At 38.9% G+C, this 288358-nt stretch overlaps 5 protein-coding genes and 1 pseudogene across 16 annotated transcripts; 3 read left to right on the forward strand and 3 right to left on the reverse strand.

Annotated features, from left to right (window-relative positions):
- Positions 1 to 270: 270 nt before the first annotated feature.
- EFHB (EF-hand domain family member B) lies at positions 271 to 38158 on the reverse strand. Of its 2 annotated transcripts, none has more exons than XM_087711846.1 (13): positions 38040 to 38158; positions 37347 to 37409; positions 35765 to 35908; positions 28722 to 28902; positions 27116 to 27226; positions 23861 to 23990; positions 18839 to 18922; positions 9632 to 9699; positions 8468 to 8622; positions 5740 to 5947; positions 4157 to 4360; positions 2322 to 2503; positions 271 to 916 (listed from the first exon to the last, which is right to left on the reverse strand). In XM_087711846.1, exons 1-13 carry the CDS (start codon positions 38130 to 38132, stop codon positions 758 to 760), a joined length of 1782 nt encoding a protein of 593 aa, XP_087567972.1. In that variant the 5' UTR covers positions 38133 to 38158; the 3' UTR covers positions 271 to 757. The 2 variants fall into 2 exon arrangements, with proteins under 2 accessions (XP_087567972.1, XP_087567971.1); XM_087711845.1 differs by having other exon boundaries at positions 272 to 916; positions 4142 to 4360.
- Positions 38159 to 43219: 5061 nt separating this feature from the next.
- Positions 43220 to 71468, forward strand: RAB5A (RAB5A, member RAS oncogene family). 2 transcript variants are annotated; one of them, XM_014051865.2, is made up of 6 exons: positions 43223 to 43408; positions 51382 to 51634; positions 63593 to 63744; positions 65042 to 65164; positions 67768 to 67861; positions 70002 to 71468. In XM_014051865.2, the coding sequence occupies exons 2-6, from the start codon at positions 51472 to 51474 to the stop codon at positions 70118 to 70120; spliced, it is 651 nt and encodes a 216-aa protein (XP_013907340.1). In that variant the 5' UTR covers positions 43223 to 43408; positions 51382 to 51471; the 3' UTR covers positions 70121 to 71468. The 2 variants fall into 2 exon arrangements, with proteins under 2 accessions (XP_087568969.1, XP_013907340.1); XM_087712843.1 differs by lacking the exon at positions 65042 to 65164 and having other exon boundaries at positions 43220 to 43408.
- Positions 71469 to 71512: 44 nt separating this feature from the next.
- Positions 71513 to 77105, reverse strand: PP2D1 (protein phosphatase 2C like domain containing 1). The gene is made up of 2 exons (XM_014051701.2): positions 75683 to 77105; positions 71513 to 72420 (listed from the first exon to the last, which is right to left on the reverse strand). Exons 1-2 carry the CDS (start codon positions 77103 to 77105, stop codon positions 71513 to 71515), a joined length of 2331 nt encoding a protein of 776 aa, XP_013907176.2.
- Positions 77106 to 105222: 28117 nt separating this feature from the next.
- On the forward strand, positions 105223 to 192948 carry KAT2B (lysine acetyltransferase 2B). Of its 4 annotated transcripts, none has more exons than XM_087712847.1 (18): positions 105223 to 105375; positions 138744 to 138870; positions 142415 to 142560; positions 142725 to 142814; positions 144583 to 144764; positions 148203 to 148394; positions 156955 to 157061; positions 169601 to 169726; positions 170834 to 170970; positions 172978 to 173189; positions 174999 to 175125; positions 177298 to 177408; positions 178114 to 178257; positions 188384 to 188498; positions 189093 to 189129; positions 189324 to 189387; positions 189463 to 189547; positions 190153 to 192948. In XM_087712847.1, exons 1-18 carry the CDS (start codon positions 105238 to 105240, stop codon positions 190344 to 190346), a joined length of 2334 nt encoding a protein of 777 aa, XP_087568973.1. In that variant the 5' UTR covers positions 105223 to 105237; the 3' UTR covers positions 190347 to 192948. The 4 variants fall into 4 exon arrangements, with proteins under 4 accessions (XP_087568973.1, XP_087568970.1, XP_087568971.1 ...); XM_087712844.1 differs by lacking the exon at positions 105223 to 105375 and adding an exon at positions 105539 to 105947; XM_087712845.1 differs by lacking the exon at positions 105223 to 105375 and adding an exon at positions 105539 to 105947 and having other exon boundaries at positions 172981 to 173189.
- Positions 120012 to 122436, forward strand: LOC148045827 (uncharacterized; annotated as a pseudogene).
- A 665-nt stretch (positions 192949 to 193613) lies between the features above and the next one.
- SGO1 (shugoshin 1) lies at positions 193614 to 225281 on the reverse strand. 7 transcript variants are annotated; one of them, XM_087712850.1, is made up of 13 exons: positions 225017 to 225281; positions 210333 to 210395; positions 209855 to 209906; positions 204297 to 204376; positions 203149 to 203211; positions 202543 to 202686; positions 202263 to 202459; positions 201993 to 202094; positions 201163 to 201230; positions 200066 to 200220; positions 194836 to 195681; positions 194229 to 194403; positions 193614 to 194070 (listed from the first exon to the last, which is right to left on the reverse strand). In XM_087712850.1, exons 6-13 carry the CDS (start codon positions 202676 to 202678, stop codon positions 193932 to 193934), a joined length of 1818 nt encoding a protein of 605 aa, XP_087568976.1. In that variant the 5' UTR covers positions 202679 to 202686; positions 203149 to 203211; positions 204297 to 204376; positions 209855 to 209906; positions 210333 to 210395; positions 225017 to 225281; the 3' UTR covers positions 193614 to 193931. The 7 variants fall into 7 exon arrangements, with proteins under 7 accessions (XP_087568976.1, XP_087568977.1, XP_013927500.2 ...); XM_087712851.1 differs by lacking the exon at positions 210333 to 210395; XM_014072025.2 differs by lacking the exon at positions 204297 to 204376.
- Between the last annotated feature and the right edge of the window lie 63077 nt (positions 225282 to 288358).

Below are 288358 nucleotides of genomic sequence, written 5' to 3' on the forward strand. Positions count from 1 at the left end.
TTAGGTTAAGGGTTAGCGTTAGGTTTTTCATTAGGTTAAGGGTTACGTTTAGGGTTAGGGTTAGGTTAAGGGTTAGGTTTAGAGTTAGGTTTAGGGTTAGGTTTGGGGGGGTTAGGGTAAGGTTTTCACTTTATTTTTACATTTTTCGATCTTTTCCATCGCGCTGTGATGATGTCACATACGCGCTTTCGTCGACCGCGATTTTGTCGTCCGCGGTTTTGTGGTGGAACCCACACACACACATAGACACACACACAGAAGATAGAAATTTCATGCAAGAAGAATTCATGACTAGCCTAGTAAATTGTACAGTAGGTTCACATCACTTAATAACAAAGAAACAACTATGACCAATGTCATTTGATTTTGTGTATAGGCCTATCAATGAATATATGCAGACATCATTCATAAAAGCAGCATATTTGTTGAGTAAGATAGAACATTTATAATAGTTCTGAAATTAACAGTTTTTGCCTAATGATTATTCTGACAAATTTTCTACCATATTCTAGTATATATATTTTTAAACAATGGGTATCTGATATTGTTTTGGGTCCCATAATACATAGTACACATTTCTTTTTTCTGGCTGTTTAATACTTTTTAAAAATAAAATGAAATTCAATTTAATATTTTTTGATAAATAAATGTCTTTATATGCATAGACTGTCTCAAAACCATGTCATAACAGGAAAATTCACTGCAGTAAGAAAATATTCAAACCATAAATATCACATAATTCAAAAGAAAGTCTTTATCAGCTGGTCAAGTGAAATGCCTGCATCTCATCTAGTACATTTCTGATGGATTCTACACAAACTTTTCCTCTATGATCTTTCAGGCAGGCCTGCCTCCATACTTCATCAAAGCTTTCATCTGAAAGTTTCACACCAATGTTGCGCAAAATGTCTGAAATCTGTGAAATAATATATAATATTCTTAGTCTTTGGAATTTTCATATGCACATGCATATACAAAATTATCCATGTATGTCTCTCTGGTCAGAGACTATGTGGATCTCAACTCCCTGAATTCTCTAGCCAGCCATGCCAACTATGTTTTCCCATGAGCTGGAGAATTTTGGGAGTTGAAGTCCACACATCTTAAATGTACCAAGATTGAAAACTATTGGTCTACAGCAGGGGTGAAATTCAAATTTTTTTACTACCTGTTCTGTGGGTGTGGCTTGGTGGGCATGGCAAAGGAAGGATACTGCAAAATCTCCATTCCCACCCCACACTAGCAGAAGGATATTGCAAAATCTCCATTCTCATCACATTCTGGGGCCAGATGAGGTGGTATTTGCCGGTTCTCCAAACTATTCAAGATTTCCACTACCAGTTCTCCAGAAACTGTCAGAACCTGCTGAATTTCACCCCTGGTCTACAGGGCTAAAAACCCAAGGAAGAAAATCTAGGATAAGAAGAAGTAAAGCCTGGCCCTATTCATCTTTCTTTTTTAGTTCTTCAATTGTCTTGTGGAGATTTTCTGTCATCCAGGTCATAGTTATCTCAAAGGTGTTTTTTTAAAGGCAACTGAACTGGTTTTTTTCCTTGAGGAAGAAGAACAAAATATCTCACTTCTTATCCAAGAAGCTTCATCAGTTGCGATGGGGGAATTGTGGGGGAGGGAATGGAGTAATAGGTACTGACAGTTGAGACTGGATGGTGGGGAATGGAAGGATAGGTTTTGACTGGATAGTGAGGGGAGGGGAAAATGGAAGGATTGTATTTCTTTGCAGTCATCTGGTCATTAGCACTCTCCCTAAGAGCTGTTTAGGCCACTTGTGGGTTTATCTTTGCTCTCAGGGTCCTCTGAATCTGAGTACAATGGGTTATGGAATCTTCCTGGAATTGCTGAAAGGGCTGCATTGTAGACTGTAGAGGGTTGCTCAATGTTAATATAAATGACCTCTTTTACCCCTCTTTTAAAGTCCACATTTTTGATCCCGCTCCATCCAATCTCAGCCCTCAGTACCTATCCTTTCATCCACCCCTGCCATCACAACTGGTGAAGCTTCTTGGATGAGAAGTGAAACATTCAGTTCTTCTTCAAAGAAAAAAAAACCAGTCCAGTTTCCTTTTGAAAAAGCACCTTTCAGATAGTTCTTTTTCCATTTGCATTGTGTTTAATACATGAAATCTGCAATTGAGGATAACTTGTTTTTAGTGTGAACTCTTTTGTGTTAAAATCGTTGTACTCAAGACTGGTACTACACAAGACAATGATCATAGATTTTTAACAGAGATGTCTCCTACTTTCTATGATTTTCCAGCAGCTGATAAGACAAATTATGTTGTATCTTTAACATATATATCTACCTCTTCCTTTGATCTTATCCTGAAGAAGTCTTTCTCATACACTCCTTTTTTATTATGGATAGAGGGGTATAACAGTGCATACATAGTTGCTTGATCCCCATAATTAGTGGTGTCGCTGATACGACGAAAACGAGGAGCCGGAATATCTGAACGAATGGTTGGAATACCATATAAGGGGTAAACTGTGTGAAAACATATTTTAAAAAGAGAGGGGAAAAGCATTATGGTACAGATAGGAATAACAAAACTAGATTCACCAAACAAGCATATCCTTTTTAAAGCTCCTTTTCCAAATCAGGTGGGTTTTTTTTAAACCCGTTGAAGATAATAGCTTGTTTTTATTTCTGTATGCTTTAAAAAAAATTGTTATATGATGTCTATCTACAATTAGAAATAGGAATATCAGTGGCAGTCAGTGGTTTCAAAATGTAAGCACAACCACTATAAACATAAAAAGAGGTGATGTGTCAGTCACTGGGTCAAGCCCACAATTTTATAATACTGATATCTCTAATTAGAGGCATAACTAAACAAGTAGCAGTGAAAAAACAAAGTTTTCAAAATACACTGATCTTGGTAGGAGGGAACAACATCTTGAAACTAGAAACTGGAAACTAACTACTGTCTACTTAGAGTCCTCCAATATGGTCAAGGTGCCTCTGAAAAAAGGAATATCAGTGACCTTCCTATTTTTGTTTTTCATTAAAAATATTTTCTCACTGTGAGAAAAGTAATTTATACCAGTTCAAAAGGCTGATCTAGGTCAGCAGTGATGTGGATGATTAGGAAGGTTTTAGATCTGAAATCTCTCCCATCATTCCTACTGCTTTATCCCTGCCATTCCAGATGTCAGACACAGATAGACTCAGAGGGTTATGGAGGGGGAGGATAGATGACTAGTGGAACAAATATTATGGTCTTTGGATCTCCTTCTCCAAAGAGAGGAGGTCAAAAGATCCTGTGCTCTGAACATAGGACTACAGTCTTAATGTCCCTCTGAAATCAGAACTTTCATTGTTCTTAAATTTTGCCTGAATCATGGACTGTGTTTGCAACCTACTCCAACTTGTACTCATGCTATTAGTCTGTCTTTTTCCAGAAAATATGCATTTCAAATGTTTGACCTAACTCTACAGTACTATTTAATTTTTGTATATTTTACTCAAATACTTTAAGGATAAACACATGCAATACCTGTTTACAAACAGTTTCTTACTGAGTTTCTTACTGAGGATGTGTTTCAGGAATACCCCAATCTCAGTCTACAATGGGCTAATGGAGATGACTATAGGACCAAAACTTCATTATGAATGATGTGATGAAGAAATAAGTGTGATGAAGGGCCTCCAGCATTCCCAGTAACAAACCATGATGCTTCAATAAACAGATTAACAATTGCTCTTTTAAAAATCTTTAGGGATGAGACATATAAATCTCCCTTAAGTTATGTTAGACTTCTGAGGGTCAGGATCAATTAAATACTGCTATTTGAAAGGCAGACAATTAGAAAATCCCAGACTAGAAAATGGAAAACTAACAAAATGTCTTAGAAGATAATGAAAAACCATCTATATGTTATTGTCAAGAAAGCAAGACAAAATTATTCATGTAATCAGGAGGAATCAAACCTGGTTTGAGGAAGTATGTCCCTTTAAAAAAATGATATAACTACCACACAGTTTCTATATTCTCTTTCAAAACAACTAAAGAAAACAAGCCAGCAACAACAGATCTTTAGGAGACTGATTAATGAATATGTTAGTGATAGCTTTAAACATTTATAACCTGGTTGTAAAATAATATATAAATGCTTTACATACATGATGTGGGAATACCACCTACAATGGCATTATATTGAGAAGAGGTTGTGCGATAATCAGAAAATACACGATCAGTTGGTCTTGACAGTGTTCTAGCTGTTTTTTCTAAACTTCCTGGTTCCATTTGTACAATATCATCCTGCTTTAGCAGAGCATTTTCATTAGCTTTAATTTCTGAATCATATGCTGGAATAAGATCAAAAGGAGCTGTTTTTTTCCCTGTGAACAATGAATGAAAAGAAAAAGTTTAAAGGTTACTTTTATGGAGTGACATAAAACTATAAAATAGCACAAAAATAGTAACTTTAGGAAGCTCTAAAATAAGATCTAAAGCATGGGTGTCAAACTCGATTGTGTCATGTGACATCACATAATGTATCATGATAGTTTTTGCCTTTGTGGAGGTGGGGTGGGTGTGGCCTGCATGTGATGCATCCAGCCACCAGGCCGCCAGTTTGACACCCCTGATCTAAGGCCATAAACAAGATACTTTTTTAAAAAGAAAAAATAGTGGTGTTATGAACACTTAAAAATAAGGGTCCACTTTCAACCATGTCAAAAGAAAAATATTCACATATATGGATACAAAAATAGCATTGTTATTGATTTATTTAAATAATTTCAGAAATTTATAAGGCTGCTCAACTCTATAATGACTTGGGGAGGGGATGTATAATAAATTTGATATCCAACAATAAAAGAACAATTCATCCAAACACAGAAGAAAAGCAACCACTAAAAGTCAATCAAATCCATATTAACCCAGCACTTGGGGAAAGAATCAGATTTTCAGAACAATTTTAAACATGGCCAAGATGGAGGTCAAACCTATCTACTTGTCAGTTCCTGAGGTGGTAGTGGAATACCCTCTAACTGCCAGGGAGGTAGTGGTGGCCTCTGAACGCTAGAGTATCAGTGAATCCCTCCTTCTAGATGAAGGGAAAAGTAGAACCAGCCAAGGCTTCTTCTTGAATGATGACAAAGTAGCTGAATGGAACTCCACTGTTGTCTTCCCTCTCCCTATTTCAAGAAAAAACATACACTCTACTCTGATATGGTCTACTTTAATAGAAATAAAAAATTAAGGAGAAAAAGAGTGCTGATTTTATTATAAGTGCCCTCCACAGCTCTCAGAGTCATTGTGGAAAATTAAACTATCAGCAATAGTTCTTATCAGCAACAATCTATTTTTCATCTATTGCCGAAGGACATTAATCACCTGAATTTAATGGAAGAGCAGGAGAAAGAATGAAAGGGGTTTAAAAAGCCTTCTCCAGCTTTTTCTCCAGAGTTTTTCAGCTATCCAGCTTGAATTCTGAGCATTCTTCACCCCAAGGGATGTTCAAAGTTCCTATAGACAGGGGGTGCCAAACTTGGGCCCAGTCATTTCACATCACTGTCTAAAACCAAAAGTAATAAATCCTTTGCAAGATCCGCATAAAAGACTCAAATTTAATCCAAAAGAAAAAAATGGTTATTCTTGATTACTACAAATTCTAAATCTTCAGTTTACTTTATTAAATACTCAAGAAACCTAAGTTCACTGTATTGGTATCAGATTTAATGATATAAATTGTCATTTAATGCTGGTCACATACCTTTTGTTATTATTTTTTCTTCAAACTCTTGAATAGCCATTTTGTCTTTCCAGTTAAGAAAATTTACAAACTCCAAATAGTTTATAAAACCATCTTTATCCAAATCACAGTAATTAAATAAAGAATCCAAAAGTTCATCATCCAAGTCCAAGTTAAGCTGAAAGCATGCCTTTTTCAAATCCTCTCTGCTTATTTTTCGATCACCATCCTGATTAAAGATGATAATATGATTTTTAAAAACAAATTCCTTTGTGCTAATTTCCCCATAGATTTGCTAAGTAATACAAGAAATTATAGTAGAGACTGAATATAAATTAAAACACAGGGTGCAAACATAAATTAAATTGAATTAAAGAGCCAACTGAAATAATATTTTAGATGAACAAATGTCAACCAATGTACTTTATCAATTCAATATGAAGGAATACAACAGATGACATAATGACTTCTTTCAAACTGAGGTATAAAATTAGAGTTTAATATGTTTAAAACTATTTGAAAAATTAGTGCTTACAAATAACTTTGTAAGCTGAATTCTCTCAACATTAAAAAAAATGTTGAAAGACTAACTGAAGCTGAGCTTAAATCCTGACTAATTGATGTAATTAATTCCATGTAATTTGCTTGGTAATACTAAGTAAATATTTTGTCACTACTTTCTTCTGGGAATAATTTTTTCGTTTTTTTTCCTTACCTAGCCTATAACCCCCGACCGCATAAAAAAAAGACTGCTTAAAATTGTTTTCATTATGAGTTATTAAGAATATTATATGAATATACATTCACACATTTTAAAAACTGCAAGCCTTTTTAAACACATGCAATATGTTTGATTATTATTATTATTAAATAATAATAATAATAATAATAATAATAATAATAATAATAATAATAATAATAATAATAAAATGATTTAAAGCATTTTAATTAAAAAATAACCTTTTTAACACAAAATTGCAACATTTATGGTATGTAATAAGTAATGTATGTAATGTCCTGCCTTTTTTTTTAAAACAGTCTCCATCAAAAGTACATATTTTTTTATTGTCATCCCTATTTTCGTTGTTTTCTTTTTCAGGATCAACTGATTCAGCTCAATTCTGCCACCAGCTGGGGCATTTTTGAATTACTCACAGAATAAGCTTCAGTTGCTTCATAACAAGAGAACTATCTGTACACTGTTTTCTATTGTAGCATAAAAAAACCAGGCTGCCGGTCCAACTGTGTGTACATCACCTCGAGATCAGCATCTAAACCACTAGTATTCAATGATGCTTCTATAACTTGTTTTTTATTCTTTTAACACACAAATTCACACAAACCAGATTGGTGTCATTTACATTCTAGATACATAGGTAGGTAGGTAGGTAGGTAGGTAGGTAGGTAGGTAGGTAGGTAGGCAGGCAGGCAGGCAGGCAGGCAGGCAGGCAGGCAGGCAGGCAGGCAGGCAGGCACACAAAGTTAAAGATCCATACATACTCTAATATTATCCACCATTAAAAATTATAACAATCGAAATAAACAAGAAAGATAACACTTGAATGTTTTTTCTTCTGGATATACAAATATACAGTATATCCAGAAAAAAGCTTCCAAAGCATCCTAACTCAAGGCTTGGTGGGAAAGCCAGGGTTCCAGAGACTCTCTAAACAAGGCCAAAGGGAAGCCATACAGGTCTCTTGAATGCTTTTCTATAAGGCAAGCGCTGCACAAAAAAGGTCCAATTTCTGGATCCGATTAGAAACTGTTTAATTGTCAAAAACAGTGCATACCCACTCTGACTGATCATACAGTATGAAAAGAAACTAACAGAGACAGGTATTTCTTCACACACTTACAAATCTTAGACAAGGTCACTGAACAAATCAATGCCTGAGATGAAATAAGAAGAGATCCATCTGCTCATGGTTGAAAAAAAATCTGTGACTCCAGCCATCATTCTGAAACATGAGTGATGCTAGGTACCATAGTTCAACAACATTTGAGTAACAACAGATTTGTATGTTGTATAGCACCAATTTGTATATCATTTTTTCTATAGTTTTCTCCAATTAATTCACAGAAAGTTAAAGTACAATAATGATAAATAATTTAAAACAGGGCAGAATGTAAGCACAGGATAGGCCAATGTAATTAACATTAGCATTATCCACAATATTTGTTGGATTACCTCTCTCTGAGGGTATCTGCTCATACCAGGTTGGGTAAAGAAGGCATGATCCTTTCCCTTAAATACTGCTATCCAATGTGGCAGTATTTGTGCCTTTTTCACAGAAGCCCTGTGGAAGCTCTTGGATCCAAAAGACCCCTATTATTTTACCCTTCCTTAAAAGGCTGATTCCCTGAATTGCTTGGATAGTTTGGAACCTTAGATAATACAAACCATTTCATTTGATTATTCTTATTAAGAAATGTAACATTGAGATCGGGTATACAACAGAAATGAACATTATAACCAAACAATAGACATTTTAAACCTGAAATCCTCATAAATCAGGATGAAATCCTCTTCGCTGGGATATGTGTAAGACACCAAGATTCATTAATCTGCATGATAACCTACTGCATGTCCTAGTTATCTATAGAGTGAAGATGCAGTAAATTTCATCTTAGTGGAAGGGACTAGACAACTGAGTAATAAATAGAAACATTTTACTTTTGGCTGCAGGATTTAGAATACTTCATACATCATTAAAAAAACTTATTAGGCTAATAAAAAGTCAGTTACCTTATCATAATGGCGAAATGCATGCAATAAAGTATCAAAGTTGTGGTAATTTGCCTTTTTCAAATTTTGTCGAAGTGCAGTAAAAACAGCACGTTCTCTGTCTTTACTCTTAAGATATTCACTTGGAAGTCGATTATGAAGAAGGTCCCCAACACCTAAATAAGAGATATATTCCATCAAACTTTTCTTGACCATATATAACTGCTCTGTGATACTTCCACAATGCTGTTCTCAAAGTGAATTGCACCATAATACAAATATATCCAGATTGGCTTTACTGGTAGACAATAGCTATGATGCAGTTTTCATATCTCTATTTTAAATCTCTTGTCTATATTTTAAATTACACCCATCCATCAATAAATGTACAAGGAACATAAAAAAGAGTACACTAATAACAACAAAGTAGATCAGTTAAATGTAATAAAAAGTTATAGAAATGACAGGAAGCAAGAAAAGTAAGGGTAATAGAAAGAAAAAGAAAATACTATCCAGGTATTGAGATTCAAATAATATATTTGAAATGCTTAGTAAATATAAGCTGAGAAAATAAGGTCATCTTATACCTTATTTATACTTATACCATCGTATAAATAGAGCATTACCACAAAAATATTTTTTGTTGTTGATTACTTCCTATTTATCTCAGAAGGAACATATGCCAATCACACATGAAAAGGGCCCCTGAGAATAATCGTAACATATAAGCAAATACATATGGAGGCAGATATATCTCCAGTTACCTATGTCACAAATAATTCATTTTATGGGAAAACATCAGTTTTTGGAACTCTGCTAAGGAGCAACTGAACCACAAATTAAGAAGCACAATATATTCCATTGCCTTCCAATTTTTAGACTAGCAGATAAGGGATGAAACAAAATATTTAGAGGTTATGAAAGTGAGCCTTGAATTATCTCCTTTAACATTAACTTTAACTCCTTTAACAACCACTTCAGCTCCTTCCATTAATTCTAACCTAGCATGGCCCATGCCAAAAGACTATTAAAATAAAGCCCTGGAAGACATAAAGTTGCCCATTTTAGAATAGGTGAACCAACTTATCACAGAGAAGAAGAGAGCATTAATTTTCAAATAATAAAATAAAGTTAATGTAATATTTGAAAGGTGTAAAACATAAGAGAAGCTATTTTTATGCTTGCCATATTCTTCAGGCTGAATAAGTATTCCGAATGTGTGGTCTGGAGGAACATTAAGCGTATCTGCTATGCTGAAAATGAAAAGAATTGTTTTCAGTTACGTGTAATCTTTGTTTTAAAAATACATATTTATTTGTCAAAGAAAATTATTTAATGAAATAAGGCTAAAGAGATTATAGTGAAGCCACCATGCTTTGGGTTTCCTTGCCTACTCTGTATCATCATCCACAAATCAATGAAACACAATAGAATTGAGAGATTTTGTTCTACAATGTACAGGTGAAACTCGAAAAAGTAGAATATTGTGCAAAAGTTCATTTATTTCAGTAATGTAAATTAAAAGGTGAAACTAATATGTGAGATAAGACTCATTACATGCAAAGCAAGATAGTTCACACCGTGATTTGTCATAATTGTGATGATTAGGGCGCACAGCTCGTGAAAACCCCAAATCCACCATCTCAGAAAATTAGAATATTACATGCAATCAATAGAACAAGGATTGTACATAGAACAATATTGGACCTCTGAAAAGTATAAGCATGCATATGTACTCAGTACTTGGTTTGGGCCTCTTTTGCAGCAATTACTGCCTCAATGCAATGAAGCACAGTGGTCCAAAGACCTGTTGTTCAGTGGTCCAAAGTCCTCTTTTCTGATGAGAGCAAGTTTTGCCAAAAGCACCAAAACCTGGGTTCAATGACCGTGGGATTACTGTTCTTGATTGGCCTCTTCATTCTTCCTCCATTCTCTGGATCCTTGGTTTCCAAACGAAATGCAAAAGTTGCTCTCATCAGAAAAGAGGACTTTGGACCACTGAGCAACAGGATTTGGACTTTGGACCACTGTGCTTCATTAAGACCAGGGCCAACGCCGCTGTCTACCAGGAGATTTTGGAGCACTTCATGCTTCCTTTCGCAGACGAGCTTTATGGGGATGCTGACTTCATTTTCCAGTTGCCCACACTGCCAAAAGCACCAAAACCTGGTTCAATGACTGTGGGATTACTATGCTTGATTGGCCAGCAAACTCGCCTGACCTGAATCCCATAGAGAATCTATGGAGCATTGCCAAGAGAAAGATGAGAGACATGAGACTGAACAATGCAGAAGAGCTGAAGGCCACTATTGAAGCATCCTGGTCTTCCATAACACCTCAGCAGTTCCACAGGCTGATAGTTCCCATGCCACGCCACATTGAGGCAGTAATTGCTGCAAAAGGGGCCCAAACCAAGTACTGAGTACATATGCATGCTTATATTTTTCAGAGGTCTGATAATGTTCTATGTACAATCCTTGTTTTATTGATTGCATGTAATATTCTAATATTCTGAGATGGTGGGTTTGGGGTTTTCATGAGCTGTATGCCATAATCATCACAGTTATGACAAATCACGGCTTGAACTATCTTGCTTTGCATGTAATGAGTCTTATCATATATTAGTTTCACCTTTTAAGTTACATTACTGAAATAAATGAACTTTTGCACAATATTCTAATTTTTTGAGTTTTACCTGTACTTCTTATCACTCAGAAAACTGAGATAGAGAATAACATATAGGATCTATCTTTCATGACTCTTTGTGCCCTTGATTTATTAATTGAAAGCTATTAATTATTCTGTCCATTGTTTTCTTTATATCTTGCTTTTTTTTCTCCAAGAAATAATCCTGACAGATGGGAACTGAAAGGATTTCAGGATATAATCCAACAGGCATATCCATATAATTGGCTATGCCTGTTGGAGCAGCTATCCTGAAAAAACAAAACAGAACATCCTTCCCCCAAGATCTCACATGGTGATGATTTTGTAACATACTCACAATGTACTCTCAAATTTTCAACTGGTCCAAGTTTGCAATCCCTGGGCAATACTGAGAAAAAATAAATCTAACCAAATTTAGTCTACTTTTCTTTCTTTTGTTTTTATTGACTACCTTTACTTTGTTTCTACCACTTATTCTTTCAGCATTTTGCATAAAATTGTTTACCCTAACAGAAAATAGCACTATGTGTGTGTGTGTGAATGTGTGTGTGTATGTACACACACACCGTTATGTATATGTACATGTGTTGTGGTGCAGCAGGAGCCGTTGGAGCTGCCACCAGACTCCGACAGCGAGGGGCCCTATATAGTCGGCTCTGGAGGACCCTGGACAGGGTTTTGATGCCGAGCAGGGCGCAGAGAGGCTGGTTGGCCACCAGGGGGTGCCTGAGCCTTGGAGCAGTTGGGAGGAGACAAGGGAATGTGATCCTGACATCATGCATTGGAGTAGTGGGCAGGAGACAAGGGAGTTGGTTTTGGATGCCCGGCAATGGAGGGCTAATAGGCATAAAGAACAGTTGCGTAGTTACAGGAAATAATTGAACTCATCTGGTGGTAATTAGGCTCCTCTCAAGACTATAAAAGGAATGACTTTCCATACACTCGTTGCAGGAGTCAACGTATTTACTAGAGCTGGAGAACTCTCGTGGCTAGCTTGGCAGGCTGGATTGCTGCCAAGGTTAGTCTGTGCTGGATTGCTGCCAAAGTCTGGTCTGTGCTGGTAAAGATTTCCCCTCCAGTCATGTCCCAATCTAGAGTGCAGTGCTCATCTTTCTTTCTTGACTGAGAGGGCCAGCATTGTCTAAAGACATTTTCAATGGTCATGTGGTCCGCATGGCTATATGCCAAAGATGCTGTCAGGCCTGCATTTATATTCATTTTAGAATTTTGGCCTACCACACTTTGTCTTATTTCATTATGCTGTTTCTTTAGTATAGTTGATGGGAGGGGGGAATAGACAGGAGTGAGATTGTTGGAATGTATTGTTTTTCATTCTTTACTAGAAGCCAAGGTCATCCTTTGTCTCTGCACCAGTACACCTGACCGGAAGAAACTGGGTGTGGATGCTAGCATGGAAGAAGAAGATTGGGCCACGTGATGGATTGTGGGTGTGGGGACAAGATCGTGAACTTTTAACTGGATGGAATTCTGATGTCATTTCCAGTGTTGGGATTAACACAGATGTGCCTAAGATGTCTGTCTTATTAAATTGGAACAAAAAGGATAGCTTTGGCTTGGACTCTGATTTAATTCTGCATGATACTTGGAATGCTGACATTATCCCAATATTCTCTTCAAAATAAATCACCAGCACCCTTCCCTCACAGGGGGGGGGGCGGTGAGGGCTGCTGTTTTTCCAACTGCTGAGGCACCCGGTCAGCATAAAATATCAGCGAACAATTAGGAGAAAGCCTTTTGACATAAGAAGCTGAGATGAGATGTTACTCTTCAAATCTTCAAAGGTGAAGCAGTTTCGCTTTTAAAATTTATTGCCGCTGGCAAGAAGCCCAGCCTATGGGGGATGGAAAGTAAAGGAATGAAGGAGATGAATGGAGATCCTGGACTATTTTGGACAACTAAACGTGAGTGCATGCTCCCCCTCCTTCCCCTCAGCCAAGGCTCGGAAAAAACCCTGGAGTGGAGATTTTGACTCCTTCCAAATGAGGATATTTGAAATGAGCCAATGCCCTGCAACTGTGTTGAAGACAGAATCCCAAGCAAGATGGGATTTTCAATCCAGCCAGCAAAAAGGGATTTGGCAAGCATCCTTCACTTGCCAGCCACCAGAAATTAGGCTGCAGCTAGTGGATGAAGCACCACTAAATTGGACTTTCTTCCCAGAGTATGGATGGTTAAGATTCCAGTGGGCACCTCCTGGACCATCAACATGGGAAAGTCCCCCAAGCCAGCAGAGGGGCCCTTGGGCCAGAAATCCTCCAAGCCAGCAGAGTGGCCCTTGGCACATAAACCCCCCTAACTAGCCATCATTGGGTGAACTGCAACCTGTGAATCAGGCACTCTCGGGATGGGTCTTAATCCCAGGTCATGGATGGAAGGGATTCCAATTGGTACCTGCTCTTCCTCAGCAGATGGCACCATGGCAGACAACTGGGCAGTGGCCAACCGAGGGATTGACCTTCCCACTGGTTCCAGTCTCCCTTGCAATGCCTCAAAAGGTTCTTACCCAACCTTCATACAGAGAAAGGTTCTCAACAATGGAAGAAGGGATTACCAAGGGCCAAGCTACAGAATGGATGGTGGAAAAATGTGATGAGGTGGTGCCTAAGTTTAGAGATGTAACTAGGTCCCTTTCCTCGTGGGGGCCAACAAAACGCCACCTTTGCTGTCAATTTGGCCACAAAGAGTCAGAGTGCTTGGCTCCAGCCCCATTGCCGCAAATGTGTGCAACAACCGCAACGGTGGAAAAGAGAAGGCCCCAGATGCCACCACAAAAGAGTCATCTGGCCCAACAACCTCTGGAAGAGGATCCCCAACTTAAGGTGACGAAGAGTCCTACCAAGGGGGAGGCCTCGGAGGAGGAAAAGGGTCAACAACCTCTGGAAGAGGATCCCCAACTTAAAGTGATGAAGAGTCCTACAAAGAGGGAGGCCTCGGAGGAGGAAAAGGGTCAACAACCTCTGGAAAAGGCTCCCCAACTTGAGGTGACAAAGAGTCCTACCAAAGGGGAGGCCTCAGAGGAGGAAAATGCTGAAGATGACCCAATGGTGAATGCACATATCCGCCCCTTCTCCTTCCAAGTCAACCTCCAAGTGCCTAAGATGGGGTTGGAGGGGGAGGTTGAAGCAGTTGTGAGCACCAGTTGTGCTCGATGCTTAATCAGCACGTTGATTGTCAAGCAATTAGGCATAAACACAAGATCTCTAGCCTGTCCCATTTGGGGTGAGCAGGTAGATGGAACGCTAATTGGAGGGGCCCAAACCATGCTAGTAACTGACCTGGTGAAGTTACAAGTGGGCTGCCACTGCGAGCTTCTCAGATTCATTGTGGCTCCGGAGATGCCGGAGAAAATAATCTTGGGCCTGCATGGCTTGACAAGTGAAAGCCTACAATAAAGTGGGAAGATGGTGGCAGGAAATTGATGATTGTGGGTGAGCCAATACCACCAATGGAGGAAAAGGGCCAGCCGGGGATGATTGTATCCAGGAGCCCAGAACCTGCAACAGATATAAAAACCCCAGCTGTCCAACAAGTACCCAAAAACTTGTTGGGGGATGTTTTGTTGAGAAAACCGTAGCATGACAGTAATGGAAGCCAGGATAAGCTGATGACAGCTATGAAATTGGTGCTCCCAACAGACCAGTCTGGACTGCTACAACGAGTGGCCAGCCCTAACAGACCATGGGAAGAGGTCGCAATGGACTTCATCATGCAACTCCCAGACAGCAGTGGAAACAGAGTAACCTGGACAATTATGGACTTGGTTTCCAAGCAGGTGCACTTCATTGCTTGCTCAGAGTTGCCGTCCACAAAGAAACTAGCAAAAATGTTTGTGAAACACATTTATCGCCTGCACGGATTACCCAAGAGGATCATTTCAGACCGCGGAGTCTAGTTCACAGCCAAGTTCTGGAGCCAGGTCCTGAGATCCATTGGGCCCACACAAGAACTGAGCTCAGAGGTTCATCCCAGCATGAACTGCGTAGCAGAGAGAGCCAATGTGGTAGTGGAACAATACATCCGGTGTTTTTTGGACTATCAGCAAGACAACTGGTCAGACTTGCTACCTTTCGCCAAAGTGGTGTACACCAATGCGTCTCACAGCAGCACTGGATTTACTCCTTTCCAGATTACCAGTGGCATGGAATTTGTCCCCATGCCTGAGCCGCCTAGAGAACCTCCCTCCTCCATGTCTTTGAATGAATGGATGGACATGCTAAAGAAAGATTGGGAGAATACAAAGAAGGCTCTAGCAGATGCGGCAGAAGCCTACCAGAAGCAATCTGAGAAACATCGCTCGCTCCAGTACCCCTTTCATGTGGGGGACAAAGTTTTTGTGTCTACCAAATACTTAAGATTAGGAATGCCTAGCAAGGAATTTGATCCAAAATTTCTAGGTCCATTCCCAATAGTTAAGATAGTTAACCCATTTACAGTTCAACTCAGTCTACCCCAAAGTCTAGGGAAAATTGGCCCCAAATGTCATTGTAGCTTGTTGAAACCAGTAAATGGGTCTAGCATAAAAGCATCCACCCAAGCTTTCTCTCGTCCTATAGAGATAGAAGGGGAAACACCATTTATAGTGATAGAAGGGGAAACCCAATCTGAGGGGGAAAAGATTGTAAACTCTAGGTTGAATAGGGGTTGCTTGCAGTATTTAGTGCGATGGAAGGGTTACTTCTTGTCTGAAGCCACTTGGGTGAAAAGTGGGGAAAGTGGAGAAGTTAGTAGAACAATTCCACGACACGTTTAGGTGGTTAATTTTTTTTATGTTAACTTTTATGTTGTTCTCTTTTCAGGAAATGTTTTTCTTCTGAGGAGAGGCCGCCTGTCAGGCCTGCATTTATATTCATTTTAGAATTTTGGCCTGCCACACTTTGTCTTATTTCATTATGCTGTTTCTTTAGTATGGTTGATGGGAGGGGGAATAGACAGGAGTGAGATTGTGGAATGTATTGTTTTTCATTCTTTACTAGAAGCCAAGGTCATCCTTCGTCTCCGCACCAGTACACCTGAACAGAAGAAACTGGGTGTGGATGCTAGCATGGAAGAAGAAGATTGGACCACGTGATGGGTGTGGGGACAAGATCATGAACTTTTAACTGGGTGGAATTCTGATGTCATTTCCAGTATTGGGATTAACACAGATGTGCCTAAGATGTCTGCTTATTAAATTGGAACAAAAAGTATAGTTTTGCCTTGGACTCTAATTTAATTCTGCATGATACTTGGGACACTGACAGACGCATAGAGTACTGTAACCTTTCTACCAATGTGGTACCTATTAATGCATTCACATTTGCATGCTTTTGAACTGCTAGGTGGGCTGAAGCTGGGGTAGGAACTTTGTATGATGCTCAGGTCTTGAAACCAGACTGTCAGCTTTCCAACTGACAAGCTCAGCTTCTTTAACCACTGTGCCACTGTGCTCCAACGGCTCTTGCTGGACCACAACACATATGTATGTGTGTGTGTACATTATGTATATACAACATATATATGAAATGAAATCTTCTTTCATAAAATAAAAGAGTGATAAAGTTCCCAATAAAGTGCATTCTACAATGTGAAAGACAGAAAGAAGGCTTTATCCCATATACCATATTTTTCGGACTCTAAGACGAACCTTTTTCACGCAAAAAAGAGGCTGAAAATCTGGATGTGCCTTATACACTGAATACAGCATTTTTTTGCCTCCTAAATCCCCGCCACCTTCACCAAAATGGCCATGCATACCGTTATGAAGGGTATTTCAAAGAGCTCCTGGGGGCTGGGGAGGGCAGAAATGAAAAAAAAAAACAGGCCATTTTTTCTCCCCCATCCCAGTCCCCAGCAGCACTCTATAGGCCTCCATAAGGCTATGCATGGATTTTTTTTTAGCCTGTTTTCTTTTCATGAAAAACGGGCCATTTTTGGGAGGTTTGCAGAGTGCAAAAACTCCCCCCCCCCTTTGGAAAGCTCTTTAACTGATTGATGAGAATTACATTGATCAAGTGCTGTGCCAGCAGAAACAAAGTCTTAGGTGCTGCAGATTGTCTGTGATTTCCTTCTCCAGCGTATAGATAAATACACCTGGAAACATCTATCTACCTACCTACTCTTTCTCCCTACCTACCTTCTGTATTTCTCTCTCTCTCCCCTTCTACCTACCTACCAATTCTTTCTCTCTCCCTACCTATCTATTGTATTTCCTCTCTCTCTCTATTTCTCTCTATCCCTCTACCTACCAACCTACCTACTGTCTCCCTCCCTATCTATCTATAGTATTTCTCTCCCTCTCTATTTCTCTCTCTCTATCCCTCTACCTTCATATCTACCTACCTATCTACACTTTCTCTCCCTCTCCCTACCTACCTACTGTATTTCTCTATCTCTCTCTATTTCTCTATCTAACTACCTACATTTTTTTTTTAAATTGCCTCTTCAAAACCTTAGTGCATCTTATACTCTGGTGCATCTTATACTCCGAAAAATACAGTACCTCTGAATTTAATTGGGCATATGTTGTTAACCTGTGGGGTCTCTCATCTTGTTAATTATATCCAAACAGTTTGAATAATTACTATCACCTCAAGTCCCCATGTGCATCGAATCCAGTTTGGGATCTTTATTTCATCCTCACAAGCAGATCCCATATGTTAATTAAAGTGGTTCTAAAAGTTTTAGAGATTATGTTCAATCAATTACTGCTCAGCCAAAATTAGTTAACAACTGAGCTATGAGAATAACAATAAAAATAGCCCTTGGACTTATATAATGCTTTACAGTGCTTTATAGCCCTCTATAAGTGGTTTACAAAGTCAGCATACTGCCTCCAACAATCAGAAGGATGGAAGGCTGAATGAACCTTGAGCGGGTCAGCGGCAGTCAGCAGAATTACCTGCAATACTGCATTCTAACACTGTGCCACCAGAACTCTGTATGAATGTAGAATGTCAGACAATCAGTGCTTTCTCTGCTTTATTCTTGCTAGTTGTTGAGTATTATGCAAGACACTCATAAAAGGATTATAATGAACCATGAAACAAATTGTAAACACGGTGCTATGCTGGCAAGTTCTGTGTAATAAATATCTTGGAAAATCCTTATTGTGCAGCAAACCAACAATGCTGGTATTGTTTTCTATTGAATTAGGCTGAATAAAATGCAGCTGAGCTGTTAGAAACATAGCAAGCTTCTTTACTAACACTCTCCATATGTACTCCACATGCTGCTCATGAAGCAAAAGGTGTTCACTAAGGTACTGTTCTGCAAGCCTGTGGAATGAATATTCAGGTATAGCATGCCAAAATTTGAGATATTTTCCTGAATTAAATCAAATGGTATGTCTAAGAGAAAACAAATTGCCTACAAAAGAATGCAGCTGTAGATGAGGTATAGGTTATTGCCTAACTGCTTCAGGCAGTAAGAACTGTGAATTTTTAATGCTCTGCAGCACATTATTGATATTGACATCATGGAACCAGGGCAAGCATGCATAACAGAGCAACAGGAAAAAAGTAAGGTCCCTATCTGAAAAAAATATCTCAGAATAAGAACCAAGATGAGATAAAGCAATATGGTGCGCTACATGATTATGAATGCTAGCAATCAGAGTTTGCCAAGATATATCTAGTCCCAAATAGTTATTGAACCAATATGTGAATAAGTTCTTATAAATAATCAATTTTAGAAGATCTTAATGTAGAATTCTCTTAGTTGACTTACGGATCATGAACTTTTCCAACCTGAGGCTGAAACTTTTCCTTGAAATCATCACTTATTTTAGACACAATTTTTGCTGATTTTTTCCTGTGGTAATTAAAAAGAAAGAAGAAAAGAAAGAAATAGAAGAAAAATGCCTAATCACCAAAGAACAAGTATTTTTTATGAATCCTATGGGGGGAAAAGAATACATTTTGACATCCCTCTTCAAATCACATTATCAACAAGTTTTGTAATGCTATAAACAGATGACAAGTACTATTCAAATTTTGAGTTAATTTTCAATATCCTGCAATATCAAATGCTATACCACAGTTAAATATAATTGATTTAAAGCCATTTTAGTAACATTGCAATTAGGGAAGAGGGTTAGACAAAGTCAGCAAACAAACTGAATCAAGTCAAGAGAATAAATTATTGGCTTTGAACTGCAATCTCTATCTTGATGTATATGTTTCATTTTGTTGTGTTAAACTCCTTCTGCTAGATTAACTATTTATTTACCAGAACATATAAGAAAAGAACATAAAAATGAATAATTTGGTAACAAAAAAGGAGACAGGGTTAATAGCAATAGCAATAGCACTTAGACTTATATATCGCTTTACAGTGCTTTACAGCACTGTAAAATAGAATCTTGATAGTCAAAGCATTTTAAATCACTGGGTCTCCAACATAATTAATCAGAATCTCCTGAACAAAAACTGCCAAGCCAGATACAAGTGACTGAGGGGTACCAATCCAAGTCATACAAAAATAATATTATTTCTGAATGCATACATTTTTATCTCAACATATAACAACATATAAAAAGGCTGAAAATTAAAGACAGCAAGAAAAAATACCTAACTATTTCTCTAAAGCAGATGCACAACTTAAGATTCCAAAGTAGCACCCAATCCTAAAATGTGTTTGGAATGATCCCACATTTCAAACTATACTTTTAATATAATAAAAATAAAAAAATAATTAGGAGAACCAGTTGGCGGTCGCGGCGGGAACAGTTGGAAATAGTGAAGCTCTGCCGAGCTCCATGAAGACCAGCCAGTATCTGCTTGCCAGGAGACCCTACGAGGTCAAAGCCACCCTGGAGGGGTGTTGAAGGAAGAAGAGGTGCTTCAACAACCATGAGGAAACCACAAATTTCTCATTAGGTTGTAGAAAAGTGATAATTGTTTAAGATACACAAAGGAGTGAAAGTAAATAACACCTAGAAGGCCACTTGACCTATTCTATTTCAATAGGCGACTTGGATGTTTGGAAATATCTTGTGAGCTTTTTGAAGATCTTTAAGACAAATTGAATTGCAAATAACTAAAATCCTATTGAAATTGTTTACTGGAAGGTGGATTTGAAAGACTTCGTGGAATTTAGTGGGCCAGTTTGGATTTATGAATTCCTAATGCTACTTGATAGAACATTCTATGAGACAAAAGAAGGTGATAGAAGGGAAAAAAGAAAAATAAGATTTTAAAATTTAGACAATTGGGAAGGTGTAAACCAGAAAATTGTAAATTATCAATTTATAGCTTTTAAGGAATAAAAATTTAGGACTTGTTTGGAATAATTCTATAATTCCATTCCATTCCATTCCATTCCATAATTCTGGGATTGACTAAATTTTATTACCATATTTTTTGGAGTATATGACGCACCTTTTTTCCTCAAAAAAGAGGCTGAAAATCTGGATGTGTCTTATACACTGAATACAGGATTTTTTTGCCTCCTGAAGCTCCACCTCCTTCACCAAAATGGTAGCATATCCTTATGGAGGCTTTCAGAAAGCTCCTGGGGGCTGGGGAGGACAGAAATGAGCAAAAAAGTGGCTGTTTCCCCCCCCCCCAGCCTCCGGCAGCACTCTATAAGCCTCCATAAGGCTATCCATGCAATTTTTTTTGACAAAAACAGCCAATTTTTATGAAAAATTGGCCATTTTTTGCTCATTTGGGGGGGGCACCCCTCAGGAGCTCTCTGCAAGCCGTCCCTCCAAGACTGTTCATGCCTTTTCTTGGAAAAAAAGGGGTCTGTTTTCATGAAAAACAGGCCAGTTTGGGAGGTTTGCAGAGTGCAAAAACTCCCCCCCCCTTTTTGGAAAGCTCTTTAACTGACTGATGAGAATTACATTGATCAAGTGCTGTGCCAGCAGAAACAAAGTCTTAGGTTTGCAGATTGTCCTTCTCCAGCACATGGATAAATACACCTGGAAGCAGCATCTACCTAACTACCTACTCTCTCTCTCCCTACCTATTTCTCTCTCTCTCTCTCTCTCCATCTATCTACCTACCTACTCTCTCTCTCCCTACCTACTATATTTCTCTCTCTCTATCCCTCTATCTATCTACCTACTCTCTCTCTCCCTATCTACTGTATTTCTCTCTCTCTCTCTATTTCTCCCTCTATCCATCCATCTACCTACCTACCTACCTACCTACCTACTACCTATCTACACACACTTTTTCTCTCCCTACCTGCTGCATTTCTCTCTCTCTATCCCTTTATCTACCTACCTACCTAACTACTCTCTCTCTCTCTCCCTATCTACCTACTGTATTTCTCTCTCTTTCTCTCCCTCTCTATCCCTCTATCTACCTACCTATATTTTTTTATTTGCCTCTTCAAAACCTTCATGCATCTTATACTTCGGTGCGTCTTATACTCTGAAAAATATGGTAATTGACTTCTTTGGAGTTTTTAGAGATTGGGATACTGGAATATTAAAGGTATATTGAGTATTTTTTAATATATTAAACAAAATGTACAAAATGTTGGATACAAAATGACTCAAAAAGATACAATAAAGTTCTATGAAGAAATGTTAGTGATGCTTAAGACTATTTATGAAAATGTCACAAAGAATCATAAGGAGATGGTGGGATTATTCAAAGATAAAGATGTCAGTGTAGAAGATCCTCAAGAAATGGTGGGAAAAGATGAACGTAATATTCAGAAGACAGATGAGAAATTTGAAGGTATGGTGGAGGAGACAAATCAAAATGAGTTACAAGAAGACAAAAACACTGAAGAGAAAGTAACAATAAGTACTAAGAATCAAACAGAAAATTCCTTAAGAGTTTACAATAAAATAGAGAGAAAATAAGAAGATTTTCCAAAAATAATGAAAGGGTTATGGCTAGGTATCCAAATGATGCAACAGAAGGAGCCAAGGGGTAAGGCAGAGGGACAATTCAATTTGTGCAAAAATATTAGAAAAAAATAAGATCCCGAGAGAAATATTTAAAAAATCAGCAAAAGGCAATAAATGATGACATTCTAAAAAGGCTAAGAGATGATGGAAAGAGATAAAATATCCTGTAATGTGGTGATTGTATTAAAAACTAATAGAAAAAGTAGAAAGTATAAATTGGGAAAATAGTAGCACACCAGTGACGTGCAGTCAGGGGAGGCAGGGCTCACCACTGTCATGATTAAAAGAAAAACAAAATTAAAAGGAAAAAGGCAGAGGTAGTTGCTGCCAGAGTCACAGTGGATGACTCTGGTTAGTGCTTAACTGCAGGGGGAGGCAAGAGAACAATGTGCCTCCTTTACTCTAGCTTTATGATTACTTGAGCAGAGTTAAGCAAAGGTTAAAAGGCGAAAAATTCCTTATGCAAAGGAGCACGTGGTTCTCTCACCTCCTCCTGCAGAGGGCACTTTGTTTACAGGCTTTTTTTAAACAGTTAAGCAGCGTCATCCATGTGGTGACTCTAGCAGCAACTATCCTAGCCTGGCTAGAGCAACTCTTGCCTTTTTCTTTTTACATTTTCATCGTGGTGGACAAGAGGAGACTTGAAATCCTCTGACACAGCTGGAAAAGGTATGTGGGTCAGAGGGAGGGGGCAGGGGGGAGGAATTCAAAATTATTTGGAAGTAATTGTAATTTGTTTTATTATAAGTAATTTGTGTGTGGTGTGTGTGTGTGTGTGTGTGTGTGTGTTTTACCCGCCTCTGCTGGCGCGTGGGCTGATACTTTTTTATTTTTTAAAGCCATGCCACCGCGCCATAAAACATGCCAGCTGTATGGCCGGGGTGGTGGGATGCACTTTAAAGTGCCAACGTGCCTTCCAGCCATAAAGCAGGTCCCGCTGTATGGCCGGGGCGACGGCATGCACTTTAAAGTGCCACACACCGGGCTGGGCGAGTCCCGGAAGATGGGCAGGAGATGGCGCAGGTATCCTGAGCCTCTTCTGTCACCGTCCCTGAGGAGCCACCGCCGCTGCCTCACTCCTCCTCGTCTTCACCACATGTCACTGTAGCACACATATGGATATATAATAGAATTTATTATAACCACAAATATATTAAGGCTAGGAGATGGAAGATTATGATTAGGTATATTTAAATGTACTATAATTATTAACAGAGTGTAAAAATATATTGAAATTTATACCTTTTAAGGACCATAATTCAGGGGATTTAGATATATAATCCCAGGACTGATCAAACCTTATTAATAATTGGTTTATTGGTATTTATAGAAAAGTGAGATATTGGGATTATGGTAGAACATTGAGTAATATCTAAAATATTAAATATTAGTGGTTCATCGGGGGTCAAAAATACATTGAATGAAGAAAAGTTATTGATGTTTAAATATATTTATGGAGAAAGTGATAAAGAATTGTAAAGAGAGAATGGTATTGTTTAAAGGCAAAGATATGAGTGCAGAAGAACCACAACAAATGGGAGAAAAAATAAGTACAAATTGGGAAAATAATATTATATATATTGATACATCAAATAATCTATTATAATTACAATCAGCATATTAAAGTTAGAAGTTGGAAGACAAAGATTATGTATATTTAATTGCATTATTATAGTTAGCACTGTGTAAATATATATATCGACCGAGTCCATACACTGTCCACAAAATATGTTGGTTATTAAAGGAAAATTACAAATAAAATATACAAAAAAATTAAAATTCTTGGGAATTAATTCAGGCTTATGATTAATAATATTTGGACCCCTGACACTATAAATTAATTGATAATACAAAAGTTATGAATTCAAAGCATAACTTACATCTGCAGATCATGTAACCAATGTAAAGTTCTACCAATATTCCGGCCATCATTAAAATGTGGAGTTTCTTTACCATAAAGATTAAATCTGTTGAATGTGGATGGATTATATTTTCTATTCACTGCCTCTCCTGGAGAAAATGGGACATGATCATTTATTGTCAAGGCTTTCGAGCGGCTAGATTAATAAACCCTGTCTCTGTTTAGCATTCTCAAGCAACTTAAGGTTAGATGCATTTGGCTCCTTCAGTGCATTTTGGCATATTACCCTTTAAATATTAGTCCTTAAATCTAACTTGGGGCTTTCCCTTCCCATCTTCTTAAGTTAACAACCATGTAGCCATTCATTCTCCAACTTTGAAAGATTCTGCCATCTATTGCTTTTTTACAAATTAGGGTTTTTTTGATATGAGATTTCAATTTCACCAGCTTCAATTGTTTTTGCACAAAAGTGCTTTACTCTATTAACAAAAATAATTGAAATATTTTGGCCCAAACTAGTTCCAGATTATTCTAAGGATGTTTTGGGGTCTTTCAAAAATGCTATGGGAAGATGGCATTCCATCCCCTCTTCAAGTAGCATTATAGGAACAAATCAAAAGAAGAACATGCTTTCATTTTTCTGTTGTTTGCAAAACAAGAACATTTTACATACAGCTAGAGAGGACAATGTTTTCTGAGCCATGTTACCAAATTACAACCCAATGAAACATAAATTAGAATAAAGTATCTGTTGAAAGCTAATCTTTAGAGTGTATTAATCAAACAACAGCAGCAAAGAAAAATGAGTTATAAGCTTAAATAAAATAATCAGGTTTTATAGACTAAATTGGGGGAGGGGTGAAGGGTATCTAAGAAAATGATTTGACCTCAAAAAACTTTGAAAGAAGTCAACTGAGATTTGTTTTATATTTTATATATATATATATATATATATATATATATATATATATATATATATATATATATATATATATATATATATATATATATATATATATATACACACACACACACACACACACACACACACATACACACATACATACATACATATACATATATAGTTTTTATATATATATTGTTTTATATTATTTATATATATATAATATAAAACAAATCTCAGTTGACTTCTTTCAAAGTTTTTTGAGGCCAAATCATTCTCTTAGATACCCTTCACCACTCCCCCAATTTAGTCTATAAAATAAATATATATATAATATAAAAACAAACCTTAACACTATTCTTATTTAGTTTTTCACTGAACATAGAAGTCTAGGCACGTTAAACTCCTTTCTGCATCCTGGAAGATTTCACAATTCAACTTGAGGGACTTAACCATTTTTTCTTTCCTTCCCCACAACCAGCTCTGCTCTCCAAAGGAATTCAGAATAGTAAGTTTTTTACAACACCTCTTTTATTCCTCAAGATTGGGGAAGTTACTCCTTATATTTAAAGAGATTAAGTGCAGATTAAAGAGGTTAAGCATGGATGTATTGTAGTTCTCGACTTATGCCACAATTGAGATCAGAATTTTAGTAACTAAGTGATGCAGTCATAAAGAGATGCCATGTGACAGCATTGTGACTGCTTAGCAGTCACAATTCTGGCATTCCAGCTCCTATTGTTAATGAAAAATTGCAGGTCATTAAGCAGAAGGAATCCCAAGTAAGGAATGCTGGATGCCTCAAGTAAGCCTCCGGAGACCTGGGGCAGGCAGTTTATTAGTTGTGGGGGGGTGGGGTACTGCAGTGCTACCCATCTGACCCAGAAGTGCAGAGTGGCTGCAATTCCACCTTCCCTTCCCAATCTATGGCTTTTAGCTGTACTGCACAGCGATACTTGGCAGCAGTGTTGGGGTTGGGGCTGAAGTACAAGCCTGGGATCTTACAAAATAATACAGAATAATAGAATTGGAGAAGTTCTTGGAGGTCTTCTAGCCCAACCCCTGCTAAAGCAAGAGGCCTTTTTACCCTTATAAAAGTGGCTGTCCAATGTCTTCTTAAAAGCCTCCAGTAAGGATGCACCCACAATTTCTGAAGGCAAGTCATTCCACTGGTTAATTGTTCTCACTATTAGGATGTTTCCCCTTAATTCCAGGTTGCTTCTCTTCTTTGTGGCAGCCTCCCAAATATTGGAACACTGCTATCATGTTACCCCTAGTCCTTCTTTTCTCTGGATTAGTCATACTCAATTCCTGCAACCATTCTTCATGTTTTAGTTTCAAGGACAGTAATCATCTTACTTGCTTTTCTCTGCACTCTTTCCAAGTCTCAACATATATGTATAGCGAGGTGATCAAAAGTGGATGTAATGTGTCATCTGTCTAAGGTTTTATAAAGCCGTACTAATACTTCACATGATCTTGCCTCTATTCCTCTGTTTATGCAACCAAGGATTCATTGGTTTTTCTGCCTGCTGCCATAGTTTCTGACTTTGAGCCAAGTTTTCACCTAATCTGTACTGGTACATTTGGTTTTCCTTGCCTAAATGTAAAACTTTACTTTTCTCTACATCTTTAGTAGTTTCATCCAGCTACCATTGCCCCCAGATATCTATTTCACTTCCAGCAACACCACTGTCATTGAGAAATGCCATCTCAAACTCTATGTTACTGGTTTTTGCCACCTCAACTGTTTTCCAAGTGGCACATTCCATTCCTTCTTCAAGCCAAAGGATCATTCTCATGATCCTTTGGAAACCTTCTGTCTTTCCTAGTTTCACAAGAATGGGCTCATGAATTAGGGAAGGAATGGTGTACATGATTAGGAAAATGAGGTCATAAAAAGCACCACCAGAATGGGACTCCTGCTGTTCTACAAATAGCATGTCTGTTCTCACAAGGCCCAAGAAGTACCCCTGCAGTCATAAATGTGGGTGAGTTGCCAAACATGATCATATGACTATAGGAGCACTGCAGCAGCCATAACTTCAGGCAAAGATGGTAAGTCCACTTTTTTCAGCACTCATCATAATTTTAAATGGTTGCTAAACAAATGGTCATAAGTTTAGGGTTACGCATAATTGATTTTCCTATAAAGAAGTGTCAGAGCTATGCATTCCTGTGACCATTTTGTTTCCATTTATCAAATATATTAGTATCAGTGTAACAAAATCTTCAAAAGACATTGCAAGACAAATGTTAAATTTATTCCTTATTATAAAGTGGAAAATAAACATATCTTTGCTAAATAAAATGATGCTCATATTTACAATTAGAGCTTTTTCTTGATACTTATTTGTCCTTTTTACTCACCAACATAATAATCATTGTGTGTTGTAACATATAAGTCATGTCCCTCCTGTGCTTCCTTTTGGACTTCATCAAATGTCTTTTGGGGATTTACAATGTCTGCAGCAGAAATCTCTGAAAAATCAATCAATACATGTAATGAAATAATCTAATATAAATCAATATTTATAATTTCAATATCCTTAGAGACTGTTCACTTATTTGGTTCCAGAGTTTTTATTTGTATATCTATAGGAAAACATACTGTGTGTATCCATGCATGAATGAAATATACTTATCATTGAATAACAGCAATATATGTCTATATGAATTGGTTTTTATACATTAAAACATTTTCTAATACATTTTAGTAAAATTCAGAGGAGAGAGGGGGAAGAGAGCAAAGGAGGGAGGGAGAGGGGGAAATGTTAACCAACACAGATATCAACAATTGTTATGGCAAGAACACTTTCTAGAATTTTTCTTGACTTATACTCTCAAATTTGTTCATATTAATATTTGGTTTGTTTCTTTATACATAATTAGTATGTATAAAATATAATTATTTCCTCTATTGGTTTATTTTCATTATATTTTGAAAATAGTTGATAAAAATTGTCTGAAATAAGTGCTCTTGTTTTTTAGTAGGTCAAATAAAACCAACCACCATGCATAAAACGTGCATAAAATTCAACATTTCCTATCTAGCAGACCTCTGACAGAGGTATTTAAATATTTACACTTTCATCAGGAAGAATATGGTTATTCTTTCCCAAGTCCATCAGAAAAAAAGAGATAAGGATACTGAAAACTTCTTTACCTGTATAGAACAGGTCCAATAGGAACTGACCATAATAACTGTGAAGTTTTGATTCAAATACATCTGAAAGGGTTAGGCTGAAAATTATCCTGGCTTTTAATAGAACCTTACTGGGATTTAGTTGGAAGAATCATCACCAAAAGACCATTCAGAGGAAATTTCTTGGGCACTGGAGAGATCATAATATACAAGAGGAAGGTCAATAAATATCTCTCTATATGATTTTCTCCTAATTTGGTGGATGTAGCAGGATCAGAGCAACTTGAAACACATGAAAGGCTGAGTACCATGTAGTAGTCAGCTCTGAAAATGGGTTTGCTAAATATACTAAATATAAGGCTTTCTTGGGCTTGGTTTAACAAGGTGGGTATACCTATCTATTGTAATTTATAAATCAATGTTTACAGGTTGATATTGTGCATGAACTATATAACTAAGATTTGTTCAACAAATCAGGGTTAGTAAACTATGGGATAGCATGATAGATCTATCCAACTTAATTGTAAGTACACCTGCAAATTAGATGGTTACTTTTTATGTTTGGAGTTTATCTCATATTATTGTTTTTATATGAACTAATCTGCTTTAGGCATGAAAGCTGGCTGGGTAACTTTGGGTCAAGTCACTCTTTCTCAGTCAGTTCATAAGGTTATTGCTGTGGGGAAAATTGGAAGAGAAAGAATATATATGCTTATTATCTTGAGTTATTTAGTAAAAAATAACAAAGGTGAGATAAAACAAATAAATTATTCAATTCCATGTTAAATTACAGCATGAAATGACACTATATATTCTTACTAATTTTCCTACCTTTTTTTACTTTTGTTCCAAATCGAGTATTATTCACATCAAATCCTTTAGGCAATCGTAGGGACTGATCATGAGATTTCCCAAGAGGAGCCTGACAGCTACTTAAGTAGACAGATTCTTTCTTTTCTTTAATTTTTTGTTGGAAACATGTTTTAGGAGGTGGATTTATTAATGGTGATGCCTGAAAAAGTTTTATGCCATATAAAATATATTAGTGCTGAATTACCTATTATGCTATCACATCAATTTTATTAACACTATGGCACAGTATCAGCTACTAATTTGATTTAGAACAGAAAAAAAGTGTGAGTGATTTTTTTTAAGATACTGTTATCTTTTGAAATCTTGAAATTTCTTGCACATGTTCATCATTTCCTATGTTTGTTATACATTATTCAAAGCATTCATATTTAAATATAATGAAATATGAAACAACCAAAATTTCATAGACACACTGGTTACCATTAAAATACATCTATTACAAATCATGTAATATCATTAAAGCTATAACTAATCCTTTGTTTTTCAAAAATTATTATAAATGGTGGGTAACTCTAACATACTCTGTTTTATAAAGAGCTACTATAAGTCCCTGGTTGATTGAAAGATTATCTCTGGTGACAAGGAATATATAGTATAGGTATTTATGTTATGGATATTGCAATTTTATAGATATATTTTTTTGAAAAAAAAATCCTATTATTTATGTGTTCCAAGCAGAGACATTGGGCACCAGGTGAATGATACATATGCAGATAATAAAGTTTTACTTTAAGACTATCCTTCATTAAAATGATTCATATAAACTGGAACAAGGACAGAAAAAGTTAGTAAGAATGATCAGGGGATAGGAAACTAAGTTGAGTTACCTGGGTATTTTAGATTTTTAAAAAGACAGTTAGAAAAAGGGAAAAATAATATAAATACAGGTGAAACTAAAAAAAAAAAGAATATCATGCAAAAGTTCATTTATTCCAATAATGCAACTTAAAAGGTGAAACTAATATATGAGATAGACTCATTAATTACATGCAAAGCAAGATAGTTCAAGCCGTGATTTGTCATAATTGTGATGATTATGGCTTACAGCTCATGAAAACCTCAAATCCACAATCTCAGAAAATTAGAATACTGTGAAAAGGTGCAATATTCTAGGCTCAAAGTGCCCCACTCTAATCAGCTAATTTTGGATTGTGCAGAGATGGACAAATTAACACTAAAATTAAAAGACAAAGAAGAGTCAGAATATTATGAAATTTGGAACAATTGGTAGAAATAAAATCAATTAAGCCGAAGAGAGAGAGAGAGAGAGAGAAGGAGGGAAGGAGGGAGGGAGGGAGGGAGAGAGAGAGAGAGAACTGTATAAAGGTTTATAAACATAGAAGCGAAATAATATTTACATGTATAGGTATGATAACATAATAATGTTGATATAATGAGTGTAAAGTGTTATGGAAGGAAAAAATAATAAAAAATATACGAGATAGACTCATTACATGCAAAGCAAGATAGTTCAAGCCGTGATTTGTCATAATTGTGATGATTATGGCTTACAGCTCATGAAAACCCCAAATCCACAATCTCAGAAAATTAGAACATGACATGCAATCAATAAAACAAGGATTGTACATAGAACAATATCAGACCTCTGAAAAGTATAAGCATGCATATATAATCAGTACTTGGTTTGGTCCCCTTTTGCAGCAATTACTGTCTCAATGCAACATGGCATGGAAGCTATCAGCCTGTGGCACTGCTGAGGTGTTATGGAAGTCCAGGATGCTTCAATAGCGGCCTTCAGCTCTTCTACATTGTTCGGTCTCACGTCTCTCATCTTTCTCTTGGCAATGCCGCATAGATTCTCTATGGGGTTCAGGTCAAGCGACTTTGGTGGCCAATCAAGCACAGTAATCCCACAGTCAATGAACCAGTTTTGGTGCTTTTGGCAGTGTGGGCAGGTGCCAAGTCCTGCTGAAAAATGAAGTCAGCATTCCCATAAAGCTCGTCTGTGGAAGGAAGCATGAAATGCTACAAAATCTCCTGGTAGACAGCTGCGTTGACCCTGGTCTTAATGAAGCACAGTGGACCAACACCAGTAGATGACATGGCTCTCCAAATCAACACAGACTGTGGAAACTTCACACTGGACTTCAAGCATCTTGCAATGTGTGCCTCTTCATTCTTCCTCCATACTCTGGGTCCTTGGTTTCCAAATGAGATGCAAAAGTGCTCTCACCAGAAAAGAGGACTTTGGACCACTGAGCAACAAACCAGGTCTGTTTTTCTTTAGCCCAGGTAAGATGCTTCTGACGTTGTTTGTTGTTCAGGAGCACCTTGACAAGAGGAATATGACATTTGAAGCCCATGTCCAAGATCCGTCATTGTGTAGCGGCTCATGATGCATTGATTCCAGCCTCAGTCCACTCCTTGTGAAAGTCCCCAACACTTTTGAATGGACTTTTCCTGACAATCCTCTCCAGGCTGCAGTCATTCTTGTTGCTTGTGCACCTTTTTCTTCCACACTTTCCCCTTCCACATAACTTTCTATTAATGTGATTTGATACAGCCCTTTAGGAACATCCAACTTCTTTTGAAATTAACTTTTGAGGTGTTCCCTCCTTATGGAGGGTGTCAGTGATGTTTTCTGCACAACTGTCAGGTCGGCAGTCTTTCCCATGATTGTGATTCCCACTGAACCAAACTGAGAGACCATTTAAAGGCTCAGGAACCCTTTGCAACTGTTATGGCTTAATTAGCTGATTAGAGTGGGACACTTTGAACCTAGGATATTGCACCTTTTCACAATATTCTAATTTTCTGAAATGGTGGATTTGGGGTTTTCATGAGCTGTAAGCCATAACCATCACAATTATAACAAATCACGGCTTGAACTATCTTGCTTTGCATGTAATGAGTCTATCTCATATATTCGTTTCACCTTTTAAGTTGCATTACTGAAATAAATGAACTTTTGAACAATATTCTAATTTTTCGAGTTTCAGCTGTACCTGAAGGAGTGTCAAAACAAAATCACAACCTCCTTTGCCATCCCAGGTAATAATGATTTAAGTTACGGAATATAAATCCTCCATCTAGCTGGAGATAGAATGGGTTGACCAGAATGGGTTGACCTCGTCTGCTCGCTGATTGGACTGAGTCTGCCAAAGCTGTTGTTTAGACATGCCCTTGTTGCTACTTCTTTCCAGCTTTTTCTCCTCAGTTTCTCAGCTGGACAGATGTGTAAGTCCTTCTCTGGTCACCTTTATAGAAAATTTGGATTTTAGCATCAAAAATATTTTCTCTTGTGAGTAGTGCTAGTTGAACTTCCTCTCCTAGGTAGAGTCACTGGTTTTAGGGATCCTCCTCAGGGGCAAGGCTTCGGTTCGAGCCCTGAGGGAATTCTATGAAATACACCTGACAGTTAGAATTGCAGCTGGTTGCAGAGCCTCATGCTCTGCTAATGCAAGCATTCTTAATTATATAAGGAGTTGTCAGGTCATCTTTGCAGAGGCTCTGCCGCCATTCAGACCCCAAACCAATTGCTCTTAATGTTCAGGGGTCTTTTACTTCATCCTGTCTTGGTCAGACAAATGGAGTGGTGCCTTTAGAGCCTTGGTTAATAGTGACTGTCAGCGGTGACCTTTTAAAGAGTTTTACGCTCTTTATGGCCAATTAAATAATTTCCTTGACAGAGAGGGAAAGCGCCCCCAAAGGCTGCTATTCCTGGTCAGCATGGGAAATTGGAATTCCCATATTGCTCAGACTGCCAAAATCAAGATAAAACTTGAGTCGCAAGATTTAAATTGGGAGGTGCCGCGTGAGTGCTGACAGTACCGTGGCACGTGCGGCAGCCAATTTGTGTGATTTAGCACTCTTTACTGTAATCTGTGGCAGCATGGAGCCTGAGGGCAACAGTGCTGCAGTAAAAGCAGTTTCAATCGTGCAAAGGATAGTAGAACTGGAGTGGCAGCCTGAGGCACAGGGGTCAGTCCCAGCAGCATCGTCAATGGCTGAGAAGTCAAAAGCCTCCAGTTACTCAAAAAAAGTGCAGTTCCAAGGCCAGAAAGAATGCTAAGGCTCTAAGAATATCTAAGGCTGCACAAAAAGACGAATGTGGAAGACAGAAGGCTCTGGAAAAAGATATGCAATAAGGCTAATAGCAGATAGCCTCTCCTGTCAGATTTAGGAGGTTAAGCTAGGCCAACCCAACTGATAGGCTGCAGTTGTCACCAGAGGGTACTAGAGAACAGGAAAAATTCAAATGTTCTATTCAGCCTTGCAACAGCTCAGATGTCTGGGGTTCTGCAGATATTTTAGCAGTTTTTGCAGCATTTTGAGCCAATCCGGGGGAGGGGGAGTAGTCAGAGCCATTCCAAAGACCACTTTCATCCCCACAGCTGCTGGGCTCCGCCCAGAATTGGGGTCTCCAGCTCCTGTACCAGACAATATGCAGGCAATCATAGATGAAGCAATAAAGCAATAAATTCCTGCAGCCTTTCAGCAATATGTGAGACCTTCTGGAGGATTGGCTTACTCATTAGATCCACCCCAAAATAACAGCTCCCAATTTCAGGGTGTATTTCCAGACCCGGTATCCCAGATGCCAGAGGAAGATGAGGGGCCGAAAGAAAGCCAATTATCTGAGGATGAGGATATGGGGCCAGATAAGCCAGTGTTTACTGGACTTTTCCAACAGGGCTTATTAAGTCCCTGTTATTTAAGGTGCGTAATGTGGCCCAACTGTGTTCCACAGCTATGCAACTTGAATCCAGCAACCCTGATCCAACAGTGTCACTGTTTGCAGAACCCATTACACAGTCTGAGGTTATTCCATCCCTCAATTTTTCATCGATGTGGTTCAGCAAAAGTGGGCTTCTCTGAGGACTGCCACCAATCCATCGGCCATGGATAAAAGATTTTACAACGTGGCCCCAGACTTCTCCAAGATTCTACATGTCCCAGAGGTTGATGCGCAAGTGACAATGCTCCACATATTGACTACCATGCCAGGGGATCTGCAAGATTGCCTCAAGCCTGAGGACAAGTGTGCAGAGCAGACACTGCAGCAAGCTCACCAAGCAGCGGTGTGGGCGGTTCGAGCATCCATGATCACTTCATTTTTCAACAGAGCATCTTTGCTGTGGCTTCACCAGATGCAACAGAGGATCCCAGCATCAGATGTCAGGTCACACCAGGTCTTGAACAAACTTGTGGCTTCCATCCAATTTTCGGCAGATACTATGCTCAACACCACAAAGTTTGCAGCCAGATCTATCGACTCCACAGTAGCAACCCGCCTCTGCTCTGGCTTCAGCAATGGCAGGCCGACAGTCACCACAAGTGGTGCTTGGCTGCGGCCCATTTCAAAGGGGAACAATTCTATGGTGAAGTTCTGGACCTGTTCCTCATTGAGTCCAAGGACAAGAGGAAGATATTGCCTTCTGTCTACCGGAGAGGCACCTTTCATCCATACCCATATGTCATCCGGCCTTCCTTTTGGGGGCCAATTCCACCGCCAGCAACAGCCTGGCCACAGGGAGACTTTTTTCCGAGGCATCACCAGTATCAGGACAGGTTACCGAGGTAGACAGTCGAAGTGGCCCTTTCAGGGTGCAGGAAGTTGGCTTTTTCATTGCTCCAAATAGAGGCATGACTCAACCTCCCATTGGCAGTCAATTGGCCCTATTCGCTGACCGCTGGGAGGAGACTACCTCGGACACCTGGGTTAGAGAGACTGTGAGGTCAGGTCTAACTTGGATTTTCTCTCCACACCCCCGAGGTTCTTCATCACTGCCCCATATCAAAGAATCCTTCTAAGAAGACCCTTATGACTTCGGCAATTCAGCATCTGCTGGACATTGAGGTCATACAATTTAATGTATGGCCTCCAGAAGGGCAATGGGGCAGGGATTTTACTTGATTCTGTTTGTCATTCCGAAGGCCTCTGGGGGTTGCAGGGCGATTCTTGATTTTAAAAGACTGAACTGCCATCTTGTATACCGCTGGTCAAGATGCACTCCTTTCATTCCATTTTAGCAGGCCGGCATGGTGATTTCCTCGCCTCCATTGACCTCACCAAGGCATACTTGCACATTCCCATTCACCCCCAGCATTGGCAGTTCCTCCAGTTAGCAATAGCATAGTTCCACTATGTGGGTGTCAAAGGGCATGTCTAAACAACAACTTTGGCAGACTCAGTCCAATCAGCGAGCAGACGAAGTCAACCTATTCTGAATGCTATCTCCACCCTATGAGATGTGGTGTATCAGGTAAGACCAACGCCCCTCTAAATGAATGTTAGGGTAAACTTTCTGACAGTAAAAATAGTGAACCCAAGTGGTAAAAAAGATCACGGGCTTTGTTTACTAAATGTATTTGAGTGAAATATTCAAAGAGAGATTCAACCTAGAAATAGGGAGAAATTTTCAGACAGTGAGAACAATCAACCAATGGAACAGGTTGCGTTCAGAAATTGTGGGAGTTTCATTACTGGAGGCTTTCAAGAGCCTGGATTGCCATCTGTCAGAAATGGTGTAGGGTCTCCTCCTTGGGGGTGGTTTGGACTAGATGATCTACAAGTTCCCTTCCAACTCTATTAATCTTTTTATCTGAAATATTGGCAGCTACTTTCTGGGACCACTTTTATTTGTATTAATAAAAAGAATAAATTTTACAAGTGAAGGTCTAAGTGGTCCCTTCCAATTCTACGATTTAACCAATTTAGGGTTCTACCTAGCTTATTGCTCTTCTTTCTGTCAACCTTATTTTTCTTGATGTTCACTTTGTTGTTTAATAGAGAAATCATTTCAATAATGAAGGTATGACAAGACTATTCCTGACTTTGATTTATCAGACTTATATTGCAGGGATTTGACTGATATAAGTTATAGAAATACCAGCCATAATTTTACACAGGAAATCATATTTCAACATGTCCACCAAGTGTTCCTTATTCAGAACTAATCAAGATTCTGTTTCACATCAATAAAATCAAGTATTGTTTCTTTGCTTAGAAAAAAAAGAAAAGATACATGCATTCTTACATTCTCTGGAAGGACGGTTGTTATTCCATGAGTCAAATATGATGCAATATCAGGATCATTTGCTCGGCCATAAAATACTCTTTCTTTACCTGTAGGAGGATTGCTGGTGTTTCGAAACTTTTGTACAACAGGTGGCGTAATTGGCTATAAGACAACATGAAAGCCATTTTAAAGTTTATATTCTTGTAAATATCTTGCCTTAAAAATTAGATGTGTCTTACAGTAATGGGTTGCCAATTTTTTTACTACCAGTTCAGGCATGCTTGCGCTTGCTCGTGACCAGATGGGTGGGAGAAGCTTCTCATCACTGCTACTACCGGTTTGCCTGATTAGGGCCAAACCAGGAGTAACCCACCTAACTGCATTAGTTCATTAATATAGGTGGTCCTCAACATACGACTACAATTAAACATAGAATTAATTTTATTAAGTGAAAAATTTGTTAAGTGAAATTTGTCCTATTTTACAACTTTTCTTGCCACATTTCCTAAGTGAATCACTGCAGTTATTAAGTGAATCTGGTTTCCCCATTGACTTTGCTTGTCTGAACATTGCAAAAGATGATTACATGATCTCAGGATACTGCAACCATCATAAATATGAACCAGTTGTCAAGCATTTGAATATAAATCACATGACCATGGGGATGGTACAATGGTCATAAGTGTAAAAAATGGTCATGTCACTTTTTTTCAGTGCCGTCGTAGCTTCAGACAGTCACTAAATGAACTGCATGTTCATTTCATGAGGACTACCTGTATATACTCAAAATAACACCTTTATTAGAATTAGATAAAATATCACTAATTTGTCAAGTTTTACAATGTAGTTCATCAAAAGGTATAATTATTGGAAAGGAGAGTAAAGAGAAATAGATATGACATTACAGTCCTTTAATAGTTATCCCCAAACTGGTATTCTCCAGAAATGTAGGCCACAACTCATAATTATCAGCCAGTATAATTACAACAAAAATATTTCAAGCAGAAGTAATGTCTGTAATATCATTAATATTCTCACTGATTGTTATCTTCACAGGATCTCTACTGCTAACAATGTGAAAACAGAAATATATTTTAAATACCCATAAAATGTCTTACATATCTTGATTGTTCTGAAGGAATATCTTCCTAATCTTTCATTACAGTATTAAACAACATGGCACAGTATTTTTTAAAAAAGTGAAACTGTTCTCTAATTGTTTTCCCAAAGGGTAATGTACATGAACAATTGGTAATGATCATTGACAAAACAGCTTAAATGTGTGGAATGGCTATTCTGGACCTAAGTGTTCCATCAGAACTTCATTTTTTTAAATGAACTACATTTTTTACATTTATATATGTCTTTAAAAAAACCTTTAGGATTCCTTGGTATGATTGAAGACTTACTTCTAAAAAACATGAGGAGAGTCCAGATCAAAATTAATTTGGCTTAATTTAATTTGTCTTGAACTATAATTAAATATAGTTAATGGGACAAAACATTATGTTTAATAATTGCACGCATGCACACACACACAAATACACATGCAAGGTGGTTAAATGGAAAGATAATAAGATTGAAGAATTAAGATACTCACTTTGGGTAGGATTTCAGTAAGACAAGAGGCAGCTGTTTCTCCAATTGGTATCAACTTTCCAGCCTACAAAAAGCAACAAGTGAAACTACACAGGCAAAAGACATAGGAAAGAAAATGATTGTACTCCAGTTCCAGAGCTCAGTATGATTAGACAGCATTTATTTTACTTTCACTAGGTCCTGGTAAGATTTGGAGGGTCCCATCCCAGTAAACCATCTAACACTCGTCCAGATTTTTGTTATTTTACAATTACAAAGTGTCTAGATTGTGGTCTGGCAGTAACTCTCCCCAATTCCATTTTGCTCTGGCTTAAGAATGTTCTTAGGATGTTTGCAAATGACAACGACCTTGGGAAAGGTGGCCAAAACAGTGTTTGTCAATATCTGAAAGTCTTACAAGTTGCCGAGTTTGACAAACGCTGGTCTAAAAGGCAGGAGATGGGGCGTCCTTTGGGGCCAGGGGTCTCCAACCTTGGCAAATTTAAGTCTGACGGACTTCAACTCCCAGAATTCTCCAGCCAGCTAAACTAAGCTAAGCTGGCTGGGGAATTCTGGGAGTTGAAGTCCTCCAGGCTTAAAGTTGCCAAGGTTGGAGACCCCCTGCTTTGGGCAACGAAGAGTTGGGACAACTACTAATCCAAAAGCAGAAAGACCGAGATGGCGTCAGTGACGAACACAAGATATAAATACTTACTGTGGGGAGCTCAGGAAACCGGTCGATATATTTCCCCTGGTACACTTGCCCAACGGTCCCACGCAGCCTCTTAACCGGTAGCCCGCCCACCATCCTGACCAGCTGGGCAATGGCGGAAAGAGGATGTTTCCTCGGGTAACCTAGCGACGGGAAAGTTTTTCGCTCCGCTCTCTCTGCTCCCCCCATCCCAAGAGTAAGTACTTAATGCACAATTTTTTTCTCTGAACGATTTGCAAGGTGCGCGCCTATTTGAGTCATGGATGTACTATATGTACTATAAGGCATGTAATTGTACCACTTTCCCTGCAAATATTCTGGGGCTACCACCTTTGAGATTTGCTGCTATCTATTGATTGTCGGGATTCTTACAGTCCAAATAATGCTGGGAGTATTTAAGGTGGATTGCTGTCAACTTTACTTCGAACATAATTCACTGATATGCAGATAACACTAAGAATCTGAGCGTCATCTCGTCTCCAATTTTCCAGAGTCAAATGCCTGAAGAAAAACTTAAGTTTATAAATCCTTTCTAAAGATCAACAGGCTATCCAAAGACCAAGTTAGAGTGCATTTTTTTGAACTTTGTTCTTCTACTACCAAAATTTCCTTAGGGGGGGCAGGCTGTAAATGTTATGAAATGAAAAAATAAAAATATTCGCTTTTTTAAAAAGCATCAGTCTGCAGAAATCATTTGAATTGTTTTGTTATTTTTATTTGCATGCCTATTCTGCAAATAGGTAAAGGTAGTCTAAATACATGCTTTCAACCACTGATTGTTTGGGTAATTGTATTTTTAAAAAAAGGCAGTTCAGAGAATAGGAAGCAAACTCAGGTCTATATTCTAAACTTAGATTTTATTCTCGCCACCAGATGGCCTCATATTATGTAGCTTTGCCATTGAACAACTAAACAAAGGGGTTAGAAAATGTAGAAATGTTGCCCACTTTGATAAAGGCTAGATTAGAAAACTAGCCAAACCAGTTTACTATCACCTGTAAAGATGTGTCAGAAAATATGAAATTTAAGACATAATTAAATGTACCACAATATAATAAATATGCCCAATTCCCATACAAAATTTACTGTTCTTACTGCTTTCTCCACAAACAATAAAAATACAAATCATTCAGCAAAATAAGATTGTTAGTTTATTGCTATAAAGATTCATTATCATTATTCAATACTATGAATAACTTACCTTTACAAAATTAACTTTATTTCATTGAAGGAAGCAACATAATTAGTACATTTTGCTTTACGTAAGATTAAAAGACCTGTATCAAGTAAACATTGTGCATTAACAGAAAAAAATGTTACCACAAAATTATTCTAATTTTATATTATATTTTAATTCCTGGATTCTTATAGCAAACTAACAAGCCATTTTATAGCCTAATGCAATGCGTGTACCAAATTAATCTAACTCTTGCAACTTTTTTCCAGTTTGATTGTGCCCATTGTCCTTTTTTAAAAAGCGGTTACTGATTTTAATCTGATAATGTAAAACAATATCCTCTAGGCATGTTCCTTGATCGTGATTAAATCAGATGATGAGTCTTAAGAATTTACTCACATACTCTCCATATCCCATTGCTGAGATGGCAGCTTAAAATTTCTTGGGGACATGTTTTTAGAAAAGAGACTGTATCTTGGTGCCTGCCTGCTATTGAAGTAGGTACAGCCAAATTAGAGAATTATATAATAATTCAACTAAATAATACCATAATCTGTCAGGAAGTTATGTTTTCCATTTGAAAATGGAATAAACCTATTATGTGAACAAAGATCTGCAGAGCTGTATTGCTTGCTGCTTTCTTCTATCTTAGTGCAGGGTTCTATACCTTAGTGATCATTTCTGTTCTGGCTGCTGGAAAAAGCAGGTTGTTTCCTGATCCTATGTTCTTTTGGATAGGACAATAATGACCTCAAAACAATTCTTTGGTAAAGTCTTTGCCAACAGGCAACAGCATGACCTCACAAGCAATAAAGTCTCCAAATAGCTACCCTGATCCACAAAACTTAATGTCATCACCAGAACACAGAACACCCAAGGCTGTGCTACTATGCTAAACCAAGAGATGAGAGACATCAAAGGGCAGCACGGTAATGAGACCAAAAATTCCAACAGGGATCCTTTCAGTTTTTGAGGTTGACACTTGAAGGAAACATATAGTGAGGAATCAACCGTTATTTGCTAAACTCGTCTATTCTGTTCATGTCATCTATTGAAGAAATCCTGCCCTAACTTAATTCACCCAAAAAGAAGATATAATAATAAGAATTTTGTGGGGACACCAGTTTTCCAGCCAAGTTTTCTTCTTTTAATCTTGAGTATGTAAACAATAATTAGAGCTATGTGAATCAACCATTAATACCTTATAGGTATCTAGATAGGCAGTCAGTTCTGCTTTTCAACTAAACAATACCATAATTCAGTTTCTGTAATATTCTGGAGATAGAAACAGATTGATACCAAAGAGAAAGGGGAAGTATTAAGGGAAGCTGGCTTACTTTCATTTTAAAAAAGTAAAGATAATGGCAGTCCTGTTGCAAATTAATTGTAGAAGCAGTGTCTAATGTGAATTATGAACCCCATGTAACTTTTAAGACTATAAAATGGGCTATGAAAGTAAAGACTTTAGAGATTTCACTACCTCTTTGTCCTCATCTATTGATAGTCCATCGTTCTGCAATTGAAATCAGATAGATTAAATATTGTAAAACCCCTAAACTGTCTGTTAATGTTACTGGGACTGTTTTGAGAACTGAATTCCATAAGACAGAAGATAAGCAAATTGGATGTCAGAACAAGTCGTGAATATTATTGAAAAGAGAAAATAAAGTCAAATAATATGGCATCTTAACAGAATTTTGGAAAACTATTAGAAGAGACAAGAAACAATATTACAACATCTATGAAGACATCAGTCAGAAATTCATATTAAAGTGCATTGATGAGACAGGTAGGAGAGAGATCATTTAGAGGAGGGTTATCTTTGTAGTCACTAAGAGCCAACACTGACTTAATGGCATACAATCAAACAATTATGACATCAGTGTTTCTGATGTTAAACAGAGCGAGTTGCCAGTCTATTATTATCACAGAAGTACAATACTTGCCACTGTATTACTGTTAATTATTTACAGGAAGTACTTAACGGCATGATGTTGACTTTGCCTCTTCAGTTTTATGTAATAGTTACATTGATTTTAAATAAATTCCATAAAACGTGGATAATATATTGTGTGCAAACTGCAAAATGAAGCATAAATATGGTTCTGAATATCTGAAATATTTATAAATATATTTTGTGATACATAGATTCTCTTCTTCCTGATAATGTTGCCTTTAAAGATAAAGATTTTAAAATAAAGTATATTAAGAGTATATTAAAATATATAGAAGAGGAGGGGTATTGAATCACAAATAATCTTTAATGGCTATTTAAACTTCCTTTAAATATAGTATAGATACTTTCAAGTATATGGTCAAAGGGATATATTAGTTTAGGAAAGAAAGCAAGAATATTCTGACTTGTGCATAAGTAATTATGCAATCCATTATGTTTTGGTATTACCAGTATAAGCAGACTTCAGGCTTATGTAAATTCTATTTTATTTATATAAGAACCTATTTTATTGTTTGTTTGTTTGTTTGTTTATGAATATTTTTGAACAACCAGTGGAACAGCTTGCCTTTAGAAGTTGTGGGTGCCCCAACACTGGAGGCTTTTAGGAAGAGACTGGACAACCATTTGTCTGAAATTGTATAGGGTCTCCTGCTCAAGCAGGGTGAGACTAATTCACAGATGTCAAACTCGATTGCGTCTCGTGACATATCACAATGTTTTGTGCCTTTGCAGAGCCAGGGTGGGCATGGCCTGCAGTTGACGCATTCCACCCATGGGCTGCCAGTTTGACATTCCTGGACTAAATGATCTCCAAGGTCTCTTCCAAGGTCTCTCTGTTAATCTGTTTTTCTATATTTATAGTGTTGGTTCTTGAGTTTTCCCAGAGTCTAGTAAAAAAAGGCAGAAGCAATGATTTGCCATCTTCTGGTGTGAGAAATCCTTGCTAACATACTGAGAATTAGTTGGTTGGAACTGAGTCTATCTACTCCTGGCCAATCCTAGCAACTATCTTGGTATAATATAAAATATAGAATCTCCATGAGTACTAACTAGTATAACGCATTATGCAAATCTCTAGGGGCTTTGTATTCATTCATAAATGTTTCACGTTTTAAATCAGTTGCATCATTCCTCTGTGCTATAACAATGTTATTTTGTCTCAATTGATAGCAAATGAGTAGCAACTCCCTCCTTCCTCCCTCCCCCTCCCCTTCCTTTCTTTCATTTTCTCCTACCCCCTTTTATTTTTGATAATTCTGAGGGAACTAGTCCAAAATAACCATTATCAATTCCATTCTCTTTCAAAATCTGCAAAAAGGATACACTTAATTGAGGTAGTCTGAGTTTGTATTAAGCGGTCACAATGATTGATCACCATTTTATATGAACCCTTTAAGAAGCCCTATATGAACATCATTCAATTTCCAGATTAGACTGGTCATGACCCTAATAGCATTCCATAAGGCCAACATGATTGTTACACTAGGCGTGAAGAAGCAGAGCCCACTTAGTGGATCTGTTGAATGTGGATTTTTAAACCCTGGCTGTGGCTTTTGTTAATTTCATTTGTATTGGTTGATGTGTATTTTATTTTGACTGAATTCTTTTTTGTACTGTATGTTTAGATTGTTGTAAATTCTCCAGAGAGGTTATTATTTATTAAACTTCTATGTTGCTCAACTCATCATGACTCTGGGCGGCTCATAACAAATCAATTACAATAATTTCACACAGTTGAGATGGGTGGCCATACAAATCAAATAATGAATATGACACTAGCTCTGAAATATCAATGTTGTCGCATGGAATAGGGCTCGTTGTGGAAATCCCGCGCTAGCTCAGCTGGCCACATCTGACGAGGAGAGACGTAACCTATACGAGTCTTCTGGCCTCCCACAATTCCCAGCGCGATCCGCCTGCTTTCATAGAAAACGCCCCTCTACGGTCTCCATCTGTAACGACGACCCGACGGGCACGTGATTGTGCAAGACGGAAATGATATGAGGCCGGGGTGCGGTGACGTGGCAAGAGGAGGCGGCGCGGCTAGGGGAAGTTACGTGTTCGTGTTTTGGTCCGGGAGTGGAAGGAGGGGGAAAAGACGGAAGTTGGAGGCCGAGTTTACCCTATCGTGAGGCACGGAAGAGCCCCGTTTCCTCGCCCTCTGGTGCTGTGAGCCACAGGAACCGGGCGTTGGGCGGCATCTTTTCTTTTCTCAGGGATCTGTTCCATCACAGCCAGGTAACGATACATCAAAGCCGGACCTAATGGGGGAGGAGGCCGTGGCTCGAACAAAACGGATAGGCGCCTGCGATGCACTCGCTCCCCCTCTTTTTTTGGGAGGAGAGGATTTGAGCTTCGTCCACGATGCCTCAGATCGGTGTGGAAGTGGAAGGAGATGCGGAGAAGACGGAGAACTGAGCCGTTCCTCCTTTCACCCTCAAAATGGCGACCCCAATTCTCCCACTTCCTCTTATTCCTGGGGCAGGGCTGCCGGAGAAAGGCGATGTCGTGGGGGGCAGAAGGAATTTTGGAATGCAGGGTGGGCATCTTTCGAAGAGGGAATGAAATACGGAACTGAATGTAATTGAAAAGCACCTTCTATTGTGGGTTTGATATGTCATAGGCTGTATTAGTTAACTCATGCCTGTGTCTCATTATTCCGAAATGCTTCAGAATATCTCGATGGATTAATAATATATAAAGATGAACAGTTATTTTGATAAGGCATAAGGCTTTTGGACACTTTGCAATTTAAAGTGTCAATCATCCGTTTTATTAGAATTGTAGCCTCAGGTTGTATGAAATTAGTTGCAAAAAAATGCTGCACATCAAAAATTCAGGTTTTATTTTTTGTGACATATCAGTATCTTAAAATACTTAAAATGTAGTTCAATATTTAAATTCTGCTTTAAAAATTTGTCTCATTAGATATTGTTTCAGATCAATTTTACTTCAATTTCCTAAGAATCTGATATTTTACCATAGATGTTTTATAATCTAAATAGTTTATTAATATGTAATTCTTTCCCAAGGTACAACAAAGGCAAAAAAGCAACATATTCTTGCTTCTGTCACTTCCTGCTTCTATTTCTGGATCCCAAACTAAATAATATGAAAAGACAGGAGACAGGTCTCATTTTTTTCTTTCTATGAACATGGACAAAGTGGCAGAAATATTGTTCATGCTTATTTTGTTCCAATGAAATTGGTCCTAAGTAACTCTTGGGGTGAGAGGGGTGGAGGAGAGGATAGTAAAACTATAAGCATAGTATATTTTGAGACTGGTACTTACTAACAATGGAGTTTAAAAACCTTTTGTATGCCTTTAATAATGGTATAAATGTGCTTCTTTAACTTTTAAAGAACGGTGAATATATTTAGTATCTAGATTAAAAAGCTTGTAACCTTATATCTGTCTGATATTTATTTTCAAGTGAAATTTACATATGCAAACACAATTCCATATAATCTTGATATAGGTATAGTTACCATTAGAATTCAACCTATGTGTAGAATAGCTTTCTTTTCTTCAATAAGTGTGATCTCATGGGATCATTGAATAATTGCTTTAAAAAGATGAGAAAGCATCAGCATCTTTTTTCAGGTGAAGAAGTTCTGTGTTTTCATAATTCAAAAAGATATAATACTCTGTAATTACACTGAAAAAAAGAAAAATCATTTTGTCTTCTGGTATAGTTAATTTATATTAGAATAATATATTATTATTTCATAATACTTGTGATTTAAACCTTAATATTCTTCCTAAGAAATCTATGTAAAAAAGAAGTTAAAACATCCAATTTTAGTTATTTTCTATTTCTCTTGTTTTTAACATTTATAAAGAAGAAATCAAACACTTTTAAACAGTAAGATCATCAGAGGCCTTAATTCCAATTGAGAAACATAAATAGCTATATATAAACATAAATCTAAGAATTATCTTTTTATGGTCTATTCTCAGGGCTGAGATAGTAATTTAAGAGATCCTTAACTTTTCACTCTAATTTTAATAGCTTTTATGTAGTGTATCTATATTAACACAGCAGGAATAAACAATCTATTATGTTCAGATATTTATGGATCATGGTTTCTCATTATAGAAAAATCCTGAGATTCCGAAAGCAAAGTAAATTGCAAAAGATCATTATTGTAAGTGGGAAAGCAAACAGAATCATGTTACATCCATACTTGCAGTGTGGTATCAGTTTCATTTTAACTAGGATACAGAGGGTGATGTTCAGCTGAGTAAGAACTGATTAATATGTAACAGGATATGAAGTAGTTGATCCAATGAAGTACTGAGTAAATTGTCTGACTACTAAGCAGTTAAACTGGATTTGCAATACATGTTTACTTAGGAATAAATTCCATAGTATTCCATGACCTTATCTTTGAAGGGTGCTTTGTTTGAGGCTTAGTGCCAAACAATGGTCTGATGTGATCATGATATCATATCTATGTTCCTAAACCAGATATATTTTCAATCTTAGTACCAAGGGGACAACTATTTCCCCCCCCCCAATACATGGTTTTCAATGTATGAATCTGTAGAATTACTCTTTAAAAACTTGTCATTATTAAAATTCCCATATAATATGTGATTAGAATTAGAAAATAATAGAGTTGGAAGACACTTTAGAAGACTTCTGATCCAATTCCCTGTTTAAGCAGGAGATCCTATACCATTCCAGATAAATGGCTGTTCAACATAATCTTAAAAACTTCCTGGATGGAGCATCCAGAACTTCCACTGATTAATTGTGTTCACTGTCAGGAAATTTGTCCTTAATTCTTGGTTCTCTCTTTGATTTGTATTCATCTATTGTTATTTTTTCTGCCGTCCAATGCTTTGAAGAATAGGTTGACCCCCTTCTCTCTGTGACAATCATTCAAATAGTAAAAGACTACTATCATGTCACACCTAGTCCTTCTCTTATGTGTGTTGTGATCAGAACTGGATGCAGTATTCCATATGCAATTTTACCAAAGCAATAGATAGTGGTTCAAATACTTCATGTGATCTTGGTACTATTCCTTTGTTGAAGCAGCCTAGGATTGCATTGCCTTTTTTGGTTAGCTGCTGTATACTGCTGGCTTATACTTAAATGATTGTTCACTAGGATTCCTAGATCCCTCTCAGAGTTGAGCCAAGTACCACCAATTCTATACTCTGTTCATTTAGTTTTTCTTGCCTGTGTAAAAATCTTAATGTTCTCATTACTAAATTGCATTCTGTTGGATGGGGCCCAGTATCCTTCTGGATCTTGAGCTTGTCTTCTAAACTGTTTGCTCTTCCCTACAGCTTGGTGTCTTCTGCAAATTTGATGAATTTCCCATTTATCCCTTCATCTAAATCATTTATGAAGATATTGGAGTACTGGGCCTAAGACAGAACCTTGGGGTACCCTACTGCATGCTTCCCTCCATGTCAGTTCCATTGAGGACTACATATTGAATGTCTTTGTGCTTAGCCAGTTATGTGTCCATTTGGTAGTATAGTTGTCTATTCCATTTTTCTATTTTACAAAGAAATAGATTATGGTCTACTTTGTCAAATGTGTTACTAAATTCCAGTATACTAACTTCACAGCATTTTGCTGATCCATTAATTTAGTCACTTTATCAAATAATGCAATAAAGTTTGTTTGGCATGATTACTTTTGACAAACTCTTATTGGCTTTTAGTATTAGTTTTGTTTATTTTTAGGTGTTTACAGATCTGTTGTTTGATTATCTTTTCCAAGATCTTTTCAGTTATTGTCAACTTGATTGGTCTGTAGTAAGTCTGTAATTATTTATTTTTTTCTCATTAATACTACCTTTTGGTAGAGAGGAAGCCAGCATATCCAGATTATAGTCATCTTGCTTACTTGCTATTATGGAATGGAATGAGGACTGGAAAAATGATAGGGAGCAAATTATATTTTGTTAAAACAAAATGAAAACTAGATTAATTTAGAAAGTTACATTAGAAAATGCAGGATTGACTTTCAATTTATAGCATCTTTAATTGATTTTCATAGCTGCCAAAAGGCTATGAAGAGTCAGTCTGGTATATAAGTAGTCCTCGACTTACAATTCCTTTAATGGCTACTCAAAGTTACAAAAGCACTGGAAAAGTGGCTTATGACCATTTTTCATACTATGTCCATTTCAGCATCCCATGGTCATGTGATTTATATTCAGATGCTTGACACTGGTTCATATCTATGACTATTACAGTGTCTTGGGGTCATATATTATTTTTTGGGACAGGACAGACAAAGCCAATGGGCAGGTCAGATTCACTTAACAACAGTGTTACTAAGTTAACAACTGCAGCCATTCACTTAACAAATGTGGCAAGAAAAGTCATAAAATGGGGCAAAATTCACTTAACACACTTCTTACTTAGCATCATAAATTCTGGGCTCAATTATGGTTTTCAAGAGCCAGTTAAGGACTACCTGTAGTAGTTAAAGTGTTAGACTAGAACTAGGCAGAAGAAGTTTTGAGTCCACCCTCAACTAAGGAACTCATGAGGTGACTTTCTTTTGCTATGCTATAAGCCAATTGATATCATAGTTTTTATAGGAATAAAACAGAGGGATCTGACATAAACTGCCTGAAATATCTGGGGGGAAATTTAGATATAAATAACAAATTATGATCATGGGAATTTGAGATAAAAGAAAACTCTTTCCTAAAAATAGAATATAATTTAAAATAAGTACCATAAATAATGTAAAATTGTTGAAATTATTAATTATTGTATTTAGAAATATAGTCATTCTGTTATTATTCCTCTATAATAAATTTGGCTTTCAGCTACAAAATGAATATAATGTCTATTGTAATTAAATAGATAATTAAGTCTTGTAGTATGCTTATATGTAAGCCTAAATAAAAATGTTATATACTGAAGAAATGAACTGTATTGGATCTTACATAACTTCATTGGCATCCAGATACTCTATGCTAAGCTTCCGCAACTTGTAGCAGCTTGCACATTGATACCTTAAAAATAATTATGGGCCACAAAGGAACAGTTGTCAAGCCAAAGAGCTGGTGGTAGTATGGAACTGATAAGGTTGGTGAGGCTTGAAGGTCTTTGGCAAAGTGTTTTTTTGGGTATTAATGTCTGCTAAAACTAGATTGCAACATTTGATAGCGGTAGATTTGTTAAATTTTTTAAAAAATATCAAGGAGTTGACAGGCCATATGCTATGTGTGCCTGCTCTAGACAAAATATTAGCACCCACACCCTGGGACCATATCGCAGAAGTTCAGTAGCTATCTAATTAACTTTTGCCAGTTAGCTAGCCTTTCATCTATCCATAAGAGTGGAATAGGAAGAGCAAGCTTCTCAGAAAAAAACCTATTTGATTTCAGCTTTATCTATTATATTCATTTATAAATGTACAATTTTAATTATTAGTGCATGTTTTGATTGACTGGTTGAAACAATGCAATAATAGATTATGCAGAATCTTATACTATACATACTTAACCCAGCTGTAAAGGAGAAATTTGCTTCTGTAGTCCTTTTTACATGCTTCCATATAACCTATATCTGCTCCCAAAAGTCTCCAGATTTGAAGCTGCAGTGGAAAAAGTAGAAAAAACTATTCTGCCATCAGTCATATCACAATAATTCTTCAGCAACAAACAACTCTGGGAGAATATTCCAATTTAGTAATGTTATAGTCAATTTACCAATAGCATGAATTTGTGACAATAATATGGATCGAAACAGAATTGAGGCAGCACTGTTGAATCACAATGTTGCTGTTTAGGAAGTTCAGTTGAACTGCACATTTGGGCGTGAAAAGAAAAAGGTTGGCCCAAAATAGTTTCCCAGTTTATTTTTGTTTCTGTATTCTAAAGATTACAGAATCTTAGTACTTGAGGTTTTGCTATAACTTGGTTCTTTTTCTGAGAATTGGTAAGTTCCAGTTCTTCTTGTGGTATTGTGTTGAAGTAATGTAATTGTACAAATTATTTAGATGGCTATATTTTATAAATTAAGGATTCAAATGAGCATTGAAGAAAGTGAATGTGAAAACCATCCTTGTCCTTTGAATTACATACTGGGTAGTGAGAGTCAGAATAAAGCCTAAATTTTATCTTGGGTTACATTTAATTGAAATGATGTGTGAAATATGATTATTCTCCATTAATATATTTATTAATTTTCCCATTCTGAATACATTAAAATTGTTATTTGTAACAATGTTCAGTGTTCAAGTGTGATGCTTACAACAATTTCACTGTGTCAACTATAAATAATGATTAAAATGGGGGGAAAATAAAGGTATTGAGTAATATGAAGGAAAACTAGAGATAGTCATTCACAAAAGGAGAATGTGAGGAGCAGGATTTGTCTTTATAATTCTATTATCTACTTCATATTCGTCTCAGTTACAAAGTAATGAGGAAAAATGAGTCTTATTTAGGCATTGAATTAATTAGACATAGGAGCACTTCAGTTCTGGATTGAAGAGGTGAATCAGTTCTCCTTTCAGATGAAATAAAGCTAGTCCTTGTTTAGCTACTGCAATCTTTTCCAGTAAATGGTGCTTAGAGAACATGTGACAGAAAGACAGAGAGAGGGAGAGATTGTAAAGATTTCTAGTTGCTGTTAACTCATCCATAAGTTTCAGCTAATGCAGAATGCCGCAGTGTGGACAGGCCTTGGGGCCCCTCGATGGCTCATGTTAGACTGCTGTTCCCCAAATTGCACTGGCTTCCGTTTTGTTTCATGTCCAATGCAAGGTGTTGATTTTCATCTTTAAATGCATGACATGGATCCAGCCTATCTGAGAAACCAATTCACCTTGATGGAGTTAGCTTGCCCGCCTCCCCATACTGGTAGAAAGGGTATGCTGTGGACCCCGTCAGCCAAGGAATTTTGACTGGCAAGATCTAGAAGAAAAATCTTTTCTACCGTGGTTCCTGCCCTCTGGACCATGCCTTTTCCCATCCTTTTAGCCTTCTGGAAGGCCTTAAGACATGGCTAGGCAAACTAGCCTGGAGCCCTAATGGGAATGTGGCAATTTGAAACCGGCTAACCTCCTTCCTCTACACACTTTACTCTCTTCCTTCCTGGTTAATTTTTTTAATTGACTTCTAATTTATTATCCCTACTTAGTGTTTTAAATGTTATTTGAATGCTTGTAAGCCACCCATGTGCCTCTGGTAAGATGGGCAAGTCACAAGATAGGTAAGTAGGTAGGTAGGTAGGTAGGTACGTAAGTACGCACATACATACATACATACATACATACATACATACATACATACATACATACCTCTTTGGTAGCAATGCTCAAGCTGCTTTCACTCCAGTATGTTTTTTGTGCAGAAATTTGGTTTTAAGTGCATGCATTGGTCAGATAATGATATTTCACTACTGTTTATAACTCTCATGTTTGTAAACAATTGCTAATTAAGGCAGTTGCTAAATGTGGATTGGCTATATATTATTGGAGTCTGTTTTCACCACTGCATTGTTGAGACATCTGAATCACTAGAGCTAAAGTCATATTTCTGCACTATTATTTTCAATTCTAGACCTAATCCTGTCTTGGACTAGCAGATTTAAAATGGAGGTGGTCCTGGTAATGACAAAATTTAGCAGGTTAAATTATTATAGCCAACTAATATTTCCCTCTTGTTTAAAAATGTTCATGAATACATACTTTACTAATCTTAACAATAAAGTGTTGTGAAATGAGGGACTCAATGTATTTCTTCCATATAATGATAGAAAATATTAGTCATAAAAATTGATATAATTTCTGAAACAGGGATACTATCCAAATATTTATTTGGTTCTTTGAGTTCTACCATTGCTTGTTACTAACTTTATTCACATTTTCTAAAACTTTCAGAATAAACAGATGGTGGTTAGCATAGCATTACCATTCAGAGATAAATTATTTTGCATTGTCAATTATAGTACTTCTAGGTCTCTAATATTAATTCTTGGAGATATTCTTGGAAATACAGTTCAGTCATATTTCCCTAAACCTCTCTGTGTGTGGCGGGGGTAGATGGATGGGTGGATTATATATATTGTATTTGATTTCCTGTAATTCCTTCCTGGTTAACCTGCTATCAAATATATATAGTGTTTTGAAAACCAAGACACCCTGTAGAGATTACTATAAATTTTAATATGACTCTGCCTGTGATCTTTTCTAAAATGTGAATGCTGTTTTATATTACAGGCTGCCTTGAGGTGAAGGCACATTGAGGTTCGCATCTTGGAATCTTTTTTTTTAAGAATCTGAAACAAGGGACTCCTTTCTAGTTTGGACATGGCCAACCGAGGAGCAACTAGACCCAATGGGCCCAATGCTGGGAATAAAATATGTCAGTTCAAGTTAGTTCTTCTTGGTGAATCTGCAGTTGGCAAATCAAGTTTGGTGCTTCGCTTTGTTAAAGGCCAATTTCATGAATTCCAAGAAAGTACAATTGGAGGTGAGAAATGTTACAATTTCAAATTTAATCATTTATGCTTATAAATTGGTAATTCATGTCAGAGTAAATAATTACATTATGCTTAATTGTGTCTCTGTCAAAAGCTATTATATTACTTGTATAATTTTAAAATTGTTTTGGTCTCTTTTATTCACTGAATTTTTAAAGTATCTGCTTAAAAATCCATGTGGCAATTTTTTAAGAAAATTCTTAAGCTACCGTTAACTATAGATAATGATATAATCTGCTATATCTTACAGTTAAGTAATTGTTATGTACTGTAATGGCGGGTGGAAATGACCTTGAGAAACTAGAGAAAAAGATGTTGCTAGGGAATGATCAGTAAGAGGACCATAACTCACAGCTCAGCAGCCCTCCACCTTTCTTGCTCCATGGATCAACAGCAGTGATGGGGGAAGAGGATGATTTTGCCTATGCAATCTACCTTATGCATATGTGCAAGCTTTGGGTGCTCGCCCGCCACTTGAATGGCCTGGCTCCCAACAGGCTCCTGCTCTCTCACCATCATTTTATTCTCATTAAAACTTAAGGAGGCTTCTCCCTTAGCCTCATGCTTTGTCTACTATGCATCTGTGGGCTGTGTTCCTTTTTATCTGTATTTTCTAGGCAGCATCTCTACTTGATATGTTAAGGTCATTCCCATATACCATTACAGGAACTTACAACTAAAACTGAGTCCAAAATTTCCTTTGCTAAGCAATGAGTTGTGCCTCATTTTATGACCTTTTTGCTACCATTGTTAAGCAAATCATTGCAATTAAGTGAATCATGTGGTCAATAAGCGAATCTAGATTCCCCATAGATTTTGCTTATCAGAAGCTGGTTAAGAATGTTTAAAAATGGTGATCATATGATGCAGGATAGTGCAATTGTGATAAATATATGCCAGTTCCCGATTGCCCAAATTGCTGCAATGGTTGTAAGTGTGAAAAATGTCATAAATTACTTTGAAATTACTTTAAATGAATGGTTATAAGTTGAGGATTACCTGTATGTTTATTGACCATTTGTTCAGTTGAACATTTGTTTGAAATTGCATTTGCATTCGTATTAATGCTTCCATACTCGTAGCATATCAGGCAGCAAGGGATCTCCAACATTTTTTATTTTTGGTGAGTATTTTTGCATCTTCCTATGTGATGTTTATAATCTTTTAAGTCTTCCATGAACATTCTTTGCCATGTATTTTGAGGATATCCTGTTGGATGTTTGGCATCGGGAGGGGGTGTCTATCTCATTGCCATCTTGGGAATTCAATTGTTCTCAATATGGAGAATATAAACTGCAAGTTGGAATCTTCTGCATACAACAATAATGTGTAATTTGTAGTAATATGGTCAAAATAATAAATCTAGGATTTTATGAAGGCATCTTTGTTGGAAGACATCAGGTCTGTTGTTAATACTGATGCTTTCCAGGTCTTACTGGCATTAATGGTTTGTTGGGATCACTATAGAGATGAGCATACAGAATTTAAGTTTCAATGATATAGACAATGACCAGATTTTTTTTTTAATTCTTTGCAATACGCGGTTGCTTTTCCAATGTGATTCTTGTTATCCATCTCTGTATCTTCAGTCGGAGCAATTACTACTTTTTTACTTCCTCAAGTTGCTGTAATCTAAGTGTGATTCCCCATATCTATTGTGTGTGGGGATTTAGATACATGTTCTTAGATTTCTCAGCACTTATCTTTGGTTGCTTCTTCATCTGAGACAGTTGTTACTTATTGTAGTTTTGTCTCAACTTTCTCAAAACAATATAATCTCCAAAATCCAGATTGCCAACTTACAAAGTTATAACAGCGAAATAAATAAATAAATAAATAAATAAATTTATGACCTTTGCAGTGTTCCTCAATCACATGGTCACAAATATAGCCCATAAGCATTGTCCTGTTTGACCTGTGTTTTTTTTTCCTCATGCATCATAATACCAGTGATGTTTATGTAGAAGATTAATATGTGTTCAGGGTATTACTACTACCACTCTGTAATGATTGCAGGTACAGGTCCTGAAACAGTATCTTGGTAAACTATTGATCTCAAAGAAAAATATTTCTATAACCATAAGTTAAGGCACAGTTTAAGTGCCTAAAACATGCTAGCTGTGTTATTAGCAGCTTAGTGCTTTTGATTCTAATTAGCAATGAGTATCTGTATGATCTTTGCACTAACCTTAAACAATATATTGATGTAAATTCATTATTTCATGGTTGAGAGTTACTATTTAGTTCATCATATATCATTTCATAATTCTCAAATTCAAGAGAACTATCTTTAGTTCAATTTAATCTTCCCCCACAGCCAACATGAAAGGAAAATCCCATATGAAACTTGACTCTGCCCCTGTGAGCTTTCTTCTTTATTGTCAGTTTTGGAGGGACATTTGCCACTAGTTGATTACCCTTCTTTTATTTAAATTTCTGGGATCATTGATAATTTTCATTTTTCGTTAAACAATCAAGGTAAACTTATTTCTATAAAATAGTAAAATTTTATTATATTATATGTAAACTTAACTCACAAGTAGTTGTCAATAATTCATTTTGTTCAGGGTACTTTGCTGTTGTTCATTTGATTGAATGTATTTTTATTGCTCAATGACCAAAATAAAGTTTTTATTTTTTGTCTAATCTAGCATTCCCCAACCTTTCCGGGTTGATAGCCCAGCATGGGGGGTGGGGGGATGATTTTGTGTGAAGGGCAGGTGTGCATGCATGTGCATGCACACAACTTCATTTGTGTGAGCATCAGGCTGCAGCTTGCCATTCATATGGCCCGGTTGCGAGTAAGCCACATGACCCATGGGTTAGCGATCTCTAGTCTAGTCTATTAGTATAGTGCACCAACATCTGTCATTGTTGGGAAGAACCAATAACTTTCTTTGGCCATGATGATGGATGAGCACTTATGAAGAGAGTAGGGCAAACCCTATGTTGCTTCTCCATTACCGTATATACTCGAGTATAAGCCGACCCGAATATAAGCCGAGGCACCTAATTTTACCCCAAAAAGCTGGAAAAGTTATTGACTCGAGTATAAGCCTAGGGTGGGAAATGCAGCAGCTACCGGTAAATTTCAAAAATAAAAATAGATACCAATAATGTTTTTGAATAAATAAATATTTATTTATAAATAAATAACTAGCTCTGTAAGTGGAAAAGAGGGTCAATAAAAACAATATGGTATCAACAATAACTTTAAATGTACAAAAACCTTAGCTCATTCAGCAACCAAGCTAAAACATAAGAGTTAAAATCCTTCAAAACTGGATTCCTCCTCATCATCTGTATGTCCAAACAGAGCTTCAGCATTAGCTAGTGTGAGGTTATCAGCATAGACATTGTCATCATCACTGAGTTCGCAGTCATCACCATCAGAGCTGTCGTTCTCATACACACTCCTGTGCACACACTCCCTCTTTCTTTCTCTCTTCCCTCCTCTGGATTCAATGGGATTTTTAGAAAATCCACACTCCTGTGCACACACTTCCTCTTTCTTTCTTTCTTTCTTTCTTTCTTCCCTCCTCTGGATTCAATGGGGTTTAGGAAATCTCCCACCCTCATACACTCCTTCTTTCTTTCTCTCTTCCCTCCTCTGGATTCAATGGGATTTTTAGAAAATCCCCACTCCTGTGCACACACTCCTTCTTTCTTTCTCTCTTCCCTCCTCTGGATTCAATGGGATTTTTAGAAAATCCCCACTCCTGTGCACACACTTCTTCTTTCTTTCTTTCTTTCTTCCCTCCTCTGGATTCAATGGGATTTTTAGAAAATCCACACTCCTGTGCACACACTCCCGCTTTCTTTCTTTCTTTCTTTCTTTCTTTCTTTCTTTCTTTCTTTCTTTCTTTCTTTCTTTCTTTCTTTCTTTCTTTCTTTCTTTCTTTCTTCCTCCTCTGGATTCAATGGGATTTTTAGAAAATCCCCACTCCTGTGCACACACTTCTTCTTTCTTTCTTTCTTCCCTCCTCTGGATTCAATGGGATTTTTAGAAAATCCACACTCCTGTGCACACACTTCTTCTTTCTTTCTTTCTTCCCTCCTCTGGATTCAATGGGATTTTTAGAAAATCCACACTCCTGTGCACACACTCCCTCTTTCTTTCTCTCTTCTTTATAGCTAAATTTGATACGATTAAAAATTAAATAGGATTAAAATCTGTGGTTTATAATTTACCAGTTGTGTCCACCCCACTCCTTTCACCAGCGTTAGCCCGCTGCACCAAGGGGGGCACGTAAGAGGAAGGGGAAAATACAAGAGTGCATCTAAGTGGGCAAGTTCACAGCATGCGCGCCCGCACGTCTGAGACAGGGCATAAAAAGGGGAAAAAATGCTGATTGGACCCAGCTCTGTTTGGGGCGCAGGCGTGGCGCGGCAGCAGTTTTTCAGGCTGCTCCCAGATGGGAAGGGAGGGGGATTGTAAACCCCTTCTACACCCTGGCTCCTCCTCTTCCAGAGTTCAGACTCTCTTTCTTTCTTTCTTTTTTTCTTTGAAAGAGAAGCCCAAATTAGCCAAAGGGGGGAAAGCGAGCGAGCAAGGGACCCCAGGAAACTAGACTCGCTTGGCTGGACTACGTACGCTCCTTGGCTTAGTTGCTTTCCGCGCGCCTGTTAATATATTCACGGAAACAAACCGCGGCAGTTTTCCCCAAGGGTAATGCCGAAGAGCAGAGCCCGGAGAGAAACCAAGGAAGTCACGGAGGGCATTTGCCACTTTCTCTAGAAGGTGATACGAGCTTCCCTTTCGAATGGGAAGGGACGGGGGTTGGCTGGGCTCTTCCCAGCAGGAAAGGGGGTTGTTTGAAACATTGGGACCGGGGGAGGGGTTGGTTTTGTTTTGTTTTGAAAGGAAATCTCAACCTGTTACAATCGTCCTTCCCAAATGAGCCGAGGAGGACAGCGGCGAAAAGTTTTCTCCAACATTTAGGGGAAAGTCGCGAGCAGCATTGCCCTCACAACTGAGGGGAATAACGCCTTTCCACTGGGGATCGTGGCCACCTTTCAGAAACTGAGCGCAGTTTTGCGCCCGGTATTCTTGGAAGAGGTCCCGTTGGAGCCAGAGGGGTTTTTATACGAAGAAAGGAACTGCAAACAGTAAACGTGACGGCCCCAAGGAAAGGAGAGGCTGAGCCACGGGAACGAAAAGAAAAAGGGAGGGGGAAAAAACCCGCCCTCTTCCCCTTCCAGGTTTTCTTAAAAAGCAGGCAGCGCTCCTTGGCCGCAGGGCTTCACAGGGACCTTTCCCCCTCCCACTGCTTCACTCGCTCGCTCGCTTTCCCCCCTTTGGCTAATTTGGGCTTCTCTTTCAAAGAAAGAAAGAAAGAGAGCCTGAACTCTGGAAGAAAAGGAGCCAGGGTGTGGAAGGGGTTTATAATCCCCCTCCCTTCCCATCTGGGAGCAGCCTGAAAAAACTGCTGGGAGGTATGCGGTTCCTAGGTCAGCGACGCGTGGGATCAAACTAGGAAGAAACTGGAGGTGGGGGGAAGCAGTTCGAGAGACTATGGAGAATATGGACTTCAGAGGCGGACCAAAAAGAGGTCCCGACAAAGATCCGAGGCTGAATTCGGCAGTGTTTATGGATCAGGGTCAGCCCCACCAGCTGGCGACAGGAGAGCAGAGAGGAACGGATGGAGCAGAAGCAGCCCCAGGGCTCCGCTGCCGCTCCCCGCATTTTCTGGACGGGGATCCCTTGGAGAGGGGATTCCTTCCTGCGAGACCCCGTCCAGAAAATGCAGCGGAGCCCCGGGGCTGCTTCTGCTGCGTCCGCTGGACTGTGGGGCTTGGAAGGGGGCGGGAAGAGCGGCGGGGCTGGCGGTGGCCGGCGGTGGCAGGCTGGTTCGCCTCCGCCTCCTCCAACAGGCAACAGCACTGCCGGATCCAGTTGTAGACTCGAGTATAAGCCGAGGCGGCTTTTTTCAGCCCAAAAAGTGGGCTGAAAAACTCGGCTTATACTTGAGTATATACGGTATATAACAATAATTATCAACACTGCTAATCAATAATACTGAAAACTTTTACACACAGGCACACACACACAATAATTGATATGTTTGGGTCTTTAAACATTCTTCCTTCCATCCAAAACACTTTTTTATGGATTGAGCACATGTTTAGAATTCTAAACATGAGTTTGATCCTCAGCCTTTCTTCCTTCCTTCCAAGGTCAGTAAAATGAGGACCCAGTTTGTTGGGACAATACGCTTACTCTGTAAACTGCTTAGAGAGGACTGTAAAGCGCTAGAAAGCAGTATATAAATCTAAGTGCTATTGCTATTAATGAGCAACAGTATCATGTGATCAAAATACTAGTATTTAGTACAAAGAACTATGATTATGGAGAGAAAGCAAATTTGGGATTGCTATCAGGGACAGTGGTGACATTGAACATTTAGCTTTCTTTCATGAACTGAAATGTTTTGACTAAATCAGTTTTAATAGTATTGTAGATGGTTACAAGACATTCTGCAATAGTACAATAGAAACATACAGTCTGTTATCTTGGACATTGCCAGACATGTACCATTATAGTTGCCCTGTGAGATTTCAGGCAATAATCTTTGTATGTGATAACCAATAAAATTAGGATTATCAGATGTGAATTGCAAAAAATTGGGCAATGAACATATAGACTGCATCACCGAAGATGGCAGCAAAGAGATATAGAAATTTCTTTGCTGTCATCTTCGGTGATGAAGTCTATATGTGGTTGCCCTAAAACATATTGAGGTCAGTTTTGTCTCAGAAGCCTATGCACAATATAATATGGATGTTATTTATTTCAAATTTTGTGATATTTCCAGTAATGTCTATTGCATTAGATTCTTGTGATATAAGTTGAAATAAAAATACATCATATAATGTTAGGTTTGCATAATCTGCTAGATCATTATGTCGCTTTCTTTGGATTTCTTGTAATAAACACAAAAGTGAAAGTAAAATAATAGAAAAAGAAAATAAAGAAAGTAAATCAAACATGACTAGTAAAAACATTGAGCATTGGGGAGCAGAAGAGGGGAGGTAGACTCTGCTGTCAATCTACAGCCACCTCCAGAGTTGAGTTTCTCCATTGGGTCCCCAGGCAGATTTGCAGAGCCAGGTCTTTGGACTCTTATGAAAGGATAGGAGGTAGGGGGCAGATCTTACCCTAGAGGGCAGGGTATTTCAAAGGATGGGTGCTGCAGCAGAGAAAGCTCTTCTGATCTGCAATAGGCCCCTCTGCTGGCCTGTGCAGGACAGGATAGTTGTAGTGGCACAATAGATTTCAATAGATAGCCTCGACCTATGCCTTTAAGAGCTTTATAAATCATAATCAACATCTTAAATTGCACTCGGAAGCATATAGATTGTCAATGTAGTTTGTGGAGCAGAGGTGTGATATGAGCCCAAATACTGCTCTCACTGCCATACTTTGCACTAATTGAAGCTTTCAAATGGATTTCAAGCCCATATCGAATGCATTTCAATAGTCCACATGAGAATTGATTCGGGCTACTCAAACTGAGTACAGGCAGTCACAATCTAGGAAAAATGGCAATTGGTACACAAACTGGAGCTATGCAAAATTCTCATAGTCATGCCTGTTTTGTGCTCTTCGAGCAGGAGATGTGAATCCAGGAGAACTCTCAAGTTGCAAACAGGATCTGAACAGGGAAGTGCAACCCCGTCTAGAACCCAACATGACAACCTCAGATCCCAAAGACACAGTCTTGCCAGGGTTCATTTGAAATCTATGGTCTCACATCTGGGATCACACACCCTCCAGGCATTGCAAGAGAGCAGAGCCAGCATCACTCAATGTATAGAGATGTAGAGTTGAGTGTCATTGGCATATTGATGATATCTCAACTCAGCGACTTCATGTAGATGTTAAATAAGAGGGTATGTTGTAAGTGAGCAGGCAGGGGTTGGATCTCACTTCCTGTCAAAAGCAATTGTAACAAACCTCAGAGAAAGGAACTGAACCTATTTAAAGCTGTGCCATCCAGCACCCAACTTGTGAAGCTGACCAAAAGAATACCAAGATTGATGGTATCAAAGGCCATTGAAAGGTCAAGAAGGGTGAGAATGGTTGCACTATTCTCATTTCACTCTCACTAGATACCATCCATAAGTTTCTGTCCCATAGCTAGGCTTGAATCCAGGCCTTGAAAGAGATCCAGGAAATCCTTTTCATACAAGACCCTCTGATGCTGCCAAACAATTGCGTTTTCTACCATTTTCAGGAAGGTGGGAAACTGGACAGAAATTGTCCAGGCAGATGAGACCAAGTGATAGTTTCTTAAGGAGAGGATTACCAGAGCCTGCATTAAAAGTTCTTAGACCCTCTCGCAGTGAGGAATTTATTACTGCATGAACTCACTTGCTGCTTACGGTGAGTCACCAGCCTGGAGGGACAAGGATCTATGGATAGATAGTTTAATTAACAACACAGAGGACGTTGTTAACGTCCCTAGAAGCAACAGGGTCAAACTGATTCCAAATTACTAGGTAAGATTACTCCCTAGACATCTCATGAGGATCTGTACCACATAAGGGTTTCAACCGGGAACAAAGCTGAGTGATTTTTCAGGAAATTCTGCTTGGCCTTGGAAATGATTATTCAAACCTCCTCCCCCACAACCCCTAGGCCTAGGAGGGATATGGCAATTGGAACTGGGCCAAAGAGCAATATTGCAGATGAAATGAGTAGAGAAGTATTTTTTCATTTATGGAAAATGCAATTTTTCATTGTAGCGCAGAGTTAGCAATAGCACTTAAACTTATATATCACTCTACAGTGCTTTACAGGAGAAGTCCCCAACCTTTTTGTTATTAGGAACCAGTTTCATGGAAGACAATTTTTCCACTGACCACGGGGTGTGGTGGGGATTGTGCAACCTAGATTCTGTGCATGCGCAGTTTCACTCATCTACCTCTCACCTCCAGCTGTGCGGCCCAGTACTAGTCCATACCCTAGAGGTTGGGGACCCTTACTTTACAGCACTCTAAATTGTTTACAATATCAGTATATTGCCCTCAACAATCTGTGCCCTTATTTTACTGACTCAAAAGGATGGAAAGCTGAGTCAACTTTGAGCCCATCAGGATTGAACACCTGCCGATAGGCAGAGTTAGCGTCCAATACTGCATTCTAATCTCTGTGCCACAACAACTCTTTTTAGACCTTAACAGAAAACGTATCCTAATCTCCAGTGGCATTCTAGATGTCTCTTGGTTTCAGAATCTTTAATTCCTTTGTGAACCATGGAAACAATGGGAGTGAAGGGTCAAGAGAGACCACATAGTTAGGGTTAGCAAATCCTCCAGGATATCCCCCAGTTCCTTCTGGGTCCATCTTTCTCGGGGGGCAGATCATTTGGGTAGGTCTGGTCTCTGCAGAGCTTGGTGGTGTAAGAGAGTCTCAAGGATATTTTTAGATTTCCCCACACAGATCACATTGGCATTGCTTCTATAAGAATATTAGATCTGGTGTGTGACCAGTGTTCTGAGTTGGATCTATGACATGGCTGCCATGGATATTATTAATAGCCACTTCTCAGACTGAGTGCAAGGAAGTCAGATTGAAGACACTCGGAATCAGAAGTTTGGGGAACCCTACTGCTGATCCAGAGACCAGATATTCAACCTAACTTCCAGTGACTATGTCAAAGAAAATATGTCACAGAGCACTGGGCGTAAGGAAATAGTGTTACATATAAACTAAACCAACTATGCTCCACATTTCTTTTTTGTCCCTGTGTACTTCATACTCTTTTCCCCCCCATCTTTCAATTGTAAATTATAGTTTGTTGCACAGTCAACTGGATATTCAGACTGGATTTGGCATTTTGTCTACCTATCGAGTCATTTCGGGATAGACAGATGTAGACATTTGATGGTGTTACAGATATCATTGTAGGATGTAAGCTGTTCTGAGTAAAGTTAACTTTTGCAATTAACTAATAGTGTATATGTCAGTGCCAATGATGTTCTTAGTGGTGCTCTAGTTGTTTTGGAGTTGAATCCATTATTACTTGATCTGATCATTTTAATGTTTACTGACATTCAATGTTTGTAAGCCCAGATGGACAGCACACAAATCTAATAAAATAAAATAAAAAATAAAGAAAATTTATAAACCATTGGATCTATTGTATTTTTTGTACTATAAGACGCTCCGGATTGTAAGATGCACCTAGCTTTTGGGGAGGAAAAAAAGAAAAAAAAATCTGCCTGCCTCCCAGCAATTTGCCTCCTTGTAGCAAACAACAAACAGCCTGGTCAGCTTCAGCAAATCCCGGTTTGGCATGAGCAGCTGATTGGTGGTTGGATCTGCCTCCTGGAATACCACCTATCAGCTGTTCCAGGCTGTGAGGATTGCTACCGCCCATCGCCGCTACCGCCTATTGCTGCCTCAGCGCACCCCATTTTTGGCCTCTGTGTGCCCCATTTTTGGCCTGTTGCAGGTGATGGGGATAGGTGGCAATAGCAGTGCCCAGTGCCTGGAACAGGCTGAAAATGGGGTGCGCAGAAGCTGAAAATGGGGCATGCGGAGGCAGAGATGGGTGGTGGCAATCCCCAGAGCCTGGAATAGCTGATAGGCGATATTCTGGGAGGCAGATCCAAACACCAATCAACTGCTCTTGCTAAATCAGGCTGTGCTGAAGCTGACGAGACAAATTGCTGGGAGGCAGAGGCCTGCGGGTGGGGGCCTGTGGGTAGGTGGGGCTTTGGCAACATTCACAATATAAAATGCACAGGCATCTCCATCCATTTGGGGAGGGGGAGCATGTCTTTCTTTTTACACCGAAAAATACTATAACTTGTTCCTTTATAGAAAATTGAAGTCTGCCTGACACTATCGTTTATAATACAGATCAGTCTTAAACCTTGTTCCCATGTGTTTTACACTTTTATTCCTTTCTTTGCAATATGCTGCAGAACAATCTATTACTTCTACATTGCTTTAGATCTACTTGTTCTTCCCAGAATACCGCACATATACGTGTGTGTGTATTTTTCTCTGCACTGAAATAATCTTTAAGAAAGAGATAACTGCAATAATAATTAAGAAACTGGAAAAACGAAGTTGGAATTGATCATTTATTTTAGAAACTTGAGGAATGGCAAGTTTCATAGGAACTTCATAAGTGTTTCATAGGAAGTAAGGAAATAATATAGAACAAAGATCAGCTTTCCTTTTGAATAAAGCTGAATGTTTTTTAAAAACATTTTAATTAAGTTATAGAGTATTATAAAATACAAAAGTAAATAGAAGAGCAATGAGGGGGAGTGGGAAGTGAAGTGAGAAAAGATTGGGGGGGGGAGGAAAAGAAGCAGTGACTTCCAACTCTGTTACATTAAAATAAGGCATTAACATCAAATCACAGCTTTTTGCTTTTCCATAATAGTATGAACAAGTCATTTTTATAAAGATCTATCAGTCTAATCTGTAAAACCTAAAAGTCAGAGTTTCATTCTTTTTTCACATCAAACATGAAGTTCAAAAGCAAGTTTTTTTAAAAAAACAAAATCAAGTTCAATACCTTGTAATTATGTGGACAAATTATTAAATTCCTCAGTCTACTAATTTTCAAATACATGAAGTGGAAAAGGAGATCTTATCATCATTAATCACAAAACTCTATAGTTTGGATTTAGATAAGTGTCATCAGCACAAGATCTACTTTGCTATATGAGAGATTGTCTTCCTATATTTAAATATTTTTATTGAAATTTAACACTTGCAAAGTTATGAATTGAATTTAGATTTTACCTTGTAGTATATACACTAGTATTAGAAGTCAACTCTAACATGCAGCCTTGTATCTATAAACCTATTAAAATAAAGCATTACAACATGGATTTTTTTCTGGAGTGTGGCAGAAAAGAATGTTCTAAGCCAATGGGACATGCAGAGAACCCAATTTCTGTTCCTTTCTCTTTTTCTTTAGCTGCTTTTTTAACGCAAACGGTATGTCTTGATGACACAACAGTAAAATTTGAAATTTGGGATACAGCTGGTCAAGAACGGTACCACAGTTTGGCACCAATGTATTACAGAGGAGCACAGGCAGCTATAGTTGTATACGATATTACCAATGAGGTAGGTAAAGTTAATGTGATAGTTGAAATCTTTGTTATCAATAAAAACATTGATTAGTATTAATTTATACAATATGAATTAGTATTTCCATCATAACAAATATTTTTGTTTTACATTTAACATGATGGCATTATTCAGTAACATAGTTTATTTACATTCAAAAATTTAGAATGACAGCATTTTCCCCTCTTCTGCTGTTTCCTAAGTATTAGGGTGTTTAACTTTTAGAATAGATTTCAGGAATCATCATCTGCTATATATTGCTTCTAAAATTGCTGTTGTTTTTCAGTCTTCAAAGCATTTTGCAGTATATATTCCCAAATTGTCTTGTCCCTTTGCAGAATATTGCAAAGGTCTGTTCTATATCATAGAATATCAAATTATACTATTGTGCTTTTGATCACCCAAACTTTTCACTGAGTGAAAAACACTGCTATCCATTATGAAGCTACAGCACAAAAACACATTTTGGATTGTTTTCTTCAAGTTTAATTATGGTAGTTTCATATTTTATACAGTTATCATTTCTGCATCTTATATGGGTTGTTGCCTTGTTTATTTTTATTTTTATAATATTAAGATACAATATGAAAGACACTTGGGTAACTCAGTTTTTCTCAATTCACCTCTCAAGATTGTTGTTGTGGGGAAAATAGGAGGAAGAAACTTGTGTATGTTTGCTACCTTGAGTTATTTGTAAAGATAATAAAGGTGGAATACAAATTAATACATAAAATAAATATATAGTAATGTTTATTACTATAAAATTAATTTTTATTTATGTATTTATTTTAAAAGTTAAAATAATGAGTGAACATCTACATTATGTCATGTTTTTTTCCATTCTTTGTTTTATGATATTAAAAGAATTTTGTAATATATCTACATTTATTATAGAATAATTTTGATAGATTGAGATTGTAATCTTTCATCAAAAGTATAATGAATAAGATAAGATATATGTGCAAGATATAGTACAGTAAAGTAATAAAAATTATTAAAGGAAAAAGAAATGTAGGAATGGAAGACTAATAAGCTACATAGATACTGGCTATTTGCAAAACATTTTCCTTTGCCTATTTCACGTTAATGACATGGCGATTTTATAGATTAATTTATAATCTTTAAAAAATCTTCATTGAAGCAGTTTATAGTTATAGGAGTTTGTAAAATTAGGAGTTTATGCAACAAAAGAGAAAACATAATTAAATTAATTATTGGCTATCAAGCCATATCCTTTTATTAGCATCTTGTAAAATGGAAAAAGAAATGAGTTTTTTCTTTAAATACTTGACAGGAATCTTTTGCAAGAGCAAAAAACTGGGTAAAAGAACTCCAGAGGCAAGCAAGTCCCAACATTGTAATAGCTTTAGCAGGAAATAAGGCTGATCTAGCTAACAAAAGGGCTGTAGATTTTCAGGTAAGTTTTAGTTCTAATATTTTTATCTCAAATTGTAGCTATGCTGAAATAATGTATAGAAATGTAAAACACTATAGTGATATGATAGGATACTGCTAGTAAGATATTTATTTAGTGATTCATACTATGAATATTTCAAATCATCACTCATCTTCTGAAACATCGAAATCTACTTATCAATGTTAAAAATAATATCTGGAATGACAATGGATGGGAAGCAAATGATAGTAATTACAGTTGTACCTCGGTATTTGAGTGCTTCAAAACTTGTAAATTTGGTAATTAACACATTTTGATGAAAAATGTTGTCTCGGTACTAGTAGTTTCTTTGATATTCGGCGCTCTGCAAAAGAAAGAGAGAGAGATAGTTACAGAGGACAGACCGGAAATCGGCCATACTTAGAAGGTTGCTACAAAAGAAAGAGGGGGATGACAACAGGGTGGACAGGAAGTTAGCCATGCTGGGAAGGTCACTGGATTGGAAAAAAAGAGACAAAGTTTTTCCTGGCCAAAACAAAGGGTCAAATGGAAAGTCATCTTGTTTGTTTGGCACTTGTTTTTAGTCTTGTCATGCCTCTCAGAACCAATTAACATCGAGTACCAAGTATTGCTGTATTTATACTAAGAGAATATTACAGAAATAACTATCAGTTCTCCCTTCTCCTTATTAAGCAACATAATCATATTTATTATAATAACTGTAATTGTTCAGAGCTGCCAGATGAAATTGAAGAGGGTAACTCATACTATTAGTAAAGAATCTTTACTATCGGTAGTAAAGAATTTTACTCTGCTAGTTGTTGCCAACTATAGGGGATAGTGCTTATCTCTGTTTCAAGGGCCATTGAGTCAGTGCTGTCCAAAAACATTTCCATGTCATATAGCCAGCATGATGTCACAGGGTGCTGTTACCTTCCCACCAAGTAGTATCTTGGGGTGGTGCAATGATTCAGTGGTTAAGAAGCTGGGCTTGTTGACTGGAAAACCGACAGCCTGATTTCAAGACCCAAGCGTCACACGATGGGGTAAGCGCCTGTTCTTGCTCTAACTCCTGCCAACCTAGCAATTCGAAAGCATGCAAATGCAAGAGGATAAATACTATCACTACATAATTCTAAAATAAAATAAAATTAAAAATAGAGTCTTAGATACTGTCTGATATTCAGAAGTCCATGTAAACACTGTGTGCGTTTACCTAACATGTGTTAGTTAATATGTTTGAATAAATAAAATATATTTGGACTATGGATACCCCAATTTAAATTGTCACACATTCTTGGGATTCATTGAATAGTTTTGACCAATCTTTAAACTATTTAAGAGATTTATAGCAAGATGAAATTCAAATATATATATAGGTGTGTGTGTATGTGTGTGTATGTATGTGTGTACACACACACACACACACACACACACACACACACTTTAACAGACAGGCAGATTTTGAATGGTGCTAATTATGGATAAAAGTAGGACTTCTCAGGAATTTTGAGGGCCATGAATAATGCAATTCTTTGTGTATAAACATCTTTGGGAAAACCCCGAGCTGTAAAAGATGGTATTTGAATTGGGGAAAAAATTAGAAGTATGTGTTTGTCAAAGTTTTAGTAAAGCCCACCTATTCAAATCTAGTATTAATATTTCACTACCTTTAAAATAAGGATGAGTAACTTACTTCCAAGATAATTATGAACGATAAGTTGACACATATAAGTGCTAATATGGGCATATCACAAATTTATAATATTGTACATATTTTCTTGGTTTTCAGCTGTCACAAGAGGTTCAACTGTATTAATTTTTGTAGAGATCATAGCTATTTGATATTTACTGTATTGTAAGATAATTTTCTATTTATTTGGAGCTGTTATTTGTTGCCTTTCTGAATCTTATTTGGAATTTCATAAATCAGAAACATGACTGGCTGCAGAAAATTCTATGAAATAAGGTAGTTATGGAAGATACGTTAAATTTAGCATCATTGCAAGAATATTTTAACAAGCACCAACCCAAATAGTATGTAAAGTGCATTGAAGATTTAAAGATAAGTTATCAGTGTAAATACAAAGATAAACAAGAGTTTGAGTTGAATTTGATTCTTAGTAACATGTCAATAATTCAGAAATTGTTTATTATTCTCCTCTTCAAGATTTTTTTTATCTTTTGAGTTTACCATAAAAATTATCTGTAAATAAATTCTACATAGCAGGGCTATAATTATGTGTATAACTTCTAACAATTTCCCTTGTTAGCCCTTTTGTTTTTGAATGTATAGTATCACAATTAGAATTAATTTTCTTTATCCTTTAATCACCAAACTTTCAGATTTTAGCTTTGAAATACTGAACATTTATAGATCCTGAGAAGAAATAATTCAGAAGTTTCATACTTCATTTCTACTTTATCCAGTTGCATTTTTGTTCATTTGTGTAGATGTCACTGAAAATCTTTAAAATTATTAGTTTTTGCTGGAAGCATTGATCTGACTAAACTAGTCAAGTCAAAATTTGATCTTCAAAACACTATTCTAACTGCAGATAATACATATTTTGTATAATACAGAATTATAGCAAGAAAAATAAATGGGCATTTTAAATTTACAGGAAGCACAGTCTTACGCAGATGACAACAGTTTATTGTTCATGGAGACCTCCGCTAAAACATCAGTGAATGTAAATGAAATATTCATGGCAATTGGTAAGTGAACTCTTACTTAAAGTTACAGTTTAAAAATATTTTTGTAACACTTTAAGAAAGAGCAGTCATCAAAATTATCAGACTACAGTGGCAAATGGACAGCCTGGCCTCTGATTACTGCTTGATAGTAATAATTTGACTTTTTTAAATCACAAAATGCACAGCAATTTTATAGCATTTGCAGGTATTTTCAAATTGATAAAGTCAAAAGTATTAATGGAAGGCAGAATATTTAAATTAAAAGTAGATTAGCAAAGATAATGCTCACTTTGAACATGTAACTTGATTTATTCTTAATGAAGTTCTTTTGTTTCTAGGTTAAAAAAATACAATATTTTCCGATAATGCTATGGCAGGCATTTTATAGCCCATAAATCATAATTGATTGAGGAAAATTTGGTTTTATCAGAAGGAGTCCATATTTAATAAATCTATTAAATTAAAAGTGATCTGAAAGCTGCTAAACATCTCGAATGGAATCCAGGCTTATTTGCGTGACCCAACAAATGCGCGAACGACAAAAGCGCGGCGCTAAAACCGCGATGTCAAAAGCGCGCCGACAAAAGCGTGCCGACAGAAGCGCGATTTAAGTTAAGGTTTAGGGTTAGCGTTACAGCGTGCTGTTGTTGGCGCGCTTCAGCGCTCATTCGTCGGCGCACTTTTGTCAGCGCGCTTTTGTCACCGCGGTTTAGTCAGGCGCGCTTTTGTCGTTCGCACATTTGTGGGTGAACCGCTTATTTGTACATTGAACGTGGCCTAAACTAAATCTTTAATTTGAAATATCTTATTCATTAGGCATAGTGAGATGAACCAGTTCAAGTAATACTAAACTCATCCAAATTTCTATTTAATTTCAATATCTGAGAATATGTGTTAGATCAGTTTTTACTGTTTGTGTGAAATTCAGCTTATTCCAATGTTTATTTTGTTCAGTTGATTGAAGGTATACCATATTATATTGACATTTTCCTTTATTCTTTTAAGTAAGTAAAGTCCTGTTAGAAGGCATTTATATTTCCAATATGTTTGCAAAGTAACTTTGCAAACCTGTAAAAAAAGTGCTTCAGGTAGTTGTACAACTGTACATACAACTGTTCAGTGATTCTTCAAAGTTAAAGTGGCACTGAAAAAAGTGAGTTATTTTTCACACTTACAACTAGAGCAACATCCCCAACGACATGTGATCAAAATTCAGACACTTGGCACCCGACTCATATTTATGATTATGTTCTGGGGCCATGTGAATGCCTTTTGCAACTTTCTGACAAGCAAAGTCAGTGGAGAAGCCAAATTCACTGAACCATATTACTAACTTAACAACTGCAGTGATTCACTTAACAACAATGGCAAGAAACATTGTAAAATGGGGCAAAACTCCCTTAACTTTCTCAATAACAGACATTTTGTGGCTCAATTATGATATTAAGTTGAGGACTATCTATACTTAAAATTTGTCCTAAGTATTCAGTACTGAGCTGTTTACATTTTGCTTGTGTGTTTCAAAATGAATATAATCCTATATTATTAAGGTTAGAAAAGAAAATTAGAACTAAAAGTAGCCCTGGACATTAAATTTTTATTAAGCAGAAATATTAAATTGAATGAGATATAAACTAAGCAAAATTTATTATTTTATTCCCATGAAACTGTTAATTTATTGTCGAATTTTGCTGCATTTCTATTTTCAGGGATCTCAGCAATTTATGTAGAAAAAAATGATAAAACTTGTGATAAGCCATGGGTTTTTTCAACATATTTTTAAAAATAAGTCACGGTGAACCATAATGGGCAAATTTAAGCTATATACAGACAAGCCATATTGAAGTAGGCCCATAATTTTTGGGATCTTTTGAAGAAGAAATTCATGTGTGCTGCCAAAAAATACATATGGTGTGAAATATAGAGTATAGTTATTGGAACTAGCTGCTGGTAGAGCCAAGTTTAAAACAAGCATATTCCAAAACACTGTGTAAAATCAGGTGAACGTCATCAATTTATGTGGAAGGTTATTCAGAATAAAAAACATTGACCATGCTGTATAGTGCTATTAGCTATAAATATACACGGCTAATACTTATTTTTTAAAATATATATATATCTATATCTATATATATATACTAATTTTGCTACATTTTTATAGCTAAAAAGTTGCCGAAGAATGAACCACAGAATACTGGAGCTAATTCTGGTAGAGGAAGAGGAGGAGTAGATCTTACTGAACCAACACAACCAACTAAGAGTCAATGTTGTAGCAACTAAACTTTCAGCTGCTTTAAACTGTCTTGAATATTCTTCCACTTCCTAACTTGTTAATACCAATGGAATTTGAAGTATTTAACCTGGCCCAATACAGCTTCCAAAACTGAAGAGACTTATGAAATAGTTGTTTCTAATACAGAATGATTTTGTGCTAATTTTTAATAACATGCATGTATCACTGGCTGTTATGTTTCAACAATGGGATGGGATGGGGAAAGAAGCTGCTCTAGTTAAGAGGTTTTTGAGGTTTTTAACTGAATTACATGTCATTAGGAATAGAGATTGAACTGTTCCATGGATCGGCAGCTAACCAGTTAGTTCCTCAAGTGTTGGATATTGGTTACTGTTAAAGTGTAATGAATAGAATTTGGATTCTCCATTTGTGATTTTGAAAAGAAAAAAAAGGTTAATATACCTTCTGAACTTCCTGTAAGCTTATTAACAGTATTTATGCAAAATGTTTATGTGGGTAATTACCATTAAATATACATTCCACAGTTTCATAATTTAAGTGAAATATGTGAAACATTAATAATTTTATTGAACCTGTGCTTGCAGAACAATTGGTTTTCTTTAATTATTATACTATATATAAATTTGCAAACCCCAGTTTATTTTTTTTTTAAAAAAATCAAGCTTCACACATTTTTCCTGCTTTTAAAATGTCACAACCAATGAATTCAACTTCTGATGCAACGCATTTCCTAACAAACTATTGAGACATATCTTATAAAAACTAGTTAGCTGATTTTAATTTTAATCAGTGTTGACCATTAATACAATTACCTTTTCCCTAAGAATGTAACTGGTCAGAGCACTAACAATTATGTACATTCAACTTGATTTTAAATTGGGATGTCAGTGTACTGTAAATAGGGTACTGCATTGTAGTCTACATTTGTTTAATACTCTGTACTATTTAAGAGTTGCTTAAAAGTATACAATATGTACAGTTACTTTAAAGAGCTAACATTTCGTTTTCCCCAGATTGCAAGTGGGATTAAGTTCTTCCTTCATGGATAGAACAATAATAAAAGATGCTCCTGTACCTGTAACATAAATACTACTGTCTGTCTGTAATGAATTCTGCAACATTGTTTCCCAAAGTCCATTATATTTTGATTTGTCCAGTATATTGCACTAATTTTTTAGTTATTTTCATTATATGAAATTACCAAGTGTCAGAAAAGATGATTTAATCTATTTAAATGTTGAACTGCTAGCAAAAACTTACATGTGCAGATGTAAATTTGCAATAATTTGGGCTTAGCAATGAAAATGACAGTTCACCAGTGTTTAGTTTTATATTGAGGTGCTCAGGTTTGAATAAAGTGGTATAAAAAGGAAATCATGGTAATCATTATTTTTAAACAAGTGTTTATTTCGTATGCATTATGACAGTGTTTTTGACTCTGTTTTTCCCATTAACACATCAGTGGGTACATTATCACATCCATTTAAGAGAGCTAGCAGTACAGAAACATTATTTCTAGAACCTGCTTTGAGAGCAGCTTTTACTAAGTGCTTAGTAATATATTTTGCTGCAAGATTGTAAAATGTTCCAGAATTTGTTTCTGAATCTTCAGATATCTGTAAAAATTCATGATTTTCAGATATCAGATCTTCTAAATTTTTGTTACTTTCTTTTTTGGTTACTTCTGGTGGAGTATTTTCTTTTGAAGATGTAGGAACATTAACTGGTGTTGCTAAAGAATTTTCTGAGAGTTGCTTTGTAGAAATAGTACGGCTTTTTGACTGGATTACTTCTTTTTCTTCTGTGTTATTGTTAATTGGAACCTTTACCTGAAAATGTGATTCAATTTCCTCTTCGTTGCCTAAATCTGATTCATTAAAAAAATCACGATTCAGATACCATGAATAGACTTGATCTTCCAAAGATAACTTTGAAGCATTGGGAATATAACGTTTCATCAATTGGGCATGTTGATATTTTGCCAAGTAAGCAGAAAACAAAGTTATTGTCAATAGCACAACTTCACTTTTATCCAAAACTTCCCAAAGTCCATTAGTTGCTATAATAAGAAATTGACATGAGTTATCAACAGAGAAAGAGATTGTATTTGGTACAGGAATAACTGTTTTCTTTATCTTTGGGTTCCCATGATGGCCAAGACCACGAGTATTTTTTATTAGTCCTTCTATTAGTCCTTTAGGCTCATTACTGCTGATAGATCCACCATTCTGAAGAATGCGTCTCCTTTCCTCTCTGCAGTACGTGGAGTGTTCTTTAGTAAGCCAATAGCTCTTTCCATTTTTGCATAAAACTGCATGAACATTACCTAAAAAAATGTTTTAAAAATTATTGTATAATTTTGAAGACAATATATACAAGAGATTTTAGGTTCAAGTATTGATTGTGCTGTATCAGCACAATGCTTTTCTATATCTTGTAATAAGGCCTGATTTTCAACATAGCAGTATGGATGTGTAACAATCTGAATACAGTACTATAACACTAACCTTATGTGTATTTGTGTTCATAGTACCTTCTCATAGTTCCTAGCAAAATTCTGATTTTTAAAAAACAGTTATGGTGTTTTCTAAAAGTTTATACTACATATTATGAAAATGTTGCTGCTTAGGTGAGGAAATGTGGTTTCCCAATAGGATTAAACAAAAATAGGGCCACTAAAAAGGACAATGAAGTATCAGTATGCTTCAGCAAATCCCTGAGGTATATAAATGTAAGGCTACATAAAAACTATGTTGTCTGACAGTACAATAAATTACATTTTTTTAAAAATCAAGCCTGATTAATGCCCTGTAATAGTTCTTAAAAGCCAGAGAACAATAGGAAGAAACTGTTCCCAGTTGTGTAAACTTGCCAACTTGGCAACTTTAAATTGTGTAGCTCTCAAAATTCCAGATGGGAGTTGAAATCCACATGTCTTACAGTTGCCAAGTTTGACAAACACTGATATCAGAGCAGTCATTGACAGATTAATGTCTGTGAGATATTTTAGAACTGCAACTTCGAAACTCTCACCAGTTTAGGTAACATAATTGTTGATATCTAGATGTGGACTCCCTTAGTATGACTACTAAGGTTATGGTGTGCTATGAAATTCTCTGCTCTGAAACAGCACCTTTTGAGTAGGATAAGCATACATTAATCTGTTGTCAGTAATGCCACATAATACTTAGCTGACTAGAGTTTCTCTCAAATGGTACTCTGCCTCAAATAACCAAAACTGCATAAACTAAAAAAAATGTTTTGAATCCAGGACAAATTGCATTCCAGAAGTTCTATTGCACTCTTTAAGCTCAGCTGGGATTCAGAAGAAATAAAACCTAAAAGTGATTTATTTGGTTGTCCTAGAATTTGATCAAAATAAAATCTCAAGGATTCCCACAATGATTTTACAAGATGAGCATGACATGGCTGATGTCTACCACCTGCTTTCCTTCATCACTTATTTTTCTTCAACAATTTGCAGTTCAGTATATAACCCACCAGCCTGCCTGCCTTCTCAGCTCCCTTGCACTGATCCATGCACCAGTTATTCACTATGATGTAAAGAATAGGATAAATCTTAGCATGATTTATTCCACTCCCCCCACTTTCTCTTTGCTGCTGCTGTCTTTCTTTTACTCATCCCAACTGAAAACACTTCTGCTGGGAGCAGCTGTTTTGGCGCTCTATACAAACCAAAACACACAGAAACCAAACTACCTAAAAACAACTATTCTGGGCATAGAAAGGCTCCTGCAAGAAATGATTAGAAATCATTATTGAAAGCTTCACTGGTGCTTAATATGGTAGATAATCAAAAATATTCAAAGTCCAATGTGTCACAAGGGTTAAAAACAGCAATTTTTCAACAAAGTATTCTCAGAATCTAATGGGTAGGGGCAGGTATATCCTTATTTTTAAAGTTTGTAACATTGCATAGCATTTATTAATTTATTACTGTTAACATTTATACCCTGCTGTAATCCAATGGCTTGGGGGCAGGATGTAAAAGCTCCAGCATTGCAAGATTAATAGATGGTATATATAGCAGGCCACTAATTCAATAACCCAAGTAAGCAAGGTGGGAAATTTCTGGCTAATACTTTAATTAGATCTTGCAGTGGAGGCCTTTGCCTACATTCACATTCAAGTTCAAATCTTTATTTAAACTTTCCTAAGTTTTACTGCTTAAAATCTTGTCTATATCCTGGACAGGTTTTTTTAATAACTACATATGGTAGGATTCTATTTCCATTTTTAAAAAGATATTTGTATGATAGCTCAATTTTCCAAAAAACACCTTTGGCTAATACATTCCAGTGTGAGTGAAAGCAATATGATTTGTTACAGGTAGTCCTTTGCTTACAACCACAATTGGGATTTGAATTTTCATTGCTAAGTAATGTACTCACTTAGCAACTGTAGTTCTGGCATATCCTGTTGCTGTTATTAACTGAATTCCATCAATTAACCGGGCACCCATACCAATCAAACCATTTCAGGCCTGGTTCCTCCCAACCCCTGGTATGGTAAGGGTCTGCCTCCTCTTCAACTCCCCCATCCACCTGTCTCCCCCCCCCCCATTCTCTGCCATTTTATCTAGCCCTGGTCAGCAAGCAGTCCCACAACCACATGGCTCTGATGCTGCTTGCCACTTAGTTGGTCAAGGGCTTCTTGGCATACCATAGCTCTAGGGCTACCAGGAGCCCCAAAGAGCAGCACTCCAGGAAACCTCAGCCACCCTGAAACAGTTCTAAGCACAATAACCCTCATCACATGCTCTCTGTGGACCCTGCCTCCCCATGTTCATCTGACCTTCGCCAGTTTCTGTTCCTGCTGCTGACAAGGTGTGCCTGCCCTGACCCTTCACTAGGCAACTGTTGGCCAATGAAGCCATCTTATCTGGGTCTCATGAAGAAACTGCCACATGCAACTTTGGGACAAAAATCTCATGTGGCCAGTAGTTGTCTTTTGATGTGCCAGGCTGCACATGCTTGGTCAGCATTGGAAGCAAGAAAATGGCAAATTTCAGCTAGGGCAATAGGGGTCACAGATAGCAGTGGGCCAAAAGGACAGAGATGGGGGAAATAGGCAGGTGAGAGGAGTTGAGCTTGTGGTGCAAGAGAACTGCCATGCACTTAAATTTTTGTCATATGATCATAGTGTGCTGCAACAGCCATAACTTTGGGGACTAGCCCTTCATTCAGCGCAAACCTAATTTTGAACATAGAATAAATTGTTGTAGGTCAAGGATTACCTGTACAATTTAATTGGGAAGCACTCATAATTCAAGCTATTATTTGCTCAGATAAATCAACAATTCTAACCAGAGCTATTTGTCATATAATTGAACTGAACTAAAATATATATTTAGGAAAAGATATCTTCATAGATTATAAAAAAAAGATAAATTATTAGGAAAGTTCTGAAAAATGCAGGTTTCCACAATCAATATAATAAATGACTACTCTATATTTATTCCTAGAATAATTCTGGAATTTAATAGCTAACTTGTGTACCACCAGAGAAACAAAATGGGACAGTGGGAGGGAAACATAATATTCTGAATTTTATGACTTTATACATACCAATGTTAGCAATATGCATTATTCCATAAATTTCATCTGAATTCTCATTTTTTTCAATCCAACCTTCTTTCTGGAGCTCATCTTTACGATTTGCTGGTTGCTCATTATCTTCTATGATGCTTTTTTTCATTCCATTATTTGCACTTGTAAATAGTTCTCGAGGATGTTCTGTGAGAGAACCTGCCTCTTGCTCTGTATTACTCTGTCCCTTTCCATGACAGATTTTTGTAAGTGGCTCCTCTTGGTGCAGTTCTGTTTCAGAGTCTTCCTCTTGCTCTATATTGTTCTGTCCTTCTCCATCACTTACTCTTCCAAGTAGATTCTCTTCCTGCTGTTCCATAATTTTTTCTACTTCTTGTTCTAAGATACTTCTTATCATTCTGTTTGTTTTAGGTAGTCCCTTCTCATGTTGCATGACATTCCTCTCCTCATTATCATTTATTGTTTCAACTGTTTCTTCCCCTTCTTGTTGTTCTTGGTTTTGTTTTATGTTGCTTGCCATTTCTACTAAACATATGGCAGTTGTACAGCTACTCCAGCGAACTTTGGAAACTTCACCTCGTCCAAGACATAAAAGCCTATCCATTCTCCAAAAAGCTTTTGCAAATGCTCTGTGAATCCATTCATACTTATTTGGTTGTGAGTTTTGTCTTACGGCTTTTGCTACCGCAAATACTTGCTCCTTTACTTCATAATCTTCTTTAAAAACAGTGCAAAAAGAATGAAGCATGTTTTTTTCAGCATCACTAATCTGGTAGGAGGAATCATTATGAGAAAGCTGTTCAAGAAGTAGAAGAGGAAGTTCATCTGAAGTTAACTGAGCAGCAGAAATTCCATTGTTTCCATCAAAGAGTCCAAGTAAGCAAGTATCTTTCTTGTGTCCATAATTATCTAGTACAATAAACACATCTTCCATTTCTGTGTGCCAAACAGCATTTTTATCTTGACAAATTGCTAAGCCTTTAATCAGTGGATTGCTTACTTCTTTAATATATGCAGAACTTTGAACAATGTTATCAATGCAGAAGTATGGAGAAGTTTTGATACTCTCCTTAAGAAGATCAATGGAACAACCAATCTTTTCTATCTCTCGTTCAGGATATTGAGCAGTTTTTTTCAGTCTTAAAATGAGTTGCTTTCTCCGAAGGATTATTTTTTTTATATTTATAGGCTCTGCAAATGGCCACTGATAATTCAGTACAGCTTGAGCTTGGTGGACTTTTTTGTGATGAAAAAGTTGGCTGATGTATACCATTTCTTCACAAATGGAACATGGGATTTTAATATTTAAGCTTTCAATTTTCTTGAAATCAATGTTAAGCACCTTTGTTAAATCCTGTTCCTCTTTGAAGGATTCAGAGCTTTGTAGTTTTTGTTCCTCTTCACTAATTTCAGAGTTTTGTAGCTCTGTTTGGTATGTCATTCTGGGGGTGGGGTGGGGGAAATAAATAAAATGTGTTACAATAATTATTAAACAAATCTAAAAATTATAGGTCTTGATCCAAGAAGTCCCAAAAGTAGTTTTGAAATAGGGGAGTTTCAAAGAAGTCTGATATAGATGAAGCAAGGAGGAAATTAACTATTGAAAGGTGCCAGGGACCCCCCCAAATCCTAAATTTATTTTCTCATAAGTAAACAATCATTTAATTATAGCTCCTATTGTATAATTTTGGCAATCTGTTGTGGATTCCAAGGAAATTATGAATAACTTTTTCTACTATTTAATTACGGATAGTGAATTGTCATTGAATACTGCAAAGGATAGCTTCACAGACATGTGCTGAAGAATGGATCTCATGTGTGGAGGTAGAGATGAGATTCCTTGGGAGAGATCTTACCTTATTATCTGAGAATGGTTTGACCCTATTGACACTGTTGAAATGGACAAGGTCCTAAATGCTGATGGTGTCACCATCTGCTTCTTAGATTCTGCCCCCCTCCCCCTGGAGGAGTGAAAGTTTCCAGGATGATGCCTAGCAGATGGATTCTGACAGTAATTACTACATTACTAGAGGAGGGAACATTTCTCGAGGCTTTTAAGGAGACCTTCGTTCACCCCCTCCTTAAACAACCATCACTGGATCCCACATGCTTGGACAACTTTCATCTAGTTTCCAATCTCCCCTTTGGGGGAAGGTTGTAAAAAAGGTAGGTCGTGGTGTAGCAGTGGCAGTTAGGCCCAGTTATGGATCAGAAATGGCATTGGTTACATTTGCCATGTCTTGAAGTTGTGAAGTCCTGCATAAGGAACAATAGACTTTGACTGAACCCTAGCAGGATCAAATGGTTTTGAATACACAGGGCCTTGAAAACTGGCACTTTGTCATCTTTGACTTTGGATGGTATAGTACTAGCCCAGACATATCTGGTTCACAACTTGGGGATTCTCCTGGATTCACAATTCTTGCTTGAAGTGCAGGTGGCAGTCATGGGTAGGAGAGCCTTTGCACAACTATGGGTTGTGTGCTAATTGCTGCCTTTCCTGACTCAGGAGTCCCTGTGTTCAATTGTTCAGGCCTTGTCATTTCACAGTTGGGCTATTGCAATGTGCTCTGCATGGAGCTACCCTTGAAGAGCATTTGGAAGCTACAGGTGGTGCAGTGTGGCAGTGCAGTTCTTGGGGACCAAAGAATGGCACATGTAATACTACTGTTCTAAGAGCTGTATTGGTTGCCAGTTTCCTGGTGCAATTCAAGGTGTCAGTAATCACCTTTAAAGCTCTTCATGGCATAAACCCAGACTTCTTGAGGGTCCATCTCATCCCACAGAGATGGCAGAGGAGACATGCTATGGGTTTTATCAGCCTGATTATTCCAGCTGATGGGGTCCAGGAGAAGGGTCTTTTCTGGTGTTACACTTGTCCTCTGGAACCTTATCCCCCCCCCCCCCAATGTGAGGTCAGCTCCAACCCTCTGACCTTTCATAAGAGCCTAAAGATCTGGCTTTGCCAGTTAGCTTGGGATTCCAATGGGGAGCATCATGGTGGAGGTGCTTGATTGATTAACAACAGATTCCACCCTGCTCCCCGTCCCCATCTGTAATTGAATTATGGTGTTTTGTATTAAGTTACTCTGTGGTATGGTGGGTGGCCAATACATTTTTATAAATAAACAATTTAATAAATAAACTTAAACTAGAGTAGATAAGAGTAAGGATTAATCTATTTTTATTAATCCAGTTTAGATTAAATAATTTATGCTTAGTTTAGATAAAATAAGATCAATCTATTCTTAAACACTTTGCTAGCTCTGAAAAATGTATAGACATGAGTATAGACATGATCTACAAATACATGATTTTTAAAGAAGAAATCATGTATTATTATTATTATTGTAATATAGGGGGGAAAGGGAAAAATTGATTAAAAAATGCCCTTGTGCTTCTTACAACGTACAATGCTAATTCAGTGTATTTTGAAAAAATGTAAAATTTATTGAAATTTTTAAAACTCTCTGATTGAAATGAAATTATAACTTTCAAGTTTTGTTCCATCTTACAAGTTCCAACATTGTAAACTTTGCAACATTACCACCCTGTATTATGGAAAGAAATTCAAATTGATTCCCCTCCCATCCCTTTGGCTTGATTTTTACACCTACGCCTTCCCCCTTCTCATACAACCAGTCATTGGGCAGGGCTTAACTAGAGCTTATTTTTTTGGGTAGAGCTTGTTTTAAGTGCAAGCATGAAAATCAGGCTAGGGTTTGTTTTCAGGGTAGATGGTATTTTTGTGGAAACACTGTGTTATTCCATTACTTGATTATCCAAGGGCCTAGATTGTCAGAGACAAAAATAACAAAAACTCTTCTGAAAGACTAGAAACTTTATGTAGAATTTTCCTGAAATAGGAAGGAAATGAAAAGATGATTTGTGGATTTGAAAATTAAGAGGGATGTGGAGTAATTGAGGGGTTACGGGACTATAACAACTACAAGGGAGAAGGGATAACATTGAAATTACCTGTTCAAAAGAAGGTTAGAAGATATTCATATTTGCTTTACATTTTTCCATTGAAATTGGAATTATCACTATTCTGTTTCATTTTCTTTTTCACTTTTTTCTTAGCTTTTTTCTTTTGATTTGACTTATTTTATGCAAAAATTATTAATAAAGTTTTTAAAATATATATCATTGAGAACAACAAAGGTTAATTATAAATTATAAGATTTTCAAAATAGTTAAATGCCTCAATATTCCCCTTGCTCCTCTAATCCCGTTGTTGCTATTCTACTTATTTGAATATTGGAATCAGCTAAGTGTGGAAGTGTACTGTGTAACAAAAGATTCAAGATATTTTTATTTTGTTCTATTAATAAAGAAATATTTTAATCTAAACAGATTGTTCACTCAACTGAACAATTTTTTTAGTATTTTCTTTCTAATAAAAATAGACATTCTGTAAGGAAGCAAGAGGAGGGAACTATGGACATTTTTTTCAATATCACAGATGTTCAGTAAAATGCTTAATAAAAGATACCCTCTAAAATTATTGTTTTCTCAGTATATTGACTCATATGTATCAATGTGATCCCTATGGAAGGTCTGCCACTCTCCATCCCCATATAAATAAAGCATGATGAACTGGAAATGTGGCACTCACAAAAATTGATAAACACTCAATGATTATGTAGCATAGTGTTAATGCAAGATCTTATATTAATCCATTTAAAATCCAGATTCAGTTGACTAGATGAAATAGGACCTGGCTCCATGTCTACAAATCAGAATTTCTACCCATTTAAAGTTTGATAATAGGTTGAGATTATCTCAGTTTTTACAGTTGTAAATTCTACAAGTGAATTATTAAGTGGAAAAAATAATTGTTGTAAAGCATTGTTATTGTTGCTAGTATTAAAGTCTGTTGTAAATCAACTTCCAGTCAATATTATATGATAACCTTCAGTTATAATATTTTAAGTGAGAAATGTCTATTCCATGTCTTATTCATACTTAGCTGTCTCATCCAGGGACGTGCAGTCAGGGGAGGCAGGGCCTCACCAGTGTCATAAGGAAAATAAAAGAATAATTAAAGTAATTAAAAAGGCTAAGGTAGTTGCTGCCAGACTCCAGAGTCACAGTGACTCTGAGTCTGCTTAGTGCTAACTGCAGGGGGAGGCGAGAGAACTATGGGCCTCCTTTCCATAAGGAATTTTTCGCCTTTTAACCCTTGCTCAGAGTTAAGCAAGGGTTAAAAGGCGAAAAATTCCTTATGCAAAGGAGGCATGTGATTCTCCCGGCTCCTGGTCTGGGAGCAGCAAATCGTGCTTAAGTTGCTTTTTTATTTAATTTTTTACATTTTCATCATGGCGGGCGAACAAGAGGAGAGTTGAAATCCACAGCTGGAAAAGGTATGTGGATCGGACGGAGGGAGGGGGGGGATTCAAAATTATTGTAATTTAATTTGTAATTTTTTATTGTAAGTAGTGCGTGTGTGTCTGTTTTACTGGCACTTTTTTATGTGGGACACAAAGGGGAGGCGGGAAGAGAAGAAAATTGCAAATTTATGACCAATTAATTTGAGTAAAGCTTGCGCCATCTTCTCTAAATGGTTGCAAAAAATCTTTTCTCCCACCTTGCAAAGGCGGCATTTGGGGGGGCAGCTGTCCCCAAATGCCGCCACCAGGTCCAGTTGCTGGCTTCCAGTTTGTTCTGCAACCTGCGGCCAGGAGGCGAGGCCGAGGCAGCCTCCTCCTGCTCTCCTTTTGGTCTCGCTTCGCCCAAGGCCCCGCTTCCGCCGCTGGCTCCTCTGTCCACACCCAGGCCTTTGTGGGCTGACCCTGCTTCCTGGCCCCCAGCACAGCTCGGAAGGTTAGAGAGGGAGGCGCGGCTCGGAGGTTGGGAGACGGGAACGGTGGTTCCACAGTTTTAAAGTGGTGGCAGGGCCCTGGCAGCAGGGCTTTAAAGTCCTGGTGCCGCATCCGCCATAGAGCAGGACGCATCCCATTCTATGACAGACACAGTGGCAGGGCTTTAAAGTGGCAGCAGGGCCCTGGCGGCAGGGCTTTAAAGTCCCGGTGTCGTGTCCGCCATAGAGCGGGACGTGTCCTGCTCCATGGTGGATGCGGCAGCGGGACTTCAGCGGGGCTTTCGGAAAGCTGCGCCAGGGCTTTGGCGCGGCTTTCCAAAAACCCCTCCGAAGCCCCAGCGCTAGCAGACATAAGGTGGCTTTTGCCTGCTTGCCTCACCGGCCATGAACTCCACCGCATGTCACTAGTCTCATCATATTATCACCTGCTCTTAAAGTAGTCTTTCTCAAGCAGGAACTACTGTGTTTTCTCAAAACATGACCTACCCAGAAAACAAGACGGAGCCCAATATTCACGCATGTGCTTAATATAAGCCCTACCCCCCAAATAAGCCCCAGTTAAGCCCTAGGTAGCACCAGTGCAACGAGCCTCCTGCCACAAGTAGCAGCACTGTATAATGCACCACACTGCCTTCTGCAACAAGCGGCGGCATACCATACACATACTTGGCTTGCATTCTTTTCTGCCTTCTCCGAAGATACACAAGAGTGAAGTAAAATGCAGTCAAGTGGAAACGGTTGGTGTGCACATAGAGGAATTTAGCCAAAAGGAAAAGGATAGCTGATGGTAACTTTTTAAAAGATTATTTCCTCAAAAAATCCTCTAGACGTTAAAACTGTTTTAATCAGCTGAAAAAAAACTTGGAGGCAGATTTACAGTTCGAAGACAGCTGGAATGGGCAACACGACAAGCCATGCAGCGTCTGGTTGCGAGTGGCAGAAGAAGTTGGGCAGCAGTGCGACAAGTGTTGGGGCATGGGAGATGTGGCTGCGATGGTTTTAAAGTAAGCAGGCAAGACATCCCCCGAAAATAAGACCTGATGTTTATTTTGGGGCCCAAAAGAAAATAAGACCGGATCTTATTTTTGGAGAAACACAATATTTAGAAATATTGAATCAAATTTCCAAAACCCTAATCAGTTAAGAATCACAGTCAAATTATCATATATTTGTTGTACATTATGAAGCAGGCTACTTTAAGGAATGGGTAATTAGGAAACTTCATGCATCATTTTCAATTCTATTCTTTCAGAGAAAACAAGCAGGTCTGTAAAAAGTATTTCAGATGTAGGCACATTATGCATTTGTCTAAAGATATTACAAAACAAACTGTGTCTTATATTTTCACTTTTCCACCTAATTATTGTTAGAATTTTTTTTACCCACATACTGATCTGACATTTTCAGTGGATTATTTATGTAATCCCAGCATTTTATTCTCACTGCTGGATATATTCAAAATCTAGGAAGTTTTTTGTGTGTTTTTGGTTAATTCCTATTTGCTAACTTGCTGCACAGCTACTCAATTTGCAATACAGTAATCCCTTTGAAGCTTTTATATTATTTTGCGATTTTCACTATTCTCAATGCTATGAATTTAATCTGCACAGTTCATGAATAAAACCTTTTGAGAGTTTGAATCACAGAATTTTACATATTTCATGAAGAAATTCTGAAAATTGGAGATTTATGTAATTAGAATCACAATTCATATATAATGTCTGTACTTCACATTAAAATGTTGAGGAATCAGCATTATGAATTTATTATATTTTTGGATGTTTTCAATGTATAATTATTTCGAAGTAAACATGGGAGCATGATAATTGAAATTTAGTTTTAAAACTGAAATCTAAAAAGATGTTAATTAAATTCTGACAGAAAATAAAAGTGTAGCTAACTAGTTGCACAGTCTATTTTAAAGTCTTTACTGCTGAACAATATTGTACATTATCACAGTGGTATAATTTTAGTTGTACTGGGTGTGCCAATGAAAATCTATGTGGCAATATCTGATTTCTATCCATTGTCTTAGAACAAAAAAAGGGGGGAGCTTTCATTGTATATAGAAGATACCAATGTCAATCATCTCATCAAACCTTTGTTTAAGAATAGATAAGTAATGTTTTGACCTTGGACCATTTAACTGTTGTTTGCACTAATAAAGTTTAAAATAGCCAACCTCCTAACTCATAGCAGTTTAAGAAAGAAAAGATGGTTATTTCAGGAAGATTGTGCAAGACAGCAGTCTTGCATAAGTGTTTCCCTTGCTTCCTAGTTTGGGAAAATTTAAGCATTATATTTTATTTTTCTAGATTATCAGCAATAAGTAAAACTTACTATAAAAGCCAAATTCTTGTTCTCAAAAGTTAATATAGAGCACCATCAGTATGTCATATTACACAATGCAGTGAACCAAGAATGTAGTCAAGTATTGTTTAGTGCAACTACTATTTAGTGCCCTGAATTGAAAACAAAATAAACAGGCAAAACTTCAAAAGAAAATAAAAAGTTGATTAAAAAGCTGGGCACTACTATTTTCACAGTGTAACAGAATTTATTGTTTGCTTGCTTCTATGCTAATAGAATCACTTTCCTGAATAATCTTAACAGTCTCTCCTACAAAATTAAAATAAAAAAATAGTGAGAAATAATTTTGCATCAGTTGAGCAGATTGATATTAAACATAACTTTTTAATAAAATAATATAAGAGATTTTAAAAGAGAATTATTTACTTTAGATCTTAAAATACAGTGTTAGGAAATGATCACCAGTGTAATCCTATATATGTCTATTTAAAAGTAAATTATTCAGTAGGGATTACTCTCAGTTAACTAGGAGTAGCCTTGTATCAAAATTGTTTTAGTTTCGAATGGAGGGGTGTTATTTAAATATTAAGAACCAGTTTATTAAGCATTATTAAGTTTCCTTTTTCAGAATGATTAGGGAAAGGAGCTCTTAGGTTATTTCACATATAATTATACAATAAAGTGTGACTACACTTACATATGCAAGGTCCATGTTTACTATACAAAGCACAATACTAAGCTAAACAAACTATAAAAGCTGGTTGTTGTTGTTGTTGTTGTTGTTATTATTATTATTATTATTATTATTATTATTATTATTTTAATCTTTGGTGAGATTCACAGCCTTCGGGGCTGGTTGGTAGCTCAACAGCTCGAGTCCTAACCAAGGACCTAGGAACTGTTAAGGTAACGTCAGAGGATAAAAGCTGTTCCAAGTAGGGTGGTTTTTTGTAGAATCAAAATGTTCAAGTCTGATCAATTTAAAATTTCCAAATAGCAAGGTAGCCCTTTAGGTATTGCTCCAAGGGCTTCAATTACAATCGGGACAACACACAATTTCTTTTTCTACAGTCACTCAACTTCAATTTGACAGTCTCGGTACTTTGTGATTTTTTCTTGCTGTTTATCTTCAATTCGTGCATCTCCAGGTATTGAATGTCAATGAACCATACTTTTTTCTTTTCAACTATTGTTATGTCAGGTGTGTTGTGGGCCAGTACCTGTCAGTCTGAATTCTGAAATCTCACAAGATCTTGACTTTCTCATTCTCTAAAACCTTCTCAACCTAAAGGTCCGAGTGGTTTTTGCTGTACTCAAATCCAAACTTTTGGCACAATTTCCAGTGAATGATCTTACCAACACGGTCATGGCGTTGTAGGTAGTCAGTTTGTGAAATTTTGCTGCACCCACTTATCAAGTGGTCGACTGTCTCGTCTTTCTCATTACAGAAGCGACATTTGCTGTTGGTGGTAACATGTTGAATTTTTGCCTTCATGCAGCTTGTGGCTAAGGCTTGTTCTTGAGCAGCCAAAATAAAGCTTTCTGTTTCTTTTTTCTGTGCTCCTAATCTTAACCAGTTCCAAGTTAGCTTTTGGTCAGCTTTGCCTTCAATACTTTTCAAGTATTGGCTATGCATAGCTTTGTTTTTCCAATTTTCAGCTCGCTTCTCAATTACTTCTTTCTTATATTCAGCTTTTGACTTAGTTGTCTTTAAAAGGCCTCGTTTATTTACTTCCTTAATCATTGATTCTTCACTTTTCTGGATGTAATCATTCAGGTGGTGTTTTTCTTCTTCCACAGTCTGTTTTACTTGTAGGAGTTCTCGACCACCCTCTGCTCTTGGTATTATTATATAATTGTATCACAGCGGCCAGTTGTTTCGCCGGATTTGGCATTGGTTACTAGTCGGGCCCCACCCAGGGGCCTAGGACGTTGTAACGTATTTTCGTAATATGCGTGCAGATCCAAGCAGTGCGGCTTTTTGCATTTGACTGATGGTGATTTTGTCAATTTTTAACTGTTTTAAATGTAATTCCAGTGCTTTTGGAATAGCACCAGTGTGCCAATTACCACTGGAATTACCACTGCTGGTTTGTGCCATAATCGTTGAATTTCGATTTTTAAGTCCTGGTATTTCGTGATTTTTTCATATTCCTTCTCGTCGACCCTGCTATCACCTGGTATTGCGATGTCTATGATTGTAACCTTATTTTTCTCAACCAGTGTAATGCCTGGTGTATTATGAGCCAGTATTTTGTCTGTTTGTATGCGAAAATCCCACAAGATCTTGACCATCTGATTTTCGGTGACTTTTTCAGGCTTATGTTCCCACCAGTTTGTTGCTGTTTTAATAATATAATTTTTGCACAAATTCCAATGGATCATTTGTGCTACTGAATTGTGCCGCAATTTATAATCAGTCTGCGTGATTTTTTTACAGCAGCTGAGTATGTGATCAACAGTTTCGTCAGCTTCTTTGCAAAGTCTGCATTTGGCATCATCAGAGGATTTTTCGATTTTGGTCTTAATGGCATTTGTGAGGATAGCTTGTTCTTGCGCAGCCAGGATTAGTGACTCTGTTTCTTTCTTTAATGTACCTGCTGTTAACCATAACCAAGTTTTTTCACTGTCCACTTTATCTTTTATTTTTTCCAGAAATTGGCCATGCAATGCTTTGTTCTGCCAACTCTCCATTCTTGATTTTATCACATGTTTTCTGTATTCTTGTTTCGTCTGTTGGACCTTCAATAGATTTTTGTTCTTTACTTCGATTAATAGATGTTCTTGACTTTCTTTTAAATAATCAGCCAGTACATGTTTTTCTTCTTCAACTGTTTGCTTCACTTGTAATAATCCTCTGCCACCTGATTTTCGGGGCAGGTATAATCTATCAGTATCACCACGTGGATGTAAACTGTAGTGCATTGTTATTAGTTTCCTGGTTTTTCGGTCCAAATCAGCTTGTGTCTAGTTAACTATACCAGCTATGTATCTTATAACTGATATTGCCCAGGTATTTATGACCTTTATTGTATTTCCAAAGGAGCCCCTGCGCAGGGAAGATGGCTGTCTGAGCTTCTCGCTCTGGCTAGAAGAGAGCTGATTTTGCTCAGACTGAGCCTCTGCCGAATACCAGACCCCTATAAAGTGGAACTTGGGTGAGAAGAAATCGAGACGATCTCAGAGGGTTGATTACTTTGAGAGACGCTGCCCTGGCGGCTTTGGGCAGTCTCTGGCAGTGTCGGACGGCATCGAGCGGCCTTTGGGCAGCGCCCCCCTCCCCACAGACGGCCCTCCAGCTGGCAGCAGCGATCTCGGCTTGAATTCGGGTCAGCATTTCATTGTGGAGCGGCGTTCTGCCTGAGGGGCACTACTATGGTGGCTCTGGACAGTTTCTGACGGTGCTGAGTGGTGACGAGCGACCTCCGGGTGGCGCCACCCCTCTTCTCGTGGGTGACAATTCTCCATCTGATGGCAGTTTTTAGCTCAAATTCGGAACGCTATGGCCCTGCTTTCGCCAATGAGACGCCGCTGTTACGGATCGGCTGCTGTAATCCCGGCTTCTGGTCATCGTGGCCGGCCTCCGCCTCTGACTCCCGCTACTATTGCTGCTACCATCTGCGATTCCTCCTGGCCTGCCTTCTCCAGATGACGCTGCCCCTCGAACTGTTTCCACCCTTCGACCGTTCCTACCCTCGCTTTCGTCCCTAGGACTATTACTTCGGAGAAAATTGGGTTGCGGGAGACCAACCGGCTGTCGCCTTTTCATCACCATTATTTGGCTCGGGCACGACCCCCTTCCTCCCTCGCCTACTCTCCCTCTGCTTTCTGTTCCGATCCTAGATTAACAATGTGGACACGAGGGCCTCCCCCCTCGCCACTCCGGCTGCTGCTGTTCGGCCATGGAGTCCTCAGATCTCCGCCTTCGCCGAGAGCCTTGCATGCCACTCTGTGTTTACAATCTCTGCAGAAAGGGAAAGCGGAGGACGAAGAGGACGTGGATAGGGAACTTGCCCTCTCTCCCTCCGACCGGGGTCAACTCCCCATCCACTTTAAACTTTAGAACTTTGTCCTTTCTACTGGACTCTGCGGAGGAGAAGTTTCTGAGCGCAAAGACTTTCCTCTCTTTATTATTAACTTATTTATCTCAAAACTGCGCCAACCGCGTGACGGCTCAAGAACAGTGCCCACCTTTGTTTGCTGAGTGTAGGAGTGAATGTAGGTATGGATGGTTGAGAGAATGTTCCCACGTGTTTTAAACTTAATTTTTTAAAATTTTATCTTGTTTTATTGTATATCTTAATATTTTACTATTAGTGGGGTATGCATGCGGAGAATGTCTGGCCGGTATGTATGAGGGGATTGAGAGTGCGACCTGGAGCCCCCTCCACTGAGTGCAGAAGCAGCAATGGATGGGGGCCCGGACTCGCCTCTCGTCCCAGAATGTATGATACAAATTGCCTGCTGGGGATAACAGGGGCTGGGGGAGGGGTGGGGGGTCTACGGTGATGGGGACGGGCCGGAGCATTCCGGTCACGGTTGGGAGAGGTAGGTTCGATGGGAGTTTCAGGGCTGGCCATTACCGGGGAAGGAAGGCTCGCTATGTTACAGCGATCCCTTGTTCTGGCCCTGAAAACTCAACCCAAAGACCAGGTGGCAAGAGATGTCAGGGCCTGGCCTCAGGTTGCTGCTGCTAAATGCCAGATCTGTGATTCAGAAAGCTCCCCTCGTCCGGAACTTAATATTAGACGAGGGGGCAGATCTGGCGTGTATTACTGAGACCTGGCTGGGCCATGAGGGAGGAGTCCCGCTCTCAGAAATGTGCCCAGAAGGGTTTCAGGTGCTGCACCAACCACAACACCAGAGAAAGGGTGGGGAAGTGGCAGTTGTCATCCGGAAATCATTAGCACCTCATGGGATCCCTGCTCCGGAGACTGTTGAGTGTGAGTCCCTTCTGGTGAATCTGTACCTTGGGGGTCAAGTGGCCTTGTTGTTAACATACCTACTTCCTAGCTGCGTTGCAACAGCCCTGCCTTTGCTCCTGGAGTCAGTAGCCGGACTGGCAGTTGAGTTCCCCAGACTTATTGTACTGTGGGACTTTAACCTGCCATCTCTTGGCGAACGCTCCGATGGGGTGCAGGAGTTCATGGCTTCCATGACAGCCATGGACTTGATCCAGGTAATTCAAGGTCCGACCCATACAGCGGGACACACTCTTGATCTTGTGTTTCTCTTGGAGCAGTGGAGATGTGATCTGAAACTGAAGGGCATAAAGACCTTGCCCTTGTCATGGTCAGATCACTTCCTACTGAGGCTTGATTTTCTGAAACTACTCCCCCACTGCAGGGAGGGGAACCGATTAAGTGGTTCCGCCCCAGGCACCTGATGGATCCCTTGAGATTTCAGACAGAGCTTGGGGAGATACCTGATTCCCTTGCCCACAGTCCTTTGGAGTCCTTGGTCGCTGCTTGGAACAGAGCGGCGGCTGGGGCTCTTGATCGAATTGCGCCTTTGCGGCCTCTCCGCAGCAGTGGATCCAGGAGGGCTCCTTGGTTTACCAAGGAACTCCGGGAGATAAAGTGCCAAAAGAGGCGCCTAGAGCGACATTGGAGGGCCAGTAAATCCAAATCTGACCGAACACAATTAAGAGCCTTTATTAGGACTTATTTAGTGGCAATTCGGGTGGCAAAATGTACACATTTCTCCGCTCTCATTGCGTCCTCAGAATCCCGCCCGGCCGCCTGTTTAGGATAACCCGCTCCCTCCTGAAAGGGAGGGATGCGGGTGAACCCTTCCAGGGAAGAGCTGAGGAATTTGGTCAGTTTCTGTCGGACAAAATCGCTCAGATTCGGATGGACCTGGACTCCACTTGGACAGTACCTGCAGAGATGCCGAGAGTGGGCCTTAATCGGATTTCTTGGAGTGAGTTCCAGCTCATTACTCCTGAGGAAGTGGACAAGGCCATGGGAGCTGTGAGTACCTCCACCTGTTTACTGGACCTGTGTCCCTCCTGGCTGGTTTCGAGCAGCAGGGAGGTTACACGAGGCTGGCTCCAGAGGATTGTTAATACCTCTCTACAGGAGGGATCTTTCCCACTGCCCTTAAAGGTCGCGGTGGTAAGACCCCTCCTTAAGAAGCCTTCTCTGGATCCAGCTATTCTTAAAAATTACCATCCAGTCTCCAACATCCCTTTTGTAGGGAAGGTTGTTGAGAAGGTGGTGGCCTTTCAGCTCCGACGGTCCTTGAATGAAGCAGATTATCTAGATCCTTTTCAGTTGAGTTTCAGGCCTGGTTACTCCACAGAAACTTCTTTGGTCGCGCTGACCGATGATCTCTGGTGGGCCAGGGATAGAGGATATTCCTCTATCCTGGTGCTTCTATTCCTCTAGCCTTCGATACCATCGACCATGGTATCCTTCTGCGACGATTGGGAGAGGTGGGAGTGGGAGGCACCGTGTTATGGTGGTTCTCCTCTTACCTCTCGGATAGGTCGCAATCGGTGTTGGTTGGAGGATAGAGGTCGACCCCTAGGCCCCCAAAATATGGGGTGCCTCAGGGCTTGGTCCTGTCCCCCCTCCTATTTAACATCTACATGAAGCCGCTGGGTGAGATCATTCGATGGCACGGGATCAAATATCATCAATACGCTGATGATACCCAGTTGTATCTGTCCGCCCCGTGCCAACTCAGCAAAGCAGTAGAAGTGATGTGCCAGTGCCCAGAGGCTGTCAGGGTCTGGATGGGAGTAAACAAGCTGGCACTCAATCCAGACAAGACCGAGTGGCTATTGATGTTGCCTCCCAAGAACGGACCAGATATTCCATCTCTTAGCCTGGGGGGTGAAACTCTTCACACCTCAGAGAGGGTCCGCAACTTGGGTGTCCTCCTGGATTCTCAGCTGACATTAGAATACCACCTGTCGGCCGTGACCATGGGGCTTTTGCCAGGGTCGCCTGGGGCACCAGTTGCGGCCCTACCTGGACCGATAGGCACTTTAAATTGTCACTCATGCTCTTGTCACCTCTAGGCTTGATTACTGTAATGCGCTTTACTTGGGGCTGCCCCTGAAGAGTGTTCGGAGACTACAATTGGTCCAGAATGCAGCCGCGCGAGCAATATCGGGTGTACCTAGGTATCCCATGTTACACCTATCCACTGGCTTCCCATCGGTCTCCGAAAGCTATTCAAGGTGCTGGTTGTTACCTTTAAAGCCCTACATGTCTTGGGACCTGGATATCTGCGGGACCGCCTCCTGCCACATACCTCCCAATGACCTATAAGATCACACAGACTGGGCCTCCTTCGGGTACCGTCGACCGGGCAATGCCGGTTGGCAACTACTCGGGGGAGGTCTTTCTCTGTAGCTGCCCCGGCCCTGTGGAATGATCTACCCGCAGAGATCCGGACCCTTCCCACTCTCTCGGCCTTCCGTAAAGCCACTAAAACATGGCTGTTCCGGCAGGCTTGGTGCTTTTGACTCCAAGTACGATCCAGCCCCACTTAGAACGGAGTGCATGGTGTGTTTTAAATCTATGTTTTTTTAAAATCTATCTTTTCTTCTCTTCTTTCCTTTTTGATTCATGTTGTATTGGAAGCCGCCCAGAGTCCTATGGGATTGGGCGGCATACAAATGTTATTAAACTTCAAACTTCCACCATTCAGTTTAGATTTCAAAATTTTCCTAACTCTGTTGGTGTACTCTCCCCTGACAATAGTTTTTATTTCTCCATGCTTGATGTTATCCAACTGCAGAATGCCTAAATATTTGTACGCTTCATTTTCATTGCATTTAATTAGTTGGCCATTGGGCATTTCAATTCCCTCACATGTAGTGATTTTATGGATACAGTGGCACATTTTTCCATGCCAAACTGCATTGAAATATCAGTGCTGAATACTCGGATTGTGTTTGTCAATGATTGGATTTCTATTTCTGACTTTCCATAGAGTTTCAAATCATCCATATATAATAAATGAGAAATTTTTTCAGCTTCTTTGGCTGTTTGGTAGCCTAATTTCATTTTTTTAAAAAAGATTACTGATAGTGGGATCATCGCGATGATGAAGAGAAGAGGTGAAAGTGAATCACCCTGGAAAATTCCTCGCTTGATATTAACCATTCCGTAGTTCTCATTCCCTACTGAGATTATTATTATTATTATTATTATTATTATTATTATTATTATTATTATTATCGCAACAACAGAATTGTATCGCAGCGGCAGTTCCTTCACTGGATTTGGCATTGATTACTAGTCGGGCCCCACCCCGGGGCCTAGGATGTCGTAACGTATTTTCATAATATACGTGCAGATCCAAGCAGTGCTGCTTTTTGCATTTGACTGATGGTGATTTTGTCAATTTTAACTGTTTTAAATGTAATTCCAGTGCTTTGGGAATAGCACCCAGTGTGCTGATTACCACTGGAATTACCACTGCTGGTTTGTGCCATAATCATTGAATTTCGATTTTTAAGTCCTGGTATTTCGCGATTTTTTCATATTCCTTCTCATCATCCTTGCTATCACCTGGTATTGCAATGTCTATGATTGTAACCTTATTTTTCTGAACCAGTGTGCTGCCTGGTGTATTATGCGCCAGTATTTTGTCTGTTTGTATGCGAAAATCCCACAAGATCTTGACCATCTGATTTTTGGTGACTTTTTCAGGATTTGTTTGTTTGTTTGTTTGTTTGTTTATGTATTTATTTATTTATTTATTTATTAGACTTATATACCGCTTCATAGAGCTTTCAGCCCTCTCTAAGCGGTTTACAGATTTTTAGCAAATTGAGTCAGCAAATTGCCCCCACAGTCTGGATCCTCATTTCACCCACCTCGGAAGGATGGAAGGCTGAGTCAACCTTGAGCCGGTGAGATTTGAACCGCTGAACTGCAGATAACAGTCAGCTAAAGTGGCCTGCAGTACTGCACCCTAACCACTGCGCCACCTTGGCTCTTAAGAGGATGATGTTCCCACCAATTTGTTGCTGTTTTAATATTATAATTTTTGCACAAATTCCAATGGATCATTTGTGCTACTGAATTGTGCCGCAATTTATAATCAGTCTGTGTGATTTTTTTACAGCAGCTGAGTATGTGATCAACAATTTCATCAGCTTCTTTGCAAAGTCTGCATTTGGCATCATCAGAGGATGATATTATTATTATACAATTGTATCACAGCGGCCAGTTGTTTCACCGGATTTGGCATTGGTTACTAGTCGGGCCCCACCCAGGGGCCTAGGATGTTGTAACATATTTTCGTAATATGCGTGCAGATCCAAGCAGTGCGGCTTTTTGCATTTGACTGATGGTGATTTTGTCAATTTTTAACTGTTTTAAATGTAATTCCAGTGCTTTTGGAATAGCACCCAGTGTGCCAATTACCACTGTAATTACCACTGCTGGTTTGTGCCATAGTCGTTGAATTTCAATTTTTAAGTCCTGGTATTTTGTGATTTTTTCATGTTCCTTCTCAGCGACCCTACTATCACCTGGTATTGCGATGTCTATGATTGTGACCTTATTTTTCTCAACCAATGTGATGTCTGGTGTATTATGCGCCAGTATTTTGTCTGTTTGTATACGGAAATCCCACAAGATCTTGACCATCTGATTTTCGGTGACTTTTTCAGGCTTATGTTCCCACCAGTTTGTTGCTGTTTTAATATTATAATTTTTGCACAAATTCCAATGGATCATTTGTGCTACTGAATTGTGCGGCAATTTATAATCAGTCTGCGCGATTTTTTTACAGCAGCTGAGTATGTGATCAACAGTTTCATCAGCTTCTTTGCAAAGTCTGCATTTGGCATCATCAGAGGATTTTTCGATTTTGGCCTTAATGGCATTTGTGCGGATAGCTTGTTCTTGCGCAGCCAGGATTAATGACTCTGTTTCTTTCTTTAATGTGCCTGTTGTTAACCATAACCAAGTTTGTTCACTGTCCACTTTATCTTTTATTTTTTCCAGAAATTGGCCATGCAGTGCTTTGTTCTGCCAACTCTCCATTCTTGATTTTATCACATGTTTTCTGTATTCTTGTTTCGTCTGTTGGGCCTTCAGTAGTTTTTTGTTCTTTACTTCAATTAATAGATGTTCTTGACTTTCTTTTAAATAATCAGCCAGTGCATGTTTTTCTTCTTCAACTGTTTGCTTCACTTGTAATAATCCTCTGCCACCTGATTTTCGGGGCAGATATAGTCTATCAGTATCACCACGTGGGTGTAAACTGTAGTGCATTGTCATTAGTTTCCTGGTTTTTCGGTCCAAAAGGTCCAAATCAGCTTGTGTCCAGTTAACTATACCAGCTGTGTATCTTATAACTGGTATTGCCCAGGTATTTATGGCCTTGATTGTATTTCCACCATTCAATTTAGATTTCAAAATTTTCCTAACTCTGTTGGTGTACTCTCGCCTGACAATAGTTTTTACTTCTCCATGCTTGATGTTATCCAACTGCAGAATGCCTAAGTATTTGTAGGCTTCATTTTCTTTGCATTTAATTAATTGGCCATTGGGCATTTCAATTCCCTCACATGCAGTGATTTTGCCCCTTTTTATGGATATAGTGGCGCATTTTTCCATGCCAAACTGCATTGAAATATCGGTGCTGAATACTCGGACTGTGTTTGTCAATGATTGGATTTCTATTTCTGACTTGCCATAGAGTTTCAAATCATCCATATATAGTAAATGCGAAATTTTTTCAGCTTCTTTGGCTGTTTGGTAGCCTAATTTCATTTTTTTTAAGATTACTGATAGTGGGATCATTGCGATGATGAAGAGAAGAGGTGAAAGTGAATCACCCTGGAAAATTCCTCGCTTGATATTAACCATTCCGTAGATCTCATTCCCTACTGCCAACTCAGTTTTCCATTGTTTGATCGCCTTTTCAGTAAAGGACGTAATATTTTTGCTCATGCTAGTTGTTTCTAAGCATTTTATGATCCAACTATGTGGCAGTGAGTCAAATGCCTTTTTGTAATCAATCCAGACCATATTCAAGTTCGTTTTTCTGTTCTTACAATTTTCTAATATCATTTTATCAATTAGAAGCTGATCTTTTGTGCCCCTGCTCCTTCTTTTGTTGCCTTTTTGCTCTACTGGCAAGATGTTGTTTGTTTCCAAATAATCCATCATGTTATCTGCAATAATGCCTGTGAGTAATTTGAAGGTTGTTGGCAAGCATGTTATTGGTCTGTAGTTTTCAGGTGTTGTTCCTTTAGTTGCATCTTTCTGAATCAAGTATGTTTTTCCAGTTGTCAACCATTCATCAATTTGGCCCTTTTGTAAAATTTCATTCAGTTGCCTGGCCAATATTGCATGTAAACTGGTCAGATATTTGAGCCAGAAACCATGTAATTGGTCCTTTCCAGGTGATGTCCAATTCTTTACCTTTTTAACTTGATTTTTTACCATCTCAGTTGTTATTTCTAATACTTGCATTTGTTTGTTGCCAATGCTTTTCTCAAAGTCATGTATCCACTTTGCTTCCTTGTTGTAGTCCTTTGCATTTTCCCCGAATTCTTTCCAGAATTAAACTGTGGCCTGCTTTTCTGGTTTTTCACTTTTGGTGTCACCATTCACATTAAGACTTTGATAAAAACGCCGTTGGTCTGATCGAAATTGCTGATTTTGTTTATATTGGATGATTCGTGCCTCATATCTTTCAATTTTTCTAGCTGTTGCTGTTATCTGCTGTTTTACAATCTCTACAGCTTCATTGATGTTTCTTGTATCCAATCTATATCTTCTGATTAGCCGATCTATGATTTTGTTGTTTTTAAGCCGTTGCTCATGCATGTTCTTTAAGTTACTAGCATCTGCCCTTAATTTTTTGATTTTTTGTTCTAATCGGATTTTCCACTTTGGCTTTGATGCTTTTTCTGTTGTGTGACTAGGTACTTTGATTTTAATGCCTAGTTCATTAGTGACTATTACAGCTGCGCTGTACATTAACTGGTTTGTTTCCAAGATGGATCCCGGTTCAATTGTTGAAAACACTGCATTAATCATTTTCATGATAGGGGCCAAAATTTTCTTAGGCACAGTTTTTAGTGATGGTAAGCGTTGCCTTTCCTCATTAAGCAGAAAATGCTCCATGATCTTATCCTTCAATTCTTTTTGTTTTTGAGTTAGTTCATCAGTTGGTTCAGTGATAACTGGTTCTAGTGGTGGTGATGTTATTTCCTCCCCTAGGGCTTCTTCTGGGAGTTCTACTATAATGTCTTTAGTTGTGTCTTCAATATCAGTTATTTCCGCTTGTGATATTGTTTTTTGGGTTTTGCAATTTGCCAGAATTTCCTCATGTTCAATTTCACTGAACACTTTATTCCATATAATAAATCGCCTTTGATCTGCTAGTCGTTGTTCACTAACATTTGAATCTGGATATTGTTCTTTCCATAATTCATACATTCGCTTTAAATAACCTCTTTTTTGTGGCTCTGAGTTGTAGTAACAGGCCATTATGGCACGGTTTTCATCTGCACTATATTTTTGTCGATTTGTTGGCTGGTCCACTTGTAGCCCACTTGTCGACGGATGTCCAGGGACCCCAACATCCGCCGCGGCCCTTGTTAACCCGCGCGACGACCGATGCGGTATGGGATTCTTATTTGTTTTTTTCACCATATTGTATGGGTTGGCGGGTTTGTTTTTACGGGACCAGATGCCAACCTAACCCCAACCCTCCTCCTTTCTCATCCGGGCTTGGGACCGGCAATGGCGGAGTTGTTGTTGTTGTTGTTGTTGTTGTTGTTGTTGTTATTATTATCATTATTATCATTATTATTATTATTATTATTATTATTATTATTATTATTATTATTATTATTATTATTATTATTATTATACAATTGTATCACAGCGGCCAGTTGTTTCGCCGGATTTGGCATTGGTTACTAGTCGGGCCCCACCCAGGGGCCTAAGACGTCGTAACATATTTTCGTAATATGCGTGCAGATCCAAGCAGTGCGGCTTTTTGCATTTGACTGATGGTGATTTTGTCAATTTTTAACTGTTTTAAATGTAATTCCAGTGCTTTTGGAATAGCACCAGTGTGCCAATTACCACTGGAATTACCACTGCTGGTTTGTGCCATAGTCGTTGAATTTCGATTTTTAAGTCCTGGTATCTTGCGATTTTTTCATGTTCCTTCTCGGCGACCCTGCTATCACCTGGTATTGCGATGTCTATGATTGTGACCTTATTTTTCTCAACCAGTGTGATGTCTGGTGTATTATGCGCCAGTATTTTGTCGGTTTGTATACGGAAATCCCACAAGATCTTGACCATCTGATTTTCGGTGACTTTTTCAGGCTGATGTTCCCACCAGTTTGTTGCTGTTTTAATATTATAATTTTTGCACAAATTCCAATGGATCATTTGTGCTACTGAATTGTGCCGCAATTTATAATCAGTCTGCGCGATTTTTTTACAGCAGCTGAGTATGTGATCAACAGTTTCATCAGCTTCTTTGCAAAGTCTGCATTTGGCATCATCAGAGGATTTTTCGATTTTGGCCTTAATGGCATTTGTGCGGATAGCTTGTTCTTGCGCAGCCAGGATTAGTGACTCTGTTTCTTTCTTTAATGTACCTGTTTTTAACCATAACCAAGTTTGTTCACTGTCCACTTTATCTTTTATTTTTTCCAGAAATTGACCATGCAGTGCTTTGTTCTGCCAACTCTCCATTCTTGATTTTATCACATCTTTTCTGTATTCTTGTTTTGTCTGTTGGGCCTTCAGTAGATTTTTGTTCTTTACTTCGATTAATAGATGTTCTTGAGTGTCTTTTAAATAATCAGCCAGTGCATGTTTTTCTTCTTCAACTGTTTGCTTCACTTGTAATAATCCTCTGCCACCTGATTTTCGGGGCAGATATAGTCTATCAGTATCACCACGTGGATGTAAACTGTAGTGCATTGTCATTAGTTTCCTGGTTTTTTGGTCCAAAAGGTCCAAATCATTATTATTATTATTATTATTATTATTGTTGTTGTTGTTGTTGTTGTTGTACAATTGTATCACAGCGGCCAGTTGTTTCGCCGGATTTGGCATTGGTTACTAGTCGGGCCCCACCCAGGGGCCTAGGACGTCGTAACGTATTTTCGTAATATGCGTGCAGATCCAAGCAGTGCGGCTTTTTGCATTTGACTGATGGTGATTTTGTCAATTTTTAACTGTTTTAAATGTAATTCCAGTGCTTTTGGAATAGCACCCAGTGTGCCAATTACCACTGGAATTACCACTGCTGGTTTGTGCCATAGTCGTTGAATTTCGATTTTTAAGTCCTGGTATCTTGCGATTTTTTCATGTTCCTTCTCGGCGACCCTGCTATCACCTGGTATTGCGATGTCTATGATTGTGACCTTATTTTTCTCAACCAGTGTGATGTCTGGTGTATTATGCGCCAGTATTTTGTCGGTTTGTATACGGAAATCCCACAAGATCTTGACCATCTGATTTTCGGTGACTTTTTCAGGCTGATGTTCCCACCAGTTTGTTGCTGTTTTAATATTATAATTTTTGCACAAATTCCAATGGATCATTTGTGCTACTGAATTGTGCCGCAATTTATAATCAGTCTGCGCTATTTTTTTACAGCAGCTGAGTATGTGATCAACAGTTTCGTCAGCTTCTTTGCAAAGTCTGCATTTGGCATCATCAGAGGATTTTTCGATTTTGGCCTTAATGGCATTTGTGCGGATAGCTTGTTCTTGCGCAGCCAGGATTAGTGACTCTGTTTCTTTCTTTAATGTACCTGTTTTTAACCATAACCAAGTTTGTTCCCTGTCCACTTTATCTTTTATTTTTTCCAGAAATTGACCATGCAGTGCTTTGTTCTGCCAACTCTCCATTCTTGATTTTATCACATCTTTTCTGTATTCTTGTTTTGTCTGTTGGGCCTTCAGTAGATTTTTGTTCTTTACTTCGATTAATAGATGTTCTTGAGTGTCTTTTAAATAATCAGCCAGTGCGTGTTTTTCTTCTTCAACTGTTTGCTTCACTTGTAATAATCCTCTGCCACCTGATTTTCGGGGCAGATATAGTCTATCAGTATCACCACGTGGATGTAAACTGTAGTGCATTGTCATTAGTTTCCTGGTTTTTCGGTCCAAAAGGTCCAAATCAGCTTGTGTCCAGTTAACTATGCTAGCTGTGTATCTTATAACTGGTATTGCCCAGGTATTTATGGCCTTGATTGTATTTCCACCATTCAATTTAGATTTCAAAATTTTCCTAACTCTGTTGGTGTACTCTCGCCTGACAATAGTTTTTACTTCTCCATGCTTGATGTTATCCAACTGCAGAATGCCTAAGTATTTGTAGGCTTCATTTTCTTTGCATTTAATTAGTTGGCCATTGGGCATTTCAATTCCCTCAGATGCAGTGATTTTGCCCCTTTTTATGGATACAGTGGCGCATTTTTCCATGCCAAACTGCATTGAAATATCGGTGCTGAATACTCGGACTGTATTTGTCAATGATTGGATTTCTATTTCTGACTTTCCATAGAGTTTCAAATCATCCATATATAGTAAATGCGAAATTTTTTCAGCTTTTTTGGCTGTTTGGTAGCCTAATTTCATTTTTTTTAAGATTACTGATAGTGGGATCATTGCGATGATGAAGAGAAGAGGTGAAAGTGAATCACCCTGGAAAATTCCTCGCTTGATATTAACCATTCCGTAGATCTCATTCCCTACTGCCAACTCAGTTCTCCATTGTTTCATTGCCTTTTCAGTAAAGGATGTAATATTTTTGCTAATGCCAGTTGTTTCTAAGCATTTTATGATCCAACTATGTGGCAGTGAGTCAAATGCCTTTTTGTAATCAATCCAGACCATATTCAAGTTCATTTTTCTGTTCTTACAATTTTCTAATATCATTTTATCAATTAGAAGCTGATCTTTTGTGCCCCTGCTCCTTCTTTTGTTGCCTTTTTGCTCTACTGGCAAGATGTTGTTTGTTTCCAAATAATCCATCATGTTATCTGCAATAATGCCTGTGAGTAATTTGAAGGTTGTTGGTAAGCATGTTATTGGTCTATAGTTTTCAGGTGTTGTTCCTTTAGTTGGATCTTTCTGAATCAAGTATGTTTTTCCAGTTGTCAACCATTCATCAATTTGGCCCTTTTGTAAAATTTCATTCAGTTGCCTGGCCAATATTGCATGTAAACTGGTCAGATATTTGAGCCAGAAACCATGTAATTGGTCCTTTCCAGGTGATGTCCAATTCTTTACCTTTTTAACTCGATTTTTGATCATCTCAGTTGTTATTTCTAATACTTGCATTTGTTTGTTGCCAATGCTTTTCTCAAAGTCATGTATCCACTTTGCTTCCTTGTTGTAGTCCTTTGCATTTTCCCACAATTCTTTCCAGAATTCAACTGTGGCCTGCTTTTCTGGTTTTTCACTTTTGGTGTCACCATTCACATTAAGACTTTGATAAAAACGCCGTTGGTCTGATCGAAATTGCTGATTTTGTTTATATTGGATGATTCGTGCCTCATATCTTTCAATTTTTCTAGCTGTTGCTGTTATCTGCTGTTTTACAATCTCTACAGCTTCATTGATGTTTCTTGTATCCAATCTATATCTTCTGATTAGCCGATCTATGATTTTGTTGTTTTTAAGCCGTTGCTCATGCATGTTCTTTAAGTTACTAGCATCTGCCCTTAATTTTTTGATTTTTTGTTCTAGACGGATTTTCCACTTTGGCTTTGATGCTTTTTCTGTGTTGTGACTAGGTACTTTAATTTTAATGCCTAGTTCATTAGTGACTATTACAGCTGCGCTGTACATTAACTGGTTTGTTTCCAAGATGGATCCCGGTTCAATTGTTGAAAACACTGCATTAACCATTTTCATGATAGGGGCCAAAATTTTCTTAGGCACAGTTTTTAGTGATGGTAAACGTTGCCTTTCCTCATTAAGCAGAAAATGCTCCATGATCTTATCCTTCAATTCTTTTTGTTTTTGAGTTAGTTCATCAGTTGGTTCAGTGATAACTGGTTCTAGTGGTGGTGATGTTATTTCCTCCCTGAGAGCTTCTTCTGGGAGTTCTACTATAGTGTCTTTAGTTGTGTCTTGAATATCAGTTATTTCCGCTTGTGATATTGTTTTTTTGGTTTTGCAATTTGCCTGAATTTCCTCATGTTCAACTTCACTAAACACTTTATTCCGTATAATAAATCGCCTTTGATCTGCTAGTCGTTGTTCACTAACATTTGAATCTGGATATTGTTGTTTCCATAATTCATACATTCGCTTTAAATAGCCTCTTTTTTCTGGCTCTGAGTTGTAGTAACAGGCCATTATGGCACGGTTTTCATCTGCACTATATTTTTGTCGTTTTGTTGGCTGGTCCACTTGTAGCCCACTTGTCGACGGATGTCCAGGGACCCCAACATCCGCCGCGGCCCTTGTTAACCCGCGCGACGACCGATGCGGTATGGAATTCTTATTTGTTTTTTTCACCATATTGTATGGGTTGGCGGGGGTTTTTTTACGGGACCAGATGCCAACCTGTTCCCAACCTTCCTCCTTTCTCATCCGGGCTTGGGACCGACAACGGCGGAGTTGTTGTTGTTGTTGTTGTTGTTGTTATTATTATTATTATTATTATTATTATTATTATTATTGAAAAAGGCTATGTGGCTTGACATGGAGATAAAGTATATATGAATTGTTGTGGAATAGGGTACCTAGCAGAACACAGCAAATTACCCCTTAAAAACAGCTGTACAAACATTTATTCTCATATACTTAATTATATATGTTGGAGGATTTGTTGCTTTAATTCTGTATAAGTAAGATGGGGAGACTTTTAAATTGCACTGGCCCTTTGTAGTTGTCAAAATAATTGAATTATATTTTAAATTGAATAGAAAGAAATTTGGTTAAATAATTTTTAAAGCATTTAATTTAGCTGATTAAACACTGTCATACTGGAGAAAATAAGGAAAAACATGAAAACTCAATAGGCAGAAGACAAAATATTGATATAAGATAGGTGTTATTAAGTAGAATATATTATATTTAAGATGCATTTAAAAACATAAAAAGCATTAAGGGGCAGTTTAAGAACCAAATAAAATGCATTGGACTAGAACTTCTTGGTGAACATTGGCTAAAATTATTTTATTCTTTATATTTTTGCTGCAGGTTAAAATAGTTACCAAAGAGGAATTTTAGAAGATAGAAAATTATGTGGATTTATAGCTCAGATATGGTGGCAGGGGGGGGGGTATCAAGTTTACAAATTCTGCACAGAAGCCAGTGTGAGTGTCCCAAAGCATCCCTTCAACTTCAAGGCAAGTTGAGAATCAAATGAAGATTGCTACATCAAATAAGATCTATTTCAGTTCCATTATATAATATGAGCTAGAGTTTCAACATCATATCTGAGGCCTATTTGTGATAATGTGCATGTAATGCATATTTAGAAGCCCAACTAAATCCTTTTAAGTGATTTGGATTTCAATCTTGATATCCCTAAGAATAAAAGGTGATGTAGTTCAATGTTACTGCAAAATATTATTTTTAAAAATAAAGCTATTGAAATCTACTCTTTATTTCTGATTTGTTTGTCCATTGTAACTGGAATGTGTCTTTAGGCATGCAGCGGCCTGGCTAATGGAACTAGTTTCGTTAAATCATCCCTATTTGCTTTCTTCAACAGGGTGTTCAGTCTTTAGCCCTCTCTGACTATCTAATCACAACCTTCTTGAATTTATGCTTTCCACAATGAAAATCTGTAAATCAGTACCTTAAGCTTCTAGAAAGCCGAATGTTCTTTGGAATTCCTTTCTCTGATAGTTTCACATTAATACTGGACTAGTAGTTAAGTCCAGTGTTTACAATTATTACTATAGTAACGGTATCCTTAGCCACCGAGATATTGTTCTGATTTGTATTATGTAGCAAGGCAAAAATTGGTGCTTCCTGTTTTGTTTTGGGCTTCTGCATTTTGTTTCTCTTAGACAAATCAAAATCAAGAAATAAACTTAGCATTTGAACAATGGAGGTATCATTAGCTAGTATCTTAAGCTATATTATTTCATGAAGAGATTCTGCTGCTAAATGCACAAAAAATGAAAGCTTAGAAATAAAATCCATCCACAAATTTGATTTTCCCTGATTTTCAACATCAGCATATTGCAGCAATCTGCTCATTATTAAGGAATATTTGTGTTAATATTTGTGTTACATCCAGTTTAAACCAGTCTTCAAGATTTATTGCCATTAGTGGGATGTGAAAGTGCTTACAACTGCCAAATGTACTGATTAAATGTTGGATTTAGGCTGGAAAGACTGAGGGTTCAAGTCCCTGTTCAATCATGGTGTTTAGTAAATGATTTGAGCCTCTCACTTTCTGTCCAGGTATTTGCCAGGATTCAATACAGTAAGGACTTGAAAACACACAGAGACACAGACACAGACTTTCTCAATTATTGTGTGGGGAAATTAAGCATTATGTTAGCTGTTTAGAGTTTATTGATCCTGTGTTTCAAAAAAAGGTGACAAAAAGATGCAAACATGAATAAGATTAAGGTTTGTAGTCACACTAGGTATTTTATATTAGATCACAGCAAAGCCCTCTGTAGATATAACAACACAATGTATGGTTAAAGGGTCCTTTTTGAACTGATTACACAAAGGGTTAAACTGGTTGCCTTTGAATCATTCTCAACTCCTAGTGACTGGCTGAACTAATCCTTAAAGTTTTGTTAACAAGATTTTTGGTTTACCCTAGCTTTCTTTTTGCAAGGCCTGAGAATGAATTACTGGCCTAAAGTGATCCAGCTGGTTTTATGCCTAAGGCTGGACTAGAATTACAATCTCCTGATTTGTAGCTCAGTGCCTTAACATGCAATTGAAAGGGCTGAAATTCACTTTTAGGAATGTTTGCTCTGGCAGAGCAAACTGTCTCTTGTTATTTGAGATCAAGTAGATAACAACCCCAAAAAAGAGCTTTTAAGTTGCACCATCATTTAGGATTATTTTTTGTAAGTAATTTGATAAGTATCAAAATCGTTTGGTCTCATATGGAAAGACTTTTCAATAGTATTTATAAGTAATTGCCTTTAAGTGTTAAATATGGTATAGAAATCTTTAAATAAATAAACAGCAAGAGACATGCTTTTTGCTATGGTCCTGTTCTTTTTTAATGTAAACATTATTAAAGTTCTACATGTAAAATAAGCATGAAACATAATACAGAAATGAATATAGAAGCATGAACCTGAACAACTAAACATCTAATTTTTAAAAAAAAATGCAACCCTCCTATTCTAAAACGAATTAAAAGGCCACTGTACTCTAGGTCAGTTTTCAACTATTGCAAAGCCTTGGACCTGGTTTGAAGACTGTTTTGAGATAAATCACCATGGACCAATTTATTTCTGCATGGGTTATCATTTGAGGAGAATATATATTACTGGGAGGGAGAAGGGGCAATAGAAAATAATGAAGGAAAAAGTCAGTGAAATAGCCAAAAGAGTTGCTTTGGTTTAGTTGTCATCTTAATGCCATCTCCTCCAGAAAATCATTTCAGTGAATGGCTAAATTTGTTAGCTAGACAGCTGGTTTTCTCCAACATACATCTAAGCTCTTTTTCTCAAGATTTTAAAAAAATTGGTCGGGAAGAAGGCTACCACTTTTCCCTTCCTGCGATTTTAACTATTTTAACTTCTTTAACCAAGTCAATGGCTGTTGAAGCCTCTCCCGGGTGCCTCTTCAGCATTTACCTTCAACAGGTCTGTGAGCTCGTTTTCTAACCCAACAACTTTTTCAGAAATTAATGTATGAAGGAATGATCGAACTATGAGCTTCCTTTTATCCTAAAGACATTGTTCTGTGCTTTTGGAAGCAAGGGTGAGGCCGCGAGGTAACTTATGTAGGCGGGAGCGCATGTTTGGCTGTCACCATTACAGTACTTGGCGGGCGCCCAAGGGTGGAAACCGGCCCGAGGCAGCTGTTATCACCCGAGGGCCTCAGTCCAGCGCTCCAGAGATGCGGGCCAGGATCGCTCCTTTCTCTACCTTTTGAGGAAGTGGCACGTACCGAGGGAACTTCTCACTTTCGCCTCCGAGTGGTAGTTTTTACACAGCAAACATCCGTGCGCGCGCCCGCGCTCACGAGCTCTGTGACATGGTAGAGTGCCGGAGACTTATTGCGGCATAAGCTGGTTATCTCACGACACATCTATAGTCCTTGTCTTCACGATTCCAGGAGACTTATTTCCTGACAAATTGAAGAAGCCTGGATTCTGTAACAGGGGCTTTCGCCAACCAGACCCACTCCATTCCACCATGCCATTCTAGCCCCGTCCTACGTAAGACGATTTTTGGGCACGGGCGCCGCGCGCAGGGCACAGAGAAGTACGATGACCGTCCTGGGGCGCAAAAATGGATTCTCGAAGATTACATGGCCGTGAATATGCTACTAAGGGAGAACAGTTGTTGGAGGCGCCACTGTTTGGCACCTAAACGAGGGAGGCCCAGGCAGTGTCTGCAACGGGATCTTTTCGCCAAGAGGGACTACCGCGCCAAGCTCCAAGAACATGTCCGTCTCTCTGCCTTTACTGTTTCCTTAACAGGCGCCTCGCCTCCGCCTTCTCTTCCCTTCCCCAGCAGGACCCGCCCGCGGTGCGGCCTGTCCCCTCCCTCCTTGGGAGCAGCCGGCGGCTGCAAAGCGGGGAAAGGGGAGGGTCCAGAGCGCTCGACGGGCGCGCTGAACCGGGCACGGAGCAGGGCTGGCGTCGGTCACAACAGAGCCGAGCCTCCCGCCGCCCGCGCTGCTGCGGCATGTCTGAGGCTGGTGCGGCCGGGCTTGGAGCTACCGCGGCAGCGGCAGCAGGAGCAAGCCTTGGGGGCAACGGCGGCGGGGCCGGAGCACTGCAGCAGGGTTCCCCAGCCGCTGGAGGGTTGCCTGCTTGTGGTCCCGCCCGAGCTGTTATCGCTGCTGCCGCAGCTGCTACTGCTGAAAGCCCTGCAGGAGGAGGCAGTGGAGGTGGTAGTAGTAGCAGCGGCGGCGGGGGGCTCGGCTCGGCTCGTATCGCGGGGAAGAAGGCACAGCTTCGCTCTGCACCCCGCGCCAAGAAGCTAGAGAAGCTGGGAGTTTACTCTGCCTGCAAGGTACCCAGCCAGCCCTAGGGTTGGGGAGGAAAAACAGACAAGATTAAGGGATTGCATCGACGTCCAGCACAGAGGTCGTCGCACTTGCTGCTTGCCCTTAGGGGGCGCCCAAAGATATAGCTGTTGCAGTTAATAGTTGTCGTCAGAAGGGGAGGTGCGGGAGTGGTTCGCTGGGACTGCAGCCGGTTCTTTTAACGAAATAAATAGGCTCTAAAACGCAGCGGTTGGCTCGGTGGTCATTTTCAGGGTACGCGTGAGCGGTTTCCCGCTGGACTTCCTATTGGTATTAGCGTGACAATTGTTTTCCAATTGGAAAAGTATTTTTCTGCTCAATTATTCGTGTGTACCTATGTGGTTTATAAAGAGCAATTAATTCTGATTAATTATTTCTCCTTGTGTACACTCCTTGTTCTAATTTGCGGTACAAAATTATGTTGCATCAATTGGAGTTCTGTGTGCAAAATACTACATCGTCTTTAAAAATATCCGATGTGAAATATCAAATTGATTGAAAATGAAACTGTCTTAGAAATTGTTCTTGTATGAAACAACTGTGAATATTTAGGGTAAAAACTTTTTAGTGCTGGACAGATCTTCACTAAATCTTCACTTTGTTTCAACTCTGGCAAGATGCAGAACATGCTAAAATTTAGCCCATATAACAATTGTCAGAGATCAACTCCCCTTTCCTTTGTTCAACTGCTCAGTGGAGACACCTTTGATTACCTCTCTGTAATCTCTGCACAGCAGTATTTTTCAGTTTACCTTTCTCTGGCTTTGTTTTGCTTTTTGTCTCTGCAAAGCTTAGCTCAGTTTTTTCACTTGAATCTTTTGTCATTCCATGTGGCTCATTTCGGTTCTGCTGCTCTTGAATAAGTTTCTCCAACCTGGTGTCCTTCAGATGAGTTTTGATAACAATCACAGCGGCCCTGAGAATAAAGGAAATTGCACCCCTACAAATCTGGATGGCATCAAGCTAGGGAGTAGGTTACCTGCTCCACTCTTTGTATGTTTAGTACTCTACTGATTTCTATCAAAGTGTTTTTCCTCTTTGTATCTACCACCTTATAATCTCATCATCAATCTGATTTTTTTAAGGTCCATCTTTCAATGTGCATATTCCTAGTGATATTTTTGAAGAAGTGTTTTTAATGAGAACACAGATGTGTGCATTAAGAGGGAAAGTTTGTACAGTTCTACTCCTGTTCTTTGCAGTAGTAAGAAAATAAACTATTTTGACAGCAGTCATAAAAAGATATACTGCTGAAACTAAGTAGAATATCAATGCAAAGTAACACAGGGAGTCAAGAAAACTCAACCCCAACAGGCTATGCCAGTTTTGGTATTCATTGTGCTATTTGCTTGGAAAAATACTGTTTCAAATGCTTCTCATGTAAACATAAAATTAGGCACAAATCCAAAGTCTGCTTTACACAGTCACTGTATATTTGTTAAGAGATAAACAATTCTGCTTCCTGATTTTGCTTTATTTTTATTTTTTGCAGTAGGAGAGGTTTGCAAGAAAGCCATTCCAGAATTCCCTATTGAGTAGTGTAGTGCCAGTGAATGTGAGAGAGGAGGAGAGTAAAAGAGATACTTGGATTGGAGACAAGCAGTTATAGCTCCTCCTGTTCACCCACTTCCTTCTGCCAAATCTTGGCAACAGAGCCTTTGTTTTGACAGGATGGCAGCAGAAGGAGGTGGGGATTGTGGCTTGTTCCTTCTGCAGCCTATGGCTGACAAGAACTCTGACACACGCACACAAAAGTGGATTACCAATTGTGTGAGGTTAAAAAGAGCTCAGCAGCCTGGAAACACATTGAAAGGATTTTTTCTCTCTCTGTTTATATCAATGTTATTATTGCAAAAGGAAGCTAGGTCAAATAAAGCCATGCAGAGCTTTATTTATCCTATTACAGTTTTTGAAGAAATTTTGCTCATTGTGTGGATTCTTTCCTTTTCTCATTTTAATCTCATGGTACCATGTACTATGCAGGTCTGAGTGGTGGTGACAAGCGTAATACCTTCTAGACAGTTCAGTTCAATAGTAATTTGAATTTTTATCTTCTAAGACCCTAGTTTTCCTCTCTTCCTTGTCTTTGAACAGATTTTAGGTAATGCTTTTATATATTTTTATTTCATAAATGTATAAAATAGTATTAAAATATGAATAACGCCTTAAAGGTGGTAAGTGTAATGATTAAAAAAATGATTTAGAAACTATGTTATAAACACAGCAACTTCCAGAACTTTGGCCATGTTGCTAAAATATTCTTATTTTTTGTAATTAAAAAAAGAACAAACTCTGACACATTGTAAATATTGATACATATGTACTAATGCAAATCAGGGAAGATTTTTCTTTCCTGTGCTGTGTTATAATTCATTTAACTAATTCTATCACTGGAAAATCCACAATATTAATATCTTTATAGATTCCAAAAAGTAGGAATATAGCCTGAAAAACAAAAAATGTCTTTCATATAGAGAGTCTTGTTATCAACAATCTTCATATTAGCCTAAAATGCAATAAAAATAGGAAAAACCAGTCCATGTTCATTAATGTTTCAACTTCTGAGTTACATCTCCCATAGCCAAATTATTGTAACCAATTTTTTTAATATAACAGGCGTCTAACAATGAATCTGTCAAAGCAAATTCATGTATTAATCTCTTCAAAATGAAAGGAAATGAATTTCACATTGCTTAATCCAACCCAGCAGTGGTTTACAAAGGCCGGACATCCAAACTCATTTTTTCAAGGTCACATAACAAGCTGATATCAATTTCAGCACTTTCCTTCAACTATTTAATGAAACCAGACATAATTCCTCTAAAATCTTTCATTACAATGAAACTATAGTATAGCAAACATATCTGAGCAAGTAAACTGAACTAAACTAGACTAGCATGATTGAATATACTGGGAAGGAATACTTAACCTATACTTAATACAGGTAATCCTTGACTTATGTTTCATTTAGTGACTGTTTGAATTTACAACAGTTTATGATCATTTTTCACACTTATCAATTGTTGCAGCATCTTCATGGTCATGTGATCAAAACTTGGCCACTTCACAACTGACTCACATGTGATGGTTGCAGTGTCCTTTTTTTGCGAGTAAAGTCAATGGCTATCCAGATTCACCATGTTACTAAATGAATAATTGCAGCAATTCACCTAACAACTCTGGAAGAAAAGTCGTAAAATGGGACAATATTAATTTAACAAATGTTTCACTTATTAACATAAATTTTGCGCTCAATTGTGGTTGTAAGTCGAGAACTACCTGTAACAATATATGAATGAAACATACATTTGTAAAAACAGTATTATTTTGGAAATGAGATTTGCAACGGTCCTTGATTAATACAGACTATACAATATATATCTAAGTACCTGTGTTTAAGCAAAGCATAACACAAACTGTTTGAAGTAATTAGCAATATTAATTAATGCCAACAAACAAAATCTAATTTCTGATGACTTGTCATCACAAGAAATTTCTTAAAAGTTACTGCCTGATGACTATACTTAGTAAAGAAATAAGTAAAGAAACGCTAAGTAGAGAAATATTTTTTATTTTTAATTTTGAATCTAATATAATTGTTCTGATTGGTTAGTAAAAATGACACTGAGATATTAGAAGTTAGTAAAATTGGCAGAATTATACAATTTGAAAAAATATATTGCACGCATAATTAATTGATAGTGTACAATACTTAATTGGGGAACTAATAACAATTTGAAATTTAATTCTAAGGAAGCTTGAAGAAAAAGGAGGTGGTGTCTATATAGAGGTGAATTAGAAAGCAGTACAGGTAGTCCTTGATTTACAACCACAATTGAGCCCAAAATATCTGTGTTAAGTGAGACATTTGTTCAGTGAGTTTTACTCTATTTTATGACCTTTTTGCCACAGTTGTTAAGTGAATCACTGCAATTATTGGTTCCACCACAAAACCGCGGTAGACTAAAGTGCGCTCGACGAAAGCGCGTACGTGACGTCATCACAGCACGACGAAAACAGCACGCTGTGAGCAGTAAACTTAAAATTAACGCGTAAATCTAAACCTAACCTCCCCAAACCTAATCCTAAGCCTAACCCTTAACCTAACCCTAAACCTAACCCTTAACCTAACGCTAAACCTAACGCTAACCCTTAACCTAAACCTAACCCTAACGCTTAACGTAACCCTAAACCTAAACCTAAACCTAACCCTTAACCTAACCCTAAACCTAAACCTAACCCTTACCTTTATGTGAATCGGCTTGCTTTAATTTTATTTTAATTTTAATTTAATTTATTTTTAATTTTATTTGTTGCGCTGCTGATGACGTCATGTACGCGCTTTAATCGGGAGCGCTTTAGTGGACCGCAGTTTTGATGGGTCACGCAATTATTATTATTGAATACTGATCACATGATCATGAAGAGTTTGTAAAAGTTGTAACTGAAAAATTGTCATAAGTCACTTTTTATAGTGACCTAAATGAACTGTCACTAAATGAACTGTTGTAAGTCGAGAACTACCTATATATCTTCTTATGGTCGCTGCATTTGCTTAGACTTCATTATTGGTTATTTATTTTAGGGCACAAAAGTATTAAAGTAGATATTCTTTTTTAATTCCAATTACATATGCTAATGGAACGAGCTGTTTAATTTTTGTTGACCAGCTACTTTCACTTTCTGAGAGATGTATGTATTCTTCCTTTTCATTTTTCTAGATAGACAAATAGGTTTTCCATATTACGTTTAAATAAATTGTATTCTCATAATCAAATTCTATTTTCTTTATTAAAATTCAATAGAATTGTGTGTGAGATATTATATGGTTGGAATCTTTGGAGAAATAAATGTTACTTTGCTTTGATTGAAAAATATATTTTTAATTATAGGGCATTCCTTTTTCCTTTAGAAAACTTTATTAAATGCACATATTACTGTTTGATCTCAGAATTCTTTAGAGCAAAGGCAAATGAGTTGTGATTTATGGAGTGTAGAAACTTTTGACAACCATACAGATTTCTTTCTAGATTAGCTTTATGCAGAACTTGCTGTTCTGGAGAACATAAACAGATTCCATTTTCCTTTCAGACTGGCCTGATATGATCAACCACAGTAGTGGGAAACTGCAAAATAATTCCTCCCCCAACTCTGTAGTTGGTCCCTTGTGGAAAGTGCTACCTTATACTCAATTCAATGAGGCTTAATGAGCTCCACTTCTTTCTGCCATTTTTAAACTTTCACCCAGTGTGGTATGTATGTACCGATGTATAAAGTTTAAAAAAGCAGTGAAAGGAAATTCCTAGAGCAGTCCCATTACTGTGGGGCCTCTGTATGATTTCATCCTTATGCCTGAAGCATGAAAAAGTTATATTACTACCCTTGTGTCCTTTTTTGGATGATATGGTCAGGTGTGCAAGAACAAAAAAGCAGTGTGACATTTGTTTTAGAAAGTGTTCACTGGAAGAAAATTACAATTCTTCTGGTAAACATAGTTATAAATATATATGTATATAAAGTACTTCAAGTACTTTTAACCAAGTCCCTCTCTATTGTAATAATAGCATTCATTTCGCTTTGTAGTATAATGCAAGGAATATAAGAGGTTGACAATATAATAATTATTAATAAAATACATTCAAACAGTTGCACACTTACTACTCAAATATAGTCATAATCATATGAACTGGAATGAATACAGAAATATTTATAACGTTGTTAAGCAATAAATTATTCAAGCAATGATTTTAAAAAATCAGTTACTGCCTATAACAGGGTCCCCAAACTTGGCAACTTTAAAGCTTCTGGAGTTCAACTCCCAGAATTTTCCAGCCAGCTCTGCTGGCTCGAGAATTCTAGGAGTTGAAGTCCACAAGTCTTAAAGTTCCTAAGTTTGAAGACCTCTGGTCTATAAGGAAATGAAGGAACAAAGCTGTCATGTTCTTGTGTATTTCATTACAAAACAAAAGACTCCATTCTTAAAATTAAGATATAACATGTCCTAAAAACTGAAAACTCATGCATACTTCCTAGGATTTTTTTCATACATTATAGGGCAACAAATTCTCCAGGGTTATGGTTCACACAGATATATATGTAATTCCTTATATCTTGGATCCTCAACATGGAATTGTGGGCCCTGCTGGGCCTGCCAGTATTTCCCTTGAGAACTTCCAGATTTTATGCTTCAGTCAATTTCATTTTATTCTTAAAAAATAAATCTAATTTTAAATAAGGTAACTGGTGGTTGTAAACAAGAGCTTGAGAGTTTTATTACTCACATTTAAATTAACCTATATTCTTTGTTATAGCTACATTCAGATTGGTTTAAATTAGTCAAACAGTAGTTAAAAATAAAGACGCTCTTTTATACCTACTCCACAAGCTCATTGGTTCTCTTAGATTAATACAAAGCTACACCAATCTTTTGCAATTTATGTTTTCCAAATATTCTGGACTACCATTCTTATCATCTCCGGAGATTTCCCATATGATTGATCATTGCAGTTGCCATTAAAAGCATTTTAAGTATATCAACTTGGTAAATTCATATCTTTGTGGATTTTGCAAAGTTTAAGGTAGACAACTTTAATAGAGATTGAATCTTTTGCATTGATGTAGCTGCAACTGATATCAGCTATCATATAAACTATAGATTTAGCCAAAGTTTCCCAAGATGGGAGCAGTTCAAATTCTGGTTTTCAAAGCAATTACACGTAGAGAACTGATTTATCCCAACACTTAATTAAAATTGCTCAAATTATATGTTTATTTTCCAATAAAAAACACTGTACTTTATGAATTAGTACTTAACAGAGAACTTTTTTTATGAAACAGTGGGAAAGAAATAGAAAGGTTTGTATAAAATAATCTTATTATGATTTTGTGTTATTTTCTACCTATGAATAGGAAGATTCCTGATTTTTTAAAATTATAACTCCCAAGTTTATTTATTTGTCTTATTTAAGAACTGCTTATCTCCTTCATAGGATGGCATGGTGGCTTGGCAGTTAAGATGCTGGGCTTGTCAGTTGGAAAGCTGGTAGCCCAGGTTCAAGACCCAAGTGCTATATGATGGGGTGAGCTCCTGTCCTCACCCCAGTTCCTCCCAATCTAGACATTTGAAAACATGCAAATGCGAGTAGATAAATAGTACCACTTAATGTGAGGGTAACAGTGCTCTAGGACATGCTGGCCATATGATTTCTAAAATGTCTTCAGGCAGTGCTAATTCAACTACTACTGGAATAAAATCCATAGAGACTCATTTTTATCACCTTTATACAGGGACTTACATTTGACCATGCTGTTTGAAATGGAATTGAAGTAAAAATGTTTGTAGGATAACAGAGTGTCTACTCCCAATTTAGATAATTAAGTATAATTTGATAGTTTTCAGATTATGAAATCCCATTCATGGAATACCTTATTGTGTACAAATTCTAACAGAAACTAAAATATCACAAATCTTTCTGATCATAACTATGAAATATTTTAGGCCGAAGAAGTAGACCTTTTTTACAAGATTTTGTTTCAAAATCACTCTGTTGAATTAAATGCCCTTTGATGTTGTCTCACTAACTCATTTTAAAACATGCTAGATCTTGAGCAATGTAGCAGCAGTTTGGCCCCTAATTTGAGCATTATATCCAGCAATATAGTCCTATTTCAGTGTTTTCAAAATTTGATCCAGTTTGCTGGACCAAGGCCAATATGTTATACCATGCATTCTAATTTTTAACCTTTTATTGCACAATATTGATTTAAAGAATGAGCCGTAAATAAAATGTGGCAACCATATGGATTAATCATGACAGTTTTTGAGGAAAGTAATTTAAATATGATTTACAACTGATGGTCTGGAATAAAAGAAAATAACAGCAGAACATGTTAATCATGAAACAAATCCTTAGTAATTTATTTTTCAGCATGGGTTAGCGTAAGACTCCCCATAAACATTTCAGCTTAGGAAATGCAATAATACAAAATTTATGTAATGTGATTGGAAGTTACCGAATAGTAGAATTTATTCTAGTTTAAAATATAGAGAATGCTCCTATATTTATCAGATCCCCTGATGAGTGAAATGTGAATCTGGAATGAGTAGCTAGAAGGAACATTTTAGGGAGACTCAAATTCAAATTCTCTGCTGTGAATCCTGTCATAGTTCTTACTACAAGCATTGTAGATACAAATTGTTAGGCATATACATTGTGTGTGTATGTGTGCGTGTAAGATAGGCAGATGGGTGGACGGGTAGGTAGGTGGATGGGTGAGTAGATAGGTAAGTAGGCAGTCAGTTTGACAGTCCCAAGTTCAAAGAAGGCATATGATTGTCAATTCACCTGTGGACATGGAAGTGACTATGCAGTCCCAGGCTGGAGGTGCAGAATCTATCACTAGAAGTCTATTGTAATAACTATGGGTGTTCTGATGGTGCCACTTAACAGTTTTCTATCAGTTTTTCATGGTACCTGTTTTCAAAGCCAGTGGAGGCATTTTAGCACAGGGCCTATCAACGGATCTGTTTGAAGACCCAACTAGGAATTCCCTTGGCTGGATGTCACAGTAGTATAGCTTTTCCTTCACAGTATCTTTATAGCGCTTGGGTAGATGTCCTCAAGGTATATTCCCAGTTTCCAGTATAACATACCATACCACTGGAAAGGCATACATTAGTCATCCATTCTGATGGTGTGTTCCAAGCAATAAATCTGGCTTGTGATAATCAGGGATTCACTGCTGGGGGACTTTATGTAATCCAAGGTCTCCAAATGTCTTGTCAAAGAATTCCGGGAATGTAGCAGAAAACATGCATGTTAAATTTCTCCAGTTGTTTGATGTGTTACTGGTACATAGTCCCAAGATTTTCATTCATATAGGAATAAAGGTATAACCACAGGTCTGTAGACGTTCAGCTATATGGAGATATGGATGTGGTGTTAATTGAAGTGTCTAGTATCTAGCTGCTTCAGAGCCTGTCTGGCTGTGCTGATCTTTGAGTCAGTTTCTTTGTCCAAAGATCCAAGATGATACTTCCCAGGTATTGAAACTTTTTACCTTTTGTCAGCTGCATGTCACAGCAGTGATTTTTGGTTTTACAGATATTTGGCATAGGCTGGCAAAGTAGTTCAGTCTTGTTCAGGCTGATAGTAAATCTGAAAAGCATAGCAGTGTCTGAGCATTTGTTTAGCATCAACTGTAATTACTATCATTGTATGCCAGGAGCACATAGTCATAATCAAAGAAGGATTCCTTAAATGACTATATGGAGTCATTTTGTCCATTTATTCTAGCGGTGTAAGTCACAGAGAAAACTTTAGTTGGAATCTGTTGTATACTCTCCAGTCTATGTACAGTATATGACAATGTGTAACTGAAGAAGAGATTAAACAGGACGGGGTTAGGACACAACTTTGCTTCACCTCATTGGAAATGGCAAATGCAGCTGATCATTGTAACTAACCTTCCCTGTCATTCCATCATGGAATAGGTGAATCAACTTCACTAATTTCCTCAGTCATCCAGAAGATTTCAGGATGGTCCAGAGAGCCTTCTTGTTCAAGTGCCTTTGTCAGGTTAATGAAGGTATAGAGATTTATTCTGCTCAATAGCAAATCTCAGGTCTGCTATACTCCATTCAGAAAGCCTCATTGCACCTTCTGGGAGGTTCCTTTCCAAAACAATAACAAGGCTTTTCAGAAAAATCTGAGCAAAAATCTTGCAGTGAAATACTCCTGTAGTTCACACAGTCTAATTTGCTTCCCTTATTTTCCATACTGCCACAATGAGAGCACCACAGAAGTTGTCAAACATTTCCTCCGTGAGCCTGGTGTCTTCTAAGATTTCTTGGAATGACTGTAAGGCATTTGGGACTGATGCTTTGTAGATTTAAGCAGAAATACCATCCTGCTCTGTTGTTTTTAAAAAAAAATTCATCTGCAAGATTGCTTTCTGCCTCAAAGCAGATATAGGATAAGACTGGCAACTGAGAAACCTGCTGGAAGATGGCCTATGAGTAAGTTTAAGAAATTTATAGTAGTGTTTCAATCCTTCCTTGTCTTTGATCAGATCTGACATATCAGATGAGAGTATGGGGAATGTCATAGTGTAGGAAGACCATAAAATGCCTTCATGTGCTAAAGAATACTGGTAGCATACATATCTGCAAAGCATTCCACATGATCACCGTTGTCCCCTATATTTTGCAGTTCCTCTTGTACTTCATTCTTTGAGATATATAATTCAAAAACCTTGTTCTAGGCATGGGAAAGTCTTGGTATGTCCAGGTTTTCAGTATTAAGTACAATCGCAGTCTGTGATGACGTTTATGAATTGCATCCAATTTTCATAACAATTTCCTACAAGCGATAAATTGTCATAAAGTTTTTATTAAGGACATTTTGAAAATGTTGGATTTGGCTTGGGTTTTTCAGTCTGGCAATGTTGAACGATGTTCTGAAGTCCTTGGTTACTTGTGGGGTAAAGAACCTGCTCACAGTTGAAGACCAACCAGATTAGTCTGTGATCTGTCCAGCACTCAGCACTTTCCATGGCCCAGGTAATGGTAACTTCTTTATGGTTGCAGTGACATACTCTGATATAGTAAAAAAGTGCCAGTGACTCAGGATGCACCCAGATTGTTTTATATTTTTTTGTAAATCTGAACATAGTGTTAGTGATGCACAGGTTATCCTCAGTGCATTTGCTCAGAAGGAGTAAGCCATTACTGTTTGATTTTCCCATTCCATGCCTTCTAAGAATTCAATCGCAGTTGACACTCTCTGCTCCCACCCTGGCTTTGATGTCATCCAGTGACAAATTAGTTGTGGTGAGTTTGAATAATCTGCTCAAAATGCCCATATAAATCTCTTTGCCTCGACTTGAGGGAGTTGCTGTATAGGCACTAGAATGGTGATGTAGTAGGACTTGCTGAGAGAAAGGAGGAACTTCATAGTACATTCATTTATTCCAGTGAGTTGATGGCTTTCCCTAATGGCCCAGATGAGGAGGAAGAGCTGATTCTGGGAATCTAGAAGTAGAATGTGGAGGAGCATCAGGAAGACGCCAAAATCTCCAAGCAAAGAATGAATAGGCTAGAGGAAGAGGAGATCCCCCTCTTCCGGGGGGGGGGGGGAGTGATCAGAGAAATAAGTGGATAAGTGCCTGGGGCTGAAGAAGAAAGGGAAGAGTTGTAGCTGCAATTGGAGGACTCAGAAACCCAGTCAGAAGCACAGGATGGAAAGGGAATGCAGCCTCCTCCACTGTCTCCCAGGGCGTGCAGGGCCAAACCAAGGGAAGTGCAATAGAGGTCAGCAAGGCTATTTGTGAGGTGGCAATGAGTTACACTGGCATGTGTCAATTTAGCCTGATGGGTAAAGTAGCGTGATGCTAGAAACAACCATTCGTTTTCCTGTTGTGTATGTGTTCTGGCTTTGTGAATGCCTGCCTTTGTTTATTGACCCTGAGCTTGGACTCAGGATTCATGAATGGATTCTGCAGCTTGCATTGGATACTGTGCCTTTGGATTTGTGCCTGAATTCAGATTTTGTATTTGGTTGACTTCATGCTGGACTTATACACCCTTTCTTCTCCCCCTCCAACTTTCATTTCTCCCCTCCAACATTCCCCTCTTCTACTTCCCCTCCCCCTCTAACATGCATCTCTCCCCTTTCCCCCATCTCACCCTCCTTACATTCCCCTCTCACTCCCTCTCTACTCCTCCCTCTTCTTTCCCTCTACTCCTTACTTCGGTGTATTTCTACTATTCATTAATCTATTTGATTTGTATTTTATACTAACATTAAAAGAAAAAAAAGGAAGAAAAAAAAAGAAAAGAAAAGGAAAAGAGAAAAATAAATAAAAAGGAGCAACAGTATACAGGTGCATTCTTATTGTTTTGAAAATTGAAACTATGTTTCCCCCCTCCCCCCTCCCCCCTGTGATCCCCCCTCCCTACCCCCCTTTGACTTCCCAGATCCCATACCCGGTATAGCTTTTTATCCAACACAATCTAGAATATAATAAAACCAAGTAAGTTAAAAATTAAAAGATAAAAAAAAGAAGAAAATAAAAAAAACAAAAAAAATGAGAAAAATCAATAAATTCTTTTCATTGAACTCAGCTTCCCATCATTATTAAGACTTAAACAATGTACATCATTCCTGATCACAATTAATTAATTACTTGCAGGATTTCAAACTCTATTGAAACCAAATAAATTATCCAAATAGAGTTCTACTCTAGCTATGGACCTTATCTCTTTATCTAAATATCTGTCTATTTCCAAACCTTTAATTTGTCCCTTTTATACCTCCTTCTCTATAAAGCAATTTAAACACCTCTCAAATTCTTCTCTCGGTTTCTTTTTCTAACTCTTCGTCCTGCCTCTACCCGTGTCCATATACATACATATACACATATATATGTACATACACACACATATACATACACATAGATATATTTTATCTTCATCCATACTCCTCTCATATTTGCTCCGCCTTCCTGCAAACTCCCCGGGTATATCCTTCCAGTCATTATATTCAAGTAACAGTTTATACAAAAATCAGTTTACTTTCTGTCTCAAAGTAAGCTCTAATTCAACTTTCACTACCCTCCCATCTACACCACACCTCCCAACTCCATTCAACCTGAAACCCTGATCCAGGAACACCACAGTTTCCGCCCTCCTCACCCTGGAAAATAAGTCATCAACAGCTTATATAAAAATTCAGAGTTATCCACCAAATCTTTTTTAAGTCCCATACAAAATATCTTCCAAGGAGAACAGCATCAGTTCTTTCAACCTTAATGTCTCTTCATCGATGTACAACTAAACCAATTTTATGCAAAACAAAAGTCACAAAGTATTGTTCAAATTGAAAATAAGGCAAATATTTTAAATCAGTTGATTTGATATAATTTCCTTGCAAAAAATTATATCATTTTTATGCTATTTAATATAGCAAGATGTTTACTTTCACTGTTATAATGGTTTCATGAATATCTCCTTATTCAATGGCTGGTATTCATAAATGTTGCTGCGATCCGCTTTATTTTCAATTCGTCTGGGAACACGGCTGGATCCTTGTTTGATCTTCTGCTTTTCCGGAAGGGGAAAGCGATACTTTCTGTCTTGTAATGCTGTATTTTGTTGTTTCTCTTCTCCTTCTCTTTGTTTGTCCTCAAGCCCAGGTGATTCAAGGTGTCCCGCCTTTAGGATCTCATAATAAAAATCTCAGGCTTCCCAAACAGAGCTTAGGTGATATTTTTGGTCATCAAATGTAACTATAATACCAGATGGCACATCCCATCTATACTGTATCTGACAGTTTCTGAGTTCTTTAGTTAGAAAAGCATAGTCTCTCCTAGCTCTCAACATTTGAAGTGGTATTGCTTTAAAAACAGTCAAGTCCTGTCCATCAATTCGCAGCCTGGTATTATAAAACTCTTGTAATATCGCCTTTCTGGATTCTCTTGTAGCAAAATATATAATTATATCTCTCGGAAGCTGTCTCTGTTTTGCTGCCCACGAATTCTGGCGGTAAATTTTTTGAATCTGCCCATCAAAGTTGAGTCCCGGACTTCCCATCAAACGACTGAAAGCTTCTGAAAAAGTCTGTTTCAAGTTCTCCTGTTGCTTTTCACGTAGTCCCCTAACTCTTAAAGCCAGCTCCATCTTTTTATAATTTGTCATAACCAGTTGTTTTTCTGCATTTTCAACTTCCTGTTGTAACACCTCAATTTTAGATATCAGGTTAGAATTAGTTTGCTCCAAGAGTTCCAGCTTATCTTCAATTCCAGCAACATAGTCTGTCATCACAGTCATAACTCCCATGACATCCTCTCTTGTTTGGGCAATCTTAGCATCAAGCTTGCCATATAAATCTGTAACAAATTGCTTCATCTCCTCTCTAAATTCATTGAGAGTTTCAAAAAGAAATTCTTTCGTTAGCACTTCTCCAGTAGGGGGCGTGGAAGGTAAGAGCTGCGGCTTTCCAACAAAAGCCTGCGATGTAAAAGAGCGTCTGGGCTGCTTCGATTTCGGTGCCATGATAAAAAGAAAACAAACAGAATCTTTACTCACATTAGTTTGGGATAAGGTAATTTCAGCAAAACCCCTGGCAGTTGATAAAAGGAAATCATCGAAAGAACGGGGCTAATTGATTTGTAAAGAGTTATATCCTTAGTTCTGTCCAGGAAGCTGAAGATATATCGTTATAAAAAATGCGGAAGCTATAAATTCGCCATTTAAAAAAAAAAAAATTGAACAAAGGAGTCTTTGGTAAAATTGAAGCTGGTATTTTAAATAGAGAAAAAAAAAAGTTCACCGGTATGGTCGCTGCTCAGATTGATCTTTAACAAGTTAATTGCAAAATCTTGTACTGAGGAGGGGGGTAACTCGCCTTGAGCTGAAAAAATTCAGCTGAGAAGCTTTGGCCGGAGTAAATGACTCAGCTTTCGTTGAATCACTCTCTTTCGTTCACAGCCAAAAGATAAAAAGGCTGTGAACTTCAAAGAGGACTCTAACTAGCTGGGGGTCCCTCCCTACTTTTTCCTTGCCTGGAAAAAGAGATATCTAAGATCTTAAATAGATATACGAACCAAAACTCTGAGGGCAGCTTCGTTAAGCTACCGTCGGCGGCAAGCACCTCCCCCCGGAAATTGACTTCATGCTGGACTTGTGAACTTTGATTTATAAAGCTTGGGGGGGGGTGGGCTATTTGCAGGCAAACCTATTATAAAAAGGACTTGGGGAAGTGATATTAGGGGCTAAGAGTTTTTTAAAAATCTCTTAAATTCTTTGTGTGTGCATGTGTGGTCTGGAACAGGACATAAGTAGAAATGTTCTTCAGCAGAGCAGTTTTAATTGCAAAACCTATTCTGTGAATCTTGTTGAGAGTCTGTGGTTTCCCTTTCTAAAAGAATATATATCCAGTAGCTGCTTCCTAAAATGAACTGGTCTCACTGAGTGTGGTAATATCAGTGCTGTAACAGCAAAGTTCAGCTTCTATAAATGTGGTTCATCTTTCAGGCTTTGACAATTTGTCTCTATCCAGAAATGTGTGGAAACTCCAGGCTCTGAAGATGAATTTTCCTTTATTTGTTTTCCTTGATTCTTGACTGCTGTAGAGCTGACATGGCACAAGTAGTTAGATAGCCAGAGGTTGTGGGGCCAGTCAATGTCTAGCGTACCTTTTGTAATCAACTTCTCATTTGAAGTTGGGTAGCGCTATCCTAAAAAGGGCTGCCCAGTCATTTTGAATGCTTCCAGATGTATTCTTGCCCTGGTTATTGAGCAAAACAACTATTGTCCAAAAGTTGTATTTACAAATGTGCAGATTTGTAAATACAACTTCCTTCTCCTTCTGTTGCTACTCCCAATCACTGCAGGGATCAATGAATTCAGTTTGGAACTGAGGTGAATTGCATCTGTGTTATAGATAAAGATGAATTACACAACTGAATAGAATAACAGAGTTGGAAGTTGGTTCCATTGCTTGGAAGTTTTCTAGTCCAACCTCCTGCTTAGGCAGGAAACCCTACTTCAGACAAATGGTTATCTAATCTCTTCTTTAAAGCTTCCAGTATTGGAGCATTCACAACTTCTGGAAATAAGTTTTTCCACTGATTAATTGTTCTAACTGTCAGGAAATTTCTCCCTAGTTCTAAGTTGCTTCTCTCCTTGATTAGTTTCCACTCATTGCTTCTTGTACCTCAGGTGCTTTGGAGAATAGTCTGACTCCCTCTTTTTTGCAGCAACCCCTGAGATAGCAGAACTATGATGTCACCCCTAATAGTCCTTTTTTCATAAGACTAGACATATCCAGTTCCAGCAACTGTTCTTTATATGTTTTATCCTCAAGTACCCTAATCATCTTTGATGCTCTTCTCTGCACTCTTTCTAGAATCTCAACACCTTTTTACATCGTGGCGACCAAAACTGGATGCAGTATTCCAAGTGTGGCCTTACCAAGGCATTATAAAGTGGTATTAACATTTCATGTGATCTTGATTCTGTCCCACTGTTTATGCAGCCTAGAACTGTGTGGGCTTTTTTGTAAACTGCAGGACACTGCTGGCTCATATTTAAGTGATGGTCCACTAGGACTCCAAGATCCCTCTCACAATCACCACCATTGAGCAAGGTACCACCTATACTGTACCTGTGCATTTTGTTTTTCTTGCCTAAATGTAGAAACTTATTTTTTTTCACCATTAAATTTCCTTTTGTTAGATAGCGCCCAATGTTAAAGTCTGTCAAGATCCTTATGTATCTTAAGCCTATCTTCTGGAGTGTTGGCTATTCCTGCTAGTTTGGTGTCATCTGCAAATTTGATAAATTCCCCATTTATCCCCTCATTCAAGTCCTTGATGAATATGTCGAAGAGTACTGGGCCTAAAACAGAGCCCTTGGGTACTCCACTCCATACCTCCCTTCATTTAGATGCAGTTCAATTGAGGACTACATGTTGAGTGTGGTTGATCATCCAGTTACAAATTCATCTGGTGGTGATGCTGTCTAACCCACATTTTTCTATTTTATCAAGTAGTAGGTTATAGTCTAATTTGTCAAATGCTTTAGTGACATCCAAGTAAATTATATTGATAGCATTCCTCTGAATACTAGTTTTGTCACTTTGTCAAAGAATGCAATAAGATTAGTCTGGCATGATATGTTTTCTGAAAAACCCATGGTTTTTAGTTAGTACTTTGTTTGCTTCTAGGTGTTCGCTGATTCGTTGCTTGATTATCTTTTCCAGAATCTTCCCTGGTAGGCTGATAGATCTATAGTTTCCTGGATCTGTTTTTGTCACCTTTTTGCCACTTTCTCCCAGCAATGGACCAATTGTTTCCTTGACTTTTTTCTTCTTTTTAACATATTGGAAGAAGCTTTTTTTGTTATTTTTTATTTTTGCTCAAGCAAAAATTTGTTTGTTGTGCGCTTTAGCTTTCCTTGCTTCATCTTTGTAGGCCTGGGCTATTTGCTGATATTCTGCCTTAGTTATGTGCCTGTCTTTCCAGTTTTTATACTTGTCCCTTTTGTATTCAATTTGTCAGAGAGTTCTTTATGCAGCCAGGCTGGTTTCTTTTGAGAACTGTTATTTTTCTTGTTCATTGCTATTGTCCTAGACTGGGCTTTTATAATCTCACTTTTCAAAGTTTCCCGAGCTTCTTGAGTTGTTTTCCCCTTGAGGAATTCCATGGAATCTCTCCCAAGTTCTCTCTAATTGAAATCAGCTCTCTTAAAGTCCATGACTGTAGTTTGTTCTACTGCTTTTGCTTGCATAATGTTAAATTCCAATATTGCATGATCACTTGCCCCCAAGGTTTTTGTAGCTTCAATACCTTCTATTATTTCATCTCTGTTGGTGAGAATTAAGTCCAATATGACTGATTCTCTTGTTCCCTTCTCTACTTTTTGGGAAACAAAAGTTGTCTGCTAGGTTTGTCAGGAACCTGTTTGATCTTCCACTTGGTGCAGTTTGTCTCCCAGTTGATGTCAGAGTAGTTAAAATCCCCCATTACTATTCTGGTGTGCTTCCTACATACCTTAGTTAACTGACTACCAAAAGGTCATCTACTTCTTCTGTTTGGTTGGGTGGCCTATAGTATACACCTATGGCAATGTCATTTCCCCCCACTTTTACATTGACCCAAATGCATTCCAGGCAGTTTTCATCATTGTTTGCTCTATTTCTGTAGATATGTAGTTATTTCTTATATATAGTGCAACTCTACATTCTCTTTTATTTCGTTTATTTCTTTTAAATAATTTCAATCCCTCTAGCTGTAAGTTCCATTTGTGGATTTCCCCCCCCCCCCCCCATGTTTCTGTAATGGCAACAATATCATATCAACCCTCATTTTTTTGAATTTCTAATTCACTCTGTTTATTCTTCATACTTTGTGCATTGGTACATAGATATTTGAGTCCATTTTGACTGACCCTATGTTTACTTTCTACATAACCTGTGTGGTCCCCTACTGCCTTACCACCTATTTGATTAGTGCACATGGTATGGTACTCACTATTAAATGCTTGTTTTTACTTGACAGTAAGGTTGATAGTCTTACCCGCCTTAACATCTATGTTACATGCATTGATAACCCTATTAAGTTTAGATTGCTGGGGACAGAAATGTTATGTATTAATTATTTCTCTGTCCGCACTGTTCAGTTTAAATGTTTATTTAGAAAATCTGTGAATTTAATGCCAAGTAACTCAGTTCCTTTCTTTGATGGATGCAAACCATCTTTTTGTACAGTTTTTCATTGGACCAGGTACAGATATCATGACTAATATAATCAAAGCCTTCCATTTTACATTTTTTTAGCCACACATTAAACTCTGCTATACACTGGCCTTTTCCTTTTTGTTTATTATATACTGATAAAACCTCTGAAAAGATAAGCCTACAGCCTATACTATTAAATTCATACCAAAGCTCTGGAAATCATCATGCACAAAAAGTACATCTTTTTGGGACAGATTATTTGTGTCAAGATGTATAATAGCATCAACATCACAGTTCTTTGACATTAAGTCTATGTGAATACCCAGTTCCATAATTATTTAATTATTTTAAAGCAATTAATTCCATGTTTGATTAATCCATGATAGGAAAAAAAAACTGTAACTTAAAAAAATGTTAAAATGTAGCACAATTGAAAAGTATTAAATATATCATAGTAGTAATATAGGGATAGCTAATAATATGAGTTTGTGTCTACTCTTTTTTAATCTATAACTGACCATCAAATGCAACATTATAGTGTTTCTAAATCAGTGTTTTTCAACCTTTTTTGTGCAAAGGCACACTTTTTTCATGAAAAAAATCACGAGGCACACCACCATTAGAAAATGTTAAAATTTTTTAACTCTGTGCCTATATTGACTATATATAAAGTGTTTTTCCCACGGCACACCTTACACTATGTCACGGCACACTAGTGTGCCGCGGCACAGTGGTTGAAAAACACTGTTCTAAATTACTGTTTCTGGGTTGTTTTGTTTACCAATTTTACAAGATTTTTCAATGTTAAAATTTCTTATTCAAAATAAAATTAACAAATGTTAAAAAAAATTGTTGTGTGTTCCATTAAAAATAACATACAAAATTTAGAATAATTATTTAGTACACTTGATTTAGTAAGAATTAGATTTTGCTTTATTATTCTGTATAATGTCTACATTTTACACTGCAATAGTAAGGCAAGGATGTGGCATCTGAAAACCTTTTGCAGAGACATCCTTTCAAAAATTTGCACTGGAAATTTGTAATATGATGAAAGAGGACATTTATTAAATATTTGCAAAGCAGTTATATTCTATATTTAATTTTATTTTAATCACAGTAAAATGAACACAATTAGATTATTTTTATTTTACTTTTCATCATGACACTGCTTAACCTTCCAAATAACTCATTGTCCCAGCATGCCCTTTAAGAGTGTATGTAACAGGAACGGGTAACCTGACATTTCAGAGCTTTGTATATAATCTTTATAATTCCTTTTTCATGAACCATGTAACTCTCTTTAACCTCCTTGCTCAAAATTGGTGCTTTTGTTGATCATCACTCTGAGAAGGATTGCCTGCTATAGTACAGGTATTCATCGACTTACAACAGTTCATTTAGTGAGCATTCAAAGTTACAAGGGCATTGAAAAAAGTGATTTATGACTAGTTTTCACACTTATGACCATTGTAGTTTCCCCATAGTCAGGTGATCAAAATTCAGATGCTTATGACAATTGGAGTGTCCCGTCATCACCTTTTGTGACCTTCTGACGAGCAAAGTGAATGGGAAAACCTGATTCACTTAACAATCATGTTACTAATTTAACAACAATAGTGATTCACTTAACTATGGTAACAAAGGTCATAAAAGGAAGCAATGTGATTCTGAAAATGACTGTGTTAGATTGAAGATAAAGAAAAGAACTTTGTTGTGATAACTTACATGATAGAACATATTTAATAATATAAATATATTGAATAATATATCAGGGCTAGACTTAAGATAGGTAAGTTCAACTGCTAGCTGAATGGTTTGGATAGGAAAGATTTCTGATTCCAGATTGTTTAATGATAGCAATAACAAAACTCCTCCACTTTATATTCATAAGGATTAGGAAAAATGGATTTCTAATGAAATGTACAAAAATAGAGAACTAAATACCCATAGAAGAAGAAAAATCTAGAACAAGCTTCCAGAGGCTAGATGTTCTCCTAGGCGCTGCTTGGAGTGTCCAAGCATGGATTAACTTCAGCTTGCTGCCCAAGGAACTGAGTTTTAAAATTGTTGTAGCTCCGCCTCTTGGTTGCCTCAGAGCAGGGGTGGGTTTCTCGCCCCGTTCCAACCGGTTCGGTTGGAACGAGGCCGGCGGCGTCCTCGCGCACGTGAGCGGCGCATGCATGCGTACTAGCGTCTGTGCGATGCTCCAGCTGCTCCTGGAGGATCGCGCAGGCGCTGTATGCGTCCTGCGCATGCGTGGAAGCGCAGAATTCATTAAAACCGGGTAAGGAGCGGGCGTGTGGGCACGGGGGGGGGGGCTTCGCCGTTCCCGGAAGTTACTTACTTCCGGGTTTGGCGACCAACCGGTTCGCAGGGACCGCCGCGAACCGGTTGAAACCCACCCCTGCCTCAGAGGCTCAGTTTCAAAAAACTCAGCCGCCCTATAGGACATGCTTGTCTGTGCTCCAGTACTTGGGCATCAAGCTGGATCCCGGTTTTTGGTAGTTTGCATAGTTTAGTGTAGCTCCCTTTATTTCCCTTTTTTGTTTTTTCCTTCCTAGTCCTTTGATTCTTTTATTCTTGCCTGTAAGGGGATAGCACAGAAAAATTCTGCAATTTAGCCTCCGCCTGAGCCCTTGATTCCAGAATCACGCAGATAGGCTTTCTGGAGAGCTGCCAGCCCCAGGGCTAATCGGGCAGCTCCCTGCGTCAGGGACTCACCTGGCGGCCACCCACAAATTCAAAAGGTAAGTTAAGGCTAGGATCCCCTTGCTAAGCGCTAGGCTCCCCGAAGCCTGTCACTGCTCCAGGCACGCGAGCGCGCGAACAGCCGCCATTTTTAAATGGTTTTGGCACATTTTCGCTCCGCAGGCCCCAAACTTTGCCGTGCAGCCTGTCAGAATGTGCAGATCACCGCGGAGGGCCGCCATAAGCACAGGGCCTAGTTCTGGGTGGCCAGTCAGGCCCTCTCCCTCATGATCCTTCCAGCGGCCGCAGGGAACCTTGGCCTTCGAGCCACCCTACCTGCCTCAGTGTGGATCTGCAGGCGCTTGGCTACTTACTCTAGCCGGCTCCAATCAGCCCTCCCTGCATAGCGCTCCTGGGCCCTTCTCCACCAGGCCCCAGCGTTTGATCTTGGCCCATCCCTTACTCAGGCCTGTGCATTCAGCATTCAGTGCCATGGAGAAGCAAACAAGCCCTCATGGCAGCACCAGGGAGAGGCAAGAGGACAGCCAGACTGGGCCTACTCCCAGCAAGCGCAACAAGCCCAATCCAGTGGTTAAGGGTAATGGGGTGGGCACCCCTTTGAAGGGGAAGCAGCCCACAGCTGGGAAGGCCTCTAAGGCTGAGGAAAAGATGGCTGTGAGATGCCAGAAGGCCCTGGAAAAGCAATTCCAGAAGGCCCAGGCTGCACAGCACAGACTATTCGGGGGCTCCAGTGCAAATGAGGCGGAGGTAGGGTCTCTCATAGATGCTCCCCAGCAGGAAGGCTCTCCTTCAGGCCCTATTGCTGAGGATTTTGGGTTTTTCCCAATCCCTCTTGGGCCTCTCTGGGGTCTCCGGTCCACTCCATGGCTGGAGATTCCCTGGAGGACATGGATTTCAGGGCTGAGGAGGAATCCTTGGCCCCATCTGAGTTAGAGCCCCTTTCTCCCCAAGATCAGGGGCCCCTGTTATCCAGGGCCATGGAGGACATAGTGGCCTGTGCCATTTCACGTGGCATATCTGATGGCATGCAACAGCTGGCAGCCAAACTGCCCGCAGTAGCGACCGTTGCTGAGACAAGTCACAGAGCTAAGCCAAAGGTCCCAGCAGCTAGGGAGGCCTCTCCCACACCCACGGGGATCAGTGAGGTTTCGGACCTGGAGGAGACCGAGGTAGAGGTTCCGGTTCTCTCTGATGATGAGAACTCTGTTCCTGAGCAGTCCACCAGTTCAGGTCTCTTCAACCCTGCTATGTTCAGAGCCATTCTCACCAAGGCTCGTGCAGCAGGACCCCAAATGGGCCTTCCAGCCCCCGTGACCAAGGCCCCCTCAGATCAGACCACTGGTGTGACCATAGGGCCCCAGGACTCTGGCACAGGCCTGTTTAAGTAGGTGCCTCCGCCTTTGGATTTGGTCCCAGCCCCCCAGTTGTTTCTTGACATTATACAAGGGCAATGGGTCCAGCCCAGTTCCATATCAAACCCTAGCGGGACTGATAGGAAGCTCTATACTATGGACACCCCCCGGGAGGAGTTGCTGAAACTTCCCCAGGTGGATGACCCTATCATGTCCCTCTCCTCTCCTTCTTCTCTTCCTGCTGATTTGCTGGAAGGGCTTAAGGCTGAGGACAAGTAGGCGGAGTCTGCAGCTCACAAGACCCACTTGGCTACCGCCTGGGCCATGCAGGCTTCTTCGTCCTCTTCCCACTTTGGCAGGGCAGCCCTGTTTTGGCTTTGAAAGTTGCTGGCAGGGCTTCCGGCAGGAGACTCTAGGACCAGGCAGGACATCAATAAAATAATTGCCCCCGTAGAGTACTCCGCTGACGCCTCCCTCACGGCCACTAGGTTTTCATCTAGGGCCCTGGTCTCTAACATCACCTCGAGGCGCCTGCTGTGGCTTCGCCACTGGCAGGCCGATGTGAAGGCGAAGTGGAAGGTGGCTTCCACTCCCTTCAAAGGGGGAAAACTCTTTGGGGAGGCCTTGGACCTGATAGAATCCAAGGATAAACGCAAGGTACTTCCCCCGGTCACCAAAAAGCAGGAATGTAAGGGTCAGCCCTTTTGTAAGGGTTCCTTTTGTAACAATGAGCCATCCACCTCATCTGGTGGGCCCAGTCGTCCATACGTTCCACCCCAGGACTGTTTCCAAAATAGGTCCTCGTTTAGGGACAGGGACAGGCAGCAGGGGAACCGCAGGCAATTCTGAGGGGGTTACTCTAACAAATCCTTTTGGAAGTCTAAGTGACCTTCACAGGCCTCCCCCCATAGGCGGCCGTCTCCAACTCTATGCCGTCCAGTGGGAGGAGACCATGACAGACAGTTGGGTCAGGAATACGGTCTGCCACGGATTAACTCTGGAGTTCCTGTCCTTTGCCCTGAGAACTTTTCTCCACTGCCCAATTCCAAGATCCGCCCACAAACTCCATCTTATGAGGGCAGAAATACACCATCTCCTGGAGATAGCGGCCATAGAGGAAGTCCCCAGGGGTCAGGAAGGCAGGGGGTTCTACTCCATCCTGTTCCTGGTCCCCAAGTCATCAGGGGGGGGGGTGAGGGCGATTCTGGACCTTAAGAAGCTGAACAAACATCTGGCTTACAAACGCTTCAAGATACAGTCCCTTCAGACCATCCTGGGCTGCGTCAGACAAGGCGATTTGCTGACTTCGATCGACCTGAAAGAAGCGTACCTGCATGTTCCGATACACCTGGGGCATTGCAAGTTCTTGAGTTTCCAGTTCACCGATCGCCACTTCCAGTACAGGGCCCTCCCCTTCGGCCTCTTGTCGGCCCCGAGGACTTTCACCAAGCTGCTGGCTGCTTTTGCTGCGCGTCTCCGTGCCCTTCCCGTGAGATTGGAATGCTACCTGGACAACATCCTTATCCACTCGTCGTCCAGGGGGCAAGCCCAGAGCGACTTGAACATCACCATCAAGGTCCTGCAGCTCCACGGGTTCTCAGTCAACCTTGCCAAAAGTCATCTGAATCCTACCAGCAGAATCCAGCACCTCGGAACGGTCATCGACTCCGAGTCCTGCAAGGTCTTCTTCACGCAAGAGAGAGTAGACAGCATCAGGGCGCTGGTGAGGAGCATCCGCTCGACCGGCTCAGCGTCGATCATCTCTCTCTTGCAACTGATGGGGAAGCTGGTATTGTGCATTTCGGTGGTCCCATGGGCACGGTTGCATATGCGAGAGCTCCAGTGGTTCCTGCTCCCTCTCCAGAGATGCAAGGCCAGCAATTCCAGACGGGTGATTCGGATCCCCCTGAAGGTCCTCCGTTCCCTCCGGTGGTGGCAGTCAGAGACTCTCCTCAGGGGCAGTTGCTTCAAGGAGCCGGAGCACCAGGTAATAATCACAGACGCCAGCCTCTTCAGCTGGGTTGCCCACCTACAAACCTCAGTGATCCGGGGCAGATGGTCGCAAGCGGAGTTCGCCCACAACATCAATTGGCTGGAGCTTCGCACGGCCAGGCTAGCCTTACGCCATTTCCTCAATCAGGTCAGAGGCCGCGATGTACTGATTCTGACTGACAACATAGCTGCCAAAGCTTACATCAACCATCAGGGCGGCACGCGGTCCCTGGCCCTTATGTCAGAAGCCGAGTTCCTGGGTTGCTGGGCAGAGAGACCTCTGGCCTCGATACAGGTGGATCACATCTCCAGCGTAAACAACATGACAGCGGACTGGTTAAGCAGAACCACCATCCAGAACTCGGAGTGGTGACTTCATCCGAGGCTATTCCACCAACTGTCCCAGAGATTTGGCAAGTCGGTGGTCGACCTGATCACCTCGCCGGCCAACATGCACCTTCCCTGGTACTTCTCCAGGTTCCACTGTCCCGGGGAGGAAGGCACAGATGCTGTTCGGTGCCACTGGCCTCCAGGTCGACTATATGCCTTCCCCCCTCTTACCTTGATTCCGCTGTCATATGGAAGATCCTGGATGAGGAAGCGGAGGTGTTGCTAATGGCTCCCCACTGGCTGAGGAGGACTTGGTTTGCTGACCTTGTCAGCTTGTCGGTGTCCCAGCCGTGGCGCATACCTCAGGAGCAAATCTCCCTCAGCCAGGGGGCCGTTCAACACCCGGAGCCCCAGTGGCTGCAGTTGGCCGTCTGGCACTTGAGGGGGACCTCCTGAGGCTTCACTGCTTCTCTGATAGAGTCATCCAGACTATTCAGGAATCTAGGCGACCATCCACCATCAGAATTTACGAAGCGACCTGGTCATGTTTTTCACAGTGATGCCGGAATCACCAAATAACGGCTTCATCTGCAACTATCCCACAAGTTCTGGACTTTTTGCAGGATGGCTTGGACAAGGGCCTCGCGCCCAACACTCTCCGTCGGCAGGTGGCCACCTTGGGCACCATTCTGTCCACAGACTCTCAGTTACCACTTTCTAGACACCCCCAGGTTCGGGGCTTCCTAAAAGGGGCTTTCAACATCTGTCCACCCACGATCCACAAGTACCCAACCTGGGACTTGACTGTTGTGCTACAGGCGCTTTCCGCGCCCCCCTTTGAGACTTTACGGACGGTGGGCCTGCTCCACCTGACCCTAAAGACTGCCTTCCTAGTCGCCATCACTTCGGTGCACAGGGTATCAGAGTTGGCCGCCCTGTTGGTTAGGGACGACCTTTGTATCATCCACTCCGATAGGGTCATCCTATGGCTGGATCCTGCCTTTGTCCCAAAGATCAACACCATCTTTCACAGAGCCCAGGAGGTCATACTTCCGGACTTTTGTCCGCGTCCCAGGCACCCGAGAGAGGTAACATGGCACAAGCTGGACATTCGACAGGCGGTGCGCATCTATATGAAGCGGACTGATCCATTTCGTAAGTCGGAAGCCTTCTTTGTGTTGTTCCAACCTGTCTCCATGGGGAAGAAGGTCACCTCCTCCACATAGGACACTGGCTCAGAGCCAGTATCAAAATGGCTTATGAGACTCAGGCAGGCCGGTTCCTCCTCGCATCACTGCGCATTCTACAAGGAGCGCAGCAACTTTGGCTGCTTGGGCTACTCAAGTGCCAATTGAGGAAATCTGCCGTGCCACTACATGGTCCAGCCCGTCTCCATTTATACGGAACTATAGATTTGACATGTTTGCCTCAGCTGAAGCATCGTTTGGGAGGAGAGTTTTGCAGAGAGTCGTGGTAAGCACCGTGGCCCTGAACAGTTCTTCTTCTCTCCCGAATTCGACATAGCTTTGGCATGTCCCGTGCTTGGACACTCCAAGCATCGCCTAGGAGAAAGACCGTTGGCTTACCTGAATGGTCGTTCTCTAGGCGCTGCAGAGTGTCCAACCCCACCCTTGAAGTGGGCCGCAAGGTGTATTTCACCTTATGTCTCGGACTTGGACTTGGACTGGCTCGAGTTATAGACTATTGGATCTTCTTTGTTTTTCGAAACTGAGCCTCTGAGGCAACCAAGAGGCGGAGCTACAACAATTTTAAAACTCAGTTCCTTGGGCAGCAAGCTGAAGTTAACCCGTGCTTGGACACTCCGCAGCGCCTAGAGAACGACCATTCAGGTAAGCCAACGGTCTTTATCTTATTAAGGACATTTGAGGTTTCTGAATTACTGTTTTGCAGTTGTGCTAACTAGAAGTTTCCAATAAACCACAGCTTGATTTTTTTTCTATCCACGATGTAGTTCTGTAGTTGGCTGTTGCAAGCTAATTAACCTGGAGTAAAGAATAATAGCTTTCATAAAACTGGAAATCAACTGGATTTAAGCTAAACCCTCTACTGTAGTGAAATTTGCCATTTGAATTCTGTTTGACAAACAATTCATCAGTCTTATGTATAACTGCAGCCCAAAGATACTGTGATTAGTTTCCCTGTTATTTATTTCTTATTTTATATAAAACTTAAATCCAGTAAATTCTATACAGATGATACAACACAATGCTGTCTCCTGTGATACACTAAATATTTTCTTTTTGAATATCCTCCTAGTGTTTTCACAACATAATTTCATGCGTCCCATACTAATTAAAAGTAGAACAGTGCCATTTTATTAAACCCAGGAAGGGAGTGGGGACACACAAAGAAAAGAGTGCTCTATGGGATGTGATTTAAGTTTCTGAAAAGTAAAGTGCTCAGTGTTGAATAGAAAACAGTGGTTGTTGGAGTGTGTAATTGGAGGGATACTTTTCAGGGAGATTATTGTGTTTGAAGGTTACTTATTGCCTTTGAACAAAGTTTAAAAATGTTTGTCTTAATTAATGAGAGATGATGTGAACCTTGCCCCAACCCCTTCTAAAATAAGTGTATTTACTCCAGTTGGTTTCAAATACCATTCAAATAACTTGTTTTAATCTTTAAATGACCTGGATCTGCACTAGCCTTCAAGTTTATAAGCTCCTTTTTGTTCTGAAGTTGGGGGGAAAAGGGCCTGGATATGAGTCCTTACTATGCCTTATTTATTGTTTAAAAAAGAATCTAGAAATAAAGTTGGGAACATAAAAATACAGTCACTTTCTTTTTTAACTTTCTCTATGAATGTAGGGGGAGGTTGGTATTCGTGTTTTTTGGCAGGTGAGTATTCAGAATGTCAATATTGCTACATCTGTTCGTTTTCATCCCTTACGCTAATTATTGTGCAATACTACTTTTTTGTGTAGGTATTTCAGCTTGTAGTTTATGGATAATTATGCTACGATGGTTTTTTTCATTTCTGGATAAAATTGTGCTCTGTGCCCCATAAAGGCTTCTAATTTGCTTGTAGCAGCAATTTATTGCTCATAGATCTTGAAAGTCCTGTTCTCTGTGTTTTTTTAACATTAATGCTTGAGAGAGTGTTTTTTACAGGCATACTATTCACCTAGAAGGCAGTTAAGAATTGTATTTGGCAAATTTGTCAGGATTCAAATACAAATAAGAAGGGGAGAAACCACATTATTGCATTAATACAATTTCCAGATGCATTTTTTCTGGAATATTACCATCACAAGTGGTCTTTAATAACAGCTTCTAAACTGAAGAAAGAAAATAAAAATTGGAGGTCAGGAACAGTAGCTGATTTCTTAAAATGACAACTATTTGTCTTACCTCAATCACAAAATTTTATAAGGTTCAGACATTTTTTTTATCAACTTTTGATATTTTGCTTCACTTTTCTTCTTTTTTATCTGTTCTATGTCCCCCTCACCCCGAATCCTGTTATAGATTAGGGGAGGGGGATTGGCTGTGCATTGCTATTTGATGATAGGATCAGGAGACTTCCATCTGAGAGAAATCAGGAAAAATGTTTATTTAATAGTCCGTTGAAAAATATACTGCTTCGCTATATATAAAAGTTTTACAGGAAAACATCAAATTCTACATGTAATTTACCTATTTTATTAGTAAAATGTACTGAATTATCCTTATATATTATAGAAATAATCATGATGGAGTTTAAGTTAAAATTCAAAGACTAAGTTTTTATTTAAAAAATTCACAGTATTTCAGTGCCTGTATCGTTTTTTTAAAAAAACAGTGACTCATAATATTCATGTTAGATTGATGTTCCCAAACTCAGTCTGTCTGTCTGTCTGTCTGTCTGTCTGTCTGTCTCGTCTCTGTCTCTGTCTCTATAAATATATATAAATAAAGGCTACAACTGTATAAAGGGTTATATATAGTGGTGGGATTCAAATAGTTTAACAACCAGTTCTCTGCCCTAATTATTTCTTCCAACAACCAGTTCACCAAACTGTTCAGAAACTTAACAACTGGTTCTCCCAAACTGGTTGAATCCCACTACTGGTTATACTTGGAAAAACTGCTATAGATAAGTGCTTAAGTAAACTAGCACACTTACCCAGTTATTTTAGTTTTTGGGTTAAAACCTTGAAAAACAAAGTTATTTTGTTCATAATTATTTCATCATCATTCAGCTAATTTGATGTCTACCTCTGAAAAGACGGTTTCTACAGTATTGCATATTTTATTTATATGCATATATAGGATAGAGCAGTGTTTTTCAACCTTTTTTGTGCAAAGGCACACTTTTTTCATGAAAAAAATCACGAGGCACACCACCATTAGAAAATGTTAAAAAATTTTAACTCTGTGCCTATATTGACTATAGGCGGGTGTTTTTCCCACGGCACACCTTACACTATGTCACGGCACACTAGTGTGCCGCGGCACAGTGGTTGAAAAACACTGGGATAGAGTAGGGTAGAGTAGGGTAAGGCAGGGCAGGCAGGGCAGAGCAGAGCAGTAGAAAAGAAGAGGCTGGAAGTTATTCCACGTGTGGTCTTACTGGGATTTTGTAAAGCGGCACTAATACTTCACGTGATCTTGATTCTATACCTCTGTTTATACAACCCAGGATTATATTAGTTTTTTTATATTAGTTTTTTTGGCTGCTGCACATTGCTGGCTCATATTCAAATAATCACCCACTAGGACTCTTAAGCGCCCTCTCACAGTTATTGTTTTTGAGCCAGGTCTTGTCTAATCTGTACTTACATGTTTGATTTTTTCTGCCTAAAGGTAAAGCTTTGATTTTCTCCACATTAAAATTCATTTTGTTGGGTAGAGCCCATTGTTCAAGTTTGTCAAGATCTTTTTGGATCCTGAGTTTGTCTTCTAAGGTGTTGACTATTTCTGTCAATTTTGTATCATCTGCAAATTTGTTGAGTTCCTCTTCTATTCCCTCATCTAAGATATTGAAGAGTACTGGGCCTAACGCAGAGCCTTATGGTATCCCACTGGTACTTTTCTCTATGTGGTCAGTCAGTTACAAATCCATCTGGTGGTGATGTTGTCTATTCCACTTTTTTTCTAGCTTACCAAGAAGTAGATTGTGGTCTACTTTGTCAAATGCCTTATTGAAATCTGAATATACTATGCATTTTGCTGGTCTACTAATTTAATTACTAATTTATCAAGGAATGAAATCAGCTTTGGGTTGGCATGATCTGTTTTTAGCATAGTACTTCCCCTGTGCTATTTGGTACAGTGGTTTTGAGATAACTTTTGCCAGCTCCTTCAGGATGTAATCTGTCAGCTTCCAGTGATTTATATTCATCAAGGTCAGATAGGTGTTCTTTTACCATTTTCTTGCTTTTCAAAAAAAAAAAATTTACAAACATGTAAAATACACACACACAAAACTTAGATGTATACTACATTTACACAATACAATACGAACAGGAGCTTCCTGTTCTTTCTAATAGCAATTGCCAATCGATATCGCTCACCTTATATTGTTTCCCCTTCTATTATATTTCATTTGCATTTCACCATTCTTAATGCTCTTATCTTATTCCTCTGTCTGCTATATTGGCTGATTACCTCTAGTAAGTTTAAACCACTTGGATACATATATATGTGTTAATTCTCCTTAACTACTATTTTTGGACTTTGTTGCCTTCCTTCATTGATCCTTGTTTCTTTCCTCCATCCACCTATACCATTTATCCCATATCTGATAGTATTCTGTTTCTTCCTTTCCCTGTTTTTTTTTTTTTTTGTTAATTTGTCCATTTCATAACAGTCCATAACCTTTTTTATTATTTCATCTTCGCTTGGAATTAATTTGTTTTACTATCTCTGGGCAAAGGCAATCCTTGCCGCCGTAATTATATGTAATATTAAATACTGAATTTCTTTTTTATATTTCACAGTCATTATTCCTAATTAAAAAAACTTCAGGTTTCCATTCTATTTTAACACCTGTTATTACCTCTAGCTACTTTTTGATCCTTTTCAAAAAAAATTTAGCCTCCTCACAGGTCCACCATAAGTGATAGTATGTTCCATGTATTGATTCACATTTCCAGCATTTTGGGGACGTATTTGTTGAGATTTTAGCTAACTTTGTTGGTGCCAGGTGCCATCTGTAAAACATTTTGTACTGATTTTCCCTGTATGTCATTTTTAAGTTTGTTCCCCAACATTTTTCCCATTTATCCAACTCAATATTACAGTCAAAGTTCTGTGCCCATTTTATCATTTGTTCTTTCACGATTGTTTCTTCCATTTTATGTTTTAGGAGAAATTTATATATTCTCCCTATCATCTTTCTATCTGAGCTGTGAATTATTTTATCCAATTCGTGTGGTTCCGTTTCAATGTCATATATTTTAGTATCATTATTGTGTTTAGTTTTGATTTGCAAGTAGGTTAGCCAGTCAACTTTCATGTTTTGTTCTGCCAATTCTTCAATTGTTTTTAAATTTCCCTGTTTGTCATTTATGTCTCTGTATCTTAGCATTTTATTCATATCTATAAAATTTGGATGGATCGTCGTTTCTGTCAGTGATAGCCAATTCAGGATTTCTACATAGTGTATTTTTTTGATTTTGAGCCAGTTTTGCAATAACGCACTTCTAATTAAATGTTTTTGAAAGTATTTGGGCGTTTTATGTTTATCATCCCATAGGAATGTATGCCAACCTGCTTGCAAATCATGGTCTTCTAAGGTCAAAATTCTTTTATTCTTTAGCTCTATCCAATCTTTCACCCATGTTATTGTTACTGCTAATGTGTATAATTCCCAATTTGGTAATGCTAAACCCCCTCTCTCCTTGCTATCTTGCTTTGACTTTAGTTTAATCCTCGCTTTTTGTCCTTGCCAAATGAACCTAGCGGTTATTTTGTTTAATTCTTGAAAGAAAGTTTTACCCGGGTTAATAAGTATGGCTTGCAACAAGAATAAGATTCTTGGTAAAATATTCATTAATTTTTATTTCTGGTTTGTCTTTCACAGTAGCTTTTTTTTTGTACATTGGGCTATACTTTTTGTGTGAAGACTGATTCAAAAAAATGAGTTAAGCAGCTCTGCTTTCTCCCTACTGCCTGTTACTTCCTTGCCATCTTCTCTCTTTAGTGGTCCTACTGTTTCCTTCACTGTTTTCTTGTTATTAATATGTTGAAAGAAACTTTTTTTTATTATCTTTGACTTTTGTAGCAAGCCTTAGTTCATTCTGAGCCTTTGCTTTCCTGACTTCATCTTTGCATGTTCTTGTTGTATGCTGATAATCAGCCTTAATTATGTGTCCCTCTTTCCATTTTCTGTGCACGTCCTTTTTGTCTTTCAGTTTGTCAGAGAGATCTTTATGCAGCCATAATACTGGTTTCTTGAATTTCTTGTTTTTCTTTTTTAGTGGTATTGTGATGGACTGAGCTTTTATGATTGCATTTTTCAGTTTTCCACGCTTCTTGAGTTGTTTTCCCCTTTAGGATTTTTATCCCTGGAATCTTTCATAGAGTCTCTCTGAAGTTGTTGAAATATATATAATAATACACATGAGTGGGCAGTTAGGTGTTTTCCAGGTCTTTGTGATTAAATCTGTCCAATTAGTATTGTAGATGGTGCAGAATTACATGGTTTGTAATCCAAAATATCTGCAGGCATTGTATGATTTCTTTGTTATGTAGTGTGTTTGTGTGTGTGTGTGTGTGTGTGTGTGTGTGTGTGTGTACGTACACAAAGTATTAATACTTGAATTGGGTAAAGGAGGCTGCAGAGAGACTAAGAGAAATGTCCTCCTATGAGTCCAAATTTTACCCAAGTTTCAAAATTAGTATATATGGATCTGTATGTATATAGGTACATATATTAATTGGTTGTAAGATAAAATAAGCAATGAGAAGAAGAAACATGAGAACATTATCATCTTATTCCTCACATTTTATATGGCCCAGACTTTATCATCTTCCCCTGAAACCCTCTTTAGCAGCTGTATATGGATGATTGTAGAATAAAAGTAAATAGTGCTTTTACTGAATTACTGAATACACTCTGCTATCATATTTTCAGAAATATAGCAATAATTGGTATTATTTAAATTTGCATACTTTCTATTTGTTTTCCATTTCTTTTTTTTTTTAATTACAGGCAGAGGATTCTTGTAAATGTAATGGCTGGAAAAACCCTAACCCACCTCCTACTCCACCCAGGGTAGACTTGCAGCAGTCTGTTGTAAGCCTTAGTGAACCGTGTCGTAGTTGTAATCATGCACTAGGTAAGGTTTCTTTGTTTGTTCTTTTTCAAAAATATTTTTGTGAATATTAGAGTATATCCCAGGGTTTCCCAAACTGTGATATGTATTTTCTTGGGCAAGTGCACATTGAGTCAAGGGGAAGATGTAAGTCAAGGGAAACGTGAAGAATGCTTTAAATACATTGTTACAATAAAATCATATTTCCAATTTTTTTTCATTATACAGGTATTCCTCAACTTGCAACTACAAATAAGCATTACATTTATGTGTTAATTGAAAGTATTAAAGTGAATTTTGCCCACTTTTATGACTTTTCTTGACATGCTTGTTAAGTGAATTACTGCAGTTCTTAAGCTAGTAACTGTTCCACCACAAAACCGCGGTAGACTAAAGCGCGCTCGACGAAAGCGCGTACCTGACGTCATCACAGCGCGACGAAAACATCACGCTGTGAGCGGTAAAGTTAATATTAACACAAAAACCTTACCCTAACCCCCCCAAACCTAACCCTAAACCTAACCCTAAATCTAACCCTTAACCTAACGCTAAACCTAACCCTAACCCTAAACTTAACCCTAAACCTAACCCTAACGCTTAACGTAACCCTAAACCTAAACCTAACCCTTAACCTAACCCTAACCCTAAACCTAACCCTTACCTTTACGTGAATCGGCTTGCTTTAAAAGCGCTTTTTAAGCGCCCTTTTTTCTCCGCGGTCGTATTTGTCGCGCTGCTGATGACGTCAGGTACGCGCTTTAATTGGGCGCGCTTTAGTGGACTGCGGTTTTGTCGTGCCACGGCTAGTAACATGGTTAAAAAATTGATTCTGCCTTCCCATTGACTTCCCTTGTCAGAAGATTATAAAGATGATCACATGACCTTGTACACGGCAACCGTCATACATATGAGCCAATTGACAAGCATCCAAACTTTGGCCATGTGGTTGCTGCTAAGTGTGAAAAATTTACTTTTTAAAGCGGAATTGTAACTTCGAACAGTCAGTAAATGAAAGGTTGTAAGTTGAGGATTACTTGTATTGTTTTCATTGTTCATTGGTGTTCATTTTCATTATTGGATTTTTAGGAGAGGGATGTTCATTAAGATACCAAAAAGGAAATATGAAGATAAAAATGTAGGAATCCGTGTCATAAAGAATATATGGGAGTTTGGGGTTTGTGTTTTTGTATGTAATGCCATTTTATTTATTTGTATAAGTATTCACCTTATATACTATACTATACTATACTATACTATACTATACTATACCATACCATACCATACCATACCATACCATACCATACCATACCATACCATACCATACCATACCATACCATACTATACTATACTATATACATGTATGTGTATAAGTACTATAGTTATATGTGCATTTTAATAGGATGAAAGTTGCATTAAAGCTATTTCAGATAAGCCATCAATCCTGCCTCTAAGGGTGATAAAGCAAGATTATAAGGGGAACCTATGTCATACTATCACTTGGCTTGCATACCTTGTCAAAAATAGAGTAAATAGAGTAAAGCCTGGACAAAGATTGTGTAACTAGCATTCAGGAGTGTGTTCCTGCCAGTTCTAACCTCTTCTATAGAAGAGGTTCCACAAATCTATAGTGCCATTTAGAACCAGTTCCAGCTCCCTCCCCGCGCCCATCCACACATCATCAAAATGAAGAGCGAGAGAAGGAATTCTGGGAGTTGAAGTCCACAAGTCTTAAAGCTGTCAAGTTTGAACACCCCTGGGTTTTTTTTCTAAAGGTTAGGGATGCAAGGGTCTTTTAACTTGACAGCTTTAAGACTTGTACACTTCAATGCCAGAATTCCTGAACCAACATGACTGGAGGAGGAATTCTGGGAGTTGAAGTCCACAAGTCTTTTTTTTTTTAAAAAAATATAATTTTTATTAAACATTATTACCTTTAAAAAACAAGAATTCTAGGAGTTAAAGTCCACAAGTCTTAAAGCTGTCAAGTTTGAACACTCCTGGGTTTTTTTTTCTAAAGGGTTAGGGGTGCAAGGGTCTTGTACCTTGACAGCTTTAAGACTTGGTGCTTCAAATGCCAGAGTTTCTGAGCCAACATTTTGTTGGCTAAGCAAGAGCTTTGTTAAGTGAGTTTCATCATATTTTACAAGTTGGTCACGCCCACCCGGTCACATGGCTGGCAAGCCATTCCCACCCGGTCACATGGCTGGCAAGCCACTCCCACAAAGCAGGCCACACCTAAAGAAGAGGTTCTAAAAACTTTTGAAACCCACCACTGCTAGCGTTCCATTATATATCGTGCTTTAATTAGCTAGTATCCACAACTTGTCACATTTGAAAGTGACTAGTGACATTTATTATAGAACAAGGCCACTGAAACAATGGATTTTAATTATATTTAGTGTCAGGAGCCAGAATAGGGCTCAAAAGTACTACAAGTTTATTTTATGCTACATATACACAAGAATTTGAACTTTAACGATCAAGGTGAATTGGCACCAGATTAGAATAAATAGACTTGTGGGAGGGAGCTGGATTTAGTTCTTTTACGGGATTGTAGTGACTCCAAACTGATATGTTTGACGCCCGCCCTTGGGCTCATCTTGATCATCTTTTATGTTTAGCTTTGCAAGAACAAAAAGACTATGATGCTTTTACAAGCAAAAATCTGAAAACTTCTGTTTTAAGGCAGATACATATATTACTGAAGAAAACATGATAGAAATTTAGTCTTCAGAGTTTAAATGGTGTTATTAAAATGACAGCTTAACTAATTTCCTAATTAGCATCTGGCTGTTGCATGATAACAACTACCATTTATTAAGGTTTTAAGACAGAAATATTATTTTTGTTAAGTTATCAGGGATATATGCTAATTAATGTTTTTCAAAAAAAATTGAATGAGTTATTAATATCCAGCACTTGGGCAGTAGAAAATCCTGATAAAATTTAGTGGAGTTTTTCATTTCAAAATTTTCCTAGAGAAAATGGATCTTTGATTAGTATCTGAAATAAAATTGTATCTCAGAAGGAAATCTGTAAGAAATGTTAGATTACAGTATCATTTAAGGCAGATGAAGTAGTTCCTTCTATTTGTAAACTGTTACCCAAACATTCTCCTAATAGCAAACATGCCTCCAATATGAAATGTATAATATTAAACATATAATAAAAGATCAATCCCTTATATAATTTCCAAAAATGGTTTAGTATAGTGGTAGAATGGTGCTTGCTCCTACAAATAAATCTTTCATTAACTAAACAAGAAGAAAACCTAAAAATGATTCAGATCATTGTTGTAAACAGTGCATTGTTCTGTAGAAAAGAATGTAATTCTTCAGAGCTTGAATAGGCTTTACCAAATGTTTGCTCCAGGGTGATATAAACAAGTTTGACTCTTGCTAGTTTACGATTGGCATTGTGTTGTTAGGCTCCTCAAACCTATGATTTCCCCAAGATGAATTGAAGCCTATACATAAAAAGAGGGCATCAAGTCAAGAATGACTGTACTATATATTTTCAGTGGCTTGACCTTTTCCTTGAAAGCCTAAGATTTCCTTGTTTGTTTTAGCCGCTCATGTTTCCCATTTGGAGAATGTCTCAGAAGAAGAAATGAACAGGTTGTTGGGAATTGTGTTGGATGTTGAGTATCTCTTCACCTGTGTTCACAAAGAAGAAGATGCAGATACGAAGCAGGTTTATTTCTACTTATTCAAGGTAAATTGAATTCTTTTCTGTTTAGAAAATACATTTTAACTTGCAGCTGTGGCTTCAAATGCACTGATCTAAGCCACACTTACAAATGCGTAGAGATGTTATAAACATAAATAAAAGTATGAAATTGTCACATTTTATCATCATTTTCCAACTCTTTTCAACAGCTTTTGAGGAAGTGTATATTACATATGGGGAAACCTGTTGTGGAAGGATCTCTGGAAAGTCCTCCATTTGAGAAACCTAGTATTGAACAGGTAAAGTAAACATGCAGGATCTTTTAGTATGATACGAAGTTTATCTAATAGTTCTTTAAAAATAGATAAAGAGTCTCTGACAGTACAAAAATATGATTTTCTTATGTTGACCAGGAAAGAAAGCTGTCAACATAAAAGTTCACATTAGGATAGTTTTCCTTTTATTATGCCGACAAGCATTGTAAATCTATTGCATGTATTTTAGAATTCAACTTGTACATTCATCTGTATGTATAATGATTATCTTTAGTTTAAGTAGTACTCTTCTTAATGTATTCTTTTGTACATGTCTGCAGAGAGGCCTTTGTATTTTAGTTCAGTGCCCCTGGAAATTGGATGGAAAAAGCATCTTGTAAATTGGAAAATCCACCTTAGCAATACAAAAGAGGATGTTTAAAAGGAATCCAGTAGCTGATACAATTTGTATCACTACAAGACCCTAGGTAGGTAGCTGATATTTTTAGAAACTAAGGTGCTGATTCAGGAAGGTAACTATTGTTATTAGCTGAGATTAATATATAAGCATTAGTTTTGTTAAGCATTTAATAAGCTCATTGTACTAGAATGAGGTTTAAAACTGTATAGGAATTTTGGTTGTTTTAAGCACCCATTTGAGAAATTCATAATGTCATGAACAAATCTAGGTTAATTATATCAGATTATTTTGACCAAAGTTATTTTGGCAAATGCAGTTTGGGTTCATATATGAAACTGGAATGGTATTTATTACAGCCAGGGAAGATACACTAAGATGCTGTGATATGAACCATAATGGGAGATACAGGCACAAAGAAGCATTTGAGTTACAATAATTATTTGAGATCTCAGTTCCCCTTCTCTTCTTGTATTTCTCTATACCTTCAAATGAGAAGAAACATTGGTGGGAATGGAGAGCTTAAAACTTTGGATGCAATATTAGAAACTACATTTATTTACAAACTTTAGCTCATAACTCCAGAATTATAGTTTTTAATACTATCGATGTGTTTTATAAAATTGGAGACATAAGAAGAGCACCTTTAGATGCGAAACATGTCTTAAACTGAAGGACATCCCTGAACATCATGGTTTATTATATAGAATTTGCCCATCTGGTTATTGATCTTTTGTTTGTATACCAACATAAAATCACTGTTAGTTATAATGAAGTTAATATCTCATCATATATTGTTGATGAAGATATGCCATTGTGATCAGCCAAACTATGTATTATAAAGAGTGATATACAGACAATCCTCAACTTATAATCAAAATTTATGTTGTTAAGAGAGGTATTTGTTAAGTGAGTTTTGCCACATTTGTAAAGTGAATCACTGCAGTCATTAAATAAGTAACCTGATTGTTAAGTGAATCTTGCCTCCCCATTGACTTTGCTTGTCAGGAGGTTGCAAAAGGGGATCACGTGACCCTGGGGCACAGCAACCACCGTAAATGTGAGTCAGTTGCATCTAAATGTAAATCACGTGACCATGGAAATGCTGCAATGGTTGTAAGTTGAAAAAAGGTCCTAAGTCACTTTTTCCAGTGCTGTTGTAACTTTGTACGATCTCTAAGTGAATTATTATAAGTTGAGGACAACCTGTAGTCTCTTTTCAAAGAAACCAATATATGACATAAAATATGAACCAGATACAAGCTGATCAGTAAAGATGTTGTAAAATTTTCTATAGAAAATATTCGTTAGAAGTTATTTCTCCTTAGGTCCATAAAATTTCTGGATTTTATATCAGGTTTTCATAATTCCTCTCCTTTCTGTTTCTTCTTTAAGGGAGTTAATAATTTTGTGCAATACAAATTTAGTCATCTACCATCGAAAGAGAGACAAACCATAGTAGAATTGGCTAAAATGTTTCTCAATCGCATCAATTACTGGCACTTGGAAACACCTTCCCAGTGGCGACTGAGATCACCTAATGATGACATTGCTGGCTATAAAATAAACTACACAAGGTAACAGTATATAAACATATATACATACATATATATTTGTTTTCATAGATTTTCACGGGTGTAGGTATGCATGTCTTGGCGTATTCGGGTCTTTTCCCATGTAAGATTGACAATATCTTGACAACTTCAACAAGAGAATAATTATGGAAGCTATCAAAATAGAGAAACACCCCCACAACATGAATAAACGTGATGATACCTCCCGCCTACCAGACATCTGGAATCTAGCCCTAGTCAATAAACGAGTCCCAGCCACAAAAACAGACACAGGACACCATCACCCTCACCAAACATCAATTCCACCAACCAATCAAGATGTGACAACACAGCCAACCAATCTGTTTAAAGCAACAAAGCCAATAGAAAAACGGCAGCTCCAATCACGTTTTGCTCGCACAAGCACGAAGCCAAAGGCAGCAGCCTGAAGATGACAAGTATGACCTCATCGAAACCTTGCCAAGATACTGTCAATCTTACACGGGAAAAGACCTGAATACTCCAAGACCTGCAAACTTACTTACTTACAAATATACACACACACACACACACACACACACACACACACACGTTAGGTTTTCACTGTGTCTTGAGATAGTTCATAGTAGATAGCAGGTGGCAATGGTTTCTTCTGATATGTCATGCAGAAGATAAACATACTGGAATAAAAATGACTATGCTTTTAGAGGGTGGCTTTGGAATGAATAAATTGTGCATAGCAGAACCCTTATATTCAGATGTAGTTTAACTCTGACAAATAGCAAGTAGATAAATGACAGATGTCGTAGGACACTACATATTTCTGCCACCTAAAGATTTAAATTTTAATAAATATAGAAAATCCAGTGGCATATTCTTCATCAAGTCGCAGTTAGCAGTTATTTATTTCTCACATTTATATAACCACCCATGTCAATAACCTGACTGGGCAGCTCAGAAAGTATTAAAAACAATATGAAAACAGTACAATTTAAAACAATAAAAACAATATAAAACTATATCACAAAATTAATAGCTGAGATGAGCATAACTACCCATAGCAGTTAATATTGCCCTGCATAGGCTCTACCATGGTTTTGCTTCCCCATGGGCTTTTACAGAAATTTTCAGGGGTTTGACAATTACATTCATTCCTTATCACCCTCCACAGCATTTTAGGTGTCTCTTCATCTATTAATTGCCCAGTCAATTAATCTATTAATCTATTAATGTTTTTGGTAAATTCAAGGAGATTGTCAGGATTCACAGTAGGAAAGAGGCCATAGGAGTGAAATCAGATGCATACCCTCCACATTCCAGAAGGCAAACATGACCTCAATTGGATTATGCAACAGACTATCAAGAACAATCTCAAGCTCTGAAAGGCTACTTTGGTTGATTGGGCGAGCCTCCTTGCAATGGGAAATCGTGCCAGATAACTTCATGGTTACCAAGTAGCAATCTGATCTGGACAGGAGGGAACAAATAAGAGCTCCTCCATATCCAGATCACACTGTCAGGACTTTGATAGCAAAACCAGATTAGGCCTCCTTTCATATGTTGTGATAGGCCCATAGTTATGGTATCCAAGAACTCCCAAGTTGCCATTGACTCCTAATTCCAGAAAAGAAAGACAGATTAAGTTTCCAGAATCATAAACCTGGGAAACTCCACTGCCAGCCCAATTATGGAATCAAGGAGCCTAGGCAATCAGGTTGCTACATATCAAGGACGCTAGTGGAGAAGTAACAGTCCTAAATGATCTATAGAGCTCAATCTAAGGAGCAGGTAATCTGGGGAAACACTGTTGAGAACCATCAGAGACTCTTGGACTACACTTATCATTTTCCCATTGCTGACCTAAGGTTTTGTCTGATTCCATACCTGACTCCAAACCTGAAACCCAGCTGGGCAAAGCGACAAGATGGGCACCTGCCCTCTGAGCCAGCCAGATCTTCATAATGCACTCTAGGTGAATCTTCTCATCTGCAGTCACAAGATGAGGGTTAGCCTTTTTACAGTCTGACTTGGCATTAAACAGTCAAAAGCCCAGGCATCTAAAGCCTGCTGACTGCAAAATAGGGTAGAGCCCAGAGGGCCAGAAGCCAGGGCCAGGGTGGCCCTTTGCCTCCTACCATATCTCCCCTACCCATTATCAATGAAATGTTCTCACCCATCTCTAGGTCCCCCCCTCCCCCGCCCCTGCAAAGGGCCTTTTCTTCCCCATGCTGGCTGGCTGGTCCCAAAAGTAGAATACCTCCTCACAATCACTCATATAAACACATTCCTGGGAGGGGATCTGACTCCTTGGAGCACTTCAATTTACATTATCAGCTTCCCAATATCCCTAATGGACCCCCTTTCCAGAAAACCAGTCCTCATCAGGCACCCCCAGCCAGATTCCTTTCACAAGCCTGGCAGGGAATCTGGTTCATAATCTATTACAATTGGATTCATCTAGGAGATATTAGGAAATCTCCTAGGCCAGTAGTCACCAACAAGTGGTCCATGGGAAAATTTTGGGGGTCCCCAGAAAAATTATTTGCGTTATATTGCCCTAAATCAGGGGTCCTCAAACTACAGCCCCTGGGCTGGATACATGCTTTCTGTAAAAGCCCATGGGGAAGCAAAACCATGGTTTGTGTTGCTGCAGAGAGTCTCCCTCTTCTGGGTCTTTTTGTGTGGCTCAGAGTGGGGCAGAAATTCTGGCTTGGGTTCTGCTTCAGCCACCTAGTGCAGGACTTTGGGAGAAGGCTGGAAGGAAGTGCCATTGATTGAGAAAAGCCAGAGGGCCTCATTCCAGTGAGACTGCATCGTGGTCTGGAACTGGCTGACCATCTCAGTCTGCTGATCCTCCAGGTGCCAGTACCTGGCCTTGCACTCCTGCCAGTCTTCCCTTTGCTTGGAAACCCTATGCTCATAGTCCTCAGTGAAGTGCTTCTACTGAGCCTCCTTCTTGGTCAGATCCAATCTGATATGAGCCAGTTGTTTTGTCAACTCTTTCTCATAGTGGCTGCTTAGCTACAGCAACTGCTTCCTGTTGGGGCCCTAAGGATCCCGGGTGGGCAGGCGATGAGTGACGAGTAGAGGCATCCCTCTATGTGTGTGACATCAAGTTGGCCACACCCATCCAGTCACATGACCACCTTGTCACGTCCACCCATCCAGCCATTAGGCAGATCATATTGGTGGTCCGTGGGGTTTAAAATTATGAATTTAGTGGTCCCTGAGGTCTGAAAGGTTTGTGACCCCTGTTTTAGGCTATACAATTCTGCTGAATGTAAATGTATTCTTCAGTTCAGTTAGTTACAGAACACATACAGAATAATTATATAATATAAAATGCTTGTTTAGAAATTTCAGTGATGCATTCTATAAAGTAAACAGTTATTAAGTTTGATTGAAATGCATTGCATAGTAATTTGGATTAATTGAGTCTGTATTTTATTTTTTCTTTTGTAGGTGGCTGTGTTACTGCAATGTCCCCCAGTTTTGTGACAGTCTACCTCAATATGAAACCACACAAATTTTTGGGAGAACATTACTGCGCTCTGTTTTTACCGTTATGAGGCGGCAACTTCTTGAACATGCAAGACAGGAAAAGGACAAACTTCCTCTTGAGAAACGAACACTAATCCTAACACATTTTCCCAAGTAATTTTTAAAAAAGTTATCAACTTTCTGATTAATTTGAAAAGTACTGATTCCTCTTTTATAGAGGTTTGGACTGCAAAATTGCAGATAACTACTTGATGGTAGAGAGACATAAAGAAAATTCTTTTGATTATCATTTAGTGCAGTCCAGAGTTTTGCAGTCCAGATATGGTAGCTTTGTCCTTTCAGTGTTATCATGATCTATTATTGTAATAGTCTCTCCTTACTGTAAAATCTGAAGGAAAATACACCGTAATTATTTATCATGGATAGCTGTATCAAGAGAAACTGCAATTAACAAAGTACACAAACAAACTATAGAATAATTCTAGAAGAATGTTTTCTGTTAAAGACTTCTGGAACCATTCTTTAGTTATTTAACACTTTGTTCCTGATAATTGTAAGCCATAATGTGGTTGCTTGATTTTGACTTAATATGCTGTTAAACTCAGCTAATTGTGGGCTATTCAGTAAGCATTGGCTTGCTATAAAGTATAAATTTTATCATAAAGTATGACACACACACACACACACACACACACACAAACACACACACAAAAGGATTTTAAAGCCCTTGCTTCCTATACTTGAATCTGAAACACTGGAAATCTGTTTCTCTTGGTGTTGACAGAAGAACTCCATATATGTAAATTAATGATGTGGATTCAGAGTTTCTAAATACAAATTCTCATAAATATTTGGAGGGGAGGGTGTTCAGTTGACAAATAGATCATAAAAAGCAAATGGAGGAAACATCATCATGATTTAAGCACATGCGCACACACTCTTTGTACATTCATATGAAGTGCCCTTCCACCTTTGTGGCATAACTTAATGCCATTCAGTATCTGGATTACAGGTCTGCATTAGCCTAGGAGTTAGTGTGATTCACTTCAGTGGTACTTGAATAAATATGTATAGAATAGCAGAGTATTTAGGAAGATTTGTTGTTTATCAAATGAAAACAGGATAAAAAGCTCAGCATAAACCAGTTAGGGTAAGGTTGCTTTTGCTGCAAATTGGTGTCAGAATATTGTATATATAAATAGGAAATTAATACAGCAGAAAAAATATCTTCTGTTAGGAATAATGTATTTGCCTGTACTGGCCTACCTGTATATGAAGAATTGTAGTCTTTCCAAAGCATCTGTCAATCAGTAGATCAATTATAATTTCATCTGGATTCAAATAATGAAAAAGTTTTGAAATCCTTAGTGTGCCTAAAATATTTATAGCCAATGATACAAATTGGTTTGGACTGGGACCATGTATTTTTGCATTTCAACGGAAGACTTCCTAATTGCAAATTTTCATTTTTGAAAATGTTGCTCAGAATGTGAATATTTCCATAAATGTAGTCTTCCATTCACAAAGCATCTTAAAAATCATTGAACAGACTTTGGCAAAATGGTAGTTTTCATAAGCCAAAGACTTCAAATAATACAAATGTGTAAATATTCATATAGATTTTAGAGGGGGAAAAAATAGCACAAAATGGCTTATTTAAGTTTGCTATCTTGCTCTTACCATTAATAGGGAAACAAGTTGTGAATACAGTATAGGTACTAGATCTAAATGGCAAAAGCCCAGACAACAAAGATATACAGAAAATAACATGTAATAACAAAACAACAACTCCAGACTAAACAGGTTGACTATGTGACCAATCATAATAATTTACTAAGTTTATATGCCGCCTAACTCCTAGCTGTCAGGGTTCCAAGTAAACCCCCAACGAAAGAAGACTCCGAAGCTTGAAGTTCTTCAAAGTTAAATTTTATTAGAGATGTTATATTGGCACATCTGGGAAAACCCAAATTTGAGAGTTTGGTGTTTTCCCCACCCAAAAGAAAGTCAAAGATCCATTCCCTGCACCAACAAGTCCATCACATGGTCCAATCAATCCGCCGTCCCAACTGGAGACAACCCCCAGTCACTCCCTTCCAGGTGCATGCCTAATGCCCACTCCCATTCCAGAGAAAGGAATGTTGTTATCGCTAATCCTCCATCGACTCCTTGTAATCCTCCTTCCCATTTTTCCAGGCACTAAATGTGGCAGCCCAGAACCTCCAAAGAAAAAGATGGCTTCCAGGGCTGACACTAGCAATATAAGCAGTCTCAGTATTATGATGTAGTTTAAGTATGTATATTGTTTTCTGATGAGTCTATGTTGGAAAATGAATGTGCAAGCATGGAACAGTCAGGTAATTCGCCACCTGTTGTGGAAGAAAGCAGGTTAAGTCACCTGACCTAGAAACTGAAGGCGGGTCACTAGGTTTACCGGGTTGTACAAGCAGTTTGTCAGTGAAATAGTAATATGTCCAGGAAAAATCACTATTGAGGATTGTGATGTGATTGCGAAGTGATGTGTCTACTTCTCCCTGCTGGTTTGGTTTCTGGGATGATTGCTTTCTTGTTCTGAATGCTTGAAATGTACCACCTTGAAATTAATCCAGAGAAAGAACAGTGACCAAAGAAGCTATTACCTGATTCAACTTCTTTTTTGTTTACAGATACTGTCTGATTCTATAGAATTTTGTGCTCTTTCTAGGAAGTATCTAAAATATCAAAAGCCATCTTGACTATTAATTTCTTATCACAGATGGAACAGTGTTTAAATTTTCTAAAATAATAGACACCAGAATATAAGGCTATGACTGCAACTTGCAGCAGATGCCTTCCATTTGGCAGCTAAAGAATCTATTTCAGTGAGAAATGGTCAGATATTGCAGGATAGGCTGAAGAGAAAAAAGTTTCTTTAGTTTTTCAAAAGCTTTCTGAACCAGTGTATCCCAAATAAATACTGTAATGTTTGCTTATGCAGTAGATTAAAGGGCTCTGAACTCAGCAAAACTTGGAACGAAGGAAGAATAATAGTTTACAAAACCCATTACCCTCTGAACGCTCTTGACTTTCTGGGGTAGTTGCCAGATTTAATAGCTTGTACTTTGTTAGGCTCCATCCGTATCTGTGTTGGTGAGATGCAATATCCCAAAAAATCTGATGTGCCTCAAATTCACATTTTCATTACATAATACAGAAGTCATGTACTTGGAATTGCTGCAAGACTACTCATCCAATATGAGTTTCATATTGTTAAGAAGAAGATAAATGGATTAGAATGTCATCAAGACAGAGTTTAATAATCCTGGCAAATAATATTCCTCAGATTTTGGAAGCCAACAGGTGCACAACATTCATAGACAGCATCACTGTGCATTAAAAGTGATTATGCTGGGTGTGGAAAGAAATTTTACATTAATCACCATCTTAGATGTGAAGCAAATTATAAGCATCACTAGGCTCAATTTAGTACAGATGCATATCTTTGCAAATGCTCCAAAAGTTCAGTGATGGAGAATATCTATTCCAAATGGAGATCTGGTTGACAGCCTGGAAATTGTTGCAATTTTACAGTTCCCATAATTTATGTTTTTACAAACAGAACACCAGCAGGAGCCAGTGCAATAGGGGAGTGGATGAATTTTGCTAAGGTTATTGCTTGTAAAATTATAAAATCTTCAATCTGCTCATTTGGGCAGTGATCAGGTCAGTGGGGCAATTATAAGGCCAATTAGATGGTAGTTTATCATCCTCTTGCTTGCTGAAATCTGTGAAGTTATCATACTAAGAAGACAGTGTTGGGAAACTTTTAGTGCAGGATGTGTAGTTCTACATAATTAAGAAAGCTGAAATATAGAGTTGCCTTTGGTCAGAGGATGTGGGTCACGAATTTGTACCCAGTCAGAGAAACAATGTTTTACAAGTCCATTTCAATTTACTCCAACCCATACTCCAGGTTAGTGATGGGTTCCGGACCCCATCACAACTGGTATACTGTGCAGGGGGCAGGGCATCCTCATTGGGCACACGCTCTGCGCATGCATGCACAAGCCACCCCCCTGCGACACCCAGTTTCTCGGCGGAGGTTGTGCAGCCGCCGCATGCTATGCACGTGTCAGCAATTGGCCAGTCGCATTATAAACAGCTATGGAACGTAGGCAGGCAGGAGGCCAAATGAGCTATCATACAGGTATGGCCGGACCGGACTGGACCGCCCAGAACTCACCACTACTCTAGATCCAGAAAGCACTAGCCTGACAGTGAATTCCACTGGGAATAGAGCTGTACTGAACCCTGGGGAATCTTATAGGTCTCTGTGAAGTATTGGTCCAAGTATTACTTGGACTTCAGAATTCATTATGGTCTGAGATCATAAGAGTGGAGATTAGATTATCACAAATACTATTGCATTTTTTCTGAGTATGGTTCAAGAGCTGGGGCTGAGTAGAAGTGCTTGCAATCTTGGTTTAGGAATCTGTCTAAATTGGAGCCATCCATTTACTTGGTACAGAAGAATGTAGGATTGTGTTGTTGTTTTTTGTTGGATATGGTACTATAATCTCCACAGTACAATATATACCAGGGTTATCATTTGTCTTGACATCTGGCCCAGCTGATGTCTTAGGTATTTGGAGTTAGAAGCCATTTTATATTTGGTAAGAAACTGGATGGAAATGTTTTTTTCATTAGTCTAGATGCCCATGAATTTGCAAGCACGTATGACTTAAGACTTGCAAACTGTAAACATATTCTACTCTAGTTTATCTTATCTAGGATGCCATCAGCATCCTAGATAAGGGTCCATCCTTATTTTACTCCAGTTTTTATGCCAAGAATCTGTCAGTTACATATTCAGCCACTGAAGTGACTTCTAGTCACAATTATCTAATATTATGGCTTGACAGAGTGGATTTAGTAGGATTTTCAAACATAAACATGAATGACCTGATACATTCACTATTAAGGGGGTAGCCCATTTAGCAGCTGAACTAAAAAAATTGATAATGAACATGACTTTATAGTCCAAATAGAAATATTCAAGACAAGAGAGCACATTTAGTTTCCCAAAACAAGAATCTAGCAGTGAGCACAATCAAATTTCTCAGATGTTGAGACAGGATATTTAGGACATGGTATTTCCATCTGTATTGGCAAATATGCCAGCTGAGCTTTCAGTTACTCATTTTTAGCTACCAGTTGCTTCATAACATTGACTACAGTTGAGATACTTCTTATGTGAGGTTGGCAAATAGTCAGCCCTGTATCAGCAATTGTAAGTGCAGGAGATCATACTGGTATCAGAGTTCTTTATGACAGCTATAAATCTTATCACAGTGCAAAAATGTAAATGCTTGGGAAAAACAAGATTACTTCAGAAGCGAAGATTCCAGGTATGCAAGTCCAAGATTCAAATTTAAGAGTAATCTTGTACCAATCCCAAAATCAGAAACAGCACATTCACAAACTCGTATTCAGGGTTGGAAAATTGTTGTTTGCTAACAGAAATTTGACTCTCAAGCCCTTCTTTTAAAGCACTGATTTGGATGTGCCTGTTTTCCTGAATCACCTTTTTCTTTAGATGAGCATCACAGAAATCTGTTTTACTCAATTGATCTTTCAGCATATTAGGGCTTAGGATCATTTTCTGCTCAGAAAAAGTGAGTTGATTTAGCTTGTTATGTTTTTGCAGTAGATGTCGAAGACTTCCAGTTTATTTTACAATCATTTCTGTTCCTTAGTCTTAAGAGAACAAACTGGCTCCTGATTGCAGAGTTAGAATCTGTCTTCTACTTCAGAATCTGACTCATCAGATGGATCTAGAATAACTTGCTGTGGCCAACTCACCATGGGCAATTCGCTATTGGACAGTTCAATGCAGCATTAATCATTTCATTGAGTTACTTTTAATTATTGGTGACTACATTTTCAATAAAATTATTGTAACTCTTGTATTTCTGGATTGACTTTCTTTTATTATTATTGCCCATGATTTCATTGAAATTACTTTAACTTTTGTATTTGTTAAATTGTTCCCTGGTGAGTTGACTGATTCTGTCATCAGACAAGCTGTTCACAAAATTGCTTTGGCAAGCCAACATCATCCTTCTGTTCTTCAAGTTTGTCGAATTCCAACTCTCATAAGCTTCAGTTCTCAAAATTTCCTACTAGCGTGGCAACTAGAGCCAATACTTCTGAAAGCCATGAGGTTGGAGAAAGACTGAACTGTTAACACGATTAGTGAGTGTGCTAAGTGGTTAGTTTTAATAGGCAGTCAGTCATATTTCTCATGTAACATTATGGAATCTAATACCTTTTCCTTGGAACCATAGCTTATATCAAACATGGTCCAAATTTGATTTGTTCGTATTTGCCCTTTTTTTTTCTTGAACTGACAGGGTCTCATATTTAAGGTGAAATAAGAAAGTAGATATCTTGGAACAATCGTTCTTAAGGTAATGAGTCATTTTGAGGATTTGTGCAAAAAAATAGCACTATCTTATATAGGCTTATTTAAAATTTATCAATTGAATTCAGTTGATCTTCTTCCAAGGTAAGTTGATTTAACAATATCAGCCTCACAGTTGTGTAATTAAATCCCAATAGATCACTCCCTTTTCTTTAGGACTGCAGCCATACAATTAAATCTCATAGTTTTGTTAACTCAAAAATAGGTTGCATTATGTTTTAGCAGGTTTAATTCCTAGAATAAAATACATAGCTAATATACTATAACTGGAATGATAATTATTATGGATATTAACAATAATCATAATTATTATGGATATTAACAATAATCATAATTATTATGGATATTAACAATAATCATTCCAGCTATCTGGGAGCTTTGGAATAGAAAGCATATTCTTTGCATCAGTTCAATGTAAGAAAAAAAATACATATTCCTTTTAATATATGGGTTGAGACATTACATACAGTGTTTGTAAAATGTATTCTTGCAATCATTAATGTTATTACTCTGGGGTTGCTTTAACTAAACTGCCTGGCTATATTGGTGAAACTGCCATTTAGAATTCTGGGTGGGTTCTTATTTTTCAAAGCAGAGTCTTCAACAGACAGCAAGGAAAGAATGTAAAGGCATGCTTTAATGTAGTGCAATATTGCTTTAAAGAGTTGAAGGTTAGAAATATGAGTTTAACAGTCAGGAGAGTAATTGCCATCACTTTGCCAGGGGAAAGTGATGCCAGGAGAAGCTTAAGCAGTCTCCAAAATGGTTCTGTTACCTGTTGTGATGTGCGATATCAGCTACTATTTGTTTTCAGAGCTTGTTAATATTAGAAAACCAAAATCAAAGCTTAGGATGAACGTCCATTTATGGTTTGTTTATTTCTATAAATGGTTTCATTTCTGGTTTTTTTCCTTAAATTATTCTTATTAAAATAGATTTTGCTGGGTTTTTTTGCTGGTATAATTTGGTATAATTCCTTTGGGAATTTATTCTGGATTGTTTGATGTGGTTTAATTCCTCAAATCCATCTTGTTGCAGTCTTATAGATAAAAATGCATGGATATATTTTTAAAATACAGTACTTACATATGAAATAATATTAAGCCATTTAGTAATTTTGGCTAAAAAATGTTTAGTTTATTTCTCTACTTCCTTTGTCGCAAACTAAAATCCACTAAACTCTTAAGTAAATATTTAAGGAATAAAATATAGTTTTCATAGATACAGGGAAACAGTTTTTAAACAATGTTTTTGAGGAAAATAATATCCTTAAAATTTAGAATGATTTTTTTTATAAAAGCAAGATCTAATGGTCTGCTGGGTTCCATCATGATTGCTTTATTGCCACCTAGTGGTCCTCTGGAAGTCCATTCATCTCTAAAAAGTAACCATATTCCCCTCCGAGATCATTAGCCTCTTAGGCTACCACCTTCCAATCAGTAGTTACTTATAATATTTAGAAGAAAAAAGTCTTTTAAAGTAGAATTGATAAAAGTACCCCACTTCTAATTCATCTCTTGTTTGGAGCACATGCATACATACATACATACTGGTTAAGATGCTGGACTAGAAGCAAGGAACCCAAGTTTTAATCCTTTTCTTAGGCATGGAGGCCAGATGATCATTTTGAGCAATCACTTAATCTGAGAGAGAGAGGTCAAAAACATCCATTTACCAGCTCTCAGGGTGGATTATATAGTCCACAACTTCAGTAAAGACATCTTCATCTCACATAAGATTTGTTTGAACTGATACTATATTTTCACATTGATTGATGGATTCATTCATTAGCTGCCATCAAATCAGTGTCAACGTAGATAGATACACTTTTTCTGTGATCACCTGTCCCCTAACCTGGTATACTAAATATTCCAATGGTATCCCCATCTGCATGGTGAATTCATCTACCATGTTACTGGACATCCACTTCTTTATCCCTATGACATTCTAAGAAAGTGAATGTTGACATTTGAAGAAGCAGGATGGAAACAGTAATGATGCTCTTGAAATTTGACATTGCACAAAATGCTTAAAACCATCATGGATTGCTAAGAAAACAAAAAAATACATCACCAAACAAATCAAGCCAAATTCTTTTTCAAGGTACAAATGATCAAAATGTTCTGTTTATCTTGCAAATACCTAACCTCTCCGGGGAAGATTCTAGTGCTAAGCCAAGTATAAAGAAATGGATGTTATCTTGGTAGATTACACTGTATACATTAATACTGCTTTGACCTCTGTGTTAAGGTTCCTGTCTATGTTGGAGGAAGAGGTATACAGTCAAAATTCTCCTATCTGGGATCCAGATTTCATAACTTCCACTTCTCGAAGCAACCAACTGGGCATCCAAACAGGTAAATATTGTAGTGCAAAACAAAATGAGGACCAAAATAGATTCTGTGTTAACATTATTTACTTAATGGACAGTTTTGTCCCACTTATAAATGCATAAAGATTGTCTTTTAATTTAATTTGAATATCATTTACATTGCCTTTACAATTATGTTTCTTCTGTTTTATTTTTTTAATTTATATACCTTCCCTCATTGTCAAGCGACTCTGCTTGATTTACATGCATCATAAAAGCAAAGGTACACAAAGTTAAACATTAAAATTAACAGACATTTAATAAGTCTAAAAAACAGAACAATAAAGGAGGCAGGAGCTTTTTCCTAGTCAACCGACCACCTTCAACACTGAATATCATATTAGACTCGGGGCCAATCAGCAGAGCCACATTTTGAGGCTCTTACAGAAGAGGATAGGGGCCGAAATGGGACAACTTGCCGCAGCCAATATGGCACAGCCAGCTCCCTGCCAACAGCTAGCCACTGCCAAGCCTCCCCTGCCGACTCACCAAGTCGCTGCAAGACAATTTCATATGGCCAATTTGCTATGGGGACAGCTTGCCATAGACAGCCAGAGGGAGAACCGAGTGGGTGGGTGAGCAAGCAGGTGAGGAGAAAGCAGGGTGGTGGCAGGGGGCTTCCCATTTTCACATCCCTGCTGCTACTGTGCTGAGCTCTGGGCCAAAAAACCTGAGAACTATACTGTCATTAGACGGGGCAGGTGGGAGGGAGGCAGCGACTATCAGAGACATCCCCTGCCACCACCACATAGAGCTCTGGGCTAAAGAGGCCGGTTTCGGTGGTGCTGGGATGTGTGGAAATAGGACACCTCTGTCCACTGCTGCCTTTCCACTGTTCAACCGCCCACTGGTTTCAGCGGCAGTGGCAGGGGATGTGAAAATGGGAAGCCCACTGCTCCACCAATCTGCACTCTACCCACTCGCTTGCTCATCCACCCACCTAGGTCTGTCTGTGACATCCTGTACGAATTGTCCCTGGGTTGAGTTGACCATACAGAATTTTCTTGCAGCAATTTAATAGCCTTGAGCTGGCTACTCCAAATTGTTCTAAACCTGTAGAGGTGTATCTCCTCTGAGGGCTGCAGTGTTTCAGAGAACATCATGTTTTGCTATAATTTTGTCCAGGTAAAATCTCGTAGAGAGTCCTTGTTTAATAAGAAAGAGGCAGGAGGTATGTAGTTAGATTTTTATTTAACACCTTTCTATAGAAGTGGAGACACATTTACTTAAATTTACTCAATATCAACACACGAGAATATGTGTAGCTGCATTTTGAATTGTGGATTTTTGGTTCTCTGAGCTTGGTTGTTTTCTTGAAGATTGTTTACTACCAGTAACATCAGTATGTGGGAAACTGAGCTTTGCTGTTTATATGCAGTAGTTTGCCCGGCCAATTTTAGTAGAGATGTTGTTTCCTCTTTAGTAGTTCTTGATTAGGGCATTATTTCCTGTCTGATAGTTGATTTCGTTCTGTTTCCTATATCAGGATTTTAGTTGCTTGTGAAGATATGTTCTAGGCTGTTAGTTTCCCATCCAGGTTTTTGATTGTGTATTTTAAATAATATGTAAAATGGGGCTGTGTCTCTGTATCTATAGATGGCTTATTTGGGTGAATGCCAAGCTCCTAGGAATTCCCTTGCATTTTTTTATTTGGCTTGATCAATAACATTAACAGTTTCCCAGTTGGAACAAGTTTTTGTCATGTTTTTGACTGCCAGCAAGATGCTCATAGAAAGCAATCTGCTAGCCTTTTTTCCATCAGCCTACATAGTGTTTATACTGTACGATGAGTCCAATTTTTCCTCTTGGTTTGCTTAAGATATTTTGGAGGGATTTTGTTGCTTGGTGAGCTTCAGTGATGATGTAGGGTTATACCTAGTAGTCCATTTCATTGTCTCAGAGATGTTTTTGATGTATGGGAACACCTTTTTTGTGTAACTGTAATAGTTGAGCATTCTACTTATCCATTTTTTGATGAAGTTGCTGGATATTTTTTGGACAGTGAGTTATAGGTGGTCTGCTTTCCCTTTTTGATACTCCAGTTACAACAATGAGTTTGCTCTCATCTGAATAATGCTTGTATGCAGTTCCTCTTGTGAGTGGTTGGGTTGTTGTTTTGACAGTGAAGCTCTAATGTGAGCCAAATTTTAATAAACGTGAGTTTCTAATTTGCCAATGTTTCTTTGCTCATTAGAGTTTCCATGAAGGATAATATGGTGTTGCCTTCTTTTGAAACTATTTCTGTATTCCAATATGTTGTATATTGTCTCATATATATTCTCTACTGTTCCTGTTTTAATATGACAGAGGCATAAGGAAGAAGCAGCACCAGGTAAACAGGGAAGATAAAATAAGAGAGACAAGGAATCATCAAGGAGGAAGCCACATGCCTACCAAGATTAGCAGGACAATTTACTATATATAAACAGCTATCAAATCCCATTCTCACTTGCACTGATAATGTTACCTAGCCTGGTAATAAAGTATCTGCAAAAAAACAACAACCCCAAAACAAAACAAGAACAAGTTAAGAGAGCATTAATAACCAACAATTTCAAAGTGCAATTGTTGACCTGACAAATTACTAGAAGCTAAGACTACTCGTTTTAAATATGTGGCTATTTGTTAATAATACTTCATGCTATGTAAAATTTATATAACAGTTCCCTCAAGAGTTTGAAACATTGTATTGTGATTCTTTAGTTCTTCAGTTAAGAGCGTCACTTGCTTTCGTTAGGGTAATTCTCACATTGGCTCAGATTAATTCAAGGCATGACATCTGGAAAACAGGCCTAAATTCAAAATGAAAGCCGGACTAACTTCAAATGCTAGAACATAAAAACTTAAAAGCAATTTCTAAATTTTAGATAAGAACAAGTGAAATGGTATCCAGTAAAAATTCAGATTGGCTAAAAAAACAATTTACTTGGAGAAATTGAACCTAATAATGCTAGATATTGAAATCACCAAGGATTAGATTTTGGAAAAAATCACTAGACAGTGTCCGTTATTTACCTTTATAGCAAGGATTGGGCTGATAGGCCACAGGCCTGATTTGTAAGATACTTCTTTTGCAAGGGTCAGTCACCTCTCAACATATCTTATGAGTAGATGTTCAGATTTTGGGATTTCTAGTTAATAGTTTTAGATGAAAGAAGCAGGAATTATTTCAATTAATTAATTCCAATTAATACTTATTAAAGTCATAAACCAGCACAAAAAAAAAATAAACATTAAAATAAAGCAAAACTGAACAGAACCAAACAGGACAGGGCAAAATAATATGTTATGATTGAGAATGAAATTAATGGGTGACCAAAGTCTGCCTAATTTTAAAGATAATGCAACAAAACTTAGCTACATTCAGAGTAACTGAATCATACTGATCCAACAATAGTAGCTTAACGTAAAAATGTTCAGAGTTTCCTGGATATTTAATCAGGTAAGGTATCTGTGAGTCCCTTGGCGGGGGGGCGCAATATAACAGTATATGAGCTGCAGTTTTAATGGTCCCTTCTCCACAGGGGCACAGCTTCATCTCATATGGAACTTTTTTATATTGGCCTTCCAGAATTGCTATGGGCAAAGCATTCCAACATGCTAAAATTAATGTCCTCTAAAATTTAGAGATGGTTATGTAATATAAATATCTTGCTATTTTGTGATGTGGGGGGTGGAGGAAGGTCCTGTCTGTTTAAGAAAACTTTCTTGGGTAAAATGGGTCCTGTTGAATTTCTTGGTCTTGAATGTGTTTTTTAAATACACTAAGTGCATGTTCATAGCCTATCATTAGGAACTCCTCCTGGGAGAGACAGAGATGTTGGTGTTTTAATACAATAGCATTAATCCATGTTAATTTATAGTCATTCTCCATAAGGAAAGAACTCAGGCCTGTGAGGAAGAACAGTATTTTCAGCTAATGTGTTATAATGCAGATGCATGCACTCGTTTCCATCTTGAACAGCCTTGCCTCACGCCGTAAATATATTGGAAACAAATGGCTCTACTTGCATATTGCAGGCCTTTAGAAATTTAAACCAGAGCTTTTCAAGAGGGGCAGCAGAGGAATTGGGTCATAGCTGGGCATTGAAGAGTAGTTGTACATGAGCCTTTGCTGAAAATAGCTTTGGTGCTGCTTACTTCTCTAGTGAAATAGACTGATTGGATTGCAGTTACTGTTTTTTGAGAATTTTTTATAACATAGTTTTGATGCACACTGCATTTTGTGGAACAATAGAAAATCATGCTCAGATATTTGAAGATTTTAACTTGTTCAATATTCTGGTCCTCCAAGCATACTATTTGGGTCTCTACAAAAATAAAAAATAAAAAAAATAGAATTTTGGTTTTACTATAATTGATTTTGAAAGCTTGCTCTGAGCAATACCTGGTCAAGGCATTAGTTGGACTCAGTTTGAGTCCAATTAATTTTTGTGGCAAAAGTGTTTTATCATCTGCATATAACAAGATAGCAATATGTCTATTAGCTAATTTTGGTGGGTGGTTACTCTAATTTATTCATTCTGGTCACAAGTGAATTTCTATATAAATTAAACAGGAGGAGCTAAAATATGTACCTGCCTCACTCCTCTTTGGATTTGAATCTCATTAGTATATTGGCCTTGCATACTCCAATGGACTTTGAATCTGGAGTTCTTATAGAGGTTATACATAGGCAAAAGTTACTGTCTATTACTGGTGCTTTTATCCTGAGCATAGCTCTGGGAACTAAATGCAGGCCTAAAATCAATAAATCCAGGATACAGTGTAGAATCTGCTTTAAATGTGTATTTTTCAGCCAGATGTTGAAATATAAGGGCATGTCCATATATAGAGTATCCAGACCTAAAGTCTACTTGCTTATCAGCCAGTTATGAATCAATGCAATCAACTAATTTATTATATAGGTGACTGCATATAGCTTGCTTATTATGCTTAACAAGTTGCTAAACCTGTAATTTTCAAGCAAATCTTGTGTGTCCTTTTTGTATATAGGCACAATAATAGCTAAGTTCCAGTCCTCAGGAATCTCTGCAGTGTGATCAATAATAAAGATAAAGCAGGCAGGCAAGAACAGGGGTCCATCAGCCTATATTGTTTCACAACTGTTTTACAAGCTTCTTTATTTCAGCATTTGTGACAGGGGCCCTTTTGGGAAACTTTGAGATCTAAATCAAATTTGGAGGGCTCTTCTTGTAGATATAATTCTCTGAAGTGGTTTTCTCACACAGATGCAGGTAAGTGGTGAGGAACAGAAGAGATCTCTCAATTGTATGCTATCAAGTGCAATAATAAAGTGGAATTTCTGGCTTTGGAGGTCCTAGTGAAGTTTTTATCTTATTTTTTTTAAGATGTTTACATTGTTTCTTCAGGAGCATATAATCCTGAACACAATGCTCAGCTGGTTTGTCTTTATATAAATTGGATCCCTTGATGAGTTTACCCTTGGCCTCAAGACATTCTATGCCAGAGCAGGGCTGAGAGAGAAAAATCCTACCTGTTTGTTTTTTAGATTTTAGATTTAAAGTTTATTTATATGCCGCCCTTTTCCCTGGGGGGACTCAGGGCGGCTTACAACTTAAAAAGGGGGGAGGGGGAGACAAACTTTTAACATATAAGACAAATACATAATTAAGAACGCAACATTCATACTATTCGGGCGGGTTGTAGTCTTAGCCCCAGGCCTGACGGGATAGCCAAGTTCTGAGGGCTGTGCGGAAGGTCTGGAGGGTGGTGAGGGTACGAATTTCCACGGGGAGATCGTTCCACAGGGTCGGAGCTGCCACCGAGAAGGCTCTCCTCCGCGTAGTTGCCAGTCGACATTGACCGGCACATGGAACTCGGAGGAGGCCTAACCGGTGAGATCTAATAGGTCGTGTGGAGGTAATTGGCAGTAGGCGGTATCTCAAGTATCCAGATCCACTACCATGGAGGGCTTTATGGGTGGCAAGTAGCACCTTGAAGCGTACCCGGAGATCGACAGGTAGCCAGTGCAGCTCACGGAGGATAGGTGTTATGTGGGTGAAGCGAGGTGCACCCACAATCGCTCGCGCGGCTGCATTCTGGACTAGCTGAAGTCGCCGAATACTCTTCAAGGGCAGCCCCATGTAGAGCACTTTGCAGATTCCAGCCTAGAGGTCACAAGGGCACGAGTGACTGTTGTGAGGGCCTCCCGGTTCAGGTAGGGGCGCAACTGGCGAACCAGGCGAACCTGGGCAAATGCCCCCCTGGTCACAGCTGACAAGTGATGTTCGAAAGTCAGCTGTGGGTCCAGGAGGACTCCCAAGTTGCGGACCCTGTCTGAGGGGCGTAATGTTTGACCCCCCAGCCTGAGAGATGGAATACTAGCCAAATTGGTGGGAGGGAAACACAACAGCCACTCGGTCTTATCTGGGTTGAGCATGAGTTTGTTAGCCCTCATCCAGTCACTAACAGCTTCAAGTCCCTGGTTCATCACTTCCACCGCTTCATTGAGTTGGCACGGGGCGGACAGATACAGCTGGGTATCGTCCGCATACTGGTGGTATTTTATCCCGTGCCGCCGAATGATCTCGCCCAGCGGTTTTATGTAGATGTTGAAATGTAGGGGGGACAGGACCGAACCCTGCGGCACCCCATATGTTAGGGGCCTGGGGGTCGATCTCTGCCCTCCAACTAACACCGACTGCGACCTGTCCGAGAGGTAAGAGGAGAACCACTGCAAAACAGTGCCTCCCACCCCCACCTCCCGCAGTCGTCGCAGAAGGATACCATGGTCGATGGTATCGAAAGCCGCTGAGAGGTCAAGGAGAACCAGGATGGAGGCGTAGCCTCCGTCCCTGGCTCTCCAGAGGTCATCGGTCAATGCGACCAAAGCGGTTTCTGTGCTGTAGCCAGGCCTGAAGCCAGACTGGAATGGGTCAAGATAGCTAGCTTCCTCCAAGGACCGCTAGAGCTGAAAGGCCACCACCTTCTCAACAACTTTCCCCACAAAGGGGAAGTTGGAGACTGGACGATAATTGTTAAGAACGGCTGGATCCAAAGATGGTTTCTTCAGGAGGGGTCTCACCACCGCCGCTTTAACTGCGGGGGGAAAGACCCCCTCCCGAAGGGAGGCAGTAACAACCGCCTGGATCCAGCCCCGTGTCACCTCCCTGCTGTTAGCAACCAGCCAGGAGGGGCACAGGTCCAGTACACATGTGGAGGCACTCACAGCTCTCATGGCCTTGTCCACGTCCCCAGGGGCAACATCCTGAAACTCAACCCAGGGGTGGTCTACCAGATTATCCCCTTGTGCCTCGGCTGGATCTGCAGAATCGGAGTCCAACTCCGACCGAAACCGAGCAACTTTGTCCGCTAAGAACTGGACGTAGTCCTCAGCTCTACCCTGCAGGGGATCCTCCGCAACCCTCCTATTTAGGAGGGAACGGGTTATCCTAAACAGGGCGGCTGGGCGCGACTCAGCGGAGGCAATCAAGGTGGCAATATAAGCTCTTTTTGCCGTCCTAATTGCCCTGATGTATTCCTTGATGCACGATGTTAGAAGTGCTCGGCTCGATTCGGATTTGTTGGACCTCCATAGGTGCTCTAGGAGTCTCTTCCGGCGCTTCCTCTCCCGGAGTTCCTCGGTAAACCAAGGAGGCCTCCTGGATCCACTGCCTCAGAGCGGCCGTAGTTTTTCTCTCTTCCTTGAGATTTAAGTGGAAATTACTGGCTGGAATAACTGCACTAATTGGGAGAATGTTTGTAAGAGTGAGTTCTCAAATCTCTCTTTGACTGTAGTAGAATGGAGATGCATCACTGCTTCAAGCAGGTGAGAGATTTGCTTACTAGGTTGTTAAGACCATTTGTACAGACCATTCGGAGTTTTGAATTCACTTCCGAAATTGCAATAAGTTCTATTTCTGTAAAACAGTTGTTAAGTGCTTTTATGATTGGCATGTCTGAGAAGTGATTGCTTTCAGGCTGGTTAGCTAAGTAAAAAATTTGTTCAGACATAATTAAGTTCTGTAAGACTAGAGTATAATCAATAAGGGAGATGGTCTTGAACCGGCCCAATGAGAGAATTTACCACGGGTACTGAAAGATCCATTCAATAAATGAAGAATTAGTTTGGTTTTAGTTTGTAGAAGGCACAATCCCTTGTAATATCCTTTAAATTACAGCTGGTTTGATGGAACTGAGTGAAAAGTGTCTTATCACTCAATCCTATCCTTGCAATGAAGTCGCCTAAAACAATTACATAAGATGAGGTATTATTTGATATGAGAATACTTACCAATGCTTCAAATTTGGACCATAAACTATTAAATTGGGATCGGTTTAGGGATGATGGAAGATAAACAGTAATAATTTAACATTATTAAATTTTAACAGCATAGACATTGCATAATACTTCATAGGATATAGCTGTATAACATTTAGGCATTGCTTAATTGAGACTTATATACACGATGTGCACAATTATTAGACAAGTGAGTATTTTAACCATATCATTTTTATACATATTTTCTAACCCCATGCCAAATAAACTTGAATGCTTAGTGGATATAAGCATATCAGGTGATGAATATTTGTGTAATAAGGGAGGGTGTGGTTTAAAAAAATCAACCTCCTATATCAATTATCAGGCACCTTCTTTTCCTAAGGCAATATGGGCCAAAAAAGATATTTAACTGATCTAAAAATTCAGAAAACTGCACAAAGTCTTTCAGAGGGATGCAGCACACTTTAAATTGCTAAAATATAGGGGCATGGTCATGTTTTGTTGCAAATAGTCAACAGGGTCACAAGAAACTTGGTGAGAAAAAAAAAAGATGTACATTAACTGCCAAAAGCTACCAGAAACCCATTATACTCCAGTGCTGTTGTATTCTAGAATTTCAATCTACGGAAGTGCCCAGAAGTACAAGACATTCAGTGCTCAGAGACATGGCCAAGGTAAGAAAGGCTGAACAGGATACATAAGTTGAAACAACAAGACTGGGCCATGAAATATCTGAAGACAGATTTTTCAAAGGTTTTATAGATTGATGAGATGACACTCTTGATGGATCAGATGGATGGACCTGTGGCTGGATCAATAACGGGCACAGAGTTTCACTTCGACTCAGAAACCAGCAAGGTGGAGATGGGGTACTGGTATTGGGTACTGGTACTGGACTGGTATTATTAAAGATGAGCTGGTTGAACCTTTTCGGGTTGCAGATGGATTCAAAATCAACTCCCAAACCTATTGCCAGTTTTTAGAAAACACTTTCTGCATCTTTCAAGAAGACCATGATTTTTATGCAGGACAATGCACCATCACATGCATCAAATACTCCACAGTGTAGCTAGTCAGTAAAAGCATTAAAGATGAAAGAATAATGACATGGCCCCATTCCTCACCTGACCCAAACCCTATTGGGAACTTGTGGGCCCTTCTTAAATGGGAGATTTACACTGAAAGAAAACAGTACACCTCTCTGAATAGTGTCTGGTAGACTGTGGTTGCTGCTGCACAAAACGTTGATCGTCAACAGATCAAAAACTGACAGACTCCATAAATTGAAGTCTTATGACTGTTATTGAAAAGAAGGGTGGCTATATTGGTCACTGATTTTTTTTGAACTGCCAGAAATGTTTATTTGTACATTTTGAGTTGTTTGTTTATTATTCTCTTTAATAGACACAAATGAGTGAGATGGGCAAATTTTGATTTTTCATTTAGTTGTATAATAATTCTGCACACTAATAGTTGCCCAATAATTATGCACACATAGATGTACTCCCAAGAAAGCCAAAATATCACTGTTACTTTCTTAAATATTCAGGTTTGAGGTTTATTAACATTTTGGATTGACTGAGAGCATTGTAGTTGTTCAATAATAAAATTAATCCTCCAAAATACAACTTGCCTAATAATAGTGCATACAGTGTACAGGTAGTCCTCTACTTATGATCACAGCTGAAACCTAAAATTTCTGTTGCTAAATTAGACAATTGTTAAGTGAATTTTGCCCCACTTTATGATGTTTCTTATCACTGTTGTAAGTGAATCACTGTAGTTGTTAAGTTAGTAATACAGTTGTTAAGTGAATCTGGCTCTCCCATTGACTTTGCTTGTCAGAAGTTTGCAAAAGGTAATCACATGACCCCAGGTCACTGCAATCATCTTAAATATGGGTCAGTTGCCAATCATCCAAATTTTGATCACATGACCATGAGGATACTGCAATGCTCATAAGTGTGAAAAAGTGTCTTAAGTCACTTTTTTTTAGTGCCATTGTAACTTCTAATAGTTACTAAATAAACTGTTGTAAATAGAGGACTATCTGTACTTAAACTGCCACACTATCTGCCTTATCCTGCTCCAGCAACTTGTGAAAGTGAAAGGGATTTGTACCCATTTAACATACAGATTATTGTCAAGCCAAGTTTCTTGAAGCAGGAATAAGAGAATTCAGCAATGTAATTTGTAAATACAAAGTCTTAAGATTTGGCATTTCATGAAAAGATAGTTAAGAATTTAGGCGCATACAATTGTCAGTCTGAATTCCCAGGAGTGGCAACTGCTAAAGGCAGATCATGAGGGACAGTGGAGTCACAGGTTACTTCATGGTGTTGATTATTAAGATGAGCTGTTAAAGAAATAGTTTTATTATAAATGTCAAAGCAGTATCAGTATCAATATTGATAACAATATCTCTGTATATACACAGTTGTTTTGAGGTTCAACTTCCTTCTTCCTAGATTGTAATTGTTGTTTTTCTTTATCATGAGGGTCAGTATTCCACAGACTCAGGTCTGGTACAGGTGTCTCTGGATCTGTGATTCCTACTACTGCTGGTGATGACGCAGATATGAGAACAATAGAACATAATGTATTCAAATGTAATCAATAGCTCATGACTTGGTTTTTACTTGAGGTCTCTACTTGGCAAGGTAGCTTGCTTGATCCATTAAGTTCTTCACCACATTGATTTCCTTTTGTTGTGATGTTTGTCTGCCCACAATGTGATTTGGGGCTAAAGTTCCTTTTTTGTTTTGTTTTGTGGGGTTAGTAGAAAATGAGCTTGTCAGCTTTTCAGCAAAAGAGCAGCTAGGGGGTAGTAGAGTATTGGAAGACTCAGTTGCAAGAGTCACTGACTGCTTCAAGCTTATATATGATGGTTTGTTGCTTTTCCTAGGGAGGTCGCTAAATAACTGTCCTAGTTCTTCCTCATCCTCCATAGAGTCGGCTGATGTCAGTATCTTTGTTTTAATTAAATCAAGGGCATTATGCCTCTTGTGCTTATCTGAGTCTGACCTTGGAGTTGGTGGAACATTCTGCTGTATAGGTATTGGCTGGCTGATTTCATCAGCTCTGGGACTTGCTGCCCTCCCTTATTTGATTGGCTCTCCTCCCCAAGTTTAGCAGAGGCTGTACACATGTAGGTATAATTTGAAAGCCCCTTAAGAAATATCTGTTTAAAGATCTTCGAAGAGAGTGTTAAATGACTAAAAGCTAGCTTTATTCTTTCAAGACCTTGCCATATGGAGCCAGGAGATTTCAGTAAGTTTGGCTGGAATATACTCTACAGGGAAGCAGTTGTGAAAGGGAGTAAAGTACTATTCTTTTATTTTCCCACCTAACTTTGTTGAGAGGATTAATTGCCACCTGCAGCAAAATCCTGTGACGTTGTTAAACTAGCTTATCCTTGGCAATTTCCATACATATGAGGACTTGTGCATATGTGAGTATTTTGAGAGAGTTCTGGAGCAGCTGGATTGGTGACTGGCTTCAAGTCAGATTTAGTTATATTATTTTCCATTGTAGCTTTAAGTTTATCTACTTTCTGATTGACATTTAATAGCTGGTTAAAATTGCAATAATTGTTTTAGCAGTTAGTGGGCAGTTCTTAGCAACCAAATCTGCATCCACGTTTCAGTTTTTTGTGGCTTTAAAGATGTTCTCTCTTTCTCCTGTGGAAACTTCATCTTCGGAAGAAGAGAAATCACCCTCTTCCCAGTCATGTAGGGCGTAAGATTTATTGGTGAAGATTGTGAGGGAGGGAAAGAGAAAAAGGAGATCCTTGTGCTAGAATAAATCTTTTAGTTTCAGTTGTCTAGAAGTTGCTGCCACCTTAGAATGTTCAGAATGCTTGGAATTTTCTCTTTGTGGCATCTCAGGCTTGTTCTTCTCTTTAGTCTTTCTCTTTGAGTTCTTTTCTGTTCCTATCGTATATGTCTTGCTGTCTCACATCATTGGCAGGTATCCAGTGCAGTTAGACTCCAGGCTTTAAAATACTAGCTAAACTTAATTCTAAAGTTCTAAAATCATTAAGCCTAAATGTGAAAAATAGTCATAAGACACTTTTCTCAGTGCTGTTATAAGTTAGAATTGTTGCTAAACAAATGGTTGGAAGTCGAGTACTTTAAAAGGGCTGATAAACCTATATTGATGGTTATATAGATTCTTACCTTACACTGGAAGTATTTCTATAAGTGTGAGGTTTTTTTGATGCTACATCCACCTGGATCTTGATTTCAAGTGTCTTAACTCTGGGTTTCTTTCTCTATTAGTTATTAACCGACCGCCTATGGTGAGATCTGTTTCATATAGTTCTAGTCCCTCAACTTTGGAACAACCCAGTGGAGGAACTATGAGTCCTGCTTCCAAATCTGCTTCTGGCCAGGAACAAAACCTAGGTAATATAAATAGCGAAGGATTGAGTTTGTTTTGCTAATTGTAAATATTATAGAGTTTTTAAAAAAAAAATATCGTATAAAATACATACAAAGTGAAGAATAATAATGCTGTGGATGGCTGTTCTCCATACTGCCATATCAATAAGAGTTTATAAGAATAAAGTGTTTTTCACAATTTCTGTAGATAAATGAGATACAGAGTTTTGATGCAACAACTATAATTGCTTTAATGATTGTGCAGATGATCATCTCATATTGCCGTCAGGAAGAGCTATGGCATACTTATACATGGAAACAGGCCAACTATGAATTAAAGCTAGGGCAACAACACTATACAAACATATTTTAAAATACTGTAGATCAATACACTAGTGAATTGTATTTACCAAAATTATGGAGTAGCCATATAAATATTAATGCAAGCAAGACCACAATGTATGTAATGATCTTTTATCATGTCCCAAATTAATTTAGTTTTCAAGTAAAATAAAAATACTAAGTAATGTGGCTACAAGCCATATTGAAGATCAATGAATGACTAAAATTTTATAAAAGAGAAATTATTTTAGTCCATTGTCTGAATGCTAAACTGAATGATAATTATGATATTCCTTTGTTATTCTCTGAAGAGTTTTAGTGGATTGGGTTCAGATTTGGTTATATTTATAGCTTCCATAGCAAGTATATTTTAGACCTAGAACTGGTATAGCATTGACTTAAATCAAATATTGTCTTGCTAGAATTGAACCTTCACATCCTTTATATTAACTCAAAGAGCCTAAATGCTCTCTAAAAAAACTTTGAGGTATATAAAAGATTTCAGGCATTCTTTGTTTTAGCCCCCAATGAACTCTAAATCCTTAGGGAGCCTCCCAGCCATTGATAATATGGAGAGTTGAACACTGATGAGGTGGTAAATGCAGCTGAATTTCTGTTATTGTTGAATATAATTTGTTTGCTACTGAGGTTTATAGCTTATTTAACTCAACAATCAAATATTTTTCAACAATGAATAAAGTAATTCAATATTTTTTTTGGTACCGGTAATGTACAACATTTGGATTTTATTTTATTAAATAATTATTTTGTTTCAACTTCATTATTTAGGAGAAAAAAGAAAAAACAATGAAGGTTATTCTGCAGAGAATGCTAAGAAGCCACGGGTTATAGGAGATATTCCTGTTGAACTGATCAATGAAGTGATGTCAACTATTACAGATCCAACAGCAATGCTTGGTCCAGAGGTGAGAAATGTACTTTTCAGAATTAATTAATGTCAAATATAAGGATAGCATATTATATTTTCTAACTACAGTATCAATAGGTATATTGTCATACCAAGACATTTTTTAAAATTTCAACAGTATTGAATTGATTTTAATTTAAAGGTGATTTTTCATTATTAATACATTAATAGAATTCAGCCTAAGTAGGTGCCTCATATTGCCTGGATTTTAATTCCTAGAATTCCTACTCAATATAGCCATAGCTAAGAATTCTGGGATTATTAAAAGTAGTAAAATGTAGCCAAATACATCAAGCTGCTAGTATTTATACTTATACAAAATGTAAGTATTGTATGTATACACTAGAAAATGACAAATTTAAAAATAAATTTTAAAGGATATTTTTAATGGCATAGCTGGCACATAATTTCATTCAAGCATCTTGTCTTTTTGGATGTGACCTAGTTTTATGATTTTCATTTTAAAATGTGCTCATGTTTAGAAAGGGAATTGTTCATGTGGATTATACTACATATCCATACATATGAAAAAAATTAACGAAGGTCATGTAAAGAAAATTTATAATGTTTCATGAATTTAGAGTAATTTGCTAGATTTACTTAATTTATAGTCTGCTCAACTCCTAAATGATGCTAAGCAGCTTGCAATTAAAAACTCAGCATATAAAATGATCCAAATAAATTGTATCATATCAAATCAAACAAATCATATACAAAAGAAAACAATAAGGGGATCCAAAGTCTGTCTCTAAACTTTATTCCGTAACATAGCTCATCATCTATATTTTCATTAGATTAATTTGAGGATTAGTGAATATTAAATTCTCATTTATTTGGTTTAGTTTAGATCCTTTTCCTCTTCTTCCCCCATTTTTTCTTCTATCTCCACTAAGCATTGTCAAGAACTTGACAGAAAATGTGACTGCTTGGTTCTTTTTGCTTTCCACACTCCTGTTTACCCTTTACTAGATCTTTGTGTCCCAGGGATCTTCAAGAGCTAGTAGAGTTGTAAGAAAGGATGAAGGGACAGAATTTATGCATTGGGCAACTTTTGTATGTAGCTAGTCAGCTAAGTTGTCAAAAAAGGCATTCTTTGCATAGTTGTCTTAGTTCTCAGCCGGGGTGATTTCCGGCTGCTACTACTGCCGATTCAGTCAGGGATGCGCTGTATGTGTGGATATGTGCTATGTGCACATGCACAGTACTATAAAACTACTTTTGTGCATGTGCAGATGCAAAAAACAAGATGGCGGCATCCATGATGCCGCCAATAGAACAAGTCAGAGGCATGGCCAGTAAAGTTACTACCTACTCAGCCAAACCGGTCTGAACCAGTAGGAATCCACCTCTGGTCTAACATTATCTAAATTTAGATGTTTGTAATTGAGAAGATATATTAAAGCAACGATCTCCAACCTTTTGGGTGCCATGGACCTCTTCCATGGGGGAAAGTTTTTCCAAGGGCTGGGTGTGTGTGTGTATGGTTCCGTGTGCTGCCTGGATCCTGTGCATGCATGGATGGTGCTTCGCTCATTTAGGCAGCCCAGTTTCTGGTGGGCTGTGGACTAGTGTCGGTCATGGCCCAGGGGTTGGGGACCGCTGTATTAAAGGACACAAGTAATGTCGAATGTTATCTTGTTGTACTTTTCAAGTAAGAATTATGTGAGATTTTTCATTTTAAAAAAAGTTAGATATAAGCTGATTGACAGAAATACTTTTTTCTTTAGCAAGAACTTGTAATGGATTATTGAAACATTTTTTTCACATGATAAACATCTAGCCAAATAATTTATTAAATATTTAATCTGAATTGCTGGATATTTTTCAGGTATGTTACTTATTCAGTTAGAGATACAACCTTGAACAGAAGTAAATGTCATCAAAACAGATGGATAAGATTTCCAACTCTGTTTACTGAGATATGTATTAACTATATATGAAAAGGGGAAAAAAGGATTCCTAAAATAAATGTTGAATCATTTTTCATTGTTTTTTTTTCTTAAAGCAGACTAATTTTCTGTCTGCACACTCAGCTCGGGATGAAGCTGCAAGATTGGAGGAGCGTAGGGGAGTGATTGAATTTCATGTGGTCGGAAATTCCTTAAATCAAAAACCAAATAAAAAAATTATGATGTGGCTAGTTGGTTTACAAAATGTATTTTCACATCAGCTACCCAGAATGCCAAAAGAGTATATTACTCGTCTAGTCTTTGATCCGTGAGTATCATCTCTATTTTTTTCTCAAAGGGAATGATAGAACAAGAAAGGAGATAATATTTATTGAATGGGTTCGTTTTTAAAAGTTGAAAACAAGCTTTTAAATCTATGGATTGTTGATTTGGGACAAAAGAAAGATGACAAGTTAGGTATCTAGATAGCTAGGAGTCTATTTGGCAAAGTGTAGTGTTTGTAATTTTTTTGATAGAATTTTCAATCTTTAGACAGGCTAAAAGATAAAGTTAAAGATTGGGATTTGCATTTAGTGATTCATTGTAAAGATTGTTCCAAATAATGAGAAATAGGAAATACTTAAACTTTCACAAAGATGATTTATAATTGGAACAGGAAAGAGGAGAATTTGGGCAATTCTTGCTCCCTTCCAGAATATTCTCTGGAAAGTTGGTGCAGGAATTGCAGGTACAATTCCCTTCTATCACATCAACTTGTAATATTAATATTAATCAGGGATGGGATTCAGTTTGTTTGGTATGGTTCAGGCGAACTGGATGCTAATTTTACATCTGGTTCGCCAAACCAATAGTTGCAAGGACTGCCCCCCCACCCCTCCCCTTCTCTCCTAGGAGTCTCCACACAGCCCATTTTGGATGCCAGTTAATTGCAGGGCCCATGCGGAGGCTCTGGGAAGGTGAAAAATGGGCATTCTGGAAGTTCCAGAAGTCTGGAAATGGGGGTGTTTCTGACCTGGAAGCTTGAGGAAAACCTCCACAGCCTGGGGAGGGCGAAAACGTGCCTCCCACCGCCATGGTGCAGGAGGCCAATTAGGCCACGCCCACCATGGCCATGCCTACCCAGCAACCGGGCAGAGAACCGGTTGCTAAACTTTTTCAATCTCATCCCTGATATTAATGTTTGGCTCTTCAAAACAATCATCAATAAGACATCTCTAGTACTGCCTTTTTATCTGCTTAATACTTAAATCCCTTCAAGACACAAAACTTAGCTATTTGTAAGATTGCCTGCTGCAATTAACTCTGTTTGCCCTATGACATCTAGCAGAAGGATCAGCATACTTCAAGTCCCTTTGATAAAAAAAATGTCACCTATTTGTGACTTAGGAAGTGTGCCTTCTCTGTGCTACGTCTAGGCATGTTTGATTCATATTTCAAAAGATTTGAAACATTATCAAGATAGTTGTTTGAAATTTATTCAGAATAAAAAATGTGGAGGAAGAGGCATTCTTCATTTTTCTGGTAAGAAAAACTACTAGCCTTTTCATTCAATCACATACTAATTCAAGCCCTGCTAGGAGTATTTTAGAAGTTTATATGGACCCTGATAGTAACATGAACGAGAGTGTGACTGACCTGGACCAAGTTCAAAATTGGCTCGCTGTCTTTGTCAAACAAGTAGCCCTTAAAATTGATTTAAGAGGGGACAGGAATGCCTACAATTCTGGTAAAGGCTTGAATGATGTTGATAAACTACAGGTGAAAATCCAATTCTTCCCAGTCAGACTAGTTCTTTTAATAGACAATGTTCCTTCTCTCTGAAAACAAGACACAGAATAGAAGTTGGCATTATTCAGTAGAGCTGTTTCCATATTGAAGAAATGAGTTCTTATTCCAGTATAATAATATGGGGCAGGAGATAATCATATGAAAGTGAATCTAGAAATGCAATCAGAATATTTTACATTGACACAGTATCAGTTTTCTCGACACTTTCTTTTGAAAATAAAACTAATTGGTATCAAAATCTATGCAAATATATTCTATTTATAATCACTATGGCTATGAAGGCACCAGTGATGGGCATCATTAATGGGTAATATGGTTTTTATGTCAGGAAACACAAGACCCTTGCATTAATAAAGGATGGCCGTGTGATTGGTGGTATCTGTTTCCGGATGTTCCCATCTCAAGGATTTACGGAAATAGTTTTCTGTGCTGTGACGTCTAATGAACAAGTCAAGGTAAAAGTAATATTAATTGCATGATCAAACAAGTCAGTGGTGGGATTCAATTTCTTTTACTGCCAGTTCTGTGGGCATGCTTGGTGGGTGTAGCAGGGGAAGGATACTGTAAAATCTCCATTTCCTCCCGATCAGTGGGACTCGGGAGGCACAGAATAGATGGTGATGGGGCAGTTACCATTTCCCCGAACTACTCAAAATTTATCTGGAATTGGTTAGAACCTGCTGAATACCACCTCTGAAACAAGTGTTTCAATGCGCAGGTTTAATTGGATTTTATGTGACCCCATAGTCCTGATCTTGATCAAATTGTGAAAATTATTCTTCTGCCTAAATTGCAGTTTACTTTTTAAAAAGGAACCAGAAGACTGAATAAAACACATGGCAAAGTAACATTCTCTTGTGACTTAATTCTACTTATACCACTTAGAGCAGGGGGTCTCAACCTTTCTAATGCTGCAACCCTTTAATACAGTTCATCATGTTGCGGTGACCCCCAACCATAAAATTATTTTATGTTTTCTGTATTTTTTCAAAAATGTGTGTTTTCCAATGGTCTTAGGTGACCCTGTGAAAGGGTCCCAACTCACAGGTTGAGAACCACTGACTTAGAGGAAATTTACTTATGTGTCTGTCAATAATAAATGTAGTATCTATATAAGTCTTCCATCTTATTTCCAGTTTGGTCCTAATGCAAATAATAAGGAGATATATAAGATGGAAGGAGATGAGTAGGAAATTATGTGCACAATTGGAATATTTTTTATCTTAGCTGAATATGGTTGAAGTATATTGAAAGTCACAACCTATTGTAAGGGGTGTAGGTATTATTATTAATATAATGTTAATTATAATGTTGAAAAATATGTGGTAGCAATAAAAACCATAGTTTCCCAACTTTTAGACTCTGTCTATAATAATGGAATGATTTCTTTTTTTACTAAATTTTATTAAATAATTAGTTCTATTAGGAAGATATGTGATGTGTGTTAATCATTCAAAAAGTTTTGTGTATTCAAAGGCCGGAATAACTAATCATTAGATAATAGATCTTGAATGAACTATAATGATGATCTATGCTTGCTCATTGCAGGAAGTTATTATATCCTGATATGGTATGTCTGATTTTCTTGTATGCTGGTTGCTTAGTAATAACCTAACCAAACAGAATGATCAAGGAAATTTAATCTCAACAGTATGCTAAGTTTAATATTTTAGCAGTCTTAAGTAAAAAGAAAGCAAAATGGCACAAAACAAAAGAAAGAAGCTTTGGTCTAAAGTAGGTGAACTAATAATGAAACTTACATTTACATGGGTATGCAAAATTAATAATGCAGTCTGATTGTATGAGTGTCCTGCAAACTTTACATCACATTGTGAATGTCGCTTCAGAAGGTTCCCTGGTCCCTGCATTATCTTGAGGGCACTGTGGTCCAGTGGCTAAATGACCTAGATAATTGGCCATGGGCTCAAGCACTCTAGTAATTGCCCATACATAATTTAATTATTAATGATTTTATTCATCATTTGTATTGTGCATTTTTAAAATAATTCACTCTATTGGTGTTTTATATTTTGATACACATTTTATATGCCTTTTTAAAAAAAATTTATGCACTAATGCTGTATTCTGTTACGCCTTACAAAATAAATAAATAAATAAAGTAATGATGCTGGGGGAAAAGAAAACCTGACGGGAAATTATAACATCAACCCTAAAAGCATGTGGCATTAAGTGCCTCATTAAAGGTAGAAAAAAGCAAGAAAAGAAAAAATAAAAGAAAAAATAAACATAGAGTCGATAAAATCCTTCCTGCAAGTTACAAAATAAGCTCAGACAAAGATGCAGCATTTCCTGCAGTATTCCCTTATTCATTTTCTCAGGAAAGATAGGCTAGTTATAACTTCTTACTCTGGTTAGACTTGGCTGCAAAGTATTATTTTGAAAGTAATTTTTGGAAGCAGGATCTAACATAGCTCATGCAATTGGAAAAGAAAATGTGATAATCATTACTTCTGCCAGAAGACAAAAACTTCTGTTCTCACATACACTTCTTAGGGGTCCACATTATTTCTGTATTTAAATTGCTTTATTGCTGCAAACTGCAAGCATCCAAGTTTTAATACATTGTAATTCTCAATTGATAAACTGTCACCATAATTTCTTTGCAGGGTTATGGAACACACTTAATGAATCATCTGAAAGAATATCACATTAAGCATAATATTCTCAATTTCCTTACGTATGCTGATGAATATGCAATTGGCTACTTCAAGAAACAAGTAAGTAGAACTTTGGGAGTAATTTTCAACCTGTGTAACAAAATAAAATTTGAATAACTGTTAGACGCACAAAGAAGACTTTCAGAGTATTCTTATTATCTGAAGGAAAATATTATTATTCATTGAATTTAAAGTCTATTGTTAATATACAATTGACCTAAAACAAAGTGTTCTGGCAATTTAAGCTAATCAATTGTATTATAGTGTAAGTTTTCATTATCGCATTAAATACTAATCTTTCACATGCAAGGTTTTTTTTTGTTACAATTGATTAATTGGGCACTTAAAAAGCTAAAGTAGTTTTGTTTCTGTTTTTTAGAAATCTATAATTCTCACTATATCTTGTAATAATAGTTCATTCTCGGTTGTATTTTCTATTGCTGCTATGTGACGCCTCTGTATAATATATATTTTCTCCCTCTTGCTGTTTTTGAGAGCTTCTGACAGTTGCTAGAGGAGCTGTAATTATCTCTGGATAGTAACCACTGATGAATTACATGCTGACCTTGAAAAGATATATTGTATATCCTGTTTCTTCCATGTATTATATTATATTTTCATACATTTAAATTAAGGGTGGTAGTAACTGATCTGTCAGGTTGCTGAATTGCAGTCACCAAGTACATGAAGAAAAATACCACTACTGTAAAATATCATAGTGTCTTCAGTAAGCATGTAAAAATACATTGGTTGTTTTTTCCTTAGGGCTTTTCAAAAGATATTAAAGTACCAAAAGCAAAATATGTAGGCTATATCAAGGACTATGAAGGAGCAACTTTAATGGGATGTGAATTGAATCCAAAGATCCCATACACTGAATTTTCAGTCATCATTAAGAAACAAAAAGAGGTAAAATGATTTCCCTCAAAAATATATACTAATATATACTAATGTTTTTAATCCATTAGGAAAGCTACTCAGGAGTCAGCATAATTGTACAACATTTAGGGTTTTTTTTATTCCAGTGATACAGCACCAAATGATACTAATTTTTCATGGGAAACTTCTGAAGGAAATGAAATGGCTTGAAACAACAGTAGAATGACACTATTTCCCTCTTGTCTGTTTTCTGTGTATCAGTTGAAAAACATTTAATGATAACTTGACAATGGATTGTACAGATGGATATCATTATAGATAATTCCCATTTAACGACTGCCTCAGATAGCAATCATTACAATTGTGATGAAAAAGTAACTCTGCAACCAGTGCCCATATTTATGACCTCATAGTGTTTGTTTTTTTCTCTGTCATCAGGCATTTGCCATTGTCATTAGTTGTATGTATTGTCTTTTGCCTGTCATTTTATTCCACTCCCCTCCCTACCTGAGCAGAGATTGCCTAAAAAGCTATCTCTTCTTCATTTGCTTTTGTTCCCAATACAATAAATTCCTAAAAAATGCTGACTGCAAATGCAGCTCTTAATTAGTTGATTAAAACTCTTTGGCTAGCTCTTGCTGCTGCTTGACACTGACAATATCTAATTAATTTTAAGGCCTTTTTGAATCCTAAGCAACATGTTGCTCATAGCCATGAGTGCATTAGACAAATGATCAAGCACATTCCTTTCTATGTGTATTCCCTATTGCGTACCTCTTATAATTATTTTTTCTGGAAGGACTATAAATACAATGATCAATTGTTTTCTTGCTAATTATCCCAACACCAAAGGACAGGAATAGGAAGGGGGGGGGGAGAGAGCTGTAAGATTTACCTTTTTACCCAGCTTCCTTTTGAGTTGAATTGTGGAATCCTTCACTGCCACTTGGGCTCACCCAGCTGTTTGTGGTTGTAGCTTGCTGATGCATGCTGTAAAGATATAACCACAAAAAGACGGGTGGCCCCAAATGTATTGAATGCCACCTAGAATCACTTCAGGAGAAATGGTCAGCCATATAAATTTGACCAACAATAAAAATAAATAAAAGGAAAGCTGAGATAAAATTGTAAGCATAGTCATGGTCACATGAATTTTTACTTAGTGACTGCTTTGCTTAACAACTGAGTTTCCAGCCCCAATTGCAGTTGCTGAATGATGACTCCCTGTATAAAAATGGAGTGTTCTCTTTTGGGAGGGAGAAAGAGTAGATCACCAACCTTGGATGTAGGAGATCATTGTGTCTTCCTATCAATAATTTTGACCAATTGTTTTTAAACTGAGTAAGTAATCTTGAAAGTCCTAAATGTCAGTGCCATAAACAGGTGATGAGACCGGAGAAGCCTTAAATCTGAGAAATCCAAAGCTGCCAAGTTCTGCAAGTCTGGCAACTCAGGAACAAGAACAAATTGGATTTCTTCAGTTATTTATTGCTAGTAGCGCAATCTAACTGAACCTTGAAAAATGCCAGAACCAACTTATACTAGAAGAATTAAGTGGGGTTTCTTTTCGTCTCATATTTTCCCCTCTTTATAGATTCATAGATTTTTCTATAAAAGCTCTGCTTCCAATATTGGTCTTGGTTTCACATTCATATTCTGCACCATAAATAGAATCTGTTAGACATTCCATCACATTGCTTCCTCCTTCATTTTTTCCTTTTGCAATAGAATATACCCTTCTCCCCAAAGAAGGAGTAAGCATTTATCTAGATCAATGGAATAATCTGAAATACATGAATGCAGAGAAACAGTAATTTGTCCCTACTTTCCACAGTAAAGTTTGCATAGTATAGGAATCATGGGGAATATTGAGGAAAGTCCTACTCCTCCTGGTGATCATAAATTGATCATGAGGCAGTTAAGGGAGAAGAAGGTTGTCTGGAAATTTTATACAGAGCTGGCAATATGGGCATGTGTACTCCTGCATGAGGAATGCAGAAAGTTATTATATGTAAATTCTGGAAATGGAGATGTCAGATCAGTTATCCTATTGACAAGATATTTCTCCACACAAACATACAGTGTTAGTTTTTCCTGTCTACCTATTCATCTCCAAATGAGTGACACTGACAAATAAATATAAATATGCAGTGCAGTACCTAATTGCTGGAGAGGGAGAGACACATACAAATAGCTGTGTGAAAGTTGGGGGGGGGGGAAGAAAAGCTTATATGTATAGGATTCTTTGTAGAATGTTGGTCTAAGTCTTGACAAATGAACATTTTTGTTGTAAAATAATCCAAAATATCCACTCCAATTGTTATGGAATGTATAAAAGTCTGGGAATGTAGAGATCACAGCATGGCCCCCATTCCATCCCTAACTCTTTGAAGCATTCCTCTCTGATGCAGTGGGGGCCCTCATGTTATCTCTACGTTCCCAGCGTCTTTTATACATCTCATAACAATTATCTCCTAACTGCAGAAATGTATAAAAGACTAATTCAGTGAACTACAAGTAGTCTTTAATTTATTACCATAATTGAGCCCAAAGCTTCTGTTACTAAGTGAGAGTTTTTAAGTGAGTTTTGTCCCATTTTACAAACTGTCTTGCCATAGTTGTTAAGTGAATCACTGCAGTTGTTAAGTTAGTAGCATGGTTATTAAGTGAATCTGGCTTCCCCATATGCTTGTCAGAAGGGTGACAAAAGGTGATCACTACAGTCATCATAAATATGAATCCAAATTTTGATCATGTAACTATGGGGATACTGCAATAGTGTAAGTGTGAAAAAAGTCACAAATCACTTTTTTTCAGTGGCATTATAATTTTGAACAATCATGAAATGAATAGTTGTAAGTTGAGGACTATCTTTATGTTTTGCCAAGTGCCAGGACAGTGACCAGGTCACCAAGCCATTGATTCTTTTGGATGTAGAGACAATGAACACTTCAATGAATAAGCATTATTATTTTTTAAGCATTATTATTAGCTCAAGCAAACAATTTTAAAAGCATTTCAGTTTTCTTGCTTTGTGACACACATCTTTCCTTAAGCAGCCATTAGCAAGTGGGAGGGGCAGATTTAATGCTTCTAGGACATTAGTGATTGTGTTTAAGGATTCTTGCTCATATACTAGAAAAATAAAATAAATCCAACAATTATAACAATCATTTATTGAGGCATACACAATAAATGTTAGATGTTCATTTTGATTCCAATTATCTAAAAATTATTGCAACCCAAAATACATAACAGGTTTGAAAATATCTTGATTTAGGAGTTAGAAAATTATTTAAAACAGTCACAGATTTATTGTTTACCAGCACTTTACTGTTTACCATCTTTTTTTTTATTGCTGTGGGTATAAATTCATCCTATTCCTTTAAGGTATAATTTTCTGACCCATCCATCTTTCCTATTGGACAAATCATAACTTTTCCTAAAATTGTAATAAATACATTGCTATCCCTTCATTGTATAAGACATTCTCCTCTATATCTGTGTCTATTATGCTGCTTAATGCCTGGATTTCTTTTATAACCAAATTAGACCTGGGACAATTTGATCATAGTGCAGCTATACCTCAATTCTATAGGTAAGGGTAAAGGTTCCCCTCACACATATGTGCTAGTGGTTCCCGACCCTAGGGGGCAGTGCTCATCTCCATTTCAAAGCTGAAGAGCCAGCGCTGCCCGAAGACTTTTCCGTGGTCCTGTGGCTGGCATGATTAAATGCCAAAAGTGCACGGAACTCTGTTAGCTTCCCACCAAAGGTGGCTCCTGTTTTTCTACTTGCATTATTACACGCATTCGAACTGCTAGGTTGGCAGAAGCTGGGGGAAGTATGGGAGCTCACTCAGTTACACGGTACTAGGGACCTATTGATCCAGTTCTGTAGATCCAGCGAATTACCCAATTTCTTAGAATACATTTCTATTGTTTCATCAAAATAGAGGTTTGTGCTCACCTTGACCTTTCTTTTCTTGTTTTAATCATTTCACTGCTATATTCATGGCTGCTTCAACTATGACTGGATAGATTCTTTCCTGATGCTGTAGTGCAGAGTAAACTGCAATACAGAGCACTATATTTCAGTACTTTTGAACAGCTTATTGAACTAAAAGTTTTATCTCACTGAAAGGATGGTGGGAGATAAAATCTCTGTCCTTTCTGACAACATGACTCATTTTTTTTTAGAAAAAAAAGATAATCTGGTCTTTAAATTCATTAGGATTAGCTCCCCACCTCAGATGTGTAAATGTGTTTTCAGGTCCCTTGAATACGTCTGCACTAAAGATACATAATCACAGCAATGCCCGACAAACTATGGCTGATTTCAAGTAACCTTAAGACAAAACCTGAATACTACTTCATTGCATTTTATGTTCAGCTAAGACATTGTACAATTCAACTGCAAAGAAATTTAATAGCATTTAACTCGCATATAACTTCCCAAAATCAAAATTTGCAAAGCTTCAAAGAAGAAAAGCTATGCATATTCTGGTTTATACTATTTCTACAGCCCAAAGTTACCTTTTTAAAATGTATATATAGACCATGCCAGTCCTTTCTATCTGAATCAGTTACAATCATTGGTACATTGTCAGCAATGATAATTTTCTTCTCTCTTCCCTACAAACATTTTTGGCTTCTCTTCTCATCATTTGGGACCTTTTCCCATTTAGTCCCATCAGTGTTATTACTTTCCTGATTACTTCTTATCGCTACCATAAGCAAAGGCACTTGCAATTTAAACTTTTCCCCTTGATTCAACCTTTCCTCCCTTTTCTCTCTTCCAAGGGCCTGCATTAGAGCTATTGCTAGATACTTGTTGTAAGAAAAGGGAGTAAAAACTGGAATGCAAAATATTTTTGTGGGCAGCACAACAGATAGCAATAAGCAAATCTATTCTTGGAGATTATTTGGGTTTCCTCAAGAGGAGAAATTTCTTAACAGAAACAATTCTAGCAAATATTTATAAAATTCAAATATTATCTTAATAAAGAGCAGAATGTCTATAATTATTTTTATGCTAAGAGTAAGAAGCAATTCTCTCCCTACCCTTTCAAGTTTAACAAAGTAAAATAATTTGATCGGGACTCCTTTTATGCTCTTTCCAGGAAACTAAAAAAAAAACCCTAGGAAGGGAGCCCTAGGAAGGAAGCATTGGCAAACCACTTCCCAAAACGTTGCCACCAATGCTAAGAGTCAAGATTGATTTAAAAACAAATGAAAAATTAAAGGACAATTGCCAGCCCAGAGTTGTCAAAAGAAAATAGAAGCAGATAATGTTGCTTCTACTTCTGGCATGTATCTTAAATGAGAACACATGAAAATAAATTGATTATAATAATGTGGCAGAACTTGCTATAACCACACCCAAATCAAAAGCATACAGCTATGCAAAATTTTGTGAAAGGGGCAGCCAAAATCCATCTGAGAGACAATTAAAAGTAGGTTACTACCCCAGGGGATCAGAGGTTGTATACTGAATTAGGCATTTATTGGAAAACAGAAACATGCAAAAAAATAATGTGGGCATGGGAGCTGAGTGCACCCATATGCATTGAAAGTGGTCCTAAGTTCCCAATTGTATTCTATGAAAAGAAGCAAAGGCAAAACTGTTTCTATTCTGGTGCCTTCAATCACCACATCAAATGACTCTCTATAAAATATTGTTAGCCTTTCCTTTCCATGGCTTTAAAATAACGGAAGGAATAAAGTACTGGTATATAAATTTGACAACAACCCAACATTGTTTACATCCACAGCTGACTTTAGAACACCATTTGTCACTGTGACCAGGGGGACATTTGCCTGGTGCACCAATTGCGGCCCTACCTGAACCGGGAGGCCCTCAGAACAGTCACTCACGCCCTTGTGACCTCAAGACTGGACTACTGTAATGCGCTCTACATGGGGCAGCCCTTGAAGAGCATTCGGAGACTTCAGCTTGTCCAGAATGCAGCCGCGTGAGCGATTGTGGGTGCACCCTGGTACACCCACGTTACACCTATCCTCTGCGAGCTGCACTGGCTGCCTATTGGACTCCGGACACGCTTCAAGGTGCTAGTCGTTACTTTTAAAGCCCTACATGATATCGGACCTGGGTACTTGAGAGACCGTCTCCTGCCAATTTACCTCCCTATGACTAATTAGATCCCACAGATTAGGCCTCCTCCGGGTTCCATCAGCTAGCCAATGTCGACTGTCGACCACCCGGAGGAGGGCCTTCTCTGTGGCAGCTCTGGCCCTCTGGAACGATCTCCCCGTGGAGATTCGTACCCTCACCACCCTTCAGGCTTTCCGCAAAGCCGTTAAGACCTGGCTGTTCCGGCAGGCCTGGGGCTGATGAGTTCTCAGCCCCACCTTGAATTGCGTGGCTGTTGTGAGTTTTTAATTCCGTTTTCTATATTTTGTTTTTTGTCTTGTTGTTTTCTTTATATTGTCCCCATTCCTTATGGTTTGTTAGCCGCCCTGAGTCCCTCCTGGGAATAGGGCGGCATACAAGTTTAATAAACGATAACGAACGATAATGATAACGGTTACAGTGGACAAATGTACACACTGAATTATAGTTTAAACTTTATAAAGCAAAAACACATCAGATTTCATTATCTTTGTATTAAATGTCTTCAAATACATTACTAAAGACAAAAAGTACAATAATTAATATTTATACATTGTATAAAAGTTACAGACACTGCTGAAAGTAATGGGGCATGGTTAATTAATTGACAGTAATCTGCTGTCATTCTCCTTGTCCTGTCAGCTTTTTCAGAGGCCATGCAAAGAAATTAAAAGGAGATATGTCTGGCCTTAAAATTACAACTTTCTGAAGCCCCCACCCCCCTGTATGATTTAAGATATCTCTTTATTGCCCGCCTCTCCTTCAGCCAGTATTGTTTAACTGTATTGTGGGGGTATTTTCAAAGGTGTTGTCATGGCCTATTGGCTGCCGCCCCCTCAAACAGCCGAATCAGATGAGGAGGGGAGTCATGGTTAGCATCAAGGCAACTTGAAAGGAAAGAGGGAATGTAGCTGGCGGAGAGAGAGACAGAGATGGAGCCTGGGCCGTCCATCAGCCTCCAGGTCTAAAGGTGGCTGATGAGGAAGAGTAGGGACAGCTGGGTTTAGTGCCTGACGTGTGGATGTGCAGAAGGCAGAGGAGAGGAGAACAGTGGAATTCATAGTCTGATTTTTGGGAAGGAAGAGCCACCACTGCTAGTGAAGGCCCACCCTAGCTCTGGGGATAAAAGGCAGGAGGCGGAGATGAATAGATGTGGCAGACAACTATTCATCTCCCTGCCAGACAGACTTGTTAGCCTGTGATAAAAGAGAAACTTTTTGCTGGGGCTGCTGGCGCTCCTAATAAAGGAATCATTGCTTCAACTACAGAAGGTTTGTATGTTTGGAGAACTGGGTCAGAACAGGTGTCAATTTTGCTCTTCCCACTTAAAATAGTTGGAATTTTAAAAGCAAAACAGTACACTGGGATCTGAAATAATTCATAAACACAGTAGATCAGTAAATTGTTATGGGTGTAAATTAAGGTGTTGGTCTCCAGGGATTGCTGTCTTTATTACCCTTACCACTGGAGTCTTACCATCGCTAATCCAAAGGCTGGGCATCCTGCACTCTCAATGTCTATTCTAGGTAGAGAGCGACATAATTGCTCTTCGGGTGGGGCAGTTGGGATAGTTTCCCTCACCTGTGCATTTTCTTGACCCTCTTTTCCCATCAGGGGAACATTTTTCTTTCCACCTTTTATACTACTCTAAGTTTGGAAGGCAATGTATATCTACTTTTGGCAGACCTTTTTAAGAAGTTCTATAAACATTTTACTTGTGAGATTCTAATATTGGATTCTCTTTTCTCAAAACTGTCACCCTCCTTAGCTACTTAGGTAAAAGGCTTGGGAGCATTTTTTTTTCTCTGTGCATCTCCTAATTGCTCTATCAACACTATGACTTCCCCTATCGATATTCCCAGCCCTGGATTTATCTAGGGACTATGCATATAGAAAGGAGCTCCTTTCATTAAATGGGCCTCTCCTGACTTCTGCCTGTTAATATCTTAGACCCATTAACTGATTCCAGCTGAGTATAATCTCTGCCAGTTCATGGTGCTTGAGCAACCTCTGGATTGCCAGGTGGTACCGTAGGTTTATTAGTGACCAAGTGTCCTATGTTAGCTACCCAAACATTCTCAAGTTCTTTATCCTCTGTCAAACCTTCCTCATCATCAAATTCCACATATATCCATCTCAGGTTTCTACATTTCACTTCTGGGATGATATAAGAGGTCTGTCTTTATAAAGATTGGATATGTAGCCTTTCTTTAACTGTTTATGGGGCTTTAATTTTAATTTAATTTAATTTTGCAATCTGAACAGCCATAGTTTCTGCTTGTTTGCTGAATTCCTATGCATGTTTCAGTGCCTCTCTTAAAAGGGTCTGCTGACTTTTATAAGTGATGATTTCTTCAGTTTGCTACTATGCCTTTTACTGAGAAGCTTCTAATTGCTCCTAAGCATTATGGAGCACTATTATTATTATTAGCAAGCGGGAGTTTGGCAGCCCTGGACTAGTCCATCCACTGACTTCTTCCCCATCTTCTCTCCCACTCCCAATAATAATAAGCAGTGAAGTTTTGCATTAGGAGAAGAGTCTCCAAATTGTGCCAATTTCTGTAAGCATGAAGGTGAAGTCAACTGGTGGTTTAAGTTTTGAGCCACTGGTTCATAGACATTGTGCTGAGTCTTGACTTGCAGATTTTCTTTCCCAAAACCAGTGCATTGTCACTAGATCCCATCTTTGTTACCAATTGTGTTTTGCCAAGTGTTAGGGCAATGATCACATGCCCAGGCAATTGGTTCTTCTCAATCTAGAGACTCCAGTAAATAAAGGGATTTTAAGCTTTATTATCTCAAACAAACACATTTGAAAGCATAACTTAAAAAGCATACATAACAAGCAAGATATTATAAATCTCTTACAGGTTGTCAGGACCTCCTTAATAGACAGAGATGCCTCAAGCGCAGTTATTTTTTCAACAGTACCCAGCACTAGCTTCCACTGCGGAAGCTCCCCACTAATATCCAATAGTTTTTATAAAACTTGACACCATGACTTCATGGTCTAGCTGTGGTAAGGAGACTGCAAGAACTGACCTTGACTTGCTGGCACATAACTCTGGGATGGGAATTGAAAATGTGAATCTATCATAGGAAGAAAAGCTTTGAAGTTACTTGAAAATTTCCCCCCACCTATGTTCAGCAAGCAAGAGTGAATACAAGCAGGCTACCTCAGAATGAGCTCTACGTTTCTAATAAATCAAAAATGTCACTAATTCCTCGTTAATCCTAATAATAATATTTGTCTGCATTGCCTCTACAAACTATTTGAGCAATGAAGGTTTTAAAAATCAAGATTTTCAGATATTTTGGATCTTCATATGCTCTTAATTTTGAGCCTAAAAATTTGCTTTCCCCACTACCCTTTCCAGTCCTGCTCTTCTGCTGCTTTTTCTCTGTGACTGACCTCTGAGTGGGTGGGTGGGTGGGTGGGAGAAATCTGCAAATACTGTAGTGGTGGGGGGAAAGCCAGTTGGCTGTGAACATCTTCCCGAATTTCCAATGAGACTGGATTCTGAACAGGTCTGAAGAGCCCAATTATATTTCTAATTATATGAAACCCTGGATGCCTAAGGTTATCAGCACCTGCAACTATACATATTCAACATTTCTTCCAATAGCTGGGAGAACCACCTGGTACTAGCAGCACTGTGCCAAATCAAACTATCAAGGCCAATTAGAAGAGGAAGACTAGTGTGAGAAATACAACACTAAATGTAGGCATTGATCATGTATGATTGTGGTGTTCTTCAATATCATCAAAGAAGCAAATTGGATAAATATGTGCTTCAGAGCTTCCACATTCACGTTTGCATTTAATTCATTGGATAAATGGCTTACAAACATCAATATCTTAGATAATTTATATATTTCAGATCATTTGTTCATTCCCCTGTAAATATTCATTTTTATTCACTTTTTACTGAACTTGTTCAAATATGAACCTGTTCAAAAATTAATCTCATTTAAAATAATATTGTTTTTTATATTTCTATTTTTTTCTATGTCTTTATTCTAGATCATTAAAAAATTAATTGAAAGGAAGCAAGCACAGATTCAGAAAGTTTATCCTGGCCTTTCTTGTTTCAAAGATGGAGTTCGACAGATTCCAATAGAAAGTATTCCTGGAATTAGTATGTACCCTGTGCTTTTAGTTGTTTTGTTATACTGCCAAGGTCATGTTTAGTTATTTCTATCTTTTTCTGCAAATAGTGGTTTAATTTAAACTACTAGATTCTCTTCTCCAGAAATGTTATAGTTCTTGGTTATTTATAAAATTTTACTGACAATTATGTATTTTAATTGTGTATCATGACAGGATTATTTATTTTCTTGTTACTAACCAAAATTAATACATAAATAATTATCATTACTTTTATAATACTTTGGGAATTAAAAATAAAAACAGGTAGTTCTGATTTGTATGTAGATATTAATTAATTGTTGGGAGTTTGTTCTTTAAAATATTCAGTTATATCTGAATGTTGGCTTATCCTCTAAAGCAGGGGTATCAAACTTGCGTTGTCATGGTGTTGTCACTTGATGTATCGGGACTTCCCCCCACCCTTTGCTAAACTGGACATGGGCATGGCCAGCTCATGACGCATCCAGACTGTGGGTCGTGAGTTGGACAGCCTTGCTCTAAAAAAGAGTATATGGATTTAAAACTGTAAATTGTAACTTATCATTTTTATTTGCCTTTTGCTTTAATATTGCTTATTGCATAGGAGAGACTGGCTGGAAACCAAGTAATAAAGATAAGAGGTAAGCATTGTTAAGTAAAATAAATTAAATAAAACTTTTCAAATTGACTATTAATACATTTCTTAAAAATAATTGGATATGTATTTCTCAGCAGAATAGTTTTGTCATTAATAGTTTATCATTGGTGGGTTGTTGGCTAATTAAAAGAACCATACAGATCATACATTTTAATCTTGTTTGCATTTTGTTTTAAGTAAAGAACCCAAAGATCTGGATCAACTTTACAGCACGCTAAAAAACATTCTACAACAGGTCAAGGTATGTTTTGTTTTTCTAAATCTCATGAAATGTTTTCTGATACATAACATTGATCAGTAATATTTTTTTTCCTAGAGCCACCAAAGTGCTTGGCCTTTCATGGAACCAGTGAAGAGAACAGAGGCTCCTGGATATTATGAAGTTATAAGGTTTCCTATGGGTAATGCCATTAGTATTTTTAAAAGGCCTTTACAGAAAGTGAAAATAAATTTTAAAATATGGAACTGTAAAAGTGTGCTTGTTCCATCAATTTTGCACAACCATCAGAAACTTTTTTTCAGTGTAATGTCAGTGATACCTGCATTAGAAAAAGCAGATATGTAGGAAAGTGATCTTGAAGAATCCTGTGTAGGAGCTCATGCAAGGGATTTTTCTGTTTGGGTTCACCTGTGTTATCAGCTCTCATCCGTTTGTTCAAAAATAGATTTAAGGAGAGCTATCTGCTTATAGAAAGCTGTTTTGCCCAAAAATAATTAGGTACTTTAAAGGGCAGCATTCTCTTCCAGTGAGATTATTTTTACTCACCCCGTTCCTAAAAACAACAATACCTGCCAACATTCATTTTTTACAATTGGATGGCAGATTCATTATAATTTATAAAGAATTATGGTTCAGCTGCAAAAAGATGGCGTGATTATGTATATAAACTGTGATTTTATGTAGCACTGAAATAACTGAAGTTCAGTGAACAGCCATTTTTTCATTAAAGGGGGGGGGGGACACAGAACCAAATGATATTCTAATAAAATGTTTGTTCTTATACAGATCTGAAAACTATGAGTGAACGACTGAAGAATAGATACTATGTATCTAAGAAATTGTTCATGGCAGATATGCAACGAGTGTTTACTAACTGCAGAGAGTACAACCCACCTGAAAGTGAATATTATAAATGTGCCAATATACTGGAGAAATTCTTCTACACAAAAATTAAAGAAGCTGGATTAATTGACAAATAATTTTCTTCTCATGCAATTAAGATGCCTAATGTAACAGCAAAATATGCAGTTCTTTCACTAGATTTGAAACTTGTTTATAAAATAAAACTTTCTTAACTAGCACTTTTAAACATGTAATATAGAAGAGTTTATTTTATTAAAGTATTTTTAAATGTACACTTGCATGCCCTTTTGCGGTGTATTCAATTTTTATTAGATGTATTGCACAAACTGTTTGGAGATTTGGAAAGGGTAAATTTCCAAGCAGTGAATGTTTAAGTTTAATGTATCAGATTGAAAAATGGATTATTTTTACAGCAAAGATGTTAATGAAGGGGGAAATAAATTATATATTATGAATTATATATAATATATAATACTAATACATATACAATTTTATTTTTACACACACTTACATACACACACACACACACACACACACAGATACAGACACATGAAAATAAAATATTCACTAAGAGCTTAAGCTACAAGAAAGGAATTCCCTTATTAGATGGAAGTTTAATTTCTTCTGTGAATTTGGTTGTTAGAATGAAGGAAACTACACATGTCCCAGGATGTTGCAGGATTCAATCTGAGAGTCACTGGGACCAGAGATTTAGTCTTCCAAACTTTTAGACTCGTACTGGACCCATTCTCAGGGCTCAGAATGGGTTTCTGAGAATGGGCTCTAGCATAAGTCTGAAAGCTTGGAAGACTACGTTTCTGGTCCCAATGACTGGCTCAGATTGGACCTTAGCTCCTAATATTTGCATTTCAAGGAAAATGTAGCATCATTTTCACTTAGGTCAAGTTCTGAAAAGAACATCAGACTTTGTATTAAGCTCCCAACTGTTGCTTAGTCTTTTAGTAGATTTAGAAAAGTACTATTTCTACTATTGAACCCAATCTAGCAATAGCTTTGTCTTTATAGATTTGTATGGATCTTTATGCATGAAAGCCATTTTGCAAAAATACAGTAGGTGCTGTAATGAGTGGGTGGAATGGACAATAATTTGAATTCTCAAATAGACCTTACCCCTGAGTAGGGTATATTTTGATAAATGCATATACAGCTAAAGCAGTGGTCACCAACCGGTACACCTGGGTGATGGAGCTGCTTCAGGATGACCAATGGGCCAGTCCTGTGACTACTACAGCTCTGAAATTGGGGACTGACTTTCCCACCAATGTCAGCAAGCCACCGTCAGTCTGTCCATGTTTGTTTTCCTTCAGATTGACCAAATGTCTTGAGAGAAGGGACACAAGAGGTTTCCAGGCTGTGTGCCTGGGACAAGGTGCTTTATCTTGGGCCTCCCACCTGGAGGTCTTGCAGAAGCAGACATGTAGGCCCAAAGGCGGTTGAGCCTCCCCTCCCCCCAGGGGTCAGCGGGACTTAAAATTATGGATTTGGTGGTCCCTGAGGTATGATCCCTCCAAAAGGTTGGAGACCCCTGAACTAAAGCATACATCATTGAAGAATGTATACTAAACTGCGCAATGGAATCAGTAATACCTGATTGATAAGAAACCATATCTAATTTTAGTGTAGATGAGAATATCTTCCACTTAGTAATAGAGGCTGATATGCAGTTTTTCTATAGATATTTGCTTTATAAAGTGATGGGAAACATACTAAAATCTGAAGGCACAACTAACAAGATTGATAGATTTTAGTGGTTAGCTCAAAATTTGACTGCATCCAGCCCAATGCTACATAGCGTATAATTTTGTGTCTTGCCATAGATAAAATAATTTATAAAAGCAGCTTTGAGTAGAGCTTTATCCCACTGTTAATTTCTACTTGGATTAATACCAGTTTTTAAAAATTAGGAACTTGAATTTTGTTATTAATTCCATATATATTTGAGCTATTTCTTACATTATACATAAGAAATAAACTTCATTTCATATCATTAGTTATTAGGGAAGCCATACTCATTAACCACTCAATTCTACAATGTATCTCAACACTGGAGGGGAAGGTAAAATACCCCTAGTATGTTTATGTATGTATATGTGTGTGTGTGTACATGCACATGTACATACAAACACACACTGTTCATGCTGAAATATTTCACTAGTAAACTTATAGAAGGTAACAAATGACATTACAAAGGAGGTTTTTTGGCACAATGCCTATAGTAATGTTTTATTCAGATTAGATGAACATTGCTAGAAGGAAATGGTACATAATAGATAAAATAGAAATATAGAAATGCCTTAGCGCTTTATATAAACCAGAATGAGCTTTGTATTTAAGGTACAATGATGCAACTTTGTTTTAGAATATTTAAATAGTAATTTTCATGTATTTTGTAAACTGGGCCAACAGAGTCACCTCTAAAGCTTGATATCCTGTGAAAGTGTTATTTTCAAAGATTCTTATTGTCTTGAAATTAGAGTCTCTTCTATATTGAGAACATTTTGGTTCCTAATTTAAAGATTATTTTCATAGATATTGTGCAATAAAGTTATACACAGTATGTGTTTAAATACTTTAACTGAAATTTTACATTTGTAAAATTATTTATTGTACTGGTATAAAATGGTTTTAAATTATATGTATAACATTGATCTTGTGTGCTATTTTGTAATTTGCATATAAAAATACCAGACATACTCATTGTTTGTAGAGTACCCTCATTTTATGAAATGGAATATGTATACTATAACACCTTCAGGTAATAAGAACTGGAACTCACTGTGCAGTAGCAAATTCAATGGAATTTCGAGATTTCATACAGATTAATATAAGTTTCAAGTGAAATCAAAACATGTTATTTATGACTTTTACATTTTCCTTAAAAGATATCTACTTAGAAAAACTAGTTAAATCACTGATACCATAGGCTTACAATCTAAAGACACAAAAGACCAGAAAAAAAACAATTTTGGATATAACTATTAGTTGAAATTCTTGTACTAAAAGTAAATACGGTTAGGTTTCTACTTATCTTTCTCTTTGCTGTAAGTGCTATTAGAAGACTAATAGTTGCTTTGAAATAACTGAATAAAAATACTAGCATATAACTTGATACATCACATCACACAAGACTTATGACAATGTGGAAGTTGGATAGCTGTGAAATATAAGCCAACTCACATTCATTCAGAACTACTAGTATTCACTGGTGTTTATTCCTGATAAACCTACAAGTTAACATATTTAGCTTATTTTTTACAAACTGTTAGAATAGTTGCAAAAATATGGAGACTGAAACTATCATTGATAATTAAACCAAATTACCTTTAATCAAAATTATTCATGTTTTTATTATAAATAATAATAGTTTAGAAAGTACAATAGTTTATTTCTAATGACAGACTGTTAAAATAAACTGCATTTGTTAGCAAATAAATGATAATTGCATTTCAAACCTATTGTTTTCTATCACGTTCAGGAAGTAGCTCCTATTAAAATGACAATAGGTTATTCACATCTTTCTGAATAGATACATTCTGGAAGTCAGTGGATGTGTGATATAAAATATTATCAATATTCATAAATCTAGGTCAGAAACATGCAAAAAGCTCCATCTCCAGAATTTTAGTTAATATACTTTCAGCATAATATTAATGAGAAGCTAAGGATATTCTATGAGTATCTTAATAACCAACAAATGCTTCATTGTATCTGGACAGCATCTTTTTATTAAGAGATTTGGATTTGTTGTTCTTTCTCTCTTTAAAAATGGGAGAGTTCAGAAAGCTGGTATCTGTAAACGGGTCTCCTCTTCTAAGTTTCCTATCAAAACAAATTAGATTTGTTTTTTTTGTAAAATTTATAAATTGAAACAATTCAAATAATAACAAAAATGTGAAATTAATGTAGTTCTTACAGTAAGAAAAACCATAAGGTTATATAATTTACTTTTGAGAGAATCCAGAAACAAAGATACTAACCCACTGAGACTTGGCTCCTTATAACTCACGTAACTAGTACTTCTACGTCTTTGGTGAGTAGCATCTTTTGCTATGGTACCCAAGGCTAGGTAAGAAATTCTTGTTTGGTAAGAAGTTGATGCAACATTGGTAATATCATTGAGATGATGTTTTTGAAGTGCCTCAGATGATTCATCTGTTGAAAGAAATTACTGTCACTTTCCCCGATAGCTACCATTATTATCTCCCCCTCCAGTTTCAGGCAATGCTAATCTGAAGTGAACTCAGCTTTAAAATTTGAATATATTACTGAATATAAACAATATTTAGTTCTTAAATGATGACTACTATAGCTTGTTCATTTAAAACAAAAGTTCAATGCTTTGTTGGCTACTTCAAAGTATGGTAAATTTTTAAAGCTTATATTGCAAGGGGAAGACCAAGGAAACAATGCATTTGTGCATATTTATTTTAAAAAAATATTTTGAAAAGTATTAGCAAAAATGCACACAATTTTTAGAATCTGCAACTATGTACTATTTTTGATTCCAGTACTGGATATTGAGAACTATGTCCTAAACTAATACATTTCTATAATAATAGACATAGAAAGCAAGAATTTTCTTACCCAAATAAGATTCAAATATCTTAGTATTCCTGTTTTCCCCCTCAGGATTTATATCATGTTGCTCAGGCACAGTTTTCTTGGATCGTAATTTTGTGCGTAGTGGGATTACATCTGTTCCAGTATTTAAAGTTTCATTGGATTTTGATTTTTTTGAGTAAGGCACATAGAGACTATCGTTAGGATCTTCTTCTGAAACAGACGATTCACCACTACATATTTCTCCTTTTGTATACTCTTTGTCATCAACATGTTCATTTTGTTTGTTTTGCCGGAAAGGTGTTATATGAACAGATTCTTCACTAATAAAATCATAAGCATCATTGGAAGGAATGGATATATTTGCTTTTTGTTTAGGTCCGGCATGCTTATTGCAGTTTTTGTCTTTGTTGGATTTTGCCTTGGGCACATTTTTTGTGGTTACCAATTTTCTCTTTTGACCCTTCCCTTTTTTAGTTTTAAAGCCACCATTATTATTAAAATTACTTTGTTCTGAAAAAGCTGTGGCCTTTTCAATTTGTGTATCTGAATCACTTTTATCAGATTCAATTTGCATATCTGATACACATTTATCAATGTTTACACTGTGCTTGTCCTCCTGACTAATAGATATTTCTTCAGAATTTTCATTATTATTATTCTTTGAACATGAAAGATCAGCACTGATAGCTGGAGTGCCATCATCTGATTCAAAGACTTCACTGAGGGAATTAATTTTTAAATAACGACGACGGGTAGAAACATTTTTAGATACAGAATAATCAGTTTGCTTGTCTTCATCAACTGAAATAATTCTGCTTCCAGAGTTTACATGATCTGGATGATCTTCACAGGAATAATTCTGGTAACCTAGAATTTAAGGTATGCATCAGTGACCAGCAAAGCTATATTTAAAGAGAAGTAACTTAGAAAGTTAAGCAAATGTATAGATTTATAAATCATACTTTCCATAATAATTAACAAGTTCTATTTTGTAAACAGTATAGTTAATAAAATTTATTAGATGCAAATAATGAAATTTTAGTTGCTATGAAATTCTTCCAGTCAAATGAGGCATGGATTACTTACATTTAACTACATTATTTATTTAATTTATACCACATCTTTGTATTAGCAAGACAGTTAATAGAATGTCATAAAGCTTCTAAAAATATAAATTAAAGACAACATTTCAAATGCTAGGAAAATATAGTTTAAAAAATGTTCAATTACCAAAACTGTAGGCCGAAAATAACTTCCAAACAAGTGCGTTCCATAACCTGAATGTAGCTCAGGAGGCAACACTCCTTATTTGCTAGAAAGACAGGTTTCTAATAATGGCACATTTTCAAAATAGCCTGCCATCCTGATCTTGATACCCAAATAGATTCATCATGACAGAGCATTTCTGATTATTTTTTAAGGCTTTAAAAATTAGTAGTACTCAAAATGTTGCTTCCACATATTCTAGTAAACTGGTGCACATTCATATTCTGCTTCCACAAGTCCTCTTCTGTTGCCTCTCTCCCTAATTTTGTCTGCTGCCATCTCTGACAAATCTTCCGGACATGCTTATAAGTCATGCCCCCAACTGACTGCATCATGCCCACACTTTGCTTTTCAATTACATGAACATTTTTTCCCTTCATTCAAGGCAAGAAAAAATAAATTATAGGAACCATTTCATGTACCACCCATCCTTGTTTTGATGGTAATTGGGGCCAGAATTTCTATTGCTAACAATATGGTCATAAAATGTGATATGTGACAGCATCACTTAATGCCAGCAATTGTGACTGTCCCCATTGCTACCAGTAACGGAACTTTATCAATAGCTTAGACATCAATCTAAGCCATTCAGGCTTGGTTCTTCCCAATCCTGAGCAATGTTCCCTCTACTTTTTTTTCAGCGTGAGCAGAAAAGTAGTGTTTGAGTGGCACATTTTCATGCCTGAGCACCTGAATCTTTTTCACAGATGTCACCTAAGACAACAACGAAATCAGTATTATTTGAAACTCAAAGTTATGTTTATTCAAGGTACCCGCTTAATTAAAAGTGTTATATAAGTATCACTTAACAACGGTCCTGCTTAGCAACCAAAACGTTGGCTCAGAAAGTCTGGCATTTGAAGCACGCAAGTCTTAAAGCTGTTGTTACAAGATCCTTGCACCTCTAACCCTTTAGAAAGAAAAATCCCAGGGGTCTTCAAACCTGACAGCTTTAAGACTTGTGGACTTCAACTCTCAGAATTCCTCCTCCAGTCATGTTGGCTCAGAAACTCTGGCACTGAAGCATGCAAGTGTTAAAGCTGTCAAGTTACAAGATCCTTGCACCCATAACCCTTTAGGAAAAAAAACCTCAGGGGTCTTCAAACCTGACAGCTTTAAGACTTGTGGACTTCAACTCCCAGAATTCCTCCTCCAGTCATGTTGCGGCAACATCATCTGTGTGGATCTGCTCCATCTTCGGTTTTTTCACTGGGGGCAGGGCTGCCTCTGAAGATGCCGAGCCCCCCGCCGCCACTAGAATAACTGCTGCCGCTGCCTCCTCATCCTCCAACAGCACCACCACATTTGCTGCCCAGCGCTGCAGCTGAGGTGAAGCAGCCAAAGCTCCCGCTGGCGCCCCCGCCCATGGTAGCGGCGGCGGTGCCTCCTCCTCCGCTCAGAACACCTCAGCTGGGCAGGGGTGCTGGCGGGAGCTTTGGCGGCTTCACCTCAGCCGCAGCGTCGGGTGGCAAATCCGGCAGTGCTGTTGGAGGAGGAGACAGCAGATATTCTGGTGGCAGCAGGGGCTTTGGGGGTTTATTTCAGCCGTAGCGCCGGGCGCAAGCGGCTAGGATTGGTCACCCACAAAGGACCTCCCCGGGCTTGCTTTGCTGAACACGGGGGCGACTGATGCTAGTTTGAGCGGCCGCAGCCGGCACAAACTACTGTCAGTCGCTCCGTGCTCATCAAAACAAGTCTGGGGAGGTCCTTTGTGGGCGGCCAGTTCTAGCTGCCTGCAAAGGACTTCCCCACGTTTGCTTTGCTGAACACAGGGCAACTGACGGTAATGAGCGGCACAGCCGGTGCCTAGGAGGCCAGCTGTGCCGCGTAAACTCCTGCCGCCGTCCCCGCACTGACCCTAGATTTTGTGAGGCCCCTGCACGGCAGTTAGAAACTGCTGCGTAGGGTTTTCTTGCCACGTGCGCGGCCGTGCAACCGCGCACCTTAGAGAGAACAGTGGTCCTGAGCCCTGATTCTTCCAAGGCATGTCCCTTTCAACACCCTCCAATTGATTATATTCTCTCTCATCTCTGCCCTTTTGGCTATCCTGCACCCTACCCTGCTGAATGGCCAGGAGCCACAGATCAGTGTGGCTCTGGGGCTGCTTGCCCTGTTGCAGCTCAAGGTCTTATTGACACACTGCAACTCTGGGGTTATAAGAAGCCCAAGTTGCAGTATGGTGCAAAATCCCAGCCAATGAGCATAAAATTGCAGTCAACTTGGGAAACCTCAAACAACCCAGCAGCATGGCAAAAAATTACAGCTGCCCTGGGAAGCTTCAGCTGCCCTCAAAAAAAATCCCAGCCAATCATCCTGGCCATCCTGCATTCTGAGGCCCTGACATCCCAGCTGAACTTTGTTGTCTTCTTGCTCCCATTGCTGATGAGGTGTACCTGCTCTGGCTCTTTGCGAAGCAGTGCTGGCCATATGAAGTCATCTTCCCCAGGCCTAACAAAGAAATTGAACTTCAGTGGTCTGGGAAAGAAAGCCTTCAGGTCCGGGCTGGGCATGCTTGGTCAGCAACAGGGACAAGAAGATGGCAAAGGTCAACTAGGGTAGCAGAAACTCAAAAGGGCATAGATGGAGTGCAGATATTCAGTGGGGAGAGATGAAGCAACTCTCCAATCATAAGTGGGTGAACTGCCTAGTGCCCAAATTTTGATTACATGACTTGATGGTACAACAGCTGTAACTTCCAGAGCTACAATTGTCCCTCATTGTCCCTATTCAAAGCCACCCTAGCTTTGAATTGTTGTTGAACAAAATTATTCTATGTTGAGGATATATTGTAGTGGTTAAGATATCAGGCTAAAAGTGGGAGCCTGAGTTTTAACCTGTTTTAGGCACAAATCCATGTGAGTAACATTGAGCCAATCACTCCCCCACAACCTACTTAACAGGCAATGGCAAACCATTTCAGAAAATCTTGTCAAGAAAACTGCAGGGACTAGTCCAGGCAGTCACGAGTCAATACTGACCTGAAGGCACCAAAACAAACAAACAAACAAACAAACAAATGTTTTAAAATGCAGCATTCTAATACATTCAAGTCTGACTTCACAATTTGAAGTGTGTAAGATACTTTAATAGCATCTAAAACCTGTAAATTATCAATTGAAATAGATTTGAAAAATTTTAAACCTACATTCAATTATTTTTTTAAAAATGGATATAAGTAATTTGCAATAATGAGTTGGAATAGTCCATACTGATAAACCAGTAAAGCTCTTAAAGAATGTTAAGCATATTTTTTTAGATTAATTGAGTCTTAATTCCACAAACAATTACTACTTAAATATTTACTGGACACTGTAGAGATCAGTTATCAAATTCTTTATCTTGGAAAAATAAAATGATTGTGGGTACATATACCTATTATATGGGTTTGTTCTGCTATGTTCCCAGTTTAACATTCAGATAATTTTGAGAAACGTATTAATGTGACTTCTGTACTATATACCAAAACTTTGGAATGTATGAACTCATGAACTATGGATTAATCAATCACTGGGCCTAGCAAAAACATTTTGTAATTATTTAAAGAGTACACTAGATTAATTATATGTATTTGCTTTCTACTTTTAATCTGGCCCTCTTCTGATGAAAGACTGATTGATATTATTTTGTTTAATAATGTATTGTTTAATACAATTTAATGCTGTATTTAAAAAAAACCTGAGCTTGTTGTAAGTATATAAACCCTTCATACTGAAAATACAATAGATACATTTCATACTCGGGACTGACATTTTACTTTTCTAGAATCCTAGTAGCTATTTTTTATGTACTAGAACTATATATTTTACTTTCCTTCATTTGCATAATACAATAGACTTTTTAAAATATGAGTTTCAAAAATTATAGTTTGAGAGCCTTTTAAGAACAATTCCTAATTAAGCAGGCAAATGATTAATCTGCAATATGCATAAATCAATAGTTAAAGTTTTTGCCTCACTTTTAAAAACTAAATTTTAAGATAGCTCACCTGTATCTGTGTGAGACACTGAAGCTGTATTCTCAATGTCATCACAGAAATTTAAGTGACAATCTGAATAATAATAAAGTTTTTCCACTTTATCTTGTATTTCATCTGCATCTTCTTTACCTACTTCTACAGCAAGAATGTGCCTTAGAAGTGCCCTATGAAAGATAGATTAGATAGCTTTAAATATCTAGGTTAAAACAGACAGTTACATTGGAGAACCATACATTAAATTTCTTAATCTTTCTAAAACTGCTTCTTAAATTAAACTTGAATTAATATTTCAAATGTAATATCTTTTAAGAACATATATTTAAAAAGGTGAAATAAAAGAAGTGTTGTTTATTAAATGTAACTTATACTGTATTTTAACGCAAAAAAATCTCTAATCAAACTTCAAATATTATATTGTCTTGTAAAATCAAATGGTTCATAATCTCTGATGATTTTTTTGTAACACTTAAATAATATAATATAATGCTTTGTTATTTCTGCCCCAGGATAATAAAATTAAACTACTAATCCTATTCTATTAATTAATACAAAACTCATAAGTTTCTTTATAGTAAATAAATTGAAAACAGCCAAACACCTCAAATCTATTTCGAAATATACTTGCCTTGTAGAATTTATTTTTTACATTTTGTCAGGGCCTGAATATTTCTGCTTAGTCTACTCATCTAGTGAAAGGACAGAGAATGCCTGCTAAAAGTCCTCAACTATTAAGAGTTATGAAAGGAAAACCCTAACCCTACCCCTGCTCACAAAGCAGGTGTTCCTTGTCCTGATCCCTTTCTCTGGATCAGCTTGTTCTCATACATCACACCTCACCTTTGCTAAAGTTGTTACTCTCTTGGAGGTTGTTAACAACTTGAACATTAAAAAAGATCTTTAGGGCTTGAGTGACAGGATAGTAATATAATTATATTTTTTATTATACTTTTATATTATGTTGGTGTGAATCCACTGTGTTAACTGGTATCAATTGGTTTTATACACTGCTTAAATTAGGCTTGATTGAAGCACTTCATGCATTCTTAAAACAGATTTTAAAAACCAATTATTTTGTTTAAACATCCAAATTTATGAAGTATACTTACAAAGAATCAGGCTTCTTTAAACTTCCAGAAGCACATTCCTCAGGTTTGGAGTTATACTGAATTGTATTCTAAAGAAATTAAAGATATGTTGGAAATTATTGGGTATCCCTAACTGAGTCAGATAAAATATTTGAAAAATATGCCTAAACATGGGTTCCAAAAGCAGTTTGTAGATCAATTTACTGTGAAAGGTCAGTAAGAAGAATTCTACCAGTGAAAGGTCAGTAAGACGAATTAAAACTATAGTAGGTCATTATAAAATAGAAACTCCCTGTGTAATTCAAATCTTACAAAACATTAATCAAGACTTGTGTTTTTAACATGAATTAATGTCTACAGCTAACGACACTGAATTTCTATTTATGTTGATCATACACCTTCATTAAGAGTTTGTTTTTCAACTCGTTACTAGCTGTAGCATCAGACAATAATATTAAAAATAAATCCCATATTATCAAATATCATTTTAATGCTATCACTTTACTTTTGCAAAAAATAGGTGTAAAAAATAGGAAGAGAACACTTGAGCTTTATAGACGAAAACAGGAGTGTTATCCTATTTGAAGTCCAAAAGGATTTAAGAAATTAAATATAAACATATCAATCTGTTATTGCAACTTATCCAATATGGTTTTGCAACATTCAGATGACAGAATAGGACATTTGGAGTTTTCGCAAAGTAATTCAGTAATACTTGAATCTCATTTCACATTTGAGACAATTTTTAGATCCTAATAAGTCAAGAACTTTGATTTATATAAATATTTTTCCAGTAGCCTGGACTGATGTATAAATTACAAATGTACATACAAACAGAATAAAAAACTTACAAAATTAGCAGAAGAGACATTTAATGGATCAAGAATATTTGCTGCACTGAGTAGATCTTGAACAACTTTAGAAATAATCTTCTTCACTACCATGAATCCATTCTAATTCAAAACAAAATAAAATAGGTATAAAAGGCATCTCATAGTAAAGTTCAATGAGCTTCTTTAAACATAAAAGTAAAAATAAATTAATTAAAACAATATGATAGCAAAATAATTTTAAAATTATTATTTATAATTTATTTTCTGAAACCATATTAAAACAAATACCTCAGCATGTTGTTTTTCTTGCTGTAACTTAAGCTTTCTTTGTAAGTCAAAATTCTGAAACTTCAAGCTTTGATACTCTTTCTTTAAACACAATATGATATCGTGTGCTTCCCTCATTTTACTCCTCTCTTCTTCTAAAGCCAAAGCTAAAGCACGATTGTTTGCTTGGACGTTTTTCAACTGTGCCACAGAATTATCTAGAAAAGATAGATAATTGTAACTTCAAAAATTCTATTTTTGGAGGGGGGGGGGAGAGAAAAAAGAATATTAAAATACTTACCTGCAATTTTACTTTTAATAGGTAAAACTTGGTTTGCTTTACCCAGCCTTGCCCATTTTTTATTTCTCTTTTCTTTCATTCGTTCTTTTATATCTTCCAAACTATCCTTAAATGACTTTTTCAAAGCTTTCGCCATATTTCATTCTAAAAATACACAAACTGTTGTATTCAGATATATTTAAAATTTTACCATTTTAAAAATAATTTATAATTACTACATTTTAGAACAATGAAGAGTTTTATACTTGAGAAAAAATAACACATTTAGCATTTTAAAATAGACTTAATGTAAAAGTTAAATTTGGAAAAATAATACACAAATGGATATGAATTTACAGAATTAGATATTTTGGTATCTGTATCAGGATCAAGGAGATGCTTAAAATAAAGCATTTATTAATAAGCAATAAAAACATTTGCCCTCTTGTAAAGTTGCTGTTGTTTCTATAAAAAAGCAGTTTAGACACCAACTGCATTCTGTTCCTTATGGCTTATTTCATTTGAAAGATGAAAAATCCATTTTAGTTTTATTTATGAATTGTTAATAGTTAATAATGTTATTTTACCCTTATGATATTTGTATTATTGGAATATTTCATTTCTTACCAGATCTAATTCTGAGCTGGGATTAAGAAAACAGCCAATTGCATAAAGTCCCTTGTTCTTCACCTAAAGATGGTGACAGCAAGCTGTTAGGTGTGAAGCTGCAAAGAACCCTTCTTCCAGCACAGGTTATATACACCATGATTAGCCCCTCCTTTACAATGCCACCCCTTTACCCATTCAACCAATTCTACCCTCTCATCATTCCATATAAGGAACGTCTTCCTCCCATGCCAGGGCCTCTAAATTTTCTGAGAATAATTTATCTAATGAGAAGCTATCCTTGAAATGTACACCTTATCTCCCTTCCCTGGGCAAGCTACTTTCAAGGCCTATGAACAGTAAAAAGTAAGGCTAGCAAATCTTAAGGAAAACAAAATGAGACAGGGTTTCTGAGCTTTGATAAAAATGCTCAAAAATTCACAAATGAAATATAATATAAACACTAAAATATTATAACAATTTCCTTTTATTGTACAATAATTTTTTTCTTAAATTTTACAGCACACTTAAATTTCAATGGCTGTATTTAGCATCAAGCTTATGATACATTATAGTCCATTCAGATTGATTTTCATTAGTAAAGATTTAAAAGCAGTAGCAAGTTGATAAAGTAAAACCTTGACACCAACAAAAATCTATAGCAAAACTGCAGCTATCCTATTGCAGTAACTGTCTTATCTAGGTCATATCCAAGATCATGTTGTTCTAAATGGTCTCTTAAGATTTCTGTCTCCTTTGAGTAATAAGAAAATACAAAGAAAGCAAATGTTCATCCAATGTAGTGTCTAAATCATGCAAAAACTCTGAATATGGCCTTGCAAAACCATGACTTTCAGTTAAGAAACAATTTGGTTTTCTAGGCCACAGGTTGACTGAATCTTCTCTTTGTCACTATTCAGGATCAATTTAGATTGTTGAGAATGGTTTCTTATATTAGCACTTTAAACATCACACACACACACACACACAGAGACACACACACACCTATCACCACATCTTCCCAAATATTTTCTCCTCCTTCAAATGTATAACATGATGGAGGGCTTTCAGACAGATAAGCAATCAAAACTTAGACGTGTTTCTTTTATGCACTTCTAATATCAGTGAGATCATGGAAAACAACTCTATAATTAAACATCCATACTTACCTTCTGCAATGTACATGTGATATAACAATAGTATTTTAAAAACATTATGTTCCTTTCCTATAACTCAAACATGAAGTTTTCTAAAAAGAAATCAAAGATAAAAAGAAGCATTCTAGAATACAGCTTCCTTAAAATTACAGACACAAATCCTAGCTATAAATTGGAAGCCTATCTGAGGTCATCTTTTACCATTTTAATTATCTTGAAGTGATATTGATATATAAATTAAAACAAATACAAACCCCCAAGGTCTAGAATCAAATTATTGATTTAATACCAGCCTAAATGCTTTTGCTATTAATGCCATCAGTTAAGATGATGATAATGATGATGATGATGATGATGATGATGATGATGTGTGTGTGTGTGTGTGTATGTATGTATGTATGTAAAAGGTAAAGGTTTCCCCTGTCCAGTTGTGTCCAACTCTAGAGAGTGGTACTCATCTCCATTTCTTAACCAAGGGAGACAGCATGGTCCGAAGACACTTTCCTTGGTCATGTGGCCAGCATGACTATACACAGAGGTGCACTTAACGCTGTTACCTTCCCACTAAATGCTATTACCTTTCCACCCAAAGTATCCTCAACTTTACAAATTGAACTATTCATCAAGTAATAATTATGTTGCCATGTTACCTCTTAGATAACAGTACAAGAAAACTATTAAGTGCATAAAGTCTCATTTGTTCCCTTTCTCGTTATATTTAAAGATAAACAAAAACCCACTTAATTCTTTTCTGGCACTCATTTGTAGGACTATTGTAGAAATGTAGATTATCTTTGGACACCCATATACCTGCCTCCACAGGGGAAAAATATTACAGCCAATTATTTATGCCTGAAATGGACTAATGGACTAGAGGACCCACAAAATGATCAACAGGACACCTGTACCTCCACTCCACAATACTCTCTGGTGACTGAACAAGAGAGAGCTTATTCAGACCCTGACGCTCAACAAGAATCTCTGAAGTCTTCTATCCCCCAAAGTTATTTAAATGTCACACTGACATTACTTGAAATGTCTATTTTGATTCCCATTTACAACAAGAGAAAAAAGGCTGATCCTTCAAATTATAAACTAATTAGCTTAATTGACATTGTAGCAAAATTGTATGACAAGTATTTTTTTATATAAGATTGAGAAATGGGTAATGAAAAAGGGCTTGCTTCCTCAAAAGCAAAGTGCTTTTAGGTCAGCTCACTCCACTACTGATAACTGCTTCATTTTAATCCATCTAATAAAAAAACAAAAAAGGTTAAAGGGAGCCAGTAATCTGTTTACAACTTTTATAGATCTCAGTGCAGCATTTGATTTGACAAACAGGGACCTTCTTTGGAAACTTAGGCGCCTGATTATATACCCCCGCATGGAGCATAAGGCAGCTCACTTACCACAATTGCCTGGGTTCTCCAATTCCAGTAATAGAGGTATACAACAACATGGTTTCAAAGAACAGTATTTCCTAAGCAATATGGTGATGGGCAAGATCCTGGTATCAAGTTCCTTAGGAATGTTTTTAGTAAGAAGGAAGGTTATGGAAAAATATAGGGTTTACTTTGTAATCTTTAGGTTGCAATCTTTAACTGAACTGTGTTACTATGATCCCTGAAGATATATGTATGATGTTGCTCTTAATGACTGATTTATAAGGGGATGTGTTTCCATCCCCATTATATTGATTCAAGAAAATGTATATTTTTAAAAATTGCATAAGAGAGGATCCACTCCAAGCCTAAGTGTGTCCATTTGAAACTTACTTCCAGGTAGTCCTTTTATTTGCAAATTAAAATTTTCTTTTCCTTTCCAGCTATCTGGTGTGGTTTCTAGGACAATTCTAGGCCTTGTCTGGTTCTGCTGAACTGATCCGGAAATATTGCCCAACACCACATACTAGTAAATATAAAGTAAAATGACAGAAAAGTGTATGAATGTCTTTTGATTAAATTTGTGGTTAGATCTCTGGGCTGTCTATCCAACACCACAGCAAATCTATTTATACTATGATCGGAATTTTCCTGGGAGAAAAATGAGGATCCATGTGCTCCAATACTACTTTTAGTAGAAGGCTGCATGCCTATGAGCCATCACTGAATAAAGTGGAGATGGATGTTTAGGCTAGCATGATGATGACATCAGAAACTCAAAGTTGTTATGTTCAAGGAGTGTCGAAGGAGGGCCAAAGATGATGGGAAGGTCTGTACTCTCAATCATTATCAGGGAGTACCTCTGGAACATCCAAAACAGGTATAAAATCCATTCCTATTATCTGATCATTGGAGCAGGCCTGATAAGATCTCAGCATCTGGGCACCAAGACCAGGAATGTTCAGCTGTGTGCTATTGCTTTCTGGGACCAGATGGAAAATAGGAAGCAACACATGGCATTGAATGGTAAGTGGGAGGAGTATAGAGCAAGATCCGAGAATGTAGCCCTCTTGGATGCATCATAAAAAATCAGAAAAGATTTGCTGTAATTAAGACCAAAATGGAGCTTTTTGTATGTAAATCTTCAGTCATGACATTCTTTGGAAGATGGCTGTAAAATGAGCTTTCGGAATATTATACCATTTTATAGTAGTCTTTGTTACACGATCTGTGAATATAATATTATTGTATTGCCTTTGTTACACATATACAATCTGTGAATTTTTTTTCTTTGGTTCAGTACCATTCCTGCAGGAAGGAGAAGCAATTTCCTGTGGTTCTAATGTCGGCTGAAACTATTATTCAATTGCAATTATTGTTACGTTGGTAGTTGTCTTTGCTGACAAATGACCAAAGGGAATAACTGTGTATGTTGATATGTTTTTGAGTTCTTTTGGTGGGAGAGGGGGAAGAAAGATGATGTAAAATATATATTCACTGTGCCCACAATACCTTCTAAAGCAGGATTTACTTACAAAATCCATGGAGGACACGTAAAGGCTTCAGCTCCTCCACTTCATTTAGTTAAGCAAGAGCCTGTGAATTCACCATTGCCAAATATTTGAAAAAGGGGGGAAGCGGAAAACGACTGGTGATTAAAGCCTTCTCGCTTTCCCACTTTTGTTACTAACTACTTAAGCCAACAGAATATTCTGTTCTGCTACCTTTAAGGCAGGGTCTCCTCCTGGAATAGAGACCTTTTTACCTTTCTATATTTGTAAACATTGTCAGCCCAATTGCCATAGTTTTGCTAATTTTTTTACATTCCCCAATGAAAAGAAAATGTTAGTAGAATGCAAGTAGAGGATAATTAAAGAATGATTAAGCTGATATCTATGGGACTGAGCTCTGATGCTAAAGGCTGCCTCTAGAAGAAAGAAAAGTTTAAAAGGAAAAGGCCAGCCAAAAGGATTTTGGAGGGGGGAAATCGAAGAAACCCTTTAGATACCAATGGCTGCAATTTGCAATTGTTGCTGTTGGCCTGGAAGCCAGGAGAGGATGATTTCTGCCTTAGGCATGAAAAACTCCTGGGTGACTTTGAGCCAGTCTCTCTCCCTCTCAGCCCAACCCACCTCGCAAGGTTGTTGTGAGAAAAAATTGAAGGAGTTATTAGCTATGTTAGCAGCCTTGCCTTAATTATACTTATTATACTTAATGTTTGTAAGAGGCCCAAAGTTGCCTCTAGATGAGATGGGAGGAACACAAATCAAATAAATAGCAATAGCAGTTACACTTATATACCACTTCATAGGGCTTTCAGCCCTCTCTAAGCGGTTTAGAGAGTCAGCATATTGCCTCCAACAACAGTCCGGGTCCTCATTTTACCTACCTCGGAAGGATGGAAGGCTGAGTCAACCCTGAGCCGGTGAGATTTGAACAGCCGAACTGCAGAACTGCAGTCAGCTGAAGTAGCCTGCAGTGCTGCATTTAACCACTGCGCCACCTCGGCTCTTTATTTAAATAATAAATAAAGGTAGGATAAAAAATAATAAACTAATAAATACAAAGAAAAGAAGGGGAAAGTGGGGTAAACAATTCCTGATTCCCCCCCCCGCCATCAAAATGGAAATATAAGAGAAAGACATGAAATTTTTTAGTAGTTTTAAATGTGAAAATGCTACTTGTTAGACCAACAGAAAAATGTTAATTAAACCTTTTTCTTTTAGCAATGAATTAGGTGGTATTTCCTCCACCCTGAGAAAAACATTATGAAAATTAACTTGTCCCTCAGAAACCTCAGCCCAGAAATTGAAACCTCCATATTTTGCCTTTGAATATTTATACTGATTATCAGCATGCGTAGACTTTTGTACACAAGGAACCTTGTGAAAATTTTCATACAACTGGAAGTAAAATCCAATATATCCTAAACATTTATTTTGTTTTTCTTTTCTTTTTTCCTAAACATCAGAATGTAAAAATGCTATTTCTGGAGAAATCAAAGAACAGATACAGCAGTAAAATAACTCTTTCCCTCTGAAGCACATTTTGATGTCCACGTGCAAGAGGCAAGTTAGCCTGGATAACATTTAAAATAAAAATTACTGAATTAATCCTGATCCAGTCATTAGCATCAATGTTAAAATTAAGCCAGTTGCCTGGCGAGACACACAAGGTCACTTTGGATCAGATAATAGCCTAGGATGTTTTTTTTAATCTTTTCAAGGCAATTTGCTTCACCCACAACTTGGGCAAAGAGCAAAAGGGGGAGTTGGAACCTTATATTTTATTCTAGGATAGGCAGTCCAATGGCCAGACAGTGCAAGTTCTTTTTTACCTTTAGACATTAAATGGGTTAATAGGAGGAGTTTATTGAATTTTATTTATCTATGAACATGGCACAAGATTAAAAATAGAGAAAAAATAGGGACAATGTTCTAATTGATTTTTTTTCCAACAACTTTTGACTATTCAATCAGTCTAAGCACTGAATAAATTCTTGTGCCAATGCACGTATTTTTTTTTCTTTCCAGGTTTATACATTTTAATTTTAGAAATAGTATTAAAGAGGTTTTTTTCTGTTAAATTGTACAATGCTGTTTTTATTTAAAAGGAAAAATGAGGTCAGGGTTACCACAACCTCTACTTTTGTTAAATGGAAAACGTATATATAATAGAAAGTTATATATAAAAGTTATCACCATTAAATATTGAAAAAAATAGTAATTTGAGGATCATTATATTTTTGAGACTGGCAGTTGGTAGACTAAGCAATCACATTAGGAGGTCTTTGTCTTCTCTTTGTAAATAGTATTAATGTCCACCGAAGCATCTACTTTGGTTTTAATATATTAGTGCCTACTTTGGGACACCATAAAAGCAATTGGGGTAGATCTCCATACCTCTAGCTCAGGGCTGTCAAACTTGTGTCGCGCGGGCCAGATGCGTCACTCACTGGTCATGCCCATGCCCGGTTTAGTGAAGGGGAAAAAATTTCCCAATACGTCATGTAACACCGCCGTGACAACGTGAGTTTGACACCCCTGCTCTAGATGATGTCTAAATTGCTCCCAGGTTTAGTTTGGCAGTAAAGGGAATGCAGGTGTTTGATGTGAAACAGATCCAAATTTCATACTGTCCATTATAAGAAGACAGCGGTACGTCCATTGAGAAAAAAGGTCAACTTACCCAGCTAATTCTGGAAACAGCTTTGATTTCCCAGGTAAAAGAGATAGATTGGCTGAAAAATAATACTTTAAAAGGTCAGGATGGATTTACATTTGCAAAAAGAAAAAAGAAAAGTAAACTGGTAAGAATAAATGTGTAAATCTGATATTAACATTGACTTTTTATTTTTTTAAAGGATATTTTGAGCCTATTATATATGTTGCACTAATTTTTGTAGATTATTAGAGCCACAACGACTTCTATTGTGAAGTCCTTGAACACAATTGCTGATGTCCTAGCAACAGTAAAATGGGGCCCTTGAGGTGCTTACAGCTACTGAAGAAAAATGAAAATGCCATCTAGCTTACAGTATTTTTATTCTGCACAGAGTAATAAGCAGTACACACAATGATTATTTTTTAAATTCTGGGATACCAAATTTTAGATTGGTAAAAGCTTTATTTTGTGCTATATTGTTCTTATTAGTCGTTGGACTCACAATATGTTGTGTATTCAATTCCTTTCCTTCCTGATGTCTTCATGTGGCCAAAGTTTTGCCAACCTTTTTAAAAGAAATAAGATAATATTGGTTGAGCAACAATCCTCTAATTATACTTTCTGCCTTTCCCCAGTCAGGCTGATAGTCTATTCAGCAGTCTAAATTTTAATATATTCTTCATAAATTTCTGTGGCTTATGTAACCCTGCAAATTTTGATGCTGGGTAAAATGGAACATGATAAGATAACCCAATTCACTTAAGTTTAATCCAATTGTATTTATGTATTGCTAAACTATTGGTTATTTATGTATTAAAATACTTATTATTTAAAACATGTTGCCATGGAGTTCAACTGCTTTGTTGAGCAGAAATGAGACCAATTTGACCAGACCATCTGTCTCCAACTCAGGAATGCCTAGCCATTAAGGTGATGAGCAAGACCTTGCACCAAGTTGCTTAGGAATGTTTTTAGTACAGAGGAAGGCCATGGATAAGATAAAGGTCATAGCTACTTTGTAACCTTTAGCTAAACTGTGTTGCTATTGCACTGAAGATGTATGTTGATGTTGTTCTTAATTATTGGTTTATAATGTGTTCCCATGATTGATTCATGACAATATAGACTTTTCAAAACCATATAAGGAGGTGTCCACTATAAATTGGGATGCGCTCAATTGGAATTTGCTTCTAGATAGTCCTTTTAATTGCAAATAAAAGTTTACATTTCCTTTTCAGCTAACTGGTATGGTTCGTTAGGCCTGCATGCCAGATAAAAGGACCCAACTTTATGGGACAACAATGCCAGGAACACATGGCTCTCCTTGCATTCTCTGCTTTCTTGTAACTGATTAGTTTATACACTTTCCCCAACACTAAATATCACACCACAGAAACAAGACACAAGCAGAAGCCTTTCCCAAAACAGTTCATCAGCAATGTTTTTATCCATTGCTTTCCCACTTATTCCATTGATGAAAAAAGGGTGTGAGTATCCTAGATCAGTCAGAACACACGCTTCTCCCAGGTACCATCAAGAGGTAGAAACAGTCTCCAGCAAAGGAGAGTCTTTTGCAAAGCTATACACACCAGTACAGATCAGTTGGGATAGAAGAATCACAATGAAACTAAACCACGGAAAAACAAACATACAGAGAGATGAGAAGAGCTTTTAACATACACACATGGAACTTTGCACAATGAATTAACCTTCCTGTCCCTATTACCTTTCCAGAGTGATAGAAGAAAAAAACTTTCAAAGTGGCAAAATACTTACACATGCCATTGCTAATCTGCAAAAGTACCCCACCTGCACACCTCAAAACTCACTGGAGCAAGGCAAATTTCAAACTAATGTGATTTTTTAAAAATATCAAAAGAATCTTGGATAACATCACTTCTGCTGAATGACCAAAACAATCCCTGTATCTCAAACCAAAATTCCAATACTTCCCATTTAATATTAAGTACAAAGATAGAACACATAACAACCCACCTAATTAACTCTTCTTTTTGTTCCCTACAAGAATGATCAATGATACCTATATTAGCATGGAATCTAGCAGGATAGAAAAATAAACTGTATAATCTTCCTAAATTTGTGTTTGGTCTTGGTCTGATTGCAATATCAGAAACCTGGTTAACAGCCAGCGATGAACAAATTACGCTAACTGGCTTTTAAGTCATGGATAACCCTAGCACAGAAAATAAAAGAGAAACACTGGGCAATAGGGAGTCTGGCCATATTGATCAAGGAAGAACTCAAATGGAAAGATAAAAATGACCAGGCACGCCTCTTCATGTTTTTTGGTTAGCTGTTAAATTTCCATACAAGACCTCAGTGATTGTGATGTGAGATGTGTATATACTCACACATAATATTTCTCTGGCATATGTGTGAATTTAAAACAAATCTTGGTAGAACTAAATTCAAAAAAATGTTTTGGGAGATTTTAATGTGAGGTTGGGGACTTTTGCACAAAATCATATTAGTAATCTGAACATTTCCAAATTTCACTCCCTATTATTTTTATGGTTCTTTAAGGACCACAAAAGAAACTTAGCTGGCATACAGATATGGTACGTAAATGTATGATATGATTGGTATGCAAATGTAACTTACAAATTCTAGGGGGCAAAGTTTTGTATACCAATTGGGGTATCACCAATATGCTGATACTCAGCTGTATGTCTTGACCCATGATGAGTTAAGTGATGCCATTTCCTCTCTCTCACAGAGGCTATTAGGGGCTGGATGGGGAGCAATGGGTTGAAACAAAATCCTTGCTAGACAAAGTGGCTCTGGGTTTGGGGTTTGTTGGCTCAAGGAGAATTGCCTTGGTCTTGGATGGGGTGACACTACCCCAAACAGACCCTGTGCATAATCTAGGGGACTGGACTTATGACTCCTGCTCGAAGAGCAGGTGGAAGTTGTGGCCTTTGCGTAACTGCGGGATGTGCATGTTTTATGCCCTTTCCTGGACCAACAATCCATACTCAGAGTCACTCGTGCACTAGTCACTTTCCATCTTGACTATTGCAACGTGTTCTACATGGGGCTGTCCTTGAAGAGCATCTGGAAGCTCCAGTTGGTGCAAAATGCAGCGGCCCAGATGGTTTTGTGCAGACCTCAGTGTGCACGTGTACCACCCCTCCTGCAGGAGCTGCATTGGTTGCCAATTTGCTTCTGGGTACAATTAAAGGTACTGTTTTTCACCTTTATAGCCCTTAACGGCTTGGGACCAGATCATCTGTGGGACCATCTCTTGCCAGTCACATCTACCCAACCCATCAGAGCGGGGAGGCAGAGAATGTTGCGGGTTCCATTCCTGAGGGAGATACACCTGGTAGGACCCAGAAGGCTTTCTCAGTGGTGGCTCCCTCTCTGGAATATCATTCCCCCAGAGATTAGAATGCTCCCCCCCCCACTCTAATACTCTTCCAGAAGACGCTGAAAGCCTGGTTCTGCCAGAGGGCCTGGGGAATCCGGAGCAGTAATTTCCATAAGATGTCTGCAGTTGACTTGAGGAATTGTCTTCAGATTGTAGATGGCTTATAGATTAATATACTCCACTTTCCCTCTGCTCATTCTATTCCCTCCCTCCCCATCTTTTAGCTATCATATTTTGTATTTTGAGTTTTGTTTTATTTATAGTTTTATTTTTAATATTGCAAGCATCACAGTTACTCTACAGTAACATGAGCAGCCAATAAATTTGATAGATTGATATCAACTGCAAGTTCTACTCTCCAGAAAGAGCCGCTTATTTAGACCCTTATTTAAAAACTAAAATATAATGGGGCAACTGGGAGAAACAATCTTACTTACTGCTAGGAGCAAACATGCACATCTTCATTTCAACAGCTGTCTCAAAATGGACAGAACTTACCTGATACACCTCTCCTCATAGTGGGGGATGAGTATCCAGGACGTTGTCCTCTCTTGATTGGACTGAGTCAGATAAGCTCTTTTAGCCACGCCTTGGTCACTAGGCTCCACCCAGTTATCGGTGAAGAACTCTATCCGACTCGCTGTGTCATCCACTCTAAACTTTTAGTCTCAAACCTTTATTACTTCAACAGAACAGTTCAACAAACAACATAACAATTTTGCAATGTACCCATATCCAGGAGGGTCTGGGTACTCCTCCCCCCACTATGAGAAGAGGTGTATCAGGTAAGTACCAACAGCCTTTCTCCATAGTGAGGGGAGGAGTATCCAGGATGGGACGTACCAAAGTCTACACGTCCCTAAGGAGGGTTACACATTTGAGTATATGCCCAAACTTATGCCTCTCCCTCGCCTTGTAAACAGCCTGCAACACCCTACGTCCGAATGAGGCTTCCGCAGAAGCAAAGGCATCCAACTTGTAATGCCTCACGAATGGTGAGGGGGGAGACCCCATGGCTGCCCTACAGATCTCAGATAGTGAGGCCTGCATGGCCTAGGCCGCCAAAGTGGCCATGCTGGTGTGTAGAACGTGCTGTGATAGACCTTGGTGTTTGCAGACCCTGTGACTGATAGGCAGAAGCCATACAGGTTCTTAACCACTTGCCTATTGTGGTGGAGGTCACCTTGTTCCTCAGGGACCCCAGCTGGAAGGAAACAAATGGGGCTTCTGACTTCCTGTTTGGCCTGGTTCTTCTGAGGTAAATCTTCAGAGCCCTCATTGTATCCAAGGTGTGCCATTTCCTCCCTAATGGGTGAGAAGGGCCCAGGCAGAAATGGGCAATATCAGCTCCTGAGAGCAATGGAAACAAGATCACACCTTGGGTATGAAGGAGGGGTCCAACCTTAGCACTACCCTGTCCTAGTGGAACAGGCAGAGATCATCCCTGGTAGACAGAGCCTGCAGTTCGGATATCCTCCTGGCAGAGGTGATGGCCACCAAAAAGGTCATCTTAAGTGTCAGGAACTTCAGAGAGACAGTACGTAATGGTTCGAACGGAAGGCCTGTCAGAGCATTCAACACCTTGTGTATGTCCCAGGCAGGATACCTGTGCACCGTGTGCAGTTTAAGATTGGAGGCCCCCTTGAGGAACCGCCTGACCATCGAATGGTGAGTCAGTGTCTGAGATCTTCCGCTCAGGAGTACCGATGAAATGGCCAAGACCTGTGTCCTAATCGTGTTGGGAGCCAACCCTCTGTCCAGCCCCACCTGAAGGAAGTCCAGAACTTGGGCAACAATGGCCCGGACCGGATCAAGGCCCCTAGAGATGCACCATGTTGAAAAGGCCCACCATGTAAGGCCATAAATGCGCTCCGTGGAAGGTCTGTGAGCTGCCTGGATAGTTTGTATAACCCTGGGGGAAGAGAGATTTTCCCTCAGGGTGCTCTGCTCAAGGGCCAAGCGGTCAACTGGAGCCACTGAGGGTCCGGGTGTTCTAGTGACCCCTGACTGAAGGAGATCTTCTCCTGGGGCTTCTCCACCAAGAGGAATTGGAGATCGGCAAACCAAGGCCTTCAGAGCCAGTGTGGGGCAATCAGTACCACCTCCGCCCCCTCCCACAAGATTTTTTGTATGACCCTGGGGACTAGGGGTAAGGGTGGATAGGCACAGAGGAACCCCCGGGGCCAAAGGCATTGGAGAGTGTCTACCCCCTCCGCCCCCCGTGTCCAGTACCTGGAGTAAAACCTCGAGAGCTGGGCGTTGAGAGGGGTGGCGAATAGGTCGACCTCCGGACGTTCGAAGCACTCTGCTAGCTCCTTGAAGATTGCTGGCTGCAGCTTCCACTCCGAATTGTCCACCTCGGTCCGGCTGAGCCAGTCGGCTCTGATGTTCTCCACCCTGCTATATGTTCTGCCCTCAGCGAATGCTGTCTAAGATCATAGGCTATCTGAGGTGCTTCTGCGATTTCTCATAGTCGGACATCCCATTCTCAGTTTGTGGTGGGTTCCAGCATGGGGACCGGCCTGTCTGACCCTTTTGCCATGGCTAGAAGGGTTCTATGATTCTATGACTAGGATTAGCTCAAACATTTTCTTGAATGTAGACACAGACGTTGTTCACTGGTCAGCCACTAGAGTGCGTGTAAAAATGAAGTGAGGGAAGCTAAGGCTCACACTGAAGAAAGGCTTGCCACAAAGGTAAAAAAATAACAAAAAAGACTTCTTCCAACATGTTAAAAACAAGGAAAAGGTTAAGGAAACAATTGGTCCATTGCTGGAAGAAAGTGGCAAGAAGGTGACAAGCAACAGGGAGAAAGCAGAACTATTTAACTCATGTTTGGCATCTGTCTTTACACAAAAGGGATAAAACAGTCCAACCTGTCAAACAGATCACCACAAAAATCAGATTAGGAACACAAGTTGAAATAGGGAAGAAAATGGTAAGTGAGCACCTGTCTACCCTAGACAATTCCAATCACCAGGACCGGATGGATTATACCCCAGGGTTTGAAGGAATTGGCAGACAAGATCTCCAAACAACTGAACTATATCTTTCAGAGATCCTGGAGCCTCAGGGAACTACCAGAGGATTGCTGGTGTGGTTCCTATCTTCAGAAAAGGGGGAAAAACAGATCCAGAAAACTATAGACCTATCAGCCTGACCTCAATATCAGGAAGATTCGGGAAAGGATAATCAAGCAACAAATTAGCGAACACTAGAAGCCAACAAAGTAATAGCCAAAAGCCAACATGTTTGTCAAAAACAGATCATGCCAGACTAATCTTATTGCATTCTTTGATAATGTGACAAAATTAGTGGGCCAGAGGAATGCCGTCGATATAGTTTACTTGGACTTCAGCAAGGCATTTGATAACGTAGACCATAACCTACTACTAGATAATGTAGAAGAATGTGGGTTAGACAGCATCACACCAGATGGATTTGTAACTGGTTGACCAACCACACTCAACATGTAGTCCTCAATTGAACTGCATCTTCATGGAGGGAAATATGCAGTGGAGTACCCCAAGGCTGTTTTGTGCCCAGTACTCTTCAACATCTTCATCAATGATTTGGATGAGGGTGTTAGGTATGTAAGCTAACAGTTGGGTTAGCAATATATAAGCCATGATAGTAGTACTGTTTTTTTAAGTACTGCTATAAATGTGATTGGATGCTGTTACCTCAAGCTGCCATAAGATGGAGCCAGAATGACTGTTAGCTCTCTGTTTGTTAAATGCTGATCAGAGGGGGAACTCATCAAATTTGCAGATGACCCCAAACTGGCAGAAATAGCCAACACTCCAGAAGACAGGCGAAAGATACAGAAGGATCTTGACACACTTGAACATTGGGCACTATCTAATAAAATGAAATTCAATGATGAAAGGAGTAAGGTTCTACATTTAGGCAACAAAAACGAAATGCACAGGTACAGTATAGGTGGTACCTTGCTCAACAGTAGTAACTGTGAAAGGGATCTTGGAGTCCTAGTGGACAACCATTTAAATATGAGCCAGCAGTGTGCAGCAGCTGCCAAAAAAGCCAACACAGTTCTAGGCTGCATAAACAGAGGGATAGAATCAAGATCACGTGAAGTGTTAATACCACTTTATAATGCCTTGGTAAGGCCACACTTGGAATACTGCATTCAGTTTTGGTCACCACGATGTAGAAAGGATGTGGAGACTCTAGAAAGAGTGCAAAGAAGAGCAACAAAGATGATTAGGGTACTGGAGGCTAAAACATATGAAGAACGTTTGCAGGAACTGGGTCTGTCTCGTTTAATGAAAAGAAAGACTAGGGAGACATGATAACAGTGGTCCAATATCTCAGGGGTTGCCATAAAGAAGAGGCAGTCAAACTATTCTCCAAGGCACCTGAGGGTAGAACAAGAAGTAATGGGTGGAAACTAATCAAAGAAAGAAGCAACTTAGAACTGAGAGAAATTTCCTGACAGTTAGAACAATTAATCAGTGGAACAACTTGCCTCCAGAAGTTGTGAATACCCCAACACTGGAAGTCTTTAAGAAGATGTTGGATAGCCATTTGTCTGAAATAGTAGAGGGTTTCCTGCCTAGGCAGGGATTTGGAGTAGAAGACCTCCAAGGTCCCTTCCAGCTCTGCTATTGTATTGTATTGTATTGTATTTTGCTCTTTCTCTAGTCGCCCCCACCCTTGGATGGACCTTCAGGGGTAATCTCTAACCTGATTGGAGGCTCTTCTGCCCCGCCAGTGGGGCTGCCTGCTTTAGAAGCTAGGCCTTGATTCTGGCCTGTGTCCTCCGAGCTGCAGGGGGCTGCCATCTTGGGCCACGTGGGGCCTCTCCTCCCAATTCTTTTCAAATGGCCCTGTGGGGCAAATACAATAGCCCTGCCCTCAGGACTTTGAAAAAATGGCTTGTGCTACTAAGAGCTGCCACTCTCATCTGTGGCCTCCTGCGGTTAATAGCAGATTGCTGAGAGCCTTCCCCCCTCCTTCCGCTGCTTTCCTTTCAATTTCTTAAAGGGTAAGTTTTTCCTTAAAGGGAAGACCTTCTTTAAAGGGGAAGCCTCAGCAATTATCTGAGCCTAGTTGCCCTGTCTGAGCCTCTCCGGCTGGACAGGCACCCAGAAAAGGATTGAATAGGGCTTGCATAAATCATGATAGCAAGGTTGCCGGAACACAGGATGACAAAGCCGAAGAAAATCCTCACCTGGAGGGAGGGGTTCCCTTCTCCAGCCTTGCCAGATAAAGAGAAACCTGGTAATCGTTCCTCAGGTTCCAGGCGAGGGGGGGGGGGTTCTTCCTGCTGCTGGCCTTGTGGCAGATGCCTCTGCCTTTCATACTTGGAGGTAGGCTTGGGGGGGGGATTGATCCACAGCCTGCCTCTTTAGCCCCCTTGATGGAGATATGCCTCCTTTTGGCCTTTGCTTACCTCCCCCGCCCTTTGCTAATGACTCTGCGATTGTCTCTAACCATCACAGAGTCATTTTAAGGGCTCCTCAGTGCCTCCGGTGATTGCTGCTGCAGGGCTGAGAGCTTGACTCCTGCCGGCCTCCTCTGAGTTGCTGGGGACCACCATCTTGGACCACGTGGTTTCAAAAATGGCCCCCAGCTCCAAATTCAAAAAGCTCCTCATTCGCTGGAGCACATGGAAATGGCTTGTGCCTTTGTAGGCTGCCACACTGCTTCCACTGCCACTGGGGGCTCTCTCTCTCGCCTCCCCCTGCCTCCACAGCTCTTTCTGAGCCTCTCCGACTCTCACCTTGTTCTCTGGTGATCGCTGCCAGCACAGGCCCTCCAGAGCGTTTTAAAAAGCCGTGGTTCATCGCTCAACCCGAGCGGGGGGAGTGCTCCAGCGCCCTTAGAGCCTCCTTGGGCATTGCCCATGCTACAGGGGACTCTGCAGAACTCGCTTGCCTTTCTTTGGTGAAAGTCCTCACTTAGCACCCTGGGTCTCACTCTGTGACCTGGGCTGCATGCCACCTTAGTGGTTGCTGCGCAAGCTTTCTACCCCCACTGGGGGTTTCCTCAGCCTCTAATGATTCATCAGGCAGCATGGAGGCAATTTTGATTACTTTTGCAGCAATTTAAAGTTTTTCCTTTAAGTTTCTTCAGGATCTCAGGATGAACACAGCCATCCGTTGATAGACTGAGTCAATAACTGGGTGGAGCCTAGTGACCAAGGCATGGCTAAAAGAGCTTATCTGACTCAGTCCAATCAAGAGAGGATAAGGTCAACCCATCCTGGATACTCCTCCCCGCACTATGGAGAATACCTTGATCAGATTGGAATTAACTGTAAGGGTGACTATATTATGAAGTTTTTTTTCTTTTTATTTATTTGCATTTTTGTATGAGTTATATCTATATTTGATGCAGTTGATCATTTAATTAATAGTTATGTTCTTCTATTTTACTTTATACTACCGTATTTTTTGGACTATAAGATGCACCAAGATCTCGAAGAAAAAAACAAGAAAAACAATAGTTTTTGGCCTCTGCGCGTCTGGTTTTTGCTCTCTCCAGTCCCCAGGAGCACTCTACAGCCCCCCCAAGCTTTCTGCGTGCCTCATTTTTTGGCCTCCCAAACTCTCAAGGAGTGCCGTTTTTGCTCTCTCAGTCCCCAGGAGCACTCTGCCTCCAAAACCCTCTGTGCGCTACATTTTTGTAAAAAATGAGCCAGTTTTTCCACACACACCCGGCATGTCGTGTTTGTTCTCCCCAGCCCTCAGGAGCACTCTACAGGCCTTCCAAACCCTCTGCACACACCCTTTTTGCCAAAAACAGACATATGGGGCAGGGTTTCGGGAAGCCAAAACTGGCTATATTTAGTCTATAAAACGCACCAACATTTCCACCCTCTTTTAGGTGTTTTATCATACGTTTTTATCATCATATTATCTTATTTACCATATTTTATTCTATTTTATCTCACCATAGCGATTTTATCCCATTTCACTGTAAATTATTTCAACATTGTATTTTACTGTGACTGATGCTTACGTTTGACATGATCAATTGACTAATAAAGTCTATTATATCATCATCATTGTTGTATAAGTGCCAAACTACAAAAATTACATGATAAACAGTAAACAAAAAAATCATCTCAACATTCATTTTATATAAACACAACAAAACCTACACAATTATAGCAATTACAAATATCTATACAACGTAGTACAATTAAATCCAATTATTCACAGTGCTAACAGAAAGATGAAAAGTTCAACATTCAAAACATTCATTTACTGACGAGATTTAATTCTTCAAAAGGTCAGTCTCACATTTTCTCTCTCAAACTTTCTCCCTTCAGCTCAAAACGTGCATGTATTATACACACCTACATAGGCACACGCAAACTACTATTTCCCTTTACAACTACACATACATACATGTATACTTTCAAACAAAAATAGGTACTTAACATTTTTAAAAATCCTCTTCCTAACCTGCTTCTTACAGCAAACTCAGGCAAGCCCCAAATTTCTAGTCAGTGTTAAACTTAGTTGTCAATTTGTTTTATGCAACAAATCTCTTTGGCAAACATACTGAAAATTTAACTTTCTCTCTTCCATTGAGGAAAGGAAATTTCTAATCAACCAACAAAGAAATATTTAAAATAAATAAAATCAAAGGGTCTCCTCTGCTTTTCATTTTAACCAGAAGCTTGAAAGGAAAATATGTAGTGTCAGGTTCCCCTTTCTGAATTCATTGCCTTTCATTGGGATTTTTAAATAAAGATGCTATGATGTGATTGTATGTCATGATGTTGTTCGTATGGCAAGTAGAGTGATATCTAATAAAAGAGCATCTAGAATATTTTTTTCTTAAAAACAAACAAAAAACTCTAATAATCCAATACCAATATATGAGGTGATTGATATGATCATGTTGCAAATCTTGTTTTAAAAATTTATCATAGTAGAAAGTACTCAAACTTGGCTAGATTACATTACTGCTTGCATCTATTCCAGAAATATAGCTTTTTTGTCACTCCATCTTAGATAGGAAATTGTCCCTTATCCCAAGCTAATAACCATTTCCTCAAAGGAGTTGAAGATTCTGCCCTAATTTGTGAAAATCTATATATCAGCTTTTGGAATACATCTGAATTCCTGGAAACTTCCTAACTTGTCCAGCGTAGATTCCTCTGATTCAGATCCTTGACAATTTAGCTCTCTAATCTGCCCAGGTATGATTTTGTCATAGAACCTTTTGATGCCCTATTGAAGCATGTATATCTCAGTGGTCCCCTTTGTAATCCAGGGTTCTCAATTCATTATCTACAAAGGTTAGGAGACATTTGAGGGAGTCTGGAATCCACACAGCTTTGATCCATAGACAAATTTATCAGCAAAAGCTATCACTCACATGGACATTCACAAGGAATAAAAAGAATTTCACAGGTACCTATAAACTATAAAATGATTTAATTCATGCAACTGTTGGCTCAAGACTAAAATTCTCTGTATTACCTTTCAGGATGAGTCACCAGAAAGGCATCATTCTGTGGCCAAATGGTCCAATAACAGCAGAGCTTGACTATTCTGAGACTCAACCCTACAGGTGAATTCGGGGCGTTGGCTGGCTCACCAAAATTATTATTAAAATTATATTTCATTCCTTAGCAAATTTGTTTCTGAGCTGGGATCAAGAAAACAGACAATTACATGAATAAAGTTCAAATACATGACTTAAGACCAGCACAATACCACTGAAAAAGAAAAATAAGAAATCCAAAAAGAAACCAGCATTAGCTGCACAAAAAATTATCTGATAAACTGAAAGACAAAAAGTAAAAAAAAAAAAAATGGAAAGGGGGATACATAACTAAGGCAGAATGTCAGCACATAGTCTGAATCTGCAAAGATGAAGTCAGGAAAACCAAGACTGAGAGAGAAATAAGACCTTCAAAAAATGTCAAAAATAATAATAAATATTTCAGCACATAAAAATCAAGAAAAACGTAAAGGAAACAAATGGTTCACTAATGGAAGAAGTTAGCAAGGAAGTGATGGGCAGCAGGGAGAAAGTAGAGCTACTTAATTTATTCTTTGCATCTGTCTTCACACGAAATGAAGAAATAGCCCAATCTATCAGAAGCAGAATCTTAGAAGATTGTCTAGGAGTACAAGTTAAAATAGGGAGGGGGAAGAGGGGAAGACAACACCTGTCCACATTGGAAGGGTTCAAATCACCAGGACCAGATAGATTACATTCCAAAGTTCTAAAGGAGATGGCAGTTGTGATCTCGGAGTCACTGAGCCATCTTTCAAAGATCCTGGAGCACTGGGGAACTACCAGAGAACTGGAAAATGGATCCAAGAAACTATAGACCTGACATCAATACCTGAGAAGATCCTGGAAAAGAGAATTAAGCAACATGTCTGTGAACACCTAGAGGCAAGCAAAGTTATAACTAGTAGCTAACATAGGTTTGCCAAAAGCAAATAATCCCAAACAAATCTTATTGTATTCTTTGACAACATAACTAAGTTAGTGGACCAGCAAAATGCTGTGGCTATAGTATATTTGAATTTCAATAAAGCATTTGACAAAGTAGGAAACAACCTACTTCTTGATAAGAAAAATGTGGAATAGAAGTATCACCATAAGATGGATCCATAACTGGCTGACAAACCATATTCAACGTGCAGTCCTCAATGGAACTATGGTATATCTACATGGAAAGAAGTACACAGTGGAATACTTTAAGACTCTGTCCCAGTACTTTTCAACATCTTCATAAATGATTTAATTGAAGGGATAGAAGGGAAACTTATCAAATTAACAAGTGGCACCAATCTGGCAGAAATAGTCAATATCTGAGAAAATAGACTCAAGATCCAAAAGGATCTCAACAGAATTGAACACTGGACCCTAGCTAACAATACAAAATTCAGTGATAAGAATAGTAATGTTTTACATTTAGGCAAGAAAAACCAAACGTACAGGTACAGAATAGGTGGCACCTGGTCCACCAGCAATAACCCTGAGAGGAATCCAGGAGTCCTAATAAATGACCAATTAAATATGAGACAGCAGTGTGCAGCATCCATCAAAAAAGCCAGTGCAGTCCTAGGCTGAATTAAGAGATAGAATCAAGATCACGTAAAATATTGATATCGCTTTATTATGTCTTGGTAAAACCACATTTGGAATATTTTATCCAGTTTTGGCCACCACAATATAAAAAAGATGTTGAGACTCTACAAAGAATGCAGAGAAGAGCAACAAAATTGAATAGGAGGCTGGAGGATAAAACATGAAAAATGGTTGCAAGCATTGGGCATGTCTAGTCTACTGAAAAGAAGGACTAGTATAGTAGTCTTTTAATATTTGAGGGGCTGCCACAAAGAAGAGGAGTCCAACCTGTTCTTTAAAGTACCTGATGGGAGGAAAAAAAGTAAGAGATGGAAACTAATCAAGGAGAACCAATGTAGAACTAAGGAGAAATTTCCTGTAAATGGGAACAATGAATGGCTTGCATCCAGAAGTTATAGGTGCTCCATTACTGAAGGCTTTAAGAAGAGATTGGACATACATTTGTCTGAAATTGTCATAGGGTCTTCTGCTTGAGGAGAGGATTGAATTGGAAGACCTCCAAGGTGCCTTCCAGATCTGTGATTGTATTAAGTTTTTCATGCTAAGATCAATGACATAAAAGTATTAATTAGGTGGATGGTCACAAAGACCCCACTTCTTTCAGCACACTTTATATAAACCAGCCCCTGTTTACCATACGACTTACAACAGTTCATTTAGTGACCGTTCAAAGTTACAACAGCACTGAAAAAAGTGACTTTAGCAACTAACTCATATTTATGACAATTGCAGTGACCTGGGATCATATGATCCCCTTTTGTAACCTTCTGACATAAAATAAAAGGCAACACAAGATTCACTTAACAACCATGTTACTAACAATGATTCACTTAAAAACTGGCAAAAAAATCATAAAATGGGGAAAATTCACTTAACAACTGTCTCAGTAACATAAATTTTGAGCTCAGTTGTGTTTGCAAGTCAAGGGTTACCCGGTCCCATGACTGGGCCTCTAAATTTTCTGAAGATATTTATCAAATGCAAAGCTATTTTAGGAATATATAACTTGTTTCATTTCCCTGCGTAAGCAACTTTCAATGCCTATAAACAGTAAAAAGTAAGGCGGCTAACAAATCTTAAAAAAACAAAATGAGCATGGTTTCTGAGAATTAATAAAAATCCTCAAATAAATTATATTATAAAGTAATATACAAATATATTCTAACAGCCTCACTAGATCAGATGACTAGCAGATATGACATGAGAATATGTTATAATTATTTGTGAAGAAAAAACATCACGTGCACATAAATGGAAAAGATCAAATCAGATTTTTAGATTTCAAAGTACAGAAACGACCAAATGTAATAAATTCTTGATACATTAAACTTAATTTTGTCAGGCACAAAACTGAATAAAAACCTTCCTTGTTCAGGAATTATTACTTTAATCAAGTGACTTCTGCAATAATATAGGTACGCATAAAAAAAATCACAATGCAAATGCAAAATGTGAACTGCATTCCATGAAATAGTTGTACAAATACCAAAAAGCTGTAAAACAATATAGGCATCTCACTGGGGCAACCTGCCCCCCATTCAATTCAAAGAAACTTGAATTGGTATACCTGGGATTGCACATGAGCATAGTTTCATTGAATTTATAAAGCAGTTTTAACGATCACTGAGCAAGCAGACAATTCTAAGCGACAGCCCGTTTATTTTAAGATCTGTTCTTAATGGGACGGGATGTTTATCTATTACCTCCGTTCCCTTCCGACTGTGCTCTTCGCAACCACTGCCCGCATGCCCGAGGGACCGCCCGCGTCTTTAAGAAAATCGAACTCAACTCAACATCCCTTTGGGCGCACGGCTCGTGTTCTTTCCCACAACAGCCTTTTTCTTCACTGCAGGGATACAAGCACGCGGCAACTCTCGGGGACTCTACAGCCGTTAACTCTTTACTACTGTTTTCAACTTCTCCCCTCCAAAGCTTCGCTTCCCGCTTGTTCGAAAGTCTCCGCTGCTTCTCCTGATTGGCTGTCGCTGCGCAACTGGAATAGGAGAGCGCATGCGCGACCTCTTGTTCTTCACCTTTGTTACCTAATCTGCATTATGCGTTACAGAGCCTGTCTACAAATCCTCCCTTCTTTGCTTGAGTTCGCCTAAACTTTTGACCCTTCCGGCGCTCCGTACTAGCATGCGTTCATAAGGCTTTGGATTTGCTATGTAAACAAGCGATTAGGCGGATGTAGCTTAATAGAAATGGTTCATGAGTCTCCTCAGAGTTGCATTTTTCCCCGCCGGTGTATTAAATGTAGTATTTCAGTAGGTGCACCTTCTGCAATAGATTCAGAACAGATCATCTGAAAAAGATTTCACGTTATTTTTACGGAAAGAAAATGTTTTATAAACGGTTCAATCGCTGCTCCCCCCTCTTTTCTCAAAATTGGAATGTTTTCCCAGTTTTCTCCACAAACAGGCCTGCAGTAGTCTATTTCTATTTTCTAGCACTTATTTCTGAGATAGTGTTGAAGAGCAAACTTCATAATTAAGCGAGACAGGCATGATCTTTTTAAAGCAGGTGCTTTATCTTAAGTTCATTGTTAGTTATAGAACCAGAATAAAGGAATCCATAGCTTGAAATGCAATTCAACAGCAGGAAATCTCCGATTATACTAATCTTTGAAGCTGAGTCATGTAGCACTATTCCATAGATATAATAAACTGTTCATAAAGACTATCAATGAAGGAAAGTCATGTCTATTCAAATGGAAAATAAATTTATTAGTGTGAATTTCTGGTGCTGCAAGTATCAAAATATCTCTGTCTTCGTTGACTGCTTTTGAAATTCTTATATCTTCAAAAAACAGCACAAATTCAAAATGAATTGACAGTCAGGCTCAACAGATATTTGGTTTTGGTACCTTTTAATGTGAGTTTTATGAGATGAAATTATAATTTGAATGTAAGAGATTATAAGAAAAGAACGGGAATCGAAGAAAAATATTTCCTAAAGCCTGGTTAATCAAGTCCTAGTGCTCTTAGTGGCTCTCCCCATTTTGTTGCTTCAGAAGTTTCTGGTTATCATCACCAAGCTTGATGGTCCCAGAGAATCGGAGACTGTTAGATGGCTTTTACTGAGGTAGATATAATTAGTCTGGCAGAGGTTTATATATTTTAATTGTACTAATATTTAATATTCATATATTTAGCATTGTTTTATATATGTTATTTAATATAGGCTATCTTTCTGTGAGATGGGCAATCATATATTTCATTAATAAATAAATATACACATATATTTAGATAACAAGGTATAGCTGTACTATGGTATTCCATGTTATATTGAAGAAAAAGGGAAAGGGAATGAAGTCAAAGTTTATGTATAGTATTTTATAGACATGTTGGCCATGAGGTCTCTGAATATTTTGCAGAAACCTAAAATTTATGATAATAATTTAATATATTGTTTCAAGTTCATTATAGTACAGGTAGACCTCCACTTACAACCACTCGTCCAATGGCTATTCAAAGTTACAACCACACTGAAAAAAGTGACTTACAATTGGTACTCACAATTAAAACTGTCAAGACATTCCTGTGGTCATATCGGGTGGGTTTCAAAAAATTTTCTAACCTACTCTGTGGGTGTGGCCTCCTTTGTGGGAGTGGCTTGCCGCCCATGTGACCAGAGGGGAGTGGCTTGCCGCCCATGTGACCAGAGGGGAGTGGCTTGCCACCCATGTGACCAGAGGGGAGTGGCCAAGACGATGTTATTACTAGATATTACTAATTACTAGATATTATTAATATTACTAGATCATTATTAATGGGTAGATAACTCGAGGACATTGCACACCCACCCACTCCCACACACATACAAACTATGACAGTGCCAGGAAAACACCAAAAAATAAGAATCCCCCCCCCAAAAAAGAGTGCCAATGTGTAAAATTATAAAGGACAGGCGCTCACAGAACCATCAACCACCTCAGAATTACCTAAACAACGAAGGTGAAACACACTAAATCTGGCAAAGCTGCCTTGCAAGAAACCTGGCCTTACCATAGAAAACCAGCCACTCTGAGACACATAAACCTGGTCTGAACACTTAAAAGCAACATATTGCATCACAAATAAAACATTTGCAAAAAGGAATAACATTTCTAGTAATAAACATTCTATAAACAAATAAATAAAAATTCCCTAAAATAATTAAAAACCACCACGTTCAGAGAACACCAAAGGACCCCACAGTCCTCTCCCTCCTTATCTTTTTCTTTTTTGTCCTAACTTTCTCCTCCTTCCCCCCCCACCCCCACTTCCTTCTAGCACTGATGATGTTACCTAATTTGGTAATGAAATACCTGTAAGAAAACCACCAAGCTCAGAAAGCAGCATGGATCCCACTATCCCCCACCTACTCTTTCTCCCTCTCTTTCTCCTGTTTGTCCTTTCTCTTTCTCCCCCCTCCCCAACCCCACTCCCTTCTAGCACTGATGATGTTACCAAACTAGGAGTGCTGGAGAGGAGCTCTCACAGGGCGAAGAGTTTCCCGCTACAGGCACAATCTATCTGCAGCTGTAAATGACTGCAAGCAGCAGCTTCAGGTACCTGCTCGCAGCTGACAGTTGCGTTTGGGAGTGGAGGTGGCGGCAGCGGAAGTGGGCACAGCATGGGATGTCCCAGAGCCCAGGCACTTTTGGAACCTTTGCAGGGCCAGGAACGACTGAAAAACAAGCCCACCACCACTTCCGAATGCCACATCTTTGCTCCGCAAGCGACAGACATGCCTGTTGCAAGGCTGTCCCATGCTCCAGCCTGGCCAGGGAAGACAGGAGCCCTTCATGCCCGCCAAGCCTCCACACGACATGCCACTTCGGTCGTGCCAAGGCAACCTTCCGCCCACCCGCCAGCCCGCCCACTGAGTGGTGGCTGGGTGGGCGCTGGTGAGCCCCGCTGCCCCGGCCACGTGGTGCCCACTGCTCACCTTGAAGTCAACATCATGGAACTCACCACTGCTGCTGAGTAAGGACTGGCTGGGCAGCGCCCCCCATCAACCACCCTCTTCTGGGCCATGCCTGCGCCCCTACCCGGCCGGCCTGCTGAGTAGAAGGAGGTGGCGGGGATGCGTTGCTAGGCGGCCGGCAGGATGGAGGTGGGTGCGGCGCTGCCGCATTTGCCCTTGGGACTTTTCTTATGGACATATTGGCTGGCGCTGCTTCAGGGCACCCCGGGCGCCAGCTCCTCTGAGTGCAGCCCATTCCCCCTCCCAAGAAGACCATTTTCTTTTTAAAAACGCCTCTTGAAAACCTGCGAGGTTGCTTTGGGAGGGGGAAGTCAGGCAGCATTTCCCCCACCCCATCACTGGTTGCCTGCAGCCTCGGAGCCTGCAGCAACTTGCACAGTAAAGGCAATTAAGAACTTCTCTCGCTCGTGAGATTTTCTTTACTGTGTAAAGGCTTTGTCAGCCTCTGCTTTGCTGCTGCTTCGGCTGCCATTGAAACGGGTAGGGGGGGGCATGGTATTTGGGAGTGGATTACTAATTGTGTTGGAGGAAGATTCTGGAGTTTCTGCTGCCTGTCTTACTGCGCATGCGGAGGAGGTTTCCCGCCAAGGCCAACGGCACCGACATTCCATCTTGGTGATGCCTTTCGAAGTTATCTCGCACCTGACACTTGGGAGAATTATTATTGGACTGTAATGGGGATGCCAAGGGGTGGGGAATGGGTTATTCTATATATCATTTGCTTTCGCGCCTAAATAATCAGTCTTCACTTTGCTACGCTTCTGATCATTTATAATTAGTAAAAGTACACTTGATTTCTATCAATGGAATCTCGTGGTTTTCTTTCCTAATTATTCAATGGAGGAGTGCTGACAGTAAACGAAGACTCACTCACACCCCACCAGGAGTTTTCAATCTACCGTGGGGGGTGTACTCACAAGAAGGAACGGAGAAAATGTCATTGCAAGCGAGCGATGATGAGGAGACTGGAAGAGAAACTGCAGAACCATCTTTACCTGAAAGGCTAGCTGGCCTAAGGGTAGAGGAGCCCGCGGTTCGGCCCCAATGGACTTTGAGTGTGGGGCAAAAAGAGGATTCTGAGAATTTGGATGCAGGAGTTACCAGAAGGAGACAAAAGAAAAAAACAGTGGACTGGGAAGAAGCTATGACCGAGCGGAAGTCCCGAGAGAGAGCGATGGAAAGGGAGCAAACAGAAGAATTTGAACAAAGGTACTCCATGCATAAATTTAGGGAGGGTGAAGAGACCGAGGGGGGATGGGAGCAAACAAACCCAGAAACAGCCTCCCCCCCCCCAGCCAGGGCTGCTGCCAGAGTAGGGGGGCCCCCAGAAGACGCAGAATGGCAAAAGTCCCTCCCTTACCAGTAAAATATAACGGTGATGCCAGGGGGCTGGGTCTTTTTGTTATTCAGATTTGGAACTACCGGTACATGGAAATTTATGGCCCTGATTTAGAATCAGATGAGATGAAGGTGCGAATGGTTTTACTTTCTTTGGAAGAAAAAGCGGCTGATTGGATGGTCAGCTTACACCAATGTAACTCCCCTCTCCTGAGGAATTTTGATGATTTTATGACTGCACTAAAGAGGAGATTTGATGATCTGCTGATTGAGAAACGAGGGAAGGTTAAATTTATGGCCCTAAAGCAGGGAAATAGACCAGTGGCTAAATATGTTCAGGAGTTTCAACAGCTTTCATTGTATATGAGGGGTTGGTCTGAAGAGGATCAGTTTGCATTGGGATTAAATGCGGACATTTACCAACAATGCGTTAACAGACACCTTCCCAAGCGAGTTGTTGCTTGGTATGAAAATGCAGCAGACGTTGAGCTAGACTTGATTAGACTTGAGAGACCGCCTGCTGCCAATTACCTCCCAAAGACCAATTAGATCGCACAGGGTCGGCCTCCTCCGGGTTCCATCCACCAGCCAATGCCATCTGGCTACGACCCGGGGGAGGGCCTTCTCTGTTGCAGCTCCGGCCCTTTGGAACGAACTCCCTGCGGAGATTCGGACCCTCACCTCTCTCCTGGCCTTCCGAAAAGCCGTTAAAACCTGGCTGTGTCGGCAGGCCTGGGGTTGATGAGCTCCCTTCCCCTCTCGACAGGTGTGGTTGCTGATTATTTTAACTGCCTGTCTTGTATTTGTATGTTCCCTTTCCCGTTTGAATTGTTCGCCACCCTGAGTCCCTATAGGGAATAGGGCGGCATAGAAATAAAATAAAACTTCAAACTTCAACGTGCGAAAGAGGAAAAATCAGAGAGATCGCCCCCCCCCCAGCTCAAAGGGCCCCATTCCGCATCAGGGGTGAAGGGAAGGGAAGCTCCGCCGGCAAGGCCAAGCCTTTCACGTGCTTCCGTTGTGGGAAAGGAGGCCATCGAGCCATGGATTGCCATGTTAAACTTCCTCCAACTGCCCCACCCCCTGCCAAGAGGGAAGGGAAGGCAAGCAAGGCCCCGGGGAAGAAGAAGGAGGCTGCGTTCGCTGCTGAAAATACCCCCCCAGTGTTTCTGGCCGGAGGTGGAGGAGGAAGCGGACGTGACCACCAGCTCCTCTGGTGACTCCGATGACGATGCCTCGCCTTGTTGGGTGAGTTCAAATAAAGGCCCCATGTTGATCCCAATTGAGTTAAGAGTGCCACCTGCTGGGGAGACAGAGCGGCTTTCCACTCTCCTCGACTTGGGTTGTTCTAGATGTATGATTAATCCAGCAATGGTTAAAAAACTGGGCTTGAAATTGAGGACTTTGAAAACCCCTATTGTTTTTTGCCAAATTGATGGATCCATTGCAGGGAGGGGGCCAGCCCATTTTTACACTGAACCTCTAGAGATGAAAATGGGCACCCATTTAGAATTGATCTCTTTTATTGTGGCGCCTGGGATGGACAGACCCCTTATTTTGGGATAGCTTTAAGGCTGCAGGCTCCGAGGCTGCAGACACCCAGGTAGGGGGGCAGGGGGAAATGCTGCCCATCTGTCCCCTTCCAAAGCAACCTTGCAGGTTTTCAAGATCACCCAGAGAGACGTTTTTTAAAAAGCCACAAGATTTGGAGAGACGGGCAGCCGGTCTTTTTTGTGTGTGTGTGGGAATCCCCAGAACCAGGGGCGCAACCCACATGGCTTGTTCAAAGAGCAAAAGAAAGGGAAAGGAGAGGAGTTTGGCTGTTTGAAAAGCCCGGCTTGGAACTCCTTTCCTGTTCGTTCTTTTGCTGTCTGTACATGCAGTGCGGGTTGCGCTCCCTTTTCTTTCATAGCCAGCTCATTTCCAATTGGGGGAGGGGGGAAGAAATCGATTTTTTCTGTCCCTCTCCATGGATCCCCACCACAATTGGAAATGAGCTGGCTATGAAAGAAAAGGGAGCACAACCCGCACGGCTTGTTCAAACAGCAAAAGAAGGGACAGGAGAGGAGTTTGGCTGTTTGAAAAGCCCTGCTTGGAACTCCTCTCCTGTTCCTTCTTTTGCTGTTTCTACATGCCGAGTGGGTCGTGCTGCCTTGTTGGCAAGGGCGCTTTGCAGCGACAGGGGCCAGGAGCGGTACCGGCGTTCCCGAAGTTAATTACTTCCATGTTCACTGACCATCCGGTTCGCGTGAACCGGGGCGATCCAGAAGGAACCCACCCCTGAGTCATATGATCAGAATTCAGATGCTTGGCAATTGACATGTATTTTCAACTATTACAGCATCTCAGAGTCATGTGATCACTATTCATGATCTTCCCAGTCAGCTTCCAACGAGCTAAATTAGTGGAGGAATTAGATTTGCAATGTGAGTCATACTGAATGATTTGCTTCACAATCATGACAAAAATTATTGTAAAATTGGGCACAACTCACTTAACAACTGCTTTGCCTAATCATGGAAATTGTGGTCCCAATTGTGGTCATAAATTGAGGCCTATCTATATGAGAAAGCATATTTTCACCCTGTTGATTCATTTATATTAATTTATCAAATCCAAAAGGGATTACTTGCTTAAATATTATTACTGTTGATTATTTGATCAAAACAACTTTACAGAAAGTAATTAAAATGATAAACTCTTCAACTTGAAATCCCATGTTTCTCCTAGGTTTAGTAAGGAAAGGATATTTATTTTATGAAATGGGCAAATTCAAACACGCTTGTTTGCTCTCCTTTTACAGATCAGCAGTTTTTAAAAAGATCACTTGGTGGAGCTAGATTATTTTCTAAGTGAAAGGTCTAAGTGTAGAGCAGTTTGCCTTAAAAGCTGATAGGATTGTGAGAAGGATTTTATGAAAATTACAAATACAATATTCAGAAACAACTTAGTGACAACTATTTTTCCTTGGAGTGGTTCAAGATAGGATAAACCCCAAATATAAAGGCAATGCATGCAGCATTGCCATTAGCCATTGCTTTGGTTCTTCAAAACTGAAAAAAGCAAAATCTAGCTCAGTTCACTGGTCAAGGATCAAAGGGACTTCCAGTTCTAAGTTTTATGTGAAGTATTTTGTTTTATTGTAGTTGCATAATGTTAAAATACATGGAGAAAGTCAGTTAAAAAACAGGGTATGCATAGTAAAAAAATAAAGAATGTGCAAAATACTTAGAATGGAGAATGTACTTGTTAGTAGTCATTTTTTTCTTACAGCCATACTAGTTAGGTGAAACTTTTCAATTTCCACTACTAAAAAAGATATAGAATCTGTCAATATATTCATTATTGTGAGATTCCAGATAGCCAAGAATAGAAGTTTTAGTATGCCCTACTTTCTAAGTGCTTTATGCTAGAGATAAAATTGAAACCAGGGTGTCTCAACCAACTGGATGACTTACCAGATCTACTCCTGCAGCAATGGTTGTAGCATACAGGTCATGCCATTTTCCATAGTGCTATACCAGTTTCCATAGTTATTTCCATGTGGTTCATGTGGGGGGGGGGAGATGGGGGGGATTAGCAAATGGTAATGATTCTTGCCCCAAAGTTGTGGACTTTTATACTTGCATTAGACATCTGGATGCAAATACTGATTACACTGTTAGCTTTAATAGGGAGTGAATTAATATTGGTAAATATTATCACAATACTATATCATCTTTCGGTAGTATGTATTATTGAGGTGCTTGTGAAGTAAGATGGAATACATTTGGGAAACAAATATATTATACTGTAATAAATAAAAAGTGGGATATAAAATTAATAGTTAATTTTAAAATACGCATTTTTGCTGTAATTTTATTTAATTCTTTCATAGCTAGAATTAAACAATCTCGCTTCCTATATAATGGATCAGGCATTGGCATAGAGGAGTTTACAGTATCATATTGATCATATGTTTTGGAGTGACCCAAATTCTATTTTAGTATTTTGTTTATGATTACTTAGGGAAATGTGCTTCTCAAATCAATGTGCTGTATGCAGTTTTTTCTGATCTTAAATACGAATTAGGATGGCCTCTAAACCTGTTTACTGAAGATAAACAGCCGCTGACAGAGTGAGACACTTGCTTGAATAACAGACTCTTCTGCTCAGGCATCATCCACATGAATGATTCCCTTATTCCCCAATCCATTTTCATAATAAGAGTGTTTCTACCAATTTCTCTCTTATTTAAATACCAAATAATCATTTAAACTGGACCTCTAATGTTGAACCAAATAGAAAATTAGAAACTGGAAGGTAATATAACTCTCATCAATTTTGGAGTATACAACCAAGAAAGGAAGAATTTCAGTTAATTTGAAAATTAGCATTCCACGACTGTTTTATTTTAACCATTGTATTTAGAATTTTTTTTCTATATTTGCATTTCTGTGTGAAGTTGATTGTTACATGGGAAGGAAAAAGACAATTTCATAGCTCAAATCTGCTTCAGATAATGACTGATTAGTTTAATGGATAGAATTTAAGGGATTATTGTAGAACTGTTTCTTCCTGATTTTTTCTACCTGTCCGCTCCAGCAGGCTAGTTATACTTAGGGTTTCCTCATCTATGGAATGCCAGTTGGCAAGGCTGAGAAATTTTCCTTTCAGCACTAAAGGTCTGCTTTTGTGCCAGACCAAGCTCTGCAAGGGCCTATCTCCTGACTGTGTTAGGATTTGTGGACTCCTAGCTGCTGAGCGTTTTGATTTTTATATTTATGTTTGTAATTCTTTTTACAATTTTTGATTTTATTTTTATTTAATACAAAAGCCATCTAAAACCACTTGTTGGGATGAAGGGTTATACTGGTTGATCTGCAAATAAGTGCAAAATGTCTTTGATGAGGGTGACATATACATCTTGTAAAATAAAGTAAGCTTCATTTCCTTGCAATTAAGAAATTGACAACTTTCAGCAGCTGAGTCTCTACTTTTCTAAATTCTTATTTTGGCAGTGAAGGATCTGGTGAACTGGGTAGTAACAATGGCAACACTGGAATAAGAAAGGAAAGAATTGTATTTCATTTTTGAAATAAAAGATAACTCCTGTTATTCTGTCCATATTTCATATTATTTAGACTTCACTTCTGAATTTTTTGTTACATTTGTTCTTGTTTCTCCTTGTTTGATGTCACCTGGACTGTGACCACCTGCATGACAAACAGTTATGATTCTTGTCAGCTAGAATACATTAAAAATGAATGGTACTTCAAAAAAGAAAAGTTGTATTGCTATTGGAAAAATAATATTTCTCCTTCTCTACTTGATCAACCTGAACATTGTTTTTAAAAGCTGGGATTTAATAATAACATTCTAATTGGAGGACTTACATGTCATCATTTCATGATACTTTAAGTGACTTACGAGCTTAAGAAATCAAATCATTCCTTTTCTATTTTGGTTCTTGTTACAGCTTTTTTGTCATATACAAATGCTATTCTTGAAGTCTCCATCTAGTTTAAAAGAAAGATGCAGTTAATCAATCAGTAAATCCCTAGTCTTTCTAAATTCATTCGGCTCCAGATGTAGGTCAATTACATTTGGCACTTGGTTAGTTGCTGAAGAACATCTATGCATGCACAAATTAATCAAATAAATCTATTTTGAAAGGGTTTGTGCTGCAAAGCTTTGAATACACTGTTATCGTGACCTCAAGTGAAGCTTCTTGAACTTACATTGCAAAAACTTTCTTCAATAGTGTAGGTGTTGTTTCTAATAGAAAGTTGTAAGTGTTGTGTGATTAAAAAATGCCAGGGCTATATCCGAAATGAAAATATCAAGTATTGTACGCACCTTAGGTAAATATGATTTGAGCTTCCTGTTCACCAAATAATTTAAAATCCATATTTCTCACTTTGCTCATTTTGTTCCTACAATAAACCTGGCAAATAATTGAGACTGAGTTAATGACTGGCCTATTGAATTTGGGAATTAAATATGTAAGAAGTATCTCAGTTAAATTTTTTTAAAAAAGACATTCTTCATTAATTTTGTTCAATTATTCATGATGTACAGAGGTTTATTTATTTAGTTGTTTATTTATTAAATTTATATGCCATTCATCTTGCCTAGAAGTTCTTGTATATCTTCTATTTACTGCAAATGAATTAGGACATCCTCAAAAAATACATCGAATATACATGCATACATGCATGCATACATACATACATACATCGAATATATATACATGTGTGTATGTGTGTGTGTTTGTGTGTGTGTGTGTGTTTTCGTAGATTTTCACGGGTGTAGGTATGCTGGTCTTGTTGCATTCGGGTCTTTTCTCAAGATTGAGATTGTCTTGGCAACATTTTGGTGAGGTCTCACTCGCCATCTTTAGGCTGGGTTTTGGGCTTAAAGCATGGTCGGAGCTGCCATCTTTCTATAAATCTTGGTGGGGTGTGTGGAGTGCTGGCTTTGTTTCAGTAAGTGGAATGATTGGTTGTGTGGTGGTATCATGATTGGTAGATTGGTGCTGATTGGTGCTGGCTGTGTGTTCGTTGTTGTTTCATGTTGTAACAGCCTGGGTGGTGGATGGGGCTCGTTTGTTGACTAGGGCTGGTTTCCAGATGTCTGGTATGCGGGAGGTATCATCACGTTTATTCATTGTGGGGGTGTTTCTCTATTTCGATAGCTTCCATAATTATTCTCTTGTTGAAGTGTTCAGTTTTGGAGATTAACCTGGTTCCTTCAAAATTAATTTCATGTCCTGTAGCTTTAAGATGCTGGAAAAGGGAGGAAGTTTTTTCTTTTTTTCTTACTACGTTCTTGTGTTCTGTGATGCGTACATTCATTCTCCTGTTCATTTGTCCTATGTATGTTGCAGAGCAGATTTTGCATGGTATTTTGTAGACTCCTTGGTTTTCCAGCTGAATTTTGTCTTTGGGGTTTCTTAAGATGTTGGCTATTTTTTGGTCAATGTTGAAGGCTGTCTTGATATTGTGTTTGTGGATAATTTTGCTGATTTTATCTGTGGTGCCTTTGATGTAAGGGAGGAGGGCGATGCTGTTGTCTTGTTCGGTGTCTCGATTTTTGGGGGGAGTCTCCCTTTGGATTAGGTTGGTAATTGTTTTTCTTTGGAATCCATTGGAGATTAATACGTTTGTGAGAGTGTATAACTGAGTTTTCAGGTGGTCTTTGTCGGCTAGGCGTTTGGTTCTGGAGATGAGGATCTTGGCTACAGAGTTGATCTTTGCAGGCCTACTTCTCTCTGTCGGAGAAGCAATGAAGCCTCAGGAGGTCCCCCTCAAGTGCCAGACGCCCAACTGCAGCCACTGGGGCTCCGGATGTTGGACGACCCCCCTGGCTGAGGGAGATTTGCTCCTGAGGTATGCGCCACGGCCGGGACACCGACAGACTGACCAGGTCGGCAAACCAAGTCCTCCTCGGCCAGTGAGGAGCGACTAGGAGCACCTCTGCAGCTTCCTCCAGAATCTTCCGAATGACATGTGGTATCAGAGGGAGCGGAGGGAAGGCGTACAGCCGACCCGGGGGCCAGTGGGATCTTAAAGCGTCCGTGCCCTCCGCCCCCGGGCAATGGAACCAGGTGAAGTATCTTGGAAGTTGGGCGTTGTCCGGCGAGGCAAACAGGTCGACAACCGGGTGGCCGAACTTCTGAGACAGCTGGTAAAACAGTCTCGGGTGCAGACGCCATTCCGAGTTCTGGATGGTTGTTCTGCTGAGCCAGGCCGCTGTCACGTTGTCCACGCCGGAGATGTGGTCTGCTCGTATTGAGGCCAGATGACTCTCCGCCCAGCGACCCAGAGTCTCTGCTTCCGACATCAGCGCCAGAGACCGCGTGCCGCCCTGGTGGTTGATGTAGGCTTTGGCGGCGATGTTGTCCATCAGAATCGGTACATCGCGGCCTCTGACCTGGTCGAGGAAGTGGCGCAGGGTGAGTCTTGCAGCCCGGAGCTCCAGCCATGTTGTGGGCGAGCTCCGCCTGCGACCACCTGCCCTGCACCACCGCTGTTCCCAGATGAGCACCCCAGCCGAAGAGGCTGGCGTCTGTAGTGATTATCAGCCTCTTTGGCTCCCTGAAGCGTGTGCCTTTGAGGAGGGCTTCCGTCTGCCACCACCGGAGGGAGCGGAGGACCTTTGGTGGGACCCGTACCACCCATTTGGAGTTGCTGGTCTTCTTCCTTTGGAGAGGGAGCAGGAACCATTGCAGTTCTCGCGTGTGCAGCCGCGTCCAAGGGACCACCGCGATGCAAGACACCAGCTTCCCCATCAGTTGTGATAGAGAGAGGATCGAGGCTGACCCGGTCGAGCGGATGCTCCTCACCAGGGTCCAGATGCTGTTGACTCGCTCTTGAGTGAGGAAGACTTGGCAGGTTTCGGAATCGATGATCGTTCCGAGGTGCTGGATCCTGCAGGTCGGGTTCAGATGGCTCTTGGTGAGGTTGACTGAGAACCCGTGAAGCTGCAGGGCCTTGATGGTGGTGGCCAGGTCTGCTTGGGCTTGCCCCCTGGACGACGAGTGGATAAGTATGTCGTCCAGGTAGCATTCCAATCTGACAGGCAGAGACCGGAGTTGTGCGGCTACAGCTGCCAGCAGCTTGGTGAAGGTGCGCGGGGCCAACGAGAGCCCGAAGGGAAGGGCCCTGTACTGGTAATGGTGATGGGCAAAATGGAACCTCAGGAACTGGTGGTGTGCCGGGTGGATCGGAACGTGCAGATATGCCTCCTTCAGGTTGATTGATGTCAGCAGATCGCCCGGTCTGACGCAGCCCAGGATGGTCTGGAGGGACTGCATCTTGAAGCACTTGTACGCCAGATGCTTGTTCACCTTCTTGAGGTCCAGGATCGCCCTCACCCCCCCTGATGACTTGGGGACCAGGAAGAGGATGGAATAAAAACCCCTGCCTTCTTGCCCTCTGGGGACCTCCTCTATGGCCGCTATCTCTAAAAGGTGTTGTATCTCCGCCCTCATCAGTTGTAACTTGTGGGCGGACCTGGGGATAGGGCAATGGAGGAAGGTTCTCGGGGGGAAGGATAGGAACTCCAGGGTCCGCCCGTGGCAGACCGTGTTCCTGACCCAACTGTCCATCGTTGACTCCTCCCACTGGGCGGCATAGAGCTGGAGCCGGCCGCCTATGGGGGGAGCCCTGTGACGGTCACTTTGACTTTCTAAAGGGCCTGTTGGAATAGCCTCCCCGGAAGGGTTTGCGGAAACCCTGCTGCTTCCCTCTGTCTCTAAAGGAGGGTCTATCCTGGGCGCGATCCTGTGAGGCACCGTAGGCTCGACTAGGACCGGCAGTGGAAGTGGAGGGCTCGCTTTTCCGAAAGGAATTTTTGCGAAAGGGCTGACCTTTCCGTTCGTGCTTTTTTGTGACCGGAGGGAGCACCTTGCGCTTATCCTTATTCTCGGTGAGGAATGGATCTAGGGCCTCTCCAAACAGCTTACCTCCCTTGAAGGGGGTGGAAGCCACCTTCCATTTCGCCTTAACATCAGCCTGCCAGTGGCGGAGCCACAGCAGGTGCCTCGAGGTGACATTCGAGGCCAGCACCCTGGATGAAAATTTGGTGGCGGCCAGGGACGTGTCAGCAGAATACTCCATGGCGGCTATGATCTTAGTGATGTCCTGCCTAGTCCTGGAGTTGCCTGCCGGGAGGCCAGCCCGCAGTTTGCGGAGCCAGAAGAGGGCTGTCCTGCCAAAATAAGAGGAGCTGGCGGAAGCGCGCATGGCCCAGGCGGTGGCCTGGTGCGTCTTAAGAGCCGCAGATTCTGCCCTCTTGTCCTCTGCCTTGAGGCCTTCCAATAACTCGGCCGGAAGGGAAGTGGGGGATGTGAGAGCCATAATCGGATTGTCCACCTGAGGAACCTTGAGGAGCTCCTCCAGGGGAGTCTCCATGGTGAATAGCTTCCTCTCCGTCCCACTGGGAGTGGCTAGAGTCCCCGGCTGCACCCATTGTCGTTGGATGATGTCCAAAAATAACTGGGGTGCCAGCACAAGGTCCAAAGGCGGAGGAACCTCATTAAAAAGGCCTGCGCCGGGGTCCTGGGGCCCTATGACTATAGCAATAGCAATAGCAGTTAGACTTATATACCGCTTCATAGGGCTTTCAGCCCTCTCTAAGCGGTTTACAGAGTCAGCATATTGCCCCCACAGTTTGGGTCCTCATTTTACCCACCTCGGAAGGATGGAAGGCTGAGTCAACCCTGAGCCAGTGAGATTTGAACCGCTGAACTGCAGATAACAGTCAGCTGAAGTGGCTGCAGTACAGCACTCTAACCACTGCGCCACCTCGGCTCACGACTATACCCGTGACCGGATCAGATATAGGCTTTGCTGCGGGAGCTGGGAGACCCATCTGGGGGCCTGCAGCCCTGGCCTTCGTAAGGAGGGGCTTAAACATGGCCGGATTGAATAGGGCTGAGCCCGTGGCCTGTTCAGCGGCAGGTTTCTCATCCTCCGATAGGACCGGAACCTCTACCTCAGGCTCCTCCTGATCTGACACCTCACTAAGGCCCGTGGGGGCAGGAGAGGGTGCCCTAGCTTCAGAAGCCTTGGGGAACTTGGCCTGACTGGGAGCTGGCTTGTGCGCCACAGAAGGCAACTGGGCCACCAGCTGTTCCATGCCATCTGAGATGCCTTTGGATATGGCCCGAGCTACCACCTCTTCCATGGCCCTGGATAGGATGGACTCCTGACCCAGCGGGGGAGAGGGCTCCAATTCAGATGGAGCTAAGGATTCCTCCTCAGCTCCTGAATCCATGTCTGCTAGGGAATCCATAGCCATGGAATGAGTAGGGGATCCCAAGGAAGCCCTATGAGGGTTGGGGGAGAACCCAAAGTCCTCACTGCCTGGGCCTAGAGGGGATTCCCCTTGCTGGGATTCGCCCCTGGAAGACCCACCCCCGGTCTCTATGGGGGATGGCTCCATAGAAATCTTGCACTGTGCGGCCTGGGCCCTCTGGAACTGTTTCTCCAGGGCCTTCTGACGGCACAGTGCCATTTCTTCCTCAGCCTTGGAGGCCAGGCCTACCTTAGGCTGCTTCTCCCTTGGGGAAATACCCCCCCCAACTCCCTTGCCCGATGGATTGGGCCTGCTACGCTTACTGGGAGTGGGCCCGGTCTTTTCCCCTTGCCTCTCTTCCATGCTGATAGTACTAAGCTGTTGCTCCATTCTGGCAATGGCAGTAGACCAGGCCTGGGGTAGGCCAGAACCTGATCCACACGCTGGGCCTTTAAGGCTCAGAGGCCTAGCCGGCTGAAGAGAGGAGAGGGAGGCTGGAGCTGACTGAGAGGATTGGCCTAGCGCCTGCTGAAGGCAGGTAGGCGGGGGTTTGAAGCCCGGGTTCCCTGCGGCCGCTGGAAGGAGAAGGAGGGCAAGATACAGCGTGAGCACCCCACGTGAGTCTCCGGGCTTAAGGCGGCCCTCTGCGGCGATCCGCTGTTTAAGGGAGGCTGCGCGGCAAGAATAGAGGCCTGGAAATGAAAGCACGCCAAAACGGGCCATTTAAAATGGCAGGCTCTCTTGCCACGCGCGCCTGGAGCGTTGTCGGGCTGGCACGGAGCCTAGCGCTCCTGTCAGGGGCTCAGGAAGGCTTTAGCAGCCGAATCACCCCCCCACGTACTCACTGAACCGGCGTTTTGGGAGAGACCCGACCTAGAAATAGCCCAGGTGGAGGCTGGGCTGCGATCGCCCCAGGGAGCCTGCCTGCGCGATGGATTAAGGCCTTTAAGGCTCAGAGGCCTAGCCCAGAATTCTCAAAGAAGTAGAAAAGCAGGATAAAATTACCCTAACTGCAACCTATCTATCCAAACTAGCAAAAAAGGAGCTACAAACTCTCTAGGAAATACTAAATTGGGGTCCAGCTTGCTGCACAAGGACTGGAGCCCCTGGAAATACGTCCTGTTGGGCGACTGAGTTTTTTAAAACTGAGCCTCTGGAGCAACCAGGAGGCGGAGCTACAACAAAGTTTCAAACTCAGTTCCTTGGGCAGCAAGCTGAAGTTAACCCGAGCTTAGACACTCCAAGCAGTGCCTAGGAGAATAGAGGGTTAGAAATTTTGTTATCAATCATAATTAATTCTTACTTAGAGCATGTTATAAAGGTGTAATGAAACAATTAATGAAATGTCATTATGTGGTTGTGTTTTTAATTTTGGATTATTTCATGCAAAAGGACGTTAAAATAATTATAGTCAAATAAGAATTGTTGGATGTTGATAGTAAGATATATAAAGATTTTTGATTTAAAATATACAATGTGATATTAACTATAAGTAATGACTGTGGAAGAGATGTACGAAAATTATTTGTAACCAATTGACACACTTCTACAATATGTAATGAAAGATGGTTTTTTTCCTCTGTGTTGTGTTTGTCTATTTAACCAAAAATAAAAATAAAAATTCTTTAAAAAAAAATCTTCCATCAAATAAACACAGTATGTAAATGATGAATATAGCCTCTAGGGGAATTTTCCTCCCCTTTTACACATCAATAGTGGACAAGGTTTCCCCCCTCCCTTTAAGGTCACATTTTCTCAGGGATATTGCATTTGATGCCCAGTAAGAGTTGATTGAATAGCTGAAGCAAACAGCAGGGCCAGAGTCAATGGTAGGGGGACAATTTTTTTTCTAAACCTTCTCTTTCCTTCTATTATATCCTTTTATCTTTTCCTCCTTTTGCTCTCTCTCTCTTCTTGTCTCTCTTTATAAAGCTTGCTTATAAAATTGTCTTTTAAAATAAGGCTGGGGATTGACTGTGGCCCTAACAATGGGTTACCAGTTTCTAGAGAAGCATTCATTTACTTTTCTGAGATTGTAATTTTAAGAGGAAAAAAAGGCTAACACTAACTTTGTGTGTGTGTGTGTGTTCAGTTTTTTGGGGGAGGGTGCACTTAATTTTATTTAAGTCCCTTGTTATTTATATTTAAATTTTATTGATTACAATCATATTTGAAAATTACTGCACAAACACTTTTAACTGCGCTAGCCTGGATACAATGAAAGGAAGCTAAAAATGAACATACATAGCCCTATAATAGAGCAATATATACTGTAGCTGTAATTGATGTCCTTTCTTCCCGTAACAGTTTTTAACAATTACCCTCTAGTTAATAGTTCTTGAAATTCTACCAGTCAAATAACTGATTATCTGTAAAAGCTTGAAGATGGAGATTTAACTGCTAAAATCATTAGCTTTCATATAATTCCTTTTCAGATTAGATTTAGAGGCATTGACCATCAAGTCTCAGGAGGTCATGTGTAGATGAGGTACTTTCATCTCAAACACTGTTACAATTAATTTACTCCTGCAAATGTGTAAGTTAGCTCTGAAGGCCAATAAAGTGTTTCAAGCAACCATAAGAACATTAGTTAGTTTAATGAGAACATTATTGACTGCTGACACACTGAGGAATATATTAAGACTTTGATTTTGTTACAGAGATTTGTTGCAAACATGCTGGAAGTTGAGCAGATAATGCAGATGGCAAAGTCTTTATTCAGTTTGTTTCATGATCAAGAGTCACACTAGATTTGCACCATTAGGCAGACGCTGCATTATATTTAATATAGTTCGGAATTATTCAAGTAGGAGATCAGAAAGCTTAGATTGATTGACAATTATTAAGATAGCAGTTTCCACAATTGGATGGAATTTGAAGGTACAACCTTTTATATTCCTGAAAGGATGACATTTTGATAGGAATATCTGATACAGCGGTGCTTTATCACTTATAAATTAAATTAATTTAGTCTTATCTCTTCAAAAATAAGGATCCCAACCCAGCCACTTGGGTAAGCAAAATCCTGCATCACATTGGCTGCCTGTTGACTGTCAGAATAGGAATGGATGCCCTGAAATATAGCACCCAAATTACTTTTTAATATTCCTAGATTTCACTTTGATCATAATTGGTTTATTTAAAATGTGAAGCATGGATTTCTACTATTAGAAGATGATAAATACACAGAACAGTAATGTTCAAAATGGGTTACCAAAAAAAGGATAGGTAGGTCTGCCATTTACATATAGAAAGCCTCATGGTATTTTGATCCCAATCTCTAAGGCTCTTGCTGTCCATGAAAATTTTAGTCCGGTTTCCCAACATAGTATTAAAAGAACAGCCTTTTTAGTAGATGAAGTTAAAGATCTTTAATTTACTTTAAAGCCTTTCATCTTTGTTCAAGTCTGTGAGTTCCTTGTCCTTTATGTCTTTGCTCTCTGTAAAATCATAAGCTTTGTTATTTTATAATATAGCTTTTGTTCTGTTATTTTGGGTTATTCTAACTTGGATTTAGGGATCTGTAAAATATTTGTATTTCTATTGGAGTAGGCAATCCAGTGGCCTAACAATTTATATACATAAGCTTTATGATCAATATCAATATATTCCTGTGCTTTGGAGTTATGCTTTGGAACCGGCAGCAATATGATATTCCTTCTAGTTGCCTTCTGTATTCAATTTGTCATGTTGAGATTAGGCTTTGTTTTATATTATCTAGATATTGCCATAATAGTCATTAATCTATATTTTATTCACAAAAAAATCCATATTATTCATCTTGTATACTTTATAGTATTACTGAATGGAGATGTATTTTCTTCTAACATGTTGCAATTACCTAATGGTAAAATTTCCAGTGGTAAAACTGATGAACTTTGCAATGATCTCATTGAGTCAAGGTATCCTGTTCATCTGGAAAGAAATATACCGTGTTTTCCCGAAAATAAGACAGGGTCTTATTTTCTTTGGATCCACTGAAATATGGCCTTGGCCTTATTATCAATTATTTTGGGGGTACAGGAAGCCCTGGGAGCCCTGTGCAATCACAGCCAGGAGTCTGGCAGAGAGAGACTCCCTTCATGAGCAAACATCAAACCCCTCCCCTCCCATTGTGTGTGTACAGAATGCAAGCGGCCCGAAGGCACCAATGGTTAAAGTCAGTGCTGGAGCAGTCCTTTTATTTACATCTCCACCTAACCCCTCCATATGGTACTAGCCACACCCCTCATCTAACTCCCATTTGGAACAGCCAAACCCCAGCTTATCCCAGTTGTGCTGAATCCAACCGGCCCACTCAGTGCAGCACTTCTGTCAAACTGTGCTGTGCTGGACTGATGATATCTTCAGTTGCTGCCAGGTGCCCAAAGTGTTGGGCAGCTGCAGTTCACTCCTGCTGCTGCCCTGATGCAGCTGGATGGGTGAAGGCTTTTCCTGGTGCCTCTGAAGTTGCCAGTGGCTCCTGCTGCCACCCTGAAGCCACCAGAGACACGAAGGCTGCTCCTGGCATCATTGCAACTGCTCTCCTTCACTCTGAAGCTGCTGGGTGTGCGTAGGTGCCGCCACCCACTGCCTCACCCCCCCCACCTCATGAACATTGAGCGGCGGTGTGGGGCTCGACATCTGCTGCTTCTGCTTTTGGTTTCATGCAAGGAAAGCAGCAGAAGTCTTTCTCTCCCCCAAACTCCACCTCTGCGGCTTCCAAACCATCAGCCAGTGCAGCGCTGCTCTATGGTGATGGTTGCCAGAGGCCTCCAATTCCCCCCTGTTCCTCTCTGCACCAATCACCAGACTTTTCCTGGGCAAGACCGTTGCCCACCCTCCTTCCTCACGCAGACCCTACTTACTCTTCCCAGGTGCCCAGCAGTGAGACATCAGGCAGCCGCACTGAGAGCAGCCCCGACACTTTCATGGCATGGTGTTATTTTTTTCAGTTGCTAAGTAATGTCCAACTCTTCATGACTCTATGGAAGACAGCACATCAGGCCTCCCTGCCTTTCATTGTTTCACAGAGTTTACTCAAAGTCATATTCATTGCGCCAATTGCATTGTCTAACCATCTTATCTTCTGCTGTCTCTTCTTTTGCCTTCAAAGGTAGGTGTTGGGTGGTCCAAAGGGCTTAGATGATGGGGGGGGGAGAAGATAAGAGAGTGGAAGTTGTAGACCTTCTGTGGTCATAAATGAGGATGGGTCACTAAATGCCTGAATTTTGATCATGTGACCAGAGGGGCACTATAACAGCGGTTACTATAAGTTGTAAGTATTATTTTCTGCACAGCCATAATTTTGAATTGTTGCTGAATGAATGGTCATAACTTGAAGAATATCAGTTTCAGGTACAATAAAGTTATCTAATTAATAAATTTCCAATGTTTATCATATAGTTACTTAAAATCTTTTAGTTAGTGTTATAAAATCAGCTGAATAACTTAGATTAGATTCCTTAATATATCTGAATTATTTAATTTGTCCAGTGCAAAAAAAATTCCTGGATGATTTATAATATGTTTAATACTTAATTTCAAACCATACAACTCAGATAGCAGCCCAATATTTAGGAAAATATATTTAACAGGAACTCCAAAGGCTCTCTAACTACAGGCTTTGGAATATGGGTGAAAACTGAATCAGGAACTGCCTAATTTATAGCTTCTTTAAACCTTCCCCAACATGACTTCTCAAAATGCATTGGCATTTTGAACCTATTTGCAAATTTTAAGTGATGTGATCATAACATTAGAAATTTTACACATTGGAAATGTTGCCCAATGTATTTATTCTTAACTAAAACTAGGCTAGAGCTATTAAATTTCTGTATGTCTCTGTAAGGCAGGGGTCAATTGGATTTCTTTGAGGGTTGTATCAGCATTTTAGTTCTCCACATGCTTGCCTGCTGGGGATGGCGGGGAGAGGCGGGACAGACACCACCTGTAGGACTCTGCTAGCCAAAATGGGGATTCTGCATGACCCCCTGTGCACCATTTTCGGCCTGGATGGCCTCATGCAGCAGCACCCTGCCGGCCTCCTGCAGCACTCTGCCAACCAGCACTGGTGCTACCCTGCCATCCCTCCATGCCCCATTTTGGCCAGCAGGGTGCTGCAGGAGGCCATCCAGGTTGGCAGAATGCTGCATAAGTCTGTCCAGACCAAAAATGGGGCATGGGGTGGCCGTGCACAGCCCCACCACCCATTTTGGCCAGTAAGGTGCTGCAAGAGTCATTCCTCCCCCAACCAACTTGCTCAAAATGAAGAAGCTATTTGGATAAGCAGTGAAATGTTTTGAACTAACAGGAAAATAAAATAAAAAAGTGCAATTGCCCTGACTCAACTTACAGACAACTCTACCTAGATGATCAAGAATCTTCATCAACATATGTTTAGTATTTAGAACTCAGATACTGTAGCAGGATTGGAATGCCCATCCAAAATATATAATTTTAAAACGGTTTTACACTTGAATCTTGGAAATGCCAGGCTTCTTTGATGCTGCTCCTTGCACAGTATTTTCTTCAGATCCTCTAAATAAGATTGAAAGAAATTGCTCACAGATTTCCATGGAGCTAGATTTGCTAAATCTACAGAAATGAACTCTGTCACAGAGTGCTGTATTACAGTAAGATTGTTACTATAGTTTTCATCTTTTCTGATTAAAAAAAACACCCAACTTGATAAGAAATCTCTAGGGAAATGAAAAGTTGATTTTAAAAAGCCTACACCTGAAACGGCTGCAGCATAAAATACTTCACATCATAAAAAAGAATGTCAAGAAAATTAAGGGAAACTGCATATTAGGGAAACTGTAAATAAAAAGTAATCCAGATGCTTAAACTGAACTTTTAAAAATAAAAACAAATAGTGACCAGCCTGGGTGGGCAAGGCTGATCTAGAACTTTAAATGCTACACTGTCAAAAAACTGTTTCTTATATTAAACCAGATGAAAAAGTCACAGAGCAGAAGGATTCTAATTCTAGTCCTGACACTTCCTGATGGCAAGGATGATTGAGTTGCCAAGTATTAATGTCGCTCCAACAGTACAGTGCCAATTATATTTTTGGGAGAAGGATATAAATGTACTTTGGAATTTTTTTACCTTTTTTTTGGGAAGAAAAACTAGTTAAGCTGTTTCTTCATGTTTTCGCTTAGGAAATGAGAAAATTCTCAGCCGTTTCTGAAGGGCTATGTTTCTTTTGGCAGTGCAATAGTAATATCAGTACTACAGTATTGCTACTATTTGTAGTAATAATGATGAAATAATTTATATGTTGTTCAACTCCAAATGACTGAGCAGTTTACAAATGATTTAAAACATTAAAAACAAGAAAAAACAAGAAAAGACAGAAAAGAATGATAATTATGGCAGGATGACAAATCCAGATGGGAACAAAAGAAAACAACTCACAAAGTCTAAAGGGCATCTAACTTACCTTCAGCAAAGCTTCTTTGAAGAAATTCTTAATTTTAACTGAAGAACTGGAAACTAGGGAGTTTCCATGTCAAACTACTTGACAGCTATCCATACAATGAAAGGCAAGATATTCACACCTCATAATTAAACATGGCCATTTTGTAGCTATGTTTGTACAAGAATAAAGCATTTCACCACTTATCATCGCTGGCAAGACATTTCAAGAGTAATTTTTTTTCATCAAATTGAAAACTGGGAGGAAAAACTAAATTAAAATTTTCTTTGCTTGATTCTATTGAATCCTTTTTGCTTGGGCCAGAGATCAATAAATGACCATGTTGCTATTTACACATAAATCCTTATGAACGTCTAGTTAGTCAAGTACAATAGCCTTATCCTTATTTTTTATTTCATGAATTGTTCGGTGGTCGAGGAGAAACAGAAATGCATGAGGTAGTGTGGCTCCCAAGCTCTGTGGATTGTACTAATATTTAGAACAGCATCCCTGAATGCATAAGCCTACATGTAACTTGGAACCACAGCTGGGATTCCCATTTGTGAGTCCAAATCATATCTATGCATAACTTTGTCAAAGACATCTTGATACCCAAGAGTGTGAAGTTAAAATGTTGTTTTTATTTTTTTGTATAGTAGGAGATTTATCCCTAGAGTATGCTCTCAGAAAGAAGACAGTAAGGGAAAAATGAGAGAAAAATTGTGAAGGGAAAATAATTTACTGGTGTATAAGTTTTGTCTATTGTTTCCTTCTTAACAGAAATACTACCGTGTTTCCCTGAAAATAGGACATGTCCTGATGATAAGCCAAATCGGACTTTTCAGGGCATGTGCTAAAATAAGTCCGCCCTCCAAAATACCACCCACCAAAATAAGCCCCCCTCAACTATTTAAAGGCCCCCTCCCACTGAGGTGCGGCAAGGCCAGAGGGGAGGAAGGGGGAGACATGCCTCATGCACCCTACACACCCTTACTGTATTTACCAGTAAGGCTGATGGCCAAGTAAAAAGAGGGTCCACCACAAAAAGAGCAGGCCAGCAATGTGCCTCATGCCCCACTCCTTCCCACGCAAAAAGTGTGATGGAGCTGCTAGTCTCCAGTATTGCTAGGATGCGCGCCTCACTTCTCCCTCCCCACCTGCCGCTCCTCTCGCTGGGGAAGGGAAGCAGCCAGGATGCTGTTACCATTGAGGCGGGGTGAGAGGCATTGGTCCACGAGACGTGAGTCTTACTAAACACTAACAGCTCCGTTGTGTCTCTTGGCCAGTCTGTGTAGGGCAACACCTTCCAGAGGAAAAAAAAACTTCTCGCAAGTTAGAGAAGTTAATTGCTCGCACTCGCGAGAAGTTTTTCTTTACCATGCAAGATGTTTCCTGCACAGACTGGCCAAGAGGCACACCGGAGCTGTCAGTATCTGGTAAGACTCACGGCCCAGTCTGCTCCATCCACGACTCCATTTACCACCCCCAAATGGCACCCACCGTGAGGCACGTGCAGTGGTGGGTTTCAAATTTTTTTAGAACCTCTTCTGTAGGTTTGGCTTGCTTTGTGGGAGTGGCTTGCCGGCCAGGTGACTGGGTGGGCGTGGCCGACTTGTAAAATGTGGTGAAATGTGGTAATGTGGTCACTGGCATTTGAAGCACGCAAGTCTTAAAGCTGTCAAGTTACAAGAACCTTGAACCCCTAACCCTTTAGAAAAAAAAAACCCAGGGGTGTTCAAACTTGACAGCTTTAAGACTTGTAGACTTCAACTCCCAGAATTCCTCCTCTTGCTCTTCATCTTGATGATGTGCAGACGGGTGCGGGGAGGGAATTGGAACCAGTTCTAAATGGCACTGTAGATTTGTGGAACCTCTTTTATAGAAGAGGTTAGAACTGGCAGGAACCCATCCCAGGGCACGTGTCTTACCGAAAACTGGTAGCTTTGTCACATTCCTCACCATTGTGTCCAGGGAAGCAGCTTGTAAAAAAATCTTCTTGCAAGTTCTTGCAAGTTCGAGAAATTTGATTGAACTTGCAAGGTGTTTTTTTTTTACGTGTCTGTGTGTTACAGTTTATTGACACATGCATTGGCAGATCAGTTTGTATATTTTGAATTAGATTTGAGACCAGTAAAGAAATACTGAGAACAACATTTGATAAGCAGTTGGCCATGTCCTGATTAATAAGGCAGAGTTAAATGGCAATCACTACCTTCTTGTTTTCTAATCAATGAGCCTAAAAATGAGTGGATAATGAAACCAAGAATAGTGTTAAGTCAGTCGGCTATGAGCATATAATCTTCCAAGATAAATAGAAGAGAAAATCTCCCCTTATGAAGTATATATTTGTTCTGCTCAGCTTGAACAATGAAAATCAATCAATGTAACTTCATGTTTTGTGTTCCATTACATGTAGCAAAAGCCAGAGCTTTTGTTAGAAGGACATCCAACATATCATTTACCTGAAGAGTAACTTACCTTTCTATTGAGCTCATTGGTTTTTCTCCTTTCTTGATTGTAAGCTGAATTTCAAGGAACAAATTTATCATTTTCCTTCTAATAGTGTCACATGGACAGTTTGATGAAATAGCTCATTATAATCAGTGAAGTGAAATATGAGTTCCATCAACACATTTTCATTAAATGGGGTTACTGAAATTAGTTTACTGCTATCAAGAACCATTTGATTCAAAAATAAAATTAAGCAGGCTATTAGCAAATAAATTCAGTTCAACAACTGTCCCAAGCCAATAGAGACAGTGCAATCTCTTCAATCCTGCCACTGTAATCCTAGTCCCTCTTAAATGAAAAAAGGCTGTAGTGCAATACAGATGTGATTACCAAAGACAACTACTAGTGTGAAATTCAAAAACACTATGTGACTACTATGGATTTTAATAGATTATAGAGAAAAGTTTACAATAAATGCCATTCAAATTCATAAATCACACAAGCTGTATACTTAAAGGTTGTATCTGAACTTGCAAAGCAACTTGCCTATCCTAAATTTATTTCATTTATTAATCAAATTTACATAGTTGCCTACCTCACAAAAATATTTCTGGATATTTTTTATGAAAAATATTTCTGGAGGCATGCAACAATCCAATAAAACATAAATGTAAAACAATCATTACACAAAAACCATTATATAACAGTATTAATAGTATTAAAACATAAAACAAAGAAAAAATAATAATAGAGTAATGTAAACAATAGGCACAGGTTCACCAATTCCCTGGGATTGCCAGTTCTGCTGACATAATGAAGTCTTCAGGGACCTTTGAAAGTTCAAGAGTGATGAAGCTAATCTCATCTCTGGGGAAGAAATTTCCACAATGTTGGTGCCAGATCAGAAAAGGCCTGCTGCCTAAGCCCCCCTTCCCCTCAAGCTTTTTAGATGACAGAATCCATAACATACTCATTATATTGGATTTGGTGGGCAAACAAAATCTAGAAAATATGGTCCATCAAATAACCAATCTTATAAGTAGAATTTTAACGGTCAACTTCAGCATCTTGAACTGCACCCCAAAACAATTCATGCAGTTGAGGTATAATGTTTTTTTTTCTATCAGAAACATATTGACTTACTTATTTATGTGCTACCCATCTTATCTGAGCATAACTACTAGTGCTTCTGCACTTTGCATCATCTTCAGGGGCAAGAGAGATTACTCTGATAGATCATAGAACAATGTGTGCATGCATATCAACTTACATGCCTAAGAGCAGGTTGTGTTTTTCATTATCTCCAAAATGTCCATCACCTCTCTAAATGAGATGCTAATCTAATCCTTTAAGAGTAGTAGCAGCAGCAATTTATTATTTGATTAGTTATGCAACCATAGAAAAAATAAAATAAAAATTAAATACAGGATCTAATTACAGGGTAAAATAAAAAATGCAGGAATAAAATACACGTGGTAAATACAAAAAATCATTCAGATAAATACATCATCTTTATAGAATATCCTAATCTGTTCTGTATAATGGGGTCTTAGCTCAATTGCCTTAAGTATAAACTTAGCATTTCTACTCACAATGTATACATCAGAATCCAGGAGAAAATAGGACAATTTGCAATTCAAATCTCAGTGGACTGGTCCTTAGCATTTTCATAAAACTAATTGATACATATTTTTTTCAAATTTAGTCAGTCAATTTAAAAATCTATTGCTATTTTTGCCAATAATTCTAAGTCAGTCTGGGTACTGAGATCTAGACTGTTTAAAATTTTTCCTCTATCTCAGAGGCAGTTGAGAAAAAAATACTGGATGGAAACCCCATGCTGCAAAATAAATTTGGTTTACTAAGGAATCAGACTGAGACATACTTAATTGCTCCACTAAACATACAATATTTTGAACAGCTAACAGGATTCATTGAATGGATTCTCTTTCAGTGTGTGAAAACTTTAATTATGATTGCAGAGGTTGATGTGTTCTTATTATTTCCCAGAATACTTCATAAAAAATGATTCTGAACTTTTTCAAATAAGTTAGTTTTACGACTTCCACACCATAAGTAAGCATTGGGACTATTTTTGTCTTAAATACTTTCAATTTCAGAGTTAAGATATCTGGGTAATTTAAACAAAATAATTTATATAATATTTTAGTACTTGCATTGTTTTTTTGCTGAATTTCGTTTAAAATAATTCACTCATGACCAAGTGCTAAATAAGTATTTTTATATCATTATCATCTTAGCCATTGTCTATCCATTGCTGGATGAAGGCCTCTTCCGCATGTTTCCAACCAACCAATACGTCCTCAGCTTTCTTTTGCCAATTGGGCCCCAGATACTTTCTGATGTCATTGATTTATCTTATTTTAAGTCTCTTTTGTGGATGCTCTTTCGGGTATCCATTCTATGACTGCCTTGGTCCACCTGTCATTAGTTCTTGCTATGTGACCAGCCCATTTCCATTTCACTTCTTTTATTCGCTTGATGATATCATACTTTTGTTTGTTCTATAATCCATGTACAGGTCTTTCTTTCTTGTCTTATAATGCTGAGCATGTATTTTTCCATGGCTCTTTGTGTCTCTTGGAGCTTTTGTATCGATTGTGAAGTTAGTGTCTATGTTTCACCAGCATACATTAGAGCAGGTGGCACACACTGATCGAAGACTTTTATGTTCAGGCATAGGAAGAAGTTGTTTTTGAAAATGATCTCTTCTCACAAGATTCAGAAGAGCATATATAAGAGTTGCACAAAGCAGGAAAACCATTTGTCTTAAAAATAAATCTGAAAAAGAGTCAGGTTAGAAACATTTATATGTATATGTGTGTGTGTGTGTGTGTGTGTGTGTGTATATATATATATATATATATATATATATATATATATATATATATATATATGTGTGTGTGTGTGTGTGTGTGTGTGTGTGTGTGTGTGTGTGTATACGTATACGTATACGTATACGTATACATATACATATACATATACATATACATCATATACATATACATATACATATACATATACATATCTAGAAGAACTAGATGTAATAGACCACTACATATATCTTGGCCAATGGATCTCAGTGGAAGGTAATACAATAAAGGAAACTGAATGGCATGTTAAATGTGGCTGGCAGGCATTCAGCAAGCTAAGCATAATTTTCAAGAACAAGCTTCTCCACTTTTTATTTACACTTAATAAATAAGTACTCCACTCCTAAATAAGTAAATGAATTCACTTCTTTAATAAGCTCTCTATTTGCCAATTATATTTCCTACTTGGGGCTAGAATACAACTTTTCTAATACCATTCTGAGTAAGTATACTCATATTAAAAGAATCATTTACACTATGGATTTGTTTGAGTAGAGGATATTAACCAAGAATTGGCTTACATATTTAAGTTGTCAATTTCTTCTACAGAATGCTTCTGTTTACAGAATCAAAAGCTGCATTGAGATCAATAAAGATGATAAACAGTTTTTTTCCTTAGTTGTTTTGTTACAAGATGGTGTAAATGAAAAAGAATCCAAGAAGAGACCATAACATCCAACATCAGTATTGGCGAAATCATAGATTATGGAACTTTGCCATTTTAGTTTGTAATCAGAGCCTCTGAGAAGAGACATTAAGAACAATTATTGTACCATGAGCCCTACTTATAGAAGAGAAACCCATTCAAAGGTTACTTCAGGATTTTAAATAATCAGATCTCTGTCTGTCTTTCTGTCTGTCCATCCGTCTATCTACCCACCCACCCACCCACTTATCCATCCATCCATCTATCCATCCATCCATCCATCCATCCATCCATCCATCCATCCATCCATCTATCCATCCATCTCATCCCATCCCATCCCATCCCATCATAGTAAAACTAAGCAGTTAAAATATGATTCCAAATTTTCAATAGTTAGGTTTCTCCTTGGATCAGTTAATAGACCTTATATGTATAAGGTTCACTAAGAAAAAAGTTCTATGCTTGTCAGTTTAAGCATCGGAAGATAATCTGAACTTTTATTTGTGAATGAAAATGTTTCTGGGTATATATTAATTATAGGATTTAAGTTTCATAAATAAAGGCAAAATCAAAGAAACTGCCAAACTCCCTAAATTTTAACTTTAAATTGAGTTATATGGTATTAGAAAATGTACTTGGTGTGATACTGGAAATATAAAATATGAAGACATTGTCATGTTTGAGATCTAAATTAATAAGATTAAAACATGTAAAAAAGTGTGAAAAACTAAGGAGCAAAGCATATTTCAGTGAAACAAGCGCTGATGTTAAAATGCATAGGTTTATTTATTAAATCTAAAGAAAAGCAGAACCAAGGTTCAAGTGTCCGATTTTGAGGATTTGGAAAATCATTCCAGAAACTTTCCATAAAGGCATCATTGCTTTAACCTCTATTTAAGCAAACTCCAGTTGTTAGACAGATCTTACTGCAGGCACATTGCAAGTATGACAAGTGACTTTGGCCTTGTGCCATGTACGTCAATTCATATTAGGCAGCTTGGGTGACAGACAGGAATGATATAAAATGTCAAAGGAAACACTTAATAGAATGTAACATTTCTGGTGAAATGCAGTTACCAAAGCTGTAGTTTAATATAATGAATACTGTAGAATTTTTCTCAAGGTGATTAGAATATATTGATTATTGCACGGGTAAACTAATGGGAATTTGTAATTTGCCTAAAAATTTGGGATATACGAAACAAGTAATATGTAGGTTGTTCATCACCACTTAAAAAAGAAAGTGAATCAATGTTTTTTATATTAGTGATACTATTTGAATTAATTTTTATATTATTGCTACCACAAATTGAAACACTTCCTATAACTTTCTTCCTAAATATTTAAGTAGTGTTCTTAATATGTTTTCAGACTCCCTACTTCAAGTAAAAACATTAATACCTTTGTCTAATATTTAAATAAATATATCCAGGAATGCTAAAGACAATATTAATACAATGTGCATTTATTTTTGCAATACAATTTGATTTTTCAGATCAAGGTTTGCAAAGGCTAACTGATCTTTTTTTTGATATATATTGTTTGTAGTATTTTAGGAATGTTGAAACATTTACCTAGTTTGGTCTAAAACAATCTGAACTACTTGTCTGAAATAGTTTAGGGTTTTCTGCCCGAGCAGGGGATTGAACTAGTGTCTTCCAACTCTGTTATTCTTTTAAATATTGTTTCTTGTCTTCCTTTAGTGACAGTGCAATTGGGAGAAAAACACTGAATGTATATGAATATAATTGTTAATGAAAAGACTATAGAATCTCATGTAATTTCTTCCCACATACACATTTATAGGATTATTTCTTTAAAATGGTGAGAAAAATAATATAGAAAACAATAAATCAAAATAGAAAATCACAGCCTACTGAACTTGAAAGGTCAGTTTAGGGTAAGGTGACCAGACGTCCCGCTTTTGGCGGGACACCCCCGCCTTTTGATGCATATTCCCGCGTCCCGCCCGCTTTTTAAAAAGGCACGCTTTTTTTGGCGCTGGCAGCTCCCGCCCATCAGCTGCTGGGCTGGCTCATCGTTTCGTTCTATGCTACCTACAAATTTAAGCCAGCCCAGCCTGCCGCTCACTAATTTGATTGGCTGGACTCCAGCCAATCAGTGAGCTGGCCAACCAGCTCACTGATTGGCTGGACTCCTTAGCTGAGGACGCATGCGCGAGTTCTCCATTTTATTTCGTCTTTCTTTCTTGTTGGGGTTGCAGCTGCTGCGCTTACTCACTGGTGGTGAGTATGTTTTGTATTGTCTAATTAATTTGGTACCGTGGGAATCGGGAGGCGCTGGGGGGAGGAGACGTTGCTGGTCGCCGCGTGCTCCCTCGCTCGCGGCTGAGGAGGGGGAGGAGGGGGAAGCAGCCCGGCGTTGCTCGCGGAGGAGGAGGAGGAGGGGTGGAAGGCAAGCAGCCCGGCGTTGCGTTGCTCGCGGAGGAGGAGGGGGGAAGGCAAGCAGCCCGGCGTTGCACGCGGCGGCGGAGGAGGAGGGGTGGAAGGCAAGCAGCCCCGCGTTGCGTTGCTCGCGGAGGAGGAGGAGGAGGGGGGAAGGCAAGCAGCCCAGCGTTGCACACGGCGGAGGAGGAAGCAGCCCGGCGTCGCTGCTCACCGCGCGCTCCCTCGCTCGCGGCCAGGCTTTGGTGCTGCCTTTCCCGCTCTGTGCGTGCTGCCCAGACCAGACCTCTCTTCCTTCCGTGGAGTCCGTTCGTGAATCCATGGGATTCACCGCGGAAGGAAGAGATATCGGGGGAGCGGCGGACGCCAGCAGAGAATGTCCCTCGCTTCTGGGCCTCCCCGCTGCTGTCCCGATCTCTCTTCCTTCCGTGGAGTCCGTTCGTGAATCCATGGGATTCGCCGCGGAAGGAAGAGAGGTCGGGGGAGCGGCGGACGCCAGCAGAGAACGTCCCCTCGCTTCTGGGCCTCCCTGCTGCTGTCCCGATGTCTCTTCCTTCCGTGGAGTCCGTTCGTGAATCCATGGGATTCGCCGCGGAAGGAAGAGATATCGGGGGAGCGGCGCCGCCAGCAGAGAACGTCCCCTCGCTTCTGGGCCTCCCCGCTGCTGTCCCGATGTCTCTTCCTTCCGTGGAGTCCGTTCGTGAATCCATGGGATTCGCCGCGGAAGGAAGAGATATCGGGGGAGCGGCGCCGCCAGCAGAGAACGTCCCCTCGCTTCTGGGCCTCCGAGAGCGTGGACGCAGCGGCAGCTGCCCGCAGACAACTTCCACGCGTTTCCGGGGCTCCTGTCGCTCGGCAGGAGCTCCTGAAGCGTGTGGAAGTTGTCTGCGGGGCAGCTGCCAGCGCACCCACCTCTCCTCCTGCCTCTTCGTGCATGGGATCGCTGCCTCCGAGAGCGTGGGAGCGGCCGCGAGGAGTCCGTTCGTGCAGCGCCCCAACCTCTCCTCCTGCCTCTTCGTGTATGGGATCGCTGCCTCCGAGAGCGTGGGAGCGGCCGCGAGGAGTCCGTTCGTGCAGCGCCCCAACCTCTCTTCCTGCCTCTTCGTGTATGGGATCGCTGCCTCCGAGAGCGTGGGAGCGGCCGCGAGGAGTCCATTCGTGCAGCGCCCCAACCTCTCCTCCTGCCTCTTCGTGTATGGGATCGCTGCCTCCGAGAGCGTGGGAGCGGCCGCGAGGAGTCCGTTCGTGCAGCGCCCCAACCTCTCTTCCTGCCTCTTCGTGTATGGGATCGCTGCCTCCGAGAGCGTGGGAGCGGCCGCGAGGAGTCCGTTCGTGCAGCGCCCCAACCTCTCTTCCTGCCTCTTCGTGTATGGGATCGCTGCCTCCGAGAGCGTGGGAGCGGCCGCGAGGAGTCCGTTCGTGCAGCGCCCCAACCTCTCCTCCTTCCTCTTCATGTATGGGATCGCTGCCTCCGAGAGCATGGGAGCGGCCGCGAGGAGTCCGTTCGTGCAGCGCCCCAACCTCTCTTCCTGCCTCTTCGTGTATGGGATCGCTGCCTCCGAGAGCGTGGGAGCGGCCGCGAGGAGTCCGTTCGTGCAGTGCCCCAACCTCTCCTCCTGCAGGAGGAGAGGTTGGGGCGCTGCACGAACGGACTCCTCGCGGCCGCTCCCACGCTCTCGGAGGCAGCGATCCCATGCACGAAGAGGCAGGAGAAGAGGTTGGGGCGCTGCACGAACGGACTCCTCGCGGCCGCTCCCACGCTCTCGGAGGCAGCGATCCCATGCACGAAGAGGCAGGAGTCCTCTGTGGGAGCCCTGTCAAAGCGCACCTTTCCCGCGTCGGCGGCTGCAGGGACCGCCCCACCGCTTTCTCTTCCTCCTCCTCCTCTTCCCCTTCTGCCATGAGCAGCAGCAACGGCAGCCGAGCCAGGAAATGGGCGCTTTGGCAGGGCTGTGGGAGCCCTGTCAAAGCGCACCTTTCCCGTGTCGGCGGCTGCAGGGACCGCCCCGCCGCTTTATCTTCTTCCTCCTCCTCCTCCCCTTCCGCCCGCAACGGCAGCAGAGCCGGGAAAGGAGCGCTTCCGCCGCGCCCCCAAGGACCGCTGACCTCGCGCCTCCGTTTCTTCTTCTTTCCCAGCCTTCCCAGTTAGCTTGCTTGAAGCTCCGAGGAGGCGGGAGGAGGGTCGCAGGAGTGGAAGTGGGGGGAGGTCTTCCCAGCCGGGAAGAGCTGAGAGGCTGCCGGCCCCTTTCGCAGGAAAGTTAACTTTTCTTGGCGAAATCCTGCCCCCCCCCCCGCGTGGGTGAGTGGTAGGCTGTCCTCTTCCCGCAAGCCGCCCGGAGTTACCTGTGTGTGAGGTGGGCTGCCCTATGCATTTGCGTGTGTGCGCTGGAAAGAGAGTGAAAAAGAGAGGGAGAAATAATTATATTAATTAGATAGATCAGTCTTTCTCCACCTTGGAGACTTGAAAGTGTGTGGACTTCAACTCCCAGAAAGGGAGTTGGGAGAAAGGGAGAAAGGAGGAGAGAATGAAAGGATGATGGAAAGAAGAAAGAGGTAAGGAGAGGAGGATGGAAAGGAGAGAAAGAGGGGGAGAGAGGGTAGAAAGGGGAAGAGGAAGAGCAGGAGTAGGAGAAAGGTAAGGGAAGAAGGAAGGGAAAGGAGAGCAGGAAGGAAGAAAGTAGAGAAGGGAGGAAGGGAGAAAAGAAAGGGAAAATAAGGTGGTGTTATAACAGGAGGAAGGGATGGTAAACAAAGCAACCCAAACTGTATATTATAACCTATTAAATGAAATAATAAATGTATAAGAATGATAAATGTTAAAACACTTGTAACCAAATGACATGCTATATGTGATGATGGGTTTTTTTCTTTTTGTTTTGTTTTTATTGTTGTGGGTATGTGTCGTCTATGTAACAAAAAAAAATAAAAAAGTTGATAGGCAAGAGGAAGGAGGAAGGAAGAAAAAAAGAAAAAGAGGGAGAGAGGAAAGAAGAAAAGATGGAACTAGAAAGCAAAGAAGGGAGGGAGGGAGGAAAGGGGAAGACAGGGAAAGAGTAGAAAGACAGAGAAGGTGAAGGTAGATAGGCAGAAGGAAGGAAGAAGGAAAAAATAGGAAAGGAGGGAAGAAGGAAGGAACAGAAGCGAAGAAATGGAAAGAGCAGAAAGACAGAGAAGGTAGATAGGCAAAAGAAATGAAGCTGAAAGAATGGAAGGAGGAAGGAAGAGAAAAAAAGAGGAAGGGAGTGAGTGAGGAAAGAAGAGAGGATGGAAGGAGAAAGGAAGGAAGAGAGGGAAAGAGCAGAAGACAGATAAGGTGAAGGTAGATAAGCAAGAGGAATGAAGGAAGAAGTGAGGAGTCTCGAGGAGGGGGAAAACATTTAGTGACCAAAGTTACAATGGCATTGAAAAAAGTGACTGATGACCATTTTTCACACTTAGCGACCATTTTCACACTTAGCGACCATTGTGGCATCCTCATGGTTACGCGATCAAAATGTTGATGTTTGGCAACAGATTCGTATTTCTGATGATAGTTTGAAATGGTGACAGTATAAATTATTGCTGGTGTAATACTTAACAATGGTTTTTAAGGATTTCTTTTATTTATAGAATACCTTTTTTATTATTTTGGGGGGATTTTTACTTTTAAATTGTTTATAAAATGTATTTACTACAAGAAATGTTCCTTTTTGCAAATGTGATCTTTGCAAATCTTTGTGATGCAATATGTTCAGACCAGGTTTATGTGTCTCAAAGTGGCTGCTATTCTATGGGCAGGCCAGGTTGGTGCAAGGCAGCTTTGCCAGATTTGGTGTGTTTCACCCTCATTGAATTTTATATCGTATAAAGAATGGAAGGAGGAAGGAAGAGAAAAAAGGAGGAAGGGAGTGAGTGAGGAAAGAAGAGGATGGAAGGAGGGAGGAAGGAAGGAAGAGAGGGAAAGAGCAGAAGACAGATAAGGTGAAGGTAGATCAGCAAGAGGAATGAAGGAAGAAGTGAGGAGTCTCGAGGAGGGGGAAAACATTTAGTGACCAAAGTTACAATGGCATTGAAAAAAGTGACTGATGACCATTTTTCACACTTAGCGACCGTTGCGACCATTTTTCACACTTAGTGACCGTTGCGACCATTTTTCACACTTAGCGACCGTTGCAGCATCCTCATGGTTTGACAAAAAAAAATTTTTTAATCAAGCCCAGCCCCCCCCCCCCCCCCGGTAAAGGGTGTCCCTCTTTTCCAATCTGAAAATCTGGTCACCTTAGTTTAGGGACAGATATCATAATGAAAATCTATCTATCTATCTATCTATCTATCTATCTATCTATCTATCTATCTATCTATCTATCTATCCATCCATCCATCCATCCATCCATCCATCCATCCATCCATCCATCCATCCATCCATCCATCCATCCATCCATCCATCCATACATACATACACACACACACACACACACACACACACACACACACACACACATTCATTAAATGTTGACAATAACATAATAGCACATAATCAATCAACCATATTTTACCAGTTTATATTTTGAAACTCAGCCACATCTGACATTTTATGGGTAAACTGAATTGTAGTGAAGATAAAATCCTAAAAAGGAATATATATGTTGAAAAGTGCTATAGAAATTATGATGCTAACTATTAATAAAAAACAGGATGAAAATTTTTTGGCCTGTTGAAGAAGATATATATGTTACTGGGCATTGCTAGTCAAGCTGAAAATAACTTCTTTTCTGGTATTCCAATAATATTCTCCTTTATAAGCCTTTCTTTAGGTCAAATTTTGTACATGTGAATTTGCGTTTCGTTCAGGATTTATACATTGCTGCCAAAAAGTATAAAAATAATGTGCATAATTCTCTTTTATTACTTCTAAATGTAATCTTAGCTATAACATGATGACTGCAGCCATCAGGATATAAAGCAGTATATGAATGATACAGTCGAACGTCAGCAAGATTGATTGCATATTTTCAGTTGCATGACCTGAGTGCTTGCCTTACATATTTTATTTAGGTTGTTACAACTGCTGGCTTAGCTGGGGCTGGTGAAGTGCTAAGCACATGATGCTGTATTTGCTTTTAAAATCTTGCATCCCATCACAGAGATAGGATGACAAAAAAGGAAATATTGAAATTGCAGCTGGAACAGCACTAAAGGATATGAGGCTGCTGAGGATATTACAGTGCAAAGCCTTGTTTTGTAAAAATATGCCAGAATTATGAATTCATTTCTAAAATTGTGATATTTCTGGAGATGAGGAGATTTTGCACCCCATATTTCCCATAGCAAAGTCAGATTCTATGGAATTATTAAACTGAAATCTACAAAGAAAATTAAAAAGGGACTCTGGAATTAGTGACTCTGGTATTTGTAGTTAAAAAAAAATTATGTAAAGTGCCTTTATAGAATTCCTGGAGATGAAGTGGCAATAGGGAACATCTTCACTTTAGTTTTGATTTGAGGTATATGCAATCTTTTGAAATTTTCATTGAAATTTTCTTCTCAGGCTGGGTAGCTCAAAAACAGTGGGCAGCATATCATAATGGATTAGAGTGTGAGATTAGAAGCAACCAATTTGCATCAAGACATTGTCCTAGCTTGTTTTTCTACCTCACTTAACAATGTTTTTTTAAACAATATTTTAATTTTTAAAAAGTTGTGTAGGCTGGTAGATTATAGATGGCATGGTCCAAAGCAGAACACAGTTAAATATTCCTAAGAATGTCCATGAATTCACAGATTTACAGACATTCTTTAAAACAAATAAATAATGAACAAACAAAGTGAGTAAGCTGCACCCCAGTGCTTAGTTTTTAATAGTATTCATTAGTCCTGATTTTAAAAATATATATTTGGAAGAATGATGCAAGAAAGCAAAGTGGTTATTTTTCTCAAGGAGATGACTATTTGTGATTGGTTATGACAGCCACTTTGTGGATGTGCAGATTCCCCAAGGCAGCCATTTTGTCAAAATCATATAATATATGAGTTGATCTAGTGGCATTGAAACCAACTGGATGACTTTGGGCAGTTTCTCGGTCAGACCAAGTCACCTCATAGGATTTTTGTGGGGGAAATAGGGGGAAGAAGTGTTAGATATTTTCTCTGAATTAAGTTTTTATAAAAATAATAAAATTGGAACAGACAAAAAATCTAAATAAATTAATATATAGGAAAGATCTAATAGCTCGTGTAGCCTAACCTCCCTAAAGATCATGAAATTACTGAAAAATTCTTGAAAGTTGTCTGTGCAGAGAATTGGAATGCGTTAGAATTTGGGGAGACAGTTCCTCTGGCTAACTATTGTTACAACTAGGAATTTTATGTTTATATTCTCTCTTCTTTAATTTCATTCCATTAATCATAGTTCTGATCTCAGAAAGAACAAGTCCCATTTGAAGAAAAAAAAAACACACAATAAAACAAGTCTTGTTGACCCTAAATTAAGGTGACCAGACGTCCTGATTTTGGCGGGACAGTCACGATTTATAACAATTTGTCCCATGTCCTGGGGCGTTTTAAAAAAGTCCCGATTTTCTGGCTTCATGTTGAAAGCCCAGTGGATTTGCTTAAGAAATCCTAACCGGGGCAAGACAAAAGACACTCTGTCTAAACCCTCTCTATGTCTCAGTACTTTCAATGAAGTTATTAAAACATTAAAGCAACAAAACGGACCCCCCGCCCTTTTACCTCATTTTATAAGAAAAAATGACCCAGTACCATAGAGCTCCAGGAAATACTTGGCTAGAGAAGTTGTGAGTGTTCCTTCCTGGCTTTTCCGGAGGGGAGGGGCACGGAGGTTGGAGGTCGGTTCGTGTGGAAAAAATGGTGGCAAAGTTTGAAAAATATTTCCCTGACTAATTTTACCATTTAATTTGCTCAGTTCTTTGTATTAACATCTACATTATTCTGGATTGACTTGGAGTTCTTGCCTGCTGATAAGTGTGCTGGGTTTTTTTTCTTTTATTTTTTTAATGTATTTTAAAATAATATTTTATTTATCGTGCATAGGATTTTTTAAAACAGTTTTACTTCAATTTATTCTGTGTTGAATAGTTTGAAATGTTTTACTTCAATTTATTCTGTGTGGATTCTTTTTTTAAATTGTCTTAGACTATTTAAAAAAAGATTCTATCCAAAATACAAAATACCAGCTGCAGTTATTCACTTAAGAACTGTGGCAAGAAAGGTGGTATAATGGGCTTAGTGACCAAAGTTACAATGGCATTGAAAAAAGTGACTGATGACCATTTTTCACACTTAGCGACTGTTGCAGCATCCTCATGGTCACGTGATCAAAAATTTGATGTTTGGCAACAGTTACAATTTATATTTGTAAATTGTAGTTATGTTGAAATAAAAAAATATATTATAATACTATTTTTGCATTGTATGAAAAATTTTGTTGCTCCGTATAAAAATTTTAATCAAGCCCCCCCCCCCCCCCCCCGGTCAAAGGTGTCCCTCTTTACCAATCTGAAAATCTGGTCACCTTACCCTAAATATGTCTAGCTCCTTTAGTTCCTTCTCCTCTTGCCATTCTGTAGATCTGCTCTAAAGCTGCTTATTATCCATCTTGCATAGTGATTTTGCTTTTTAATGTGTATGCCCTTCCCTCTAGTTTAATATCATCTACACATTTAATAAGCATCCATGTATGGATTGAGAACAGAACCTTGTGGAAGTCAATATTCAAACTCCTCCAGGGTGCAGATGTTCAACTAATAGCAAAACTTCCAGAATAAGTACCATATAGCCCACATTTATTGATAGAAACAGTGTCAACCGCTAAGGAGTAAAGATTTAATGAACTGTTAATGAACAATCTTTGAGTAGGGTTATTAAGTCAGCCTTAAGTCTGCCTTGTCATTATATTTAACCCACATCTAGCTTGCAAATGAATTAATTATGAAGAATTATGGATTATAAAACTACCACATGTGATCCACAACATATAATCTGAGATCAGATGTTTATAACATGTTTGCTAATAAAAGATGTCTGTTTTGAAAAGTGAAATAGATTGTTCTGATACAACTTCATTTTTCCTTCAGTTGTTTTGGGTGGGACATTCTGAGTGAGCCTTATAAAATAACTTTACTATTTGTCTCTACAGGCAGTCTTTGTGATCACAATTGAGTCCAAAATATATGTTGCTAACTGAGAAATTCATTAAGTGATTTTTACCCCATATTACGACTTTTGTTCCCACATTTGTTAAGTGAATCATTGCAGTTGTTAAATTAGTAACATTGTTGTTAAGTGAATCTGGCTTTCTTATTGATTTGTCAGAAAGTCACAAAGATGACCCAGGACACTGCAACATAAACATGAACTAGTTGTCAAGCAACTGAATGTAAATTATGGACCATGGGGATGATGCAAAGGTCATAAGTGTGAAAAATGGTTCATAAATCACTTTTTAGTGCTGTTGTAACTTCATATGATCACTAAATGAACTATTATAGGTCAAGGACTACCTGTATTCCAGTTCTCCCAGAGAATGCATAGGCTCAATACAGACTCACAGCAATAGAAAAAATAATTGTGAAATGTTGCACCATTGTTAATATTTGTTGATTAGTACAAAATTAAAGAACATAAATCACATACTGGGGGTTCATGTGACCTTGCATATTAGTGCAAGCTCTCTCTCTTTGTGCCTAACAAATTTGCTACTACATATACTATTAATTATGCTTTTAAAATAAAAATTCTTTAATTTCCTTTTTTTAAAAGATAAATTGGCATGCTACATAATATTGTATTTGCTCCTAACATCCCCCCTATTTTAAGTTTGTCTCAGAAATATCATTAGAAAATAATTCTTTGCAATAAGTAATTTAAGAAAAAGAAATAAAATTTAATTTGAATATGCATGACAATTACTACATAGTTTTCAAAGTCACATCAATCTCCCTACAGTTTTTCTTTAAAAAATTCTTGGATATTTACTTAAAATTGACTAACTGGCTCCCCTTCATCTGATTTTAAGAAGATAGGAACCATTGTCCTATTTCTGATGTTTTGGCACTTCACCTAAGATCTCATTGAAAGATAAGACAAGACTTTTAGCCAAAACCAAGATTTTTCAACATTCTAAAATGCAATTTTAGAATGAAAGATATAAAATTATTTAGAATAAATAGGTATTTCCAACCATGTTTATGCCAATTTCATCCTTCAGTCCTGCTCCTTCATCCTGCTTTGCACATTGGAAAAGACACAGAACCAGAAAGGTGTGCTTTTTCTTTATTATCTGTTAACATTTTGCCATTTCATTCATTAGTTGATGAACTAATTTATTTTCTATTGTTTTGAACTTTTTTTAGAACAACTCTTTTTTTGTTTCTTTAGCTCACTATTCTCTTTTAGCTTTTTCAGCACATTTTAAATATTTCCATGCTATTTTTTGTACTCTGTTTTGAATACAAAATGAGCCATTGATCCATTGCAGGAATGTTCTCTCTCATATGAGTATAGATAATCCTTGAGATATAACAGATCATTTAATGATTGTTCAAAATTACAACATACCACCAAAAAGTTAAAAACACTCTGTTTCAAAGATACAAATTCTACAAAAGTCATCCAGTGTAAGTTTAAGGCTGCAATCTGCTGCCGTTGCGGCAAGAAGGGGCATTTGGCCACTGTTTGCAGAGCTCTGTTGCCATGCCCACCCCCGGCTACTGACCATCCCAAGCCACACTGCCGTGACAGCATCTACTCGGCCCACCACGACAGTGACTGCATGTCTGAAAATGCTTGTGGTTTCGATGAGTGGTCTGTGAGCTCCACCTCCATTATTGGGGGGGGGGGGTCAAACATTTAGGAGTTTATATCTCAACCTCAAATGGGAAGTTATATAAGTACAATTATGAACCACTATGGCATAGTATACAGACAGAGATGAAAAAAATGGGAGAAATTACAGTTATCTCTGCTGGGAAGAATAGCAGCAGTGAAAATGAATATTCTACCTAAATTTTTATTTCTTTTTCAAATGTTACCAATACTTAAAAATGATGCAAACCTGTTAGAATGGCAGAAGGGTATTAAAAAATTTGTATGGGTAGGGAAGAAGCTGACAGTAAAACAAAAAATAATGCAAGATGTGTGTGAAAGAGGAGGCTTGAAATTACCTAATTTAAAACTATATTATGATGCAGTAGTTCTATCTATAATTAGTGACTGGATCAACTTAACAGATGATAGAATACTTAATATTGAAGGGTATGATTTGGTATATGGTTGGCATGCTTATTTGCTATACAACAAAAAGGTGGATAAGAATTTTTTAATATTTATTTATTTAATATTTTAAGGAATGCTTTACTGCGGGTTTGGAAAAAATATCAATGCAAACTAAACGATAAGATACCTATGTGGGCTATTCCCAGACATGCAATAGAAAATATGAACATAGTACAAAAACAGGATGTAACTACTTACAGACAGCTTCTTACTGCAGAAAGAGGTGTACTACAACTGAAACCCTTGGATGTATTAAAAAAGGAAAAGATAATTCAAACATGGTTTCAGTATGGGCAGCTACAGGCTAGATAGAAAATAGATAAAAAAATTGGCTTTATGCAAGTCGAGGATAATTTACTTAAACAAATTAGAGATCAAAGTCCAATGCATATGGATGAATGTAAGCGCATGCGCGAGGAAGATGTCTGCCGAGTTCTTCGCTCTGGCTCCGTACAGAGAAAAAACCCCCGTAGAGAGAAGGAATTGAGCTTTGGAGGCGAGCCGAGGGAGCTGAGGCAGCATGAACTTCTCCTGGTCCTGGGGGTGGCAGTGGACTGCTGAGTTTTACTCTCCAAGGCTGCCACCTCCGAAAGACGGCGGCATCGTGGATTCCGCTGACGCCGCCCAACATCGCGGCCCAGCTGGTCCGTGAAACCCGACCTCCCCCTTGCAAAAAAGCCCCCGTAGAGAGGAGGAATTGAGCTTTGGAGGTGAGCCGAGGGAATTGAAGTAGCATGAACATCTCCCGGTCCTGGGGTGGTAGTGGACTGCTGAGTTTCTACTCCCCAAGGCTGCCACCTCTGAAAGACGCCGGCACCGTGGATTCCGCTGAGCCGCCCAACACCGCGGCCCAGCTGGTCTGTGAAACCCGACCTCCCCTTGCATTTACTATCTGACTGCCGCGGCTGCGATCGCCGCTGTGCCGCTTGCCTGCTGATGTTGGCTCGAGGACGACGCAGCTTAGCTGCTTAGCGGGTTATAAGATTGCAAGATTGTCTGGCTAAATTGCTTTTGGGAGGAAGCCTGATTAACTCTCCGGTTGCTTGAGAATGCCTGGGCCCAGCTGCTGAAGGGGGTATTTACCCCCCTCTTTCCATCTGGGATGAGTTTTTCTTTTTGTTTAACTTTGGCTTTAATTACTAAGAGGGTTGCTGCAGTAAACGGACTCTTTGCACATTAGACTCTTTTCTACCATGACTGGCTTTCCGGCTTCTGTTGCTGTTATTGATATCTGGACCTACTCTGCCTTTAACCATCCTCCCCTTCGGACTGCATTGAACTTTTTAGAGGGGGCGATCGATATGACGGGTTGCTTGATGAGACCTGGAAGCTTGTTTGCTGCCATTACGACTCGCCTGGATCCCCCCCTCCTTCTGCTCCATCTAGCTTGACCTTCCTCAAGGTGTGTCTCCCCCTCTGTTGGGTGGATTTGGAACTTAGAGAAAAAAGGAGAGGAGCGGAACACCCCTCTTGGACTATATACTGTCTCTTTTTACCATTTGTTATACTGGACTCTCTACTGGTCTTGGCAGAAGATATAAGCCTTGTACGGACTTTGCGCGCTGCGCAATTTTAATTTCGTATGATGAGTGCATGGGATTGTATGTGATTGAGTGAATGATCCCACTTTTATCTTTTATTACCATTGTATTTTATATGTTTTAACTACTATGTGGGGACTGTTTGTGTGAGTGAATGAGTATATCTGATTCGGAGGACCTGCCGGGGAATGTGGGGGTCACTGGGGTGGTCAGGGGGACCATGGACACGGGAGTGGACCGGAGCATTACGGTCGTAACAGGGAGGGGCAGATATGGCGGGGACTTTAGGGCTGGCCATTACCGGGGAAGGAGGGTTCACTACGTCACAGAGATCCCTCCTTCCGGCCCTATGAGTTCCACTCCGAGGCCAGATGGCGCGAGTAATCAGGACCCTGGTCTCAGGCTGTTGTCGCTAAATGCCAGGTCTGTTGTTCATAAGGCTCCCCTCGTCCGGGACTTAATTTTAGACGAGAGGGCAGACCTGGCATGTATTACTGAAACCTGGCTGGGCCCGGAGGGAGGAGTCCCCCTCGTGGAGATGTGCCCAGAAGGATTTCAGGTGCTCCATCAGCCGAGAGCCCAGGGAAGGGGTGGGGGTGTGGCTATTGTTATCCGGGAGTCTCTAGCACCTCGTAGGATTCCTGCTCCGGAGCTTGTCGGGTGTGAGTCCCTACTGGTGAAGTTGGACCTCAAGGGTCAAGTGGGTTTGCTGTTAACGTACCTGCCTCCCAACAGCGTTGCAGCAGCCCTCCCCTCGCTCCTCGAGTCGGTAGCTGAGCTAGCAATTGAATTCCCCAGGCTTATGGTCCTGGGGGATTTCAATTTGCCTTCGCTCGGTGAACACTCTGATGGGGCGTGGGAGTTCATGGCTTCCATGACAGCCATGGGCTTGACCCAGGTAATTCAGGGCCCAACCCACTCAGCGGGTCACATGCTCGACCTCGTATTGCTCTCGGAGCAGTGGACTTGTGATCTTGGTCTGAGGGGTAATGAGATCATACCCCTGTCGTGGTCAGACCACTGCCTACTGAGGCTTGACTTCCAGAGACCAAACCCCCACTGTAGGGAGGAGGAACTGACCAAGTGGTTCCGCCCCAGGCGACTTATGGACCCCTTGAGGTTCCAGACGGAGCTTGGGGTTATTCCTGATACTCTCGCCCACAGTCCGGTGGAAACTCTGGTTGCTGCCTGGCACTCGGCAGCATCAGAGTCCCTTGACCGGATTGCGCCACTACGGCCGCTCCAAGGTGGCGGATCCCGGAGGCCCCCTTGGTTTACCGAGGAGCTCCGGGAGAGGAAGCGCCGGAGGAGACGCCTAGAGCACTTATGGAGGTCCAATAGATCCGAACCAAACCGAGCACTCTTAACAACAACAACTTGCACCAAGGAATACATCAGAGCACTTAGGGCAGCAAAAAGATTGTATATTGCCACCTTGGTTGCGTCCGCTGAGTCTCGCCCAGCTGCCCTGTTTAGGATAACCCGTTCCCTCCTAAATAGGAGGGATACGGGGGAACCCTTGCAGGGTAGGGCTGAAGACTATGCCCAGTTCTTAGCGGACAAAGTTGCTCGGTTTCGGTCGGATCTGGACTCCACTTTTGCAGATCCAGCCGAGGCACAGGAGGATACTCTGGTAGACCATCGCTGGGTTGAGTTTCAGGATGTTGCCCCCGGGAACGTGGACAAGGCCATGAGAGCTGTGAGTGCCTCCACCTGTGTACTGGACCCGTGTCCCTCCTGGCTGGTTGCCAACAGCGGAGAGGTGACACGGGGCTGGATCCAGGCGGTTGTTACCGCCTCCCTTCGGGAGGGACTCTTCCCCTCCGCACTTAAAGCGGTGGTGGTGAGACCCCTCCTGAAAAAGCCATCTTTGGATCCAGCCGTTCTTAACAATTATCGTCCAGTCTCCAACCTCCCCTTTGTTGGGAAGGTTGTTGAGAAGGTAGTGGCCTCCCAGCTTCAGCGGTCCTTGGAGGAAGCCAGTTACCTTGACCCGTTCCAGTCCGGCTTCAGGCCCGGTTACAGCACAGAAACCACTTTGGTCGCATTGACCGATGATCTCTGGAGAGCCAGGGATGGAGGCCATGCCTCCATCTTGGTTCTCCTTGACCTCTCGGAGGCTTTCGATACCATCGACCATGGTATCCTTCTGCGACGACTGCGGGAGGTGGGGGTGGGAGGCACTGTTTTACAGTGGTTCTCCTCCTACCTCTCGGACAGGTCGCAGTCGGTGTTGGTTGGGGGGCAGAGATCGACGCCTAGGCCCCTAACATATGGGGTGCCGCAGGGGTCGGTCTTATCCCCCCTCCTATTTAACATCTACATGAAACCGCTGGGCGAGATCATTCGGAGGCACGGGATAAGATACCACCAATACGCGGACGATACACAGCTGTATCTGTCCGCCCCATGCCAACTCAATGAAGCGGTGGACGTGATGAACCGGGGTCTTGAGGCCGTTAGGGACTGGATGAGGGCTAACAAACTTGTACTCAACCCGGAAAAGACCGAGTGGCTGTTGTGTTTCCCTCCCAATAATTTGGCTAGTGTTCCATCACTCAGGCTGGGGGGGGGGGTCAAACATTACACCCCTCAGACAGGTTCGCAACTTGGGAGTCCTCCTGGACCCACAGCTGACCTTCGATCACCATCTGTCGGCTGTGACCAGGGGGGCATTTGCCCAGGTTCGTCTGGTGCGCCAGTTGCGACTTTACCTGAACCGGGAGGCTCTCACAACAGTCACTCATGCCCTTGTGACCTCTAGGCTGGAATACTGCAACGTGCTCTACATGGGGCTGCCCTTGAAGAGCATCCGGCGATTTCAGCTAGTCCAGAATGCGGCCGCGCAAGCGATTGTGGGCGCACCTCGGTTCGCCCACATAACACCTATCCTCCGCGAGCTGCGCTGGCTACCTGTTGATCTCCGGATGCGCTTCAAGGTGCTACTTACCACCTTTAAAGCCCTCCATGGTAGTGGATCTGGGTACTTGAGAGACCGCCTCCTGCCAATTACCTCCCTGCGACCTATTAGGTTACACAGATTGGGCCTCCTCCGAGTTCCATCTGCCAGTCAGTGTCTACTGGCAACTACGCGGAGGAGAGCCTTTTCAGTAGTAGCTCCGACCCTTTGGAACGATCTCCCCGTGGAGATTCGTACCCTCACCACCCTCCAGACCTTCCGCACAGCCCTCAAGATCTGGCTATCCCGTCAGGCCTGGGGTTAAAGATTATAGTCTGTCCCCACCCGAATGATGAATGAATGTTGCTTTTATTTTAATTATATGTTATTTATACATGTCATTGTGTGTCTTCCCGCCCTATCTGTTGTAAGCCGCCCTGAGTCCCCCCAGGGAAAAGGGCGGCCTATAAATAAATTTACCATTTACCATTTACCATATAAAGAGATTATATAACGTATTAACTCGGAAACAGAACTAGTTAAAGACTGTATGATTAAATGGGCTCAAAATGTTGAAGAACCAATAATGGATACATGGGAAAAGATATGGGTGACAAATGTAAAATTTACACAGGCCCCAAACTTGAGAGAAAATTTTTATAAGATGTTTTATAGATGGCATTTAAATCCTAAAAAAATGGCTTCTATGTATCTGAACTTACAACCTAAATGCTGGAGATGCGATTGTATGGACGCTACATATTTTCATATATGGTGGACCTGCAAAAAGTTTAAGGCATTCTGGATAAAAATATGGTGGATTATGCAAAATGTTCTTAAAAAAATGATAAAGTTTACCCCTCAGTTATTTTTGTTAGGTATAATTACTGAATGGACAACTGTAGAGATTAATTTGATTTTGCACTTGATAACTGTAGCTAGATTGTTGGTGGCGCAATACTGGAAGAAGGAAGATTTGCCTACTATCCACGAATGGACATTGAAAGTCACAAACTTAGCCGAGATGGCTAAAATATCTGCATATCTTAAGGACTATTCAAACGAGAGATATAAACGAGACTGGAAAAAATGGATTGACTATACTCAAAATAAATATGGGTCTAAGAAATTCCAGATAGCTTATGATTAAGATCAGGAATGATATAAATTGTTTAGAGTTAGCCTAGCAAGGAGGAGCTACGCTCAATTTAAAGACGTTATTAATTTTCTATTCTCTTTTCAAATATATTTTAGACTGTTTTTGTTAAAGACTTATACCTTGTATTGGTTCTGGGAAGTCAGGGGGGGAGGTTGGGGGGGTTGGGGTGGGAGGGTGGGAGGGAGGGAAGTATACTAGGCTTGAGGAGGAGTGTTGGGTTTTAAAGTAATATGATTGTACATGTATACTGTCATGCCTTATTTTTTTAAAAAAAACACAAAGATATGTTATGTATATTGAAATGGAATTATAAATACCATCAACACAAAATGGAGCTTGCTCAGAAGCTGAAATACACCAAGTGAATGAGAAGAAGAATGGGAAGCAGAGGAGAGAAGAAAGATAGGAAGAGAGGGATAGGAGAGAGGGCAAGGTGAGGGGGAAGATGAGGAGTATAAGGAGGAGAAGAAAGGGGAGAGAGGAGAAGGAGAAAGGAAGGGGAAGTAGAGTAGAAAAGGATGATGGAGGGAAGAAAGGAGGTAGGGAGGGGGAGGAGAGAGACGGAAGAAAGTGTTGGATAAGGTATAAATATGGTGTATGGAGAGCAGAAGAGCCAATAATTGGTTTTTATTTTTATTTTTTCGGTAGTTGATGGCAAGATGAATTGATGTAATTACTTAATAATACAACATGATATTGGCTATGTAATAGTATACATGTGATTATATGTTATGAAAATGGAAAATAAAAAGTTTTTTATGAAAAAAAAGGCTTGCGTGCTTCAAATGCCAGAGTTTCTGAACCAACATTTTGGTTGCTAAGCAAGAGCGTTGTTAAGTGAGTTTCACCACATTTTACAAGTTGACCACGCCCACCCAGTCACATGGCTGGCAAGCCACTCCCACTTGGTCACATGGCCAGCAAGCCACTCCCACAAAGCAGGCCACACCTACAGAAGAGGTTCTAAACAAATTTGAAACCTACCACTGATTATAATTCTATGTAAATTTCCAACAGATAATTTTCATAAATATTCTTGTCAAGTTTTATCCCTGATTATTCTTCCAGGTCATTATTAATGAAATTATCATTATGCTAAAGATATGATGCTAATATTATTTATCTAATAAATTAGTTAGATAAATTAATTACTACAGTACCACCAACTTCTTTATCAGCAACAGTATACCTATATAATAATATCAAAAAACTACAAATGAAATCTTAATGATAGATTGTACACTCTCATCCGCCTGTTCTTATATGACCTTGCTAAACAGATACTTTTCTATTGGATTGTATTTATATACTTCTCTCTATCGAGAAATCATAACCCCCCCTGAAGTTTGAAATCTTTTAAAAGTAACCTAACTAGTTTTGTTTAACAGTATAAATCATTCATCACAAAATCCTGATTTATCAATTCTATCTGTTTATGGTAATGAATATATTGAAGAATTGATGAGCAATGACTAATTGTTATTGATATCTCCCCAGTTCTATGAGGAAGATTGAAAATTATGTGAGTACAAATTTTAAGGCTGTCCTTTTCCACTTCCTTATCATACTATACAGCCCTCACTCCCTAATCATGACTTCATGAGTAGTTTGTTAATACTTTCATGAAATCAAGTTATATCATAGACATTTACAGAATCTATTAATGAAGTGTTATAATATGAGAGAATGATCTTGGAGTGGGGGAAGAGATGCTAACTAGAAATGACTAAAAATGGAACTGCATAATGGGCTGAGAGCAATTCAGAAAAGATCCTGCTTACTTTTTAAATCAGTAAAAATATTTGTGGGAGGTTTGTGCTTTTAGATTTGTAAGATTCTCAAAATGTTCCTTACAATCAATTAGAATTAGCTCAACTGGTCGTGTTTCCCATCTGTTTATCTGGGAGAGGATAAACCTAGAACCTACTTCTAGACAAATCCATGCTTACTAGTAATCAACAGTATTTTTTCAAGGAGTTATGAGTAATCTCTTTATTTTGTTTGTTTGTTTGATTGTGTTGTGACTGCTCTAGAATGTTCCATAAAATTGACCCATTTTGTCAATTATGTTTTATTAGTATACGAGTGACATATTTTGATGAATCTGTGTTTTTCATTTTTGAAGAGAGTGGTAACTCTTGTTCTCCCAATTAAGAATGCTTACAAATTAGACAACTGTAGAAGAAAATTCAGATATGAGAAGGCCCATGTGGAATAACAAAGCAAGTTTTCTGCTTTTAAAATTTCTGAATGTTTCCATTTTAGTTCCATCTCTTTCTGGAGAAGAATGAGTTTTAAAATCTTTCCACATTTAAACTGTACTTGGACCAAAATGGAGATATCTCCTGCTTGAGCAGGGAGTTGGACTAGAAGACATCTAAAGTCCCTTCCAACTTTGTTATTCTGTTACTCTGACTCTTTTCCAAGGCAGAAATCTCTTGAGGGTGGTCCAGAGAGCAGGTTTCTCCAAACTCTCAGTGGACCACAGCATAACCCAAACTTTCCTAATGCTCAACATATCCCCCAATGGGTGTAACTGGTTGAATAATTTCTGAGCATCAGAATTCATGCATCTGGAAGATGGCCAGGGTGCGTTTCTATTTATTTTTAGAGAAGATTTACATATTTGTACCATAACTCTGGGTGGCTTACAAATTGTGATAAAGCAATAGAAAATGTAAAACAAGGAGGCTCCTGATAGTGGACAGGTTGGCATGGAGGACTTCAAACACACCAGATAGTCATCTGGCAGCAGGGACGTGCAGACAGGGGAGGCAGGGCCTCACCAATGTCATCATGAAAAGAATAGAAAAATTAAAAGGAAAAAGGCTGAGGTAGTTGGTGCCAGAGTCACAGTGGATGATCTGCTTAGTGCTTAACCATTTAAAAAAGCCTCTAAAAAAAGTGCCCTCTGCAGGAGGAGGCGAGAGAACCATGTGCCTCCTTTAGTCTATCTTTATGATCACTTGAGCAGAGTTAAGCAAGGGTTAAAAGGATAAAAATTCCTTATGTAGAGGAGGCACGTGGTTCTCTCACCTCCTCCTGCAGAGGGCACTATTTTTAGAGGCTTTTTTTAAACAGTTAAGCAGAGTCATCCATTGGAGGCTCTGGCAGCAGCTAATCCAGCCTTACTTCAGCAGCTCTTGCCTTTTTCTTTTTACATTTTTTACATTTTCATCATGGCAGACAAGAGCAGAGTTGAAATCCTCTGTGAAACAGCTGAAAAAGGTATGTGGGTTGGAGGGAGGGGGGAGGAATTCAAAATTATTGTAATTTGTAAATAATTTTTATTGTAAGTAATTTGTGTGTGTGTGTGTGTGTATGTGTGTTTGTTTCTTTACTTTACTCAAACAAACTCTCAATTTGAGAGAGAGTTTGAGAAGAGAGGAAAGGGGGAGAGGCAGGGAGGTCAGCTTGTTTGAGAAGAGAGGGGCAGACTGCCAGCAGAGGCAGGTCTTTTACCCACCTCTGCTGGCGGGCTGGCACTTTCTTTCTTTTGTCAGGCCCCTCGCACCTGCATCCAGCCCACTGGAGCTCACCACGCCGGGGTTTCCCTGCAAAGCTTCCTGGGAAAGCTTTCTTGAAAGTGGGCAAAAGCTGCCCTGCCGCCCCGGCACTAGAGGCAAAAGCCACCCTGCCACTATGTCCGACATAGATGCAACTGCCTCTATGTTGGACATAGCGCCGGGGCGGCAGGGTGGCTTTTGCCCACTTGCCTCACCAGCCATAAACCTCACCGCACATCACTGTCTGGCAGATATGTTCTGGTGACACTCATATTGACGGAGGGGGGGGGGGAGGATTTGATCTCTACCACCACTTCCAACTTATGGTTTTAAGGATGTGTTAAAAACAAAACAGCAAATTTATAGCATTTTTTGTTTTGCAAATAACTGCCATTTTTTTAAATATTTAACAGAAATGTCTGCAATGTAGTCTCTCTGTTTCAAAAGGTTCCTATTCATCTTAGCAAGCAGAAGAGGAGGAAATTTCAAGGACATAGTTGCATTCAGCAAAGGAACGTTTGCTTGCAGGGTTCAGCTGATGTACAAAAGAAAGAGGTAGCAATCTGTCAAATTTTTGGCAGTGTGACTAATATTATAAGATGAACCCAGGAGCAAAACAGAGCACACAGAGCCTTCAGACAATTAACAGTGGTTTATATGCAAATATATACAGACAAACACGTGGTAAATAAAAATCCTTTACCATACAGCTCGGCCACAAGTAGAGAAATGAAATATACGATGAGAGAGTGTAATGCCCTCTAATAGCCACCTATATATAGACTTGTGTGGACCTCCCATCAGAGTCTTAAAAGGGTTATATCATAGCTGAAAGGAATCAGCCTCATTGCATCAGCCTTTCCTTACATTGCATCAGTTTACTGATTACAGTTACACCCTTTCATCATCTGGCAGCTATTAAATCCTCAGTACCTTGACACAATCTCTGGGCATCTTGTCTGGATTTGGGTCTGGTTAATCCTAAATGCCAATCACTAGGTGATTCTTGGGTGAAGAACACAGTGGAAAGCAGCTTTATTATTGTAGCCATGAATTTGACTTGTTGGGTCCTTGTCAGCGGTTCAAGATGATATCATATCAGAAATTTGACTCTGCAAGAAGATTAGAATGATGATAGGGTTAGGGTTAGGGCCAGGGTCAGTGCTAGGACTAGAATTAAGATTAAGGGTTAGGGTTTGGAATAGATTAATGATTAGTGTTGGAGTTAAGGGTTGGTGTTATTAAAAATAGGGGTTAGTGTTAGGGTTATGGTTAGCATTAAATGTTAGAGTTAGAGTTAGTTTTTGGGTTAAGGATTAGTGTTTGGAGATAGAGTTAGGGCCTTGATTCCACAGAAATTGGTGTCAAGAGTGGGATTTACAATCTTATACCAGGGACCACAGCTGGGATAGCCCTTAGGATGAGTGTTATGAGATTGATCCCATTTCCTTTTCTGTTAATACATAAAGGCACCATTTATGAGTGTGTTTAAAGCCACAATCTATGTCTAGAAATATGTTGTGGCAGGGCAAGTTTTGGAAAGTATGTGATCCTTTCCGTCCCAATTCTCAGTCTGGGCTACTGGCGTTGAGAACAACTTTTGGATGAGATCTGTCCCTGTAGTTCAGAAGCCGATTTTTAACAGCTTGGAGGCTTTTTCCTTGTGATTTTGTCAAGAAACAAAATTAGCCCTCTTAAGTAATACTGGAAGAAACACCATTGTTCAAAGCTGATGAAACTCTAGCTGAATAACAAAGATGGAAGAGACCTTTTAGTCCAACCCCTACTCAAGAAGAAGACCCTAAACCATTCAGACAAATGACTATCCAACCTCTTTTTAAACACCTCCCATAATGGAGCATCCCCAACTTTAGAGGTAAGCCATTCCCCTGATCAAGGATTTTAAAAAATGGTCTGAATTTGGATCCCCCATCAAATTCAAAATAACTGAAACCCTTCTGAGGTGGGGCTCTTGGCCAAAAAGTGGGTGGTACCACCACATATATGGGAGGAAATGGAAATTTTAGTGCAAAAATTTGCCTTTCACCTTTAGAGTTGGAACTGTGAATTCCCTATGTTGGTGGCAGGTAGCTCAGAAGGGGAGAGATTCTCCTTTTGGATCACAAGATCCAGCAATTCCAGGCAGTAAACTCCCAACTTCTGTCAGTTGCTGTCCATTCTGGAGCCCCAGAGTTTTTATTTGATTGATTGATCCATTGATTCATTTTATATGCTGCCCATCTTGCTCTGAGAGCGATTCTGCATGGTTTACAACACAATGAAATGAGGATATAAAATTCAGTTATAAATATGGAAGCAAAGTTACCAAAATTAAGCAGAGAAACTTTAAAAGAAAAAAATATTGTTTGGAAAGCAGACCATTCAGAGTGTTGCCATCTGTGCCATCTTCTCCATCCTGTTTCTTGGGGGTCTCTTTGCAAGAAAGCAGCCCGAGTGAGAGCAGCATGAGAGAAGCCTGAAGGTCTTAGTAGCAGATCTATCATTCCACATACAGAAATGCTCCTGGCTGGGCCTTCCTGCACTGGGAACAGGCACTGGCCAGACCAATGGAGGAGGCGGAAAGTCTCAGGGCCTTAGCTTAGGCAGTAAGACGGACAGTACATGAACAATATACGAATACTGTGCCAGCCTCCCAAAATAACAGCATGCAAATTATCAGATGAAGTACTTCGTGATCAAAATGGAGTTTCCATGGTCACCCCTTCTCCTCAACCTTTAATCCAAGGCTGCTGTGCCACAGAGTACTTAAGGATTTTTCCTCTTTTGTCAGCCAAATTGTTATTTACATGTCAGGTCAGAATGTTTCTCTCAAGGCTTCAGTTTCAATTACTTTATTGCTTTAGCATTATACTGTATATTGTGATGATTTTTTTATTATGTACTTTAATCAGTTTATCATTTTAAAATAATTTGGGACAAGAAAAGGTAGTATGTTCATTTAAAGAATAATGTTCTCTGATACCATAGTACCAGCACTGATACCAATTTCAATTTCAAAATGCACCCAAAAAATGTGTATATGAGGAAAAAAAAGGAAATTGTGTGTAAAAACCTAAATAGTAAGAAAACTGCATCTCCAATATATGCCTATTTTGAAAAAAATGCAGAATAGATTTGTGAATTTTTATTCATAAGGTTTATTCTTAAATAAAAATAATATACAAACTATTGGGAAATATAATTAAACAAAATGCAGGTTTGAGTCAGAATGCTGAATGAGTCAGAATTTTACAGATTCACTCATCTCTACTAGTATGATGTGTATCTGATATGATCTATAATGAAGGAAATGTTGTATTAATAGCTTAGCGAGGGTTATGAGATGGTACAGCTAAAACCTAGCATATGTTTTAGAACAAACAGAATTAAGTGTTCCAGGAGAATAGCTTGAATCTCAACTCCAGCTGCCCATGAGATCTCTAAAAGACCACATCTTTAAGAGAAAGCTCTGGTCTTGACATTCATTGGTTATTTACGCACTAATTAGATTAACTTTATTTATTTTTATACCACATGTCTTCGCTTCAAATCTTATAAGCCTTTGGAAGTTCTGAAATGGAGTTTGTCTTTTTGTCCAAAGAATTTAGAGATTTTCTTTAATCTGCATGGCTCTCATCAGGAAAGACCATTTTTCATAGTCAGGCTGGTTTCAAGATTGGCACTGATTCATGCATAGTAACAGTGACAATTTACATTTATATAACACTTTTCATCCCCTAGGATCTAAGCAGGCTTTCTAAGCTATGCCTAGAATAGCTTAATTTTAGAATGAAGGAAAATCATCACAAATGAATGGCGAAAAGGACCTTTGTGCCAAAGGTCTGCACTAAATTTATAACAACATCCCTGATGTGACTGGAGTGTTAGCTTGCTTTTTTCAAGGCATATCGGGACAAATAAAAACATGATCAAATTACAACTTTTAAAAAAGAGACAATTTTTCTTTCCTATAAATAGTTGTTTTGGTAAACTAATATTAGACATGATCTTGCATGTATTGCAAACCTTTATCTGACTGTGGGTTCTTCAAACCTGTATCTTTTTCAGCTGCATAAGTGTGCAAAGTTTGCTTGCTGGCTGGCTGGCTAACTATGATAAATAATGAGACCTAGCAGCAGCAGCATGCTGAAAATACTACCGTATGTTGCTGCCACCTAGTGAATATCCAAATTTTTACAGTCCAGATTCAGGTCCAAAAAGATGTATTTTTGCTTGATTATTCACTGTTACAAAACCATAGAATTTGGATCCTTCTGCTTCAATTTGACTGTTCCATTATTAATAACTGGAGGAGTCCCTAGGTCCAAATGTACATGTTTGCCTTCCGATCATGTTCGAATTGTTACGATCCTATATTAGGCTGATTTCACAAAGTGGCTACCCTTTTGGCCATGTATAGGAAAAAACGATCAACTTATTAGAAGGCATACTGATGAGGTGTTCCTAGCCATCCTCTATATGGATGTCTGGGAATTAGGGAAGTTGAAAGTTGAAGTCCACATATCTTCAAGTTGTAAAAGTTGAGAAACACTACTTTATAGTACTTTAATGTACATCCTATCATCCCAGCTTACCACTTCCAGATAATTGGCCTCAATGGAATAGAGTGCTGGGCTATATTTATTCCCATATTTATTTTCTAGGAATACTGCTGGACGTATACAGAATATTGATCTTTGCATATTAATATGATGAACAATCATTGGCCCCTGGTCTACTTGCATCCCCCAACTCTCTAAAATGGGAAGGCTCAAGTTAGATGGAAATAAAGTTTGGTGGATCATTTGGAAAGGGACAGCAATTACACCAATGGCTTTAGAGAGCTAGTCATCTAATTCTGATCCTAAAAAGATAAAGGTCAGGGAACAGTATGGCATAATGTTGCAACATGTGGCTTAAAGACACTTTCAAACTGTGAGAGCACTCTTGTTTGAGAGCATTCTTGTTTGTGTTAACTACTCTAGGTCAGAGCTCCTGTAGAAATTGGGGTGTGAATACTCAGTATGCATATTCATGTACCCTCATCAATGTGCTTTTCCATTACATACTGTGAAATTGCTTGATAGCCTTTTGATAAGAACAAATGTAATGAATACTGTTGAGAAATGGGATCTAATTTTAAAGGCTATGCTGACTAGTTCTCAGAATTACTAATAACCTTAAAAATAATAATATTAAGCATAAAGTTTGTCAGCAAATATGATGAGATCCATACAACAGAAGAAATGACAGACAGCTCTGATATGGCCTCTATTTTTACTGAGCAATATAATAATAAGGCAAAGGAATGCACATTGTGTCAGTGATTAGTTGCTCTGAAACCCTCCCTATTTCTTATCTGAACAACACTTCTTGTATATTAGAAAATTTATTGTCATGAATTATTTAGGTCATTATTTGTCTAAATGTAAACATGTGCTGTCTTCTATTTCTTTCCCCTTCCATTCTAAATAGTTCATCTTAAGCTTCACTTGCAAACATTTCACTATTATAATCCACTACAATTAACATACAGAATCCTACTTTTTGACTGAATGGTTGAAAGAGCAAATGGAACAGCTGCCAAAATGTGTGTAGAGTTAAGCTAGTCCAAGACATTGAAATGTCCTCTTCTAATTCCCTTTACAGAAACCATAGCTGAAGATATCAAGGTAAAGTTTTATGGTACAACTTTCTCATTCAGTGTCTTTCTGCCACCCTAAAAAATGCTATTTATGGCAATGACTTCATACTGTTAACAGTGGGGTTTATTGTACTATACAATTCATAGTGCCTACACTAATTTGACTAGAATTGTATCTCAAGAAACATTTTTCTCTCTCTTTCAACGTTCAAGATTTTGAATGACAAGTGACTTACTCTAAAATCAGTATGGTGGCATCCAAGATAGTAACAGGAGGTTTGCTGTCACTAGACCTTATAGATTTGGGGAGGTTAAAATAAAGATAATTATTGCTACTAATTTGTATTTTGGCACTTCTGTTAGGATTTGCAAGGGAATACACAAAGAATAAGAAAACTAGGATGGCAATAAACTTGGAAAGTTTATTAAGAAATTGTCCCCAACATAGAGCTCCGGAGTTCGATCCTTAATCTGGTGAGCCCAAATGACAAATACAGTCTCCAGAATTCAAGTCATAAAGGAGTTGCCTTAGTTGGACAAGTTTTATAACCCTGAAATCCTTTTTCCCATTCCACTCCCAGAGTTGCTTAGTTTATGCATAAGAAAAGGGAGATTGCATATTAATGAGAAATAAGTATCTAGCAGGCACTGGCACCCCTATGAGAAATGAGGATAATAATTATCTGATAGGGCTTGGAACAGCAAGTGTATTATCTTACAACTTACAAAAGTAAATAAATGTTAGCTTTTGTAAGCAGCTTCTCTTCCAGGTATTAAGTGAAAATACAAGATGGTATTATCAATAATGCGAGTGTGAGCAAGCAAATTAGTTAGTAGGACAATCTATAACAGTTTGACTTTTATTCAGATGCTGCCCTGATTGAGTCACTATCAAATCTTAGGCAAAAGGTTAAGATGGAGTAGTATCTTCTATTACCAACACTAGCTGAGGTGCACTCCTTTCTTCCATTGACTAGAAATGCAAAGAACTCAGTCTAGCTTTTTTTTTTTTTTTTGCGAACTACAGAAGAGAGTAAAGCTGTAACAAAACCCAAACTTTCTTGGAAATTTTCTTATCCAGCAAAAGATGCTTTTTCTTTCTATCACTTTTGGAATGCTTGCAGATATCTTTCAAATGGCTGCAAATAGGGTTAGAATTCTGTTATTGTTAGTGTTAAAAGATGCTACTATTAATGGATTTTTTTTTATTTCTCATCTTTCCATTATTTTAAAACTTTTATGGCTGCATACTTCTCAATCTAAAATGTTCTATGGATGGAATTCCTTAACAGTATCATATTTTGCAATGGCATTCATAAGGAGGTTGACATGTGCAACATGACCAGTGTAGTGTTGCAAAGTTCCTCCACTTTTGTACATGCATGCAAAATCACTATATTTTTGGAAGGGGCAAAGTTTCTGTCACTTTGCAAATTTTCTTCCCCAGAGATATCTATGATGCTTTGAAGAAGAGGAGCAAGATATCTGTAGACAAATAGAGAACAATTTTAAGATGAAAAGCAATACTTTTCTATACATTCTTTGGCTATTTTTGAATTTTCAAAAGCTAATTACCTTTCATTAAATTGAACAATAAATAGTATTAAAAGAAAACCTAAGAAAATGTGTCTACATGACATAATTCTGAACTCCTTAAAAACAATTATTGGTACTAAAAAAACAACATATCTGCATAGCAATATATTTTGTTTAGGAAGCTACAGATTATCGGATTGGGACAGTAGCTTCTGCTGAAATACTCTTGAAAGAGATTTTTTTCTGACTTGTCAATTTTTTATCATTGCTTTTCAACTTTAAACAGGAGCTTTGAATAAGCACTGGGAAAATTCTGGTGTGTCTCCTCAAGGCTACTGTGTCCTTTGTTTAACTTGTGTCATCAGACTTTATTAATGCTTCCTGTTCCTTGGTGACTTTGCATTTTTGAATGCCCTTTTGTCAGTTCCTTTTTTCCCCTCTATAAATTCCAAAATATCCTTTATTAAAAAAACAGGAAATTAACAAAAGTCAAGCAGTAATTAATTATGTCTCTCCCTCCTGAAACAGTTGTTGAACAATGAAAAAGAAAATTATCAATCTGAACTGGAAGCTATGGTGGCAAACAGTGCAACAAAGAAGCTTCTTATTAAGATTGCAGAGGCCTTCTGATTAACATAGTTCTACATCAACTATAGGAAAAATCTGGCTATGGAAACAGGTACAGCTGGCTTCTATAGCAAAATATTAAGTTTCTTGTGGAGCCATTTCTGGATTGTTGCTATTTTATTTCCAGATAATTACAATTTCAATCAACACTAAAGGACTCTAAGTAAGAGACAATTATTCACAACAAAGTTGAAGACAAATCAGTGTTGTTCATCACATATTGCATTTGATGGCTGAATATGAGAGAAGAATAATTTCCTTTAATTCAAGGGATAAATAGAGATTCAGGCCATCTTGATCCATAGTTTGCATTCTGAAATAATGGATTGCATTTAATCATTTTATATTAAACATGAGGAAAGTGCTTATATTTTTTGTTTTTTTTCCATCTAGTGCATTTTTTTTAAATACCAAAGAAAGGATGATTCATTGTAAAGCACTCTGGCCTCACATTTTTGTTTTGTCTTCAGTACTGAAGAATATATAGTGCAAGGAGCAAAGGGTCTGAACATAAACATTATTTTACGTAGCAATAGTCTTGGGCTGATAAAATACTTAGAATAATAATTAAATTGGCATTCTCTGTGAACTCTCCCTTTCCATCAAATGGTTTTTATCTTGGAACATGAGATTTGGACATTCTTTATTAACAAGCATAGCTATAAATATTAATTTGAACAAATATGCTTCCTTATTGCTTATTTAACCCCACTTACCCAAACACCTCATGCCTGCTGCAGGACTACCGTCAGTAAGGATTGTTCATTGCTTAACACCCACCATCACTACAGAAACTTTTTTTTTTAAAAAAAAAAGATAAACCAACCAAACTTATTTCAAGGATAAGCTTTCCCTTTTAAGATTTTTTTCAGCAGCAAGGAATATCTCACCTAAGGATTTTGTTCTAATTATTGTGATATTTGCTTTATTAACTGGATTAGCTAATTGTCAACTATCCTAAAACTTGTGTAGAAAAAGAAGATGCTATTGCCATCATATTTATCTGACTATAGTGAAGTTCCCAGAAGGAAGAGGCTGCATTTCAGAGGTCAAAGAGGCAGTTTCATCTAGAGAAAGAGAATTTAGAAGATTTTGCTCTAATTATTCCTAGACTATATGCAGATAGTTGATGCAGATAGTTGCTTTAGTTTGGCAAGATTTCTATTGTGGGTGAGGAACAATAAAGGAAACTGTTCTGAAATAACTCCACATGTCTTTCTTGAGACCTGACACTGGCAGAAGGTAATCCTGGATTTAGTATAAATCCTTTCTATAATCCAAGATTTGATAGATCCCCAAACAATCTTCAGGGGATTTCTACACTTCCACTCATACTTATTTGCCAGGTAAATTACCTTCACCTCCTAGCAGTTATCTTAATCTGAAGGGAGTTTCATCAAAGATATGATTTCTATCTCTTTTTCCATCCCAATATTTTAAAATGGCAAAAAGCCAGAATTTTTCTTGGAATCAGGGAACTGGAATCAATTTCTTATGGCAAGTTCTTATGGCAGTGAATGGAGCAACTTAGACATATATTGCTTCACAGTGCTTTACAGCCCTCTAAGCGGTTTACAGAGTCAGCATCTTGCCCCCAACAATCTGCGTCCTCATTTTACTGACTTTGAAGGATCAAAGGCTGGGTCAACCTTGAGCCGTTCAGAAACGAACTCCAGTAGTGAGAAGTGAGTTAGCCTGCAGTACTGCATTCTAACCACTGCACCACCGCAGCAGTTCCTTAGACAGAACAACTTTTTCTATGAGAGTAAATTGAGTTCTTGGCCACAATCAGCCAATGCAGTAGCTGCAATGAAACCTCTTCCTTTCCCTCCATAAAGGTTCAGCATCTGGTTCATTGTGCTTCCAATCTGCTATGGATGACAATATACATATTGTCATTTTTCACTTCTTTCTCCATCCACCAAAATAGTAGGTTATTAACACCGTCATGTAGAAAAGGTATCTGGATGGAAAATGCCTAGCATGCTGATGTCTCATGACTATTATCCCAGTAAAAGAATTGGAATGTCAAAGAGATTCAACACCATAATAACTGATGACAGGTGTTTCAATGCATTTATGTAGTGACGTTCCTTGCAGAATCCTACATATATTTTGGAAGGAATTTATTTTGTAATTTCCACATAAATATACAAATGTGTGGGAGAAGAAAGACAAATCCAACCCATTTATTTGAATTTTCTTGGGGGTGGGAATGGACGTGTTTGGAGATGAGACTTCTAAAGAGAGAAAAGGGCATAGTAATTTACGGTATTTTATGCCATAAACTCTAGATTAAGAAAAGTATATATGTGCCAGCATTTACAGCATTTGCAAATTGTGTGTATAATATAAATTAATAAAACTTTGATTTAAACTTGAGTGTTTGACAAATAAAAATAGTAAGCCTTTGGAAGTACCCTAAAATGACCCTCTTTTAAAGCTGTATGCTTTCGTAAAGGAAAAATACTAGCCTACCTTTCAAGTAAATATAGTCATCAGTTGTCTGACTAGGAAGATGGGAAATCTTGTTTCCCCTTTTATTTTGAGCAATGCTATATACTGTAACAAAGAAAACCTGCTGTGTGGATGTATGGATCTGTGCATCAGCTCTTTGCTTTTTAAATGGATTCTTATTTTTTCTCTATTTTTCTAGTCAAGGGAGCAGTAATAGCATCTGGCCAGTAGGTGGCGCTCAACTCACAAGAACAAAAATTCCAGGGTCTGTGTATGTGATGGTTAACCATCAATCAAGCTGCAGCTGCATAGCGAACAGGTCAAAGAGTCTTCTGCTTGTTCAGCTGCATTGCCATTCTTCCAAGCCTCCTCTTTGCCACCTTATACTCTCCTCCTTTCCTTAACATTTAAAGGCATATACAAGGGCAGTACATTTTATTGGAGCTAGTCCCACTTTTGAGTTTTCTGGAGGTTTTGCCTGGAAAATGTACCATGTTATTTTTGTGCTACCTGATCATAAGTTCTTTGGGCAGCATGTGAATTATATAATTCTATCTCCTCCTTTTAAATTATTTCATAGAGTTTTTCATTGACTCTTTCATTGCCTTTCAGCTATTTACACAGTTAATTCAATACTGCAATTGTTGTGGAAATCATAAAAGGAAACTCCATGCAATTTAAAACAGATTGCATATTGATTAGTAAGAAAGCTGAGGAACAAATAGTTCCTTTTCAGAACAACAAATGTTCTAGATTTTTATGATACAACTGGGCAAAAAGCAACCTGGTATATAAAATCCAAGATAAAAAAATCCAAGTCAAATAATTCAATGGTTGTTATTACTACTTTATCACCAGTGTTTAGAGTATGCTTCTAAGGGCAGTTTTTAAGAGCCAGTCTTTAAAAAATTTCTCCTAACTAAAAGATCTAGAGCAGTGGTTCCTAAACTTTTTCAGTCCACCGTCCCCTTGGTGCTACAAACTGATCCTCAGTGCCTTGCACCCAGTGGTGGAATTCAATTTTTTTACTACTGGTTCTGTGGGCGTGCCTTGGTGGGCGTGGCTGGGAGGTCATGTGACTTGGCAGTTTGCATGACGGAAGGAAGATAGTAGCAGTAAAATTCAAAACTGTAACAATTAATTGCACATTTATTCAAAATCCAATTTAAAAACCTTTTTAGTTAATGTTAATTCAACAAAATTGTTGAACATGATCCAGTGATACCAGGTTTTCAAAATCTGATAGTCATTTATCAAGAACCTTAGTAACTAGTAACTTAGTAAACTCAGTAAAATTTAATAACTACTTCCACTGTTCAGTAAATTCTTAATGTAATGGATGGGCTTGATGAAGTGATACCAGTTTCCCAATGTCTGGTTTTAAGTCACTTAGCAGGAGTCTTAAATCACCACGTTCAGTAATCTGGATAAATTTCTTTGCTTGGAGAGAAGTTGGATGAACACACTGAAGCCACGTTGCACCAAATATGATGTTGGAAATGCAACAAAGAGCTTCTTAACCACTGTCCATAGTGCAGGATAGCGATCAGAAATTTATTTCTGTAACCAAAACTCTTGGTACGATTTCTTAAACTTTGGCTTCAGCTCAATGTCATTTTGCAGCTCTATGAGTTGTTCCTTCACTACCCCATCTTCCTCAGTATCTGAAAATGGATTTATCACCCAATCTGGAATTTCCATCAAAATAAGATCCTGATATCGCTCAAACATATACAATACAATACAATAGCAGAATTGGAAGTGACCTTGGAGGTTTTCTAGTCCAACTCACTGCCTAGGCAGGAAACCCTATACCATTTCAGACAGATGGCTATCCAACACCTTCTTAAAGACTTCCAGTGTTGGGGCATTCACAACTTCTGGAGGCAAGCTGTTCCACTGATTAATTGTTCTAACTGTCAGGAAATTTCTCCTCCATTCTAAGTTGCTTCTCTCCTTGATTAGTTTCCACCTATTGCTTCTTGTTCTACGCTCAGGTGCCTTGGAGAATAGTTCGACTCCCTCTTCTTTATGGCAACCCCTGAGATATTGGAACACTGCTATCATGCCTCCCCTAGTCCTTCTTTCTCTTAAACTAGACACACCCAGTTCCTGCAACCGTTCTTCATATGTTTTAGTCTCCAGTCCCCTAATCATCTTTGTTGCTCTTTTCTGCACTCTTTCCAGAGTCTCCACAACTTTTCTACATTGTGGCGACCAGAACTGAATGCAGTATTCCAAGTGTGGCCTTGCCAAAGCATTATAAAGTGATATTAACACTTCACGTGATCTTGATTCTATCCCTCTATTTATGCAGCCTAGAACTGTGTTGGCTTTTTTGGCAGCTGCTGCACACTGCTGGCTCATATTTAAATGGTTGTCCACTAGGACTCCAAGATCCCTCTCAATTACTACTATTGAGCAAGGTACCACCTATACTGTACCTGTGCATTTTGTTTTTCATGCCTAAATGTAGAACCTTATTCTTTTCACCATTGAATTTCATTTTATT

The sequence above is a fragment of the Thamnophis sirtalis genome, unplaced genomic scaffold, assembly GCF_051295495.1.
Source record: "Thamnophis sirtalis isolate CommonGarterSnake01/CBP01778 unplaced genomic scaffold, rThaSir2_p1.2 scaffold_4, whole genome shotgun sequence".
NCBI classification, from domain to species: domain Eukaryota; kingdom Metazoa; phylum Chordata; class Lepidosauria; order Squamata; family Natricidae; genus Thamnophis; species Thamnophis sirtalis.

What these genes read in the sequence shown, in the direction of transcription:
- EFHB (XM_087711845.1), bottom strand. Translation starts at nt 38,132, where the DNA reads ATGGTGGGCGGGCTACCGGTTAAGAGGCTGCGTGGGACCGTTGGGCAA. An exon ending in TGGAACAAAAGTAAAAAAAG is followed by an intron (nt 27,227 to 28,721) that starts GTAGGAAAATTA and finishes TTGATTTTTCAG; the next exon opens with AGATTTCTGCTGCAGACATT. An exon ending in GGATAAGATCAAAGGAAGAG is followed by an intron (nt 917 to 2,321) that starts GTAGATATATAT and finishes ATTATTTCACAG; the next exon opens with ATTTCAGACATTTTGCGCAA.
- RAB5A (XM_014051865.2), top strand. Translation starts at nt 51,472, where the DNA reads ATGGCCAACCGAGGAGCAACTAGACCCAATGGGCCCAATGCTGGGAAT. An exon ending in CCAAGAAAGTACAATTGGAG is followed by an intron (nt 51,635 to 63,592) that starts GTGAGAAATGTT and finishes CTTTTTCTTTAG; the next exon opens with CTGCTTTTTTAACGCAAACG. An exon ending in TGAAATATTCATGGCAATTG is followed by an intron (nt 67,862 to 70,001) that starts GTAAGTGAACTC and finishes ACATTTTTATAG; the next exon opens with CTAAAAAGTTGCCGAAGAAT.
- PP2D1 (XM_014051701.2), bottom strand. Translation starts at nt 77,105, where the DNA reads ATGACATACCAAACAGAGCTACAAAACTCTGAAATTAGTGAAGAGGAA. An exon ending in AATGCATATTGCTAACATTG is followed by an intron (nt 72,421 to 75,682) that starts GTATGTATAAAG and finishes ACATTTTTTTAG; the next exon opens with GTAATGTTCATGCAGTTTTA.
- KAT2B (XM_087712844.1), top strand. Translation starts at nt 105,618, where the DNA reads ATGTCTGAGGCTGGTGCGGCCGGGCTTGGAGCTACCGCGGCAGCGGCA. An exon ending in TATAAAATAAACTACACAAG is followed by an intron (nt 144,765 to 148,202) that starts GTAACAGTATAT and finishes TTTCTTTTGTAG; the next exon opens with GTGGCTGTGTTACTGCAATG. An exon ending in TGGCCAGGAACAAAACCTAG is followed by an intron (nt 169,727 to 170,833) that starts GTAATATAAATA and finishes TTCATTATTTAG; the next exon opens with GAGAAAAAAGAAAAAACAAT.
- SGO1 (XM_014072018.2), bottom strand. Translation starts at nt 202,678, where the DNA reads ATGGCGAAAGCTTTGAAAAAGTCATTTAAGGATAGTTTGGAAGATATA. An exon ending in AAGAAAAACAACATGCTGAG is followed by an intron (nt 202,095 to 202,262) that starts GTATTTGTTTTA and finishes GTTTTGAATTAG; the next exon opens with AATGGATTCATGGTAGTGAA. An exon ending in AAGGAGCCAAGTCTCAGTGG is followed by an intron (nt 194,071 to 194,228) that starts GTTAGTATCTTT and finishes TTGTTTTGATAG; the next exon opens with GAAACTTAGAAGAGGAGACC.